This window comes from Rattus norvegicus, chromosome 13 (genome assembly GCF_036323735.1).
Source record: "Rattus norvegicus strain BN/NHsdMcwi chromosome 13, GRCr8, whole genome shotgun sequence".
In the NCBI taxonomy this organism is placed as follows: Eukaryota; Metazoa; Chordata; class Mammalia; order Rodentia; family Muridae; genus Rattus; species Rattus norvegicus.
The window spans coordinates 105,116,557-105,401,262 of record NC_086031.1 but is presented as its reverse complement, the minus strand read 5'-3'; the positions used below and the strand labels follow the sequence as shown (position 1 = coordinate 105,401,262).

Here is a 284,706-nt window from a genome sequence, read left to right as displayed (position 1 = left end):
CTCCCCTGGCTCCCAGATCTGCTACTCTTTGAGGCTGGAGTAGTGGCCAGGTCCCCCTCCTTTTGTCTGAATGCACAGTGCTTCTCTAGATGCCCTACACTGCCTTTTTCCTCCCTTGTAATATGGTTCCCTCCAGACAGCTGCCCACACTTCGTTCCACTAGAGCCTGAGCCCCACACTCAGTGGCTTTCTTTTCTCTATATCCAGTGGCTCCCTTTTCTCTATACCGTAGCACCTGCTGCTCTCTGGAAGTGGGGAGCTCAGGGAGGGTCAGGAAGATTACCAGCAACAGCAAACTTAGGGACTTAACACAACAGGAACTATTCTGGTTCCAGAAACCAGAAGTGTGAAATGAAGGTATCACGGGCTATGTGGACGGCAGTGTACCTAGGCCCTTGGCTTCCTTCTATTTCCCTGGGCTCCTCTGAAGTTTGATGGTATGGTCTGCCTGTGTGACATCCCACCAGACCCTTTGTGTCCATCGGCCTTCTCCTGGGTACGATGACATCACCTCCTGAGTCACTCTTGTTTGTAAGTGCTCAGGCTTGTTAGCAACTGCTCTACCATTTTTTTTTTTTTTGGTTCTTTTTTTCGGAGCTGGGGACCGAACCCAGGGCCTTGCGCTTCCTAGGTAAGCGCTCTACCACTGAGCTAAATCCCCAGCCCCGAAACTGCTCTACCATTAAGTTAAACCCTGGCCTCCCTGCTTCATACCTAAAAGCACATCTGTCTCTGGGCCACTAAGACCCACATTGCTAATCTAGGCTCATCTTCTGCTTCAGGCTCTTAACTTAATTACATCTACAGAGACCCCTCCAGGCACCCAGTCCAGGTCTTTCTGAAGGGTGCCACTCAGCTCACTACAGTCTCCTGTATGAAGCTGCTCAGAACTGGTCCTCAGATCCACATGAAGGCCTCCCAAACCCAGCAAACCATCTGTACTGGCTGGTTTTATATGTCAACTTGACATAGGCTGGAGTTATCACAGAGAAAGGAGCCTCGGTTGAGGAAATGCCTTCATGAGACTCAGCTGTAAGGCATTTTCTCAACTAGTGATCAAGGGAGGAGAACCCTGTCTATTGTGGGTGGTACCATCCATGGGCTGGTGGTCTTGGGTTCTATAAGAAAGCAAGCTGAGCAAGCCAAGGGAAGCAAGCCAGTAAGCAGCATCCCTCCATGGCCTCTGCATCAGCTCCTGCTTCCTGACCTGCTTGAGTTCCTGTCCTGACTTCCTTTGGTGATGAACAGCAATGTGGAAGTGTAAGCTGAATAAACCCTTTCCTCCCCAACTTGCTTCTCGGTCATGATGTTTGTGCAGGAATAGAGACCCTGACTAAGACACAATCAAATCATGGGCGGGAATGGCATTTAAGAAAACACCTCAGCTCAGACCACATGGGAATTCTGGAGATCTGGGCTTGTTCAGGGTTATTAATCAGGGCTGGGTGGGTCATGCTGCAGTAGCAGCAATCCCAACACCTCAGTGGCCTAAATCAATACATGTGATCAATTCCGGGCTGATCATCCGGGCTGTGATTGTTCCTCCTTCCAGGGGCTGGCTGATCAAGCAGCCACTTTCTCAGAAACTCTCTGGCCTTTGTGGTAAAGGAAACAACAGCAACAAGAAAGCACAACTGTGGTGACTTAGAAACCGGTGACGGTTTTCATTTTGTTCTTTTTGTTTGTCCATAGTGCACACCTGTTGGGGACCGCTGTCTATTCACATCAGGAGAACGTGAAAGGATCGCAATCCCTTTGGGTTGGATGACCTTTCACAGGGGTCACACGTCAGATACCCTAACAGACATTACATCACCACTTACAACACTAGGGAAGTTACAGCTATGAAGTAGCAACAAAGTAAGTTGCCAAAGCACAGACTTGGGAGTCGCCACAACCTGAGCAGCTTAGGGCTGCAGGGTGAGGAAGGGTGAGAACCACTGCTCCAGAAGGACAGATGCATAAATGTACATTTTTCAGAAAGCAACACAGGTTTAGGAAGCACAGGATCAGATAACTTTGTGATGACATCATCTGATGATGTCACCTGGGTCAGTTCACTAACCAGGACGCTGGCTGAAAAAAAATTTTTTCAACAAATGTACTTGACAGACTATCTTAGTTAGGGTTTTACTGGTGTGAAGAGACACCATGACCAACGTAACTTATAAAGGACAACGTTTAACTGGGCTGGCTTACCCCAGTTCTGAGGTTCAGTCCATTATCATCATGGCAGGAAGCATGGCAGTGTCAGGCATAGTGCAGGAGGGGCTGAGAGTTCTACATCTTGTTCTGAAGGGCAAACAGAAGACTGGCTTCCAGGCAGCTAGGAGGAGGGTCTCAAAGCCTACTCCCATAATGACACACTTCCTCCAACAAGGCCACACCCACTCCAGCAAGTCACTCCTCCTAACACTGCCCCTCCCTGGGCCAAGCATATACAAACCACCACACAGACCTGATTGGCTTTAATAATGCTGTATCAACCAGGCAGCATCCCGCTCAAATTGAGGATGCCCCACTTTATAGTGGGGCTTTGTAGCACAGCTCAAGCAGGAATGGGAGACAGAGTAACAGCAAGGCAACTGCCTAAATCAGTCCAGGGTAAACAAAGCAACGGACTGCTTATCACCCCAGCTCAGAGGGACCCTCTCTGGTGAGCTGCTCTGGCACTCCGCTGTGGGACGATCTGGTCTGTGGGGGATTCTTTGCTTGCTTGGTTTCTGTTCAGTTGGGTGGCTTTTCATACAAGTGACTCCATTTTGGTTTGCTTGGTGTGGTATAGAAACCCCATATCCCTCTACACATCTTATTCAATAACAACACTGGCTGGAGGCCAGGCAGCTGGAAACTCATAGCCACTCTGTTTGGCCAGGGGACCCATGTCATGGCTGCTGTGACATTAGCGATTATTTGCTGAAGGAAGCTGGACCAGAGCCACAGCTTGAAACATAAGCAGCCGTGGGTTAAGCCTGGGACATGCATGAGCCCAAGAGGACCATCTGCATCCTGTGAGAAGGTGCCCTTGGGGACACTCCACACAGGGAGTAACCCAACACGAGCAGTCAAAAGTCAGCACACACCCTCTCCTGAGGCTCTCCCTCTGTCACCAGGGATCACCTATCAGGAAGCCACTTGACCCTTGATGCTTTTCTGGGGAGAGAGAGTAAAGCCAGGAAGGTGTGGTTTTGACTGATCACCTAATCAGCACTGATCTCCTGGACCCACTGGGATCTGGGGCAGGAGGGAGAAGGAAAAGCAACTACAGGAAGTCTCCACAGGAACAGGATAATGGCAATCGCAGTGAGGAAAGAGTGAGGGTATCTGCATTTAGCCCTTAATCCATGGGCTCTCCATAATTCTAGGTAGTATCACACAAATTAAGATAATCTTGGTGGTACAGGCCTGTAATCCCAGCTACTCTGGATCTTGAGGCAGGAGGATTACCAAGTACAAATTTACCTGGGCCACTTGGGTGAAACCTGGAGAGTTGGCTCAGAGGTTAAGAGCATTTGCTGCTCTTGCAAGAGGAACTGAGTTCAGTTCCCAACACCCATGCTAAGACAGCTCACAACTGCCCGTAACCCCAGTTCTGGAGGATCCAGCACTTACCTCTGGCCTCAGGTACTGCACATAGAGGTGACACATACAAACGTACAAACAAAACACCCAGGCACACAAAAATAGAATCTTTTAAAAACAAGCAAAGAGGGCTTAGCGTGTATCTCTGCAGTAGAGCGCTTGCCTAGTGTGCAAACCCTGAGTTCAATCCCTAGAACGGAAAAAAGAACCCTAAAGAACACACAGCCGCTGTGGAAGTTGCATGAAACCCCTCACACTTGGCTTTAGAGTAATTTGTAAGTAAAGAAACCTGCCAAGGCCCAGTCTCGGCTGGGCTAGGGGTCCTGAGGGAGGGGTGTTTGGGAGTGGCGAAGGGACTTGAAGTCAGTGAGGTGGGGGTGCAGGCTGACAGCCTTGTGTTCTGCTCTCCAGAGATTTCCAGTTTTGTTCTTGCTAGAAAAAAAATATTCTAAAAATGCTGTGTTCGCTCTCCAAGCAGATCTCTCTCTGGGCAACTCTCTCTTGCTTACCAAAGCCCAGTCTTTTGCCTACCAATTCAACTGTTCGCCCCAGATTCCCTTTTGACTATCCCATAAATTAGCATTTTATGATCTTAGCCCCTTGATGCTTAGAGACAGCAAGTACATAATTTTTAGAACATAGCAATGAATTCAGAGAGCTGCCTGCCTTTGTAAGTAAGACCATAAGTTAGCTGGGTGGGATCCGGCTCTGAGGTCACTACTCCCACCCTGCCTGGGCCTAAACTAGCTCTGTCCCAGGCTGGTCTTGAACTCAGGAATCTGCCTGCCTCTGTAAGCACAAACAATAAACTTAGCTGGGTGGGATCTTGCCCTGAGATCACCGCTCTCCAAATCTCCTTATCTCCTTAATATCTTTCTGACAAGCTGGTTCACAGTGCAGCTGCCTCTATTCTTTAAGGGCTGTGAAGCCCTCATATAATTCATACTGCATCCTTATATTTTGCGTAGTTGAGAGATGGCTCTCCAGTTAAGAGCTTGTGTGGTTTGCAGAGACCTTGGTTGGCTCCCGGTACCCACTTGGTGGCTCACACCATCAGTAATTCCAGATCCGAGCAGGGTGCCTCACCAAACACTGACCGGTGTGGGACACGACTGGTGGCGTGTGGCTTCACGTCCTACAGCATGCCTCAGAGCTGGCTGCTCGAGGTATCCAAGGACCAGTGTGCACTCACGTTCATTAGGAGGAAGTGGGAAGAGCTGGGCATATACATATGTCACACGGTGCTACACGTGCCACGGTGTGCACGTTTGGGAGTTGGTTCTCTTCTACCATCCGGGCCTCCAGGATCAAACCCAGCTGGCCAGGCTTGTTCACAAGCAGCTTTGATTCCACAGGCCAATCCTCACGACTTTTACAGAGCCCCCAGTGGTGGCTTGGACACTGTTTCAGACTGAGGGGGTTAAACTAGGGGAACCATCCATTCCCCGGGGCACTCTTCCTCTTCCTCTTCCTTTCCCCTTCCCCTCCCTCTCTCCTTCCCCCTCCCTCTCTCCTTCCCCCTCCCTCTCTTCTTCCCCCTCTCCTGCCCCGCCCCTGCCCCTGCCCCGCCCCGCCCCCTCCACGCCATGCCCCTCCCCTCCCCGCCCCTGCCCCTCCCCTCCCCGTTCCTTCCCCTCCCCCTCCCCCGTTTCTTTCTTCACGTATATTTGAGGAGGAGATGGAGTCAGCATGGTCCACAGGTGGTGGTGGCACAAGAGGTGGGAGTGAGTCAATGATTCAGGCCCCTGGGCAGAGCATAGAGCATCAACAGTGAGCACAGCTCTGCAGAACCAAGGCCGACCAGATCTGGCTTTGACCGGATCACTGTCATGCACCGGGGTGCAGCAGCCAGCACTGGCTTGCCCGAGCTGTCTTTTCTTTCTCTTACTTTGATAAGGTGAGCTGGCAAGTCAAGTCCCTGAGCCTGGGATGTTAGGGGGGTTTGGGTGGAGGGGAGAGCAAGGTCCAGGAGCCACCTTCGGCAAGGTGCTCTACACTATGCCCCAATCACAGCCAGTGACAGGAGCACGGCAGACAGAAGGCAAAGGAGCTCGAAGAAGGAAAAGGAAGTCCAAAGGGCAACGTGCAGTCCTCCTTAGCAACTCCCAGATAATCACCTAGCAGGACACTGGAGGAGCTCCAAGGTGGGGTGGGGCTGTCAACCGAGGAAACAGGAGGACTAAGATGACATTTCTCCTCTCACAGGGGCTGGCTTATTGTCCCCTTGTCCTTTCTGAATCATCTGAAGAGATGAATTTCCTTTCGGGGAGAGTCTGTTCTGAGAACTGAGTCTGGCTGTCAGGGAGCGCTGTGGACCGGCCCCCTGATGAAGGAGACAGTCATAGGTTCTTTACCAGGCGTAGAGTGGGGCCCAGCCATGGTCACACTGTGTTCAGGAGCGTGAGTGTGACCAAGCCATGATGGGCTCAGACATTAGTCCTGTGGGCTGTGAGCATGAGGTTAAGACAGTTTCGTGGGAACCCAGATCAGGCCCAACACCGGGGATGAACAAGCCCACCACAAGTGTGAGGAAAACAAGAACATGGCTTCTCCTGCTCCCACTGGGAGCCCAAATTAGAACTCTGCCCTTTGTCCCTGAGGAGTCCAGGCAACTGTATGTGGGCGTCGTGACCACAGGCCTTTGTTCCTCTCACCCACACAGGCCCCTCTGTCACTGTGCTCTGGCCTGCAGCCCACATCCTGGCAGACCAGGGCAGCTGGTGAGGTTGACCGTCAGCCTTGTCAAAGGACCATGTCAAGAGCACACAGTGCCATGCTGGCCGGGGGACCTGCATTCACCACCAAGCCCAGCTGGGATGCAGGTTTTTAAGTGTCGCTAACCAAGGTTCGGGGTGGAAACCCGGGTACCATGTGTGTGTCAGATGCTCTCCCCTCGGACCTTGGCTCTGGCTCACTAGCCTTCTTTGGGTTTAGCTATGGGTGGCCTGGTGGGACTCAGGAAGGAAGGAGAGGCAGGCAGGATGTATTTCCTCACTGGATGCTCAGGTTGTCTTAGGTTGACAGCTAATTGTCAAAATACTCTTTCAGCACTCTGACTCTGACATGTAGTCTGCTCACCTGTGAGATGGGATAATATAGCCCCAGCCACAGCTATGTAACGGGTGATGCTAAATGCTCAGATCACAATGTGCTACCTGGAGGCTCAGAGGACCACTAAGGGGGTCCAGGTTTGACTCTCGAAACCTAAATGGCAGTTCACAAACACCCTCTTCTGGCTTCCTTGGGCACTGCATATATATTGTACACACACATATAAAACCAAAATCTGATTTGTATCCATGTAGCATGTCTATGTGTATATACATATGACACATATACAGCAGAGAGAGAGACAGAGAGACAGAGACAGAGAGACAGAGACAGAGAGAGATAGAAGAGAGATAGAGAGGGAGAGAGACAGAGACAGATAGAGAGGCAGAGACAGAGAGATAGAAGAGAGATAGAGAGGGAGAGAGAGACAGAGATGGAGAGAGAGACAGAGACAGACAGAGAGGCAGAGACAGAGAGAGACAGAGAGATAGAGAGGGAGAGAGACAGAGACAGATAGAGAGGCAGAGACAGAGAGAGACAGAGAGATAGAAGAGAGATAGAGAGGGAGAGAGAGACAGAGATGGAGAGAGAGACAGAGACAGACAGAGAGGCAGAGACAGAGAGAGAGAGAGAGAGAAGACACTGAGGAACTAATATGTGGCTACCCTACAAAGCCTTCTGGGCCCTGTTCTTTGTGGTGTTTACAGATAAACACATCTCACCCACTGAATTAGTCTATGACCACCTTTCATGGTCTTCATGCACAGGGAAGAGATCTCTGCTTCTTGGCCAGCTCTGTAGGGGACAAAAGCGCACACAGGGGTCAGCACAGGAAATGGCCTGGGTCCCTCTGTGAAGGGGCTGAAGGATGTGGGTCCCCTTGGTGTCCCATCTGGACTTCCCAGAGAAGATACCAGGATGGGTGGGTTCCTCTGCAGTCACTTATCCCCAAGGTCCCAGAAACCCAGCCTGGTTAGATGTACGGGCTCACTGAAACCCAGCGTGCATGTGACACAGTTGTCTTGACCTCTCCTGGTGAGCACCCACTAATGCAGGGCCAGAGAACCTTTCTCTGGTAGGGAAAGCCAGCGGCCAGCACAGCCAGAGAGCTATTGTTAGCAGAACTAGCAAGTAGCTGTGCCCAGCACCAACCTGGGTGTTCTGCCTCATGGTCACCTCTTGCCGACACCACCCCGTGTCGACCCATGGAATCTCTTGCACTATTCTCTCATGTCTGTGGAGCGAGGCCTCTTTATTCTATGCAGTGACAGAAGGAGACGGCTGTGGTCTGAATGTCCCTCCACCCCAGGAGAAAATGTGTTGGAAACTTAATCCCATGTCCATGTTTCAGTGGTGTCTGGAGGTGGCCCCTGGTCTGAAGCTGAGGCAGAATGGTATGGCCAAGGTCAGGCAGGCAGAGTGAAGGAGGCCCTGGAAACCGTCTGGGACCACATGCTGCAAGGACAGAGTCTGTACCTGCCTGCCAGCTCTTACACCTGTCACTAATGTCCTTCCCCACTCTGCTAGCCAGCCATAGGGCTGAGGGCTCTGCTCAGTATGTGAGTACCGGGTACATGTGCCTGTTGACTACCATGGGCAGAGGACTAGCTCTCGCTGAGGAGGAGAAGCCAGTGGGAGCCTCAGTCTATAGGGAAGTGACTCTATGGTAGCGCCAGACCATGGCAGGGTGACTCAGCTGCCCACTGGCAGAAGGACGTCAGTCTCAAACTCGGCCCTTCCCTTTTCTTCCAGGGACAATTACAAACCCTGCTTTGGTTTCCATAGGAACTAGAAAACACTGGGTAACAGAGAGCCTCCAGACAGGTGGGCTATCACAGCAATCTTTCCCTGTCCCATTACCCAGAATTCCAGGTATCTCACAGGCTTGGAGCAGGGTAGGTGAACAGCCAGAGCTTATCTGAACTCGGAAGGACGGGGAGTCACATGTCTGCCCATCACATCTAACCTGAAGTCCACTAGGAAGGAGTGGGATTTCTTACAAGAAATGGGAGCTTAAGAATCCGGTCCAGGGGACCCGAGGACCCAGTGGGTGCACCTGTGTGGATCCTGTCCTGCACTCTATGGAGAGTGGACAGGAAAGGGCACGGCTGCTGGACCCCATGCTCAGGAAGCCCCAGGGCAGGGCATTCATGGAAAAGTCCTGTCAGGGAGTCAGGGAAATGTCAGAGCAGAGTGATGCGCTTTCTGGGAGGAGGCAGGGTGCTGTGTAGTGGATCGGAACTCTCCACTCCCCAACCAGCCTGAACTGAGTGTGGTGCCACTCTTGCCCGCACATGTGGGGCTGCGGGCTTGCCCGGTGACAGCTAGGGCCGTCCTGGCGTGACCTTCTCTGCCTGATGCTTTCTGGTCCTAAATCTTCACCCTCAGCCTTCTCTTGTCTTCATCCTAGGCTTCGACCAGACATCATGACCAGAAGCAGATCAGGGGAGAAATGTTTACTGGGATTACAATTCAGGTGACAGACAGTCTGTTGTTTCTGGGAAGTCAGGGCAGACACTGACACCCACAGTGCAGAGCACAGAGAACATTGCTTGCCTGCTGTCCCTCTTCTAGCTTAATATTTTGTTACTATGAGAGTCTGTTTTGCCTGTATGTGTTTCTCTGTAGCCTTTCAAGCCTGGCTTCCTCTGGAAGAGCAGTCGGTGCTCTCAACTGCTGAGCCGTCTCTCCAGCCCACTCTTGGATCATTCTGTCTCACATAGCGCAGGGTCCAACCCGTGAAATGGTGCTGCCCGCACGTGGGCAGATCTTCCCGCCTCACCTAACAATCAAGACCATCTCCAACAAATGTCCCACGGGCCAACCTGATCTAGAAAATTCCTCGCTCAAGACTCTCTTCCTAGGTGACTCTAGGTTGGGCCAAGTTGACATTTAAAACGAACCATCCTGGGGCTGGAAAGAAGCTCGGTGGCTAAGAGCACTGGCTGCTCTTGCAGAGGACCTGAGTTCAGTTGGCAGCACCCACATGCAGGTGCACAACCATTCCCAATTCTAGCTCCAGGGGATTTGAGATCCTTTTCTGAATTCCGCAGGCACCAGGCATGGACACGGTGCACATACACACCGTGCATCCTAAGATGCTCTGAAGGCAATGGCTCGCACATCTTTTATCACTACTAATTGGAAAATAACAACTGTGCACATGTATTATACAGTGTAGCGGCCCAGTGCACAGCACACTGTGGAATGTTCCACAGCAACCTCACGTGATGTCTGAGACTTCTCTAGCTAATCAGGTGCATATCCAAACTCCTCACCGAGGTACACACTCGCCAAATACCTCCTCTTCCCTAAAATATCAACATTATTCCACATTTAAACGCCATCCTTAACATCCAAACTACTGCCAGCACAGGAGGAACATCGAGTGACAGCTCACACCTTTCCCATGCTTTCCCACAGCCACCATCCTGGGTCTCTTGCCATGACCACTGAAGCTACCTTCTGGATGTTCTCATACCACCCACCTTCCACATACCCCTCCCCCACCCTCCACACAAACCCCCTCACCCTCCACACACCCTTCCCCCACACTCCCCCATCCTCCCACAACCCTCCCCACCTCTCAGTCCCTTTGCCTCCATCCTAAGACCTCTGGCTAGTGACAGTCCCCTCCTGTCACTTTGCAGGCACACTGTGGCCTTTAAGCCCCTCTTCTCCTCCCATGGACTCTTCCCATCCTGCAGGATGGTTTTGCCCTCCTTCTCCATGTTCAGCGACACAAATCTATATCACACTTGTGTTGCAAACAGTGAGCTTATCACATCGAATGATTCTAATCGTGTATGTGCGCATGTGGTGTGTGTGTCTGTTTACATGTGTGTGCAGGCCCGAGGACGTTAACCTTGGCTGTCTTCCTCCTTGGGGTCCACCTTATATATGTATTGAGGAAGGGTCTCTTGGTGGAGCTCAGAGCTCACTGATACAGCCGCTCTAGCTGCCAGCTTGATGGGGGGGTAGGGGGAGGTCCCCCCATTTCCACATCCTGAGTGCTGGGATTGTTTGTGTGAGTGCCAGAGACCCAAACTCTGCTTCTCACGCTTGCACTGAGCCATCTGCCAACACTTGGATGATGTTGTTGTTGTTATTATTGTATGAGTTGCACAATGGGGAGGAGGCCATGTGCCAGGGAGCACTGAGAAACGCCACAGGTGAGTACAAGGGAGAGGGGCCAGGGGAAGGCCCTGTAGCCCTCAGACCATGCAAAGAACCAGACTGAAGGCCATAGCAGGGAGTTGCTGGAGTGGGTAAGGCAGAGAATGTAAGAGTATTGAGCAACTGGTGCTGGAAGCGTTCATTCCTATTCCTGTGATGGTTCACTTTAGAGGGAAGGTTGGCAGCTGCCCAAGTTCATATGCAATGAGCAGGTTGAAAAGGAGAGTTCTAGACCGGAAGACCCGTGGCAGATTCGAGCCTCACCGGAGGCCACGCCTCCTCCTTTGCTCCGCCCATCACAAGTACAGGCCATCAGGGAGGGGGAGGGAGGGCACCCAGACAGCCATGGGCAAGTTGAACTCACAGGTTACATCACCTGAGAAACTGCTAGACACGTGACCTCTCTGACCCCACTTCAGACCTACCAAACCGTAAACTCAGGCGCCATAGGGGTCCCCAAGCTGTGTCTTCTTGAGCTCTCTAGGGAGTTTTGTGCAAACAGAGGTTTGAGACTCTCCGGAGCCTCTGTCACAGGCCTACCTGGGCTGTCTGTGACTTAGAGAATCAGTCTCTTGTCTGCCTCTCCTTGGGCTAAGAAAGGAGGAGGCCATGCAGTAAGGCAGGTTAACTGGCCAATTCAGGTGCTTAGGGTGGGGGTGGGGGTCACTGCACCAGACTCAGCCTCTTCTACATGGAGGTGGGGGGGTGGGGGGTGGGCAGGGAGGGGGTGTGTTTCTCTGCTGACCCAGCCCAGCCCAGCCCTGTCCTGCAGGCCTATGAAATGATTCACCCGAGGGCTATAGCAAGTGTATTTGCTGTCTGGTTGCCTTGACAACTTTTCCTGACCCCATTCCAGCTTAATATTAACCAAAGACAAACAACTTAAAAGCCAAGTAACAGAAGTGATGCAACTTCCGTGTGAGCCCCGGGAGGCCACGGAGCACCTGGGCAAGCCTCAGTGGCAGTGTGATGTCACACAGAGAAATGCCTGCTCGTGGGCAAAGGTAACCACATGACCTGGCTTGAGTGCCTCAATCATATGAGGGGAGGGGCTCTCCACTGAGCTGGGATTCCTACCAGAGCCGAGCACAGACAGGAACTGTGGCATCTTGAGGAAACCCTTCACTCATGTGACTGACAGGACCTTTTCTCTCGGCAAAGTTTTTGTTTTAGACCAAAAGCTCAGAACAAGTCCTGGGATCTGAACCAGGACGTGGGCCTGCCCTTTGCTGGGTGGCTTCAGACAGGTTGTCCAACTCTCTGAGCCTCAGTCCCTGATTTATAAATAGAGACGGAAATGTCTGTCTCTCAGAATGGCTGAGAAAATGAAATGGTAGTTTTGAAAGAGACGGTGAAAGCCTCCATATTGTGACAGCTCCCTTTGTTCCTGAGATGGGACACACGCTTTTCTGCGTTTGGTCTCAACCCCAGAGCAGATTAAAGTGGTAAAGCAGCAGGCATCATGGCACGCGCCTCAATCTTGGGAGTCAGAGGCAGGTGCATCTCTGTGAGTTCGAGGACAGCCTGATCTACGTAGTGAGTTCAGGGACAGCCAAAACTATGTGGAGAAATCCTGCCTCAAAAACCCAAAACAAAACGAAACAGAAGTGTCCGGGTGAGAAGTTCTCAGGGAACGTTCAACATAAACATCTGAGTGTGAGGAAGACAAACAGACAGAAACAAACAAACAGAAAACCAATGGGTAGGTGTGGGAGCGGAGGAGATGATGGCAGAAACACAGCTGCAGGAGAGGCAGGAAGGAGCCACGCACCGAGAAACACCTCTGAGCCGACAGCTAGAGACTGTCGTCGTTGTTACTGTGGAGACGGGGTCTTACCTGGCGTGGAACTTAGAGAGACCCTCCTGCCTCTGGCAGAGTGCCGGGATAAAACCCCTGGACCCCACACCCAGCTAAGCTCAGCACTTTACAAAGTGAGTTTGTAAATTTAAAAAGTGGATTTTCAGTTGTCCAGGAAACTCCCATGTGACACTTCTAATGGATCCTCTAGAGATTTTTTCTTTAAAAAAAAAATTACGTGTGTGTGTGTGTGTGTGTGTGTGTGTGTGTGTTATGCATGCGTGTATGAAGGTAGGAGGACATCCTACAAAAGCTGCACCTCTCTTTCCCCCATGTGAGCCCCGGGATTGAACTCAGGTCACCAGGCTTGGCAGCAAGCACCTTTACCCGCTGAGCTGCTTCGCTGGCCCCTGGCTGTGTTGTTTCCACTTCTCATCTGTCAAAGCGAGGTGCAGGGTTTGGAGCTCCACACCCGATCGGACAGCACTGGAGCGCAGGTCCTTCCATTCCATGGTTTAACATTCTGAGCATCACCTGAGGTCAAAGATGGGTCCAATTCATCCTGAAACAGAAAGGATGTCCAGCCCTCCTCCCTGCCAACCCACTCCTTCTGTATTTATTGCGACACACCATTAATAATGACTTCATTATCCACCGCAAACATTCACAGTGAAATTAGTGTGGTGGGGAATCACACGTTTCGTTTTCTGAAACAGGCTCTGCCTATATGGCCCAAGCTCTACATGGCTTTAAGCTTCCTACATAGTCTAGACTGACTTTGAACTCACAGCAATCCTACTGCCTCAGTGTCCCGAGTGCTGGCATTGCTGGCATATGTCACCACACCAGTTATTAGGACCCAGAAGTCGGGGCTTACATGCAGTCCCTGACTCAGGTCACCAGCCAGGCGTCATCAACCTTTTGATACCGCAGTGTGGTGTTGTTATCTACAAAGTTTATGCTCAGAACTACACAGTCGAGTCATAGAGAAGGACTCATAAGTCCCTCATAAGGTCTTAAAGTAAGTCTGTGGTCCTGTGTTGGGCCACATTCTTCGCTGTGTCACATTGGATACGGGGCTGCAGCCTGGGCTCGACGGGAATGTGGAGTGAGTGGAGATGCCTCAGTCCCTCTGCATGCAGTACCAGATGCTGCCCCGAGGGGGCGCTCAGTCACAGCCGCTGTCCGGCCACAGACAGAGCGGTCCAATCCCTGTGACTTTACGCTTTCCTTTACTCTCACACTTGTGTGGTAGTGAGCCGGGGATACACTTTCTTACGATGGACCCTTCGGTAAGGATGTGACCGCAGGGTACACCAATAGCCGCAGGACAACCAGAGTCTGTTGTTGGCTACCGGCCCTGGGCAAGGACGTACCCAGGACTCGATCCTCATGGCTCTTAAGCAATGGCCCGTTTTGCTGCCTTGCCCTCGGGTTCCCTGCCTTGCCCTGAGTCTGGGGTCTCAGTAAAAAGGCTCTCAACCTCTGAAAATGTCCCCTTCCATTTTTTTAGCTTGACATGTGATTTTTTTTTAAGGTATAAAATAGATTAAGTTCTTTTCAAAATGAATCCTTAAGTAAGCTCTTTGTTTATAAATTCCAAGTCTGAGCAACTGAGACTGTCCCGAGGAGACCTGGGACAGGTCAGGAGAGTGTTCTGAGAACCCCTGAGAGCTGTCTTCGAAGCGGCCGAGCTGGGCAGGTGAGGCCTGCAGGCAAGAGGAAGCCGGGTAGATTTGAGATAATGAAATCTGGACTCCACTGGGAGATCCCAGGTGAGTCACTGGGTGGCTTTAGGTTTCATTTTTTTTTTCTCTAAACTGGAAATTGGAATTACTCCCTTAATTAATTAGCTGCCCCTTCCCGGATTGCACAGCACGTAATTAAGGCCTGTGGTAAGTGAATTCCACGGGCACCTGCCTCATCCACAAACTCCATTATTTCAACTGTGATAGTCTGCAGCCGTACTACTCTAGACACGCTCCATCTCATGACCGCCCTTGCCTACTCAGCCCTTCTCTTTATTAGACACATCCATTATTTTCTCTAGGGAGCGATGCTCCAAGGCAAGAAACTACATTTCCCAGACTCACTTGCAGGCAGGATGCTCCTCGATCACTGGTGTGGTCACTGAGATGGAAGCCGACGTTGCTCAGGGGGCTCCTGAGGGAGCACTTCAAGGAAGTTCAGCTGACAGGCAGCTTTGCCACTACTTTCCTTTCCTTTTTCGGGTCTATAATGAGGACATGATGAGTGATGGTGGCCATGCCATAACCATATGGCAACCTTGACGATGGAAGACACACCACACCCTAAGTGTGACAGTAAAGAAAGCTAGTAGTGTCCTGGGAAAGGGAACCCATGGTGGAGGGCCACTACACAAGCCCTGGCCCATCCACTTCAGGCTTTAGTGTCTCCGCATGTGGTAAAGCCTTGCTCCCTAGAGTGGTGCCCATGGAAGGCTATGGAGCCTTTAAGAGGCAGGGCCTAGAGAGAGGTCTTCTTTTTTTCTTTTTTTCAGAGCTGGGGACCGAACCCAGGGCCTTGCAAGCGCTCTACCGCTGAGCTAAATCCCCAACCCCCCAAGAGAGAGGTCTTCTTGTCACTGGGGGCATGTCTTTGGGTGGGGTATTGGGAACTCAGCTCCTCTCTCCTTTTCTATTCCAGGCAGGCCCTGCCACCTGATCCTACCACACTGCCCCTCTGTCCAAGACCCTAAAGCGAAGGGCACCAGCCATGGACTGGAGCCTCTATAAATACAGGAGGGGATTAGACAGTTTGAGTGACCACGCCAGCAAACAATCACAGTACACCGTTCTAACGGCACAGATAAAACAATTCACATCACTGATACAGGTAAGCAGCACCAGTCTCTACCTGTGGGTCCCACAACTGCAAACCGAAGCTCCTTCCAAATCCCATCTGTCCTGAACGGGCTCCATTCCGTACACAGTGGATTCAGTAACATTTACACAGTGTCTAGGCTGCACTAGGCATGAGTTGTAACTGCGAGCTTTTCTGCCCGACCTCTTCGTTCCCAGAACAACAACTCTGAGACCCAATTGTTTATGAATGAATGCCTAGGCTTTGGCTCATTCCCCAACTAGCTTGTAATGTACACAACCTGTGTGTTCTAGCCGATGTCGGGCACAGGCTGGTTACCTCGCCTCGTTTTCTTGAATCCGACTTCCTCAGAGTTGGGGCAAATCTCTCCACCTCTCACTCTCTCCCAGAGTTCCTGCTGGATGACCGTCCCACCTTCTAATCCTGCCTCACCTCGGAAGCTTTTTGTTGTCAGGTGATTGACAGGTGATGCTTCCCTGCAGTGCACAAGAGAGTCTCTCTGCAGTAAGTGCCCCAGAGAGGCCCTGCAGTGTAGGACACGTGGGCTATATTCAAATGCCAAACCATTTCATATAAGGAATCTGGAGTCTTCAGGGACTTTAGTATTCTCTCTGGGTCCTGGGACACCTCTCTTTCCTGTAGACATCAGAGATGACAGTATGTGAATTAATGAGTGCGTGGGTGAATGAATGAGTGAATGAGATGGAATGGGCCTTGCTGTGGAGACACAGATCCATCTCTTGACAAGCACAGCAGTGACTATTTTTAGCAAGAGACGTCAAAAGAAACAAATATCTGTGGGAAGAAGTATGATGAGAAGAAGGAAGTTTGCATAATGTCGGTGTCTCCTCATGAGACACTTAATATAGCAAGGGGAAGGTGGTGACCTTAGAGTGGAAAGGCTTGGTGGACCCCACCTGAACCAGGTGGCCAGTTACCATAGCAGTAACCTGACACACAATCTCTTGCCTTGACACTCTGGGATGGATCGACATAAACCATGATGCTCCAGCCAAAAGTATCTAATGTGAGCAGACAATAGCCAAACACAAATTCAGCGACGTTCAGCGAGCCAGGCATGGTGGCACATACCTTTATTTCCAGCACGTCGGAGGCAGAGGCAGGCAGATCTCTGAGTTCAAGACCACCCTGGTCTACATAGTGAGTTGCAGGACAGCCAGGGCTACACAGAGAAACTCTGCCTTGAGAAAACAAAACCAACCAAACAAACCCAATGGACCAAACAAAACCAGCAACGAAAAGGACATTCTAGAAACGAATGGCACTTTCCAGAAGTATCAAGGTCTCAAGAGTCAGCTGTGGAGTCCTCTCAGTCCAGAGACCACGGAGACATAGAGGCTGAATGCCCTGGTGATGTCTGCTGGGCTCCCAGGCCAGACCCAGACACCAGTGGGGCAATCTGACAGAACTGGGATGTAAGTACGGGGTACAAAGTATGATATAAGCTGGCAGCTTATGTTAATCCTGGTATTGATGACTGTACAGTGTTGTGGAAAGAGAAGAAAACTATCTGGGAATTGTTCACACTGTTCATGCAACATTTGCCTAGGCCTGTGTCCTAGTTAGGGCTATTACTGCTGTGACCAAACACCATGACCAAAAGCAAGCTGGGAAGGAAAGGGTTTATTCAGCTCACACTTCCACAGCACCGTTCATCACTGAAGGAAGCAAGATTGGAACTCACACAGGGCAGGACCCTGGAGGCAGGAGCTGACGTAGAGGCCATGGAGGGTGCTGCTGACTGGCTTGCTCCTCATGGCTTGCCCAGACTGCTTTCTTACAGAACCCAGGACCACCAGTCCAGGGATGGCACCACTTACAATGGGCTGGGCCCGACTCCATCAATAATTAATAATTAATTAAGAATTAAGAATTAAGAAAATGCCCCACAGGCTTTCCTACAACCTGATCTTTTCTTGATTTAGGTTCCCCTCTCTCAGGTGACTGGAGCTCGCGTTAAGTCAATGTACAACTGGCCAACGTAGTCTGAAATCATTTTGAAAAACAGAACAAAATTCGCCCACAGCCCACTTCACTTCTCGCCATAGTTACAGATCGCCGCTTACTGAGTTGGTCTCCTGAATCCCAGAAGCCGCCACGGATACCTCACTTTCTCCTTTGGCGGCCCCACTAGCGAGTCTTGTGAGCTTCATTTTCTCTGTTTTCTGTCGCTGCAACGGCACGCCAGAGTCTGGTTATTCTACAGCTCTGAAGGCTGGGAAGCTCATGGCTGGCTCGCCCCATCTTCTGAGGTTCTCATTGCTGGTAAGGCCCTCACTAGAGCAGTGGACCTCAACCTAATACAGTACCTCATGCTGTGGTGACCCCCAACCATAAAATCATTTCTGTTGCTACTTTATAACTGTGACTTTGCTACTGTTTTGAATTGTAATGTAACAACGTGTGCTTTCCAATGGCCTTAGGTGACCCCAAAGGGGTCACAGCCCACAGGTTGAGAAACACTGCTCTTTAGCATTCTAGATGGCATAGGGGATCACATGGCAAAACGGGGCATCCTACAGTGCACCAAACTGGCTTTCAAACGGACCTGTTGTGAGGGGAACTCATTGTTATGATCTAGGTAAGTGTCCCCCGAAAGCCTGTGCCTAAAAAGCTGGGTCCCCAGCTCACGGGGCTCTTGGGAAGGGGTATGTCCTTTAAGAGGTGGGACCTAATGGGAGGTCATTTGGTCACTCTGGGAACCCTCTCAAAGGGGATGTTAGCAGCCCTTCGCTCTGCCTTCTGCTTCTCGGCTGCCATGAGGTGTGCTGCTCTGCCCCGCCCTTCTCTCCCCCAGATGCTCTGCCTTGTCACAGGCTGGAAGGCAACGGTGTCTCAGAGACCATGAACCCAGAGAGATGGAAGGAAGCTGACGGACACTTGAGCCCATGGATGGGCTAATCTATTCATGAGGACCAAGCTATCATGACCCAGCTCTGCGTGCTCCCTCAGAACACTTTATGGAGGAGTTTTAGTGGGGACATTGGGTCCACAGCAGCCATGTTCTCCTGGAATGCATTACCAACCAGGCTGCTTCCCACCACTCCTCCGTGGTACACACATCGAGCCGTCATTTCTAGGTGACTATGACCCTTGCCCTCCTGCGTGTTCGCTTCTTCTGTACCTTCAACTTCCAAAGGGGAAGGAAGGCCTCATGTCACTGTCACAGGCAGCTCGCATCTGTTCCCCCCAAACCCCACTCCCGCCCCTGGGAGCTTGCATGGCAGTCCCCATTGTCAGAACTTTGAGTCCCACCTTCCCTCACTGAGAGTCTGACTGCCCACAGCCTGTCTGGGTGGCCCTTCTAACCGGTGGACCGAATGCTCTTACTGCTGAGCCTTGGATGACTCTGCAGAGACGCTTCCTGGGAACTTGCTGTGGCCTAATCCTGTGTGGCAATGGGCTCACGCAGCCATCTCCAGAGAAGCCACTCAGTCCTCTTACTTCCTGATTTCATACTAAAACCGGAGCTTTCTTTAGACACTTGTGCTGAGAAACCAAACCAGCAGGGCTAAAAATACCCCCTCCTCACACCTCATTCCCTTTCCTAGACGTAGAACTCTGGAGACTAACCTCTGACTGTGAGCAACAAGAGGATTACGAGGCAGACTGAGAGCTAGGAGTCCACGTCAGTGTGCTGTGCTGTTTGGGATGCTTTTCCTGTCGCTAGGCCTGGGTATCAGTCAAGGGACCAGCAGCTGAACTTGATGGTCTGAAGCACATTTTCTCTAACTATTCCCTGGCATCCAGTTTGATACAGGACAAACACACCCCTCCTCCTAGGAAAGCTGACTCAGGGACATCTGAACCATTCTCTCCCGTCCATCCCTTCACTTAAACATAGTTACTGGGCACCCACAATGTGTCAGATTAAAAACCTATCCTCTCAGGAGCTTCCACTCTATCAGAAAGACAATGGAATAAAAAGTATATAGTATGTTCATCTGGGGTAAGTGTCACAGACAAAAAGAAAGGACAAAGAAAGGGTGGGGATGCTAGGAAGAACTGAATAAACCCAAAGGTGCACCTGTGCCAAGCAGCTGTGCTGTGCACCTGTGCCGTGCACCTGTGCTGTGCAGGTACTTAGAAACATGTTCCAAGCAGAGAGGAGGCTATTGTCCAGGCCTGGAACTGGGGTACACCTGAAGTACCACAGTGCTAGGAACTACACAGGCCATTGAGAGGACACCAGTTCTTACTTAGAATTAGGACATGATACCATCAGAAGGCTCTGGGCTGAGGAGAGGCCACTGCTGACTTCCCAGGAGAATGGGGCTGCTGAGTTAGCTGTCTGAATTACAGAGGAAGCCAGCGTATACCAGGAAGCAGGGAGACATTAATGTCAACTGGACAAAGCAGGCAAGGGCTGTGTGGTTCACAGCAGAATGGCAAGAGGAGCAAGTGTCCAAATCTGTTGGCAGGTCGAAGGGGATGCAGGCATGAGGAACAGAAGTCAGCTGTGTCTCCGGTGCGGCCTAAGCAAGGACAGCACAGCCGTCACTGGCTGTAGGAGCCAGAGGGTACTGGAGGTTGAGTGATCTGATCACTCAGGAGGGGCTTGCGCTGCTGCAGCCCATGCTGGCATAGAGCTAGACTTGGTGAATTCACCAAGATGGTGGGGGAGAGGGAAGGCTAACTAAGCACTGGGACACAGCTGCATTCAGAGACAGAGGCACAAGGGCCAGCCAGGAAGCTGCCCTCTGTGGCTGTGCTCAGAGCTCCGTGCACAGATTTGCAGTTTCTGTGCTGATGTGTGACACTCTTAATTTACAGCCCTGGAATTATGACACAGGGCAATGTGGCCAAGGAGAATGTCAAGAATTCACAAGGGCAAAGGTTACTGAGGAGAGCCGGAATCCTGTGATGTTTTGAGCAGAGAGGGAGAGCACACATCCATGAAAACAGCAGAGATGACATTTAGAAAGAGGAAGCAGCCCGCACAGAGCCTGGAGACGAAATTCCAAGGAGGAGGAAACTGAAGGGTGGGGTGTAGAAGACAGCAAGCCATTCTTTCTGGCTGATCCCTAAAGGAGAAAGCAGGCATGAAGCTGACCAGAAGACGCTTTGCTGTTGGGGATTGATTCTAATGCTTTGCATTAATCCAGTCTCCCTAATCAGGAATCTGCCCATCCAAATGCTGAAGGTCCTTGTCTCCATTTGGTTTTTGATTGAAGAGCCAATGACCAATGTCTGGTCAGGTAGACTGAGGCGGGATCTTTGGATTTGTACAGGCCAGGAACTAGAAGAAAAGAGAGGAGAATCACCATGATTTGGAGGGAGACAGATCAGTTAGAGCTGCAGAAGGAAACTCATCTGAAATGTAGGTGAGAAGGAATACAGGGGTCCCCCCCAGAAGGGTTGCCCAGAAACGTCTTGGGCAGCAAAGACTAGGGAGCCACCCAGACAGAGCCAGGACAACAAAGATAAAGTATAGAATTAGAGGTCGTTAAGCCAGGAGTACCAGAGGAGAAGTGTGCACGCTGGGGAAGGGTTAGGAATGTCCAGCCTTTGAGTTAGTCCCAGCATGTCAAAAATGAACTAGCGTGCGTGTCTTTCTTTCAAGAATCTAAAGAGCTCCAGGGCAGGTGTGCATGTGCGACTCACCAGGAGCCAGAGCGGTTTGCAAGCTACCGCTACACTTTACCAGAACAAACTTATAGCGCTGAGGGTCTTCATGGGGTGGCCTCACATTTGGGGAGCCATAGGATGGAGGGCATCTTACCCAGGCCTTGGTGCTCCCGAGAACAGGCTACAGGTTGTAACTGACTGGGAGGAAGTGGCTGGAATTGGTGGTGCTGTGACCTGGAAATGCAGGAGTGTAAGTGGAGGGGCAGTAGCAATGGGCTATACTGAGACGAAAGGGGTCAGAGGGCACCATGATGGAGAGGTGGAACCAGAAGAAGGGAGCAAAGACAGGGCCAGGCTCTGGAGCTTCAGCAGGGGCTAAAAGAACTACTAAGGAACTGCTCTTCCTGGAACCCCTCTCAGCTACACTCTTCTCCCCAAAGCGAACCCAGGCCCTGGTGCAAAGCACTTGTGAAAATGCTGTGAGCAGAAAGGAACACGCAGTGTTTAACCACAGGGCCAGTGGGAAAGATTCCAGGCTGCCTCTGGGCATAGCCAGATGTGTTTCCATGTCTCTCCACATACCCGCCCCAAACAGGACCTTGTGGTGTTGGTCCACAGCATGGTTCTCTTTCTAAAGGGGACATATCCTGAGCCATGTATGGGTGGCCACAGCCCAGGAACATGGATTCAGTTTGTCCTAAATGACCTGTTTTACCATGGATGTGGTTACACAAACTTGTTTTGTTTGTTTGGTGGAGGCTGCCCTCCATCCTATGGCTCCCCAAATGTGAGGTCACCCAGTGAAGATCCTCAGTGCTGTAGGTTTATCCTGGTGCTTGTAAGTTCAGGCTGTCTTTGAACTCAGTACGTAGCTGAGGATAACTTTAACTCCTCCAGGCTCCACCTCTCGTGTGCTGGGTGTGCATGTGGGAAGTTTTATGTGGTGGTGGGGACTGAAGCCAGGGCTTCATGCACGTTAGGTGAACACTTTACCAACTGAGCCATATCCCAGCCCTACATGAACCTTTATTATCACAGATAAACACATTTAACGGGGATAGTGGGTTCCGGCCAGGGCAGGTATGGGGTGTGGGGTGTGGGGTGTGGAGTGTGGGGTGTGGGGTGTGGGGTGTGGGGTGTTTCACTCTGCTAAGGTTTCAGTGTCATTGGATGTCATGCTTAGCTTTGGGCTTGGTGGAAGCTAGTGTCTTGCTAACACGTCTCAGAGGTTTATGGTATGACAGTCAGACTCAGGCAGCTGACAGATGAGTGTTAGGGGAACTAAAGAGCCCCGAAATGATTTTGGCTTTGGAGTCACAGCATCTCCACTCTCCACAACCGGAATATTCTGACCAGTGAGTGAGTCTGCAATCCTTATGGATGCTGCTTCTCTTAGGAACTTCGGTTCATGGTGGGGAGGGGCATTCGGGGAACATCTCTGTTTTCACAGCAGCAACTTCTCATCCACTAAGCCTGTTTCCCTTTCTTCAATGTCTTAATTCCTGGGCCCTGGCTCTAGACCTTCCAAACCGTGGGATAGGCTGGAGGGAGTGGCCACTCCCAGGGCTGCCCAACCCGGGCTTCTCTGCAGCTCTAGTGTCTTGGTCTGCTAGTTCGATGTTAGTTCCCAGAGCGGGTGACCTGAACTTCCTACACGCAGAGCAGCCCATCAGGACCTGAGTGGCAGGGTCTGTCTGTGACTGTCCTCGACAGCCAATGAGATGAATTAAGTTAAGCCACTTCAATCTAACGGTCTGAGCACTGGCCTTCCTCATAGAAGGTTTCTGAGAACCAACACAGCAGGGGGCTGTAATGTATTTCATCCTGTTTGAAGGTTTAAAACCTGATGTTTCTGGTGCTGAAGGACCATTTGGAAGGCCCAGTAGGGACAGCTGACACTGAGCAGGGTTCTAGGACCAAGGAAGGTTCCCTTCCCACTTTTCCTATCGGTGACTGTACAATCAGAACCCCCTACTCTGTGTCTGGGCCTCACAGAGCCAAGCCAAACCTGGGGCCACTAAGAACCCTTTCCACACTGTGCAAATGACAACCCACAGGGTCCTGAAGGACGTTTCTGTGCACTGTGCATTCAGATGCTGACGACTGTACCTGGACCCGGTGGTGGTGCTGACTTTGGTGCTGTCGTTATTCTGAAGCATCTCCTGACTTAGCGTTTTGTAGACGTTGTTCTCCATTGCCATCTTATTGGTCAAATAAAGAGCTGAACAGCCTATTGCTAGGTAGGAGAGGAAAAGGCGGGACTTCTGGGCCCAGAAGACAGGGAGAGGGGATTAGGTAGGGACCAGGGGAGTCACCACATGGACATGAATGACTAAGATGGCAGGTCTGGGCCATGTGTCTGGAAAGTAGTCCAGGCTAGCATTGTCAGGTTAGAATAGCTGAGTATCTGTCCCACTGTAGTGCCCAAGCTTACAATAAAAAGGTCTCCGTGTTGTTATTCAGGAACAAGGGAGGGCACAGAGAAGTCCTGTGCTTTTACAAAGGGTATCAGCTTGCGGTAGCTCTGTCCTCCTGGTCCCTGTGCACACTGGCCATGATGACCACTGGCAGGAGAGACAGTGATGTGTCCCAGTGGTACATCTCCCTACCCACGGTTCTGGGCTTGACCGTGTGGTCTGAGTCTTATGCCTTCTTGCTGCTAAGACCCTGTCTGGTCTATGAGAAGACCGGACCACTGATAACAATGACAGGTCACCCCTGCAGTGTTCCCTATATCCCAGCTGTCTTCGAAGGGCAGTACGTCCCTGGGGGAACACTTGGCCACAGTGGAGAGACCTTTGGATTTGCTGTTGAGAGCTTGTGGGTGGAAGTTAGGGATAGAGGTTCCGTGTCTGACAATGGCTAGTCCTCCACAGGGACTTGCCTCACCCTAAAGGTCAGTAAGGCTGGAGTGAAGAAAGCCTGCCTTAGAGAACGGCCCCAGCTGGCTTCCCCATAAGCACAGCACAGTGAGCGAAGCTCTGTGGTACCAACAGGAGAGCAGCCCCCTGACACCAGGCTGAATTGTGAGGAATGGTGACTGTCGCACACCATCATGTTTGGGGGGAACTTTATGCAACAAAGTCTGGAACTGTATGCTTGGCTGGGGTAGTCATGGCTGGATATGTACACACATCTGCACCTACTCTATGTGGCCAGGAATGCAGGGGTGGCTGGTCATATGTCACACAGTCTGAGCTGCACAGAGGGAATTTCTTAGTATGATTTACAGACATATGCACACACATACATATGTTTACATATATACACATTTATTCACATATACAGACATACAAACACATGCACACACATACACATGTGTATGTGTATACACACACATGCACACACACACGTACAGACACACATGCACACAGCATGTGCCTGTGTGACCATGCATGCACTGACATACTACAGACTAATAGCTCCTCTAAGTTCTCCAAAAGTCTTAGTTCAGTTAACCCTTATGAAAACCCCGTGAGATATCATTCCCATTTTACAGAGGAGAAACTGAGGCTCAGAGTGATTAACTTGCCCAAGATCTCATGGTCACTAATCGGGATTGGAACTTTGCTATTAGGCCTGGAGTCAACATACGTGTCCTCTTCTTTGTCCCCATGGCCTGCCAGAGCTCTTGGCTCTGTGTGTGCTTAGTCCTCACCAGGCTCAGCTACCCTTCCTGTCCCATTGTCCTCCTTATTTGGACTGTTGTGGCTGGTCCTTGTGTGCCTCTCTCATGACACAAATGCTTTAAAAATGACTCTTCAGGATTGTGACCATGGCTGGGGTTAGCAGCCCACTCAGAACCCAGATCAGATGCTCATCCGGAGTGAGACCTTGAACAAGTTCCTTAGTTTCTAGGGATCCAAGTTTCCTTTCTGGCAAACAGAAGCAGATCGCCAGTGTCCAGGAGCAAGAGAAATCCGGGGCAAAGTCCTTGAAGTCAGTGACACGGCAGTGGGTGCCCAGGGTCACTGGTCTCTCAGAAATCACAGTACACAGGGAAGGGAGACAGGACAAGCATGGAAGAGAGGGGGCCAAGTTTCACTGCCATGGCGTGACTTTGCACTCTCCTTCCAGATCCCAGTGGTGGGTGAAAGACAGGGATTGTCGGTAAGGTATGGGCAACCTTGAAGGCCTCCAGAAATAAAATGCAGCTCTTTAGAAGTTTGGCATTTCAGCCACGGGTGTGCCCAGTCAGGGGAGGGTGGAGGGCATGGGGGGAGCTGAGCTCTAGTGGGCCCCCATCCTTCTCTCTGAAGACAGCTACAATGCTGTTTCTGCCATCGCTGTGTAGTGGCTGCTAACCCTCGGCCAGAGGCCTGGATTCAAGCTCCTTGGACCTCCTCTTCCTCAGGGATAAGAACTGACTGACCCTGTCTCACAAGTTCTCTCTGAGAACTGAGTTAACACTGTCATAGAGGACTGGAGAGATGGCTCAGCGGTTAAGATTGCTGACTGCTCTTCCAGAGGTCCTGAGTTCAATTTTTGGTAAGCACATGGTGGCTCACGACCATCTGTAATGGGATCCGATACCTCTTCTGGTGGGTTTGAAGACAGCTACAGTGTACTCACATACATAAAAAATATTTATATATATATGTGTGTGTTCATATATTATTTAAATATATTTTAAATATAAAATATAAATATTAGTATATACATTATATTATATATACATTTTCTACGTCTGAGAGTACATTGTCACTGTCTTCAGACACACTAGAAGAGGGCATTGGATACCATTACAAATGGTTGTGAGCCGTGTGTGTGTGTGTGTGTGTGTGTGTGTGTGTGTATGTGTGTGAGTATGTGTGTCTGTGTATGTGAGTGTGTGGGTGTGAGTGTGTATATCTGTGTCTGTGTGTCTATGTGTGTGTCTGTGTGTGTGAGTGTGTGTGTGTCTGTGTATGTGAGTGTGTGTATGTGTGTGTGAGTGTGTGTCTGTGTGTGTGAGTGTGAGTGAGTGTGTGTCTGTGTGTGTATTTATGTGTGTGAGTGTGTGTGTCTGTGTGTGTGAGTGTGAGTGTGAGTGTCTATGTGTGAGTGTGTGTGTGTGTGAGTGTGTGTGTGTCTGTGTGTGTGTCTGTGTGTGTGTGTGTAAGTGTCTATATGTGTGTCTGTGTATGTGTGAGTGTGTGTGTGTGTCTGTGTCTGTGTGTGTGTGTGTGTGTGTGTGTGTATTATGGAAGTGCCCTCTGCCTTTATTTATTGATTTTTAACTTTATATAGTTAAGTATAGATGGGTATCTTTTGCGACAAGGACTCACAGACCCAGACTCTGGTTGCCAACAGCCTCAAGCATCCTTCTAAGAATTCTAGGAGACAAAGGGACAAACCTTGACGCTGAAGGCAGCTTCTCTCTTAGGAGTCCTGGAATTTCCTGTCTTTGGATTCTGTACCTTTGGGCATCGAATTATGCTGCTGAGGAGGAGGAAGAGGAAGAGAAGGAGAAAGAAGATGAGGAAGAGGAGGCGGCAGAGGCGGAGGAAGAGGGGGAGGATGAGACAAAATTTCTCAACACAGCCCTGGCTGTCCTGGAACTCACGAAATACACCAGGCTGGCCTGGAACTCATAGAAATCTGCTTTGCTCTACCTCCTCCCTAATGCTGGGATTAAAGGCGTGCCCCACCATACACGGCTACATTGTTGCTCTTAACCCAAACTACAAAGGGAACATGTGTCACTGTGGACAACTGGAAACATACTGAAAAGACAAAATCAAGCTCAGTTTAAGTCACATTCTAAGAACTGTGGCTAACATCTTTGAGTACATCCCCTACAGATTCCCAGGTTCAGTTGAGGAAAATACTTGAGAGATACCTATGCACACATATTTAAGCCAGCTCAGCACTCAGCCTCTGGCCCCAGAGCGGCTGAATGGGGCTCAGAATCACAGTGGGCTGCTCAGAGCCCAGGCCTCCAGGAGGTCAGGATCCGACCCCTCTGCCTGATTCTAGCCCTCAGCTTGGCCTGAGGCAGAACTCTGCACGCGATGTCCATGCTTGGGCTGCTCCCAGTCCGCATGCATGGGGCAGCTTGTTGTGTGGGGTGATTGTGTCGGAAAGAAAACCTGCAGGGGATGAATTGGGCTTTTGTGTGAAAGCCACTCCACTGTGACCCAGCTTCTGGTAACCCACGATGAAAGCTGAGAAATAACCAGGAGGGGCTAGCAGCACTGGAACTTATGACCACATCGCGCCGGTGGCGCCTAACCAGGCTTTCAACCCCTTCTTCCCCCTTTCTTCAGGCTTCTTGGATTCTTCTAACCCTAAGACAGTAGAATACGTTGTGACTCTCCCACTGAATTCCCCGCAAATCCCGACAGTCAGAACGCCTATGATTTTCTGGGTACATATTCTGTCCCCGCCCCTGTACAGAAATTACATGTAATCCTCACCTTGCTTGGTGAGACAGATAAAAGTGCTGCTCAGCCAGTGACTTACTCAGGCCCTGCTGTCACTGAGGGGTAGATGCTGAGCCCAGCAATCTAGCTCCGGATACCATGCACTTTACCTTGGCGCGTGCGTGTGTGCGTGCGTGTGTGTGTCCTTTTGATTTTGAGGCAAGGTCTCATGTGTCTCTGGCTGGTGTTAAACTCACTATGTAGTCCAGGATGGTAGTGTACCTGCAGGAAGATTTCCCATTCTGCTCCTCTTGAATGCAGAGACTGCAGGCATGCACCGTCACACCGGGTCTAAGGGGCGCCACGGGTCAATCTACTCCGGGGCCTCTCATCATTTCCCTTCTCTCAGAAGCACTGGACTATAACTTCCTCAGCCATGGTCAGCAGCGTGTTCCCTTACCCACCTGTTTATCAGAAGTCTTTCCTGTTCAGCGGTTAGCACGCTTACTTTTCCTCATCTTCTCAGCTCACTGGCTTTGTAGTTTCGTGATTAGTGGGCAGGATGGAGTTTGGGAAGTCCTATGGCTTTCGGATAATGGAATCCATCATTTCCCTCGATGGCATGGCTGTTGACAGGGCTCACCTGCACACGCTGTATAGCTGGCGATGGGAGGGAGCCTCTCTGGCATCTGGTGATTGCTGTTGTCCAGGAAGTCTCAGGTCTTCTCGTTGCAGCCTACCGCCACCCATCAGCTCTGATAGCTTCTGTAAGGGGTGCTTACGGAGCAACGTGACAAAAGTTAAACACACCATCACATCCAATAAACTCCACTGCTAAGAGCAAAGTGTTTCAGACTGAAGACTTTCCTCTTGACGGTGGGTGAGTACTGTAAAGGGTCACGTGGGACACTGGGGTGTTTCTGCAGCTTTCACCACAGAAAGCCTATGGGAGAGATGTGGAAGACCAACCCCAGGAAAATCAGCTAAGTTTGTCATCTCCCTGTGCTCTTACCCTTCTCCACTAGAGTCTGTGTCCTAAACACTAACATGGTTTTAGAATTTTGCTCATCAGGGCTGGAGAGATGGCTCAATGATTTAGAGCAGTGGCCGCTTGTGTAGAGGACCCAGGTTCTGCTCCCAGCATCCACACTGTGCATAACTCGAGTTCCAGTGCATCTGATGTCCTTTTCTGACCTCTTCATTCAGCAGGCATACATTTGGGGCACACACATTACACACAGGCAAATATCCATCCACATGAGATAAAAATAAATAAACGCTGAGACCTGTGCTAACCCAATCCCCTAGTCCTAGGCAGTAGTAAGTGTATACACGGTGAGAGTGTGCCAGGGACAACAGCACGCTGCTGTTCATCGAATGGTTGGAACTGAGAAACTTGGGTTAGTCAACCATGGATAAATATATTCTCATTCCTCAATTTCTTTATTTATAAAATATGGCTTTGTGACCTGAAATCAACACAATGTCTCAGCCCAGGTAAATGACCAACCAATAAATAGTACTACTACTAGGTGATTTCTGTCTAACTGCTGAAGACAAAACTTGAGAACAAGATTCTGAGCAGTTGGCACCGCTGTGAGAGTCGAATGAAGAGTGGCCAACACAGGGCACAGCCCATGTTTGTGTGCTTGCCTGCAACAGGTCACAGCACATCCACGAGGCTTGGCCACAGCCAGGGCTGAGGCGTGAGCCCCCAGTACTGTATCCAGGCTGCAAGCTGTGGGGGTGGGGTGGGGTCTGCTTCACAAGAGGGAAACCGGCAGCAGCAAGGATGAACAGGCACTGAGTTTGCTTTCAATAGCCCCTCTCCCCCTCCCTCCGGTGGCCAGCTCTCAGACGCCCACACCTCTCATTCGATGATACTGCAGGGAACATAGGACAGGTGAGCATGCACTTAAAGTATGTTCATATTTTTAACTAAGCATGTAGGTGCAGGTGCCCATGGAGGCCAGACATGTCGGATCCCTGTGGATCTGGAATTAGAGGTGGTTGTGAGCAACCTGAAGTGGGTGCTGGGAATCACACTTGGGTCCCTTGGAACAGCACTCTGGTAGTTTAAATGAGAAATGTCCTCTGTAGTCCTCAGGTGCTGATGCTATTTGGGGAGGTTGAGCCTGGCTGGAGGAAGTAGTCGCTGAGGGTGAGTTTTGATGTTTTACTTTGATGTTTGATAAGCCTGGCCCCTCATCCTGTTCCCTCAGATTTCTGTGTGATCAGCGGCTTCCTGCTCCTGCTGCCCCGCCTTCCCCGTCATGATCAGTTCCATCCCAGGAGAACCAGATGCCATCACAAAGCCAGCTTCCGCGAGCCCTGAGTTCTTTTGTCAGGACCTCCTACCACAGCCAACAGGAGAGTGGCCAATATGAGTAGGGCGTGGTCTTGGACCGGAAGCCCCCCCCCCCCGCTCCCTGGTGTAGTCCCAGCATGCACTTCTCCCATTCGCAGCTTGCGTTAATCTTCTGAGAGGTCTTCCTCCAAACTCTCCGTTCAGCCTCACAACTCTAGGGCCCTCTCTCTTCTAAGGTGTGGGCTTCTAGTGTGGTTTGGGTTTATAAGTAACATTGTGATAGAATTATGATTACAGCAGGGAGACACTGGGATGTAAGAAAAGTCCAGATGTTTTCCTTGTCTGCTACAGGCGTGAGCTTCACAGAAAGTGGCACGCTACCCCACAGAATGTGCTCAGGGCTTCTTTTGGCTTGCCAGCTTTCACCCAGTCTCTCTTATGTCCGTTTAAAGTATCTGTCTGCTTCCGAAGTCCCTGCCCACGGCTCCCAAAACAAACTGGGGAAACTCTGGCTTGCTTGGAGAGCTGCAGGTATTTCTGAAGGGATGGCTGGCTGTTCCTTGGGATGCTTCCCAAGATGGTTTTTAGTGGCTGCATCTGTGACTAACTCTTCAGGCTACAGCTTTTCCCACAAAGATGGTGTTGTATAATTTTTAAGAGAAAAGAACAATCCCAGAAGAACTGTAGTATCCAACTGGATCTTTCTCAGTTTAATGTGTTTTTTTTTGCTTGTTTGTTTTTTTAACATCTTCTGACTCAAAGGCAGAACAAGACATTTCCCTCAGGCTCTGGAAGATCCATTGACTGGCCCATCCCATGGAGGGCAAGCTCAAGCCTCTTGGGACACAAGGGAGCAAACAAAAAAAAAAAATAATTCTGGACCCCACCTGGCCAATGTGAAATTTTTTTTTTCTTTTTTTCGGAGCTGGGGACCGAACCCAGGGCCTTGCGCTTGCTAGGCAAGTGCTCTACCACTGAGCTAAATCCCCAACCCGCCAATGTGAAATTTAAACAAATCCATTTTCTCCCTAGCTGGCCAGTTTCCCCCTCCTTCTCCTGTTCCCACTTACTCCAGCCATAGGTGGGGAGGAACAGAGTCAGAGCCAGGATGGGGGGGGGGGATCAGCTGAGGGCTGCCCTCATGCATGCTTCTCCACAGTCCGATGGTCTGATGACACACTCAAATGAGGCACCATGGATGTCATCCTCATAGCACATTTATCACAGAGCTGTCCCAACAGTTCAGCAGAAGTGGCAGAGGCATTCCCAGTCCTTAGTCCCCTGCTGAGTTCTGCTGAGTGCGGAGGGCCACCGTAACTGGATTTGGCAATGCTACAGAAGAGGGTGTGGGGTCACAGAAAGGCCACAGGAAGAGGATTTCTGCCTCAGACCCGGGTAAACAGCACCGAGGATTGGGGTCGTAGGGGTGGGACAGGACTTGGTGGCAGGTAATTAGGGTTCAAACCCTGGCTTTGGGCAGCCTTAGGCAGATTTCTTAACCTCTTTAGGCTCCCTCTCCCTCATCTGTGAAGATAATGCCTGTAATTTGGGAGGTTTTGGCTTTGAGCAGACGGCCAGCACAGAGCAAGTGCCCCCGTTGGCCTTGCCAATTCCAGCCAGTGCCACCAGCCTTTTTGGCTCACTGCCTACTTTCTCTCAGCTCCTGTCCTCACCTCCTGACCAACCCCCTTGCTGTTTCTTTTGAGAGGTGGATAACAGCTTATTCTCAGCTAGCACATGAACCTGTCCCTACTTGACATCATAAAAACTAAGGCAAACTGGGCCATTTCTTTCAGGCTCAAGCTGTGGCACTACTGGGCTTTGAGCTTGGGCAGAATCTAAAGTTGGTCCTGGACCAGCTGCCACCAAGGGAGACCTGGATGTGTCCAAGTGTTCCTGTCACCAAACTCTTCCCCAACATTTCACTCCCTGGCCTCTGGACAGCTGCCAAAGGGGAAGGCCGAAGACATCTTTCACAGGGTGCAGACAACACAGTGAGGCCTTGAGCTGTTGCTATGTAACAGCCTCCATGCAGGTCCTGAAGCTATGATATCCAACACTACTAAGCTGCCCCACCCCACCCACCCACACTCTCCAAGCACAAGGGCCCTGCCTTGTTTTCCTGAGTCTCCTTCAGTCACAGCAGGCCCTGTCCCTCAATAACATCTGATTGACCGATTGACCAACAGCCAGGTCAGAAGACCAAGGTCCCAGTGAACACAGCAGGACTTTGCTTGGCTGCTGAAGCCTGAGAGGAACCAGACCCTGGCCCAGGAAGCCTCCTGTGGACAGCTGGGGTGGGCTGCAATTGGCTGATGGGAACAAACCGGTAGCACAGGTTGGATCCTGTGGAAGGCTGCTGTCAACCAGGAAGACCCTCATGAAACTGTTTAGACAAAGGAGCTAGATATTGGGAATATTCCGCTTGGCTCCCCCAGATCCCATCACAGCAGAAGGCACCAGCTCTGCCAAGATGTAGCGTCTCTCAGATGCCTAAACAGACGGCTTAGGAGGACCGAGCCTGTGCAGGAAATGTCCCTGCTCCTCCCTGCTCACCCTCTCAGCAGGAAAAGCCTGGCCTCAGCAGGAAGGATGTGGACGACAAGGGGATTAAAGGATGGGAAGGAGACTGGTGTGGGGACAAGGGCGGAGGCAACTCAAGTGTCAGCCAGAGGAGGAAGGAATGAGGGGCAGGCAAGGCAGCCATCTCTTCCTGCAGTTGTAACAGGACACACCCCCTCTTCCTCTGAGCCTGGGCTCTGTCCTCCTCCCTCCACCTCTCTCCTCCACTGTGCTCTGCTCTCTTCCCACTTCACTTTATCACCGCTAGGCTCCTCTAGCAGGCCACACACTCTGCCAGGCTCTACAGACAATGGGCTCAAGTGGGAGGGAAGGTCTGTACCCAGTTGGCTGTACCCCAAAGCCATGGAGCTGCGGGTCCTGTGCGGCACATCAAGGGGCAGACAGGCCGAAGCGTCGAGAGTTGTCCAGCCTGCTCCAGGAGAGGGAACGCAAATCAGGGGAACACATCCAGAAAAGAACGCAAACGCAGCCAAGGCTCTGGGTGTAAGCTGCACAGTGGTTAGGAAATGGTGGGCAAGTGGGCTCTGCTGGAACAACAGCAGAGAGCTGTGCAATAGAGTGTGGGCGGGGCCGAGCAGCGGATCCCACAGGAGAGCGCGGGCGCTCGGGTGCGCGCGCGCGGGCGGGCGGGCGGGCGGGCCGCAGTCTGGCTCTCCCTGTGCACAGGTAACAAGTGGTATGAACCAATCAGCCACAGAGTGCTTGCCTGGCCACACTGTGCCCTGGGTTCTCAATCCCTAGCGATGCAATAGAACCAGGCATGACACTACACGCCTGTAATCCCTGCTGGGGAGGTGGGGGCAGGAGGATGAGGAGTTCAAGGTTATCTTCAACTATATGAGTTCAAGGCCAGCCTGAGCCATAGGAAAACTCTTCTCGAACAAACAAAATACCAGCACCATCAACAACAAAACCAAATCCAGAGTGCTTCTTGGTCAAAGAAACTGAGTGGCTGAGAAACCAGACATTCTTGGTTGAAAGTGATTCGCCCCAGAGGACATTAGGCAAAGTGATAGGTAGGACTTTCCTATTCTAACCTGGGGTGGGTGCTGCTCCTTGCCCCTCTGACACAGGCACGGGCAGCCAGCTTGTCCTGCTCTGTCTGTGGCTGGCTGCTGTACTGTGCAGTGCAGGCTGGAATGCTGGTTTTACGTGGTCAGGACTAGAGAAACAGAGGAGAAAATTGCTGAGAGAGGACACTCTGGCAGGGAGACAGAGTCTACCTGGGTGAGCTGAACTTTGGCTCACTGGGACACGATTTGGGAGTGAACCCAGGGGGTCTTTCTATATGGTGGTGCTGACCGTGGGTTGCCAGGGTGTGGGAGTCAATCCTGAGGAGTCCGGGCCCCAGCTGGGCGCGGGGTGCTTGCTGTGTGGGGCTGAGGAGTGTTTATGTGTTTTATCATGTTGATAAGGTTAGTGACAAACCCACTCTGAGCACATCAGGATGTCCTCCCTGTGAGGGCCAAGCCTCTCCTCTGTTTTCTTCACTGCCAGGTACCCAGTGGTTGGCACTGACGTGCTCAGCTAGACTTTTGAACGGGGCCTGGAGGGACAGCTTGTGGCTTCTTGGCTCCATTCGCAGCTCACAACTGTCTTTAACTCTTGTTCAAGAGGATCTGATTCCCCCGTCTGCTCTCAGGACGCACCAGGCACATGTGGTGCATACAATTACATACATGCAGGCAAATTCATATACATAAAATAAGAATAAATAAATATTTTAATGGGTTAGATGAGGACCTACTGAGTCATCTCAGCAGGTAAGGGCGTTTGCCAACAAGAATGACGACCTGAGTTCAGTCTCTGGAACTCACGTACAAGAGACCCTGGATTTTACAAGTTCTCTCTTTCTTCTCCCCCCCCCACACAAATTCAATTAATGTAGACTTAAAAATGAGGTTGACTCTGCTCTCCAGCCAAGGGTTCAGGTACTGGGGTCACAGGCTACGGTGACAGCCCCTCCTCTAAACTATCAACAAGACAGATGTTTCCCTACTAAAATGTGCGGTCTTTTTCTCATCCACAGTAGTCATATTGAAATTGCTTTGGGGAAGATTTGTAGAATTCCATCCTCACCCACGATTGTTCCTGAAGGCTATGTATAGCACAATGGAGGGGTCAGGGCAGTGTGAGGCAATGAGGCAGCCATCAGCAGCCAAATGGAATTGCAGTCACCTGATAGGACATGTCGTGAGCAAAGGGCTCGCTGCCTCCAGGAACCGCTGCCCAGCACTGTGACACATGGGCTCATCCAGCAGGACTGCGGTGCAGGCTGAGGCCACGCAGCTGGCAGGGCTTCAGTCACTGCCTGTTTGCCTGAGGAAGCCCATTCATCACAGCACTGGCCACCAGGGCCTGATTACACAAGGGAGCAAGGACTCAGCCAGACAGCAGATGCCGAAAGGGCCCCCTGGAAACAAATGCAAGAAAATACACACGGCAGGAGCATGGGTCCAGGCCCAGCCAGTCTTACCCAGCAATTCTGTGTTGGCAGGGATGGGTGGACAGTGACAGGTGTAAGGTCTGTTTACCCCCAGAGTAGTGGCCCATGAGGCATTAGTGTAAGCTGGGGTTCATGGTTTGGGCTAGGTAGAGCAAAGCTATCAGTCAGACTCTTGGGAAGTCTTAGTTGAGCTGTAAGCTGCCAGCATCAAGGCTGCTGGGGCCAAAGAGAGCTCTTACTGTCTCTCTGAGCTGTGGCAGCAGTTATGTCTGACAAAAATTTAAAGAGCCAGGTGGAGGTGTCAGTCACGTGGGATGACACTGGTCCCAGCACTTGGGATGCAGTCAGTGAGTTCAAGGCCAGCTGGCTCTCTATGGCAAGTTCCATCCCGCCGAGGCCGCATAGTATGGTAGGTTGGGTGGTTACGCAGTGAGTGAACATCCTCACTGTCTAAGCATAAGGACCTGAATTCAGATCTCCAATACTTAAGTTCAAAAGCCAGGCTTCAGGCCAACACATGAGAACACGTGCCACTGACCCTGACAGCCTGGGTTAACTGCTGAAGCCCACAAGATCAAAGGAGAGGACTGACTTCTTGTTCTCTGACCTGCACATGGACCACAGCACGTGTGCTCCCACATGGATGGACGGACAGATGGATGGACAGACAGACGGGCGATAGAGAAACACCAGGGCCCACACCCTGTAACCTCAAAGATGGCAGAGCCAAGGTCTCTAGGGAATAAGGTAGAGAGGATTTCCTCCTCCGGCCTGCACACACACACACACACACACACACACACACACACGCACACGTGCGCGCGTGCACACACACAGAGGCTATTCTGCACCTTGCAGGGCATGGGCGTTCATTCACAGCTCTGGGGAGGCTGAGGGATACATATACCATGTGGTGTTCGAGTCAGGTGAATTCACAACCATTCCATGATCAGGCAGTTTTCTTCTACTTGTAAAATTCTTTAATATAAATGTAATCCTTAAATAGAAGTGAAAATTCAGTATTATTATTCTCATTTTATGGAGGCATGGGAAAGGCTAGGTGAGCTCCCCAGTTGTACTTTGGCCTGTACGCCAGTGGGCTCTGAGGCCAGGCCTCTGTGGCATCTCCTATTAGACACACTGTTCCTCTTCATAGTCTCTGTTCCCTTTGCTTCTGGAGTCCGCTTGGGTCCACCTCTGTGTTGGTGCTGCCAAACACCCTCTCCCGACAAGTCCAAGCAGTTCCCTGTTTCTGAAGTGGGCAGCCTGGGTTATAGAATCTGTCAAAGCTAATTAATGTTCTGGGGTTGGTCTAGACAATTACCCAAGCTGCTGTTACTCCACAGGTAGCTGGAAGACCAAGCATCTTGTCTCCCACACCTGCCCCGGTGGCCTGTGACCCTGAGCAAGGCAGACACTCCAATTCTGAGGTGTGTAAGCTACCTGAAGAGGTGATTTTTGACCTGCCCCTAGGTGCTCATGGATGGAGGGATGAATCCCAGTGCCTTGAAAGAGCTTTACCTACCTCTCTGTGAAGTCTGCATAGGGATTCTGCATGCTGGGAATCAAACGGAAGGAAGATAGCTTTAGTCTATAAAAAGATTAAGATACTCTCTGACTTTTGACAGCTTACATATCACATATTACCGATTAATTTCCTATCTAGTCCACAGTTAATCCTTACAGTTTAAACAACCTCATGAGCTGTTATTATCTAAACTTATTTGTGCATGTAGATATACACATTATATATATATACACATATGTACATATATACCTATATGCACACACACCACACACACACACACACCACACACACTACACACACACACACCACACACACTACACACACACACACACACACACACACACACACAGTTGTGTGCACTTTGTGTGAAGGCCAGAGGAAAGCTTTGGGAAGCCGATTTCACTTTCTGCTGTATACCCTTGAGACAGAGTTTCTCACTGAACATGCAGCTACAGTGGTGGCCACTGAGTCTCAGGATCCATTTGTCTCTGCCCACAATCAAGCGGGGTTACAGGTTTGTGTGGCCACATCTGACTACTTCTATGGTTGCTGAGTATTTGAACAGCAAGTGCTCTTGCCTGCTAAGCCTGCTCTTTATTCCAGTATTAAAACTGGACTGGAAAGATGGCTCAGTGGTTAAGAGCATGCACTGCTCTTCCAAGGAGCCCAGTTCAGCTCCCAGCACCCACATCAGGCAGCTCAAAACTGCCTGTATCTGCTCCATGTGTTCCTACACCATCCCAGAGCTTAATCAATCTGTCTCTGTCTCCCTCTCTCTCTGTCTCTCTGTCTCTGTCTGTCTGTCTCTCTCTAACACACACACACACACACACACACACACACTTAAAAACAAAGTCATCTTTAATGCAGGAAACTGTAGTTAGTACACAGAGTGCATAGCTTGTCTGGTGTCATAGGCTGGCACTCAGTGAAGCAGAACAAAGACTTATTTTATCCGTTAGGCCCAAGTCTTCCCAGATGGCAACAACTCTCCACGGACAAGAAGTTAATTAACAGAAAGATTGATTAGAGCAGGGCCTTTGAATGGGAATCTTCTCTAACTTCCTGTAAAACTGTTACTCATCTCTTCTCCAAAACTCAGAGGCGGGATGGCAGCCTTTGGGCAGCACCGCAGCCCATGAGTCAACATCACCGCACTTGGAGGGAATGAAGCCACTGTTGGCCATTAAGGCCATAGGTGCCCAGGACTCGGACTTCCAGATGCTCGGGCTGGCACTGCTTCGCTGAGCACCACCTGGCAACACTGGGTCTTGGGCCTTGATGCCCAGAGGAACGGAAAAATGAATGAGAATCATTCCCCATCTTCAAGGAGAAGGTGGGATTTATCATGAAATCTTGAGTGGTAACAGACAAAAAGGAACACTGGATTAAGGGTTCATTGACAGATGCTTGTCTAGCACGCACAGCCTCCCGGGTTCAGTCCCTAGAGCCATGTAGAACTGGACATGAGAGCACCTTCATCCCACCATCCCAGAGGCAGAGGCAGGAGGAGTATAAACTCAAGGTTATTTCTGGCTATACAGCAAGTTTCAGGCTAGCCTTGGCTACAGGAGATTGTCTCACAAACAAAAATGGCCCAGAATGAAAACAAATGTCCATTTATTTGGTACAAAGCTCCAAAAGGCTCCACAGAGAAGGCGGCTCTGCTAATAGCATTTGAAGGTTAGAGAAAGTGTTTTCAACTTGGTGAAGAATGAAGGTCCAAGCATCAGGCAAGTGTCGGAGGTGCTCAATTCCCACCCACCTACCCTCCCGGAGATGCACTGTATACACTGTATATAGTGTGCACACTGTATACACAGAGCATGCTGTACCAGGGTCGCTGTGTAAGCCAGCGTTAACACAGCTCAGCCTTTGCACCTGCCCCCTCTTCTGAAATGGCCTACCCTCTCATTTCACTGTCCTCCTATCTCCTGTACCCCGGCTACCTTCTAAACACTTTGCTAGTGTCAGCTCTCCCTCATTTCCTCTCTGACACTGTCTCTGGACCCCTGCAGGGCTTTGCCCTATGCATGGCACTGGCCAAGTGGCATAATGACAGATCTGGGTGCCGGGGTTCTCTAGAGAAACAAAACTGATAAAGTGAGTATCTACCACAGTGAATTAGGCTGGCTAGTGATGACATCTTATATGTCTTAGCCTTATTTCCTTCAAGTCTGTGAGACTGAGGCCTGAAGAAGGGTCAGTAGGAGTTAGATCAGAGCAGGTAGAAATGTCTACAGAACAGCCCTGGTGGGAGGTAAGACAGACGTCCAGGACAGACAAGTTAACAAAGCTAACAGGACACTGGCAGAATCTAGAAAAGGAAAGAGAAGAGGCTTCAGAAGTGGGGGAGGAGGGAGCCAGATCTCAGAATGAAGAACTGTTTCCCTGTGAAACTTACTGGAACCTTCCACTTGAACCAGGCACACTGCGAGAGTTTTGCTTTGTAGATGAGGAGGCCCCAGTGGGAATGGAGAGAGCGGGAAGAGCGAGATGAGAAGCTGGGAGACCAGGCTGTGGCAAGGACTGAGATGGAGGGCGGTGAACATGGATGGGGGCTGCAGATGAGGGGAAGCAGAGCCAGCAAAGAGATGTTGGGACTGGTCATGGAGCTGGGCATGGGGCCCATCTGTGATCTGAGAACCCAGGACCTGATGCAGGAAGACTGCCACAGATTTGAGGCCAGTCTGGGCTAGACAGTGAGTTCCAGGCCAACCAGGCCCACAAGGCAAGACACAGCCTCAAACAAAGGCAAACTAACACACTAACAACAAAAAGGTAACAATTTTTAAAAACTGAGGAACCAGGTGGACCATCACTGAGATGAGGCAGTCTGGGAGAAGGAATGGTGACTTATTCCCAAGGATGGCGGCAGATATGGGCTGTGTCTTGAAGGGCTAGGTTATGTGATCTGCAAACCAAGCTATGCACCCATCTAGATGAAAAGCCCTTCCCAGTGAACACAAAAGCTTGTTAACTATGGACACATCATAAACAAGATGCTGCTGCCTGCCCAGCTTTCCATATGCTCTGGGGAGGTGAGCTCTGTCCTCCTGCTTGGAGCTGGTGCTTTCCCTGCCAAGTCATCTCCACATCTCTAGTCACAAACTCTTTTGTTAATTCTAAAGATTGTTTTACTTTGCGTATGTGTGTGTGTTTGTATATGTGTGTATGTGCATATGTGTTCATGCATGTGCAAGTGTCTGTGTGGTATGTGCATGTGTGTGCAGGCATGCATGCATGCGTGCATGAGTGTATTAAAGTGTAAGTGTGCTTGTGTGTTTGTGTGTGATGTGTGTTGTGCACATGTGTGTTGGTATCTGTGTGTTGTGTGCATGCATATGAGCATGAAAGAGTGTGTGTGTGTATATGTGTGTGTTGGTATGTGTAAGTAGGTGAGTGTATATATATATGTGTGAGTGTTGGTATGTGTGTGTAGTGTGTGTGTGTATGTGTGTGTGTTGGTATGTGTAAGTAGGTGAGTGTATATATATATATGTGTGAGTGTTGGTATGTGTGTGTAGTGTGTGTATGTAGGTATGTGTAAGTATGTGAGTTCATGTGTGTGTATGTGTATGTGAGTGTGTGTTGGCATGTGCACGTGAGTCTGGGGCCTATGGAGGTCAGAGTCTTCATATTCCCCCTAGAGACCCAGGAAAAGGGCAGCCCCAGCCAAGTAGTAGCCATGTGTAGAAAGCTTACAAAAGATCAAGAGTCCTGAAGGGACCTCCTGACACTGGGATGAGGGACAAGTTGAGTAGGGGGAAAGACCTGAGACCAGAAAGGCAGCCTGAAGGAAACTTTCCCAACTGGTTGGGAAGAAAAAGTGAGATTGTATCTTTGAAAGTATGTTGTAATCTCAAAAGCTAAATACCAATTTCCAGGAACACTATCACCCACAGGCAAACTTGAGGCTCAAGAGTCTCCCTGGTCTTTGAAGGAGTGGAAAGGTGACCTTTCACTACAGTCTCTTTGGCGCCAATTGAACTATTTGGTAATGTTTCTTAAATTCTGTAAATCCTAACCAGGCATGGTAGCATACTCTTTAATCCTAGCACCTGGGAGACAGATGCAGGAGGATCTCTGTGAATTCAAGGTCAGCTTGGTCTAGAGTGAGTTCCAGACCAGCCAAGGCTACAAAGTAAGACCCAGTCTCAAAAATAAAAACAAAGTAACAATGATTTTAGAGCATCTATAAACCCACAGGAACCAGCTCTTTCATGCACTCACTCATTAGCAGCAGTGGCAGGAAAGTGAATCTGATTTCTGGAGCTTTCTGTCCAGAGAGAACCAGAGGAAGAAAGGCAGCAAGGAACCTCAGTGACTTTATTCACAAGTACAGAGGGGTGTATCCAATACAGCCGTGTAGCAGTGGGAAGTGCTGTGCTGGCCAAACTTGCCAGAGACCCAAGTGGGTGACAGGACTGATGGATGAGCTAGGTGACAGTAAAAGTGACACATTTCCTAAGGGAGGACAAGCTTAGATGTGAGGATTTAGTGACAATCAGTTCAGAGACAAGGCTCCCTGGTATGAGTAGAAATGCCTGTGTGTGTATGTGCATGTGAGCATGTGTGTATATGCATGTGTGTATATGTGTGAGCATGTATGAGTGTGAGCATGTATGTGTGAGTGTGTGTGTGTGCATGTGTGTATGTGTGAGCATGTGTATGTGAGTGTGAGCATGTGTGTGTATATGTGTGAGCATGTGTATATGCGTGTGAGCATGTGTGTATGCATGTGTACATGTGTGCAGGTATGTGGGTATAAGTGTGGTGTGTATATATATGTGTGTGATTCCCACTCATCCTTGGAAGAGGCCAGGCTCTGGGGACCAGTTGTTGTATAGCACAAACAGTCATGTACAAAAGCATGTGATCCGAGGTCTTGGTGATCTTGGGCCACAGAGAAGACCTCTAAAGACTCCTTGTAGAGATGAGACACCTTATGTGAATGAGATTCCACACCACTCTTGAGGAAAAAGCAAGCTCTACATACAAGCTCTCAGAACCTCTAAAGCTCTGAGTCACTGTTGTCATCGCTATGACAAAATGCCTGGCAAAAGCGACCTGAGGCAGGGCAGGCTTGTTTTAGTTCATGGAAGTGCACAGAGTTCTCTGGCATCCAGAGGGTGAGGTGTCTCCTCACACTGCTATCAGGAGGAAGAAGGATGAATGTTCCTGTGTAACTGGCTTCCTCCTTTTCCCTTTCTTATTTAGTACCACAAGAAAGTCAGACTGGAGAGAGGACAGATTAAATGTCTGAGACTCTCTGGGTGGCTGACAACAGAACCTTCAGGTGTGATGCCAAAGCCTGGCCATCCCCAGGTTGTCTTGATCTCATCTTCTTAAGCATCCTCTGGTGAAGGGTCTTGATGGCTGGAGTGTAAAGCAGCTTCACTTACTAACAAATACTTAACAAACACGAAAGCAGCGAGCGAGTGCCAGGCTCTGTGCCAAAGCCTGGCCATCCCCAGGTTGTCTTGATCTCATCTTCTTAAGCATCCTCTGGTGAAGGGTCTTGATGGCTGGAGTGTAAAGCAGCTTCACTTACTAACAAATACTTAACAAACACGAAAGCAGCGAGCGAGTGCCAGGCTCTGTGCTATACCACTGTGCTGTGTCATTTATTAGTGAACTCCTTGGCCGGGACCCTGGGGCCAAGAGGGGCCAGTGATGAAGCAAGGGGACTGAAATGTGGATCATACCTGCAATCCCAGCACTCAAGGGGTAGAAGCAGGGGAGTTCTCTTAGGCTGACCTGGGCTACACAGCAAACCTTACCTCAAAGAAAACAAAAAAGAAATTAAAAAAATTCTACTTTATTATTCTTTGATTCAGATATCTGAATCCAGTTCTATTAAATCATAATTAATACAAGAAGTCAGGGCTGTTAGCCAGCTGTGGTGGTGATAACCTTAATATCAGCACTCAGGAGGTAGAGACAGGTGGGTTTCTGAGTTTGAGGCCAGCCTGGTCATAGAGCACTTCCAGGACAGCCAGGGCTAACAGAGAAACCCCATCTCAGAAAGAGAAAAAAAAGGGGTTGGGGGTCAGGACAAGAATGCAGCCAGTCCTCAGAAAAACAGGCATACTTCCCACTTTGTCTCCTCTCTTTTCTCCCTGAGGTCAACGGAAACTCCTGCGGGGCTCATTGTAACAACAGCCTCTCGATCTCCTATATCAGAGTTACTGACTGGGAAGATCTGGGGACAGTTAGACTACAGTGTGGTAGGGAGGACATGTCCAAGTGAGAACTTCCCTCCCATCTCGAGCCTGTCTGGTGCACCAAAGGCAGGACATTACACCTTCCTGACCACCTGAGAACTGGGAATTCCTCGTGGTTCTCGAACGTTAGGTCTAGTGTCAGGATATTAAACCAGTTAAGAAGGATTTCCTCCTCTTCCAGTCACTGCCCAGAAGGGCTCCTCCATTCCAGGGAACAAGCAGAGACTCTGGGGAAGTCCTGGTCACCAGAGGCCTCTGCAGGATATGGGAGGCAGTGAGGTTGGGCCCAGCCATGCATTAGGTTGCTCCAAGGGTTATCAGAGAATTCCAAGAGACAGTACAGAGGAGAATGCCCTGTAATGTCCTGGGGGAGTCTCACATCCTCAATAAGTGCTCCAAAGGATTCCTCAACTAAAACTAGGAGACACCAAGTACCTCATGTCCAGCCTTTGATTTAATCTTCTCTAGATGCCTGTGATATAGTGTAAGTACTGTAGATCTATAGCCCAGGTAAAGAAACTGAGGCACAGAGATATGAGACTATTTGCCTATGCGCATTCAAGCTACTAATCACTACCCTGCTCTGAAGAGAAAGCCAAGAAAGGGTAGAGTAGGAGAAAACGATATATACATTCCTCAGGCCAGTCCTTGACTAATGTGATTCCAGGCAAGGATTATTAACCTTGTGTTTTGGGTGACAATTCTAAGATTATGAGAGAAGCTTTCCCAATGTGCAGCTCCAGGTTTGTAGGCCTCCAAACCTGAACTCCCCTGACTCTAACATTCTACTTCCCAAGAATGGTTTGGTCCAAGGACCAACAGGGAAGGCTTTAGCCTAGGAGTAATAAAACTAAACAAGCAAGGATTCAACAACAAAGATGGTGACCAGGTGGGCCAAGGCTAAAGCCTCGGGGTGTGAAAGCACAGGGCCTTGTGACAGACGCACAGGACATGTCTAATAGAGTTCTCATTGGATGGTGGTGTAGATCTGACCACTTTAAGATATAAACTCGGGGTTGGGGATTTAGCTCAGTGGTAGAGCGCTTGCCTAGCAAGTGCAAGGCCCTGGGTTCGGTCCCCAGCTCTGAAGAAAAGAAAAGAAAAAAAAAAGATATAAATGCGATGTCAAAATAAGACACTTTAAGAGCCCAAGAGACAGAGCCATTCACACTCCGACTTAGTCTGGCACATACGTGAGTGTTTGAACATGTGTGTAGGCACCATGTTAACATACATGTGTTGTTTATTTGTTAGAGCTGGGAGAATGAACCACTTTGTTAGGTGGATTTTTGGGACATCAATCTCATGATTTTTATTTTTTCTATTTTTTTTGACTCTTGGTTTTCCAACATAGTAATCTTGTCTTTTATAACCATGGAAAGAAACCTCACTTGCTTATGAAGGTGCAAGGTGCAGCCTCTTCCTTGACACCATCACCAGGGACAGGAGAGAACTCACCTCATCCTGCTCTGGCAACCCTCTTCTATCTCTGTCTCACAGGTGAATTTCCAAGACTTGCCATCTGTGTGCTCTCCTGAGGTTGGCTTTGCCACTCAAAAATAACAACTTTGGTGTGGAATCTGCTCTGAAGACTCTAGCCACACCCGGAACATGTGGAACGTGTACACTGGAGCCCTGTCTTCACAACCCTTCTCCCACACACCAGGACTCCAGCACCTCAAGTCTTGAACAGACTTCTGAGCTCCACCTGATTTCTACCACAGTTCTGCCTTGAAGCACCGCCTGTATAGAGACGGCCCTAAGACCCAAGTCAGCGTTTCTGTGGTCTTAAAGGCTTTTGACCATCAAACCTGGGACTCAATGACATAAATTTTAAATATATTTTCATTTGCATGTATTTCCGGTTGTGTCTTGGAAGAAACTGAACATAGATTGTTGTTTTAAAATTTTAGACTTGGTAAAAGGAAATTGCATTTTAAAAAAAAGGAGAGAGGGGCTGGGGATTTAGCTCAGTGGTAGAGCGCTTACCTAGGAAGCGCAAGGCCCTGGGTTCGGTCCCCAGCTCCGAAAAAAAGAACCAAAAAAAAAAAAAAAAAAAAAAAAAGGAGAGAGAGAGAGAGAGAGAAGAAGAAGAAGAGAGAAGAGAGAGCACCAAAGATCAAAACAACGCAGTTTCCATGTTTCTATTTAAAAAGTAATCCTTGGGCTGGCTTTTTTTAATGGTCACGACAAGGTACCCCTCATTCCCTCCTCTCACTGTTTGAAAGACTTTTGAAATCTAGGGAAGATTTCTTTCTTCCAAGTCCATTTTCAAAGTAAGTTCTGTACTTTTAAAGGTGACACAAATTTAGTAACCAGAAACTGGTCTTGGCTTGAAACATGCCCCAGTTCTCATAAACATTTCACCGCTAGTTCCCTTCATGATGATAAAGTCTATTGATTGGCTCGGATCAGCTTGTGACCCAGCAGAGGTATTAGACATTGGCTATAAAGCATTGCCTCATGAATTTTTCATTGGCTAGAGCATCTGGAGAGCCGGGCAATAGCCTCTCAGAGCGCTCACTCTCCCTCCTCCTCCTCGTGTCTCAGGGCTGATGATGCCACCCTGCAGGGCCACATTATTGGATCAAAACGATTACAGCCTGATTTTCTGAGCACAATCCAATTTCCTTTGCTTGTGCGATGGGCTTACGAGTAGTCACGTGCTTTTTGCTGAGGATGGCATCACAGGATTACTAGCAGATACAGTAAGCTTAGGTCATTTCCCGTTAAGTGTGTTCTTCATGAGACTAGGACAATGTGTCACTCCACTAGCCTCCTCCTGGTCCTCAAGACTTTCCAGGAGATGGGAGTGCTCCCGGCAGCTGGAGCACTGTGGGAGGCACTCCCAAACCCCAACTCGCAGTTCCCATAATGCACTGAGAAGGAACATCAGCCCCTCTTCCACGACAGTAAGACTTGAAGTGGCCAAGTGTCCCCAGACACTCGTGGGCTGGTCCAGCTCAGTGAGGCAGTTGAGAAGATGAACCCCCTGAATTCTGTCCTCATCTTGTAGCAGCAGAAAACCCCAAGACCCACTTTCTTTTAACAAAACAGGGAAAACTTTCCTCAGAGCATATCGAATCTCCAGATTTGGACAACATGAAATAATTCAAGTTTTCCTGCATAGAAATGGTACTTTTTTCCCAACAGGTAAATCATGTTGAAATAAAGTTCAAGTACCAATTGTTTTCATTTTATTAAAGATTTATTTATTTATTTTATGTATGCGAGTACACTGTTGCTGTCTTCAGACACACCAGAAGAGGGCATCGGATCGCATTACAGATGGTTATGAGCCACCATGTGGTTGCTGGGAATTGAACTCAGGACCTCTGGATGAGCACTCGGTGCTCTTAACTGCTGAGCCACCTCTCCAGCCCTTGTTTTCAATTTTTAAAAATTTTATTTACCCCTCCCCATGTGTGTGTGTGTGTGTATGTGTATGTGTGAGTGTGTGTGTGTGTGTGTGTGTGTGTGTGTGTGTGTGTGTGTGTGTATGTGAAGGTACACATGTGGAGGCCAGAGCACAACTTGTGGGAGTTGGTTCTTTTCTACCACATGGGACTCATGGGGGCTGACACTGTCAGGGACACTGGGGACAAATGTCTTTCCCACTGAGCTATCTCACTATCCCTCAAGCTATCTCACTATCTCAATATCTAAAGCAGCAGTGCTCAGAGGGATGGAGAAATGGGCTGTGTGTGCACATGGCCTTGACTTGAATTGTGTTCTTTTTTCTGGTTCTGTTTCCTCCATAACACATGGAGAAGCCAGGAGAAACCCATCGACAGAGAGAGGGAGTTCTGGGTCTCTACACTGTGGCTGGCTATTGCCAAATATTGTGTTGTTTCTCAAAGGAGAAAGAAAAAAGCCACAGAATCAGTAAATTCCATGTTATAAATAAGACAAGAAATCTTCCTGGTTTCTGTCCCTGCTAAAGTAATGGAGACCTCCTGGGAATTGTGGTTCATGTGTATGGTGCACCCTCCATCTTGTCCACAACCTGAGACCGTAGTCCAACAATGAGGGTGGGAGAAATCATCTTTATATCCACAGTGCTTACCACATAGCTCAGCCACAATACAAACTGGCGGAGAACAGAAAGAAGCAGACAGGTGCAGATGCTGGAGTGCCTAAGACTGAGTTTGACTTTGTCTCTGGATGTTGGGATTTTTCTTAGAACTTCCTCCTGGGTTTATGGGTTAAAATTTCCAAAGGAATGTAGAGAACTTACAAGAGTTAGCCACCAAGTCAGAGCAGGCAGTGTGGTGTAGACTGTGATGCTGACCAACCCTTCACTGGAGCAGACACTGTGGTATAGACTGACTCTCACCAACCCTTCACTGGATTGCTTCTCATTTCTAGACAGAAGCTGTGGGTGCGTCCCTTTCCCAGACATGGGGACTACAGGATCCTTTGCCACTCTTTGGCAAATGCTCCACCAGCCCTACAATTCCCAAGCCCATGGCTTTTCCTGAAACTTTGTATCTATTAGTGAACTTCTAATCAGAAATATACAATTCCTGCCTTAAACTGGAACCCTAGGCCGCCAGGGATGACAGCAGCTCCCCTCAGTCCTCTACTGTCTACACTGGGACCTCCAGACTTGGTAAACATCTTCTCTTTGTTATTTATCCTGAGGAAATATCAACCCACTGAGGAACACCATAAAGCTGTTCATAACCGCTTCCTTCTTATGCTCTTGAAATCTTATTTTCCCTGTCTTTTTTTAAAAGCCCACACTGTGCTGGGTCGGTCTGTCTGTCTGTCTGTCTGTCTGTCTGTCTGTCTGTGTTTCCTGCTTGTGGATCAAATGAAAGCTCTCAGCTACTGTTCCAGTGTCATACTGTCTGTCTGCATTCCACCATGCTCTCCACCATGATGGTCATGAACTCACCCTCTGAAACTCTGAGTTCCCAATCAAATGTTTTCTTTTATAAATTACCTTGGTCATGGTGTCTCTTCACAACAATAGAACAGTAAGACAGGGGCTGGGGATTTAGCTCAGTGGTAGAGCGCTTGCCTAGGAAGCACAAGGCCCTGGGTTCGGTCCCCAGCTCCGAAAAAAAGAACCAAAAAAAAAAAAAAAAAAAAAAAAAAAGAACAGTAAGACAAAGACAAAACTTGGAAAAGATCTTAGAGACTACTTGGTCTAATCACAATATTAAACTTGAAGTGGCAATGCCCTGTGTGGTGGCATGCACCTTTAATTCCAGCACTCGGGAGGCAGAGACAGGCGGATCTCTATGAGGTCCAGGCCAGCATGGCTTACAGAACAAATTCTAAGACAAAGGGGAAAAAAAGTGACTTGTTAGGAAGGAAGGAGGGAGGGAGGGAGGCCTAGGGAGTTGGAGAGATGGCTCACTGATGGTTCCAGAGAACCAAGTTCAGTTCTGTGTGGTGACTTGGAATCACCTGTAATTCCAGCTCAGGGGAGCTAGCACCCTCTCTGGACTCCACATCACCTGGGCTCATTAGCATGCACACCCCCACCACCACACACACAAGTTATTAACAACAAAAATCTCTTTTAAAAAGTCTAGTGTCAAGTGGGACTAAGAAAGTCAAGGTTTCGTTAGTTTCTTCACATGAAACAGAGCTTGAGTCGCGTGTGTTTTGATCTCATGCCTAGTCTCATGACCACAATGACATCAGATTACAGTGATCTAGGAAGGCTGTTTGCATCCTCCTGATCACACGAACACTACGGATTGTGAAATTTTATTTCACTATTTTGGTTGGAAATGTTTCCCTAACCACTGGTGTGCTGGTGACATCCCTGGTACTTCATACCAAGGGTGGTGCCTCTGTGGGTCAGTGACTGTCTTTCAGGATCCCCTCTATGACGTCATCGTCTCCTAAGGCTCCACATCAGAGGCAGTTAGGCCAAGGCCCTCGGGAAAGCAGCCCCCAGGCCTTTTCTGTCGTTAAGTGTGTCCCACAGTTGAAGATTCCCATTTCCCCACTCTGTCTCATGCAGGCCAACTTTAAACTCATCTTAGTGATCTCCTCCCTGCTCTCCCAGACCCAAAGGGCTCCAGGTGGGTGCTGTTCAGGTGCTGCTGGGTAAAGCCTTTCACCTTGCTCCTAAATCACTGTTTCTGTGAAGCAGCTGAGTACATCTCTCTCTACGCTTTTGTTACATATATGATCTCTCCCACACGCCAATCCCCACTTACTCCAAATAATGTTCTAGAAGGTCACCAGCGTGTGTGCGTGCGTTTGCTTATTGACTGATTGGGCACATGTCTGGAGGTCAGAGGACAGGAGGTCAGCAGGAGTCAGTTCTCTTCTTCCACCATGTGGGTCCCAGGAACTAATCTCAGATCATCAGCCTTGGCGGCAAGCATCTTCACCCACAGTCAGTCATCTTCCAGTCTCCACTCGCATCCACTGACTAGCTATTGAGTATAGAATACACCAGGGGAAGATGCATATCACACAGATCTGACACTCATATGTGGTGTACTTTACCTAGCCATTTACTTAACGGTGTCTCTAAAGAAACATACCCATACCCCTCTCTTCTCTGCTTGCTAAATTTCTACTGCCTTTCTCCTGTACTTGGTAACCTCCTACTTTCTCTCCAGCATGTGCTAGCTCTGAACTTGCCCGTGCTAACTGCCAGGTGTCCTCTTCCTAAGGATATTAATTCAGCTGTTGACTGCACTCCTCAAAATCCTTGGATTTGCAGTGATCTCACACAGTTTGCTCTCAACTTTAACTTGTTCTGTGATTTCCTTTCATCTTCTACACCTCCTCCTTCTGGATGTCTCAAATACTCTACTTCAGTTAACACCTCCATGAAGCAGCTCCCAGACTTTCACCCTTTGTCCAACTTATCTAGAGTTCTACTTGCATACTCTCCCTTCACCTGGATAACCCACCTAGTCTCTCAAACACATCTAAATTCAATGTGTGCACTTAGGAGGCTGAGGCAGGAGTTTAAGGAAAGCATGGGCCACATAACGACATAGTAAGACTCTCAAAGACAAATGGATCAAAAGGGGGTAAGTGGATAAAGAAAAGCTGGCAAGATGGCTCAGTGGGTAAAGGCTCTTGCAGCCAAGCCTGATGCCCTGAGTTTGATCTCTGGGTCCCACAAGGTAGGAGGGAACCAACTCTATCAAGTTGTCCTCTAACTATGGCACATGCACACAATAAATAACAAATGTAACAAAGAGAAAGAAACAAATATTCTTGTCCCCCAAACACCTCCTCCTAACTTTCCTATTAGTATTTACACATTTTTAATGTGTTTGTGTATGCAGTATTATGTGTGGTGTGTGTTTGGTGTATGTATGAATGGAGGCCAGAGGTCTTCCTCAACACCTTATTTTTGAGACAGGTTCTCTCACTGAACCTGGAGCTCACTGATTCTGCTGGACTAGCTGACCAGCAGTCCCAGGATCCTCATATGTAACCTTAGTATTGGGATTTCAGATGCATGCTGCTAATTCAATCTTTATTTGGAGACCTGGAGTCTAAATGCAAGTCCTTGTCCTTAGGTGATAAGCCCTTCACTGACTGAACCATCATCCAGCCTTATTAATATCTATAAAAGAAAGCATGCCATTAACATTAAAATATAAATGTCTCAACAGAACATCTCTCTCTCTCTCTCTCTCTCTCTCTGCTGTCTCCCAGAATCCTACATTGCCAACTCGATATGTGTTCACTAAATGCCTTCTGCGCCATACCTCAGGAACGTGGTGTGGAAAAGATGAAGATATAGAAAGAGGAGGAGGAGGGAGGGAGGGGAAGGGAAAGGAAGAGAGGGAGCCGGGTGTGTGCGTGTGCGTGTGTGTGTGTGTGTGTGTGTGTGTGTGTGTGTGTGTGTTGCTTCTAATGACAATGTCCCCGTGGGCTCAGGTGTTTGAACCCTTGCTCCCCAGTTGGTGGTGCTGTTTGGGGAGATTTAGGAGATGTGGCTTTGCTTCAGGGAGTCACTGAAGGCAGGTTCTGAGGTTTCACATCCATGCACCATCCCCAGTTTGTCTGTTTGCTGTCTGAGGTGTGAACTCTCAGCTGTCCCTACTGTCATGCCTGCCATCTGCTGCCATGACTCCCAGCCATGCTGGACTCTTGTCCCCCTGAAACAATAAGCCCAAATAAACCTTCTCCTGTACACTCCTTTGGCTGCTTCTGTGTTTTATCAGAACAGAAAAGTAGCTAAAACGAAGGGCTCTTGTTGGTTCCTAGTTTGAGGTACAATCCAGGACAGTGGGAAGGCATGGCAGCAGGAGCCTGAGGCATCTGGCCCTATGCTCTCCATGATCAGGTGACAAATGAGAGGTGATACTCAGCCTACTTTCTCCCTTTTATTGATTTGGGAAACCAAATCGAGGGGTTCCTCCCTCCTCAGTTAAAGCTGTCTAGGGGCACCCTCACAGACTTTCTCAGAGATGTCTCCTAGGTGATTCTGCGTTCTGTCAAGTTGACAGTGTTAGTTACTACACGTCCACATTTTGCCAACCTGAAACCCGGTATATCATTTTGAAACCATAAACTCTTGTTCCTATATGGTCATCTCAAAATGAAAAATGTATTTAGTCCAACTACAAACTACTGTAGTCTTTAATAGTCCCAATACTGTTCAGAATTCCCAATGCCCCTTCTGAGAATCAAAATACTCCTTTACCTGTGAACTTCCAGGCCATCAAAAGACTGGTTATATACCCCACACACAACTGAACAGAATAAACACTCTAGTTATAAAAGGGAAAAGTGGGAGCATAGCAAGGAAAGATTAGGTCAAACCCTAGCAGGAAAACACCAAACCCTGCAGCTCCGTTCAGATATCTGGAGAGTGTGACACAATCACCCATGTTCCTGCAGCTCCGTTCAGATTGTCTAGAGACTGACAGAATGGTCTAGGTTCCAAAGGGTAGGCAGCCTCACCCATCCACCACTGCCACCTGTAGCATATATGGCTTCTCCCTAGGTCAGCTCTAGTCTGCCTACTGACTTCCTTGTCATATGCCCCATGACTGTGATGTCTCCAATATCCTGGGGTCTCTACTATAACCTAGGCTTTACCTTCATACCTCATCCATTAGCCTCTCAGGGCTCCTTCCACGGACTCTGACACTGCTATACCTTGCCTGTCCTCAGCGGTTCTCTGAATTAAGATTCTATGAACCTTAATCCTGTATCTTTTATGCCTATAAAATCAGTACAATGCAGACAGCACTGCCATAGCTGCCGTTAGCTTTGGGATGGCCCCTGGCCCCTGACCACAGTTTTACCAGCTCCTGTTCGACCTCATGGCTGCCCTTGGGGAAACACTTCTGCAGTTAGCTGCTTTCAAGCAGGGAAGCTCTCCACGATACTCTCAGGTTAGGCTGTCTCCTTTCAAATGAATTTTCGATGTCAGAAGAGCCTGGATGGGTTGGTTGCCATCTTTCCTTGGGGCATCTTTCTGTCATTCCAGTGTCTTCACTTGCCCTGTCTGTAACCTTAAGTTCCCTCTTCTTTGTGTGAGTCCTGTGTATGTACACGTGTGTGTGTGTGTGTGTGTGTGTGTGTGCATGTGTATTCATGAGTTTGTTTGTGCATGTATATATTCCTGAGTTTGTGTATGCATGTGTGTATGTTCATGAGTTTGTGTTTGTGCATGTACATGTGTGTATGTGTGTGCATGTATGTGTCTGTGCATGTGTGTGTGTGTGTGTGTGTGTGCGCATGCTTGTCTGTGCAGCCAGAGGTAAACTTGAATGTATTTGGTTATTACTCTCTTTCTTGTTTTTTGAGGCAAGGTCTCTTTCCTGAACCCCACCTCTCCTCTTCCCTGTTTCAGCTAGACTCGCAGGCCAGTGAACCCCCAGGATCTTCCTGTCCCTCCCCACTCCCTCAGACTGGGGCTACAAGCCTGGCTTTTATGTGGTTACTAGGGATCAAAGCTCAGGGTTTCCTGTACAAGTACTTTACCCACCGAGCTGTTTGTCCAGCCCCTTACCCACACTCTTTGCCTTATCAAACAGCATGTATTTCTCCTCCTCCTTCTTTTTCTTCAACTGCTGTTTGCTCTCTGTCTCTGTCTCTGTAGAGCAGAGAGCAGTAACCATGACACAGGCTGAATGCTATCTGTTCTTAAGATTTCTCCACCAAACAGATTAAGCCATTACTGTTAAATGCAGTCCTAGAATTATATGCATGAGCATTTCCACCACTGCTCACATACAGTGGTAGGGCCCCTGAAGGAAAATAGGAAACAGACACAGGGTGGGCAGTGTCTTCGTGTGTACCTCAGCTCTGCCACAGCTCTCCTAAAACCTTGTCCCTTCCTTTCCTCCACATTCCAACTATCCTTAGTCTACCTGTCCAGTAGTTTAAAAGACCCAGTCAGAATGTAAGTCACTATGCATGGGAGACCAAAAATCCAAGTGTATAAAAAGCTCTGCTCTGTTATGTTTCAGGCTCTGCCTTTGCGGCTCTGCCTTTGAGGCTCTGCCTCAGAGGAGCTTCAGTAACCCAGTTCCCAGGGAGCCTATAACAGAACAGCCCCAAGGGCCTGTTTTCACAGAGAGGTGCTACGTATACACTACGTGAACATTGTCAGTAATAGTTTCTAGAAGTTTTTCATGCATTCATATTTTGGAAGTTTGAAAGGACTCTGGCTAGCTCAAGTGTGGAGGGCATGCCTCTGGAAGGTCTTTCCCTTCTCCCATTCCCTCTGCCTTGTTAAAACCCTTACATTACACTCCTAAGGCTAGCTACCCAGGTCTATTCCCTTTTTGGACGTTTCCTCCTCCTGAAGCTGACCACAAAAATCCAGCTCTCAAAGTACTGAAGTCCAGCAATCAAAAGCCTCCTTCTGCTCACCTAAGTAACACGTCCACTTAAAATGAAACAGTCACCCTAACACAAGGCTTTGTCTTTGTAAACTGCTGGTTTCCTGCGTGCCAGGTTTGTCTTCTCTCTACCCAGTCAGTCCTTTGTCCCACTCTGGGACAAACACCCCTCCCCGCTCTCCTCTGTTTCCGTCTCCTTCTCACTCATCCTGTCTTTCATTCCCTGCTCTCTGTCTCTCTGGGGCAAACAAGTCTCTGTGCTGAAAACTTAGTCTTGGGGTCCTGAGCTGATGTCGTTCCATCTTCAAGAGCAGGGAGGTCAGGTGTGGTGCACACATCTTCAATCCCAGTACTTAGGAGGCAGAGGCAAGGGGATCCTGGGAGTTCAAGTTCAAGTCTGGCCAAACAAGGGGGGTTGGGGGGGACAGGAACAGGGGAATTCCTTCAGTGCGTTTACGTAGTTATGTGATGCTCTTGCTGGCCTGGAATGTATTACATAGCTCAGGCTGGTGTGTTCAGAGACTACAGCCACACAATATCATGGCTAGTTCATTATATCATGTTTTAGTTTTCTTATCTTATTGCACTGATTCAAACTCCCCAGTTAATATTTTAAGCAAGGGGAGAATGAGGCTTTTATTTTTCACTGGAATTTTTTTTCCTTAATAGTCATTATCATGAAAGGTAGTAGCTCATACTTTTTTTGGTTGTTTACTCTAAATCATATATAATCTTTCTTTTTTATATTAAAATTTTATTTTCACCCTGATCAGGTTTTGCTCTCAAGGTGAACTACAGAACTCAAGTGAAGTGGGTATTTGGCAGCTGTTCAGAGATAGGATCAATTACAGAGTGCCAAGCCAGATGATTTATATCTTAAATCATGAGTCATCTAGTCCATGTTTAGTGTTGTCAAGAGAACTATGGAACATACATTCCAGACTTGTGCTACTCAGGCTGGAATTCTCTGGCAAAGTGCGGGAAACAATTTGCTCACTTAGGGCTGCTATATGCCAGATACTCCCCGCCCCTCAGCTGAGCTGCAAGAATGGGAAAAGGTTGCTGTTTTCATTGTAGACAACAAACGTAATGTAAATGAACCAATGAGTTAGCAGGTAGTCAGGCATGCATTAAAGATGATACATTACAGAGCAGCTGAAGGAGAAGGACAGCTTCCGCCAAGTGATCATAAAAAGATGTCCACGGAATATTTACAGAGAGACCCGGGAGACAAAAGGAAGCCAACCATACAGAGATGGCAAGACACTGAGGCTAATCAAAGAGCAAACACAGGAACCGAGGTGAGCTTTGGAACTCTGCAAGAACTGAGAGTGCCAAGGAGCAGTTGGCGGAAAGGGTACGGACATGAGGTTAGAGTGGTGACAAGTGTACTCATAAGTAACAGAGATGAGGATAATCATATATTTGATAAGCTGAAATGCATTTATAAGACTCACAGCCAACATTATAAAGGAAATACTGTGTGTGGGGGGAAGGGTTAGGCAGTATAACAGCTTCCTCCAAGATTGAAACATTCTATCCTGTAGGGAAGCTCCTTAAACAAGAAGGTAAACAGCTCAAGTCCCTGAAACAGGAAGTCCCTGAAACTGACCAGATTCACTAAGCCCCTCCCTGTCAGAGTAAGCAATAAAGACTGAGTCACTCTCAGACAGCCAAGCTGCAAAGAAGACTGAGATCAGACCAGCTGCTTGGGAAGCAGAAACCAGCTGAACTGCCTGTAGGCTGTGCAGTGTGCTTCATTCAGTTTTCCAACTTCTGTGAGCTACAGTCATTTTTGCTTCTATAAGTGACCCTTCTCCCATATCTCTATAAGTAACCCCAATCAAACTCATTGGTTCACCAAATTGGACTCAAGTGGTAATTATACTTTGGTCTGTCACAGGCTACCAATATATTTGGGGTTGTGTCTCCCCAGGAAGTCTTGTCACGCAACAGTTGGGAGATGAGATGCAACCAAAACTAAGGACTTATCGAAAAACTAAAAGGAAACCAATACTTTGTAGGCTGATTAAAATTTTAATTTAAAAACAGTTTGAATAGAAGTAACTTGAGATGTCCCAGAAACCACAGGCTATGAAATGAAAATCTGTGTGAGAGGAAAAATACCTCCCTATGAGTTGCTAGCCAGCCCTTGAAGCTCCTTAAACAATACAGGCAACTGTCACTGTCCTTGCTTACCAGAACAAGATGGTGAGACTCCATTGGCTAAAGATCCCACGTTCCTTGGTTACGGGACAGAAAAATAGAACTGGAACTGACCTATAACCTTTCTCCGTGTTTTCATGGTGCCAGAAGCTGGAAAGAAAAGTTAACAGTCTTAATCAGGTGTGAAGGCTGTGTGCTATGCTACTAACCTGACAGGTAAGATGTGCACACTAATGCAACAGTGGTATGACTGTTCAGGGGCAACCAACTCTTTCCTGATTGGATTTCAAACCTGCTCCACAGGAGAGAACTTATTTCTGGCACTGTAAACCTTGGCCAAAAGCCTGTGTCAGGATAGTCCAAAAGCCCTAGTGGGGAAGATATTACTGTGTACTACTGTGTCTTTGAAATAGACACATTGGATTGGGCCCATCAAACCATCTTCTGGGTACTTAAGTTTGTGCCTATAGATTTGTGTTCCTCTAAGCTGTGCTCAGAGAAACTCCCCCCGCCCCGTGGGCAGCAGTTACTACAGAGATTTATAACCAATTAAGGCTCCGAGAATTAGTAATTGCTTAACCCTAAAGGACAGATCAAATCACCATCTCCAAAGCTCAGAGAACAACATATAAAAGAGGTTCTGAAAGAATACAAAGGGAAGACTATGCTGGAAACTGTCTTCCAGTCATTGTCTCACAGCAGCTACACTTATGTGCATCAGCACTGGGCCTGTCAACACTGAGAATCATGGATAGGAGAGAGGCTCATGAGGCCCCACCCTTGTCTGAACCCTGAGTTACTACTGGCAGTTAATGGCTGAGGGAAAGGGAGACATTTTCTTCAGCTGCTAAGTTTCAGATGCATTAGTAAATACTTCTACACCTGCTAGTTGGAAAGAAGGAGGGAGGGGAGGGAGACTAGAGAAAGTAATGGGGGAGTATTACTGAACAGATTGTATACAGGTGTTAAATTGCCAAAATAAAATTGTACAAGAAAATCTTAGGGGCTTACAAAATTAACTCAACATCTTAAATATATATAAAGCCTAAATAAAACAAATATACTCCTTTTTCATCCCATCCCATCCCATGGAAAATTCTCACTTACTAGAACCTATTGAAATGTTAACTTGATTTATAGAGAGCTAAGTTTTCTTAGGAAAGGTTGTGAAGCCAAGAAGTTTTTGGCAGTTCAGTCAGTCAGATGGACATTACCAATCCAATCAACTGGTGATGGGCTTTCCAATGCTAAGGGATCGCATCATCAGTCCCAGTCTTTGTGGTAAGCTAAACAAAGCCACATGACTTGGCTCCTGACTTTGTACTCTTGTTTGGAGGGAAGAACCAGCAAATGAAGCACTTTCAGTCCCACTAAATTTATCCAAAAATAACGTATGTAGCAAGTGAGTTTGGGTGACTCAGGTTGGTCACTCTCTACCCGTCTTGATTTAGACTCTGGGCTATTTTTGGTTTTCAGAACTAGTTGGTTGGTGCGGTCTCAGCTAGGCTCAGCAAATTGGTCAAAGCATTGCTTTGTCATAGCACAGAAGCTTGTGACAAAAATCCTGATGTTTTTCTGTGTGAAAGGGCATTGAACTCCACTGTGGTCAGACTTTGCTACAAAGGCCTGCAGAGGCCTGGCTGGTCTGCTACACTGGAGTTTTTAACTCTCACAATGACTGTGGGTTTGGACAAACTGCCAGTGAAGTCACTGGCATTGAGTTGGCTTTCATGGCAGTCTCCTTCCCACAAAGGTTACCAGCACTGCTCTGCTCAGACAAGGCAAGCTCGTGGCACAGACAGTAGGTCTCAAGCCAACAGTCACCGGCTTATCTCTGTACTCTCCATACATCTACCCTCCAACAGACTCTTCAGGTAGTCCAGGGCTAAACCAAAGAATCAGTGCATAGGATTCAATTAGGCCATTTTTACTAATCTCCGACAAAATGAAAAATTAACTTAGTGCACACAAGTGGGGCTGTTGAGTAGCATCTCTGTTACTTCCTGTAGATGACTTTACAATGACACTTTTGTGCTTCCTATCAGGGTTTTAATGTCGGTAAGTTCTTCCTTTTAGTAAGAATTAGTTGAGAAGAGGAAAGATGAGAGGGGAGAGACAAGAGAGAGTAATGAGGGTAGATATTAGCAAAATGTGCTATATACATGTATCAAATTTTCATAAAAAATGTGTGCGTTCCTGTGTGGTGTGTGCATGTGTGTGCCAGTATGGCTGCCTGTACGCAGTACCCACAGGAGGACATCAGGTGTCCTGCTCTATCACTCTCTACCTTATTTCTCTGAAACAGTCTCTTACTGAACCTGGATCTGGGCTAGGCTCAGGAAGCCCTAGCAATCCTGTCTCTGCCCCCAATGGTGCAGGTGTTACAGACACGGCACAGCCAAGCACTGCGTCTGTCCTTACACTTGCACAGCGAGCGAGCACCGTGAGTCATCCGCTCCTCTCTCTTCCTGAGCACTGTCCCTTTTGTCTTCACTTGGCCTAAGATAAAGGGTGGCGTTTCAAAGCCAATCCCTGTAACTTTTTGCAATTTTACTGAGCTCAGAGCCTTAACTCTGGAACGCACACACACACACACACACACACACACACACACACACCACTCCCACCACCACCCCATCCCCCACCCCACCCCTCTGGATGTTTAGATCTTGGATTGGCCTTTCTGGTCCCTACTTGATGATGTGATGATGATGACACAGGTAAACGCTCAGTCAAGTCTCATCCGTAGATATCTTCCCAGGTAGCATCACATCCCTACTAAACCCAACAAGAAGGGTTGAGAGAAAGCAGCAATAAGCATTAGCAGTTACTACTGCTATCACCACCAGAGAACAGGAGCAAGGAAAACACACAAGCCAGGTGCAATGTTACTGCCTGTAATTCCAGTACACGCAAGGTGGAGGCAGGAGGATGGAGGATTTGAGGCTAGTCTAGGCTACAGAATGAAACCCTAACTCAAAACCAATACTGGGGTGGGGCATATCCTCCAACAACAAAATATAGATCTTTATAATATAGTTTTTTAAAATACCAACTTGTGAATAATTTGTCTTGTAACAGAAATGTTTTAAATACTCAAAGTTTCACAAGCATAGTGAACAACCTTATGTTCAAGAAATATTGATGCCGGGGCTGGGGATTTAGCTCAGTGGTAGAGCGCTTACCTAGGAAGCGCAAGGCCCTGGGTTCGGTCCCCAGCTCCGAAAAAAAGAACCAAAAAAAAAAAAAAAAAAAGAAATATTGATGCCAAGGGGGAAATGTAAATTTTTGTTTATTTATTATTATCCCCCCCCCTTTTTTTGGTTTTAGACAGGTTTTATCTGTGTCACCCTGGGTGTCCTGAACCATGCAGACCAAGCTGGCCTTAACTCAGGGATCCTCCTGATTCTGCCTCCCAAGTGCTGGGATTAAAGGCATGAGCTACCACAGTCCAGCTGCTGCTGCTTCTTTCTTTAGACGATTTCATGAACTCCAGGCTGGCTTCCAACCTGCTATGAAGCTAAAGGTTACCTGAAGTGCTCTACCTTGCAAGTGCTGAGGTCATAGGTGTGCACTGCCATGCGTAGCTTATGTGGTCCTGGTGCTGGGGATAGAACCCAGGACTTCATACTTGCTAAACAAGCACTCTACCAACTGAGCTCCATCTCCAGCTCTTAATTTCTATAATTGAGTCAGTGTTTAGTAATACTTCATGATACAGATCATAAATAAGAATGTGAAACATCTCAGTCTGTTATTCAAGGTATCAATGAAAGACAAAAAATAAATGGGGGGGGGTTACCCATGTCTTAGAAAGACACCTAAATAACTATGACTACCACATTGTCTTCTTTTCCTCACAGTCCCCCAGCCCCTTTTTTCTGAGCTGGTGTCCAACTTGCTTTGTATTTGAGGATAACCTTGAACTTCCAATCCTCCTGTTTCCACCTCCAAGTGGTGGGATTACAGCTGTGTGTCACTAGGCCATTTTCATATGCTTTATGTCCTTTATAATAACCTTTTACAGAGGCAAAATTACAGGGTGGTGTGTGTGTGTGTGTGTATGTGTATGGCCAGCAAGCCCCTGAGGTCTTGTCTGTAGTTACAGGTACATACCAGCACACCCAGCAATTACATGCATTTTGGGGATCTGAACTCAGATCCTCATGCCTGTATAGCAAGCATTTTATTTAATGAGCCATCCCCCAACTCAACAGAATTACTTTAAATTTACGCTTCACAAAATACGGGTTTTGATAGCTAATTCCCCATAGTAGTAAATGCCAAGCCGGGAGTCCCTGGAACACAGCAGCTCAGCTGTACCCATGGTGCAGTGTGCATCCCTCTCATTCTAACTCCACTGGCTAGGAAGTGTGTATTTCTCCCTTCTCCCAGTCAGTGAGGGAAATGCTTTCCTATTTGCTCCTCTGCTTCACTATATAAAGAATTTTTAATGTCTCCATCTTCTGTAATTTTACTCTCATTTCCTGGTTTGGGTTTTCTGTGGTTATCACTCTTTGGTTCTGTTCTGCCTCATTCCTCTTGTAGGCTTTGACCTTTGTTCCAGTTTTGGTATGTTTTCCTGTTTTGGTTCCTTCTATAATCTATGCTTAGTATTAAAAAGCTATTACTCTGTGTGTGAATGCACATGAAAGTTGGAGGGCAACTTGGAGGACTTGGTTCTCTCCCACCACGGCAGCTCAGTTGCGTGGCAAGCACCCTTACTCACTGAGTCACTACACTAGTCTCTCCCCATCCTTGTTAAGACACCCCTCACACACGCACACACACACACACACACACACACACGTGCGCGCACGCGCACACACACACACACCCCGCACACATACATCCCTCACACACACATACCCCTCACACACACACCCCTCACACACACACACACACACACACACACACGTGCGCGCACGCGCGCACACACACACACACCCCGCACACATACATCCCTCACACACACATACCCCTCACACACACACCCCTCACACACACCACACACAAACACACACACACACACCACACACCCCTCACACATACATCCCTCACACACACCCACACCCCTCACACATACACACCACACACACCCCTCTCACAGATATCCCTCACACACACACACCTTACACATACATCCCTCACACACACACATCTCAAGTAGCCCAGTCCATCCTCAAACTGATATGCAGCTGAGGATGACCTTGAACCCTGATCCCCCCCCCCTCCCGCCTCTGCCTCCACGTTACAAGTATGAGACATTGTATCTGGCTAGGAACTTTTTGTTCCCATCTTTGTCACTAAAGATTATCTAGTTGTCCCATTTTTAAAATATAAGTAGCTGAAAAGTGTTTCACTCTAGATTAGATTTCAAAAAGAATTTTCTGAGCAGGCTTATAATTCTAAGACTATGGAGGTTGAGGCAAGAGGATCACTAGTTAAGAGGCCAGCCTGGGCTACCTAGGAAGACCTGACTTAAAAAAAAAAAGTTATGGGGTTGGGGATTTGGCTCAGTGGCAGAGCGCTTGCCTAGGAAGGGCAAGGCCCTGGGTTTGGTCCCCAGCTCCGAAAAAAAGAACCAAAAAAAAAAAAAAAAAAGTTATGGTCCAATATAAATGCTATAATGTATTTGAACATTGTGTTGAAAAGGTTAGTGACAGAAGATGGTTAAGATACTATGTTGCTGAGTTATCCCCCACTGATTATATTTTAGAGACTGTCTAATGTATATGATTTGAGAACACAGAATGAAACTTCTTTTTTTTTTTGGTTCTTTTTTTTGGAGCTGGGGACCGAACCCAGGGCCTTCAGAATGAAACTTCTAAATAGAAACAATCATTATTTTTTAAAAAGAAATATAGAAACAATCATAGTAGGTTTTTTTTAATGGCCCATTACTTAATGTGCTTTTCATTTTTGTTGTTAGAAATGTTCCTGCCTCTGTCTACCAAGCACTGTGCACTCAAACTCTGTCATGAGGAGTCTGCATTCTCCATGGCTCGGTGATCAGGCCATCAGAGCACAGCACATGGAAACAAAGGCAGCACTGAGCAGCTGGGCACATGATTCCCAGCAAGCTCTGTCTTCTGAGTCGTTTCCTTACTGATGTAGTGAACGGAAGGATAGGAGTCATCCCAACTTCCTTAAATGGCTTATAGTTCTGATGGAAACCATTTTTAGCTCCAAAGTGTAAGAGTTTCTCAACAGTAAAACTGAAATAAATAATAAAATAATAAAAAGGCAGTGCAAGGTACAATTTAGTGTAGAATACAAAGAAGCCCTTGGTTTAATCCTCAATAGCATATATAAAATATTGGGTCAAGAGCAGGGTTCTCAACCTGAGTCAAGACTCCTTTGGGGGCAGAACTACCCTTTCAGGGGTTGCATATTAGATATCTTGCATATTATATATTTACATTATGAGTCATAACAGTAGCAAAATTAGTTATGAAGAACAAAAATAAATTTTTTGGTGAGGAATTACCATGGCACAAACTGTATTAAAGGGTCACAGCATTAGGAAGGTTGAAACACTGGTCAGGAGACAGAGATTACTATATAAATACCAATATTGGATTTTAATCTTCAGGTCTTTTATTTAATATTTTTATTTTATGTACATTGGCATTTTGTCTGCATGTAGGAGGGAGTTGGCCCCCTGCAACAGTTGTGAGCTACCATGTAGGTGCTGGGAATTGAACCCTGGTCCTCTCGAAGAGCAGCCAGTTCTCTTAACTGCTGAGCCATCTCTCCAGCCCAACCTTCAGATCCTTTAAACTGGTTAAAGGTGGATAACTACTGGGACTAAAGCTCTAAAATGCTTGCACATCCGTGTTTGCATATGAACACTTTCCAGCTCACAAGAGTTGTGTTTATTTTTGGAAAGCAAATGAAAAGCACACCAGATTCTCTCATTCCTGACACAATCTCTCTCCATGATTAACCTTTCTTTTAAAAAGTTGGGGGAAGAGGTTGGAAAGAAGAAACTGAAGCACCCAAACAATAGACACCACTTTTATCATTAAACAAGTTTCCCAATACCATAAAGGCTTAACGGCTATCATTTTACCACTTATACAAAGACGATCCACATGAAACCTGAGGAGCCCTCACTACCAGAATGCAGGTCACTGTGACATGGCAAACGACTCCGCATGTCAAAACAACAGCTCACTTTCTGACGACAGGGCTGTGGTGCCAATTGTACAAGGTGCCTGGCATTCATTTCTTCAACACTAAACTTTTAACTGGTTCCCGATCCATAGCAAATCTGGAACACCAACCCTCTCAGTTCATCCTCATTTGAAATGGGAGAGAGGGTGGGGTTCAGTGTATCTCCTATCTTCAAAGTGGAGCTGATGCAAGTAGGTGCACCAATTATGTCTTCTTCCCAATCTAACCACACATCTTTGACCTGGTTACTCTGGATGAGACATGTCATCCTGCTCTCCTCACAGACTTGCAGGAAACCAATATTGAGTTCAGCAGGGAAGACGGAGACAGGGACAGTCTCAAACCCACGTTTACTCTCGCTCTTCACAAGTTTTCATTGCAACACTACCTAAACCTACACTGTGATAAGTTTCACCCAACAGAGAACTTTCTGGAACTTGCTTCAGCTGAAAGAGGCGTGGCCCAGGTGCCACACCTTTCTGACTGGCAATTGTCTGGACCGGCAAAGCAAGGCTGTCCACACACTCGCGCTTGGCTGCCCCGAGCTCCACCGGCCGACCCCACGGGTGCACCTTACGTGACCCGGTGACCCGGGGAGGACACCGCACACTACGCCTCACCTCAGCTGAACCTGGCAACCCAGTCCTGAGGAGACCCGTGTCCAAGTTGTGGGGACCCTGTGCTGTCATTTCACGTGACCTTAAGAACCCGCTCACCAAGAGGATCCCCGCCTGGTCTTGCCGCCTCACCTCACACAACCCCGACCTCGTCGCGAGGGGACTCCTACCCAAACCCATCACGACCCGCTTCACCTCACGTGACTCCGGTCCCCCCAGTCCAGAAGGGACCCCCACACCTGAGCATGCCGCCTCACAGGGTCACCCGAGGACCCCACCCGAGCCCGTTGCGACCCCGCCGCCTCACCTCACACGACCCTGACACCTCAGAGCTAAAATTAGACCGGCCGAGCTGCGCGCTCACGTGCGCGCGGCCCGGCGGGGCGGAGGCCCGACTGCGTGAGTCATCAGCCCCGCCCCTTCGCGGAGAACGCTGTGACGTAAGCGCGCTGCCGAGAAGCCGGGATAGAAAGTTCGAGTTTCGCTGTCTTAAAGGAGCCGCAGCTCGCACTGCTCCCGTTCGGCCACCTCAGACAAGAAGTATGCTCCCCAGGTCACAGAGCTGACCTTTGACAAGCTCTTAGTCATTGCCACCGGGCTGGCTCCAGAGTTTTCATTTTTTTGGTGCTTAAGTTTAGCTGACCCTAGGCCCAGCCCTGTGGAGCCTACGCTTGGGTTTTCTGGAACTGGAGAGGTTGTGCTTAAGAGACCTGGGCTGGCACACCAGGGCCAGAGGTGTCAGAGGCCGACCTTGCTTTTCAGTCCTGAGCCATTCACTGTGAACATGGTCATACCAAGAACAGCTTCGGAGAAGTCGCACCGTAGTAAGGGAGTTCAGTAGGACAATGGCAGGTGTCATCACTGGCTGTGGGTCTTCCCTAAATACCACAGACCTGTCTCCTGGCGACTCATACCAGACACACGGAAAGTCCTCTACGTGGCCATTTAGATTCCTGTCCTTAGTCTCCATGTCTGTGTGCCCTGCCCATCATGCTTCTGTGATTTGTTTCCCCGCCCCCAATACCTGTGGAGTCTGGATTCTTGGTGCGATCTTACCTTCATGAAGTTCAGGGGGGAGATCACCTGCCTGAGACCCTGTGGCCTGTGAGAGATAGAGGGTCCCAAGCAGTTCACGAGCGAGCGTGCGCAAGCACACACCCCCCTCTGATAAATCTGGGGAGATTCTAAGTCAGCACATCACAGAGACACGTTTATACCCATGTTTATCGTTGCACTATTCACAGTAGCCAGATAAGGAGCCAACCCAGATGTCCATCGACAGATACATGGTTAAAGAAGAGCTGTTCTGGGGTTGGGGGATTTGGCTCAGTGGCAGAGCGCTTGCCTACGAAGCGCACGCTTGTTGACATTTTTACCTGCTGAGCCATCTTCTGGCCCCCTGCGGTGGAATTTTGCTAGGCAAAGAATGAAAATAGGGGGTTGGGGATTTAGCTCAGTGGTAGAGCGCTTGCCTAGCAAGCGCAAGGCCCTGGGTTCGGTCCCCAGCTCCGAAAAAAAAGAAAAAAAAAAAAAGAATGAAAATAGCTGTGGGGAAATGGATAGAACTGGAAATCATTACATTAAGTGACCTAAGCCACACTTGGGGAAAGGATAGCATGTTTTCTGTCATACGCAGAATTTAGATCCAACCTCTGGTCTCTGCAGATACTGCACTCGTGCACACACCCACACAGATGTACACATACATAACTTAAATCTTCAAATTAAAACAAAGGGAGGAACTCGGGATGAAGAAGAATCAAAGCAGCTAGAGAGGAGAGAAGGCAGAACTGAGTGCAGAAGGAAGAACTGTTTGGGCAATAAGTGGTGTGGGGCTTAGAGGACAGTCAAGAGGAGAATCAGGAAGCATAAGGACCTGTGTATGAACACATCACAGTGGGACCCATTACTTCGTATGCTAACTGAAGAAAATAATTAAAAGATGGGGGAGGGGAATAAGAAAAACACCTTTAAGAAAAAAGACCCAGGTATGACAATGGGCTCACATGTGCCTGCAAACTGTCAGAGGTCAGACATGTTGCATAGAAGGCCATGGCGTAAACACAGGCTTGAGATCATAGGAAGGACTGGAGACATAGTTCTGGGGACTGCTGTCTCTCCCATCTTGTGTCTCTTACCCAGCTTCCAGAAAGGTGACCCAGGGGGTGACTTTCCCTGTGGAATGACACCGTGAGGTCCTCTGCTGTTTTTAAATCTGCAGTAACCAAGATCTTGTGTCATCTCAGGGTTTGATTTTCTGAGCTTCCAATTTTCACTCCCGACTGCAGAAGCCCCATTAAATGTCAGGACGAGTCATCAATGCAAAAGCCACCGCTAATGTGGAAGGATTGTGCTCTCTCTCCGGCAAACAGCCCTAGCAAGCAGAGAGCAGGAACCCTTGGACCATTCCCAACCACATCGGTGACTCACTTGGTGACACAAGCACCTCACGGAATGGAGAGTGGCCCCCTGGATCCAGCTTGGTAAAACTCAGAGATTCCTGGCTGAATCTGGCTCAATTCTCGAGCAGTGGTGTGCTTGTGAGCCATGAGCTCTGTCCTAGAGTATTCCTGTTTCACACAGCCCTCCTAAGATAGCTGGGTAGGATTAGGACACTGCCCTTCTCACGGGTCAGAAACGCACCCTGCTTATTCCTACCTCCCTGTATAACTTGTACATCTGCACCCCCAGGAAGTTACTGGAAATTTTCTTTATTTATGTTGCACCCCTGCCAGTCCATTCAGGTATTAAGTAGCTTCGTCGTTCATGTAAGAGGGTAGGTCTTAAAAGAGGAAAATGGATCTGCTATAACAATAACAGCAACTCTGTAACTGTTACACATAAAATAATAATTGTAATTTAATGATAATTTTCATCACATTTATTTGTGGTTATCCTGTTTGTAGGGATCAGAGGACATCTTGTAAAGATCACTTTTGTCCTTCCACCACATCAATGCTGGGGACTGATCTCAGGTCTTCAGACTTAGAGGCAAGCCACTTCACCCACTGAGCTACCTTAGTGACCCAGAGGCTCTCAAAGACTTGTTACTTACACTTAATGTCTTCATTCTCTGCTCACATCTGTCTTCACCTTCAAACAAGCATTGATGGAGGGAGGAGCTGTGAGGACGTAAACTGCACAAAAATGTGTGTAAGCTGCTTCTGAGTCCTCGGAGGCCTTACCCTCTCTGGTCACATGAGGTAGGTGCTTGTCTTAGCTAGGTCTGTTTTTATTGTCAACTTGACACAACCCAGAACCACCTGGCATGAAGAAACCTCAAGTAAAGAGTTACCTCAATCTGATCGGCCTATGGCCATATCTGTGAGGAATTGTCTTGTTCCAAAATTGGTGTGCTCCAAGGGCCTAGGCCACAGTGGGCAGCACCATGTAGTCAGTGGTGCCTGGGCTGTACAAGAACATTAGCATAGAGTAAGTCAGAGAGCAGAGCAGTAAGCAACCTTCCTCTTGGATTCTGCTTTGAGCTCCTGCCTTGGCATCCCTCAGAGAGGGAGTGTACACAACCTGTAAACACAAATAAACCCATTCCTTCCCAAGTTGCTTTTGGTCTCAGTATTCCCCACAGTAACAGACAACAAGCTAGAGCAGCTCACTTTCACAAGTTACCGTGGGGCAAGTGACAGGCATGCACAGCATGTGTTTATTTCCCACAGTTCTGAAGTCTAGAGAGTCCATGTCCAAGGTGCAGGAGTTCCAACTGCTGGTGAGGCCCAGCTGCCTCCTTCCTGGCTGCCTTCCTGTTGCCTCTTCATGTGGCCTTCCCTTGGTGTGTGTCCCTGGAGGATAGGCTGTGTCTTTTCCTTTTTTATAAGAACACTAACCTCGTCAACTGCCCGAACCTACTTACCACCTCCCAAAGTTTGCTCCAACATGATCTGGTGGTTCTCATTTGTAATTTCAGTCCTGAGGAGGCTAAGGCAGGAGGATTATTGCAGTGGGTCCTGGGCCAGTCTAGGGTACACAATGAGTTTCAAGTTACCAGGACCTATGCAGGGAGACCCTGTGTCATACATACAGACCCATGCCTCCAACACTAGAGATAGAGCTTAAGCCTGCAGTGTTTCTTTATTGGGGTGTCAAAAAAGTCCAAGAAAGCCTCACTATATCGCTTGGAACTCACAATCCTCCTGCCTCAGGCTCCCATGTTCTGGGATAAAAACGTGTTCCACCATACTTGGCAGCCGCATCCAATGATCCAGGGCAGTGCTCAGTGAATACCAAATGATGGGTGGATGGCAAAGGGAAGAGAGCTCTGTGTGGTAACTGGATCGTGCGTGTGTGTGTGCGCGCGCGTGTGTGTGTGTGTGTGTGTGTGTGTGTGTGTGTGTGTGTATGTGTGTGTGAGAGAGAGAGAGAGAGAGAGACAGAGACAGAGACAGAGAGAGAGCACTGTCCTAATCAGCCTAACACTCCCTCCTGGTGAGTCCACCAGCTACTTCCCCAGCTGCTGAAATAGAGCAGAGAAAAAGAGAGATGCCAGGAAGGGCACACCGTGCCCAGGTCTGTGGGGCAGGCAGTAATGAGGGGGTGGAACAGGGTCCAGAAGAGGAATATGAAGCCCTGAGGCCATCTCTGTCTTCAGTAACATTCACACTAGAGCCATGAGGGGTTTGGGGCAGGAAGTTGCTTATTTGCTTTGTTTTGTCTGTTTGTGTCAAGGTCCCTTTAGTGTAAAACAGCCTCCATCTGTACTTAGGGTGGCCTCATGATAATCCTCCTGTCTCGGCTCCCCAGGTATGGGGTCACAACACTCAACTCAGAACCCTGTAGATAAATGAACAAACTATGGCAATCCAGACAATAGAATATTATTCAGGAGAGAGAGAGAGAGAGAGAGAGAGAGAGAGAGAGAGAGAGAGAGAGAGAGAGAGAGAGAGAGAGAAGCTGTTGAGCCCTGGAAAGATAAACTGGAACTCAAATGTCTGTCAGCGAGTGGAGCCGATCTTGGAAGGCTTTCTACTGTGCAGTTCTGGATCCAACTATAACATTCCGGAAAAAGGCGAAAACAGTAAAAACATCAGGGGCTGAGAGGGACGGGGGAGGGATGGTCAAAACACAGAGGCTTCTCTTTCCCTCTTCCCTTTTTCTCCCCCCCCCACCTTTTTTTTTCTTTTTAAAGAGAGAGGGTTTCACACAGCCCAGGTTGTGATTGTCAAGCTCAATATATGCAGCCATAGATGGCCTTGAACATCTGATCCTCCAGTTTCCACCTCCTGAGCGCTGGGATAACTGTGTCCAGGGCACAGTGAAAGGACTCTCAGTGGCACTGTCATGGGTGGTCCTAAGCCAAGTGTGGTGCTACACCCTGTAATCCCAGCACTCAGAAGGTTGAGGCAGGAGGATTGCTCTGCTTTGAGTTCTAGTCAAACCTCGACTACATGGTGAGTTCAAGTACAGAGCAAGACTATCTCAAAAAATAAAAAAATAAAAAAAAAAACCATACACACGCGAAAGCTGTTTTAACCCAAACTCGCAGAATGGGTACACCATCAAGAGTGAACCTCAAGGCAAATACGGACTCTGGGAGATGACGATGTGTCACATAGAGCTATCAATCGACCTTTCTGCCAGGGAATATGGATAACTAACTGGAATGGTTGTGCCCTGTGTGGGGATAGGGAACATTTGAGAAATCTCTACACTCTCTGATTCATTTTTACAGAAAAATAAAAGTATAAATTTCACTACAAGTCTATTAAAAACCAAACAAAAACAAACAAGCCAAGCAGCATGGCGGTGCCTCCCTGTGGAGCTCAGTGCTCTGTGGAGTTCCACAGAGGTGGACAGAGATCTAAGCCCCAGTAACAGTCAGCTCTGGAATCTTGGGAAAGTCACTCCCAAGTCCTACAGTCTCAGTTTCTCCAGCTAAGCTGGGGTGGTACTGGCTTCCTCGGGAATTTTTGATAAAGAGTTCTATCACAGAATGTGGGAAGTGTCTACAACCCCTCTTCCTGGCTCAGATTATCATGACCTCGGATCTAGTGACTTCACACTCAGTCCAGGCTACCTGGACTAAAGCTGTCTTTAGGAAGGAATCTGCATGTTGGGGTGTCTTGTTCCCAGATGCTCAGGGGTGCAGGGAGAGCCAGGCATCCACTTGAGCCCCAGAGTCAGTACTGAGCCCCTCACTCAGTTTCTTCCCTGAAAAGGTCAGGATGACAGACGTCACCATATTTAGCTGATGGCTCGCAAGTAAGCCTCGGTGGGTTAGTCACCTATGATATGACCTCACGTTGCCACTCAATAGAGTAACAGCTGTTAGTTGCTTTGGGGGGCAGGGGAGGGGTCAGCCCCAGACAACCAATCATGCCTTGAGGATAAATTGGGTCGAACCAGACCAGACAAGAGTAGGAAAGAGAGACTGCTCTAAACAGGATCTCCCACAGGGTCCCGAGGAGTTCCAGCACCTCGCCCCAAAATGTGAGTCCTGTTTTTTTTTCTTTGTTTGGGGAACCAGTGGGAGCAAAAGCATACTCAGGAACCTTCTAGCTGGGGCAAGTCCTCTATGGCCAGACTGAGGAGGTGCTACCCTGAGTAGGACAGGAAATGTCAATTTCTGTGAACCAATTGTATGGCTCCCCATGGCACCCAAAGTGATGGTGTAGAAGGTGGGGAGTGAGGGAGGCCCAGGATGAGAGTGTTGTGGAATTCCCAGGCTGGGGGAGACTCCACCTGCCCTGCACAGTTTCCACAACAAGATGGGGCTGGCTCAGTCGTTGGTGTGATAGTGCAGCCTCATCGTGAGGCAAAGCCCTTCATCCCATGGCATTCTCCTTGGCATCCGTTTTTCTTGTGGGCCCCCGTGCTTCAGGAGTTACGAATACTTCCTGTCAGCAGTTTCGTGGTCTTGACGAAAGTACACTCTGCCAGCAGTTACACTGAACTAAGTCCAGGATGAGCAAGTGAAGGTTTCAGCATGCAAGAACTGGAGGGAGGGAAGGAGCTGTGTTTGGAAGCCTCTTCTGCTGCTGACATGGTTGTGTGACCTTGGTCAGGTCATTGTCTCCTCTCTTTAGATTCCGCCTTGACCTCATGAGATAAGATGCGCACTTAGGGTCCTTCCACCCAGTTCGGTCCTGTCCAGTTCTCGCAGTGGGAATCCAGCTGTTTTGCTTTGGCCAGAGTAGAAAGAGCGCAGGACTGGAGGGGTCTGTTGCTTGCTGTGCAACTTTGGTTGGTGGCATGCCTTCTCTGAACCTGTTTCCCTATTTATAAAATATGGTTGTGAGGAGACCTGGGTGAGAGACTGCATTGGAGTCTTTTCTGAGGCAGTGTAAAATGTACTAAGTGGGTTTGACTGGGATGCCAGGTAAAATTGGCTGAGGGGGGTGGGGGTGGTGGGTGACTGGAGTTACTGGGGGGTGGGTGTGTCTATTGACCAGGGATAGAGCCATGAGAGTCATGGTCAGCCAGGCTGTGGGAGCTTCCTCCTGGTCCAGACCTTCCTGGTTCCTGCTCCTTCCTCAGAAGCTGAAGGAAAGAAGACAGTTTATACATGATACCCAGAGTAGATAGCCAGGGAAAGTGGCTGACTGTTGTACTTGATACCCAGGTGGGCTCATCCCTAAAGCAAAGAGGCTGGGAAAGCTGGCCAGGGCTGAAGTCCCCTCAGTAAGGAGTGGCCTAACCGGTCTTAGGGATACCCACAGGGTTGGTCTTGGGCCAACTGCTTGGGAGCCCGAGCCACAAATAGGAAAACAATGGAGGAAACCGTGGAAATAACATCTGGAGAATGGCTAGTCCCACCCACCCTGAGACAGTCACAGTGTCTCTGTAGGAATTCCTCACTCCAGTTTTCCTTCATTCCAATAGGCGACACTCGGGTTAGAGGTGTCTCAGCCGCTCTCCCTTGTGGTAGGGTAGCGACAGCAATTGGCAGCTTTTCAGAAGCTGTTCTCGGAGCAGTCAGTCTGGTGTGGGGGTGGAGCTGGGTTCTTTTCCCTTCTGGTTCTCTCTGTTTTGAAGCCCCAGGTGCCGAAGCCCTCAGGACTGGAGGAGGTGGCCAGGGCAGAGCAGGGCTGCCCAGCGGCTGACTCATCTGACATTAACATAATTAAGGCGATTTTCAAACTATGAGTAATGCACTGTGCTAGAGAATGTTAGAGAATGTTTACTGAGCACCCCCAGCAGCTGCTCAGAGCTGAATCTGGCTAAGGGGCAGGAAAGTGCCCCTGGGGCACCTCCAGCCTCAGCTGGCAGGTGACCTTGGACCTCCAAGGATAGAGAACACATCTAGGACTACTGAGTCCAGTGTCTAAACAAAGCACGCACAAAAAAACAAAAAACAAAACAAAACAAAAAAAAAACCCCAAAAAACTAATTTTATCTAGCTCTAGGAAAAGATATGTTTAAAATCTTTGGCTATTAGCTGGGCATAGTGACTTTACAGTTAAATTCTTAGCACGTGAGAGGCCGAGGCAGGAGAATTGCTGTGAGTTCCTGTTCAACCTGAGCTATGTGATGATTCTGTCTCAAAAACAACAACAAAAAAACAAAACAAAAAAAAACAAAAAAAAACAACTTTGAGAATATTATATGTAGTACATGTCGTTTTTCTATCTACTTTTTATGATTTATTTAACTTAATTTTTATGTTCATTGGTGTTTTGCCTACATGTATGGCATGTCTGTGTGAGGGTGCTGGATCCCTGGAACTGAAGTTACAGACAGTTGTACACTATCATGTGGGTAATAGGATTTGAACCAGGGTCTTCTGGAAGAGCAGTCGGTGCTCTTAACCACTACGTCGTCTCGTTAACCCCTGTCTATCTATTTTTGACATACTAGATATTGAACACAGGTCTTGAATGCAATACTCTACCACTGAGCTGTATCTTCCAGTCCTTAAAAAAGAAGCTGTTGGGGTTGGGGATTTAGCTCAGTGGTAGAGCGCTTGCCTAGGAAGCGCAAGGCCCTGGGTTCGGTCCCCAGCTCCAAAAAAAAAAGAACCAAAAAAAAAAAAAAAAAAAAAAGAAGCTGTTTTTGGACATGGTCTCATGTAGCCCAGGCTAACCTCAAGCCTGTTGTACAGACCAGGATGACTTTAAATTCCTAACTCTCCTATTTCTTCCTCCCCAACACTGGGATTATGGGTGTGACCCTAGTTTATTGGCAACCAGGTTTTCTATGTGGCAGACTAGCACTCTAATTAAGCTACATTTTGAGCCCCTTTCAAACACTTTTTATCTGGATAAAGGGTCTTGCTGAATTACCCGACTGATCTTAACTCATTCTGTAGCTCAGGGATGCTATAGGCAGACTGTGAAGTTGCCATCCATCCTCCTGCCTCTGGCTCTGACTAGAGGAGGTTATATGCCTGTGCCATGTGACAGGACCTGGTTCATTGTGTCTCTCTTCTACTAATTTTGATATTCTCTTTCTTTCTTTCTTTCTTTCTTTCTTTCTTTCTTTCTTTCTTTCTCTCTCTCTCTCTCTCTCTCTTTCTTTCTCTCTTTCTTTCTTTCTCTCTTTCTTTCTTTCTCCCTTCCTTCCTCCCTTCCTTCCTTCCTTCCTTCCTTCCTTCCTTCCTTCCTTCCTTCCTTCCTTCCTTCCTTCCTTCCTTTCTATATATGTGTGTGTTTGTGTCCAGGTTTGGGCACCTGAAAGTGCAGGGGTCTAAAGAAGCCAGAAGAGGGGTCAGACCCCTTGGTTGAAATCCCAGGTGTCTGTGAACTGGCATATGGAGGCTAGGAGCTGACTTTGGGTCTGCTGAAGAGCAGCACATGCTCTTACCTGTTCTTCCAGACGCATAGAAAGACAGACAGATGACAGATCGACAACAGCAATGCGATGTTAATACTTACAACCCAGATGTGCTGGCACACACCTTTAGTCTGAGCACTTGGAAGGCAGAGGTAGACAGATCTCTGAGTTCCAGGCCAGCCTGTTCTACAGAGTGAGTTCCAGGCCAGCCTGTTCTACAGAGTGAGTTCCAGGGCAGACAGGGCTACACAGAGAAACCCTGACTTGAAAAAACAAACAAACAAACAAACAAACAAACAAACAAACCAAAAACCAATTTTAGTAGTTGTCTTGGGATGTTCACAGAAGCAGCTGCATCTAAGACAGGATGAACAGCATGATTGTGATGATCCTATAGGGACCTGCGCAGGGCTTGGCAGCTGTTTAAAACCTGTGCAACTAAGCTATGTGCACATCTGTAATCCTCCCATTTCTACACAGAGGCAGGAGGATGGGAGGGCCAGCCTGCATTACATAGTGCAAACTTTTCTCAAAATATGAAACAAAACAAAACAAAAGACAAAATAAAAACTGATGTTAACATTCAGATGCACACTTAATAGTAAAAAAAAAAAAATGGTTTTTAAAAATCAATGCTGGCAAAGAAGTTGCAATTAATTGTATCATTTTAATCCGAAAATAAACAGTTCTATATACAAGGGTGAACCATCTTAATGTCTCCTATTTACAGCTACAGCTTTTTATAAAATCTTTCTCTCTGCGACAGGTTACTCTATCCAATTTTTATTTTATTTTTAAAGGTTTGTTACACTGTATTTTGAGACGGGGTCTTGATGTGGCTGGCTTCAAACTTGTCACTGAGTTCTACTTTATGGCGTGAGCCACCCCACCAAAATAGCTCTTAGTCTGAAAAAAATAGTTCCACAGCAGCCATGTTCTAGGACATGAATTTTAAGGTTACAGAAGAGTCCTAAGCGGGTTCAGTATCTTTGCACTGTGACTCACAGAGTCTGATTCACCCGTATTCAGATAGCGCACAGGAGACCCTCTTGGAACCAAATCTCTGCAGAGCCTTCTTCCGTACGTCAAACACAATTGATTTTGGTTTTGTTTTGTTGCTTTTATAGGAAAGCAAACATATATCTTAAATATAAATCAGAGTACACAAATCGGAAACCCCCTTTGTGTATGATACTCAATATAATTTTAATTTAGACTTTGGTAAATACAAAAAAATCCTATCTGTTAGCAAGTTTTATTTTCTGTGTATACATTTTATATTTAGTCTTTATCTATATGTCTGTGTCTGAACATTTGCAGCAATTTAGAACTTTTACCTATATAGAAATATATATACAAATACTTCCCTGTCTAATATTTGTAACATAATAATAATTTCCTAGCTTGATATTTACATTTTAATATTGGTTATATTAATACATTTTGGCTAATCGATTTAAGCAGCTATATGTGTATTATATAAAATATTTTTGTATATCATGTGTAAAATATAATATAAAGATACGTTAAAACTCACTTAACATTTTTTATACTTAAGGTTTTTTTTTGTTGTTTTGTTTTTTGAGACAGGGTCTTAAAGTAGTTCAGACTGGCATTAATTTTGATCTGTAACAAACATCTGATCCTCTTGCTTTAATCTCTAAAGTACTGGAATTTTGGGCACTTTTTGCTTTTTAAGACAGTCTTGTCATGTAACCCAGAGTGGCCTATCACTCGTGGCAACTCTCTGCCTCAGCCTTCCAACTCCTGGGACTGCAGGGTCCATCCACTAGACAGGATCTTAAGGTTTTAATAACTAAATACTTTCCTTTTGAAAAGTGGGCTTTCCTATCATGAACTTTGAGAATTATTTCATATTTTCTTGTAATAGAAAGTCTTGAAAGGTAAAATCTACTCATTTTACATATGAGAAGTAGACAATTTTTAAGTGGATCATTGGGCTAGCCTTGGTGGATGCCAGATGCATTAGACCTCTCTTGTCATACACATGCTGAGAGTGTGAGTTTCTTTTTCTTTTCCTTTCTTTTCTTTTCTTTCCTTTTTTTGCACAGTATCTTGATATGAAGCTGGCCTCCAGCTTTTAGCAATCCTCCTGCTTCAGTCTTCTGCTTACTGGGATTATAGGCCAGCAGGCACAAAACCTAATTCATGTATCTTTAAATATATTTTTCAATGTATATCTTGATAGGCTCTGCTGGGGGCCTCTCTTCAGAGACAGCCAAGGTTTTCTGTTTCCCTACAGCCCAGGTATTTTAGACCTTATCACCTCAGTCCAGAGTTTACGGTCAGCATGGAGGTTTTGAAGCTGGTGTGCTCAGGGTTTTGTGTGACATTCTGTTTCCATAATTACGTTTTCACCCCCCATGAAATTTCCCCCCCTATATTTATGGCTGACTTGTGGCGCTTCCTCTTTCATAGATTGCCATATATGATGAAAGCTGAGAACATCTACTTTTTGGTCCTGATGTGAACATCTGTTTGTAATGAAAGAATGTGTTTCAGATTCTGAAAATCATCCCTTTGTGATTTTTCCATGAACTCTGTCAAATGAGTCTGAAAAAACATTGACGCTATTGCCAAAGATTTTAATGCTCAAATTTTCTGTATTTCTCAGTAACATTCTAGAGTTAGCTTTATCTGAGTCCATCACATTTTCTTTGTTTTTTGTTGTTGTTGTTGCTGTTGTTGTTTGTTTGTTTTGTTTTGTTTTTACTACAGGCTTTCTCTGTGTAGCCCTGGTTGCCCTGGAACTAGCTATGTAGACCACACTGGTAGAGATCCAATTGCTTCTGTCTCCTGAGGGCTGGGATTAAAGGTGTGTGCCATCACTCCCTGGCTTGAGTCTGTCATGTTTTCATGAGAGTCATTCACAGACATCTCTGATGTCCTTACTGTTGACTTTTGCTACGGCAATGTGACCTTTCTTAAAATCACATTTTCTAAAAACAAAATAATAATTAGTAATAAAACTGAATTTTTCAACTAATAGTATTCTCATACAGAAAAGCACAGAGCATGGTGATCCACACCTTTAATCCCAGTACTCGAGAGGCAGAAAACTGGAGGAGTTCTGTGAATTCAAGAACAACCAGGACTACATAGAAAGACCTCTGTCCAAAAAACCACACACACACACACACACACACACACACACACACACACACACACACACATGCGGGGGGGGGGGAGCAAGAGGAAAGGAAGAAAGAAAAGAAAGGAAAACAGATATTTTCTGTATAAGAGATCTACTAGATCTTTAACATAAAAAGTAATTTTTTTTAAATTCTGAAAAAACTATTTGCTATTTTAATCATTTCTGTATCTTTGGATCCACAGTTTTCTAGAACTCCCACATGCCAATTGGAATGGATTTTAGTTGGAGTGCTCCTTTCAGTTTCCAGAAATAGAATAACGACATTTATTACTTCCTTTTAGAAATGCTCTATTTCATTGATCAGAAATTCAAGATCAAAATACATATTCTTTCTGTTTTTACTGATGGTGCTTTGGTACTTACTACATTTTAAAGGGGTGACTTTGACTGCTTCTAGTATGTATTAATTTTCAAATAAATGCTAGTGACAAAATTCTCTGTGTCTGTGGAGAATATCATTGACCTTCAGTTTTCTTGTGATGCTGGGCATTGAACCCAGGGCTCTGAGTGTGCCAGACTCAAATATTCAGAGTTAAAATATGGGGGATTTTGTTTTGTTTTGTTTTGTTCTTAGTTGAGCTTGGATGAGTCTTGACATTTTGTAATCTGTTTTGATTTCTTTCCATATATATAAAATTTAGCAACCTCTTCTCCTGCCCTCAGAGTTTGCTATTGGGACTGCAAGACAAATTAGACAGGTTTTCATATTTTCCAGATTTTTGAAATAATTATATATGAGAAATGTGACTTAAATTTCTAAGAGCTTTTCCCTGTGAGGTTTAGGCCTGCATGCTTCTCTAGAGACATCCTCTCTTTCCTTTTCCAGTTGCCTCTTTGTGACTCCTGTATTCAGTCTTGTATCATTAATTTGACGAGATGTATACTTCTAGGCTGTTCATTTCCTTGGGTTTTCAAGTTTATAACATAGTTTCGAAAAGTATCATCTTACATTTAAGATATAACCTTTTCTGGTGATGAAGTTATTCCTTTGTAATTTTATTATCTACAGTTTTAGTTTGTTTCTTATTTATTTTTTTAAATTGGCTATTTTAAAATTGGAGTAATTCTATAACTAATCCTTGGATTAATTCTATAAATTTTCCTGGTTCAGTTTGGGTTTTCCCTTTCTCTTTTCTGTGTTCCTGATTCCTTAGGAATTTTGATGTTTCTGTGAATGTTGGGGTCAGATACTTTCATTTTTGCTTTGCTTGAGAATTATTAAAACATGAACGAACTATGCCTTCACAACTTTATGCCTTCATAACATTTCACAACTTTGACACCTTGGGCCCTCAAATGACCTTCTCGCTGCTGTCCTTAGACTTTTCTCTAATTTGCTAATATTTCATTTCCCCGTTGGATTCTACATCCAGCTCTGTTGCTTGGGATCAAAGGAGCTTATGTAATTTCTGTTTCTTTTTTTTTTTGGTTCTTTTTTTTTTTTTTTTTTCCGGAGCTGGGGACCGAACCCAGGGCCTTGCGCTTCCTAGGTGAGCGCTCTACCACTGAGCTAAATCCCCAGCCCCGTAATTTCTGTTTCTTAAAATAGCTCCCCCTCCTCTTGTCTTTTGTTTGTATTTTGTTTTACTCAGTGCTTTCGTGCCTGGCACGTCCATTCCCTTTTCCATACCTGGCTGCTACTGTGTTTATTGTATCCCTTTTGTGAATCTCTTTTTTTAAATCTTAGTGCTTACTTTATTGTTTGTATATCTGTATATCACATAAGAAACCATTCCCTACTGGATGCTAAAGTGTATTCTCTTATATTTCTTCTACAAGTCCCCAAGTTTTGCTTTTCGTGTTTTTACTTTGATTTCTATGGTTCATGTGAGCAGGAAGCCCTTTCTTTTTCCTCCCACATAGATGAGGTGTTCTCCAACCTGCCACTTCCCCAGTCACCTGCTGATGCCACCTTCATTCTATCTCCTTTCCCTGGTATATGTGGTATTTCTGAGCTTTTATTCTGTTCCATTCATCTGCTGTGCTCTCCCGAATCAATATCAAGGGAACTTTTAATAAGTCTAAATGTTTAATAGGACAGATCCGGCCACTTTCTTCAACTCCATCAACATAACCATCTCTTTGGGGCCCTAACACATGAATTTGAATCACATATTCACACATTTGGGGTTTTCAAAATGAAGCTTGCCTTGTCATCTAGAGGAAACTGATGGCTTTGTGTTGTCACTGACTTTTCTAATTGGCAACTCAAGGTTGCCACTTATTTCATTGTTGCCATTATTTAATTGATGAATTCACTGTTGCAACTCATTTAATTGTTGCCATTTTTGTAATTGAGAAACTCACTGTTGCCACTTATTTGTTGCTATTTTTCTAATTGGCAATTCATGGTTGCTACTTCTCTACTTTTCCTTCTACTGTCCCATTGTTCCTCCAGAGGCTTCACATAGATTTTAACAGATCTGCTCCTGACCAGCATACAGCATAGCTACATAAAACAAATCATATATAACTTCAAGCATATAATCTATGAGTGTAAATATTTTTCTTTTATATTTTCTAGTTATAACCATCGAGAATACCATTGATTTTAGTGTGGTTTCTGGTCCCTTCCTGAACATTTTGCCTTTTCTTGAGTCCTTTATTTTGAGAGTAGTTTTCTCTCTTTCTCTACTTATGCTGCACCAGCAAAGACCTGCAGGGTGAACATTGGTCACAGTCTCCTTAGGTCATTCCTGACTTTAACAGAAATGTCTCTAAAGCATCCCCAGATCTTAAATGTGCTTGTAGGATTTCATTAGTGACCTTGTGCCAAGTAAAGGAAGTCATCTTTAGACCTGGTCTGCTTGGGATTTTGTTTTTCTAATCACAAATGAATACTGCAGTTTGTCAAATATCTTTCTGTGTTTTCCGAGGTGTTGCTTAAAAGATTCTTCTTCTTCTTCTTCTTCTTCTTCTTCTTCTTCTTCTTCTTCTTCTTCTTCTTCTTCTTCTTCTTCTTCTTCTTCTTCTTCTTTCTCCTTCTTCTTTCTTCTTCTTTCTTCTTCTTCTTTCTTCTTCTTCTTTCTTCTTCTTTCTTCTTCTTCTTTCTTCTTCTATTTTTCGGAGCTGGGGACCGAACCCAGGGCCTTGCGCTTCCTAGGCAAGCGCTCTACCACTGAGCTAAATCCCCAACCCCGTGAAACAGATTTTTAACGTTTGAATCACACTTCGATTCTTTAGGTTAAATTGTACTCAGTCATATTTTCTTTAAGATTTTTATTTGCTTGAAAATTGAGATTAAACTGTTACTATCTTTACTAATCCTGCTTGACTGGCTGTCGTGTCTCCAAAATTATTTTGGGAGAGGTCCTCTTGCTTTTACTCCAGTTTCTGAAACAGCTCTTTCTCTGGAGCAGGGTTTACGGGGAGGGTCTGGAAAGCCACCGCTCACTGCCCTTGCAGATGGGAGAACATTTGATTAGCACTGTAAGCTTTATCCTAACGTCATCTGAATAAGTGGTCAGATTTTTATTTTCTGAAAAGTTAGCCACTTCTTCTAAACTTCTGTATTTATTAGGATACAGGAAACAGTAGGTTTCTCTTTTGTGTTTTAAGTCTTCTAGTTTCCCCCTTTCTGTTTCTTTTTTTATTTTTGAGTTTTTCTCCGTCAGCTACGCCTAGAGTTTGTTTCTGTAAGGAGTGGTTTCTTAGAAACAAAGACGCTCTGTGCTTTGGTTGTCTTCTGTAAAGCAGCTTTCCCATCCCCTTCTTTGTTGTTTATTATTTTCTTCCCAGTCAGGTCTCTCTGCTCGGGTTGAGCACCTCGCTTACAGGCTGTATACTTGCTTAGTTTTTTCATTTAGCTCTTCCTGAGCATACAGACTTGGCTAAGTAGAATTTTCACTTTCTCCTTGGCCAGAACAAGGGCTGCTGTCAGCTAAGGCCTGCTCTGCACCTTCTTGTTGTCTTGGGGGACAGCCTTACCCCTTTTAAATTAAAGTGAATGGGGAATTTTTAAAATTGGTCTAAACTTAATGCTGTTGGTGAAAACATAATAGCCTTCTCTAGCTCAGAGGGGCAACCTGTGGCTGTTACGCTCTTGCTAGGGGTAGGGGGGTCTGGAGAATCGTAAACAGAAAATCACATCCCCTCAGCACTTTGAACTTTACCTATAGCATCTTCTGGAATCTTCTGCTGTTTAAGTGAAGGCGTCCATCTGACTGGTTTTCATTCCTTGGTAGGCAATCCTTCTTTATCTGTTAACCTTATTATCTATGATCTATTCTTTATCTTTTTATCTATCTCTCTTCATCTTTAGGATTCTGCGCGATCTTCCTACAATATGTCTCAATACGCGCCTATTTGTAATTTCTCTGATCTCAAATGTAGATTTGATCTTTTCATTCTGGATATTCTCTCTGTCTCTCTGTGTCTTCATGTCTCTTTCCCTGTCTCTGTCACTTTGTGTCTCTCTGTGTGTCTCTACCTCTCTCTGTCTCTGCGTCTCTCTCCTCTCTCTCTCTCTCTCTGTTGTCTCTATCTCTTTGTGTGTCTCTGTGTGTGTCTCTCCTCTCTGTCTCTGTCTCTCTACATCTCTGCCTCTCTGTCTCTGTCTCTCTGTGTCTGTCTTCTCTGGCCGTTTCTCTCTCTTACTCTCCTCCTCCTCTGTCTCTCTGTCTCCCGCTTCCTGCACTAAATCAGCACCATCTTTCTAAATATTGCTTTGCTGTCACCCCTTCTCCCTTCAGAATATCCCTACAAGCTATGGCCCACGGCATTTCCTGGGATGGCTTGTGTGAGCAGGATGGATGGACTTACTTAGCGAGGGCAACCTACTCTACTCTGTCCTTTGGTGCTCTCTCTTCTTGCCTGTACCATGATGCTCCACTACCACCCCTTCCCACTCCACCTCTTCAACTTTACCCAAGCCAGGTGCTTCCGCATTAGATCTATAACCAAGCTATTCCTCCAGCTAATAGACTTTTAACTCCAATATTCTCAACGTTTCTATTATTCATTTAGGAGGCAAGGCATCGGCCCTTTTTAACCTTTCTTCCCCCTCACCATACTCCTACCTCCCTACCCCCACCTCTTACCCCTCACTCTGGCAGGGTCTCCTATAGCTTGGGCTCCCCTCAGATTCACTTAGTAATTGAGGATGATCCTCCTGCCTCTGGCTGGCAGTCTGAGGCGTTGCAGGTGGGCACCCCCACTCCTCATTTACTCAAGGCTTAGCCCTCAAGGAACAGAGCAACTGGCCAGACCCACCTGCTGTTATTTGCATCTGTTTTCCCTTCTCTTGTCTGTGTCTGGACATTTCAAGTGGACGGATTATAAATGCTTTGTTATGCCGATCTATAAAATTAACTTCAATCTGGAGTAAAGCTCTGATCTAATTACTGGCTCTGTGGCCCTTCCTTCTGAGTGCTGGGTTTCTTTGTGTGTTTTGGAATTTGCATTCCCAGGCTTGTCAGAAGGAAGCCTAGCTTGGTTTCCTTCTCGCCTCTCCCTGAGCTGCTCCTTCCTGTCCTCCCACCTTGCAACCCCAAGACCTCCATCTCTCAGCCCAGAACCACAATGTCTTATGGCATTTAAGGTCATTGCTTCAGAGTGTGGTTCCCAACAGGAGTAACTTATTCTCAGCCACCATGGTGCATCTGTGGCTTCCAACTCCTTCCCCACCATGCTCCCCACTACCCTCTGCCCCTGCCCTGCAGCTTATAAGAGCCACAGCCTTGGGTAATCTGGGGAGCTTTTCCAGACTTTCTTCCCACATTGGAAGTTTCAAACCAATCTGCCACCCCATCACAGACCCACTCTCTCCACAAGGAGAGGGAACTGGGTGCGTTCTGGTCTCCTGTGTATAAGACAATGTGAGCTCATGGTCAGCTGAGCAAGTGAAGGCTGCTGAGATCAACAACTGGGCTTCGGGGTTCCTCCTTGTCTTGGGGAACTCATCCTTGTCCTAGCATCCTCTTTACAACCGGTCCCCCGAGAAGATGTCTGCCACCTTGCACACTGCTGGGCTTCTCTCTACAGAGGGGAAAAGACATCTGTGCAGGAGTGGGAGCTCTGGGCTTGCTGTGGGCTCGGTCTCTGGCCCAGCGAGCTCACTTAGCCTGACTTTCCTGTGCTCCAGAGGAAGCACCCTGAGGGAGGATAACCAGTTCACCATTCCTGCCTGGTGGGTCAGGAAGAACAGAGCAGACCCACAGCAGATATGCGGCAGTGTGGACCAGAAGGAAATGCCATGGTTCCAGGGACTGAGGCTTGAGGGTTGATTATCATCACTGCAGGAGCTGGGCTGGTTAGCCTGCTTTCTACCACTATAACAAACGCCTCAGGTTGTCTGCTTATAAAGAGAAAAGTCCTATTCTGGCTTAGAGTTTCGGAGGTTCCAGTTTACGGTTGCACTGTCCTCGCTTTGGGTCTGGGACAAGGTATGGTGTGGTACAGGGATGAAAAAGTCCTGATGCTTGCCTTGTGTATTAGCTTCTTTTCTCATTGCTGCCATAAGATGCAGGGCAAGAGCCACTTAGGAATGTGATGCTACCACCTGTCATGGAGAGAAAGGCAAAGTGGGGGAGTGTGAGGAGGTGGCCAGGCACACGCTGCTCAGTGTCTAGGAAGTAGAAAGAGACAGACGCTGTGCTCCCACACCCCCACCCCCGTCTGTCATTCCCCTTTTAATCAATCTAAGACCTCACTGTATAAGTTGCCCAGGCCAGCCTTGAACTCTCTGTGTAGCCCAAACAATCCTCAAAATAGCAATGCTCCTGCCTCAGCCTCCTGGGTTCAGGATTATAGGTGTTCACCTCTTCACCTGACTCTGAGGCTTGATTTCTCATGAGAAGAATCCAACAAAGACCAACACCACCACCAGGCAGGGCTTTGGGCTTTGGAGATGCTGGGTGCACGGTGGCTGTGGAAGAGATGGCCAAAGGTTCCCAAGGGGGCGCAGTTTGGTTGTTCCCTACAATGCTCTTAAGAACTCAGCTAAGGAAAGGTTGTTGTTTACTTTTTTGAGGTAGTCTCTCTCTCACTCTGAGGCCCAGGCTATCCTGGAGCTCATATAGCCCAGGCTGGCCCGAATTTACATCAGTCCTCCTGCCTTTCAAGTGCTGGGATTAAAGGCATGAACTACCACTCCTCAGCATAGATATAGTGAATTCTTTTTCGCTAAATCCAATTGACCAATTTATAAAGAACATATTAGATTCTATGTGTGTGTGTGTGTGTGTGTGTGTGTGTGAGTATGAGTGAGTGTGAGTGTGTGTATGTCTGAGTGTGCATGTGTGTATGTGTCTGAGTGTGTGTGAGTGTGAGTGTGTGTGTATGAGTGAGTGTGAGTGTGTGTATGTCTGAGTGTGTGTATGAGCAAGTATGAGTGTGAGTGTGTGTATGTCTGAGTGTGTGTGTATGAATAAGTGTGAATGTTTGTGTGAGTATGTGTATGTCTAGTGTGTATGTGTATGAGTGAGTGTGAGTGTGTGTGAATGTGTGTGTGAGTGTGTGTATGTCTGAGTGTGTGTGTATGAGTGTGAATGTGTGTGTGAGTATGTGTATGTCTAGTGTGTATGTGTGAGTGTGAGTGTGTGAGTGTGTGTGTATGTCTGAGTGTGTGTGTGAGTGTGTATGAGTAAGTGTGAGTGCGTGTGAGTATGTGTGTGTGAGTGTGTGTGTGTGTATGTGAGTGTGTGTGTGTATGTAGCATGCAGAGTTAAGGCTGATGTAGGGAATCACCCTCAGTTTCTCTTTCATTTTATTCAGTGAGGCAGGATCTCTGAATCAAGCCCACAAGGCTTCCCTGCAGGATAGCCAGACTAGTCTCCAGACATCTTGCTCTGGGGATCCCCTGTCTCCACCCTCTGAGGCTGGAGTTATAGGCAAGCTGCCAGCCCCTCCAGGCATTCCTAGGAGTCTGAACTCCATCATTATGCTAACATGGTAACCACATAGGCACAGCCACCTCTCCAGCCCCAGTGGTTTGTAAGTACACTACAACTTCCAAAGTGAAAAGCAGGCCCTTGTGAACGGTGGTGTCTTAATCTGGTGAGATAGCTCTCTTCCCCATCTCTGTCACTTCTGGAATTAATCAAAGAAAAGTACCCAATGTCTAGGAAAAATGCATAAAACTGTTTGTTTTATGTGATCAAAACAAAGTATTCTCACTTTAAGTATATACCAAATACTGCAAGGGACATACTTACCCTAAAAACCGTTTGCTGTTTTTCTGAAATCCACACTTATCAGAACATCCTGTACAGTGTCTGGCAGTCTTTACAATCTTGCTATGCAAACAAACAAACAATAAATAAGATTTTTAAAAGTCTTGGTTTATAGTCCTGGTTGCCTTGATTTCATGACACCCCTCCTTTTAAGCTAAGGTTTCAAGTGCGCATAATAACTCCTGGCTGTACTATGGTAGGTTTATGGTATTATTATCTGTTAGAAGAAATTCGGCTAGTCTATGTCCAAAACTCCATAAGTTTTTCATCAGTTCTTTTAAAACCTTTTTTCACTTTTTTCCTTTTTTTTTCTTTTTTTCTTTTTTCTTTTTTCTTTTTTTTTTTTTTTTCGGAGCTGGGGACCAAACCCAGGGCCTTGCGCTTGCTAGGCAAGCGCTCTACCACTGAGCTAAATCCCCAACCCCCCTTTTTCACTTTTATCTAGTGCACACATGTGTGTCTCCGTGAGTGCAGGTGCCCAAGGAGGCCAGAAGAGGAGTCAGGTCCCTTAGAGCTGGAGTGCACGAGTTTGTGAGCTCCCAGTATGGATGCTGGAACTGGTTCCTCTGGAAGAAGAGAAAGTGATTTGCCCACTTTCCAGTGGGCAGCCCTCTCCATAGCCTCTTATTTGTGGGTTCAAGGGTCAGGGCGCAATTTAGTGGGAGAACATTTGCCTAGAGTGCATGGTCCTGGTCTCATCCCCAGCAGAGGGGAAGGAAGGAGGAGGGGGGATAGAGAAGGGGAAGAGAGGGGAGATTCATAGGCACTCTGCACTCCAGCAGGAGGTTTCTGCTTCTCCTACAGAACAGGCTTTAGACATAGCCATTGACTCTTGCTCTAGAGGAAAAAACTCGGGGTCTTGAGAGTCATCTTCTGTCACATGACAAGACAGCCATGAGATGGACAAAACTGAAGTTCTGAAAGACTTAGGGTTGGGGGAAGCTCATCCCTGAGTAGAGGACTCTGGAAACATCCCCATGCCATTTTAAAAAACATTTAAAGCAATCAAACCTCCTGTCAATTCTCCTTCAACACCGATTGAGCAGTAGTTTGTAACATCAGACTATGACTTCAGGCAGGTTTTAGGGATTGCTATGAAAACTGAACCTGAGGAGTGGATGGATGGATGGATGAATGGATGGATGGATGGATAGATATGGGACTGGTCAGGTGGCTCAGTGGGCGGAGTGCTTGCAGGACAAACATGAGGAGAACCTGAGTTTGGATCCACAGGAGCCACATAAAAGCTGGTTGTGGTAGCTATACCTGTAATTCCAGTGCTGGGACTGTAGGGGGCAGACAGCAGGGACAGGTGATACACGCACACATCATACAGACACATGAACAAAGTTTTAAAAGTGCAGTAAAGATGTGACTGACTATTCTCAGTAAGAGTTTGTCATCCTGCCAGAACCACTGTAGAGAACACGCCAAGCCAGACAGAAACTGAGGCACAGGGAAACAAGCTAACAGGAGCACCAAGCTCCCCATGAATCTTCAACAAGGCAAAAACCAGGCAATTTTGGTGATGATCCCTCTAAATTGGTTGTTTATTCCTGACAGTGGTGAGGGGTCTATTGAGGAAGACCCAATTCCCAGTTTTGCTGCCATTGCTGCAACTTCCTCAGGAAAACACAATAAATGTCGTTTTGTTGTGACCCTGGGGCTAGACCACGGGGCAGGAGCCTTCTGGGTAGAGCAAAGCACACTGGGCTTTCTGACTATGACAAATGAATGCTCTCACTGATTCTGACACAAAGTTCACTTTTTTTAAAATTGTAAGGTAGAATAAGTTAAGTAGGAGAAAGAATATTATGTCTTTGACAAAGGGGATTCTGGGTATGGCGGCACATGGTTGTGGACCCCACACCAGAAGAGGAGGCAGGTTGATGACTCAAGGCCATCCTCAGCTACACAGTGACTTTGCTCTGGGCTGTGTGAGACCTGTCTCTGCATGAAAGTACAAAAGGAACTGAGATGTTGAAGGTAGAAAGGAACAGAACTCAAAACCTGAGGAGGGGTGCTGTAAGTCAAAACACACGTCCTTATGTTCAATAACGCTTGTGGGTGAACACAATATAGATACGGAATATTTGTATCCGTAAGCTTGGTCTGAGTTAAGCGCACTTTGGACAGCTTGACGCCAACTCAAACGTTAGAGTGTTTTGCCTCCAAACAACCGTCTTGCAGACAGACTTTTGCAGAAGTTGAGGTTGCTTCCATGATGCAATCCATGAGGCCTCTTGTGACCAAGCCACGTGCTCAGGAGCTAGCAGATGATGTTCAGCCACACGGCTGACATGCGAGTAGATTACCACAGCAGATGACAGGCAACGGTAAATAAGACCCGTCCTTTCCCTTCTGAAGTCCCTTGCACCTTCAACTAAAGTTGAAGTGTCTCAGGGTTTTACTGCTCTGAACAGACACAATGACCAAGGCAACTCTTACAAGGACAACATTTGGGGCTGTCTTACAGGTTCAGAGGTTCAGTCCATTATCATCAAGGCAGGAACATGGCAGCATCCAGGCAGGCATGGTGCAGGAGGAGCCGAGAGGTCTACATCTTCATCTGAAGGTTGCTAGGAGAAGACTGACTTCCAGGCAGCTAGGATGAGAATCTTAAAGTCCAAGCCCACAGTGACACACCTACTCCAACAAGGCCACACCTACTCCAACAAGGCCACACCTACTCCAACAGGGCCACACCTACTCCAACAGGGCCACACCTACTCCAACAAGGCCACACCTACTCCAACAAAGCCACACCTACTCCAACTGGGCCACACCTTCTAATAGCGCCACTCCCCGGGCCAAGCATACTCAAACCATCACACCAAGCATTGGTTACTTTTCCATTGCTATGAGTAAATACCTGGTGCAAGCTCCTGGGGATGGGTGGGGGTGCAGCTCACAGTTCGAAGGATCTAATCCATTATGGAAGGCCCCAGCAGCAGGAGCATGAGATGAGAGCTGGCACTCAGCTCACTTCCTTTTATGATTGGTCTAGAACCTACCATGTGGGATGGTGCTGCCCACAGGTGCCACCCAGATTTAAGGTGAACCTTCCCGATTCAGTTAACCCAACTTGAGACTTCCTCCTGGATGAGCCAGGTTTGCTGGAAGAGTGATTCTAAGTCCACCGAGATTAATCTTGTACCAGGCTTGGCGATGCTCACATGTCATCCCAGATCTAAGGAGGCAGTGACAGGAAGATTGTCATGAGTTCACACAGTGGGACCCTGTCTCAAAAGCAACAACAGCAAAAGTAACACTAAACAGATTTTTTACATCCAAGGTTTTAAATTACAGTCTGAGCTGGGTATGGTGACCCACACTTATAATTCCAGTACTGAAGAGGCTGAGGCAGGAGGCTCACTGTGAGTTTGAGGCTATCCTCAGCTACGTAGTAAGCTTGAGAACAGCCTGATCGCAGAACGGAGAGTCTGACTCAAAGCAAAGTAAACAAAATAGGAAATGGCTCTCGAATGCAGAAAGGACAGATGGGCGGATGGCAGCAAACTGGAAGGGCCAACAGACTTGTAAAGTGGAAGGCGTGGGCTCAATGCCATGATTAATTCAGCGAAGTGCACAGGTTATTTCACGGGACAGGAGAGGCAGCTCAGCAGTTAGGAACACTTGCTGCTCTTTGAGAGGACCCCAGCACCCATGCCAAGAGCTTCGCACCCCAGTTCCAGTGAACCATTGGCTTTAGCCTCCATGGATGCTAGCACTCACACGCACACGCTCACATGCAGGTATGAGCCTAAGCACAATTTCAATAATAGCGCCAACAATAACAATAAGCTTTAATTTGGTAAAACAGAGTCAAGGAAGGTGCCTGCAGGGAAACAGCCCCTTTGCTGACCCAATGGGACTCAGATGTGGGGTGAAGAAGGGGTATTGACACCGGTGTTCAGTTCCAACCAAAAGAGGTGCCTGCCTCAGTGACTTCCTTTGCAAGCTGTAGTCAGGTGACCCCTCCCGCCTGGAGAAGCTTGGTTCTCCATCACTGTGGTCTTGGGGAACGGGGAAGGAAGACCATGGAGTCTTGACAATGGGAAAAACCCAGAGGACAGTGATCTGAACAGGACTGGAGATGTAGCTCAGTTGGTAGGGTGCTTGTCTAGAATGATAAAACCCTGCCTTACATCTCCACAACCACCTACAACTGGGTGTGGTGGAGGGAGGAAAAGGATCTGGAGTTAAAGGTCAACTTCAGACTCCTAGCAGTTCAAGGATAGCCTGGGCTACCTGAGACCCTGTCTTTAAAAAAAAAAAGTAGAAAGGAAGGGAGGGAGGGAGGGGCCAGGAGGGAGGAAAGGAGGAAGGAAAAAAAGAAGTGAGGAAGGAAGGAAGGAAGGGAAGAAGGAAGGAAGGAAGAAACAAGCAAGTCAGCATCTCGGCAGCCTGACTGTAACCTCAGACTAGGAGTATCTGACCTTCAGCCTTCAGCCTTCACAGGTCAGAGCTCTCTTGGGGCAATTCCTCAGTCATTCCATCCTTTAGTTACCATCTGAAAAACTTTGAGATAAACCTTATGAAGAAAAGTAATTATGCCCAATATGACCCTCTCTGCAGCTACTTTAGCCCAGGGTTAGTTACTAGAAAATTCCTGAGGAAGAGATTGGTAGGAGAATTGAGCAAGTAGGGGTGCCTGCCTGCAGCCTGAGAACCTGAGTCAGATCCAAGGGACCCACATAGTAGAAGAGAACCAGCTCTCTCAGGTTGTACTCTGAGCTGTACACACATGCACACATACACACACATACATGTACATATACACACATACACATGCATACACATATGCCCTCTTTCCATATATAGACATATCCACACACATACACATGCATACACACATACACACATATACACAAATGCACACACACATACCCACACACATACACATGCATATATACACATGCATATACACACATGCACACACATACACAATGCACACACACATGCATATACACACATGTACATGTACACATACACAAACACATATATACATATACACACATACACATATACACACACATATATACATACATACATACACACATACCCATACACATACACATGCATACACACACATATACAGCATATACATGCATACACACATATACATGCATACTCTCACATATATACACATACACACATACACATGCAAACACATGCGTACACACACATACACATGCATACACACATACATAGAGACATACTCATACATACACACACATACACACATACACACATACACACACATACACACACACACACACACACACACAGAGAAACACATGGTATGCAGAGCCCCCAAAAGAAAAAAAAGACAAAAATCCTATTTCCTGTACTCCAAAACATCACTGCGGAGTTTGCAAGGACCCTTGGGCTTGGAAGCTGAGGCTGGTCCTGTTTCTCCTTCGTGGCTGACCTTGATGTCATCATCAGGGAGTAGGACATGAGCTATCCCAAGCTGATTCTGTTCATTCTGCATGTGTGTCCAGGGCAAGTCAGTGAATACCGACATCATTCCCTTCATGTAGGGCTGCAACAGGAAACCACTCCTGGACCTGGGCTTCACACACTTCATGCTTCTCCTTGCTCATGTGTTTCCACTGAGTTGTCAACCGTGCCTCCCGTGGTCGGCACAGCAGGGGAGCTGCATGGGGAGGGAAGGGAGGGTAAGGATGTTTTTACTAATTTGCATTTTTCAAGTTATATATTTTACATTTACATCCATATGAGCGGTGCGGTTGAGCACGTCCGCGCACTGTGTCCCTTCCCTTTCCTCCTTTCTTCCTCTCTGTCTGTCCCCTTTCTTCCCCTGAGCAGTTTCACTTCCACTTTCCCCGCCCTACACACATGTGCGATTCTACAAAACTATCCAAAGTCTAGAAACCACAAACGAGAGAAAACATGCACCATTTGTCTTTCTGAGACTGACAGTTTGCCTAACCATTCTCCCTGTTATCTCTGTTTCCTGCAAATGATATGACTTTCATTTCTCCTCATGGATTTAAAAGAAAAAAAGAAAAAAGTTTGGAGACACAGGGCCTCAGGTAGCCCAGGTTGGCCTTGATTTTCTCATCCTCCTGCCTCTACCTCCCAAGTTTGGGGATGACAGGCCTGGTCCACCATACCCGACTTACAAATATGTTTGAAACTTCAATTCCGTTTACATTTGGAGCCACAGCTGCTGTGTTGTTTTTTCTTCATGATGGCAAACTTTCCTCAGAAAATGTGGTCCCAAGGCCCTCCTTTGAATGGCTACATAAGCTCAGCAGGCCTTCTGAACACCTTAGGAGGTTAGCGCTGGACACGGGCAGCATTGAGGAGCGGGATAATATATCTTCGCTGCTCTTACTGTTGGCTTTAAGGCATGTGTCCTAGGCACTTAAGCAATGGTGAGGACACTTCTGGGGACCCAGGAGCCCTCTTTGCAGTGGGTCTGATTGAGGGGCTGAGATCCGGGTTACCCGAGTAGACAGACCTTTCTTAATCTCCTTGTTCTTACCATTAAGCAATTGTGCTTAATGGTGAATCAAAGTTTGGGGTGTAACATGTACCCTTGAAGCCCATAGCCAGGTGCCTCAGTTGTCCAGAGAAGCATGTATTTCCCTCTATCAACCCAACTCCCGGTCAAACTTAAAATAAGAAGAAAGGGCTTGTTTGAATTTCTGACAGAGGATTGAGACCACTTCCATACCCTGACCAGGAAGGGCCCTCCTCTGTTGGGGAAGGTCGTCTTCCTCAATGGAGACTCAGAGCTCCACAACGACACACATGGAGGAGTGAGGAAGAAAAGGTATACCTGACCGGCCAGCCAGATCAGCAGAACAAACCCTGTCAACCGACGGGGTGACAGATGTTAAAGCAAGATTACACTCACATCCAAGTGTCCATCTTACAAAGAATGAGACCGCTGATAGAGTCCCAGTTTGTCACAAGATTTAAATCCATAGCAAGACAGTCAAGGCCATTGGCAGCCTGACCTCTGACCTCAAGTGGCTCTCCCAGACGCATCCATCTTGCCTCTGTGTTCTTACCTGGAGACGTAGGTTTCCTCTCCCTTCCTGAAGAGAGCCCTTTTCCTTCATGTCCCACACCTTTGTAGGACCTACTTCCTGTGCTTGGAAGGGCCCACTCCATTCCCACCCATCTGTTTTTCATTTTTTTTATTTCAGACAAGGTCTCATGTACTGAGACTGAGTGATCACAGACTCACTATGTACTAAGGACAGCCTTGAACTTCTAAACTTGAACTTCATGTCATCTTTGTTCTGCCTTCCAAGGGCTGGCATAACAAATGTGGACTGCCCCACTTGGTTTCTTGAGGTGCTGGGCATGGAAGGAAGGTCTTCATACACACCGTGCAAGCTCTCTATGGACTAAGCTACACCCCCCAGACCACCCACCCTTTTAGGACCTATCTCTAAGGAAGCATTTTGCCCTGCAGACTCCCTAGGCAGAGAGAATTCATCACACAGGTCCCTTGACAACATCCAACATTGCTACTAAGACACCATCACAGCTTAGCACCTACAGGGAGCGTTGGGTCCTGTCTGTCAGAGCACACGATCCAAAGGGCATCCCACTGGGTGAGGGAGTACACAGAGCTCCTCTGCTGACAGAGTTGAGGGTGGGACTTGGAGGTGAGAGCTTGCCAGCCAGCAAGGGCCTGTGCATCAGTCATGGTGTTCATCGCTCCCCTGCTCCAGTGGTAGGCTTTGTCGGGCTTGCTGGAAGGTCTTCAGTGCGTTCATTTATCCTTGGTAGTATATTCTTCATAGTCATTCTAAAATAGGCTGGTCATAAGAAATCTCAAACACAGGGGTTGGAGAGATGGCTCGGTGGCTACAAGCATGTATTGTTCTTGCTGGGTACCAGGGTCAATCAATTCCCAGCACCCATGTTGGGTGGCTTAAACTACCTGTAACTCCTGCTCTGGGGGTGCCTGCGCTTACACACATGACCACACACCAACAAATATACCTAATTAAAAGTCATTTTAAAAGAAACTTCAGTTCTACAAAGGGAGTTCCAGGACAGCCAGGGCTGCTACACAGAGAAACCCTGTCTTGGAAAAAAGAAGGAAGGAAGGAAGGAAGGGAGGGAGGGAGGGAAGAAGGAAGATATGAAAATCGCCTACAGTCCTTGTGCTTGGGAAACAGGCACAAACATAAAGAATGCAGAACCAAGTTTCCCTGCACAGCATGTTTGGAGACAGAGTCAAACAAAACCAGAAAGCCAAAGAGATTAAATATTGGGAAGGGTGTGTGTGCATCCTGTGAGTGTGTAAATGCACCGTGTGCGTGTGTACCTGTAGAGTCCAAGGACAAACCTGCATGTCCTTCCTCCCAATTCATCCACCTTACCTTTAGATACAGGGTGTCCCAGTGAGACCTGGGGCTCACAGAGAAAGGGAGGCTTGCTGACCAACAAGAGCCCCTCCCTTGCCACTGTCTTCCCCACCTCCCTCCGCTGGGTTTACAAACACAAGCCACCACGCCTGGCTTCTCACATTTTCTCTCTTTAGAAGGAAGGGTAGGAAGAAATGGAGAGCGAGAGTGAATGAGACAGAAAGGCCACAGGTGAGTGTGGCAGGAGAGAGGGGGTCTACAGACAGAAGCAGAGTCCAGGATGCTGAACTCTGGGTCACCTGCAGAAGTCATAAAACACAAATCGTAAACAAGAGCTGGCCGCATGTGTATGATGTTTAATGTTCTGATTATGATAAGCACGTATGGTCCAAATGATTTAAAGCCTAAAGAGGAGAGACTTACCCCACCTTGCCACCCAGAACCCCATGGTAGGTATGGCGGCAGCCCCGCCTGATAGTGACCTCTGCACTTTTCACCCAGTGCCAGGCTCTTAGCTCCTTGGGTTTAAGGGTTCAGATCCAGCAGGAAACCTGGGTCCAGTCTTAGCCTTATGCCCCCAGTAGCTTGTCAGCTCTGACTGAGTCCAAAGACACCCGTGATGACCCTAGAATGATATGCTCTGACTGGTTACCCGCTACTCATGAACCAAAATGGTGCTGAGTGCTGCTCTCCCAGGAGGCCAAATGGGAAGCATTGCTCATTGGCTCCAGCGGAGTGATGGATGGGGAGCGGCCAAGAAATCGTAGCTACTACTGAAGCCACAATCCAAATACCACTCTGAAACGGGGACTCCACATTTACATTTTGTCGTGAGTCCCTGAAATGGCATAGCTAATCTCACTGAGTTCACAAGGGAGTGACTCTGATTGGGGGAGGTGGGGTAAGGGTGAGGTACGGGCTGTTCTACACTTCGGTCTCTAGGTAGACAAGGGGAATCCTAGTCTCCTGTGCACCCTAACTCTGTCTCCATGCGCTGAGATTGCAGGTGTCACCACCATGGCCAGCTTAGAGTTTGAAAGGTTGAACTAGAAACAAAAGTAGCAGTTTTATAGCTGGAGAAGTTGGGGTGGCTGGAAGGAGGAAATCCCAGCTAGCAGGAAGAGGATCTTAGAAACACAGAAGCGCCCCAAGTGGTTGGCATTTCACAGTGCAGCGGACTGTGGTCTCCACCCTGCAGGAAGGACAGAGTACAGACAATAAATACTTCTAGAAAGAATGGGTAAACAAATGTCGGGCGAATTATTGTTAGGAAAGAGTATATTTTAAACTAGATTTCCCCCCTCAGCAACCATTGCGAGCTAAATGCCCCATGTCAACACGGTTTTTCCACCTCGAGGCTGACTGTGTGAAGTGAGGTTCCCCGAACCTTATCGCCAGCTGTTAGCAAAGAGTTCCACCTCTCTTACCTCACCACGCAAGCGTTTATGAATCAGAGAGATGTTTCTAAGAACATGTTTTGTAATTGTTTACTGTACAGTAATAGCCTTCTTTAATGACGGGGATGACGTTTCTAAAACCTAAATAGAGCGCTCCTCAATTGTGTGGGAGTTCATTGCTTTGGTGATAAAAGGAAACACGGTGACTCAGGTGGAACATTGGTTTCCTTTTCAGTGTGTTTCTTTGGGCTCTGCATGTTGGGACATGTAATGAGCCGGTGCAGAAGTGCACTGTGGGCTGTGAAAGTTAAAGCTACCTGAACCTGAAATGTCACACACACGTGCACACACACACACACACACACACACACACACACACACACACATGCACAGAGAGAGAGAGAGAGAGAGAGAGAGAGAGAGAGAGAGAGAGAGAGAGGGAGAGAGAGAAACTTGCTCCTTTGGACCGAGGCAAAGGGCCTCATCTTTAACACAACAGCCTGAACTGTTTCCACTTTCTAAATTGGGTTCCATTTTCTAGTTGGGTTTTGTGATTCATTTGTCCCTGGATTTCCATGTGGTCTTTCTTTAGGGTCAAGTAGAAAAGGAAAGCTGTCGAGGGCCACCTGCTGAGTGGCTCTTGCTGTGATCCCTTCACACTACAGTGTGTAGCAGGCACTCAATAAACACAGGAGGGCTAAGGAGATGTGGTCTTCCTCATAGTAACTCTCCACAGCTGGGGCGCTTTTCCGATAAGCAAAGTATGAGTGTCCCAGATTTGGGAAAGAGAGGCCAGACCCAGCCAGGCAAGTACGTCGGAGACTGGGACAGTACGAGTGTCCTGTGTGACTTTACTATGACTAGCCACATGTCTCTAGCCGTGTCAGAACCCTGGATCAACAGGGAAGGTCATGGACAAGGGCTTCCTTCCTAAGGTACCATCAGCAGACGGTAGGGAATTTCAAGAGTTACGATCGAAGATGCTTCCACTTACTGGCAATTTTCTGTGTTCCAGCATCTCTTCTCCATGTGTCCTGTCATTTTGGTAGCTATGCTGACTTTTTGTTGTTCAATTATCATGCTTATAACGTACATATCTTGCTACTTTACTTTTTTAACTCTCACAGTATAGACCAAACAGGCCTGGAACTCACTCAGGCTGGCCTTGAATTAACAGTAATCCTCCTGCCTCAGGACCCCTAAGCACTGACACTGAGTGCCTGTGCCTCAGTACCTGATTTGCATCTTGTAGCCCTCGATGGCCTGAAACTTACTAATGGCAGCTTTTGAAGCGGTGCAGTAAAGAAACTGCTGCCATGACTCGTCCACCGTTAGGGAGGTTCTGATGGTGCTAAGAGAGAAAATGTACCAGGAAGAGTCCAGAACAGAAAGAGAAAAAGGACTGAACATGGAGAGCAGACTGGACGAGGCAGGCCGCAGGAAGTGGGGTAGCAGATTGGACATGGCAGGCCGCCAAAAGCTGGACATGGCGGGCTGCGGGGCTGTGGGCCGCGGGGCTGCGGGCTTGGCCGCAGGAAGCAGAATAGCAGGAGAGAGTAGTGGGGAAGCAAGATAGAGACTAGAGCATAGCGAGAGAGAATACGAGAATAAGAGAGAAGTTCAGGATAGTAGAGACTAGCCGGTTAAAGGAGGAAAAACGGCTGAGGGAAGCAAGGGCCAGCAGACCGGCTGCATCTCACTTAATAAACTCCCATCATCCCTAGGGTTTCCCTTTTCTCTCTCTGTGTGTCTCACTCTCCTGAGTCAGCCCTGTCACCGGAGGCATTTCTACTTCCATTTCAACGCTCCAGGCCAAGAAATGCTAGAGCTGAGGACCTGCTGCCTTTGGGGTTGTACCCTGGTTAACACAGGGCCAGCCTGAGCCTTGGAAGGTTTCCGAGATTGTTCCGTCTGAGTGGAAGCAGGACCTTTGCTGGTGTCCGTGTAGATAAATGCACCTATGATCTATGGCCTTGGGCCGCAGGATTAGCAGGACGGTTACTTTACTAAGGATTAGACAGTCCACGTCCTCTCTTAGAAATGGCTTTTCCTCATATGATCCTTCTCGTCCCTGACAGCCGGCAGGGGTTCCATAAATGCGTTCATTGAGCCAAGATTCTGTCTGGGTGGAATCTCAGCTCTTTCTTCCAGGCTGGGCCAGTTTGCAATGGTGTTCTCTGAAAGCCACCGGTTTCATTTCTTTTACACTCATCCTAACATACACTTCTGTCTTTGATTCACAGATACCTTATTCCCGCTATAGAACATATGTCAGTTCAGAAATCTCTAAATAGAGGAGGGGGAAAAAATCACCGGCCTAGGAGAATGAGAGTCTGTAATAATTAGGGCATCTTCTTAATCTTGTTTTTATTGTTCACTAAGGCTTTTGTTGAGTCCCAACTGTTCTGTTTACAATATATTGTCTTGCTTTTTAAGCCTTACATTGTTCCCACCAGCATTCTCTAAGTTACATTTATCTTTCCTTTTGTTGTCTTGAGACAAGGGCTGACCTGGAGTTTGCACCCTGGCTCCCTGATGCTCTCAAATTGACCTTCTCCTGCTGGGACTTTCGGAGTGCTGCTATGTAAACAGGTTTTGAGGAGTTTTTTGTTTTGTTTTGTTTAGTCTGTTTTGAGACTGGCTGGCCTCAAACTATCAGCAATCCTCCTGCCTTAGCCTCCTGGATACTGGAATTGTAGGCTTGCATCACCATGCCCAGTAGTAAATAGTGGCAGAGCGTTTAAAAAAGAAACAAAACAAACTTTTAACTATTTTCCCCCAAAAATAGGGTTTTCTGAAGCCTAACTGGCTTCAAACTCCTTTTGTAGCCAAAGATAGCAATGAACTCATCATCCTGCCTCAGTTTCCCAAGTACTTACAGGTACTGCCACACCCAGCAAAGAAAGTCTGTTTGTAATCTTTCTGTTAACATGTATCAATTGCACATAAAGGTATAATCTTTCCGTTAACATGTATCAATCACACATAAAGATGGGCCTTGCTGACCGTTACTTAAATTTCCACTTTTTTTTTTTTTTTTTTTTTTTTTTTTGGAGCTGGGGACCGAACCCAGGGCCTTGTGCTTGCTAGGTAAGCGCTCTACCACTGAGCTAAATCCCCAACCCCAAATTTCCACCTTTTCAAACTGTCAGTTCTCCTGGTTCCTTGCTGGTCAATTGCATTGTCCATTCGTCACAACCATGACAATGGTTCTGCCAATCCTCAGGAAAACCCAGTGCCCAGCTTGGTAATTAAGAGTAAATTTCCCAAATCCCCATTCTGGTGACCCACTCTCCCTGACCTCCTTCTTGCTTTCTGTCACTCTGGTATCCCCAAGATGGTGCTGCTCAGAGGCTGTCCCTTGGTCTGTTCCCAAGGACTAGTGTCTTACCCTTAGCCTGCACAATCCCCAGTCAGCTTTCTTTGCACACTTTGTATCTCTCGTCCGAGGCCGGGCATCTGATGCTCACACCTAAATCCCTGAATCCCCTTCTGTTCACATCGACAAGCACTGCAAAGTGACTCTTCCAAGGTTCAGCTTTAATGATGGAATCCTGAACTGTAAAACAACAAGATCTCAATGGGGGGAGGGTCCACGTTAAATTTCAGAGCATAGTGGAGCACTGCTTTGTGGGTAATTTTTATTTCATCAGAAGAGTGCACTGCAGTGGGCCCACTTTCCCCTTCTTCCTGGCCTTGAATCGTCACCTGTCCCACATGTAGCAGCTAGCTAGTATGCTAGCTGCCCCGGGCTAGGATGTTTGTGCATATTTGCTACTGGAAGACCCTATGATATCCCCTGCCTTCCAACATATACACATTTGACCCTGGGGACATAGTTCAGACTGATTATCAAATGCTTGTTGCTCTCTAATAGCTGGTCGCCAGGTCTATGTCCTTGGAACTTTCTTCAGCTCAGCCCCTGAGTCCTGTTCTCCATGCTGGCCTCATGTCTTCACAAATCTTTGTTTCCCTTCATCGTCTGTGCAGATTTGTTTGTGTGGAACTGGACAAGGAGCTGGGACTGGGCAGAGACAAGCCAGACACCCATGGAGTTTTGTACACCTCTGTCTGGGACACCCTCTCTTCTCCTCCTTAGCCTAAGAAGACGTTCATAAACCACTCATTTACCAATGCTTGCCAACTTCCCTGGATACAGAGTCTGTCCCCCCAGCCCCACTCCCCAGTCAGCCGGAATGGCTGAGGCTGTCACTACTTGTGGCCAGGCCTGTCTCCCCATGAGTGCCATAGAGCTAGGGTGTTTCACTGTGACTCTGAGCTCAGGCGCAGTGCCAGAACACAGTAGGTGTTCGTTAAAATACTGCCAGACGCTGCCATTTTATATGCTAATTTGCCACCTGAAGATTTTAATCTCCTCAAGGTCAAGGAGTGTTTCTACCCTGTGAGCACACTGCTGAGAGCAGTGTCTGGCAATAGGACATGATTTGATGGATTGATTAATGAGTCTCAGCTCACGGGAGTGACTCAGTCCACCCTCAGCCACTCCGGTTTCAAGTACGAGCTCATCATCAGATGACTTCAGTTTGTCATATTTCGGGAAACAGAATAAAAGTCTAAAAAGCCCTGCTTAGCTTACTCAGTCAATAGCAGAGCTTATGTCTGTGGTTAAAGCGAATTAGGGAATAATGGCAAATTTGGCAAGGAGTTCAGTATCACAGAAGGCACAGGGAGCTGCTGGCACTTTCCAAGTGTGAATCTTCTGGAATTTCAGGAGTAAGATTTTTCCTGGTAAGGTCAGCAAGCATCTAGCACTCAGGAGGCTGGGGAAGAAGGACCTGTTTGAGGTTGACCACACAGTTTCGAGAAAATGAGCCCAGGAGAAGCTCTCTAGGATCCAGAGGGCAAGGATGCTCAGTAGAAGTCTTAAAGTCCACCAGACCTGTGTTGGACCCAACCATCGACGAGCAGTTTTCCTCAACCTTTCTGAGCTTCCGCTCCTCATCTATAAAACTGAGAAAATAGTACCAGCCCGACAGAATAAGTACGAAGATCGAAGAAGACACAGTATTGTTGAGAGTTCTTACTCTGTGCCTCGAATGTAACGTGTTCTGAGTAAATAGTAATTGTGACACATACTGATTTTTTAAAAAAAATATTTCTTTTTCGAGATGGAACTTTCCACTGGAGTCTGTAGACATTCCTGATGACTTTGGGGTCTATGAGACTAATGCACAAAGGGAGGAGAGAGAAGCTGGTGTGCCAATGCCTTCCTCTAATCCCCACACTCTAGAGGCAGAGGTAGGTGGATCCCTGTGGTTTTGAGGCCAGCTGGGTTTTCTGAGACGAGGACTGGAACTGGCCTGGGCTTCTCTGTAACTCAGGCTGCCCTAAGCTTACAGTAGTTCTTCCATTCCAGCCGTCTGAGTGTCGGGACTACAGCAATTACTCACCAAAGAAGCTTGCAAATATCATCTGAAGAGAATTAAAAAAAACCCAACCCAACAAACAAACAAACAAACAAACAAACGAACGAACGAACGAACGAACGAAAAGCAAGCAAACCTCCCCAGGGCTCTCCCGTCTGACTTCCAGGAGTGCATCCCAAGGCCAGAGTGTATTTGATATCTTCTTGTTGTCCTCAAACACCCTCATATGACTGAGATTGCAATTCAGCACATCCACACCTGTGTGTGGTAAAACAGCGATTTAAGCACCTGCTGTATACAGCAGATGCCCCAGCTCGTCCTGCCTTTGCTCTGAGGCTCTGGTGTAGAGCCCCGTGCCTGGGTTTGGGACAGACGGAAGCAGATGCCTTCCAGAGTCCTTTTAGACCTGGTGTTGCGCAGTTGTGGAAACCAGTGCCACCTGACTCTGGCACTGGCTCCGGGTACAGACCGAGGAGGGGACAGCTAGTCTGGTTGTTATCCATGTCACTATGCTGGCATAGAGGTGCCAGGGCTACAGCATGGCTTAGCCACAGTGAGAATTCTGCAGGAAGGCGCAGGCAGAAGCAGTGCCTGTTGGTCCTGCCGGTTATCACTCTCTCATGCTGCAAACTCAGTTTCCTTTTCCATAATGGGCACAGTATCAAGGGGTCTCAAAAGTACCACTGGAAGGGTCAAAGGGCGTTCTCCATGGGAAAAGCACCTGCACGGGGTTTTCTTTAGATGTTAGCAAACAAGGAAGGACACACAGGTTGTCTCTGGCTCCTGGAATCCTTCTTTCTTCCAGCATGTGAAGACTGAACCAAGACCCTCTCCTAACTCCATTTAAGTAACCCAATGGAAGCTGGCAGTTGGTGTCTTTTCCCATCAAAAAGACTAAAGTGTGTCTAGCATGTTAGCAAAATGTTGGTAGCACCCCAAATACTAAGGAAGAGTAACAACTGGGTTAAGTGGTACAACACCCATGAGGTCCCACAAACTATGGCAAGTCAGGGCATTGGTTCCCACTGGGAGGCAGGAGCAGACAGCATCAGGAGGATCGTATGTGGGCTTCTAAACACTGGAGGTGGCTATCCGCTTACGGTGATAGTCCTTAGTATATTTTATCATTTAAATCTATGTCTACCTGTTCTGTGAAACACTGGTATGTATCCTCTGTCTTACAATAAAGTGGGCATAATTTAAAGAAGAAGAAAAAACGAAGGTAATATATTATCCAGAGGGATAAGCAAAAGAACAGGCCCGAAGGTTGCAAGAATATAAAACCAAAACTGTATCTTAAAATCATGTATATAGTAAAAGAAAAAAAATAAACCATAAAAATAACTCAAAATACTGACAGTGTTGGGATTATACATACTTTTTTTCTTTTGCCTTTCCCCTAATTCTCATAATGGTAAAAATTCTTGTAAGAGGCGTTTGCTTTTGTTTTAGAGACAGAATCTTGCTGTGCAGCCCAGGCTGGGCTCCAGCTGCTGTGCCTTCCAGGTGGCCTCAAACGTTCATGTTCTCATCTTCACTCCACAAGCATGCAGGACATGTCCAGCCAGATACCTGTCAGTGTGATTTTTTTTTAAACCTATTTTCGACTCACCTCCATCATATCATCTGATACTTATAGCAATGATTTGCGGGGAAATAGTGTTAAATAATCTCATTTCGTGGATTGACAAGCTAAGGTAGTACATTTATGACTTGCACAGCCATCCCGTTGCTGGAGGTCAACCAGTGGGCAGGTCTCAGACCTACTATGTCCTGTAACACCCGGGCTTCTCGGACCTCATCTCAGATTTCTGGGGCCCTAGGATCTCCTCTCTGAAGGAGGGGACAGCTGCTACCTAGCTTTGGCCCTGTGGTCTATAGTGGATGTCTATATACAAGATGTCCTCAAAAGATCCAGTCCCTGCCTTGGGTAAGCCCCTCTGTGACTGGGTACCCACATGAGTTAGTGTTTGGAAGTGTTGAGAGGGAAGCGGGGAAATAGAGGACAGGCTATGGTGTCCTAGAATCTGACCTGACAACGCTTCTCAGCTTAGTGTCCAGAGAAATGACTGCAAAATGGGTTAGTCACTGGCTCATACAACAGCTTTCCCCAGAGCGGCCTCTTGGCTCTAAGAAATCTACAGGGCAGTTGGGTGGTTTGGGAAAGAGAGTATCCATTTCAGGCCCCCCTCAGTCCAACTCAGGGTCCTCTACAACAATACAATGGAAACCCTGGGAAGAGGACCTGCCCTTCTCAAGATAACAAAGGCAGAACCAGAGGAGCACTGGAATCCCCAGCCCAGCCCAGGTTTGCCGCCAGCATCCGGCACCTAGAAATCCAGCGTCTGATTAGTTGCTGTGGATGGAGAACAAGGTTTACTCCTGTTGCTTTTTTCTGGGAAGCCCACCTCATGACTGTTACTCTGGGTATTTCAGATTCTCAATGGTGAAGGGGACAGAGACTATCCTAGAAAGCCTTCCTGATCTACAGTTCTAGACACCATTACTGAAGACTCCTTTGTAAGGCATGAGGGTCTACTGTTGGTACACCCTTTTCAGTGTGGGAGAAGGCTTAAACCTGGGGATAAAACCAGAGGATGGAGCTAGGGGGCCATGGCCACTGAGTGCTGCATTCACAAACCAATCAAGGGTCTTCCTTACTTGAGTGTCCACTGTGTGCTGTTTTCTTTCCCTGAGGAGGTAAGGATGTACTTTTAGAGACTTACATTAGCAATTCTCACAATTGGCTTGGCCGAGAGCATGGATTCGGGAGAAATCCACCCGATTCTCTTTCCAAGGTCAAGACCTGTGCACAGAGAGGCCATCGGTCAGCTCAAGCTTCCCCGGAAGCCTTAACTGTTTCTAGAGTTCTCTGAGCAAATACAGCCTCGGAGTCTGAAGAACAGAGTCAAAGAGGCACAGGAATCTAACAGGACGGCCCTCTGAATTGCAAAAACCTTTAAATATCTCTGAACTTTCTTTTTTCCTTTTTTGCTTTTGGCTCCCTGTAATGTTTTTGTGTTTAGTTTTGGTTGCCACGAGGGGACTGTTTTTAGCTGCCTGGTTCCTTCTCCTCCCCTTTTAATTTTCCCACTTCCTTTGGTACATGCTTCAGCATGAAGTCTCCTGTTCTTATCTCACTCAGCAAAACAGACCAGCGCTGATCTGCAGGCGGGCTCCCCGGGCGGTTCATTCAAGTTTCTGCTTAACCCTCTTTGACTGGGGATTAACCCCTGAAATCCCGTTAGCCAGGGGCTTCCTGCTCCGGCTGGACAGGCGTTCTTTTGCCTTTGTGTCGGGCAGCGATTTGGGCGCTGGGAATGTTTCTTGCCCCTCTGCGTGGCGCTACCCGTGCGTATGGGCGACTGCGCACGCTGCACACTGGGGGCATTAAGTCAGGGTAAAGTGGGAGGCGAGGAGACTCAGATGTTGACAACTTCCTTTGGTCCAGACCTTGGGGCTCTTCCTTCCCGTTTTTTCCTCAGGCGCTTTATGATTCTCTTGGGAGCCTAGGGGACTGAGTCCGGCAGAAAGTGACTTTTGTTTGCCTAGGATAGGCGGTTCATCCAACCTATAGGGGGTGGGGGTGGGCAGACTTCTCCCTGGAGAATCTTATCGCTTTTAGGGTTTCAGTAAGAGGGAGGGGATGATGTCGGACTCGGAGCTCTGTAAACAACTAAGAGTTTCTATCTAGGTGCGACGTGGTGACTGAAAGCTAAAGATTAGAACAGCAGGGAGACGGGCGTGGGGGAGGGCACCACGGTCATGACCAGATGCCCACAAAGCTCTGCGGACTTCTGTCCACGTTACTCTTCACGGTTCTGAGGGAACTGCTGGCCTTGCTGCTTGGGTTCTCAAGGCTGTCCACTTGAAGACAGGACCCACTTCCATAAATCTGGCTCGAGTATTAGCAGAACTCCGGTTTAATCCGTAAGACAATAAGGATTTCTGTAGAGGTTCCCAGAGGCTTGGGGGCAGGGTTCGTGTGCCCCCCCCCATCTCCCTGTTACACTGGATAGTGGTGTTTATTTATTTACTCCAGGGCAGCCTGTTAAAGAGATGGGGCAGGTACGAGGAGATCCCAAACAACTTTCATTTCTAGGCACCTGGCATTCTTCGGGGTTGTGCCGACACGCCCCGGGTTTACCTTAGGGCAGGTCGGCTGGAGGGCGGGCGGTGGAGGTGTGGAGCAGGGTGTGGGCGTGGGAGATGGAGGGTGGGGCCCCGAGAGCGTTACCAAGGCAAAAACCAAAGCAAAACATTTGCCTGGCGCTTCCCGCGCGACGCTGCTGCAATCCCGTCAGATCCTGGCAGGATCAAAGGGAATCCCGGGGATGGAACCACCCCAGGCTTCCAGCGAGGACAAGGACAGAGAGATTCCGGGGCCCTGGATGGAGGGCAGGGGCCTGTGAAGGTCGAGAGTCGGCCTTGGACTGAAGGAACCCGGGTGCAGAGAACTTGATTTTGCCCGAAGTGTCTGTCTCTGGGTACGGCGTAATACCGTGTGCGACCTTTTCCGTAACCGTCCGGGTGGCAGGTGCTATGGGGCAGCAGCACGGAACAATTCTGCGTCTCACCCTAAACTACCACCCTGTGACCTTCTGATCGCCTTCCTCTCAAAGGCAGGTGTTAGCAGGTGCCTCTGCCTTTACACCTCGGCGTCCAGCCCGGTGTGCGCCTACGAACGCCTCCCAGGCAGGTGCGCGACTACTGGGCCGCAGCCGTGTGCAGGTCTAACCCTTGATGAGCTATGGGGACCAGTCCGGGGTCTTGCGCTCAGCCCAGACCGTCGGAATCACTGGATCAGAATCGGGAAACTATTTTCGAGGTTCAAACCCAGGTCTGCTGAGGTCTTGGCCTGAAATCGAGCCGTACGCGCCCAGCCTTCCCAGCCACCAGATTAGGGAACAGAGGGCCCGGTGTTCCGGCTTTAAGCGGTGCGTGCTCAGTCCCCGCCACCGGGTCCCTAGCACAGCCCTCTGTTCCTGCATACAGACACTCGAAACCTGGAGACGGTTTTTCTCTAAGTATTTCCCGACGTCCAGGCGGACCCCCACCCCCGCCCAGGCTGGGCGCGTAGAGATCAAAGCGTCCTCTTTCCCGGACTGGCCGAGCCGCCTTTTTCCAGCCCCTTCTTATCCCTGCGCTAGGTGGCCTCTGATCTCTCCAAATCTTTCCCCTTTCTAAGCTCTTGCTTTCGCGGAGAATTCCCTGTTCATTTAAAAACGTTTTGTGGTTGTTATTAAAAACAAAAATGAGCTGACAGCGACCGGTCACTGACACCTTGGGTTCCTGGCGGGTTCTGGGGCCCCTGCGTGTGCACGGCCAGGGCGTGGGAGCACGAAGCCGCCGAATGTCTACGTTAACCCACAGCTGTGAGCGGGGGCCCGCGGCAGCGGAGGTCACAGGGGCCGGTAACCGTGTGGATTCACCGGAGTGTAACTTTGGGTACCTCCTTCACGCGGGATATCGTCTCCGCTACCCCTTCCCCGCCTCCTCCTTAGGCTAGGCCGCTGGCCAGAGAAGGCGCCTTTTCCTGAAGTTTTAGAAAAATGACCACGCATTTTAGAGAAAGGTCGTGCCCGCTTCCCAGCCTCACCTAGTCTGGGCCACTGCCAGGACCCGCCTCCCAGCACCCCTCCCCCACCCCCATCCCAACCTAGCGGAGGGAGAGATGCCAGGGCGGTGGAGTCATGCCGCTGGCTTGGGCACCATTGGCTCATGCCTGGAACACGCAGCGGCGAATACGCACATCTGGCGGTGCGCCCGGGCGGCTCCCGGCCTGATATGGAGATAGAGGGCGGGCGGGTGTGTGTGTCCCGGGCGTGCGAGGCGCGTAGGACGCGCTGTGACCGCCCCTTCTCGCACTTGCATCACCAAGTCCGCGGTCTCCACCCACCTTTTGCCCCGCCCTCGTCCCTCCTTCACCCCTCCTCTGGCCAGTTCTCCCTGGAAGCTATTAATAGCATTACGTCAGCCTGGGATTGGTAACCAGGAGTTAAGCGGGCTCCCTGCCAGCGCGAGGGCTTTAAAAGGGGTGATGCAACGCGCTCCCAGTCACAGTCTCACTCAGCGAGACGCGCGGTGCACGGTGCTTCCCCGGCGGAGCCGACCGACCAACCCGCGCTCCGGCAGAGTCCTTGGCGCTCGCCTGCCGGCGGGACAGACAGCCCGCCTCTAGCCGCTCTCTGGACCCTGGCCGCCCCGAGCGAAGACTGGAGGTGAGCATTAGAACCACGCCGAGGAGCGCTGCCCTCCCCACCCTAAGTTCCCCTCTGGTGACCATCCCCCGGACCCTTGTGCCACTGGGGACCCGAGCCCTAGTTTCCGCACCACAGTCGCTCGGCTGAGCTGTTCTTCTCCGCCGCCGCTCCCGGCTGGGGAAAAGTTTCTGGTAAAGTGAAAGAACGAACTTTCTCTTTTGACTTGAGGCGTGAAAGATGCCCTGGGAGGAGATCGCGCGCTCTCAGCTCGCAACTAGGAGAGGTCCTCTGGGTGGGTGGTGGGTGCTGGTGCGCGGGGGTGACCCACACTCTGGGGGTCGCGGTCCTCTCCTCCGTCCATCACTTTGTGTCTGGGCTCTGGAGTAGGAGTGGGTCCCTCCTGAGTCCGCGGAGAGGTGTGGTGGCCCTGGCTTGTGGAAGCGCTGCTCCGGGTACGGAGCTAAATGAATGGAGAAGGAACACTCGGTCGGAGGTCCGCACAGCCGCAGGAGGTCGCCTTGCGCTCCGCGGAGCAGAGCTCCGGGCCGCAGGATCTCGTAGAGGGCTGGGAGCGAAAGTGAGTCGGGATAAGTTTGGAGGCGGCGAGCGCTGGTGTGGCGCTGTCCCGGGGCTGAAGGCAGAGAGGTCTCCGCACCCGCTAACTTCGGTCGGCTGGGCTTGAGACGTCACTTCCAGCCTCATTCGCTGTTGTGAATTGCTGTGCTCTGGCTGACTTTTAACTGGTCCTTGGATTTCTTGGTGTATTCGAAGTGAGCCGAAGAAATCGGATCAAGCGGGTGGAGGGACCAGGGTGTGGGACCACTTGTACTTGTTGGAGGGAGGGGTCCGGGAGGAGTTGTCTTGTGACAGGGTCTCACTCTGTAATCCAGACTGCTCGTAAACTCCGGGCAATCCTCCTGCCTCAGCATCCCAAGTGCTGAAATTACAGGCCACTATGCCTGACACCTCTCTGCCTGTGTGGGAGCCTGCGCTGCGTGGTTCAGATAGCCAGGTTTTGACAGATTTGTTTCTCGAGTGAAATAATTGAAATAAAAGGAGTCGGGGTGGGGGGAATGCTGAGTGAGGGGGCTCCCCACCCAGCTCTCCTAACGGGTCTCTGAGACAGGGCAGGAATGGGGGCTTCTCCTGCATCTCTGTCTCCTAACTCTCTCCCATTGGGTTGCTTCCCTGCTCCCACCCCATTCTCATTCCCAACTCCCATTTCTGTGTTTTCCTCCTAGCCATTTTATTTTCTTTGATTTCATCACACCAGCTTTCTTATAAACTAAAGGAGTTGCCAAGTCCAATAATTTAAAACGTTTATTCTCCCCTCCCCTGGTTCCACTTTTTTGAGACAAGGTCTCCCCGTGTAACCTGGTCTTACTTTGAGCTTACGGAGATCTTCCAGCTCCAGTCCCCAAGTGCTGAGAAGAAGAGAGCACATGTTTTGCATGTTGCGTTTACTATGGGATAGTGTTACCACACACAGGCTCTTGCTTGGGGGTGGGGCTGAGGCTGGGGTGGGGGTTACTGTTGCTTCTATCTGGAGGGTTCAGAGGCTGCTGACCAGGTGTCCAGAGTGAAGAAGACATCGCCCAGCATCTGTGGCTATCTAAATCCCTTCTCAGGCACACCCGTTTCTTGTAGCCATTCTGTCAGAGCCTCTTCTATGACGGGGTTGGGGGGGGGGTGCAGGACTCTTCAGCCCATAGTTGCCTACCTGGCTGGCAGCTCTGTCCATGATTGCTTACTTGGTTGATCTGTTGAACTGCTGGGTCCTTGTGGTAGTGCAAATCGAGCAAGGGGTGGGTGTGAGCAGCTTGGCTGGACCGGACCACACCCATCTCTGTGAGTTTAGACAAGTGCTACCCCTTCCAGGACCTCAGTTTACTCAATGACAAAATGGGGATTTGATCCAGATAATTCTATGTTCCAGGAGTCTGTGATTCCTTAAGGAACTGGCAACCGGGGGTTCCCCATCACAGGAGGAGGGACATAGTCAGGAAGCCACAGAAACTTCAGGAGAGAAATGGTTTTCTATGTGAGAACTCTCAGTCTCTGTCAATCCAACTATAGTGGAGGAGTGCTGATGTCAGCAAATGGGGTGTAATTCGCCCTGTGTCTTGGGAACTCAGGGGTCAACCACCAGCTTGAAATTCTTGATAGTTCCAGTCAATTCCTGATCAATAGAATTAAACCGAACTGAACTTAATCAGGTTCCCTGAGGGGCTGGGGGGAGGTGGAGTCAGAATGGACATGTGAATACTGATTTTCTAATGTTTGTGCATGTGATGTGTTGTCCCCCCCCCACACACACACACAACCCTGGGAGGGAATTGGCAACCTTGATCACAATTTTCAGATAGGAACTAAGGTCAGAAAGCATCCAGCTCGTAAATGGATGCTCAACTAGTGGGGACCAGAGATAGAACTGGAGAATACTGTCTCATCCCACCCTGAAGCAGCCTCTGCCTCCAGCCTTCAAACAGGAAAAAGAACAGGATGTGGAGTTAGGAAGGCAGCTACTGATTCCCCAGTACTACAGGACGGTTTGCAGACAGCTGGGTGGAAGGAAGTGGAAATCAAAAGTGAAAATTCAGAGCCATCATAAGCTACTTGGAGATAAAAATCTAGGAGCCGAATTTCCAGCTAAATAAGGGAAGTTTCATTTTCTTGAAAATGACGAAATTGCCAACCGTATGTGACATAATTTCTGATTGGTAGTGATGAAACAGAAGTGGAATCTGGAAGCAAATCTGGAAGAGAGTTTTATCATCAGTGCAGAAAGTTAAGTCAGCTCATTCCCAAACCCCCAAACACTCCCTTCTCTGGGGCCTCAGCTTCTGGAATCAAGCTGAAGTTTTAAACTTTCTTTCCCTGGAGGGACACAGCCTGACTTCTAGTCTGACTCTCTGGAGAACTCTGTGCAAGACAAACCAGGAAGGACAAGAGCCCAGATCTTGCAGAGTATGCCCCACGATGATGGGAAAAGTTTTCTTAATGGCTTTTACAATGCAATTGTGTCCCCAAGTGAGCCCCACCCCCCCCCCCCAGCTTTTCACAAAAACATTCCACACCACCACCACCGACATTCCTCGGTTTCTTCCTGAATTTACACTAAGAATGTTGTTGGGGGAAGTCCGAAACAGCAGACTTTAACCTCAAAGGGCTCATTAATAAACGTAACTGGGTGGCTAAAAGGGACATGCTCAACTGCTATGGCTCAAACCAGTTAAGTATAGATGAACTATTCAGTCCTACAGATTGGACGGCCAGGCCAGTGGCAGCTCTGATCTGTTTTCCAGTAAAATGGGGAAGGAGAGTGTGTGTATGGGAGGACGCTGAGCCCCTGACTTCAGAAGTCAAAGAAACAGCATCCCTCAGCCACAAGGTTAAGAGACATTCAGTCCTTGCTCCCGTCTGGGAGAGCATTGAATATACATTTCTCCAGTTCTTTTGACTCTGCAATCACTACCCTGGAATTTCTGCCTCCACCGGGGGCATTAATCTCCAGGGAAAAGCAATCCTGAGGAAGGGCTCCTAACATCATAGAAGGTGAGCAGACCCCAGGGAGTCTCCGAGGGAGAGCAGCCATCCTTCCGTGGGAGTTCCTGGGAGACCCAGTGTAGTTCCTGGTCTAGGCATTTCAAGGCATTTCTTGTATTATTTCCCAAGCTGCTCACCACTCTTGGGGAATTAGGGAACTCATTACCAGCCGTCCTTTGCAGAGGAGAAAGCCACTGGGGTACTGTCACAACACATAACTGAGTGGTCCTCAAACCTCGATTTAAAAAAATAGATTCTGGTGTGGAGATTTCATGGATAAAATGGCTCGTTTAAACTTAGCTCTCTCCGGTGTAGGCAGTAGCTGAGTGTGGACCTGATACACAGAGCAGAGCTCAAAGTTCCCTGGGAGTCTTTGCTCCCCGCCACTGTTTCTGCTTTAGATCCCCCACCTGCTCCTCCTCACCCCCAACTTTTGCTGGTTTTGTTTGTTTTGTTCAAGAAAGTATTAACATTTGGGTTTGCTGTGTATAAATAAAGGCTGTGAGTTCTGAAACCACGCAAAACAAATCCCAGTGCCCCGTACTATATCCCACGATAATGTGATCTGTCTAAATCTCAGTTAATTCCTGTCTAAAATGAAGCTAGTTTTTACAATACTAGCCATTAAAACTCACAAGCCTCAAGGGAAACAAGGTAGATAGATTTCTCCTTAAATGTTAGAGATTTGCCAAAAGGCTCCCTGCCCTCTGGGACTTGGCCGATGACCGGTATAGCCGGTGCTGCTTCAGGAAGAAGCCGGTGGGGGTCACTGGGACAGCAAGCCCACACCTGAGATAGGCACCAGAACATTCTTTTAGATCCCTTGGTTCTCCCCTGTCGCCCCTGTGGGTTCGCCGACCTGAAGAGGGATGAGGCGTTTGCTGTAGCCGCCTCAGCTCCACTCTGTATGCAGTTGTCTAACTGGTCAACAGGCTTCGTGGGCCAGTGGTTTGCTGCCTTTTTCAGCCAATTTCCATATGGTGACTGAGTCCCACAGGGCCACATTACCTGCTCCTTCATGGACCAGGGCCATCCTAGGTCCCCCTCTGCCCATGTCCCAAGCCTCGCTCCTTGTACCTCAGAGCTAAACAACACCCTTATAAATCCAGAACGTTGGCTCCTGGCTTTCGCCTGCCGAGGTCCTTTGCTTTGCCAGCCTTCTCGTTAAGAAGGGCTCCGTGTTCCTGCATGACCTGAGTTACCACCGTCACCACTCCTTGCCAAGGACTGGGGCAAAGTAACACACCCCACTCCTCTTACCTTCTTCATTCCCAGTGGTGGACTCAGCTTCCTCCAGGAGAAAGCTCTGTCATGAAGTTGTTGAATTCAAGGCCCCAGCTTCCGTCTGCGTTCAGGAGTCTTTCCATTTCTTTTTGAAAAGGAGACTGAACATGGGATCAGAGAAGGCGCTGGTCTTGGTTTTTTAATGCTTTTTTCTTTTATGACTGAGGCCACATTTGCATATTCTGTGTCCCAGCCACAGAAGATCCCAAGAAGACAATCCCCCTGAGCTTAGCTGAGTCTCTGAGCTGTGTGGTTTTTTTTTTTTTTTTTTTTTAGTATTTTATTTATTTAATGTATATGAGTACACTGTAGTTGTCTTCAGATACACCAGAATCCATCGGGTGGTTGTAAGCCACCATGTGGTTGCTGGGATATGAACTCAGGACCTCTGGAAGAGCAGTCAGTGCTCTTAACCACTGAGACATCTCTCCAGCCCCCTGAGCTGTGTGTTTTAAGGATCTGTTTTACTCACAGTGAGGATAGCATAACATTTTTTTTTTTGATGGTCCACTGAATTTACTTAGTGTTGCTTACACAGTGATGGGGTTAGTCATTGGCACATGGGTAACTTAACTACTGAAGAAGTGACCCCTTTAACCGGCAGGGTTCACTGCTAATAGCTCCTGGGTTAGGGTTGGGACCTCATGCCCTCCCTCCTCTGCAGGTCCTGTGCAGGTAACCAGAGCTGCTATGAGTTCATGAGAGGAACAGCTATGTCGTGTCCGGAGAATAACATTTCCCAGGGCTCTCCTGTCCTCCTGCGTTTACCTCCTTGTAGCCCTGGTGTTGTCCCCTGAGTGTGTGTAGGGGTGCTGTTTAGGATGGCACACTGAACAGCCACTTACTCTCAGCCCAGTTACCCCATAAACTGCTGTCTGTTGCAAAAAGACGCTGACCAAGGTTAAGGGTACCGCCAATCTATAGGTCAGAGCATAGATATTTAGGAGACAGCTTGACAACACACCCATTTAGCAAAGCAACACTAATATGTTCTCCTGTAATATTTCCTGTAATTTCTCCAGTCATGGGCAAGGGGTGGTCACGAAATGGAAATAAACCAGAAGCCCCAGGGCTGATGGGACTTGTAGGCTGTATTTCGGCGTGGTCGGATCCCATGCCCCAGGACCCCTGATGCAGTTTGGGCTTAATTTTTTTCTTTCAGCAAAATGATGCTTCAACATCCAGGCCAGGTCTCTGCCTCAGAAGTCAGCGCGACCGCCATCGTCCCCTGCCTCTCACCTCCTGGGTCACTGGTGTTTGAGGATTTTGCTAACCTGACACCTTTTGTCAAGGAAGAGCTGAGATTCGCCATCCAGAACAAGCACCTTTGCCATCGGATGTCCTCTGCGCTGGAGTCAGTCACCATCAACAACAGACCTCTGGAGATGTCAGTCACCAAGTCTGAGGTGGGTTCTGCCATCACGTGACCATTCCTTCAGCACATGCTTATCACACACTCTCTACATTCCAGCACATTCAGGAGGCTTAGCCTTGGGGATAAGAATCAACCAAAGCTCTGCCCTCTGGGAGCTTAAAGTCTATTGTCTAAAGATAATGGAGTAAAGCCTAGAATTCGTGCATGAGCAGGTATAGCACGCACCTGTGTGTACATGTGCGTGTGCGTGTGTGTGTGCGTGTGTGTGTGTATGTGTGTGTGCGCGTGTGTGTGCCTGTGTGTGTGCCTGTGTGTGTGCGTGCGTGCGTGCGTGCGTGAAAAGAAGCTGAAACAGGAAGGTCAAGAGAGTGATGAGTTTGAGGGCAATCTGAGGTACATATCAAGACTCTTTAAAAAAGAGAGAGAGAGAAAGCTGGTAAATAAATAGCTTGAGAAGCAGGTAGAGAGACTCAGCAGTTAACAGCACTTGCTGCTCCTGCAAAGGACACAGGTTCAATTCCCAGTACCCACGTGGTGGCTCACAGCTATCTGTACCTCCAGTTTCAGGGAATCCAACATCTTCTGCAGGCAACTGCATAAACATGTCACAAGCGCATAAATGCAGGTCGACACTCATGCGTGCAGAATAAAAACTAAGTCTCTTTTAAAACAACAAAAGGGAGACAGAAGCAGGCAACCGCACAAATGCAGACGCATAGGCTCGTGCGCGTACAATAAAACTCGGTTTTTAAAGAGGAGAAAAGGGTTCTGAGATTAGCTAGGGGTGAAATTTTCATTTTAGATTAGGAGACCAAGGAAAGCTTCCCTGGTCATGGCCTGTTAGCTAAGACTTGAGGAGAGGGAGTTGTGTGGGAAGTGTTCTCCATTTAGGAGGAGAATGTGAATTGGGGCAGGTCACACAGAAGCTGCTGCATTGAGGGTAGAAGTCACTGGAAGGCTTTTGGACAGAGAACTAGTTGATCTGACACATGTTTATGGGATTCCCTGAACACTGTCTTGAGTGACTACTAAATGAGTAAACTGGAGAAGTATGCACAGAAATGAAACTGAGACCAAGCACTTACACAGGGGAAGCCAGGTAGGCTAGTGCTAGAAGGTTGCTGGCTTCTGGATGTGAATCTAGGGCAAGGCTGCCTGACCTATGACTATGTTTGTGTCTAGTCCTTTTGCTATATGACTTGGTACTGTAGAAGGACATGTGGGACAAAAGCAGAACCTGTGTCCTTGGACGATGTCAAACAGGCAGGCACCAGATATGAGCTGGGAGTCCTGGGCCAGAGATCCAGGGCTGGAAAACATCTGACTATGGATGGTGCTTGAAGCTCTGAGTTTGGTGAAGCCACCGTCTGTGCAGAGACTTTCTAAAGAAGCGAGGAATATGGTGGCGATTTTCATCACCCAATGATTCCAAGGACCAGGAGGTTAGCCCTAACTTTCCTGGCAACAATGCTCACAGATTTGGTACCCCATGTGTTTGCTCTGCGTTCACATATGCTCACACACATGCACTGTTCTGTGTTGAGAAACCTTTCCATAAGACACCTGGAGTAACAGACATGGTTACTGAGTGGTGGTTGCTGGTAACTATGGTTACTGAGTGTCAGTTGCTTGTAACTATGTTGTCTCAAGAGCATCAGAGGTGAACATTTGTAACTTTGCTAGCCTTTCCTGGTCAGGGTTATTTTAAGTTTACTTAATGGGTATGATTGCAGCCGTGGGGCAAGGAGTACAACTAGCTCAAAAGATGTGAGTTTGAAAGGAACTTGAGGACTGGGGTTGCTGGTCAGTGGTAGTATTGGTCGATGGGACTGACATTTGCGGAAGATCTGAGGGGAACCCTGCTCATAGCATTTGGCAGATGAGGATGGACTATTTATGATGCTGTTGCCATGGATGCCATTAGGGGCATTAGCTGTGATTCCAGCTAGCTCAGAGGAGGTCAGAGAGGGTACCACTAAACAGTCATGGGTATCAAGTCCAATACTGGAGAGTGTAGGCCAGAGCCTGGGACATTCTGGGAGATATTTTTTTCTTCTAATGATATAGTTTGAAATAAGATACAGTAGTAGGGAGTTTGTGTGAGTGAGTGTGTCTCTGTATATATGTGTGTCTGTGTGTGTGTATATCTCTGTGTGTATCTGTGTCTCTGTATGTATGTGTGTCTGTATGTCTTTATATGTATCTCTGTGTGTGTCTGTGTCATATCTGTGTGTCTGTATCTGTGTCTGTATGTGTGTGTGTCTGTGTATCTCTGTATGTGTTTGTGTCTATGTGTGTGTCTCTGTGTGTGTGTGTGTGTGTGTGTGTGTGTGTGTGTGTGTGTGTGTGTATGATTTTTATATTTTTCTGGGACTGTGGCCCTGAGGCATGAAGGATAGAAATTCAGGGTTAGATTCTTTGGGCTTTGCCTCCCTAGATTGTAAGACCTCCATCTCAGTCCATCGTGTCTTCTGATTCAAAAGCATGGGAAAAGGTCAGGAGTGGGTCAGTCATGGCATCCCAAAGCTGGCAGGGTCTGACACTGGGCAGACCTCAGGAAGGTTCATCCCAGATGTACTTTAGCAGAGTACATGGCTGGGTGAGCTCACTGCACATTGGTCCATAGACGGTCAGGATCAGAGTGAACATCCATGGAGGAGCATAGTCCCCAAAGTTGAACATGGCTCTGTCCTCTGAGTGCCCCAGACTTCTGTGACTCAGGAGGCGGCACAGGAAGTCAGTATGATGTGTTGGCTGAATCAATGGGTGGTTCAGGACTCTACCCACCAGTAGCATCCAGCTGTGGGCTTATTCATACCATTTGCTACTAATAATGTTCTCAAGTCCCTCTTCTCCAGGAGCTCACTGGCCTCATGGGAAGGGCGTACCATGATGCTCCTGGTAAAAACACAGATGTAATTTTTCTGTAACTGTGGTCAAATGGTTGACAGAAGCCACTGGAAGAGGTTTGTTTTGGCTCACACAGTTGAGGAGATACAATCCATCCTGCAGGGAAGACAGAGCAGCCAGAGTGGCTCCATGCCCAGTGGTGAGGGCTCGTGTCCAGTGGTGAGGGCTGGTGCTCAGTGGTGAGGGCTGGTGATTGATGGAGGGCTTGTGTCAGTGGTGAGGGCTTGTGTCAGTGGTGAGGGTTTGTGTCCAGTGGTGAGGGCTTGTGCTCAGTGGTGAGGGCTTGTGTCAGTGGTGAGGGTTTGTGTCCAGTGGTGAGGGCTTGTGCTCAGTGGTGAGGGCTTGTGTCAGTGGTGAGGGTTTGTGTCCAGTGGTGAGGGCTTGTGTCCAGTGGTGAGGGCTGGTGCTCAGTGGTGAGGGCTGGTGCTTGATGGAGGGCTTGTGTCAGTGGTGAGGGTTTGTGTCCAGTGGTGAGGGCTTGTGTCCAGTGGTGAGGGCTGGTGCTCAGTGGTGAGGGCTTGTGTCCAGTGGTGAGGGCTGGTGCTCAGGTAAGGGCTTATGCCCGGTGGTGAGGGCCTGTATACATCTTTTTAGCTCAAGAAGCAAAGCTCAGATAGATAAAGTAGGCTTGGAGTTCAAACCCTCCAACACCCATTTTATGCCACAATCCACCCTTGTCAGTCATGTTTCCCACCCCAAAGGTTCCACAACCTCCTCAAACAGCACCGCTCTCAGGAGAGTGTGGCTAAGGGGCAATGTGGTCATTTCTGATTCTAGCTTCAGTGGTTAATTAATTCAGTGGTTATTAATTTAAAATTCAAATTCTTGTTTCAAAGTGCAAATGCATTTTAAAGGCAGGTCTTGTGTCTTTAAAGCAGACTTTAATTTACTAATTTCAAATATAATTCCATTTTACTGAACAGGACTTAGATTTTGTTACTCACATGTGTGAATGCACATGCGTGTGACGGGAGATCATACAAAACCCTCAGGCCCGAGGCCGGAGAGATGGCGCCGTGGTTAAGAGCACTTCCCGCTCTTCCAGGGGACTGGAGCTCCCAGCATGTGCAATGGGTGGCTCACAGCAGCTGCTGATGATCCAACACTGACTTCTGGTCTCTGAAATCACCATGAATGCACGTGGCAGATATATACACAGACAGCAGATATACAGACACACAAGACCCCACAGCACACAAGACCCCACAGCCTTGGTATTTAAATGTGTGCCTTTCGGATTTTATAGGTGGCCCCTGAAGAAGATGAGAGAAAAAGGAGGCGGCGGGAAAGAAACAAAATTGCTGCTGCCAAGTGTCGAAACAAGAAAAAAGAGAAGACAGAGTGCCTGCAGAAGGTGAGTCCCGCCTGGCCCAACCTCCCCTGAGGGGAGGGAAATGCCAGCTGTAGGCAGAGGGTAGAGCAAAGCTATTAGCAAGGTGGAAGCAGGGGGGGAGGGGGGTGTTGGGGATTTAGCTCAGTGGTAGAGCGCTTGCCTAGCAAGCACAAGGCCCTGAGTTCGGTCCCCAGCTCCGAAGGAAAAAAAAAAAAGCATGGTGGAAGCGATTCTGGAGATGTATATGTGTACACATACATACACACACATGTATAGGCATATGTGTATATATATATCCATTTATATATACATACACATACACACACACACACACACACACACACACACACACACACGGCCAGCAAGCTGGCTCATGAGTAAAGGTCCTTGCAATGCATATGTGGCACCCTAGTTTGACACCCAGAACCCGCTGTGGAAGGAGAGAACTGGTTTCTAAACGTGACCTCTGACCTCCACATGCATGCTGTGGCACAAATCCCCAGCAGTTTCTAGACTTGCGGGTCACACCAGCCTATTTAAAGAGACTTTACTCATCAGTTTTAACAAATACAAACTGCAAAGCCCTGCCACTGCCTTTGGCTCTCAGGAAAAGCTTGCATTAATCTCTTCAAGTTACGGTGCTGAAGTGGTGCTTACAGTGCTCCTCCCTGGATCTGAACCCTCCTCTCTACTCCATGCTTATCCAGCACTGAGCACCCTGGGAGGCTGACACCCCACACCAAGCACCAGGGGTACAGCATGGGTTCACAGGCAAGGCAAGCTACAGAGCCTGGAAGTCTTTGCAGGGGCCATGTCTGCTCTCCCAAGTGTGTGCAGGGCAGCTTCTCAAAGAGATGTAAAAGCCTGGGTTGTCTGCTCGCTACTTCAGGGTCAGTGAAAAAAAACTTGGGCAGCTTTGGTGTTTCTGAGAATACGTCTGTGGACATGGGAGTCTTGGTGAGATCAGAAATTCAAAGACAACTCCACACCACCCGTTTGGGTTCCTCGATAGCTCCCACGATCCTGTGGGGCCCAGATGCCTTCCCCACGGGCAGTGAACTAGAGCAGCTCTCTCTGAGCCCTTGGTGCAGTTCCATCGAGCATGGGCGCCCGGCTCGGTGCTGTCCCTAAGCTTTCTTTCACGTCTCCCAACTTCAGAGCCCTCTACAGGAAACCCTGTACCTTCCACCTTCCACCTAGTTTGGTCCTCCCATCCTTGTGGTAGGACGGTTCTGCTAGCAGGTCTCAGTCTGGGGAGCCCCAAGGATTCCAGGTGGCCCCCCATCTCCCTGCCCCTTGGCTCCCTCCATAATGCTGCTGTCTGTTGATCATCCCTCAGGAGTCAGAGAAACTGGAGAGTGTGAATGCCGAACTGAAGGCCCAGATCGAGGAGCTGAAGAATGAGAAGCAGCATCTGATTTACATGCTCAACCTGCACCGGCCCACGTGTATCGTCCGGGCTCAGAACGGGCGGACGCCGGAAGACGAGAGGAACCTTTTTATCCAACAGATAAAAGAAGGAACATTGCAGAGCTAAGCAGAGGTGGCATGGGGGCAATTGGGGAGTCCTTACTGAATCCTCCTTTTCCACCCCAAACCCTGAAGCCATTGGAAAACTGGCTTCCTGTGCACTTCTAGAATCTCAGCAGCCACGAGCTGTTGGGTCAGGAGGGCCTGCGGTGACTACTGCGTTGTCCCACTCTGTCCCCGAGTGAACCGTGGAGCAGGCAGGAGCATCCTTTGTCTCACCGGCTCCAGGATTTAGGCCTTACCATCCCGGCCATTCTCAGATGACCTAGCTGGCCCCAGGCTGGGGTCCCATGCAAAGCAGGATCGCACTAATGGGATGCAGGCAGAAGTGTCTACCTTGACAGGTGGGGTGGGACCACGTCCTCCACTGCGGCTGACAACATCCCTCCTAGGGAAGATGGAGTGAGAACATTCATCATTGAAGTTGTCCAATGGCCAGGGTATGCTTTCTAGAAACTATGCTGTTCTGTCCTAGACTGACTGTGCATAGGGCATTCATTTCTGAGCCTGGTGTTGTGCTATTTAGATGTTTGTCTTGCACAACATTGGCGTGATTTTTTTCCGGGAGTTTCATCAGACCTGATTTCCGAGAGTTTGGGGGTCTGCCACTGTGGACAATATCCCCCAAAAGTGTTTGGGTGGCCATGTAAACTGGCTGATGACCAGCTGTGCTACTCTGTGCTGACCGAGGACTGATGCCTCCTTCCCCTGTACCCACTGCTGAGGAAGAACCCGGGCACAGCAGCTGTCCTTGGCTACAAACTGTTACAATGTCACAGAACGAAGGCACAAAGTCCCGCTTTCAAAGGGCGTAGGACTCCACACTCAGTGACAGGGCAGGAAGAGCCAAGGATTCTCCGTTTTCCCTTCCTTCCCACCAAAAACCACAGCCCGTGGAGACTGGTATTTGAAGCCAGGAGTGGGGCAAGGAAGGTGTCTGCACTGTGGGATGTTAACTGCGCTTTTGTCTTGAAGCTATTTTGAGATGCGGTCCAGAGTATTTCAGCTGGGAGGTCCCTCCCACTGGCCACCAGGGCTCTGGCTACTGTTAAAATTCTGATGTTTCTGTGAAATCCTCAGTGTTCAATCCGACTCAGTAGTATATTACAGTTTTCTGTAAGAGAGAACGTTACTTATTTATCCCAGTATTCCTAGCCTGTCAACGTAATAAAATATCAGAATGAGACCTGGTAAACCTTAGCGTGGCACTGGTTTCTGCTGAGTGTTGAAATGGTGATGATGCCTTTCTGTCATGGGGTGGTCAGCACTGAGTGTTTGGGGACGGATGGCTTCCTTCGTTCATGGGGAGACCACTAGGTAGGGCAGTTAGTAATTCATATTTTATGTGTATGGGTATTTTGTCTGCATGTATGTCTGTGTGCCACGTGCATGCAGTGCCTGGGGAGGCCAGAAGAGGAGGGCATTGGGTTCCCTGGAACTGGGGTTTCAGAGGGGTTGCAAGCTACCATGTAGTTGCTGGGAACGGAACCCAGATCTTCCCCGAGAGCACCAAGTACTGTTGTTAACTGCTGATCCATCTCACCACCTCCATTTATTTTTATTTATAATCGTGTGTGTGTGTGTGTGTGTGTGTGTGTGTGTGTGTGTGTGTGTGTGTGTGGTGTACATGAATGCAGTTGCCCACAGAGACCAGAAGAGCTCTTAAATACTGAGCCAGCTCTGCAGCCCAGGTGGGTGACTTCCCACTCCGTGCCTCTCATTGACAAACCCCGAAACAACGCTACAGGTGTGTCCTTCAAGCCACCTGTTTGGTGCTAAGATAGATTTTCGTTTGCTTTGAGTCAGGGTCTCAGTATGTAGCCCTAGGTGACCTGGAACAGAGTACACAGGCCAGACCGTTCGCTGATCTGCCTCCGGAATGCTGGTTCAAAGGGGTGCACCACCATGCCTGGCTTATGATAGAATTTTGATATAGAATCCAAACTGCTAAGTAGTTCAGCCGCCAGTTTCTCTGAACACAGAAATACACCTAAGACATGCACTTTTTTTTTAAAAGATTTATTTATTATATAAGTACACTGTAGCTGTCTTCAGACACACCAGAAGAGGGCATCAGATCCTATTACAAGTGTTTGTGAGCCACCATGTGGTTGCTGGGAATTGAACTCAGGACTCTGGAAGAGCAGTCAGTGCTCTTAACTTTGAGCCATATCTCCAGCCCTTTTTTTTTTTTTTTTTAGCTTGAGAGATTTTTACAAATTGTGTTTAGTTTGGAAGCAGATGGGGCATATGTGCGCTAAAGAGAACAGCTTGGAATCAATCTCTTTCCGCCATGTGGGTCCTCGGAATTGAACCCGGGTCATCAGGCTTAGCAGCTGCACCTTTCCTGGCTGCACCGGTGGCTTTGTCTCAGCTGGAATCTATTGAACTTCCCTAAATGAGTTTCAGCTTGACTTAGACATGTTAACATCTGTTAGCATCTGTGCACCTCATAGCACATACGTATTTCAAATACCAAGGATGAAGAGGGTGGGGAAAAGAAGGCGAGAGAACAGTCTTGGACAAGATGGAGGGTGGGTAGGGTTGTTCCAAGAACGGTAATTCTAATTTTCTGGAATTTCCTGGCCCAGTGATTTCTCCCTTCCCCTCTCCCTTGAGACTTCTCCCTCACTTTGCAGTTCTGGGGATATACCTAACCCTCCCTTCCCTGGCAAACCACAGCCCTTGAATGGAGGACTGGGGACGATATCTGAGAGTCAGTTCTTTATTTCTAGTCACATGAGTCCTGGAGAATCAACTTAGGCCAACAGGCTTGATGGCAAACACTGACCGGCCAGCTGAGCCAGCTTGCCCTGCCGGCCCATGTGTCTGTTTATTTGAACCGTTATGTGATGCCTTTAAACTATCGTATGTCACAGATATGATTGTATGTCTGGCTGTTCCTAATCAGTAAAGAGCCACTCTTACTCTTTAGCCACTCTGTATCTTAATAGAGGGGAGGAACAAGCAAAACAACACAACATTGTCTTTATCCCTTGGTTGTGGGTAGAGGTTCTACTATGAAGCCAAGGCAGTTTAAAAACTGCCACGGAGGGCAGTGGACTAGATAGGAGGCAGAGGGATGCTTCCGGTGGTCTTTAAAAAGAACTGCATGGACGTGTGCCAGCCACCGGGCCTGTGACTCCCGTGCTTCAAGTTGAGGCAGGCAGGCTAGGTATCTGAGAGAATAAACTTAAACAGGGCCATATGGCCCGGTTGGCCACATCTTCATCTCTTCAGCTGCCTCCTGCAGGGCATGGTGACATCTCACTGGCAAGGCCCCGGGAGCCACCCTTCTTCCTCTGCCTCTTGTGTTGTCCTGGTATCTGTCCCAGTGTCTGCTTCAGAGTAAAGATTTGAAAGGTTGAGACTCAGGGCTTGAATTCCACTGTCATCATTTCATATTCTGTCAAGAGGCAAATGCTTGTTTCCAATGTAGCCAGCTTATCACCACCACTACCATCACCACTACCACCATCACCACCACCATCACCATCATCACCATAACCACCACCACCACCATCACCACCATCACATCACCATCATCACCATAATCACCATAACCACCTCCACCATCATCACCATAACCACCTCCACCATCACCACCACCACCATCACCACCACCTTCACCACCATCACATCACCATCATCACCACCACCTCCACCATCACCACCACCATCACCACCACTACCACCTCCACAACCTCCACCACCTCCACCACCACCATCACCACCACCATCACCACCATCACCACCTCCACCACCACCATCACCACCACCTCCACAACCATCACCACCATCACCATCACCATCACCACTACCTCTACCATCATCACCAGTACTACCACTACCACCACCACCACCACCACCACCACCACCACCACCACCACCACAGCGCTTACCCTAGAGCTTTAAAGGAGCCTTGGATCACTTGCTACTCTAACCTGTCTGAGCAGCTCTTCTGGGTCAGGGGCTGCTGTCTTTGGATCTGGGTCTGCCTGAAGGAAGGCCAGGTTTACACACCAAGCCTTCTTCCGGGTTCTCATGGCTCTTAACTCCAGAAACTTCCAGCCTCACTACAAATTGGTCTTGGGATCAGACTAGGTGGTGTGTGCCTAGTGGATCTCTGGTCAAGGTCAGCTAGTCTACGTTGTGATTTCCAAGCCAGCCAGGGTCACACAGTGTGATCTTGTCACACAAATATAGAACTAAAGTAAGTGTGCTTGCGAAGAAATTCACACTGAGCTGCAAAACTTATTGAGGCTGATTGGATGTTTGTAAGAGCTAACATTCATCTCCTGGGACAACATGCTCAACATTGCATGTATCACATCATGTATGTAGTGTTCTGTCATTGTAACAATACCTCAGATAAACAAAAAGAAACTGGGCTGCCGAGAGCCTCAGGGAGTAAAGGCTTTTGCTGCCAAGTCTGACCGGAGTTCAGTCCCACACAATGAAAGGAGAGACTCAACTCTCACAAGTTATCCTCTGATCACATGTGTACTGTGGCATGTACATGCACCCAACACACACATGCACACACGCACACACACATACATACACACACACACACGCACGCATGCATGCACGCATGCACGCATGCACGTACGCACGCACACACGCACACACGAAGTGCAAAAATATTTTAAGAGAGAAATAGGGCTTCAGGGATAGCTTAGTGGTTCAGGTACTTGCCAGATGAAGACCTGAGTTTGTAACTTGTATAAATGCCAAGTGGACATGGTGGCCTCCTGTAATTCTAGATTTAAGACAGAGATGGGCATCTCCAGAGCAAGCTGGCTAGCCAGACTACCCACATCGCTAGATCTGGTGTGTCTGAGAAAAGTCAACCTTGGGCCTTCATGTTCATGTACTCATACGTGAATGAAAACAAATTGAAAGAGACAAAAGTTTATTTTGGTTCATGTCTTAGTCAGGGTTTCTATTCCTACACAAACATCATGACCAAGAAGCAAGTTGGGGAGGAAAGGGTTTATTCAGCTTACATTTCCACATTGCTGTTTGTCACCAAAGGAAGTCAGGACTGGAACTCACACAGGGCAGGAAGCAGGAGCTGATGCAGAGGCCATGGAGGGATGTTCCTTACTGGCTTGCTTCCCCTGGCTTGCTCAGCTTGCTTTCTTATAGAACCCAAGGCCACCAGCCCAGGGATGGCACCACTCACAATGGGTCCTCCCCCTTCATCACTAATTGAGAAAATGCCTTATAGCTGGATCTCATGAAGGCATTTCCTCGATGGAGGCTCCTTTTTTTGTGATAACTCTAGCTTGGGTCAGGTTGACACACAGAACCAGCCAGTACAGGTCAGTTCAGAAGTGCCAGTCCTTGATGGATTCACCTTGTTCCTCTGGCCTGCACAGATACAACACAATCCTGGTAGGGAATGTGTGAAGGAGTAAAACCACTTCACAACCAGGAGGCAAAGAGTGGATGAGAAAGGCGGGGGCGGGGTCCCATGATTGCACTTAAAGACACACCCTCTGCTACAGGTTCTCCCATGGGGCCTACCTTCCAATAGCTCAGGGCCTCCAAGTGCCTCTAACACAGTGGTGTGGGGACATTCGATCCCTAGAAGCATTACTCAGCCCCCACACGAGAAAGCAGGGGCTCCAGAGCTTGTTCAAGGTCACATAGTCAAGGCAAAGTTGAAGGCCACCCTTTAAAACTAACCGCAACGTTTGTGAGCAAGAGTTCTAAAGGTAAATGTGCTATGTGTGTGAATGGAAACACACAGCATACTATTTAACATTTGAATGTTCTGTGCACATGCATGATGCTGTATGGCCACCAATGAAGGGTATCCACAGATCAGTCACTCCCCAGGTCCCACATCCAGCATTTGGCAAACTTCTCAACTGTTTATTCTCCAGGCTTGTCCGGTGGCTTTTTGTGTCTGGCTTCTTTCACTTAGTAAAGAGCCAAGGTCCACCCATGTTGAAGAATGTCAACACTCCACTCCTCTTCGAGGCTGAGTAATAGTGTGTCGAACGGAGAATCTATATTTTGCTCATCTGCCTATCAATTAGTAAACGGAGGTGTGTCCTTCCACGGCACGATAGCAGTAGCCTTGTCTATAAGGAATAGGACAAGGAGTAAGACTTCATCAAACCAGCTGGGAGAGCCTGGAGTAGGGGTCCAAGTGACAATAATTTGGAAATTCTCAGTCTGGCTATGTGGCTGTAGCAATAGGCAGAGTCATGAGGACAGATGTAAATGAATTTCTAAAGCTCTCCCCCACAGCAGGGCTGTTAGGACAGAAGGGCTTGGATGGGCTCTTGGAATTTAAGGACCTCTGTTCCTTACGCCTGGCCCTATACTGTGCATTTCACTGAACACAGTGTGGAAAAGTGGGAAGCAGACCCCAGGGTCCTTAAGAGAGTAAGTGGTCCCTCGAAAAAACAAAACTGACCAGAAAAACAATGTGGCCCCTGACTCACTAACCCTCATTGCCTCAGCTCACCTGTTGTCTAAAGTGGTTGTCCTCCTTTATCATACTCTACACACACACACACACACACACACACACACACACACGCGCGCGCGCACACACATGCATACACATACATACACACACGTGGGCACATACATGCATACACACACACATTCACACACACATTCTCACACACACACAGGCACACACATGCATACCCACACACACACACACTCACACACACGCACATGTCAGCATGCATGCACGCACTCCTATATACAATTTCCCATGATGTAGTGAAAACAAATCAGTCTAGTTTGAAAACATTTGACTAGCCCAAGGTTCCCTCAAGAGGCAAAGTCATGTGGTGATTTAAAACAAGAATTTTGGAAGATCAGCAAGACCTGGATTTGAACATCATCGTTTGTGGGTGCAGGTGATTCACCTTTAGTGTCTTTGCCCTGTGAACCAGTGCACATCTGTGGATCTTCCACTGATATGTGAAATGTCACACGCAGTACATCGAGAGTAAGCAATATTCTCAATTAGCAGAGGCCAGAGCTGTCCTGAAAGGTTATCAGCATCAACATGTAGTGAGGTTTCCTGGACGAATCAAGAACAGTATCCAGGCTGTCCCATAACATGAAACCATAAACTCGGATGTTTCCAGGCTCCCCACCTCCTGGAATTCCCACAGGCTTTGAATCTCTTCAGTCTGGGCTAGAAGAAGAAAGTACTCATATACAATGTTCCCATCTGACACCTCTTCATGTTGGTACACACCTGGTCCTGTCCTGGAGAGTGGCTGGGGATGGGACAAAGGGGGATGTGCCAGTGACAGGTCACAAAGGGAGAAGGGGATAAATATGGCTGTCAGGGGCTTCAGGCTCTAGTGTCACTTCTCCTAGTAGGGCTGCAGTTTGTAGACTCTCAGGGAGTTTTCAAAAAAAAATCACAGGTGGAGGTCGAAGGGGTTTTAGACCCTGGAGAGAACCTCCCTGGAGTCTACCCTGCATCTTTGGAGAGGTTGGACTTGGGTCCAGGCACCCAACAGCACCCCTTGCCAATCATCTGTGCTCCCACCCCCAGCCCAGGCCTCTTGGAGGCTCTGAGGCAAACTGGGGGCTTGTGGGGTGGGGTTGAGAAGACCTGCTGTACGTGCCACCTCTGTGACCCAGGAGCACTGCAGCTCCCCTCATCTGCGGAGACCAAGAAAGACACAGAAACCCACCTTGCCAGCGAACCTTTCTTGACAAAAAAATGGACAGGAAGAGTGAGTCTCTGTTACCGTATTATACAGCCCAGAACGGTTCTGGGGTTGGCATGTTCAACACCACCATGGGGAAATTACAGCGGCAGCTACACAAAGGAGAGTATGACATATTCAAGTACGCACCAATTTTCGAGAGTGACTTCATCCAGATCACCAAACGTGGTGAGGTGATTGACGTCCACAACCGGGTCCGAATGGTGACTGTAGGCATTGCATGCACCAGTCCCATCCTTCCACTCCCCGACGTCATGCTACTGGCCCGACCAGCACCGTGCGAAGATGTTTCTGGCCGTGGTCTGTCCAGCAACAAGGGCAAAAAACGCAAGACCTTGGAGCTCACTAGGCTCCTCCCTTTGAAGTTTGTAAAGATTTCCATTCACAAACGTGATAAACAGCAGCTACGCCTCAAGTTCGCTACTGGCCGTTCTTGCTACCTGCAGTTGTGTCCCCCTCCCGAAAGCAAGGACGATCTCTTTTACTACTGGGAAAAACTGATTTACCTCCTGAGACCACCCGTGGACAGTAACAGCAGCACCTACGCCATCCCTGCAGGGGACATGATGAGCATGCCTCTTCTGGATGAAGAACATAAGATAACTCAAAAAGCAGACACCCAAGGGAAAAAGGAGCCAGACCAGGTCAGTGTCAAAAGCCTCACTGTCGCCACAGAGATGAGTGAGATCAGCTCTTCTGCTTTTGCTGGTGGGGAGGGAATCCATCATGACTCTCACATAGCCACTGTTGTGTCCAGGGTACCCACACCCAAAATGAACTCAAAAGTCCTTTCCAGAGAGTCAGTAACAGGGGCGATAGTGGGTGACCTAGTGGGCACTTTCAGCTTGCCAGCAAACAGATCCATAGGCTCTGGACATAAAAACAAACCCACAGCAGGGGAGACCGTCATGGGAGCAAGAGGAAGTAAAAGCTATTTGACCATCACAAGTGCTGGCAAGATGTCACCAAAGAGCATGAAGATGGCCTTGTCAGGGGTGGCAAGCAAGTCCTTGGAGTATATTCCCAATTCATCCTCCAGCCTCTCCCGAAAAGAGATCATGACCATAACAAATTCAAGAATAGAGACTACTGGAAAGCCTGCTGGGGAAACAGCAAACGAGCCAGTCCCAGTCATCCTTTCCTTGACCGTGCCAAGCGAAAGCCACTCGAGTGAAGACAGCAGTCATCGGAAAGCCTACACAGCCAAAGTGCGTAAGGAAAGGAGAACAAGAAGGGACCAGAGAGCAAAGGAAAGAGTTAGCAGCAGGGGTGAGCATCACCACAGGACAGGAGAAAGTCGCAAGACAGCAGGGGACAAGGAGTTTCGAAAATCAGTCGGCCACAGAGGCGGCAGCAATGACAAGAAGGACAAAGGGAGCAAGCGCAGCAGGTCACACAAAGGGGTCAGCCACATCCCCATCACGAAGGAGTCCCGGAGCTCCCACAAACTGGGCCGGACCCTCTCCACTGCCAGCTCTGTCTCTACGAACAAGAGGATGGGCAGAATCAGCTTGTTCCTGAGAAACATCAGAGCCAACCTGGCCGCAAAAGGCCTGGCACCACAGCGTGGCCAAGACATAGACATCATATCCAAGACATTGGAGAAAACCGATGTGAACGCCGTCATGGAGACAGAGGATGGCCAGGGCCTGGAAATCATTGATTCCGTGACATCCGAGGTCATGGAGACAGTGACCTTTGAAGCTCATTAAAGTACAACTCAGAGCCCAAAACGGCAAAGAGGAGCCCCTGGAGTCCACTCCAGCTTCCTCAGTGCAGTTTAAATAAAGAACCATTCTGCCTGGAAAGGGCGGTCTGCATTTCCATACCCAGAAGTTCAGGAGTGACCTCATAGTGAATTCTGTGATGTCATTGTGAGACTCCTGGCTGCACCTGGATGAGAACTCCCTCTCCTTGATGTGGCTGCTTACAGCTATGGCTGCTGCTGTACTTGTGTTGTGATAAGGTCTGGGTCTAACTGGGGCTGGGAGAAAGGATCAGCACTGGCTAAGACGGCCTGTACTTAGCAATTCTGCACACACCCCTGCACCTGAGACTCACACGTGTCTGCACTTGGGTGTTTCTGTCAGGAATATATGTTTTGAGAGGAAGCTATGAGAATATTCCTAGTAGAATGATTTAGTATCCCAATTCTGAAAACAGGCCAAATAACAAAATAAGAGTTTATACTTATGTACTAGGTGGGTTATTCAGGCCACGCAACATGGGTACACTTTTCTCATAATGTAGAAAAGGAGCAAATCAGACAATAGGGTATCATTTCATTGATAGGATAGTTCAGAAACAAGACAAGGTGAAGGCAGAGCAAAGACTTGGGAGTAAGATGGATTCAAGACTTTCAGAGGGTGTGTGTGTGTGTGTGTGTGTGTGTGTGTGTGAGAGAGAGAGAGAGAGAGAGAGAGAGAGAGAGAGAGAGAGAGAATATGGTGTCTGTGTTTGTGAGAGAAAGAATATGGTGATAGAATGTGTGTGTGTGAAAGAATGTGGTGTCTGAGAATGTGAGAGAAAATATGATGAATGTGTGTGTGTGTGTGTGGGGACTGTTTGTGTGTGTTGGGGGTGAAGTATGGTGTGCGTCTGTGTGTGTTTTTACACATCCATGGTCAGCATGTGGAGGTCAAAAGGACAACACTTTTGGAGACTGGTTCTCTCTTTCCATTATGTGGGTCCTGGGGAATCAAACCCAGGCCACCAAATTTGGTATCTGGCACCTTTCCTGGCTATATTTAAGGAGTGAGTGCATTGGTGATTGTTTTTAAACTTTATTATCTCAAATGTCAGCATTGTAATCAAGATTTCCCCAAATATATCTTAAATCTTTTTCCTTATGTAGCAACCTTTTCTTAAGATTCAAGAAACCATAACTGGTTATTAGAAAAAGAATGTGAGGGAGGTAACTATGTCATTGTTCAGTGGGACCTTTGCAGGACAGGTCACTCCAGTCCATTCCTTAGGCAGAGTCCTATTTGAGGAACAAGAAGAATGGGTCCGGTCTAGGCTGGCCACCAGACACTGACAGGGAAACTCAGGAGGGATGGGCACTATCTATTGATCAAGAGGAGAAGGGGATTGTGGGGTCACAAGATTAGATATAGCCTGACCGTGTGCATTGGTTTTTGAACTACAATAGAGTCTCAGCTGCTAGTGACCCTGTCTAAGAAGGGTCCAGATCACCCTTTAGGCTGCCCCTGGCCTGGGTTTCTGTTTCCCAGCCCTGCAGCTATAAACAGACCTCCTGCCTGGAATTCCAGACCTCGGTTCCCATCTCTCAAGCTACTAATTAACTCTTGAAAGGCTGAGCAGAATTGTTTCCTCATTACCAAATCTTCCAAATGTTCTGTAGCTTAAAAAAAAATTCTCAAAGCTCTGTCTGGGAGACTATGAGCCTCCAAGTTCAAATCCTTAAGGCCAGCACAGACTTGAGCTTTGAGTGGGAAGAGTACGGTGGGCATGGGGGTTGAGGGCTTGTGGCTAAGAAGGGAAGCTCGCTCAAGACCAGTCCACTCCAACCATTTCCTCTAGCCAAAGGAGCCTCTTGATCCCAGTTCAAGAGACTACTGGAGTGAGTCAAGTTTTTCTCAAGAAAGGAGGGAGCATGCAGATTAGACAGGGCAGCTACTCTGAGGAAGTCAGTCATGGAATCATTAACCCAGAGCTCCAAGGAGACTGAGTAAACGTCCCGAGGGAGGTTTACTCTAGCCATCCTATCCCTCGACTGGAAAGGTGTGGAATTTACTAAAGTCACATCACACCTCTCTAATTTGAGGATTTCTACACAGGTTAAGTGCGAGTCTGCCAGACAAAAAGAAAAAAACTAAAACCTCACTATTTGAGTAACTCTCAGCTAAAATGCTCCCTAGTGTTCTCGCAATCCTCCACCCATTCTCGCAGTCCTCCACCAATCCTCGCAGTCCTCCACCCATTCTCGCAGTCCTCCACCCATCCTCGCAGCTCACCGGACACATCTGCATTTTGGAGGACTCTTCCTGTGGCCTGGGGAGCCATGTGAACACTCAGGGCAGGGCCTGATAGGGAGTCAGATCTCGGTGGCTCCAGGGTATAGAGCTGAGGGCCCGGGCTGGGGGTGGGGGTGGGGGCTGGGGCCTAGCCGGAGGATCGGGATCCTATAGGGAGGCTGGCTAGAAAAAAGGAGCCCGGGGCTGCTATGGAAAGAAAGGTAGAATCAGGATACATAGCGGAGATGAAAAGGCAATTGTCCTGTTCCCAAGACTGAAGGCCATGTTTTAGAACTGTGCTACACTCATCTAGAGTCAGCAGAGTGAACACTAGGGGTGTCTCCTCCCTTAGCGGGAGCCTGTAAAGGCTGCAAGACAGGAATCTCCATATCGTCAAGGAAGACGTGTGTTAGTGGATAAATCAGCTTGGGGGTAAAATCAAACAAACAAAAACCCACGTAGGGCATTAAGAGTGGGGGGATGAGGGCTGGTGGAGTGGTGGTGGGCTTTGGAATCTACATTCCTTGGAGAGAGGAGAGACGAAGAGTTAGGGAGGAGTAGGGGCAGGCTAGAAGCTCCAGCAGCCTCCAGGGGTGAGTTGCTCAATAGAGCCCCTTGTGGCCATATGCTGTTACTGCCCCTTGGTGCTTGGTTTAGGGGAACCAGAGTGGTTGTTTGAGTGACAGCCACCTTTCCCTTTACCACACCACAATTTACCTAATGCTGATTCACTGGTAATCGGCCCGTCCATCAGGGGCACCACCCCTGCAGCAGGTAGCAGCAGAGGTGACACTGGGGAAGCTGGCAAAGAGGGTGTGCCTCGTCCAGGCAACTGCAGGCTCTGGACCCCTGACGGGGATGGGAGAGTCCAATCAATAATAGGCAGGGTGGGGTTAGTGTTACGCTCCCTCTGCAGCCTGGAAATCATCTGAGAAATGATTATTGAATACCAATTATGGGCAAGATGGGAACCACAGAGATGGCCCAGCACACACATGGTAAGGTAACAGCAACCAAGCCGGCCTGAGGCGTAGCTCAGATTAGAGTATTTGTCTGGTTTGTTCGAGGCCATTTCCAGCACCGCAAAACGAAACAAGGTGTGTAGTGGTGGGCAGTTTCATGGGAGGCTTCGGTGTGAAAGGGAAGCTTGAGGGAGGACTGGAGCGCTCTGCAGAAGCAGCGGCCTGGCAAACAGAAGGATTTGAGAGATTCCTGTAGATGGCAGCCCATGGTGGTTGTGTGTCCGGGCTTAGGGTGTGGTGATCAGGGTGTGAGCAGTGCGGAGAGATGAGATTCATCTGGAGCAAGGAAAGGCCTACACCCTAGGGGAGAGCCCAGAACACCTCACACCTGGCACCCCCCCCCCCCAATCGTCCCGATCACAAATATGACCTGTGACCCCGGAGTAGCACAGCTGGCTTCTTCAGGATCAGAAAAGCACAGGAATCCCAGGTTCCTTCCTCTGCCAATTTGGAGAGTTTGACTGCGCTGCGGAGGTACGAATCTCCACACATGCTTCTCCACAAGGGATTGTCAAGGTACTGACACCTCTTATCCTGAGGGCAGCTGAAGGACAAGGCCTGTCAATGCCAGGAACCCCAGTCTATGTCCAGTCTATGTGCCATTCCAGGACTGCACCTCGGTGGACAGGCACACACAGATGTATGAGGCTGACCCCCCTTCACCCCATTCTCTTTCCCACTGACACCATAATGATTCAGGAAGAAATGAGGAAACACAGCTTTCTCCTCAGCCCTGGGGATTACAGGCCTTTGTGTGTGAGAGTCAACTGGACCGCATATACAGCCTCATAAAAGTTTTTTAAAATGTACATTTGGGGTTGGGGATTTAGCTCAGCGGTAGAGCACTTGCCTAGCAAGCGCAAGGCCCTGGGTTCGGTCCCCAGCTCCAAAAAAAAAGAAAAAAAATTTACATTTATGTGTGTGTGACTTTCTGAGTTTGTGTGCACCACATATATGCAGATTTTTGTGGAGCCACAGGGCATCAGGTCCTCTGGGATTAGAGTTAGAGGTGGTTGTCAGCCACCCAACATGGGTACTAAGAGCTGAACTGGGGTCACACTAGGCATGGTATAGCTTACATGATATCATAATGTATAGAAGATGTATAGCTTTATTGTAATCCCTTAGTGGGCAAAATTAAAAGTTGGCTTCCAGGGATGAAGATTTGGCTCATGGGTTAAGAACATTGGCTGCTCTTCCAAAGAACCTAGTTTTGATTCCTGGCACCGCTGAAGAGTGGCCTACCTAGAGTCAGCAGGCAAGACATTCCATACCTGAAGAGTCCTGGATAGCTTCAGTCACATCCAGAGCCTTGAGGGAAACGGCTAACAGGGCGATTGTGTGTGGTTAATTTGGCTTCTGTGAGAACATGTTTCCAGGTCACCGAGAAGCTGTTTCTGAGTGTGTGTGTGAGACTATTCTGAAACATGCGGTCCTGGAGAAAGGCTCATTAAGACTTAGGAAGGCATGACAGAGAGATGGGTCAGAAGAGAAGGGCACTTACCGACAATCCCCACAACCTATGTGGTGGAAGGCAGGAAGGGACTCCCACAGGTGGTCTCTCTCACATCCACACATGTGCTGGGGCATGCTTCCTCCCCTAAGTGAATAAAGGAAGGAAGGAAGGAAGGAAGGAAGGAAGGAAGGAAGGAAGGAAGGAAAGAAAGAAAGAAAGAAAGAAGACAGACTTAGGAAGTAGACAAAATTCACAGGCTCAGGGAGTAAAGCTTTGAAATACCCGTAGAATCTCAGTATTTGAAAGACCCCTACCTAGTGTGATTATACTCAGAGACAAGAGCTGAAGTGGAGGGTCTCAGCCCACACCAGCCGCCTGCAAGCTGTGTAGAGAGCTCCAGGGACACAGGCAGCTGTGGCAAGAGTCCACCCAGGCTGGAATGGGCCGTTCAGTGAGGCAGCTGGTTGAGTCACGTGGTCACTGAGCTTGGGTGAACTGATTTCCTTCGTCTGTCATCAGTGCCCTATCTGGAGTGAGTAGACAATTGTGTGTATTTCCCCAGAAAAAGTCACACAACACTAACCCAGCTTTAGTCCCCTGGAACAACTCCCCCCACATTTTGTTGCCTGGGCAATTCATAACATCAGGCCACCACAGGGACAGCCTGGCTTCTCAACAGATATGACCTCCACTCTGGCTTACCGAGAGGCAGGAGGACTGCTCTGCTCTTTGTAGAGAAATGGACAGGTCACGTGGATCCCGTGGGTCGGGGAGAGAGCACTCTGGATGGCTACATTATTACTACTCTGGAAAATACTATTTGCTGCTTCCAGGTATGAACCCTCCCTAATGAGGTGACTCTGGCCTGGATGCAACTGACGACCCTGGGGTAACTACAAGGGTCATCTTGAAGTTCTTCTCTCTTTTACTCCTCCTCCTTTTCACTTCATTTTCTAACTCTTCTCCCACTTCTAGATACGTCTTTCCTTCCCAGGTCCACCCGCCCCTTCCGAATCTTCAAGTGCTGGTTCTTAGGAAGCTGAGAGATTATTGGGACACCAAGACCACAGTACATCAGTCCTGGAAGGGCTTGACTAAGCCCAGATGTGCTTTATGTAGGAGGAAGCTGGGGCTTAGAGAGGGACTTTCCCGAGGCCCTGCATACAGCAAAAGCTTAGTGACAGTAGATCTCCAAGGTCTGCAGCTTCTGTCCACATCGGAACCAGTACCTGGAACCAAACCGGCTTTGTTTCAGTTTGCGTCTGCTATCTTACCATTGTAGGATTCTTAGCTTCTTGGAACCAGTCCCAGCCCCAGACTCTAGACACAGATGGAGGATTATGGGTAGAGAAAGTGAGGAACAATTCAGTCACCTCATGTCCCGCGCTATCGTCTCGCCAGCAAGAACACACGCGGACACCAGGATCCTTCTGCAGCAAAGTGTTTATTACATCTTGAAGAGGAGAGACTGGGGCCCAGAAAGGTGCTGCTTATAAAACCCTAGCACGGCGCGTCCACACCTGATTGGTCGCTTACCCATGATCTCACTGGCACGCCCCGGGGTGGGCAAAGACTTGGCGCTAACACACTCTTGCACATGTGCACACAGCTAGTTTCCTGAAAGGAAGTCAGGCTGGCGCAGCGGAAGCCAGCGCCATCTTGTAATGGCGAATGCTATCCTGGCTTTCCACGTGGGGCGCAGCGGAAGCTAGCGCCATCTTGTGATGGCGAATGTTATTGCGGCTTTCCGCAACCTCATTTCCGATTATTAAATCCAAGGACTTGAGTCTCTAACATCAGCCAGCAGCCCATAAACCAGCCTTGCAATCTGCAGGGATCTCGGGACGCTGAGTGTGGCTCTTGCTGGCCTGAATCTAAAACGATATGGTAATCCATGAGGCTGATTGTGTGGCTTAGCCGAGAGACAGCGTCTGTTAGGATAAGGTCCGTGTCTCCTGAAAACTCCCAAACTAAGCTTGGCCAACGGTGGGAATTCCAGGTTGGGCCACCCGATGTCTCAAAGCATTGAGCAGTTGGATCCTTGAGAAAGGTTATCTTTGTGTAGTCCTGGCTGTCCTGGAACTCACTCTGCAGAGCAGGCTAGACTTGAACTCAGAGATCCACCTGCTTCTGCCTTCAAAGTGCTGGGACTACCACATCCAGTTCAAGCAGTCCTTGGATCTTACAAGGAAGAGCAAGTGTGGGCTTGAGGCAGGGGTGAGAGCACAGTTTAGCGGTTGACTGGATAGTTAACCTAGAGAGGGACCGGCTAAGAACCCTCTCAGTGGTTTCCTAACCTCCTCAGGTACAGCTCTGCAATGCAGTAACCAGCAGGCCAGACAGGAGGACGCTGTCCAGAAGGCCAGCAGCCATTGGTTAACTGGTGTCTTCCTTGCTTTTCTGTTGCTGTGATAAAAAGGCATGAATGAATGAATGAATGAATGAATGAATAAATGTGGTTTTTGGAGTACACTTTGGCTTGTAATTCCAGAGGGTGAGTGCACACCTTGCTGCCGCTCAGGCTGCTTCATTCCGGCAACAGTAGGGTAACTACCACAGAGCTCAGTGCTAGACAGCGGATGATTGCTGTGAAGAACCCAGCCGTGCTGCTCTCTAGAAGGATGTGGGAGATTTGGGACTTCTGGACAAGGAAGGGGCCTGAATGCTGTGCACAGAACATAATAACCAATCTGGTGGTGCGGTGGGGAATGCGGACCATAGCAACCTGTCTCGTGGGGTGACAGAGGGAAGCTGGAGGTCACTCCTGGGATGAAAGAATCAGTCTTTTTACTGCTCCTGCCCCAAGAACTTGCCTGAAAAACTAACTTTAAAAAGCAGTGGACTAACTTATTTGGTAGAGGAAGTTTCAGGACAGTGTAACGTGAGTCTGTGGAATGGTTATTACCAATAACTCTTATGCAGTTCTACAATGAAAAAGAACAAATGGGTCGCTGGGTGGGGGTGGGAGGGAGTACAGTTAGAGAGAAAAACAGAAGTAGGAATTTTGATGCAGAGAGAGCCAAGCTTGGCCAGCGCTGAAAGAGAGACTGCTATTGTGAAGTAGATTATCACCATTAAAACGCTCTGTGGCCTGAACTGGGACAAGAATGATGTTCCTGGGGTCAAGACCTGATCCAACGAAGCTTCCAATGCTTGAAAAGGAGACTAGGGGCTTTCTGCTCCTAGAAAGTGTGAGCATGCAAAGTGGCCACAAATGTGATTCCAGGGGACAAGCATTCATCCCTGGCTGGCAGCTGAGCATGGCAGTCCTGTTCCCTGGGCACCGGATTTTAGAGCCACAAAACTCAGGAGGGGGTCATGGAGTCTGTGGTTCCAGGGAGCCACTGAGGCCAGGAAGTGTGTGGGTTGACATCATTATGCAGGTGAAGGCAGACAAGATAAAACAAGGCCTGTCATTGGACGAGAAGCAAGGGAGGTGGGAATAGAAGTTTTAGAAGGAAAGGGAGGGTTGGGGATTTAGCTCAGTGGTAGAGCGATTGCCTAGCAAGCACAAGGCCCTGGGTTCGGTCCTCAGCTCCAGGGGGGTAAAAAAAAAAAGGAAAGGGAGAAGCAGAAGAGAAGGAGTTGGGAGAACATGGCAGCAGATGTTAAGATTCTTCTCTGTGCATAGATACAGGTGATTATGACTATTTTTAAGAGATGGGTGTGTATAGGATTTTGTGCTGTCTAGATGGGCAAATTATATCTTATCAATTGGATCAGAGGTTATTGTGTGGTGTGTTCTTTCATGTGGTAACTTAATTGAGTTCAAGAGAAGGTGCGGTGGTGGGAGGCACCAAGCCCGCCACGGAATTGGGATGTGTGTGCCCGGCGTGGTAACAACCCACCAAGAGAACTGTGAGTGAAAGCTAAGCAGCGTGGCAAGGTGCCACACTGGAATGGCTCGTGGACCTCCCGGGTTAGAGAGTACCATGGAGGCCAGCGAGGAGCTGCTGAGATAAATTAGCGCTAGTTCCTACGGCCCTCCAGAGCTGGAACTAGCAGGAGAGCAACCGCCCAGGCACGCAGGAATGGTCGCACCGATTTTTTAATGATTATTGCGACAGAAGTGTGGCAGGGATGTCTCTGAATGAAGCCCCAAGAGGACATAAAGATCTGAGAAGCCTTTGCACACAATGGTGACGGTGAATGTTGGACATGTTTGGAGAGCTCGATAGATGCTGAGGATGCCAGAGTCCAGGTGTCTGCCTGGAAAAGCTGCATACAGGGAGTGGAACCTGCCGGTGAGACGGGGGCGGGTATGTCAGGCAGCAATGCTGGGACTGCACAGCCACCTAAACGTTTTGAGGTTTAGGATTTGGGATTTTCCCTCCTGGGTTTCAGTCTTGCTTTGATCCAGAATTTCCTCACTGTTCCTCAGCTCCTCCTTTTAGAAAGTGAATGCATCCTGGGCCGCCCACTGTAGGCGGGGAAGTGTGTGATTTGCTGTGTCATTTTGGGGGAGGAGTTACAATGAGAATTCTCACTGAATCTCCAAAGAGACTGGACGACTGGACTTTTAAACTTGTCTTGAAAATGTTACAGCTATGAGGATCTTTGGAGTTGGGCTAAATGCATTTTGTTTATGATGTGGCTATGAGCATATGGGGTCCAGGGAGTGGAATGTGGTCTGAATGAGAACTGGTTTCCCAGGTGGTGGTGCTATTGGGGGAGATTTAGGAGGTGAAGTCTTGCTGGGGGCAATTGTTTGTTTCTGTCTTAATGGGGCTTCCCTTTAGAATAGTCTTACCTCCCCGTGAACATCCTGTTGGTTTACTTTCCCCTTATATTCTATCTTTAAAGACTTCTAGGCCTGGAGAGATGGCTCAGTGGTTAATAGCACTAACTGATCTTCCAGAGGTCCTGAGTTCAATTCCTGGCAACCACATGGTGGCTCACAATCATCTGTAGTGGGATCCTATGCCTTTCTTTGGTAAAGACAGTGATAGCGTACTCACATACATAAAATAGGTAAGTTTTTTGTCTTTTTTTTTTGTTTGTTTGTTTGCTTTGTTTTTTTTTTTTTTTTTTCTTAAAGAAGTTTTTAAGTTGGAAAGTCCTAACCCGGGAGAAAAGTGCCACATGGCCTTGAACTTCTGATCTTTCTGTCCCAAGCTCTCCACTTTATGAGGTCCTGGGAATCGACCCAGAGCTTTGTGCGTACCAGGCAAGCACTGTACCAAGACACAGCCCCACCTTCCTGAGTGTCAACTCACTAGCACCTGGCAGCGTGGCTGTCATTTAAAAGACATCTCAGTCATCCTAGGGTGGAGTCTGGGCCCCAGCAAAGACCAAACCAACCAATCAAAAAACAACCTAATGCTCGCCCAACCAAAGAAGATAGGAATGGCTCTTGGGAGATTAGCAGACCAGATCCTCTTGCTTGAATCTCACACTCCCTAGAAGCCACCTCCCCTGCTCATTTCAAGCAGCCATGCAGTGCTCGCACACCGGCTTACCTCTGTACCCAGCTCTTGTTCCTTTGCAGCCCTCCGGCGTTTCTTACCTTCCTTCTGTCCCATGAGCTGCCTTGTCTCCCACCAGACACCTTCCTTCCTCCTTCCACATTGCCCGCCACCCGTCTCCAGCGTTCCCTTACTTTCATCCAGTTCTCTTCTCTTTCCCGGCTCACTTATAGCCTCTACTCAGAGTTAAAGATCTCTGTTCTGATCAACGCCTCCTCCCGACACCCAGCTGTTCTTCCCATTATGTGACTCTATGCCTCTCCTAGGCTCTCACGTGTCAGCATTGAAGCCTCAGATCCAGACGATAGAAAACCACCTCTGGCTGCCTTCCCAGTGGATCCAGGAAGAGGATTTGCAGGCCTGGAGATGGTTCAATCTCTTGCTGACAACTGAAGACCAGGGCTGCCCTCATCTGCTACTTCTTGGGGGCACAAAAGCTGGAGTCCGTTTACACTGATGCCCTAACTTACTTGGACTTTGGAGGGCCAAACTGGGCATGCTAATTTATGCAAACTAGATGCAAATTACCACGACCCTGGATTTACTGAAAATCTGAGGCTCCTCTGCTAGGAAGACTTAGGGAAATTTTGGAATCTACTTCCCAAGAGAAATATAAAAATAGAGTTGCTTTCCGCTAGGGGTGAGGGGTGTGGCTGGAAGCTATTGGAGGAAGGTGCAGAGGGTAGCTTCCGTCTCGGGCTCTACATCACCCAACAGCAGAGGAAGTAAAAGTATCACACCACCAAGCCTCCCGCCTTCTCTTTCAGTTCTGAATTATAAGTCAGCTCCAAATCCAGTCACCCCAGAGAGGAGAGCACCTTACCCCAGAGTGTCTGCATCTGTGGGAACAGGAGATTTTTACTGAGGTCCTATTTCTCATGATATTAGCTACTCCTCCTCATGGGCATCTCCTACATATATGCAGAATCCTTTAGTGTGGCTGGTCAAACCAACAGTATGTTCTGGAGCCATGCCAGAGGGAACAGGATGTCTGGATGTTTCTATAAGGAAGACCTTAGAGGGTAGCTCTGGAAGACCTTAGAGGGTAGCTCCGGAGTGAATCAACTCAGGTGTGAAAGAGTCAGGCCCCTCAGTTCCTGAAGTAACTCTAGCCACACTGGGCAGGCCGAGGGAATGATGAGATAAAAGTCCACATAGCATATGGCATGATGTGTGTGTGTGCGCGTGTGTGTGCGTGTGTATGTGTGTTGCATGTGTGCACATTTGTGTAGTACAGATGCATCTGGAGTCCCAAGATCGATGCCACACAGAATCATGTTCTTCTACTTCATCCAGTCAGGCGGGGTCTCTCCATCAGACCCAGAGCTTGCTCACGTAGCTAGCTTTAATGGGCAGCTTGCTCTGGGGATCCCTCCTCCATCTTCCAAGGCTGTGGAGCACAGCAGGGTTTTACATGGGTTCTGGGCATCTGAACTCCTGTTATCACATGTGCATGGCAAGAGCTTTGGGAACCGATCTGTCTCCCAACCTTCTTGTTTATTGTGTGAGCTTATGTTGTAGTGCAGTCATGGAGGTCGCAGGGCAACTGGTGCAACAACTTGCAGGTCTCGGTTCTCTCTGTCCACCAGGCTGGTCCCAGAGAACAAACTCGGGTCTTCAGGCATGGTGTCAAGTGCATTTGCCTGTGCCTTCTTGCATGGTTGACTATTCTCAACTAAGTCACCATTTGCTTGTATTTTCTGTGACTTTCAGAAGAACTGTATCCTTGGATTTTTTCTGACTACTCAGTGGTCTCAGAAGGCAGTCATAAAAGCTTAGTGTTGAGGGGATAGCACCGCCCACAGTGGACTGGACCCTCCCACATCATCAATCAGTAATAAGAAAATGCCCTATAGACTTACCTGGATAGTCTAATTATTTTAAAGATTGATTATTTATTAATTTACTGGAGTACACTGTAGCTGTCTTCAGACACACCAGAAGAGGGCATCAGATCCCATTGCAGATGGTTGTGAGCCACCATGTGGTTGCTGGGAATTGAACTCAGGACCTCTGGAAGAGCAGTCCAAGGCATTTTCTTAATTAAGGTTTCTGTCCTAGTCAGGGTTTCTGTCTTACACCATGGAGCTGTGCTTCAGACTGGGGCACACTCACAGCTCCTCTATGATGTTCGTCCTTGGAAGAGTGGACACTCAGGACACGCTCTCCTTGCAAGAAAGCTCAGGAGTTGAGTCACACAGCAGAACACTCAGGTCCTCTGCGCCTTACTCTCACACACTGACACTGGTCATGAGAGCCAGCATCACGGTGTGAGAATGAAGGTCAGTCCCACAGAGGGAAAAAGGAGGAACACCCGTGATGGTGAGTCTCAGTGTCAACTTGAGATCTAGAATCCCCTGGGAGAAGAGTCCCTCCGCTTGTCTGTGGGGTCATCGTCACTGCAGTCACTGCAGTGGGAACAGTGGGCGGCACCATCCCCAGGGCTGAGATTCTGGACTGAGGAAGAGAAAGTAGGCTGAGCACATGCTCCTCCTCCTCTTTCAGGTCCATTTAATCTTTATGCAGTGTGTGTGTGTGTGTGTGTGTGTGTGTGAGAGAGAGAGAGAGAGAGAGAGAGAGAGAGAGAGAGAGAGAGAGAGAGAGAGAACTGGCTTGTTTTATGTGTCAACTTGACACAAGCTGGAGTTATCACAGAGAAAGGAGCCTCCCTTGAGGAAATACCTCCATGAGATCCAGCTGTAAGGCATTTTCTCAATTAGTGATCAAGGGGGGAGGGCCCAGTCCATTGTGGGTGGTGCCATCCCTGGGCTGGTGGTCTTGGGTTTTATAAAAGAGCAAGCTGAGCAAGCCCGGGGAAGCAAGCCAGTGAGTAACATCCTTCCATGGCCTCTGCATCAGCTCCTGCTTCCTGACCTGCTTGAGTTCCAGTCCTGACTTCCTTTGGTGATGAACAGCAATGTGGAAGTGTAAGCTGAATAAACCCTTTCCTCCCCAACTTGCTTCTTGGTCATGGTGTTTGTGCAGGAATAGAAACCCTGACAGAGAGAGAGAGAGAGAGAGAGAGAGAGACAGACAGACAGACAGACAGACAGACAGACAGACAGACAGACAGACAGAGACACAGAGACAGAGAGACACAGAGAGACAGAGAGTCAGAGAGACAGAGAGACAGAGAGACAGACAGAGACAAAGAGATTTGTTTGCAGATGGCATCTGAGTCCCTCTGATCCTGCCCTAGTTTGCTTTCTATTGCTCTGATAAACACCATGACCAAAACACCTTGGAGAGAGAGAGAGGAAAGGGTTTCTTTCAGCTTACAGGTTACACTCCATCACCGAGGGAAGTTAGGGCAGAAACTCAATGCAGGAACGAGGAGGCAGGGACTGAGGCAGAGGCCACGCACAGAGGATGCTCTTTACTGGCTTGCTTCCCATGGCTTGTTCATCCTGCTTCCTTATAGACTCTGGGCCACTCCCAGGGATAGCGCTGTCCACAGTGCACTGGGCCCTCACATGTCAATCACTAATTAAGAAAGAGCCCTGCATCCATATATATACAGCCACCAAAACTAGATAAGATTGATGAAGCTAAAAAATGCATGCTGAAAGGGACCGGATATAGATCTCTCCTGAGAGACAGACACATCCAGAGCGTGTCCAATACAGAGGTCAATGCTAGCAGCAAATCACTGAACTGAGAACAGGACCCCCTTTGGGGGAATTAGGGGAAGGATTGAAAGAGCTTAAGGGACTTACAACACCATAAGAACAACAATGCCAACCAACCAGAGCTTCCAGGGACTAAACCACTAAGCAAAGACTAGACATGGACTAACTCAGGGCTCCAACAGCATATGTAGCAGAGAATAGCCTTGTTGGGGCACCAGTGGAAGGGTAAGCCCTTGGTCCTGCCAAGGTCAGACCCCCAGTGCAGGGGAATGTTGGGGGGGGCGGTAAGTAGGGTGGATGGGGGAAATACCTGTATGGGGGAGGGGGAGGGGGAGGGGAATGGGGGGCTTATGGGCAGGGAACCGGGAAAGGGAATAACTTTGAAATGTAAATAAAAATATATCTAATAAAAGAAAGAAAGTGCCCTGCAGATTTGCATACTGTATAGTTTCTGTCTTAGTTGGGGTTTCTATGATAAAACACCATGACCCAAAGAAACTTAGGGGTGGGGGGGGGAAGGGTTTCTTTCAGCTTATAGTTCCGCATCATAGTCCAACACTGAGGGAAGTCAGGACAGGAACTCAAACAGGGCAGGAACCTGGAGGCCGGAGCTGATGCAGAGGCTGTCATGAGCAGACCGTGGTGCTGCTCACTGGCTTGCTTCTCATGGCTTGGCCAGCCTGCTCTCATAAAATCCAAGACCACCCTCCAGGAGAAGCACCACCCACAGTGGTCTAGATCCTCTTATGTCAATCACTAATTAAGAAAATGCATCACAAACTTGCCTACAGGCAAATCTTACAGGATCATTTTCTCAGGCGAGAGTCCCTCTTCCCAAATAACTCTGTTTTGTGGCAGGCTGCCATGAAACCAGCCAAAACAGTTTCTTTTTTCCACATGGCTCTAGTTTGTGTTGAGGGAACAAACAAACAAATGAACAAACGAGCACAGATCCCCCTGGACCTGGAGTTATAGATGATTGTGAGCTGCCTGACATGGGACCAAATTCAGGTCCTTTGGAAGAGCAGCAAGTGGTCTGTTCCACCTTCCGGTGCTGAGCCACCTTCCGGACCATTGTCATTTAAAACATTAGAGTATCTTTTATTTATTCGTTGACAAGTTCATGTATGCACATAAGGTATCTTGAGCTTATACAGCTCTCCTCACTTCCCCATGGATGTTCAGGGTGTCCTCCTTGCCCCTTTATATCTGTTCCTTTAGTTTTGTTCTAACTAAGGACCCACTGAGTCCCCTTGTGCCAACTGAACTTGTTGACTTGATCGAGTGCAGGTGACCACAGCTGCAGGGAGGGTACCATGCCTACCTCATGCCCTGAAGACAGCACTGCACACCTGGCCTCCCCATCCTCCAGCTGTTACATTCTTTCGGCCTCTCTTCCGCAACCTTCTCAGAGCCTCAGGGACAAGGGTTGATACTAATGCCTCTTTTAGGAGCTGAACATGAAACAAACTGATTCTCAGCACTCGGGCCAGTTATGAGCTTCTGCATTGACTGGGGACCACCGCAGGCAGACACTTCTTTGCTAAGGTTGGCAGCAGCCCTGACCTATGGCTGTGAGCATAAATATTCAGAAGGCAGTTGACAGTGTGCCCATATTAGCAAAACACGACAGTAATAGGTTCCTCCCTAGGTCCTGCGACCTCCTGAGCCTGGGACTTTTGACTAAGTTTACAGTCTTAGGCCTGAATTCCTTTCTTGGGAGCAGGCTTCAAACCCAATCCCAAAGTAGTTAGTTCCCTTTGTGGGGGTCCCTGCAGGTGTCCTGGAAGGCAGGGAAGGAAATGAATCATGCAGAGGTGAGTATACAAACCAGGTTCAGCCTGACTCATCCGGCTGGATCAAACTTCTAGAGTCTGTCTGGTGGTTTATCGCCAGCATGTTTAAACTCGGTACCATCTGGGGAAACTTTCCTGGTCTAATACAATCCCCAGTGCACAAGAGAGTGTAATTACATAGAAATTCAGCTCAAAGTACATGTCATCTCTTCCAGGAAGATGAGTTGGAGAGGTAGGTTCTTGTATTAGCTTAGGAGTCTAAGAAAGGATCTGGTCTGGTCTTGATTATGACAAATACAGAGGTCATTTGGGTTATTTTGTATCTCTGATGCTGGTTAGGGGGTTTTGGGGGAGGCCCTGGCCATATAGATAATGTAAGGGTCATTTAGACTACTAGACATCTCCAGTCCTGATTGTGAGAGCTTGATGTGTCCTGGCGAAACAGAAATCACAGGCCACCAGGCTATTAATCACCTCCAGTTCCCAGTTTTCTGGATGGAAGAACAGGTTTTATGCCCTTTATTTTGAGAGTTCAGTCCTGTGTGCTTAACATTCCTGGTTTCTCTGGAGATCTGTGACTGCAAGGACAGTTTGCTCCCAACATGCCTCTGTAACCTTCATATTCCTACTGTCCAGTTGTCACATCATGCTAGGAAAGGCAGTATTGTAGCACATAGGGTTGACTGAGGGATACAATTGGTATCTGCTCTCAGCTAGCAGCTGGCTTAGCACCCAGCAGGCCTGGTACTGAAGCTACACTTGACTGTAGATACAATGTAGCCAGCTGCTGCGGCTTCCCCACCATCATGGACTGAAACTTCAATCTGTGAGTCAAAAATGAACCCTTCCTCTCTTGTGTTGCCTTGGCCCTGGTACTGTGTCACAGTCACAGTAATATGAAGAAAAACTAGGACACACACATCCATGGGGACACGCAAAAGCAGTACTACCAGAAGAGTAAGGGCAAACTGCACTCCCATAGCTACTCTCCCAGTGATGTTTTCTCTAATGAGGCACTTTGCCACCTCCCAATAGCCTCTTCAAGTCTGATCCAATCTCCACTGGAAATGCCTTCACAGACAGACGCATCTGTAAGTGTACTTTGCTAACCTAGTTGTCTCTCAGTCCAACAAAATTGGCCACAAAGATTAATCCATCTAGGCATCACGTGGAACCACTGTTCCTAGGCTATGCCCTGAAACCCCAATCCCGCCTGTGAATGCTACCCAGCAGGTGGCAATAAGACAATTTGTCCTTGTCTTTGCTCCCATTTCTGTGGTCACCCCAATACCATACACAGGCTTCAGAGGTTCTGATAGCTGTCCTCCAAAGAGGTGAGAGGAAAGACCAGCTGTCTGCCTTCCTTTCCCACGCTCTCTTTGAGGGCTTGGCCAGTGTTTTAGCGCCGCCCACATACCCAAGAAAGCAGTGGCAGTTCCCCGAGTGCTGTGTGATGAGACAAGAAGGTATTTCCTGAAGTCCTCCTTGGACTTCAGAGTCCACCTCCCAGGATTCACACCCAGAACCCTGAGGGTTTGAAACCCCTCTCCTCAGCACACCCTCCACATGAGTGACACTTCGGTCCACATCTTCTCATTTTCTTTTGTTTTCAAACTCTGGAAGCTGTGGGCTGCCAAACACGCTGGAGGTGAGATGCTTGCGTTCCCACACACTGTCTAATGCCAAGACTCCACGATGAAGCAGCAGGAAGCGCCGAGCTGTTGCTTTTTGCTCACCTGGTAATTAGTCATGGTGATTTCAGATAAACGTGACCTCTTCCTTTGTAAGGGAGTGGGGTCTGATGTGGAGGTCAGAGGACAACTTCAGGAGTTGTTTCTCTTCCCCTACCATGTTGGTCCCAGGGATTGAACGCAGATCATTAGATTAGAAGCACCTTGACCTACTGGGCCATTTCTTGAGCCCTTTTTATTGTTGGCAGTACTGGGCTGGAATGTAGCACTTTGCCTGTGCTGGATAAGCACCTTGGCACTGACCCATGGCCCTAGTTCATTACCTCTTGAGACAGGGTTTCACTGAGTTGTTTAGACCTTTAACTTGTTTTGTTGCTGAGCTTTTGATCCTCCTGCCTCAGCCTCTGGAGTAGCCAGAATGATAGGCTTACACCATCAAACCCTGGCTCAACCCAGGCTCACCCCAAGTCCTGCAGAGACTGCAGATAGCTGCATGGCTTATCTGTCTACAGCAACCGACCGCTGTTTCCTGTTGGGGGAATCTCCCATTATGTGAGACATTAGTGGGCGGCCCCACTGCAGATTAACAAAACCAAGGCCTTCTTAGGTCTGACCCAGGTCTGAGCCCCAGACTGGGCAAGGACACATTGTGTCAGACTTTAATTCCTGAAGTACTGAGCAAAGTTTGGAGGCATAAACATTCTTCGAGATGAGGAATCTAAGCCTGACTACATGGTGTTTATTGCACTTCCTGTCTCTTTCCTGTTGTTTCTTCCGGTCTCTCCCTGTGCCTTCCTTTCAGTACACCTCCCTCCCTGGTTATCGACACACACACTGGATTTCTTGTTCTGAGGGTGCTCAGTGTAGCAGGACAAGACTATTGATTACCTATCAGCCAGTGGCTCCCTCTTTATCTATTGCTAAGAGAACCCTGGTCTTTCATTCGCTCACCCATTTTCCTTATGCACACTGACTGGTCAGTCCGATCCCACCATCTGACAAAGTTGGTGTTGTGATCTAGCTGTGGCCAGAGATTGCTGGAAGCCATACTGTGCCCTGTCCCCTTTCTTCCTGCTTCAGGGGGAGCTTGGAGCTGCAGCAGTCATCTTGTTACCAAAAGGAAAATGCTGCAGCTTTGAAGAAAGCCCTGAAAATGAGTGGTGATGCCTTGGTCCCTAGAACGCCATGTGTTTCCCAGACTCCCTCCCTCTGACATGCAGTGTCTGTGTGGATTGTGCTGTCTGGTTCTTTCATTTTCTTGTTCTTTGCAGCTAAAACACTCTGATAAACTGATTCACCCGACTTCGTCGTTTTCACAAGTAATTGACTGGCCACTGTAGGTCCCGGGAGAGGCCTGGAGGATCTGGGAGACCGAGGTGGGTGCAGAGATAGAATCAGGGACACCCTGGGCCTTTTGGGTTTCTCCCTCAACCCCCAATCAGTCTCACCTCAGAGCAGGAGCCAGGGGCAGAGCCTGGATCCTGTCCCCTCACAAAGGGACAAAGGAAAAGAGCAGAGAAGCCTCAGTTAGGCTTGGGTAGGGCTGTGGTCAGGGCTGACTGACAGGCAAGATGTGTCCCGGCAGCTTCTGCCAGAGCTGCTGGTGTTCTGTGTGAGCGTGCGTGCGTGTACACATGCGCTCTGTAGCTTGGCTCCATCCCAGCCTGGGGATAATCGTGAGCTTCTGATCCTTCTGTCTCCCCCTCCTAAGAGCTGGGATTACAGATATGAGCCACCACAACCACCGTATCCATAGAAATCACAAACCCAGGGCTTCATGCATGCTGGGTAAGCACTCTGCTGAATCCCCAACCCTCTTTATGCCTTGTTTGTTTGTTTGTTGAGACAAGGTCTTACTATGTAGCTGTAGCAGGCACTGGATTTTCACATACATGGTCATGGCCTTGAACTCTCGCCTCGCCACATGCAGTTCTTTATACTCTTAAAGTGTGTTTTGTGATCCTTCACGGCGGCTGAAATTGAGAAGAATCAGACAGGAGACACCTAGTGTAGTGAGGATGGCGCCAAGAGAAGATGTGCTTGCTCTCTCTGTCTCTTTCTGTCTCTCCCTTTCTCTCTGTCTCTGTCTCTGTGTCTCCTGTCTCTTCCTTTCTCTGTGTCTCTCTGTGCCTCCCTCTGTCTGTCTCTGTGTCTCTTTTCATCTCTCCCTTTCTGTGTCTCTCTCTCTGTGCCTCCCTCTGTCTGTCTCTGTGTCTCTTTCTGCCTCTCCCTTTCTCTCTGTGCCTCCCTGTCTCTGTCTCTGTGTGTGTATCTCCCTGTCTCTGTCTCTGTCTCTGTCTCTGTCTCTCTCTCTCTCTTTCTCTCTCTCTCTCTGTCTGTCTTCTGCCCACCCCCATAAGCCTGCTCTGATAACTAAGCATGCACTGAAGAGTCGAGGATTGTGAGGATAGTTAAGGTCCTCCCAGGAAAAGAATTGGGTTGAGGGAACAGTGGGAAGAGGGCATCGATGTACTGAGTCCATACTGTGTAGAATACTGGTGTTAACCAGGCAAGGAGTAGGTTGTTTTAGTAGCAGCCAACAAGTAGTCCTATGATTCTAAAGCCAAATCTAGTGGTGCCTGTGTAGAGACTGAAGAGGGAGGGATTACATGAGAGACAATATATAATTAATATAATTATGAATAGAGGCCTGAATATGGGCTGGTGACCTTGGAGGATGAAGGACTGTGGCATGGGAATTTTCTGTAGTTCTCTAGTGGCTTCAGGTTCAGGGTGAGAAGAGGAGGGGCTACAGAAATAGACAGGGAAGAAGGAGCAGGGGGCTGAGGAACTGGGAGGCCAACAGCACAGTCCCAAAGGACACATTCAAGAGGGCACAGCCCAGGGGGCACAGCCCAGAAGGCACAGCCCAGAGGGCACAAGCCAGAGGGTACAGCCCAGAAGGGAAGCCCAAAGAACACAGTCCCAGAGGGCACAGCCCAGAAGGTACAGCCATAGGGCACAGCCTGGAGGTTATAGCCCAGGGCCAGAGGGTACAGCCCAGAGGTTATAGCCCAGGGAGCACAAGTCAGAAGGTACAGCCCAAGAGGGCACAGCCCAGAGAGCACAGTCCAGAGGTTATAGCCCAGGGGGCACAGCCCAGAGGTCACAGCCCAGAGGATACAGTCCTAGAGGGTACAGCCCCAGAGGTACAGCCCCAGAGGGTACAGCCCCAGAGGGCACAGCCCAGAGGTACAGCCCCAGAGGGCATAGTCCCAGAGGGTACAGCCCAGAGGGCACAGTCCCAGAGGGAACAACACAGAGGGTACAGCCCAGAGGGCACAGCCCAGAGGTACAGTCCCAGAGGGTACAGCCCAGAGGGTACAGCCCAGAGGGCACAGTCCCAGAGGGAACAACACAGAGGGTACAGCCCAGAGGGCACAGCCCAGAGGTACAGCCCCAGAGGGCACAGCCCAGAGGTACAGTCCCAGAGGTACAGCCCCAGAGGGCACAGCCCCAGAGGATACAGCCCAGAGGTACAGCCCCAGAGGGCACAGTCCCAGAGGACACAGCCCAGAGGTACAGCCCCAGAGGGTACAGTCCCAGAGGTACAGTCCCAGAGGGCACAGCCCAGAGGTACAGCCCCAGAGGGCACAGCCCAGAGGTACAGCCCCAGAGGGCACAGCCCCAGAGGACACATCCCCAGAAGCCCTCATCTCCTCTCCATCCTTACCTGCATCCACCAACCCCCTGTTGACCCTGGACTTCTGGGACTCTTCAAATATAGCCAAGAACAAACCTTAGGGCTTGTGCAATGGCTCAGCATCTAAAGGCACTTGGCACCAAACCTAACAACCCGAGTTCAATCCCCATGCCCAGATGGCTGAGGGAGAGAGCCAATTCCCACATGTTGCCATTTGACCCCCCACAGGGTGCCACAGCATGCTGGCACGTGCACACAGAGAGAGAGATATAAAGAAACTCCAGCTGGGTGAGGTGCCTCGCCTCTCCAGGTGAACTCTGGCTGGCCCCTCTCTGATGTCTCAGGCAGGCAGCTCCTCCTCAGGCTCAGTCCACAACCCTGCAGGAGCTACTTAGGCTTAGCCAGGCTCAAGAACTTCTCTTGCCTCTCCCACACCCAAGGAGGAGGCACCAGGCTGAAAGGCTCACAGAAGAGCTTCTGGAGAAGCTCTGGAGAGCTGGAGCCTGCAGCGGGAGGGCGGGCATAAGGATAGGAGTGGGGTGGGAGGGGCCGGGCATGAGGACAGGAGTGGGATCAGAGGGGGCAGGCATGAGGGCAGAGGTGGGGTGGAGAGGTGTGCCTTCATCCTGCCCCTTTAAGTCTCTCTTCCTCACACCTAGAGGGAATTCCTAAAGTCTAGCACACCACAGGTTACCTATGCCTACCCAAGGGAAACTCAGGATTCTGGGGTTTGACACTGAAGAACTTCAGGACCAGCCAGTATGACGCACAGCTGGTATTAAAAGAGATTTTAGTGTAGATTTCAAGCAGGAGGGTTAAGAGCAAGAGGTGCCTGGGAAGAGGCTATGACACACCCAGGAACACAGATGTGGCAGCTGGAGGGTCCCCACCTCACTGTCCTCACTGCAGCCACCTACACCCTCTGGTGGGGTTGGAAGCTGTTATCTTCAAGGGGGTGCTGAGAAGCCTAAAAGAGACCGAGAGGTGAATCCTGAGGGCACCAGACAGGATTGCAGCAGATAAAGTAAAAAGCTAGATCAGAGGGGAGCCAGACAATAGGGTTTCTGTACCGTAAACAAGTCAACAATCCACTTGAGATTCCCAAAAAATGTCTGGGAGAAAGATGAGGCCTTACCTCTAAGTTCATATATATTCAGGCCTTAAGACTTCTTCATAGATCTTAGCATTCAACATCTATACTTGAAGGCTATCATCTGTATGTTGGCGACCTTCATGGCAAATGCTATTAGCTAATCCTGCCAGCATTTTGGCTTCTCAGTCAACCAGAGGCTGCAGCCAGGCTCTGGGTCAGAAGCCTCCTTCCCATAGGCCTGTAATTCTGCCTGTTTTTCTAGGCTGCTTCTGACTAACTCCTACCGAGACTGTGCCCTGGAGTAAACCACTTACATTTCTGAAAGCCCTGGATCTGCAGGCTGGGTATCTGTATGCACGTCTCAGGATGGCCACCATGACAGCGTCTGGTGATCAAGGCAGCTCCGAGAGACACATGGACGAGATGAAGAGACCGCAAACGGTGAAGATCCGTTGAACTGAACTGTTCTGATTGGTTAGATCGGCCGTTCTCAACTTGTAGGTGGAGATCTCTTTGGGGGGGGGATCTCATATCAGACATCCTACATATTGGATATTACATTACAGTTCATAACAGTAGCAAAATTACAGTTATGAAGTAATAATGAAAATAATTTTATGGTTGGGAGTCAGCACAACACCTGGAACTGTATTAAAGGGTCACAGCGCTAGGAAGGTCGAGTGAAGTGAAACTTCTGGTTTCTTTGGGAAGTCAGTTGTGTCAGATGGTGTTTTGCTAGGGCAAAAACATGAAGGAGTGTTTTCCTGAAGCGGACACAGGCGAAAGGATTTTCTGTTAAAGCAAGCACGTGAAAGGACACCTTCACTAATGACAGGCATCTATTGGTCCGCCTTACGCTGCATTACTGAGCTCCCTCTGTCATGACTCCACGGAGAGAAACACACCAGAAGGCTCTTGGCAGTATACTGGCCACTTCTTAACCACTTCTGAAGACTTGGGTCAATCAGCAGAGTGGTGTCAGCTGACACAGACTCACAGGGAGTTTTGCTAAGGCAGACTCACATGGTGAGGCAAGCCCGCAGGAGGACGCATGTTTGGAGGGAGTATAAATAGAACCCAATGGCAGCTCGCAGAGCTAGCTTTGCAGTGCCTTGTATCTTTGCTGATCTTTGCTTTGTTGAGAGAAGCATGTCAGAGAACTTCTCCTGGCGTCCCGTCCCCAGCGGTCCTGGCCACTCCCACTGATTCCTGTCAGTTTGGCTGAAGTCTGGCTGTCTCTGCTAGGTCGCGCCACCACTGCTGATTCCTGTTTCCCAGCTCTGCTGGACTGGATGGCTGATACATTTGTGAAGTATTTGCAAGTGGATCAAGCCGCTGCTGACCTGTGAACTGAACTGCTACTTTCCTGACAACACAGAAGGGATTTGCTCCAAAGAACCTTTCTAAACAGGTCACCTCCCCATATCCTAATAACCTTTCATTTCCATTACTTCTGGTGGGTGGGTGGGCTAGAAGGGGAGTTAAAGCACTTAAGAGCCTCGTTAAAGTTAGGGTTGAGAAAAATTTAAACTTACAGTTGAGAACCACTGGGTTAGATCCCACAGCCTTCACTTAACTAGATCTGGGTGAGCAGCTGGTGTTCTCTCTCTCTCTCTCTCTCTCTCTCTCTCTCCTTGATTTTTTCTTTATCCCCTTTATCCAGTCTCTTTATCCTCTTATCACCCTACTGTGCCCGCCGTACTTAGTTCTGTGGGTATTCTTTAAGCATATTTATTTTTTATCTTATGTGTATGAGTGTTTGCCTGACTATGTCTATGTACCACGTGAAAACAGATGCCTGCAGAGGCCAGAAGAAGGCATTAGATCCCCAGAGGCTAGAGTTACAGATGGTTGTGAGCCACTGTATGGATCCTGAGCTGAGAGTAGCAATTGGGTCCAGAAACCGGCCAGTGCACTTAATCACTGAGCCATCTCTCCAGTCCCTGGTTTTGTTGTTGTTGTTTATTTGTTTGGGGGTTTTTTGGGGGAAGGGCGGATAGGGCCTCATTATGTAGCTGGATAGAACTGGAACTAAGTATGACCCCCTGCCTCAGCCTCTGGAGTGTCGAGATTAACATAACAGCAAGCTAATTAGATATGACAAATATTTAGTTCTGTGATGACCTCTTTTTTTTTTTTTTTGGTTCTTTTTTTCGGAGCTGGGGACCGAACCCAGGGCCTTGCGCTTCCTAGGTAAGCACTCTACCACTGAGCTAAATCCCCAGCCCCCTGTGATGACCTCTTAAACTGGGAAATAAGAAGGTGTCTTTGCTTCTTTGCAATAGTCTCAGGGTCTCCGTCTGTCTACCTGTGGTAATAACTGAGTGATGACATCACCAAGGATTTTGCATTCTTAAGACTGCAGGTATTTTTCCAGACTGGGCTTTGCAGTAAACCTGCCTCAGGGCCTTACTGTAACACCCTTCACAGATGAGCACCCTGAGGCCTAGGCAGGTCAAAGGCTACGACTCAAAAACAGGGCTCTGGCTCGCCCCTCTATACTTATGCCAGTCGCGTGGGGGAGTGTAGTTCTCAAAGCCAACCCTGGTTTGTGGCCTGGAGCTGGGGCACCCAAGCCACACACACCCTCTGGGCCCTGGCTGGGCCAGATGTGTCCGCCAGAGGCCACCAGGGGGCGCTGCAATGCCGGCGACTCCCGGGTGAGGTCCACGCCTGTTCCACGGACCCAGCCTCAGCTCCTGGAGCCGGCAACTTGAGGCGGACAGGGCAGAAGCTGGGAGATCGCTTGGCCCCGGGCAGCGCAGACCTCAGCCGCAGCTCAAGCCCTGGTCCAGGCAGGCTTCTCGACGCTCGGGGAGTCGGGGTACTGAGCCTCGGAGTCAGGGGTGCTGCGCCCCGGGCAGACCTCCTTCCTCTTTTCCAGTCATAGGCTCCGTATGTGAACTCGTTTGCATCTCTGCGGGCTTTAAATGTTGCACAACTCCACGGAAGAAGAAACTCTGCCACAAGGCCCGTTCCTATTGGTACGTCCACGTTCATATTGGATAAATTATTAGAAATGGGCTGACCCTTGCACGAAGCCCCGGGTTTCTTCCCCTCTCTCCCCAAACAAACAAGCAAATAAGAGTAAAGCTTTGAGCCAGCCTGCTGCCTTGTCTCCCAAAGTCCTCCATCCTGGCGCTTCATCTTGCACTGACCAGTGAGTGCAAGGACTTGGTGCCGCTCTCCCTGCTTCCCAGCTGAAGGCAGTTCTGAAAAGAGCTGCAACATCCCCCCCCCCCCATGCAGGGGGAGAACACAGGCAGATTCGGGGGTGAGGGTTAAAACATCAGGTTCTGTTTCTACTCAGCACAGGAGAGACTGCGCCCCTGCAAAAGCAGTTTGCACAGAGTAGAACTCAGTTTACCATAGAGCGGAATTCTCACTTCTGCTGTGCAGGGGTCCCACAGGGAAAGCGCAGATGCACATGGGTGTGTGGATGTGCATGTGTGTGTGCCTGTGGGGTGTGTGCATGTGTGTGTTCCTGTGTGTGTGTGTGTGTGTGCTATGTGACTGCCAATGCACGTGGGTGTGCATGCAGAAGTCAGAGATCAACTTTGTCATCCTTAGATACTGTCCAGCTCTTTAGTTTTGTTTTGTTTTTGTTGTTGTTGTTGTTTTAAGACAGAATTACTAGCTGGATGGATGGATCCCAGAAATCTATACTGACTGGCCAGCTAGCTCTGAGGGTGGCCTCCCCATGCACCCATGCCTCTTACACCTTGAGGTCTGGTTCTCCCTCAGCATCCCTGTCTTGCACTAGCCTGTGTCTGGCTTGCAGTGTACAATCGTGCTGTGTATGTTGACCAGTCAGCTGACACACTGGCTCTCACACTGTATCACACTGTACCAAGTTGAACCTCAGCTGGGTCTTAAAGGGAGCAGAATCACACTGGATTCTGTCAGAGGGCCATGCTGAGGCTCATTATAACGCTAACCACATATGCAAATGAGCATCGGAGGTGAGGGTAGAAAGTGCCTCTGGTTTGTCTAGTAAGGCTTCCTGGTGGTCGGGTGAAGGGCTCGAGCCTTCACGAAGCTGGTGAAGAAGCGGGGTAGGGGTGGGGGTGGAGAGTGTGGTTTCAGGCCATGGCTCACCCTTTACTGGTTCAGGTCTTCACTTGAGTCATCCCAGAATTCCCCTGACAGCCACTGGGAACATTCCAGAGTGTGACATCTCTCAGGAAACAAGCTCAATTCCTGGAAATGTCACCCCACCAGTCTTTCTTAGAAACCATACATGCCAGCAGCTGGGATGAGTGGCAGAGGTCAGGGTAATCCGCCGGGGTCTACAGAAGCCTGGCTCCCGACTGCCTGTCAGAAAGGTCCCTCAAAGACTGCTCCTCGGGAAGCCACAGTCAAGTGAGAAATGTGTGCTGCCAGGGACAGTAGGAGTCCTGGCTTTTCCATGGCTGAGCCCACTGATCTCTGAGTTCCTAGCCTTTCTTCTTCCCTCCAGGGACCTAGAGAGGGACATTGAAGCCAGCAAGGGTTCTGACTCATTTACTGTGAACTCATCGAGATGTTTGGCAAGAGCCCGTGGGCGTCTTGGGAGAACTCTTGGTTCACCTTTATTTCTTTCTATTGCGCTTTTTTTTTTCTTGAAATAGCAAGTCTGGTTTTACCAAAAATAGATGGAAAGACCAGAGTATTATTGCATCAGAGCATCAGAAGAAACAAAGAATTGTCCTTTGTTTCCTGCTTTTGTGTGTGTGTGTCTGTGTGTGTGTGTGTGTGTGTGTGTGTGTGTGCAGGGATCCTGCTTCTGTCTTCTATTGAATGATAGCATTTCTGGCACACATGGCTTCTTTTATTTTTTAAAACCTGGGTTCTAGGGTTTCACACTCAAGTGCTCCTGCTGGCTCAGCAAACATTTTACCAACCAAGGCATCTGAGATCTCCAGCCCTAGTCTCTTATTTTAAACTTTCATAGGAGCTGGGAACTGAGGAGAGACAAACACAGAAGGTGAGAGCTGAGGCAGTAGAAACAGTGTGAGGGACAGGAATTCACAGCTTGGCAGAGAAAGGTTGAAACCCAATTTCAAAACTGCCTTTAGGCAGTGTGTGGTGACAGGGCCTTTTAATCACTGCATTTAGCAGAGGCAGGTAGATCTCTGTGAGTTTGAGGCCAGCTTGGTCTATATCAAATGTTTCAGGTAAGCCAGAGCTACATAGTAACTCTCAAAAACAAACAAAATGACAACAGCCTCCCTTTGTGTTTTCTTCTTTCCTATTTCACAGCAAAGCCCCATGTCTTTGAGATGTCTGTTTCTACTCCACCACTCTCGGCTGAGGCCATGTGAAAGCTTATGTGAGCACCTTGCATCACAGGATAAACACGAGGCTGCTCTCTGTCCCTTCAGGACGGTGAGTGATTGACTGATATTCAATCTCCGGGAGGTCATGTCCACCAACAATAAGCTATCTGCCCAGGAGGCCAGGAGAGACCATCTCATTTCCTCCATTTGCACTGAAACCTCAGGCATTGCGGTGTGGTTTCCATGGAGCAGAACAGTGGTTTGCAAACAGAGCTCAGAGCCAAGGTTCAGAAAAGATGGGCCAAGAGGCAAGCGGGGCAGGGTTGGCACATATATTTATACTATGGTTCTAGAAACTTCCTGAAAAGTGAGGGTGAACTTGAGGGACAAGTTTATTTATTTACTTACTCCCCGCCTAGTTCAGAAATGGCTCAAGGTTGTGTGCAATGTGCAAAATGCAGCTAGATTCTTTTTTAAAGGAAAAAAACCCAAACAAATTAGCCGGGTTGGTGGATCTGAAAGACTATCAGTTTGGAGACTATCAGTCTGAGCTACACATTAAGACACGTGCACACACACACACACACACACACACACACACACACACACACACACACACACATACACGGTGGGAAATAGAAAGAATGTGTTATGATTAACCTTCATTGTCAACTGGATTCTGGGAGACTCACCTCTGGGCGTGTGTCAGCGTTTCCAGAGGGGTTTTACTGAGAAGGGAAGACCTCCTTTCTTGGGTGGCTTCAGTTTGCTTTTGTCATGATGAGAAAAGCAACTCAAACAGAATGTAAAACACTGATTGGGAAATTCGGACGTCCTTGTGATAAGGTTCAGGGGGAAAGCCAGGCTTGAAAGCAGGGTTGCAGCTGGTGGGCAAAGTTCGCAGAAGGGTCAAGTGGGCCAGTTGCTTCTCTCAGAAAGCAAGGACACTCTGGGGAGGGCCCTGAGCTCTCTGTGGATGTATAGTCTTCTGGAGCAAGCACATTCTCCTCCATCTTGCCACCATCCTTGTCCTTACAGGCTGCACGTGGCCACACATCCTTTCCACATGAGCAGACACAGTCTACCCCCTTTACCCTTTAATAGTAATTCAGTCAGCTTACCTAGATGGAAACTTGCCTAGGAGATCGGTGAGGCACAGTTGAGTGTTTCTGGTGAGTTTTCAGAGGTCATGAAGGTTAAGAGGCCGTTACCATCAAGGCAAACATGGTGGTAGCAGTGGCTTGAGAGCTCACAGCTCAAAGTGCAAATGGGGAGCAGAGGGAATGGGGATGTCAAAGCCCACCTCCAGGGACACAGTTCCCACAGCAAAGCCATACCTCCTAAGCCTCCCCCAAAGGCCTCACCACCTAGGGATAGAGAATTCAAATACTCACTCAAACCACACACTCATAGTGTGGACAACTTTTCTTTGTGCAAGACCTCCCTGCCTAAGCTACTTGGGTCTGGCCAACATGGATGGAGCCTTTCAAACTGAGTTAAAACACATCTTTCTTCCTTTTAATTTTTCTCTCATATGTTTTGCTCACAGCGATTACAGGAGTAACTAATGTATCCACCTCCCCACCCACCCCCAACCCCGCCTAAAAATATCAAAGGGAGTTGGAGAAATGTGGCAGAGGTTAAGAGTGATTGCTCTTGTCCAGGACCTGAGTTCAACTCCTAGCACCTGCATGTCTATTCACAATGATCCATAACCCAGTTCCAGGATCCACACGGTAAACAAACACACAAATGAGCAAACCATTCATAAAATAAAATTAATAAATCTTAAAAAAGCAAAACAAAGAGTGTGTTGCAATTAATGATTAATGGTAGATACTTAGTTGGTTAGGCCCCCAAACATTGCAAATATATATATATAATATATAAACAAATATATATATTTATATTTATATATATTTATATTAACAAATATAAATATATATTTATATTTATTTATATTAACATATATATTTATATTATATATATATGTTATATTTGTATATATATTTGTTAATATATATATTTATATTAACAAATATAAATTATATATATATATATTAACAAATACAAAATTTCACATTCAAGGACCTGTGCTCCTTAGAGAGGCTAATGTTCCATCACCTGAGCTCTGTGCCAGTCACTGATAAGGTCCAGGAAGGAGGAAGGTCAAAGGAGGCTGTGGGGTTAAAGGATTTTGAAGATAAATATTTTACTTGTCAGCATGGAGGACCAAGCAGGCAGCTGCTGGCAGGCACTGAGGTACAAGCTAGCACATATAAACTGCATAGGCAGGCACAAGCTCATGTATAGATCAGGACGCAGGCCCCATGGAGGTGGGCACACAGCCTTACAGGCTGTCTCAGGTAGAGGCTCCTGACCTCATGGCCACATTTGTATAGGATCACATAAAAAAGGCATTTTGTCAAAAAATAGTTATATTACAGATTTACTAGTGTCAATCATTTGGTGCTGACCAATAGCCTCCTCCAGTGTCCAGGGTCAGCTATGCCAATATCCAGGGTCAGCTATGTTTTAGCTGATTTGTTCTGGATATCTCTGTCAGTGCCATGCTGTCTAAACATGCTGACCCTTACCACCACTACCTGTTCCTAACAGCTCAGCTCTTTGTGTGCATGTGTGGTGTGTCTGTGTCTGTAATGTGTGCATATATGCATATATGTGTGTAAGCATGTGTGCATGTATGTGTGTGTAATATATGTATGCATGTGTGTAATATATGCATGCATGTCTGGGTAATGTATGTATGCATGTGTGTGTATGTGTGATGAGTGTATGCATTGTGTAATTCATGCATACATATACAGATACATGTGTGTAATGCATGTGTGTGTGAATGTGTGTGCATGCCTGTTTGAGACTGGGCTTCTGTTTCTGAAGAAGGCTTCAAATTATGTAGTGGAGGATGACCTGAAACATCTGATCCTCCTGTTTCTACCAGGATCATAGTCATGTACTCTCTACCTGGTTCATGCAGTACTGAGGATTGAACCCAGGATTGTGCATGCTAGGCAAGTTTTCTACCCATTGGGACAGCCTCTTTCCAGTTCTTTACACATAAATTCCTTTTACCAGGAAGGGGCACTATTTGGGAAGGATTAGGAGGTGTGGCCTCATTGGAGGTGTGTACCTGAGGGTGGGCTTTGAGGTTTCAAAAGCCCATTCAAGACCCAGAGTCTCACTTTTTCTCTCTTGGCTATGGACCAGGATGTAGCTCTCGGCTATGACTCCGACACCATGCATGCCGCTATGTTCCCAACCATGATAAAAATAGACTAATCCTCAGAAACTTTAAGCAATGCCCCAGTCAAATGCTTCCTTTTATAATGGTCATCTTGGTCATGATGTCTCTTCACAACAATACATCAGTGACCAAGACAGCCATCAAAATGTGTAAGGCTAATACTACTGGTATCTGATTTTTTTTTCCAGTTCTTTTCTGAAATAGGATCTCTTTGTGTAGGCTGCAGCTGTCTGGGAACTCCCAGAGATCCACCCACCTGCCTCTGTCTCTCCAGAGCTGGCATTGAACACCGCACCACCGCACCCGGCTTAGTACTTGAGTTTAACAGATGAAGTCATGGAAACACAATGATGTTAAGCAACTTGGCCAAGGTGTGCGGCGTTGAGATTTGAATGCAGCTGTTTGGCTGTCTGTCTGTCCTTTGATGCTGCCTCTCAGTCGCTGTCACATGACAGCTTCTGGCCAAGGCTGGGAACCTTTGCTAATCCAGGGCCAAAGTCCTATTGCTGCACAGGAATGTCCTTCTAGCCAAATTGCCACCATCTTTAGGAGTTCTGCTGGGTCTTCACAGCTTGTCCTGTTGAGTATTTACCTTCTCTTACAGAAGGAGCGGTGGGGAAGTCACAGGACACTCACCTGAGGATCCATCCACTCCCACCACCCAGGTGAATGTAATTCTGCCCTAACTGTGCATGATCTTGGGGGAGGGGAGTTCCATTTGTGAAGCTGTGGGGAAGTCGTCGTCTCTGTCTGGTGCTTCAATGTGCCTGCTTTAAGGTCGGTACCCCCCCACCTCCATCCTGCCACGGCTCTGGAAGGAAACATTGTAGCTGGTCTTAGCTACTTTGTGGGTTCTTTTTCTTCCCATCCTTATGACCCCACTTCACCCCCTAACACTAGATAGCAGAGAAAAGAGGAAAGAGTGACCTCTGAATCCAAGTTCTTGCTTTTTTGTTTCTTCTTTCTTGTAGCTTGTCTTTGCTACTTTGTGTGTTCTTTTTTTCATCCTTTATCACCTGCCTCCCATTTTACCTCCTCTCACTAGATAGGAGAGAAAGAAGGAAAGAGAGAGAGGGGGGGGAGGTATCTCAGAATCTAATTTCTTTCTTCTTGTTTCTTCTTTGAACATAATTATTAGCAAACTGAGACCAACAATCACCCACCCTGCCTCTCCCGGCCCTAGCATTTATAGACCCTCTGAAAAATTCCCAGAATTCCAAACATCACACAATCACAGGAACTATTTACAGCTGGCAAAAACCATGTCTCTGCAAGAGCACGAGGCAAATCATAGTCAGCTGCTGCAAAGCAGCCCCATATCCCCACACATGAGATTAAAACAAAAACATATTCTTATAATATTTCAGTGTTTTTTTTTTAAAGAAACCAAAATTCCAGAATTCTCACTACAAAACCTAATAAACTCATTGGTTCCCTAGTGAACTTTGGTCAAATAGCATCTCAAATTATTGTCAGGGCCTTAGGAAGGGGAAAGAATTTTAGCAACACTTACAAAGCCGCTTCCTGGTCTCTCCCCTTTGGGGGCTTCCAGTGGCACCTTGTGCTCGGTTCAGCAACTCACTGATACGGATAATTCCAGGGAAAACCCACAATGGACAGTATAGCCAGGAAGCTGAATGTGCCCGAACCATGTGGTTGGTGTAGAGCAACGATGTGGTTGGTATTGACAGAAAGAATCATCTGAAGACGGGCCTGTTGCAGGCATTCCGTGGATATTACCCTATCTAACCCTGACAGTGACTGAGCAAGGCAGCTATTCAGGCCTCACTATTGCAGGAGGGCACAGACACAATGAATGCCCAGCCAATCCTCTTCTTATGCTTGGTCTGGCCCATTTGCACGAAAGTGTTAACTTCAGGCAGAGATGGCTGTTTCCTGGCTGTCTTTCTGTCTCTCTCCTCCAATGACAAAGAGCATATGAAGTTCTTTGTAAGCCGGGCCCTAGTTACACACTCTGACTTTGAAGCTAGGAGTGTGTTAGTGACCAGCCTCTTCCTGGAAAGGTAGAATTGAGGAACTAATTAAAAAGAAAGTCCCTGATTATCCTGGTGAGCATCAGAGGTCAACTTGACATGGCCTAGTGTCATCTGAGGGAGTCTCAAGTGAGGGATTGTGTGGGTCACTTTGGCCTGTGTCTGGGAAGATTGTCTGGATTGTGGGATGATGTGAGAGGGCCTAGGCTAAGCAGGTGGACCTGGGATATGTAAGAAGCTAGCAGTGCATGAACCTGGGAGTGCGTCAGAGAGCTAGACTGCAAACAGTTCCTCCATGACTGATTTTGCTTGAAGCTACTGGCTGGAGTTTCTGCCTTGACTTCCCCAGTGACAGACTCTGTCTTGAAAGTATAAAACTAAATTAACCCTCTCCTCCCTACATTGCTTTTGGAATGTTTTTATCATAGCCACAGAGAGGAAACCAGCTGGTTCCCTACTCCCAACAGTTCCAGACTCCACATAAACACAAAGCAGGACCCTCCTAAAGGAAAGTCTCCCCAGAGAGCTTAAAGGAGGTCAAGCATCTCCCTATGCAAACAGGGCAGTGCAGTACAGGCTGGTTGCTAGGGCCGTTTGTGTCCTCTCATACCCAAACTGAACCCAAATACTGGCAGGAAACTCCCTTGCTCTAAGCTCACGCCTGCCCTGATGACCCAGGAGGAAACCACAGAACTATTTACTTAGCAGCCTTTGAAGTTGGCTTTTCCCTTCCCTGCCATGCTGCCCGTCCCTTCCAGGTCCAGCAGCAGTGAGTGACCAGAAGCAGGCCATTGCCAGGTATCCTTGAAGGGCAGGGAGTCTGTCCAGCCACGCCCAGGAAAGCACGCCCGTCCTGGAGCATGTTCGGGTGTGGCCTTGGAAGGTATGTCTCTGAGCTTGGTTTCATGACTGGGGAGATGTCATTAGTCTAGACCGTGAGGAAACGTGACCATTTAGCTTGGGAATTCTAGGAGGGAGCTGGTGTCTATGCAAATGGACTTTCATTTGCCCCCTTTCCTCTATGTGTAGATGGCAAAACACTGAACAGGAGATAGAAATGCCTTGGGAAGAAATGAGATGCAAGTGATTCACTTACTCAAAACTCAAATTGCCAGGGAGTGAGGCCTGGGCAGAGGGCTGGGCTGTAAGAGCGTTTGCTCTCAAGCACGAACACCCAAGTTCAGATCTCAGTGCCCAAGTTCAGACCTCAGTGCCCTTTAATGCCTGCTAAATTCAATCCTGGAACCTACAGGGTAAAAGGAAAAAGCAGACTGCTGCGAGCTGTCCTCTGACTCCTCATGCATCCCATGGCACAAGTGCATGCCCTTGCAGTTATCAATCAATCAATCAGTCAATCATCAATCAATCCATCATCGATCAATCTTTTGATCATCAATCCATCATCAGTCAATCATCAACCCATCATCAATCATCAATCAATCCACCACCAATCTTTCAATCATCAGTCAATCCATCACCAGTAAGTCATCAATCAACCCATCATCAATCAGTCAGTCAATCATCAATCAATCACTATTTTTTGAAACAAGGTGTTGGATCTGACAGCTGGCTCAGCAGTTAAGAGCATTTATCTCTCTTACAGAGGACCTGCCTTTAGTTCCCAGCACCCATCTCAGGTGGCTCACAACTACCTCTAACTCCAGTTCCAAGGGATTGGACAGCCTTTTCTGGCCTCTGTAGACACCAGCACATATGTGTTACACATATACACATGCAGTCACTCACACATCCACATAAAAATCACTTTTAAAAGTGAGGGATGGCTGCACATGCCTGTGACCCCAGTACTATGGAGTACAAGGAGGAAGGTTGTTGGGTCTTACTGGCTGACAGCTTAGTTCTAGGTTCAGTGAAAGACCTTGGCACAAGAAAGTGAGATAGTGATAGAGCACACATGCACACATGCACACACATACATGTTCACATACATGGATACACAGAGATATACTTGCATACATGTTCACATGCATACACATGCACATACACACACGTGTACAATATACACATATTGACACACACATATGCATGCATGTTCACATGCACACACATGCATGTTCACATACATGGATACACACAAAGATACACTGTGTATACACACATATATATGCATGCATGTCCATATGCACACACGTTCACATGCACACAAATGCACACACTGACACATACATACACATGCACACATGTTCACATGCACACATTCACACACATATGCACACATACACACATGTTGACACACACATACACATGCATGCAAGCAGGCAAAAAACAAAACAAACCTGCTAAAACCTGGCATGATGCCTTTAATCCCAGCACTGAGGAAGACTCATTCCAGTCTCGCTCATTCAGTTTGAAATGTGACTTGGTCTCATTTATATTGTTCCCCACTTTCTGGACTCTCTCTCAGTCAACTGAGGACTGTTCTTGTGGAACTGTCAGGGGACAAGGTCTCATGAGACTCTTGTGGGTTTCGTGGGTTCTGGGATAGGTGAGCATTTCTGAGAGGCAGGTTCCTCTCCTGGCCTCAGGGCCCAGAGCCTCCATCTACCAACATTCATCCCTCTTATCTCCTACCATCTGCTTTAGATATGCAACTGAGAGCAGAGGTCAGAACAGAACCAGATCAGAAGGGCTTTGCTTGGCCAGGCCGTTTGGCTCTGCAGCACACCTGGATCCCATTCCTAGACTGTCCGGCTCTGATTGGTGCCCACTGCAGGCTCCGCCTCCAGCTCTTTGGATGAGAAAATATGGACGCCTGTGTTTTAAGAACTGAAACTGTGTAGGTATGGGAGACGGTGGCAATCTGATTGGGCTTCTGAGCAAATGGTTCTAAAGACAGAGGAGGGAAGAGCAAAGGAGAGAGAAGAGTTGGACGAATAATGAAGGTCAAGCTCAGGCGCATCACTGAGCATGTGCGGCGGAGACGCTAATAAGCGGGGGAGGGGAGGGACTTAGGAGGTTCGCCGAGGGGCTAGCAACCCTGAGGAGCTGTTACCACGGGAAGGACAGACCTGTGAGCCCAAAGAAGCAGAGGGAGAGAATTCACATCCTGGACCAGGGGGAGCCCCTGTGGGAGGAGCGTCGGGCTCCAGGACAAGTGTGCAGTCCTGGAAAAACTCAGTGTTGTCACACGAGGGCACTGGGACAGAAAAGAGAAACGAGAAATGGCCAGACTCCATCCTAGCTCCATCCCCCAGTCTCACAGTGCTGCCTCCCACAAATCCAGCCCATAGGAGTGTGACGGCAAAGGGTAGAAAGTGGATCTGGTCAGTGTGGACCTACAGGCAAGTGAGGTAAGCCAGGAGGTGTGTGCAGAACACTGTGTGAAGCACTGTGGTGACTGAATCTGTGAAAACCCCAAAGTCCCTGTGTCCCAGGTCCTCGCAAACAAAGTGTGAACTGAGTAAGCTGGACCAGGGTACCCAGGGTATCTTCCGGAGAGTCCTATGGCTGTGACATACTGGAGTTCACCTCCACCAGGTTCATACTGAACTCCAACCCATTCAGTCAGGGGTGCGAGGGCCAAGGCCAATCTGAGGTGGGTCCTGGGACTGGCCAGTGTCTTGGAGTTAGCCCTGGTGCTCCCCTCTTCCAGTGAACCTATAGGATGCCAAGAGTCAACAGGAGGGGACTTTCTCAAACGTTCTTTTCTCCGCGGTGAGGAAATTCAAAAAGAAAGAACAATGTATTCATCTCCAGAGAGCAGTGTCTTGGCAGAGCTGCAGGGCTGCATCTCACTGCCCTGCCCCCCAACACACACTCAGTTCCTGATAACCAGAGGTGAAACCTGAACAGCAAAAGGGAAGTCTCCAGGCTCCTACGGGGCATCAAGTCCTGTTTCTAGATGGTTTCAGTTCTTAAAGACACAGGCGTCCATGTGTTCTCACCTAATGAGCAGGAGACAGAGCTGTGAGTGACAGCCAGCCACGTCCGTCTGCATGGCCCAGGGGCGAGATGAAGATACACCACAGAGGCTGCCCAAAATTCAGCCTTAAAGGGTCCCTCTAGTTGTGAAAAGTCTCATCATTCTTATTAATGTAAAGACACTGTCTGGACAAGCACACAGATTTGCACAGTCAGCTCAGGGCTCTGTTTGTGCCTCGAGTTTACTCTTCTAATCTACAGGGTTCAGATGACTCAGGAAAACCCAAATAATGGCTTTCATTGGCGGTGGGAAGGCTCAAACACACACCCTCAGAGTCACTTGCAGGGTGACCTCAGAACGATGCCACTGTCCTTGAAGTGTTCCCAGAGCACCCGTGGGTCCTTGGAGAACTGCCAGAGGTCTTGCTACCTTCTTCTTTTTTTTTTTTTTTTCCTTTTTTTTTCGGAGCTGGGAACCAAACCCAGGGCCTTGTGCTTGCTAGGCAAGCACCAACCCCCTTGCTACCTTCAAAGCATTTGTTCACAAATATAAATTCTGTTTTGGTTTCTGGTATAGAACAGAGGAAAAAACAGAAGATGAAGCAAAAAAAAAACAAACAAAAAAACAAAAAAACAAAAAAAAAAACAAAACAAAACAAAACAAACAAACAAAAAAAAAAAAAACCAGGAGGGAAAGATGGGCCAGGACAGGAAGGCAGGAAGCACGGGAGGTGGTTCGTGTAGCCCTTGCCACACGAACATGAAGGCCAGAATTCAGATCCCAGAAACTCATGGAAAATGCCAAGTGGTTCACCTATAGTCCTAGCCCAAATAGGAGAGGGATCTACAGAGCAAGTGGGGCTCCCTCCATATCAGTGGGCTCTGGCTCCAACTGAGAGACCCTGCCTCAGAGAAAAAAGTAGAAGATCAGTGGAGGATATTCCCAAAATCAACCTCAGATAGGGGGCAACACCAGGCTCTCCCGCCTTCCCTCAGGGCTGTGGTCAGAATTCTGAGCCAGTAGCCTTGGGTCTGATCTGTGATGACATTTTTGGTTTTTATTAGGAATGCTGGATTAGCAAATATCACGCTGGAACACGCAAGGGTATAGGCGAGCAGTCTCAAGGGACAAGTGTGCCCTGAGCACTGCCAGAACTTGGGATAAGAGCCCATCAAGGAAATTCCACCAACCTCACTATCACTGGCTACAGAGAGACTTTTGTCAAGGGTCAGAAATGAGGATGGTGACAATGACAGGAAGCTGTTAGCCACGCTTCACTCTATTGTCCCAATGGATAGGGAAAATGATTCTATTTTCTAGTAGCTATGACCAAGTACCTGGCAAGAAGCAACTTAAGGGAGAAGGGTTCATTTTGGCTCCTCGGTTTAAGAAGGGACAAGGGGCCTACTAGATGGCTTAATGGGCAAAGGGGCTTGCTGCCAAGCTTGATGACTTGAGTTCAATCCTTGGGATTCATCTGGTAGGAGATACCACCCCCCACCTCCATCTCCACAAGTTGTCTTCTGACCTCCACATATGCACAGGGACATGCATGTGCCTCTCCTCCCACAAATAAATAAATGAATGTAAGTTTTAAAATAAAAAAAAAAAAGGACTGGAGAAATGGCTCAATGGTTAAAATGGCTGCCCTTTCAGAGGTCCTGAGTTCAATTCCCAGCAACCACATGGTGACTCACAACCATCTGTAATGTGATCCAATGCCCTCTTCTGGTGTGTCTGAAGACGGCACCAGCATTCTCATAGACGTGAAATCGATCTTTTTAAAAAAAAACTTAAAAACAACAAAAGAAAGGCTGTGGCCCATCATGTCTACTAAGGGATGTAGCGGGAGGAGGGGCAGCTGGCCACATTTCTGCTGCATGAGGAAGCAGAGAGGAATGCCGGTACTCAGTTTGCTTTCTCCTTTTTCTTCAGCCTGGGACCTCGGCCCACTGGAGTTTGCTGCCACATTTAAGGTGGTTCCTCCCAGCTCCGTTAATTCCATCTAGAGAGTACCTCACCCACACGGACAGGTTTGTCTCCCAGGTGATTCTAGACCCTGTCAAACTGGCTGTATTAAAGTGTCACGTGCTGGTTGCTGTAAGGACAGTCCCCAGAAGCTGCCTTCTCTAAGCACCCACAGTGCTGAGACTCTGGCCTTGACCGCTCATACTTCAAGTTGGGCTGCATTTCTGAGAGTTCTGCTACAGGGGCATGGCTGTGCTCTCCCGGGGCAGGGGCCTCCCCAGGTTCAGAACCCTTGAATCACCACTATCTATCTCCCTCTGCCCTTTTCCCTCCTTCCTGGCCCCCTCTCTTAAAAACCTTACTGTGCGGCATGGAGAACCCCAGCAGGAGCTCCTGCAGGGAGAGAGAAGGCACACTGGTGAGGAAGCTTGCTTCTTTCTCAGCTGTAGCTGGGGCCAAGCCTACAGCCTCTTGTCAGTAAGTACACCCAGGGCTGCAGAGAAAGGCCCCATCATTGGGAAAGAGAAGGGGCTTTCAAGTCTTTCACTTTCCTGTCTGTCATTGTTCTTAAAGTTTCAGGGTAAAACTAGGGCCTAATGCAGCCACGAAACACCCGAGCTGTTCAAGGCAGGCCTTGTGCAAAACGCTGCAGGATTTCGGACAGGAAGTTGTGTGGCTGTGTGGGCGTGAGGACCAGCTTCCTCCCTCTCTGACACTTTCTACGCTTTGGGGACCTTGCTCAGCAGTCTCCCCTCCCCCAAGCCCAGCAGACCCTCCTGAGGCCTCACACAGCCTCTGCCCCAGCAAGAGTGAAAACAGCAGGGTGAATCCCATCCTCTCTCATCCCTGTCCCTCATCTCCCCTAGACACGTGACCATTTCTGACACCACACAGGACTTTCACTTCTTCAGAGTAGAAGCACTTGTAGAGTGTCTGGTTTTCGGAATACTTGTCCTACCCTGCTTTCTCAGAGGAGGCTTGATCTTGTTATCCTTGTCTGGGTTCCTTGCCTCTGAAAGCATAGTTTCTAGGTAACAAGCAGGGGCGGTCTGTATACCCTGTAGCTACGGAGGGAGTCTCAGGAGTTCAGAAGCTAATTTGAATAGAGTTATTGATAGTGGATAGAGCAATTTGCATACTGGAACTAAGTGGGTGGCTCTAGGATGTTTAGGAAATGACCCACAGAGTCTGTAGATTCTGGGGCTCCAAATCCATTTCTCACAGATGGGCTACCCTTAACTGCAGTCCCTGCCAACATTCTGCTACAAGAACATGTCAGATTCAGATTCCAGTAGCAGGAGCCTGCCCTGATCAGCTGCTGGGAAGGCACTGTGGCCCAACTTGAAGAACTCTTGAATTAGTGCCTCCCTCTCCTGGAACCTGAGAGCCTTGATCTACAAACTGAAGGGCAGAAGGCATGACTTTAACGCTTCACGGACTTAAAATGCTGTATCCTGTGATTCTCCCAGCAGACGTAAACCTTGTCATCTAACAGCAGCCTTCTTCAGCCTCAGAAAGGAACTGTGCAATTTTAGCCCTTGCATGTTAAGAGACCAGGAGGAGGGGTGCCTTCCAAGGCAGAGGGGCTTGCAGAGTAGCCAATATCAAGCCCTTCGTCCAGGAAGGGCTACAGTCTATTCTCTTTCTTCCTGTTGCTTTTCTCCTTCTCTCAGACTTTGTTAACATGTGCACGGTATGTGTACACATGTTCTTATGTACCAGCACGTGTGCATTCGTGCACACGGAGGGCAGAGGTCAACGCTGGAAGTCCTCCTCCTCCAGTGCTTACCCCTGCTTTTTTCTTCTTCCTCCCTCTTCCATGTCCCCCAGACAGGGTTTTCAACTAAATCCAGGACTCACCATCGAGCTGGACTGCTGCCTGCTGGCTTCACCTGCCTCTCCTCAGCAGTGCTGAGGCTGCTGGTGTGCCCCAAGGGTACCTGGCCTTCACCGTTTACAGGGATGACGGGGATTGGAATGAGGTTCTGCATGACAAGCACTTCACGGGCTGCGTGATCTCACCATCGGAGCCTCTTTCTCTTCCCTTTTCTCTTCTTTCGTTTTGTTTTTTTTTTTTTGTTTTTTTTTTTGCCTCCATACTTACAACAAAGTCCTTTCCTTTCTGTCCCCGATTCTTGTTCCCGTTACAAGAAGGTTCCATCTAGCCAAGCCGTGGTGGTGCACGCTTTAACCCCAGCACTTAGGAGGCAGAGGCAGGTGGACCTCTGAGTTTGAGGCCAGCCTGGTATACAGAGTGAGTTCCAGAACAGCCAGGGCCACACAGAGAAAGCCTGTCTCAAACAGCAACTACAACAACAACAACAGCAAACAAGAAACAAAAAAATGGCTCCAACTTCCACAACATTGAGAGTCCAGGGAAACTTCGAGGAGGGCAAAGGCTGCTCTCCTGGGTTTTCTTACAGCTTTACTTGGCCTTCTGGTGTGTCTGCAAGAACAGGTACTTGGGAAAGAACTGCGCTTCTCCTCTCTCCAAATGCTTGTTTACTTAAAGGAAGGGACAGCTCATCCACTGATCCTCTGCTGAATGGGCAAACGGGGGCACTTGGGAGGCCCAACCAGAAACCAAATTCTCAGGGCTGAGAATCAGCCCAGCAGTTAGAAGCATTGGCTACTCTTGCAAAGGACCTGAGTTTGGTTCCCAGCCCCCATGTGGTGGCTCACAGCTGCCTGTAACTTCAGGGGATCCAACATCTTCTTCTGACGTCTAGGGACTCCTGTTATTAAAGTGTGCAGGGCTGGTTTCTGGATGTGCATAGACATGCCCTCAGGCATACATATAAAATAGAAATATTCTTTTAAAAAGAAGAAAAGAGGGGCTGGGGATTTAGCTCAGTGGTAGAGCGCTTACCTAGGAAGCGCAAGGCCCTGGGTTCGGTCCCCAGCTCCGAAAAAAAGAACCAAAAAAAAAAAAAAAGAAGAAAAGAGAAACATTCCACCCATGTGCTGTAATTCCAGCATTGGAAGGCAAAGGCAGGGGGAATTCTTTTAGTTCTAAGCCAGTCAGGGGTACAGAGTAAGATCTTGTCTCAAAGACAGACAGACAGACGGATGGATGGATGGACGGACGGACGGACCGGGCGGTCGATCAATAGATAGATAAAACAATTCTATGGCTGAAATGAGGTAAGCTATACCAGATGGAAGACTGGGTAACATGAACAGGCGTGAGCCACAGCCAGCTCACTCTCTGAGACCAAACTGGGTCAAAGACTTCTGGGAGCCTCAGTGGCAAAGGAAATCCCACAGTCTTAAGATCTGCCATAATCACAGGCACTTCCCATCGACTGTGGATGAACACGAGGGGTGCCGGCAGTAGGATGACCTACCCAGAGGAGGAACTCTATGAGCCCTACACCCATTCCGAGAAGATGGACAAAGGAAACACGGTAACAATCTTTATTTTCCAAATTCTAGATGAAAAGACCCTGCCTAAGGACAGGACGGGCTAGCTGCCAAAGTGAGGGGGGAGCGACTCACAGGGCCTTCTCACTGGGGCCTCTGGATCCGCCCCACCACGCTGAGGCCGGAAGTCAGGTGCCCCAGAGCACAATGCTGAGCCCAGGCTAGCCCCACAGCTCCCTGGAGCGGCAGGGCCACGCGTACCCCTGGACACAGATGTGTAGAGAAACTCCTGAGTGTGCAAACCAAGGTTCCGAGCCAGATAAAAGAGGGGTGATCTGGGGCATCATCGTGGCAGACAGCTGGCCACGGGGTCTGGCCGAAGCTGCACAAAGTTCATCGGGCAGAGCAGCAGCGGGCACATCTTCTCGTGCTCCTTCAGCGCCTCACTCAGGTGCCGCAGCTCCTCCTTCAGCTTCGCGATCTCCCTGCGCAGCACAGAGTTCTCCTGCTCCAGACTCTCATGTTCCTGTTCAAGAGAGAGGAGAGGCGGAGGCAGGTGGGAAGGTGTCCGGCCCTGGTCCCGCTCTTGGGAGGTAGAGGCAGGAGGGTCAAGAGATCAAGTCCAGCCTGGGCTACCCCAGACTCTTCAGATCTGTCTTTCCACAAGAACGAAACTGTTCTAAAAGCGCGGCCCTCCTTTCTGAGTCAACACCACTGAAGTATAACGCACGTAAAATGTGTCTATACTGACTGTGATTCGGGGCATTATGACAGAAGAACCGACCTGTGCTAACACAGAGAACATCTCCACCATCTGAGGTGGTCCCTCCTGTCTGTCAGCATCAGCCCTCCTCCCCCAACGCCTGCTTTGGGAAGGGTTCTGGTGGGCTCACAGCCACCCCGACAGCTATCCCCACACTGGAGCAGTACCCAGAACGCCATGCCTTTGGCTGTCCTAACAATGCACGGATGCACGCTGTCTCTTTTTCCTACCGCATCAGGCTGCAGAGGCTCGGAACTGAAGGAGGTCATTCCCCCAGACGTGAGGAACTCCTCACATGCAGGGCTGGTTCACACATCCACCTTGGGATGGGCATCCATCTTCGAGAGACGGTCCCTGCCAGCTCTGCAACATTCCATCCTCTCTGTCCTGAGAACTCCTCTCCTACACATCTGCCCACTGAGCTGGGCTCTGCCTAATGGAGCCACACAGGAAGAAGTCAGTACTTTGTAACCTCAGCTGTTGATAGGTGATAGACTCATCCCTCCCCCTTAGAAGTTCTTCTGGCCTCTTGGTCACTGTCTGTGACACCCTCCAAGTTGCCAGGTTCACTGAGAAATGTTGCCCCCAGCATGCAGTGTGTGGCTCTTGGGAGCATGCAGGGGGCTGAATCGGGGATCATCCTCCTCACGCTGGACCTAACCCGATGTAGACTTCCCTGAATTTGCAGGAAGCTGAGTTCCAAGTGCCTGAGCAGCTTGAGGACAGGGCTTCCCCAACCACTAAGTCCTACTCTGTTCCTTTCTGAGATGCCACTGTGTCACCTCACGTACACGAGCTGTCACAGAAGTCTACCTCATCCAGCGACTTGGTAAACAGTCTTCCTCTCCATCCAAGTCACTGAAAACATCTACAGCACACAGCCAACAGCAGATCCGCATGGCACGCCATACCAGCGGCCCTCTCCAGGCCGAGAACGTCTAAACCTTGCTGAACCATTGTTTCCATTCAGGCCTTGTTTGATGAGACTGTGACTCAAGCATACTGGGCCCTACCTGAGCTGAGGGCCCAGCCTCATTTTCCATCACACCTTCTCTATTACTAATCATTTTTAATAAACGTACCTAAAGAAGTCTGGCCTTTCTTCCCCCTAGGACACGTGTACACCCTCAGCTGGGCCTGTGCAATTCCCCTCAACCTGACTGATTTTGTCCTTTTCTCTGTCAGCCAAGCATGAGCTTGCCACCTCCAGGAAGGCTTCCCTGATCACAGCACATACAGGTCTCTCATTCTGAGATCTCACTTACATAAGTAATGTCTCTCCCCAGAGATCAAAGACGAAGAGCCCCCAGGAGCTTCTACCACTCTCTTCAGAACCAGCTCATGTGGTCCAACTCTTGTGTGCTACACCATCTGTTCCCCCCTCACCTCTAAGACCCTTTCTTCCTTTCGGGGACCCAAGAGGGACTGCAGACAGAGGCCATCTCCGGAAGGCCACTCCAGAATTCTGTCCAGGGCAGCGGCCTCCTCTCCTCCCTCCTGCAGGCTGTCCTGGATCAGTTGGCCTCACACGTGCAATGACCCTATTCGGTCTCCCGTTGCCCTGGTGGTCCACCTGTGACCTCCTCTACACTCTAGCCAGGTGAAGTCCTGGTGTTCTGATCCTGTGCCCTACACCTGCACACGAGACAGGTGACAGAAACGAGGAGCCCCAGCAAGCTCCGTCACTGGATCTCAGTTTTCACTGGATTCCACACTCCACACAGCCTTTCTATAGTGCCTGAGTCTGTAGCAAGATGCCCGGCGCTGCTGAGCTCTGCCTCTGGCGTCGAGGGATGCTCAGCCTGACTCTACCCTGAGGTGGGTGCCACAGTTTTCTCAGGCCACTACTCAGGGTCGTTTGGCACCTGCCTCTCCCAAGTCTCCTTCCACACACATGCATCGTGCAAACTAGAGGACTTCATCACGGCGTGTGGCACGTACTCTATGGCTCCCCCTCCCCCACCCATCCCGTTCCACATGCCTCTCCTGTAGTCCCTTCCTCTTACCACAGGGACTTTCTTTCCTGGAGTTTACGTTTTATTCTTAAGTCAGCTGAGGGACTTTTACTGAACTGGTGGAATAGGGGGAAAAAATTAAAAAAGAAGCAATAAAAACATCCAGGTGGGACTGATCTTATAAAGAAGAGGCCCTGGGAAGGGGTGGAGGGGGCCACAGAACACACACACACACACACACACGTATACATATAATTATTGTATATTATTGTATATATCTGTATATTTGTATAATATTGTATAATTATGTTATTGTATATATTATTGTGTATATGTGAAATATATACAATATATATTATATGTATATAAATACTAGGTAGGCCTCAAAACCTAAGTTGCTTGGGCTGGGAACCTGGCTTGCTTAGCACATGCTTTCCTAGTGTGCACAAAGCCCTGGGTTCGCTCCCCAGCAAAACATACAACTGTAAGCCTAACACTGAGGAGGTAGAGGCCGGAAGACCACAAGTTCAAGGACAACCCCAGCTACATACAGGGTCTGATGCCAGTCTGGGCTACACAGACTGTCTTAGAAGAGCCTGGTGTTATCAGATGCAGCTGATTCTCCTGCAGTTGCCCTCTGACCTCCACACGTAAGCCATGGCACGCAGGCGGCACTCAAATGCACACAACCAATAAATGCAGATGTAGTGAAGCAGACGTCATCTGAGGACGTCCGAGGATGTGTCACCCTGCTTGTATCCACCAGACGAAGCTGGGGACCCTGCTCAGTACCTGTCAGGGCCCAGCCCAACACCTACCCAATGCACACAGTAAGGGAGGAAGCCAGTGCCAATCATGCTGCAGTTGGGAAGTCTTGTCTTGGGGTTTCTTTCTAGGTCAGTGTCTTTGAGGCATAGGACACAAATGAGGACCTACAGAGCTAGTGACGAACGGGGAGAATGGGGCTTCAGGAGAACATGGTCACAAGTGAGACAATAAGCTCTGAGAGGCCCGGAGACTCAGGACCCCACGCCCAGTGTCAGGGTGAACCCCAACTCTCATGCATCACCGATTCCTCCTCCTTTTGGCAGAGTGGGCCCAGATTTCCCCACAGTAGTTACCAGAATGGAGATCTCGGGGCTGTACAGCTGTTCTATACGAAAGCAGTTCCAAACAGAGAGAGCTTCACCCACTGTGTCAGTTTCTAAACCACGTGTGTCCTTCCTTGGCCTTCTCTGCGAATGTGCAGTATTGACAGCCCCATGACAACACTTACCACACTCACACTGCTCAAGTCAGTTGTCAGCTTGTGACATTTAAGGCTTTCAGGGCTGCCGATGTTTCCACCCTTGTCTGACTCAAAATCCTTTCTCAGTCTGACATCTTTGGTGTTCCGTCAAATCTGACCCACTTCTAAGCCACCCTCAGTGTAACACAGTCACTCTTCAGTTTTATCTCCACTGCCGTACACTCAACCTAATGCTGCCCGGAGAGAAATGCAGCCCAACGTCCTAGATGAGGCACAGACACTGAGGGTGAGGGGCGTGTCCCATCACCTCAGCTCTCAGCAGCTGTGACCTTGAGGGAAATTCCTAGTAGCCAGTCAGCTTAACCCAGCTCTCAGCTTGGACTATTCTATCTTGAGGGATAGGACACAGGCTTGGTAATGGACAACCAGGAGGAGGGAAGGAGCCAAGGAACTCATGAAAGTGGGAGGTCAAGGTATGTTGAGCTCATGGGTGACCAGAGTGAATGAGGAGCAGGGAAGAGAAGGGGCCATTTTGAACAGTCTTCATCCAAACACTCCCTACTGCCCCTTTGTGGTGTTCCTAGAAGAGAAGCACACAACCAGAGCTTCTGAGACATTCAGAACATTGGGGGTTCTACTCTGCGTTCTAGGAGAGAGGAGATGACAAGGAAGCGCCCAGGTCATAGGCCACTCCCCTCACAGCATCAGGCAGTCCCAGTTAACAGGTGTGAAGTCTCCATTCATGATACCCTTTCCTCAATTTAGATGTGGCCTGGGAGTCCGACAGGTCCCCCGGGCTTTTCCCTATGATCTACAGGGATGTATTAAGTGTCCTGCACCCTACCACTGGATCTCAGTGACAATACTGTGTACCCCACTTTCCACCAGCACCCCACCTCCACAACGCAGAGTTAATCAACCCAACATAAAACAAGGACTCCCCACTGCTAAGGCTCCTATGGAAGGAGGCTGGGGGTACCAACCGGGGATTCCCCACAGGGTGCCTTTGGGTCCACCAGTCTTTCCGCCTTTTCATTTTCCCAAGACAATTTCTTACTCTCGCATGTCCCCTGTGACCAGTGACCCTGACTGTAGCTACTGAATGAAGCCAGGTCCAAGGTTCACTGTGGCTCATGTGCAGACAGAGCCCCAGCCCTGTCCCACCTGACACACAGAGGTGGTTTTCCTGACCTGCATCTCTACCCCCAGTGAGGAAGAGGGGACTGGCTTGTGAGTTAACTTTCCCTGTTCTGGAAAAGGCACATCTGTCAGGCCACACAGACATCAGGCAGAAGAACCTGTCAGGGCCCTATGCAAGTGTGTGTCACCCCTGGCTTACAAGGGACAAGGCAGGCATAAAGGCAGCACTACTAAGGTCCTGGTTCCCTTGGTTATCACGCCCAGCTGAGAGACACTGAGAGAGAGAATGAGTGTACCCTTTGCATGGTACCCATGTGGTTACGGGTTTCCACCTGTGGCAGGAAGAACTCTGCCCCCTAAAGATGCTTCCTGCAAAAGGGATTTTGCAGGTGAGACTAAGGAACATGGAATCTGGGTGATCATCCATGCTGGCCCAACAAAATCAGGGCCTTCCTACATGGGCGGGAGAGGAGGCCATGTAACAATGGGACCGGTATTGCTTTGAAGGTGGAAGACCCCTAACCGAGGAGCTCCCTAGATACTGACAGAAGAGTGGAAATGAATCCTCTCAGAGGGAGCACAGCCCGTCAACATCCTCATGGCAGTGCAGTGCAATGCACTTGGACGGCTCCCTGCCAGCTGGAGAGGATAACGGATTTGTTGGGATTCATTCCAGCAGCAGTAGGAAATGACTCCTGTGTTTCCTGAGGACACACGTGAGGTCTTTTTTTTTTTTTTTCCTCTTTGAGATTCCACAGCAAGACTTCGCCCCCAGGAAGTGCCTAATACGTACTTTGGAGCTACTGGACTCTGCTGCACAAAAAACCTTGTCTGAGACACTTGGTTATGTCTGCACACACGGTCACTCAGGACTTACAAATAACAACACCTGATTTGGACTAGGCGGGGCTGGCTGTCACTCATGACCAGAATACAGGGCTAGACATCAACTAGGAACCCTTGGTCCCCTGAGAAGACTACCTGGCAAGACAAAATGACCTTAGAAACAGGAAGACCTTTCCTAAAGCTCATGTGGAGACCCCAGCCTCCAGGCCTCAGCCCCCTGGCCTTCAGCAAAGAGTGACACGGTGCCTACCAGGCTGTGGGTTCCTAACCCCGAGTCTCAGCTCCCTAGGGCCTGTGCATTCTAAATGTGGTCGGACTGCAGTTTTCAGACACCTTTCCCCTCTCCTAACTGCTGACTGACTGAGCTGAATCCCCTGACCAGCTCTGGGGAAAACACCCAGGGCAAGAGAGCAGGAAAGCACTGCAGGGCCAGAGGGAGCTATGGGAAATCTTAACTCTGCACGCCAACCCGTGAACAGTAAGAGTAGAAGCCATCACCAACTCCTCGCCAGTCCTGGCTGTGTGGCTGTGTGGCTTTCAAACGTTGCTCAAGCAAAGCAGAATTCTGGGGTAAGTGGCAGAGCCAAACGTGTGCCCCACCCCCACCCCCAACTGGCTGGCCTGAAAACTCGTCCCCAACACAGCAATTTCAGGAGGGAGGACCTCAGAGGGATGAGTCACAGATGTTCTGCTGCCTCAAACAGATGAAACCATTAATTGATGGATGGGTGGTGACTAATTGCGGAAGAGAGTTCTCTGATTCACTTGCTGTCTGTCCATCCTGCCGCCAGCATGTGACCACACAGCACGAAGCCCTCGCTAGGCGCTCAGCAGATGAGGCCCCCCATGTTGAGACCCCGAGCCAAATGTCTTCTTTATCAATTACCCAATCTGTGGTATTCAGTAATAGAGAAGGCAGACTCAGATACAGGCTCCCAGCGAGAGATAAGAAGGTGGTTAAGCGCCATCAGCTACCACGTGAGAAGAGAAAGTCCAGGGTGAAGAGACCACAGCCAACCTCAAAAGTGCATCCTGCAACAGAGCCCCGGAGACACACAAGCAAGAGGTGAAGGCCTGACACTAGCACTGGGCACTCCTGGAAGCAATGAAGGGATTGTTAGGTGCAGACAGCAGGACAAGCTAACAGAGAAAAGATGAACAGGCAGCAAGTGTCACACCTTAATCCATACCAACATTTAAGAAGACAGAAGGAGGAGGGGGAGAAGAGAGAGGGGAGGGGAAGGGGAAAGGGAGGAAGAAGAGGAGGGGGAGGAGAAGGGGAGGAGGGGGAGAAGAGAGGAGGGGGGGAGGGAAGGAAGGGGAAGACAGTGGAGAAACTGGTGGCAGGTACCTGTCATGGCACTTAGCAGGCTGAGGCAGGATTGAGACTGAGGCTAGGCTGGGTTACACAGTAACACTGTGTCAAAAACAAACAAAAACAAAGGCAGGGGTAGAAAGGCGAAGCCAGGGGCTGGGGATTTAGCTCAGTGGTAGAGCGCTTACCTAGGAAGTGCAAGGCCCTGGGTTCGGTCCCCAGCTCCAAAAAAAAAAAAAAAAAAAAAAAAAAAAAAAAAGAAAGAAAGAAAGAAAGGCGAAGCCCGCAGGCATGGAACAGTAGCTGAGATTCTTACAACTGATCCACAAGGCATAAGGCAGAGAGTGAGAGAGCTAAGTGGGGATGCCGTAGGCTTTGGGAACCTCAAAGCCTGTGACACGCTTCCTCCAAAGGGGCTGTACGTCCTAATCCTTCCCAAGCGAGTCCACCAGCTTCCACACTGAACATTCTATGTATGAGCCCACAGGGCATTCTCTTTCAAACCACCGCTCGCAGGATGAGGCAAGAATCTGAGAAGGAATTGAAAGTGTAAAGAGCTGTTTTGCTTAGCTTCTTCCATTTTTAGTTTTGGTTGGGAGGGGTCTCAGGTAGCCCAGGCTGGCCCTAAATTTACTATGCAGCCAAAAATAACCCCCACAAGTACCATCTAACCCAGATTCATTCATTCATTCATTCATTCATTCATTCATTTTCTTTCTTTTTTTTTAAAGACAGAGTTTCACTATGAAGCCCTGATTGGCCTAGAACTCACTAGGTAGACCAGGCTGGCCTCAAACTCAGATTTGCTTGCCTTGCTTGCCTCTGCCTCCGGAGTGCTGGGATTAAAGGCATGTGCCATAATGCTCAGTAATCTTTTCTTTTCTTTCTTTTTTTCCTTTTTTTTTTCCTTTTTTGAGACAATACCTCATGTAGCCAAGGCTAGTCTGAACGTACTCTAAAGACAAAGTTGACCTTCAAACATCTAAGAGCTGAGATTACAGGCATATTCCACCATGGTTTATTTACACGGTGCTGACCCAGGGTATCTGTTGGTATTCTGTCTAAGCTCCACCCCCACAGCTACCTGGCAACAGCCAGCTGTGTCTGACTATAAAGCAGCCCCCTCCTCTCCCTCTTACTCCTCTCTTGCTCTCTCTTTGCTCTTCTCTTCCCTATCCCTTCTCTCCCCATTCCCCTCCTTCACCCCACATGCCCATGGCCGGCCTTTCTTCTCTTCTACTATTCTTCTCTCATTAAACCTCTCCACATGGAACCATGTTGGTTTGGTGTGCTTTGTCTGGGCGCAGGCCAAGATTTAAACCCTGACATTGGTCCCAACGGTATCTTTGTGCATATTAGGCAAGCGCTGCACTGAACTGCTCCCCCAGAACTTTAAGTACTGTTAGCATTGTTATTGTTGTTTCTTTAGACAGTTTCTCTGTTGTCTGAAACAGCCTCAGCCTAGGTACTCTGTCTCCACCTCCCTGTTTCCATCCAGCTTTTGTTTGAGTGCACAGTGAGAGAAAATCAAGTGTGGGAAGAACCCAGGGGGCTGGAACTGAGAGGAAGAGGCCTGTGAATACATAAGCAAAGCAGTAGACTGGAAAGACCCAACAGAATCAGACTGGAAGAACTGGCGATGGCCACAGTGCTGTCATCATGCCCCATCCCCTGGGTAGAGGATGACTGGCTGTCCCTGTGGCTGTCCTGTGAGAATGGCTGTCCCTGTGGCTGTCCTGCAAGGATGGCTGTCCCTGTGGCTGTCCTGCAAGGATGGCTGTCCCTGTGGGTATCCTGTGAGAATGGCTGTCCCTGTGGCTGTCCTGCATGGATGGCTGTCCTTGTGGCTGTCCTGCCAGAATGGCTGCCCTGACCGCAGGCTTACCTCGTGAAGCTTGTCAGCCTTCTGTGTCTGCTTCTTTCGGCTCCTCTGAGCTGCAACCCGGTTTTTCTCTCTTCTTCGAACCTTCCTGTCATCATCCTTGGGGCTCTGGGGATGACATGTGGGGAGGTGAGACTCTCAACCTTTCTCGATTTGCTCACAGAGCTTTCATCTGGTGCCCTGGATGGGGTCCCCTGCGGCCCCGTGGGCTGCTGAAAGCCTTTGTCAGGAGGACCCTTTCTGTGCTGGGGCTTTGCTACATTGATCTCCACTCCCATCCTGGAAAGTGCACAGAACGACTGTCGGTTTAAAATGAGGAATAAGAGGTCTGGGTGTAGCTCAGTGGCACCATATATGTGTGGGATATGTGAGGCCCCGGACCACAAAAAAATAAAAACACTAAGAGACAAGGAGGAATAAGAAACTCAGGTTAGGGAAGTTCTCCAGGTATCATGGCCAGCATGAGGGTGAGTGGGAAGTGGAACTCAGGTCTGCTGGTCCTCAAACCAATGCTCACAAGCCTCTGCCCTGCAGGGCTTCTGCCTGGAAGAGCGCTACTGTCACTGTTCATCCACTAGTGAGAAAGACCGGGGTATGTGCTCTCTAGAACTTGCTGTGCACAGCCTTTAACGACCGCACACTGTCGAGTCCTTCTGAAACTGTGTACAGACCATAATTATGCAGTTAGTACCAATCTCAACCACACAACTCTACCAGTACATGGAAAACTGTGGAACACCAATGACAACATGCTCTCTTGAACAATGCCTGGCTGACATTTTCTTTTCAGGGGCCAGGGGCTATCCCAAATGCAAATCTGTGATTCGTCTTGAGAGTTCTTAACCAAACATCCAAAAATTCTTCATGAGGTGGCACAAAGTGGGCAGGCAGAAAAAATGCCCTTGTCACAGTGAGGGGCTTACTCAGCGGAAAGGGTTTGCTTTCCAGAACTGCATTAGACACTGTCAGGGGAGGAAAAAAATTGTCTAGAAGGTGTCTAGATGGGGAGGGAACTTAGCGACAGGCTCTTGCCTGGCCAGGTGAGGCTCGGTATAATCCCAAGCCATGATAAAACCCAGAGGCTGGTGTACAAACCCAGGGCTTCAGCCAAGAATCTCCAGCATAGGTAAGAAGAGACATCAGACTCAACACTGGGGGTGGCATGGAGACATCATTCAGGAGAACACAGGTGTCAAAACATGTCTCCCAGAAGTCCTCCTCCTCCCCTCCTCCCCCTCTTCTTCAACAGAGACTCATGTAGCCCAGGTTGGCCCTTCCCTTTCCTTCCTAGCTCTGGGATTCTATTTCTGCATCACCACACCCAAAAGGTCTTACAAACATATGTGGAGCATCCGGGGGACATGCCACATGAACAACGTAACCAGCTTTACACCCTCACAAACCCTATTAGATGCATGACCCCCAACCTTCCAATGTATATAGTAACTGAGATCCTGCCCTGCACTCAGGATACTGCTCCCCTAATATAACCTGAGATTTGACCTCACTGTGCTTGACAGGAAATAATGCCTCTTTAGTCTCCAAAGCCGACAAGTCTGGGAGCCTCCTGTCCTCTGGGAGCTGTCACTGTAAACTGGACCCATCACCTGTCACGGAGGATCGCACCTCCCCACTCAGCAGGAATGTCATATGGAGACACAAATCACCCATCGCTCACATAACCTGTGTACACATCCTCAGGAGAGAGATGCTATAGAGTTCATCTTATAGATGGGGAAACCGAGGCTCGGCTAGTCAGAAGCAAATAGTAGTACAAGGCCACCCCAACTACTTGGCTCAGACTTCCAGGGTCGCCCTGGGACACTACACATCAAGTAGAGAGTTGGGAGTCTTTGGGGGAGTGACTAAGAAATATAAGACCTGGTCTGGATAAAGGTGGCCAAGAAGTGTTCCAACAGTGGTCTCAAGTTGGCCCTCGATTTGGTCTCAGCTTCTTGTGACTGCAGCTTTGAAAGTTAGGGACAGCAGGGAGGGCTGATCGTATTGGGGCAAGGAGTTTCCACCCGTGCTGGGGGTGGAGTCTGCCCACTAGAGACACAACCCCACACCCGCAGGTTGACCGGTCCGATGTTCCCCATACGGATCTCAACCAGTAGGTTGGATGCAGGGACGAACCGCCCCTTTGGGCTGAATTCGTAATATCAGAGCTCCAGGCTCCCTCCCTCCAGCTCCCACAGGAGGCAAGGATGCAGCGGCCCCCAGCAGCGCGGACCCACGTGTCCGGCGCCGAGTCCGGAGCGGCTGCAGCCTTTCCAAGCGCTCGAGGCGCACCGAGGGGACTCACCTGGAGCTCTGGCCTCACCCTCACCCGGTCCCCGCACCCGGCCCCCACGTCCACTACCTGCGGCTGGTTCCCAGGCGCCGCCACGCTGCTCTGCAGCACGCCGCCCGCGGGGGGCCCTTGCGACATGCCGCGCGCTCGCCACACGGGGCGCCCTGAACGCGGGGCTCTGCTACCCGCGCTCCGCCCGCATCCCCGCACCTGCCGCCCCGCCCCGCTGCTTCCCGCTCTCCGGGCTTGGCCGTGCCCGCCTCCCCACCCCGCGTCCAGTCCCGGCCCGTCCCCGCCCCCTGCTCCCACCCCGCCCCTGCTTCCTCCTCTCCCCGCCCTCTCGCCGCACCTCGGGGTCCAGGATCCCACCCAAGTCGCTGCTTTCCGCTAAAGGCCAGGCGCTTCGTGGAAGTCACGTGGCAGCACCGAAGCCCACCCACGGAGGAGACCCCGCGTGGGTGGGGACGAGGTGCTGGCGCGGCGCCGCCTTGGACGGTCCTCCGGCCGCTCCGGGGAAGTTCGGACGAAGTGGCTTCACTGTCCCTTCGCTGCCTCCCCTCTACTCCCAAGCGCGGGTTACCGGCGATGGGGGGCATTTCTTCCGGGCGACGTGGCACCTGGACCGGAGGCGCCAGTGGGCAGGGACAGCGGCGGAGACCCTCCGCGCGAACGGGGCAGCGGGAGCCTCAGGGCTTTTCTACCGCAGCGTCGTCCGGTCCAGTAGGAGGGAGGGGGCGAGGTGACTCGGAGGGCGGATTCTGATGGGGGTTGGGGGAAGGCGGCAAAAGGAGGTTGTGAACTGAAACTGTGAAAGGTGTCCTCCACACTAGCCGTCCATCCTCACGTATTCAGGGATATGGGCAGGCCGTGCTGCTTCTGCTTCTTAAGATTAAGGTGATACCTACTAAAGACTAAACTACATGGTTGCCACGTTTATGCCAGACTAGGTAGAGACATATCTCACCCCTCTTCACCTGCCTGCCGGGTTTTAAAATACCAAGTCAAGATGACTGTGCCCAGCAAAGAAAAACAACACACAAAAAACCCTAACAGGTGCAGACTTGTGGTCTGTGCTTAGGGGAGAAAAGCTAACCGCGAACTGGGGGGACAGGTGAGAACCAGACAAGTGTGGCCTTTCTCACGTGTTCATTTTGGCCTTCTGGCTTCTGGGCAGTGGGAGAGGTGACCTTCCTGAGTCCCCACCCGGTGCGCATGGCTCTGTGCCAGGATTTAAGACCTCAGCCTGGAGAGAGGAACTTGTTTGAACCTGCCTGGCTGGCTTCAGGCTCGAGGAGAGATGGTCATATGTGTTAGTAGGTCATAGCATAGCCAGTGTTCATGAACCATGCATTAATAGAAGAGCCTTTCCATGCTATGAGTTCCGCCCAAATCCCTCTTCTAGCAACAACATAAAGAGTGTGTGCGCGCGTGCATGTGTGTATGTGTGTGTGTGTGGGTGTGTGAGAGAGAGAGAATGTGTGTGTGACTGTATATGTGAGAGAGAATGTGTGTGTTGTGTATGTGAGAAAGAGAGAATGTGTGTGCGTGTGTGTATGAGAGAGAGAGAGAGAGAGAGAGAGAGAGAGAGAGAGAGAGAGAGAGGGAGGAGGAGGAGGAGAGAGTGAAGAGACAGACAAGCACAATTTCATCTCACACAGTATACAGGAGCACACAAAAGACCTCTGTCCTTAAAAATTGAAGGACCCTGTTGGCTGTGGTGGCCTAAGCCTACAGTTTCTCCACTCAGAAGGTTGAGGCAGGATTTCCACAAGTTCCACTCACTGTATAGCCTGGGCTATAATACAGTAACAGCCAGGCTAGCCAGAGCTAGATAGCAGGACAGGGTCTCAAAGCAGCCAAAAACAAGCAAAATAATCAACTTTTGGGGCAAGCGGTCATAACTGTTAAACAGTTTCCTCCTCCCATGTTTGAGAATGGGGGGAATCCTCCACCTATCAGTGTACAGTGGCTCCTTTCCTGTTCTTTTTTTTTTTTTTTTCTTTTTTTCGGAGCTGGGGACCGAACCCAGGGCCTTGTGCTTGCTAGGCAAGTGCTCTACCACTGAGCTAAATTCCCAACCCCTCCTTTCCCGTTGAAAAGCTGCACCACGTTCTAAGTCCTCTAGGGTCCTCCCCACAGAGCCTGGGGCTGGGGCCAGCAACAGACTTATATTGGCTTAGTCTACTTATGGGATTGTTTCTCTTTTCCTTTCTTTCTACCCCCCGACCCCCAAACGCACTCATACACACATTGGGTTCTCTGTGTACAGTCCTGGATGTCTTTGAACTCACTTTGTAGACTAGGCTAACCTTGAACTCAGACATCTGCTTCCTGAGCACTGAGACTAAAGGTGCATGTCACCATGCCCAGCATCGAATGATTTCTTTCCCTTCATATAAATCTGCACACCATATGAGTATCTGGTCCCAGAAGAAGGTGTCAGACCCCTGGAAATGGAGTTCTGGATAGTTAATTGTGAGTCACCGTGTGGCTGCTGGGAGTGGAACCTGGGTCTTCTCCAAGAGCAGTAAAGTGCTTTTCACCCAACCGGTCATCTTTCCAGCCCCTAGAATTGTCATCTATTTTGCATGCTTTCTTAAACTTCTTGAAAAGGTTGATGCTGGCTTCTTTACACATGCCACGTTTACAAAACAACATTCTATTTATTTCTGTTATCCCCACGAAACTATTACAGTATGGCGCTAGGTTCATTTGCCACACTAGAGTGCCAAGATGAATGCCAGCTTGGTCTATATATAAAGTTCCAGGCAAGTCAGAATTGCATAGTCTATCAGATAGACAGACAGACTGACAGATAGACAGAGTAAACTGGGTGTGGTGGCACACAGCTTTGATTCCAGCATTCGGAGGCAGAGGCAGATAAATTTGAATTTGAGGCCAGTCTGGTCTACATAGTAAGTTCTGTCTCAAAAACACAAAATGAATGAATGAAAAAGAAAAGCAAAACAAGCTTCAAATCTCTGTTTTCTTTTAATGTGTTTTCCCTTGAACTGGGAGGAGATCTGGTATGATTTGTCAGGTTCCTATTTATACCACAATGACTCTGAGTTGTGTCTCTGAGGGGTGGGGGATGCACTGTAGGTTCAGGACTCCGTGAGGAGATGTAACAGGTTCAGAGCTTGGCGATCCAACGCTCTGCTGGTTCATTTCACCAGAAGATGGTTCTTTCCAATAACAAGCCGCTTAGATGCGTGAAGGTCCTGTGAGCAGTTCACTCCTGCTGTTCTTTTTTAGGAAACTGGTCTTCTAGTAAATGTCTTCTCATGGCTTTTCTCAGAAGACGGAGTCCTGTGGGCCTCTGGTGAGGCTAGGGAAGAGAAAGCCAAAGGTAGAGACCACTGTACTTACCAGAAATTGGCCACTGTGTGTCAGCCACTGTGGGCAGGAGAGCCACACGTCAGGGAACTCCCTGTAGATAGTCAGGCAAACACTGGAGTACTTTGGATGTGGTCTATCTCCAGATGGAGTGTAAAAATAAGGGCTGGAGAGGGCTGGTATGTGGATGGTGTTTTCAAACAGGGAGCTCAATGAAGCTTCTCTGTAGGGCTGTGGAGACACCTGGAGGATGTGGTCCACGCTGCACCAACACAGAAGTAATGTTCTTGTGGAAGTGCCTGGTCATTCAAGAAACTACAGGAGACGCCAGGGTCTAGAGTGGCCTGAGGGAGAGACAGGGCACCTCGAGATGAGAGCAAGAAGGGAGTGAACGCCCCTACTTCAGGGCCACCTTTTACTTGACATAAGGTGGGAAACACAAGGCATCTGAGCAGAGGTTTGGCTTGATCTGGCTTCAGATGCTGTGGGGCCATGTTGGTCACCTCACAAAAGAGACCAATGGAGACCAAGCATCTAAAACAGGAGCCAGCAGACTCCCTCCCAAACAACGACATTTGCAATGGGATATTTAAGTCTCAAGAACAAATTGAAAACAACAAGGAGACCCAGAAGATGAGGGCCATGATCCAAGTGACCTGGGGTAGGGCTGGGAAGACTGTGGAGGGCCAAGAACGGTCTACTGGGAGCTTTTGAATGGAAGGTTCTCAGTGCCTCACTACCATGGCCCACCCTGACCCGGAGTGGCCTTGCTTGTGTCCACCTGGTGGGTGACCTGTTCACGAATGCATTGTTTGCTTTTGTCACAGTGAACAAAATCCTTGTCAGAACACCACAAGGGACCTGGGGGGATGGTTAAAGTGAGAGGCAAGCCATGGAACTGGAGTTCAGAGTCCCAGAACCCTTGTAAATTCAGAATGGGCGGGGTTGGGGATTTAGCTCAGTGGTAGAGCGCTTGCCTAGCAAGCGCAAGGCCCTGGGTTCGGTCGGTCCCCAGCTCGGAAAAAAAGAAAAAAAAATTCAGAATGGGCGTGGTGGCCTATGTGTAGGTCCAGCTTTCTGAGGCAGAGACAAGGGAATCCCCAAAGAAAGCAGGCTAGTAAGATAGCTATTTTGTTCACTGGGATAATGATCAAGATTTGATTCTCTACATCAACCTCAGGCCTTCATGTGGCCCCACACATGGAGAGAGGCACACACACACACACACACACACACACACACACACACACACACCACAGAGACCAGAAAATGGACTAAGGGACATGGGCAGGGCAGGAAGAAAATACTACAAGCCTCAGAGGTTTCAGTCGGGCAGAGCACAAAAAATATAGTGACAGTTCTGGCAAGTGGACTGTTGACAACTGGCTGGGAAGCAGGGTCCACCAGGGTGACTCTACCTTCTAAAAGTCCTATGGCCTCTCGACATAGCACCACCTACTGGGAGAAACATTCACACAGGAGCCTGTGAGGACCATTTTCAATAGTCAATGAAACTTGGGAAAGTGAGATATTTTAACCACAAGTGGGCAAGGACATTGTCTCTTCTCAGCCCATCATCCTGTAGCCCCCTCGAGTCTAGTGGTGTTGAGGTGACTTGAGGGACCCCAGAAAAGGCAGACTTAGCCAGGCAAGTGCACACATGGGGCCCTGCATGTGCTTCACAGACGCTTGTGTGCAGAGACAGTTGGTTTTTTTTTTTCCCAGTTGTATGACCTCCAGGAATATCTCCACTGCCCTCTGTGCTGAACTGTGCAATAGCATATGCTCTACAAAGACAAAAACACCTCCCACACAGCCCAGCGCCAGAATTATGTGGGTGGTGGAAGGGAAATCAGATCTAAACTGAACGCCCAAGCCTCCGGTCTGAAAATCCTGTGTCATCAAACAGAGCCGTAAGCATCTGAGTCTCTTCTTGTTTATAATCCTTCAAAACAGAGTCTGTTCCCTTCAGGAATTAAATGCACACACAAGCGCTGAGGGGAGCTCAGGATCTTCTTGTGTGTTTCTTGTTAACAGGAGCAACACTTGTAACAATATTAATAACATTATTATTATTATTATTATTAATTTTAAGTGTGTGTGTTTTCTGTCTGCACTCATGTCTGTGCCTGGTGCTTGGAATGCCAGATCAGGTTGTTGGGTCTTCTGGACCTGGAGTTACAGACGGTCGTGAGCCAGGAACCTTGGTCCTATGGATGGGCAGCTGGTTGATGAGTCACCTCTCCAGCCACTTGAATATGACATTTCAGCTGTTACTTGGAAACACACTAGAATATTTCAGTAAGCAAGTTAACAGAGGTAAACTCCTGATCTGTCCTTTTGTGGAGGACAGAGTGCGTGACCTTCTACCTTGTTTACATGTTAACTGAAAATTTTAAAATGTGTGAAACCAAGGAAAGGTGGAAAAGGTAACTTCAGGGACTTTGCAGCCAGTGGCAGTGTCACCTAAACACAAACCAGTTGTGAGGAATCTCAGACGACACCAGAGAAAGTGGCTCAGTTAGAGGGACAGACAGATCGGTGCAGCTTGGACTGTCTCATGGTCCCGGCATGAGGTAGAGTGGGCTGCAAAAACATGAACAAATGACTCGGCTCTCCCCACCGCCACCCAGAACCCGGCTTGTAAACCACCCGTTCTAAGAACTTCAACATGAATCACAGGAAAAGAAATCATGAAATGTCCTGAAAAATTACAGCTTAGATGCTTTAAAAAAAAGTAGGGACTTTTCTAAGTCTGTCAACTCTTTAAAATTACATGACATGACCTCTCCCAAATACATACAAATGTCATGTGGAATATAAAAAAATTTAGCCAGGTGTTTCTTAAATTATGCATTCACATGGCTGGGTTATGTTTTTAGTCTCCAGAATGAGGTACTAGAGATCCTTAACACGGTAAGCAAAGCAGCTAGTTGGAAATGTATACAGAGTGATCAGCAAAGCAGCTAGTCAGAAACACAGTGATCACAGAGGCACCAAGAAGTTCATAAGATACAGTGTTTCCTTGAACATAGCGATCTTCTTTCTTTATATGATGAGCTCTGCCTTGTTTGTCTTATATTAACACTTTTTAGACTTATTTTGCCTCCATGTATGTATGTGTGCACCGGGTGCATACCTGTGGCCAGAAGAGGGCATTGCATCCCCCAGAACTGGAGTTACAGACAGTAGGGAGCCACCATGCAGGTGCTTGTGACTCAAGCCTGGACCCTCTGGAAGAGCAGCCAGTGCCCTCAGCCGCTGCGTGGTCTGTCCATCAGTCCTGCCAGCTGAGTTCTACATCCTTGCTGATTTGGTTGTCCTGTTTGTCACGTTCATTTTTCCTGTCTAGTAAGTGCATAATTTTATTCACCAATCATATTAAATTTGCCTTTCCATTCATTTTGGTGAGATTGATCATGAAATTTAACGTTCTCTTTCCTTCCTGATTACAGGTCAAACATGTAGTAGTTTAAAATTTTCCCAATATCAAATTCCACGTGTGTGTGTGTGTGTGTTTCACGTGTGTATGTTCACATGTGTATGTTCACATGTGCACATGCATGTGGAAGCCAGAGGTGTACCTCAGATGTAATTTTCAGGGGCCTTCTGCCTTGTGTTTTGAGACAGGATCTCTCAATGTCCTGGAGCTCAACAAGTAGGTCAGGCTGTCCGGCCAGTGAGCCCAGGAATCCTCCTGTCTCATCTTCCTCAATGGTAGGATTACAAGTTTATGTCACCACTCCTAGATCATCAAGTTTGGTTCTTCTTTCTCACAAGGCACCACTGAGTCGCTGTTACTCAAATTTAACCCTTTATGAACTCTGCTTTGGTTCCTGTTCTGGAAGAGGCCTCTGCTGATGTGGCCACGCTCAGAAGTACCTTCCAACCCCTATGTCTGTGTGCAACTCTCCTGCCTGTCCCCTGCCACACACACACAGCAGAGTGCACAGCCAGCACACGTGTGGGCAAACAGCCTTCTTTTTCTAACGGGTGTGATCTCAAATGTTTGAGGACTCTGCAGTGTCCTTCCGGGTTATCTAATTTATCTGGGTGGACGCCCACTAGGCTATAGTTTACAGCGCTGGTGCTGCAGTTTCTCATCATTGTTTTGGCCCCACATGTTCTTCAAATATACTTCCTCTTACTCTCCCCTCAGTGGATGCAGAAAGGCTCTAGCCAGCTGGCCCTTCTATCTGCCAGGGACCTTCACAGAACTGAGCATGCCCAGTCTTGGGCGATTTGTCATGCTCTCTCCTCCGTGTCTGAGCCCCGTTACCCAGGTGTGTCACTCTGAGGCACCCCTTACGTGTTGTTTTCCTAATAATCGCTCTCCTAGGTTATTTGAGATTGACCTCTCTGAAAGCCGGGAGCTACATCCCATGGCTCTGGGATGTGCTCTCTGGCCTGACTTTATGCTAAACCTCTGACCTGGCTTTGGATCATCTTGTGGCCAGCTCTTGCTGAGCCTTACAGCCTGTGACTGAAGCATGAACTTCCTGGTAAAAGTCATAGAGAGCTACCCAGATAGTTCCCAGAACTGGCCACTTTCTCAATCTATGGGGAGTGGAGAAGGAAAAACAGTACAGATTTCCTGTGTTTCCAGCCAGGGCTCCTCCCAGACATCCTGGAAAGCGTGGTTACAAAGAACAGGCCAGGGGCCCCAGCAAGGGACAGCATGCATGACTGAGGACCATGTTCTTCTGGGGCTCAGGTGGGAAAAGGCTTGTGAGTGTCCTCGTTTCCTTTCTACTGCTCTGATAAAACACTAAACAACCTGGGGAGGAGAGGGCTCATTTCATCCTACACTTTGCAGTCCATCCCTGAGGGAAGTCAGGGCAGGAACTTGGGGTCGGGAAGTGAAGCAGAGACCATGAGGAATGCAGCTCACTGGCTTGCTCTCCGTGGCCTGCTCAGCCCGCTTTCTTACAACACCCAGGACTACCTGCCCAGGGTTGGTGCCAGCCAGGGAGCCGAGCCTTCCCCAGTCAATCATTGGTCAAGAAGACGCCCTGCAGGTCTGCCCTCTGGCCGGTCTGATGGGGGCAATTCCTCCATTAGGGTCTCCCTTCTCAAGTGACTCCTCTGTCAGGCTGACAGGGGGTAGCCAGAGCAGCTAGCATGCTCTCGACCCTGGGCTCAGCTCCCAGCGCAGAGTAAGCCAGGTGCGGCGCAGCCCTGCCTGCCGTCATGACCAGGACTTCTGGGTCATTTCAGCTACATAACGAGTTTACACCATTTAACCCGAACTCCTACCCCCACGACAGAGAAGCTCTGGTTTCTTGGGGCAGCCTAGAAGCTCCAGGAAGTTGACGTTCACCCAAGTTGGTCCCTTCTGCTTCCTCATTTCTTTCCAAGCCACTTACTTCTAAACGTGGGGTCACTGAAACTGCTCAAGCTTCCCCGGGTGCCAGGGAAGCTGAGAGACACAGTCCTGGTACCCTGTGCCTCAAACTGGATCCTGCAGGAGTGTGGCTGGGAACTGTGTGCACAGAGCCCTGGCAGTGATCTGACAGCCAGGACGAGTCCCCTGCTGGGAGCCCAAGGCACCTGATGGTGCTAAACACATGCAGAAGGTGACTGGGTAGTTCTTGCAAATACTCACCTGACTGGGGCGGGGGTAGGAGGCACAAGATATCCCTGGTTTTGGGCAGCCTCCCAGAACCTTGTTTGGGTCTGTTGGTCCTACTGCAGCGGGGAACCGTGTTCCCCACCAGAAACCACGTGGAGGGCCATGATCTGTGCTCCTGCTGACCGTGAAGAGCACTGATACCGAGGACTGCAGAGTGGGGAGAGAGGGACGAGGTAGGCTTTTGTGACACACACCCCACCCCACCCACCCCCACCCCCACAGAAGCCACCAAAGAGAACTCTCCAGTGTGGGCTGCACGGACTGTGCCACCAGAGGAGCTGGCATGGAACTGCTGAAGTACAGCGTGCTCAGACCCCAGGAACCCCAAAACTCTAGATTTAAAATCTCACTCTGGGACGGCAGGAGAGGGACTAACTCCTCCTCTGTTTTTCCATGCCTGCCTTGGAGCATGTGACCCAGCGAACCCAAACAGGCGATCACAGATAGTCATGTAGCCCAGCACCTGGAATTCTTCCTCCATGCTACTGCGTCATCCTGGACATTCTCACCCCTTTCCCCCAAACTAAATAACCCTTGGTTCATCCTGAATAAAGTGTCTGCGTATAAGCCCACCCTGAAGAAAGGTATATGCACAAGCTAAGATGGTCTAGGAGCTGTTCCGTTAAAGATGGCCAGAGAAGGCCTGAAGGGGCTGTAACACTGAGATCCTTGGGGAAGGCCTTCTCTCCCCGCCCCACCCCACTCCCTCTATGCTCCCCACCCTGCCCCACAGCCTTCACTCCCAACTGGACCAGCATCCTGCCCACTTCCGACTCCACTTCATCCTTGGAGCCCAGAATGCTGCAGTGTCCGTACACCCTTAGAGGAGAGGCGGAACCCCAAAGCACACTTAAATGTGAAGGAGATGAAGTGTGGCTCTCCACAACTGACGGCTTCTGGTGGAAGTACAGGAGGGATAGACTCCATCTAAAGGGCAGGCCACTGAGAGTTTGACCATGCTCCAGTGAGTAGACAGAAAACAGAGTGGATTTGTTTCCATTTTTTACTTCTTTTGTTGGGGGCAGGTCCCAAGGGGGGTGACAAGGAAGAACTGGAAAGGGATTGTGATACGAAACTCCCAGAGAATCAATAAAAGTGTTATGTGGGGGAAAAAAATTCCCAAAGTGGCCTTCAGTCCTGTGGGAAGGGTCGTCCACCTCTTATTACTGTCTGGCTTTGGGGCTCTGCCCTTTATCGATCTCATTGTTTTAGTCTCTAGCTCACACCTCCTTCCAAAATACCCACAGGGGCTTTTGGATCCTCCCATCATTCAAGAGGGAAGCCACCTCTTCAAGGAAGTCTTCCTTCAGGCCCTCAGTGTGATCAGCCCCTGTCCTCCTAGAGCCCCCCACCTCCCTTCTCCACAGAATGTAAACTCTGCAGTTTACCCGGCAGCTCACCATGTCCCAGATTATAAGGCTGTAATCTTAGGGGATGCCTCCTGAGAGGTGGGGGGCATGTAACTGATTACTACGGGGTACGGAGTGGCGAGGCTGCTATAGAAGACACCAGACTTCACCAGTAGCCGTGCACACTTCGCCCTTCAAACTGAAACTTGTGCATTTCTGGTGAGCGTAACGGTGCAGCACTTCACCAAGAGCTCCAGCAGTATTGATCCCACACGTGTCCGACCAGGGACCAGCAAGAGGCATGCACTGGGTTAAGTGCCTCGGAGGGACTCTCAGTGAAGTTTGAAGCTGGGGGAGCTGTTGGCTGCTTTGTTATTTTTGAGACAGTCTTACTAGGTAGCACAGGCTGGCTTCAAACTTATGACCTCACTGACCTAGCCCGAGTGCTGGGGGTCATGCACCTTAGGTCAGGACTGCAGGGCTAAGTTGGTTTTTTCACATATTTTATTTTATGCACGTGGGTGTTCTGCCCACGTGTATTTGTGTACCACATTTGTGCCTGGTACCCGAAAGTCAGAAAAAGGTTGGATTCCTTGGAACTGAAGTTTCAGACAGCCATGAGCCGGTGGGTGCTGGGAATTAAACCCAGGTCCTCCGGAAGAGCAGCCAGTGCCGGTGCTCTTGATCACTGAACCATCTGTCCAGCCAGTCTCCATGGCAGCAGTAAGCCACTCCAGTATCCATGCCTTTGTGTGGTTCCCTGCCTGACCCTGAGTCAGGGCTGGCTTGTGAGCTTTTATTAATGGAGCGGGGTGGGGCTGGAGAGACGGCTCTGTGGTTAAGAGCTGCTATTACATAGGACTGAGGTTTAGTTCCCAGCACCCATGCGGAAGCCCACAACTACCCGGAGCTCCAGCGTCGGGGGCTGTGGGCCTTTTCTGGCCTTGGTAGGTACGGCATACACGATGCACATGCATACACGTGGGCGGAGTGCATTAAGGTAAGTACATTTTTAAACAGACTAGATGTGAGCTGTCATTAGAAGGCTGCTGGGCCTGGGCTTTGGAGATGGGGCTGACGGAGCGGGAGCCGGTCCCTAGAGACCGGACCTGGTGCTCACACTGCATCTTCTGACAGACCCGTGCCAGTCAGCCTTCACAGCTCCTGAGACTAGGCAGGGTCAGGTCAGACAGTAGACTGACGTGACGATCAGCAGGCCACTAAAATGACAATTAAAATTTCTGTTTCTTGGGCTGGAGAGACGGCTCAGTGGTTAAGAGCACTGACTGCTCTTCCAGAGGTCCTGAGTTCAATTCACAGCAACCACGAGGTGGCTCACAACCATCTGTAATGGGATCTGATGCCCTCTTTTGGGGTGTCTGCAGACAATGACAGTGTACTCACATACATAATATAAATAAATAAACCTTTAAAAAAAAACCTTTAGTTTCTCCAAAGAGAAAAGGTGATGGATTAAATGTGTGGAGTAAAGGTATGGCATGGGCTGTTGTAAAATGTGGCGAGCCAGTATCAGGAAATCGCTGGAAACTTTATTAAATCAGCTCAGTGATTCAGTGTTTCCTGTGACTGGTATCTGAGCGGTGAGCTCTTCACACCCCGGCTTTGGCGGCTGGAATATCACAGACAGCAAAAACGCATTTGACCCGAGGAAACCTGCTTTAAACATGTTTCCTTTTGTAAACTGCCCCTACTCCTTTACACTAGCCACGCCTGATGTGTGGGAAATTCAGAAAGTTTTCTTGTCTGCCATTATTGAGAACAGTCAGGAGGGAGAGGTGCAAAGCTGAGGCCACCCGAGACCAGACTCGGTCTCAGCCGAGAGCCAGGCCTCTTTGTGCCTGTTCAGATATCCGCTGGAAGGCAGCAAGGGGCTTAGCCACTCTCAGCTCCAGCTCCTCAAGACAGTGGGGGTGATGCTGCCCCATCTCAGGAGGTCTTAGCAGCATGTGGGAATTACTGGTACTTTGCAAGCACATGGGCTCAGTGGCAGATTCTTGCCCATTGAGGCTTGTCCAATAAGGCTCCCCCACAGATGCTTGCCCACTGAGGCTCACCCACTATGCCCAAGACCTTGGCTAAACAAGTTGCCAGCACTCCCAGATGTAGTGGTAAGGGGCTAGGAGTTGGACAGATCTCTGAAATGAATTAGACAGAAAGAGGAGACAGGTTCTTGCTATGTAGCCCAGGCTGGCCTCAAACTTGACATCTTCCTGTCTTAGTCCCCGTCTAAAAAAGAACAGAAACGACAAAAGACCAGCCTGGACAGCACAGCCAAGACCTATGTAAATAATCTTAATTATTTGCAAGTTACCTTAAACAGCGCTGTTGTCTGAACTCAGGGCCTTGAATATTCTAGGCAAGTACTCTGCCACTGCACTGAGCAAATCTGTTCCTGCAACATTTTAATGAGATTTCCTTCTGGGAGGCACGAAAGAGGAAGTGAATTTCATTAGGAAAATTGTGTTTTCTGAGGATTCAAATTCTGGCTTGCCATGCTAACAGTCATGCAGCTCTAGCTGAGATCTCTGTGGGGGAAGCCCCTTTCACAGATGACACTGAGCGAAGCTGCTCACAGCTCTTCTGCTGCCTTAGCTGACAGGCCCTTGGTTCACTCTGTTAGGGACCCAGCATAAGCCTCCAGCTTGAAGTCACTGGAGTCCTGAGGGCAGGCCTGGGGGTGCTGGGGTTGGGCTGGGGACGCAGACCCCATCACCCCAGGCAGAGGGCAGCGTTTGTTTACGGACATCTTAGTGCTCCACTGCAGTTTCTGGAAACAAAGCCATTTCTTGCAAACAGTTAATTCCACAGAACTTGCCAAAGCTCGAGCGAGTTTCACTCTCATGTTCCCTCCAGAGGTCAAAGTGCGAGGGGCTCTGGCTCCCGGCCTCCCTCAGATCCTACTTCTCTCTAAAGGAGCCTCGGCGACCGCAGATGTCACGTAACTGGAGCACACTGGACAGGTGGGGGATCTCCGCCCAGCCCCGAGGACCTTGCTGCTGAGTCAGCAAGTACGTGTGGCATGAGACATGCATGACTCCTGCATTCAAACTTTGATTATGAAACTTTCCAACACATAAAGGAGTTCAACTACAACCAACAACTGACATCTTGTCACATTCGTCTCCTCCTTTTGGTTTTGTTTTGGGGGTGTTTGTTTGTTTGTTTGTTTTGTTTTGTTGACAAGGTATTGTCAGGCATCCCAGGTTGGCCGCAGACTCTCAATGCTCCTCCTGTCTCCGCCTCCCAAGTGCTGGGGCTGTAGGCATGGGACTTATTTGTCTCACCTTTTGAAAGCATTTCCTGCTTGATCATCACATCTAAACTCCTTCAGTCTATGACTACAAGAGCTTCACGCAGCTTCACCACACTGGGGCACACAGCACTTGTTCCATCCGAGTCTGTGTTCCGGGCTCGGCTCACATTTGGCTGCAGAACAGACTCTTTTATTCCCTTTAAGGGGAGCGTCCAGGAGGGCTCAGAACCTTCAGTTTTTGATGAAGTCTGACTCTTCAGCACCTAATTCCCAGTCTGTTCGCTTCTCAATACAACTGTCCAGATTCACCGAATTCTGATCAAAAATACTGTCTGCATCAATGTATACAGTAGCTGAGGCTCCTTTAGAGAGAAGTAGGATCTGAGGGAGGCCGGGAGCCAGGGCCCCCTGCACTTTGACCTCTGGAGGGAACATGAGAGTGAAACTTGTGGAATCAACCTCTGCCTAGGTTTCCTTGGTAACCTATCAGCAGGCATGGTTACACTTCCTTCCTTGGATAAGTAGCCTACTTACTGCTTCTAGTGCACCTGCTGCCCGCTCTGTGACCTTGCTCAGGGTTCTGGAGTCCCAGAGCAGGGCAGCTTCGGATGAAAGCCACATTCGTGTATTTACCCTGGAAGAGCAGAAGAGCCAGTGGGTTCGTGGAGAGAGGCCCTGCTGAGAGAGGGAAGGCTGAGCCAGGAAGTCAAACAGCTCCTGTAAGAACCACGCTTATGGGGCTGGGGATTTAGCTCAGTGGTAGAGCGCTTACCTAGGAAGCACAAGGCCCTGGGTTCGGTCCCCAGCTCCGAAAAAAAGAACCAAAAAAAAAAAAGAACCACGCTTATCCCTGGATGAAGGTAGAGTCCTCACGGCATAATCACCTCCTGAAGGCGCCTCCCACCACCTCTCAGCCTATCATGTTGGGGTGGCTGCCTGTACTCATTCCACATCCACGACCCTTGGTGTTGCCCAGGCCCTTTCTGCTTCTCTATGTTCCTCTTTTGAGATGCGTGCCATCACCACCCACTCCACCGCCTTTTGGGTGAACCACTCGGTGGCTTGACTATCCTCACCAAGAAGCCAACACAACTTCTGTTTAAAAAACATTTCATGGCTGCCCATGGCAGACATGTGCCTCTAATCCTAGTACTTGGGAGGTAAAAGGAGATGGGTCTCTATGAGTGCAAGGACCTGAGGACAGCCAGTCTACAGTGTTCCAGACCATCTCGAAAATGAAAAAGTGGGGGGGGGGAGAGGGAGGGGGGAGGATAGAGAGGGAGAGAGAGACTGAGGGGGGAAGGAGGAAAGGGGGGCAGCACTGCACACAGTGTGCATGTAGAGGTCAGAGGACAATTTGTGAGAATGTGCTGTCTCCTCTAGCATGTGGGCCCAGGTGGCAGGCTTGGTGGCAGGTGCCCTCACGTGCTGACCCATCTCCCCAGCCCAGCCCTCAACTGTTGCCTATGGGATCTGCAGTCTTCTTGAGGCTCTCTCTTCCTGGAACTTAGATTTGACCTTTTGTTTAAAATATGCTGACAGATTTTTTAAAAATGTGTATGGGTTTTTTGACTGTTATGTCTGTGGACTACATGCCCAAGAAATCTAGAAAAGGGGATCAGATCGCCAGGACTGGAGTTACTGAGTTGCGAGCCACTGTATGGGTGTTAGGAGTCAAGCTCGGGTTCCCCACCAAGGTCTCTTAACTGCTGAGATCGCTGGACATCAGAGTCTTAAGACCCTCTCCAATTCAGTCTTCCTTTTCCAACAGAGACAAAACCTTTTCAGTTTCTCCCCTCGGGCTTCAATATTTCCATCTTGCCAACCCACGGCCTCAGAGCTTTCTCCCTTTGTCACAGTGTTGGCCCAATCCAAACGCTGTCCACTCTGCTGTGCTTGAGGGCAAGGCTGGGGTTCCCAAGACTTAAAGCCTCATCTGTCCACTGCTTCACAAGGAAACTAACTTTGTGCACACACACACACACACACACACACACACACACACACACACACACTCACACATACTTCAAGCTCAAAGTTAATGTTATATCACAGAGGTTCAACACCATAAACATTTCTTATACATTTGCTTAATCTATCTGTCCCCTTTCTTTAAGGAGCAAATCCCAGGATATGATGTCATTTAACTCTACCAACACATATTCCTTAAAACGCAATAAAAATGCAAATGCAATTAACAAGTCTTTTTTTATTTGTGGATTTTTTACATGTATCCTACAGTCTTGTTTTATATAAGATCATACACTGCAGCTGACAATGTGGTGATTGGACAACCAAGACAAACAGCACTTCCCAGATTGGCTGTAACAATCACCCCACACCATGCTGCTGGTGTGTTCTCCCTCGGCAGGCTTCACCACCACAGCACAGCACCGCACAGCACAGTCTCAGGATGGATGGTTAGACAGCACAGCATTGCTGTCTCAGGGTGGATGGTTAGACAGCACAGCACCGCCGTCTCAGGGTGGATGGTTAGACAGCACAGCACTGCCGTCTCAGGGTGGATGGTTAGACAGCACAGCACTGCTGTCTCAGGGTGGATGGTTAGACAGCACAGCATTGCCGTCTCAGGGTGGATGGTTAGACAGCACAGCATTGCTGTCTCAGGGTGGATGGTTAGACAGCACAGCATTGCTGTCTCAGGGTGGATGGTTAGACAGCACAGCATTGCTGTCTCAGGGTGGATGGTTAGACAGCACAGCACTGCCATCTCAGGGCGGATGGTTAGCTGTGCCAACCATCGGGACAGCTATTCTCTAGACGACAGTGATTCACCCCTACCTCTCAAGCCTCTGCCACACACCTTAAGTTACAATAGGCAAAGCCATCTTCACAGTTACCACAGGTCTGCCAGGAAGGTAACCCTCATTCAGAACTCCTGTTGTAAGTGGGCCCCAAGGGTCCTCGGGGTCCTCCATCGCCCAGCTTCTGCACTCAGGACGAAACACCTCTCAGAGCTTACTACTACTAAGGGGCTGCTTTAAGCCACAGGCTCAAGTCCCATCGGTGTTGCAAGTGTCGGTCACTCCAAACTCCTCTGAGCTGACCTCAGAGCCCATGTGTGACGAGGCCTTTCCCAACCTGACTCCACAGGTCCATCAGAATCTCCTCGGGGATGCCCCCAAGCTCATTCCCCCAACTTGCTGTGTAGCTCTTGCTTCAGTGGGATCCACCATACTGCCACCCAGCCTGCTGTGCTAGCCTTATCTTACTGGGCACTTCTCACTCCAGTGCCAGGAGCAGCCATCTTCTGGAGTCACACAGTGACCTTAGAGCAAGAGCCAGTTCATCCTGAAATGCAGAGCCCAGCCTGCTCTCCCACAAAAGCCACCACCAACAATGCCTTGTTAGCCAAGATTTTGGTCTTTGTACATTACTTAAAAATCCCAACACTGACCCATATAATTATTAACACTAAATCAAATCAAATTTTAACTAAAACGGAATCTAAGTTCCCTAAAGCAGCATCTCCATCAAGACAAACCACGATGTTTATGATCATTAGGACAACGAACAAAAACAACGTGGTTTTTCCAAGTCGCCATCAGTGACTCTGAAGTTTTGTCCTCTGAAAATGGACAAAAGTATAATCACCCAAAAGGGAAACAGACAGCAAGCTCGACGGCCCTGCCTCCCATGCCTTGGGTAAGACACAGAGCAGGCTGTAAGGGGCTGTGTCCAGATCTCAGTGTAAGCTTGCTGACACCACCGAGTCTGACACTCTCTCAGATATACACCGTCCACAACTAGAGCAGCTTACTCTGCTTAGGTCTGTGGTAAGTGACATGGCAACCAATCCTAAGACACACTTTGAACTGGAAGGATCTATTTGGAAATAAGGACTTTAAAAGACACTAACAGTTCCCAGTCCAATTATGTTCAAAGACCTATGAAAGTGAAAACGCAGGCAAGAAATAGAGGGTCTGTGCCCTAGGTTTCCTTTTTAAGGGTATTTCTTGCCCCAGTAATAGCCTTATTTATCTCTCAAAACTTTAAAGCCTCAAATCAACTGCCCATGGAGCAAACCTAAAGCCAGGCCCACTTTCTGTGCGTTCATCTGATAGACTGCCTAGGAATGTACAGAGCCAGCCCAACTCTCAGGCCGCAGGGACCACCTCACAGCCTCACACAGAGAGAGCTGTGCATCAACAAAACCCTTCCTGGGGGTGCCTCGATAGCTGCAAGGCAGCCAAGAGCTGGTGTCATCTGAGGCGGCTGACAGGTCTGTGCGACCGGGAAGTCTTTTCTCCTACTGCCCACTCAAGTGAAGAGGCAGGGAACTCCACCGAGTTCCAGGACACCAGAACGGTACACAGTACCCGTAGAATCCGTTACTGTAAATAAAGTCACCCAGGCACCAGACTGGGACCCAATTGTTGACAACATTGACTTTCAGCTCCCCAACAAACAGCGCTCACATATCGAGATTTATTCTCTTCAGCCGCAGTGGGTAGCACTTTCTCTGGGCGCAGTCTGTGGCTTTCTTTCTCTTTAGCACAATGTTGGAGGCCTTCCTGGCTCCAGTCTCAGTTGGTGTGGATTCTACGTGTGTCCCACACTTGTCAGGCTTGAAATCTGCTCTCCTGCAAAGGCTGGAGAAGACTTCCTGGCTGATCCTCTGCAGTTGGATGACAGGCTGCATCTTTAAGACCTGGGAAAAGCCGTCTCCTTGTTCAATTAACACAGGCAAAGCCTTGGGAAGGAAAATCTCGGGTTGAAAGGTGAATGCAGACATAGGCACACTTCACACAGACATGAACATACTGCGTTTTAATTCTTCAGGTTGAGTCCACTGCTAAGCCCTGTTCCCTGGGGTTACGTGGCTCTGTGTTTTAAAATCCCACCTTAAGGGATCTTAATTAAAAGCTAAGACTTTGAAGATAGGGCTCAGTCCTACGATAGGTGGTAGCAATGTTAAATCTGACAGGAGTAAGAGAAGTTGAGAGACGAGAATCTAGTCTGAGATCTCGCTATTCGATGAGCAAGCTTTTGGCATCCTGATCATTGAGAGAAGGGAGAGGCACATTTTGACTCTGGTGGGTGGGACAGTGAGTGTTTTATACTTTGTCTGAGACTCTCTGCCTAAGACCTCAACCTTGGCCAGCCATGGTGATACATGAACGTAATCCTGGCACTTGGAGATTGAAGCCAGCTTGAAGCCAGCATGTGGAAGGCAGTGAGGCCCTGACCCAAAACAGAAGAACTCAGCTCCACTATCAGAACAGGAAGGAAACAGACAGGCAGGAAGTGAATGGTCCCAAGTTCCTGTAAAACTGTGCTTATAAAACTGAGGCAGGGGGTTGGGGATTTAGCTCAGTGGTAGAGCGCTTGCCTAGGAAGCGCAAGGCCTGGGTTCGGTTCCCAGCTCCCAAAAAAAAAAAAAAAAAAAAAAAAAAAAAAAAAAAAAAAAAAAAAAAACTGAGGCAGGCTGCTGCCTGGCTACCAATTCTTGATCAAGAATAGGATAATAGTAGTAAGTTGATCAATTATCAGGAAAACATAGAATTGATACAAAAAAAAAAAAGACACAGAAAGCAGGCAACAACACTGGGAAGGTTCTGAAGGAGTTTAAAAACAATTTCCATGAACCAGGGATTTGTTTTATGTTTAGGTAAAATAAAAGTCCCAGTGGAAACCATGAATGATGACCCTGAGGCTCCAGATGCAGTAGTGTATCAGAGTGATTAAGAGCAAACTTCCATGCCTGGGGAGCAGCTCAGAGTACAGATGCCCGACCTTGGTTCACACCCAGCACAAACAACAAAAAACAAGATCCAAAGCCAGGCACTGTGGTCTGGCTACTTGGTTGGGCCTCTGTTTTCTCATCTGTAAACTGGGGGTTAGCATACCCACCTTCTATGGTTAGAATGAGGACTACCCAGGACACCACATGCTCCCTAAGCGTTACAAAGAGCATTAACCCAAAGTGTCTGACAAGCTGCCAATACCACTCATAAAGCAGGATCTCACTAGAGAAGCCAGGTAGAACACACAGCTTCCAGGACCTGCAGGCAGAATGTGTGGCACCCAGTAGGCACCTGATAAGTGGAACTCTCAATTCTCCTGCGTGTAACAAATGCCCTCCGGAGCATCCCCTGTGCCCACAGCACTGCTGGTGAGCGCCAATCCTTCTGTGCTCGCAGCTTTACCTTCATGGCCTCACTCATTTCCTTAGCTATGGTTTCTCCACGGCATTTCAGATCTTCCACATGAGAAGCTGCAAGAAACCACCAGACAGCATTTTAGGTGCTCGATCCAATCAGCCAATCAAGAAGACATTTAGATGCAATTTATTAGAACGACTCGTCTTACTCTAATCTAAGAGCTCGGTTAGTTGTGACAGGGTTTTTCTGTGTAGCTAAGGCTCTCCTGGAACCCACTCTGTAGACTGAACTGGCCTTAAGCTCACAGGTTTCTGTGGCCTCTGCCTCCCACGTGGTGGTATTTAAGGTGTGTCTACCCGATCCCCAGCCTCAGAGCCTTGTAATTACTAAAGTCAGTTAATTTATGAAGATAAATGAGAAGTCCAGGAAAACACGGGAGTGTAACGCAGAGGGATGCACTTAAGACCGCCGACCAGATGCTGAGCAGTCGCGGCATTGCCCGGACAGAGAGCGGGCACCACCATCCAGATACAAGTGCTCACAGCTGCAGCCGCTGCCCCTGCACAGCATCGTGGGTTACGACAGTGAAAACCAAAACGTTTTTCTTAAAGGATTCTGAATGTTATAAAATCAAAACACAGCCCAGCGAAATGACTGTGGGCAAAGGAGATTGTGAGGAGGCCTGGGAAGCGGTCAATCCAGGACCCAGGCAAGGCTTGGGGAGAGAGCCTACTTCTCAGAGTTGTGTTCTGACCTTCATGTGCACTCTGTACCGTGTGTAAACTCACACACACACACACACACACACACACACACACACACACACACACACGCAGTAAAAAAGCTCTTAAAGCAAAACATCATCTAAACTTAGAATGTAATCGCTCTGTATTAAGGCCATGTATAGATAGATATCTGGTGGAAAATTCTAGCTTTGGTTGCTAGTACTACAAATTTCTTTTTCCTCTCTTGATGCTTTTCCTGAGTGTGTGTGTGTTTATCTGTGTGTGTGCATGTTCACGTGTGTGTGCATCTGTGAAGTATGCATCTGTGTGTGCACATGCACAGATGCATTGGAAGGACACAGGTCACCATCAGGTGACATCCTCTACCACTCTCCATCTTGCTTCTTCAGACAGTGTCACTGGCTTAGCTAGACTGCCCGTCTAATATGCCCCATGTCTCCGAGTCTCCAGTTTTTAACCTGGGTTCTAAGAACTCAAAGTCAGGTTGAAGCACTTCATGAGTGAGCATCAACCAGGCCTTTTCTGATGCAGCGAGTCTCAGGCTGAAGTAGACGCTGGGTCAGTGCCTTACAGCCACAAGAAGACAAAGAGCAGCAGCGGAGCGGCATGGCTGATGTCAGCCAGCATGATGTCACTCATAACTTAGAAAGAAGCTCACCAAGCTCTCTGTGAAGCTATGATGCACGAAGAGACAATTGGTCATCACAGTGCAGGAGGAGGGCAGACCCACACAGGGCGGACTTCCTGTGCAGTGTGAAAGTAAAGCTGGTTTAAATCCTACGGTTATAACGCTGACATGTGATTGTGGTCTCTGAGGAAGCCACTGCCCTAAAAATTACTCAGAAAATAAAAGTGATATGCTGCAAAAAGGTCAAGTGAACAAAGGAGAAATGGAGGATGTGACTGATGGACAGAAGGATGTGACAGACAGAAGGATGTGACAGACAGAAGGACATGATGGACAAGAAGGACGTGACAGACAGAAGGACATGATGGACAAGAAGGACGTGACAGACAGAGGACGTGATGGACAGAAAGCATGGGGCAAAATACAAACACTGAGGTGGAGCCATGTCCTCCTGTCAGTCACAATGTAACTTCACAGTGTAACTATCAGTGGGTTAAACTTTGCTATTGAAAGGCAGAAATAGGGGCTGGGGATTTAGCTCAGTGGTAGAGCGCTTACCTAGGAAGCGCAAGGCCCTGGGTTCGGTCCCCAGCTCCGGAAAAAAAAAAAAAAAAAAAAAAGAACCGAAAGGCAGAAATAGAAGCTGGCAACTGGATAAAAAGACAAATGATCGATTAGATCACACCACAACTGCTACACAGCTACGGAAGAGCTGAGGGCGAAGGGAAGCGACTGTGTAAGGCCCTGAGTGTTACCGACCCTCCTGCTGCATTAAAGACCCGGTTACAAGAGAACATACTGATAAAAGGAGCAGCTCATCCGGAAGATCAACACCTTACTTCTTTTTAAATTCCAAACAGGTTAGTCTCAGAGACCCACCTGTCTTCCTTCCAAAGGCTGGGATTAGAGGCACCACCACACCTGGCAATCTGACAGCTGTGCACATCAGTACACCACACAGAACCCCAAAGTACCCGACACAGGAGCTGACAAAACCGAAGGAACAGTTTGACAGGAACAGTTGGAGACTTCACACCCATGTGCAATAAAGGACTGAAGAGTATCAGGAAGGAAACGGAGTAATGGACAACACCAACCGGCTCGGCCTCACACTCATGCAGATCATTTCACCAAACACAACAGTACACTATTCCATTGGGCCTAACACATGTATATAGAACATTTCACCAAACTCAACAATACACTATTCTAGTTTGATTTCTGATGCCCTGATAAACATCATTTTTATAGTGGTTTGAATAGGAACAGCCCTCATGAGCTCACATGTGAATGCTTCGTCATGAGGGAATGGTACTACTAGGAAGTGTAGCCCTGGAGTAGATGTGGCTTTGTTGGAGGAAGTGTATCAATTGGGGTGAACTAAATACTCAAGCTAAGCCCAATGTCACTCTTTCTGCTGCCTGTTGATCCAGCTAGAGAACTCTCAGCTCCTTCCCCTACACCATGTCTGCCTTTGAGCCAAGATGCTTCCCATCATGACAATGAACGAAACCTCTGAACCTGTAAGCCAGCCCCAGTTACATGTTTTCCTTAAGAGCTGTTGTGATCATGGGGTCTCTTCACAACAAAAGGAATCCCAACTTAGAAAATTACCAAAACCAACGTGGAGAGGGAAAGGCTATCTCATTTACACAGACAGGTCAGCGTCCAGCACTGAGGGAAGTCAGGGCTGGAGCCCAAGGACTGCCATTAGGGATGTACCGTCCACTAAGCCTGGGCCCTTCTGTATTCTACCAATCAACAATCAAGACAGTGCCACACAGTCATGGCCACAACCAACCTCATCTGGGCAACCTTTTAATTGAGGTGCTGGCTTCCCAGGTAACTCTGGTTGCTTCAAGTTGAGAATAAAAACTGACCAGCACACACGCTGGTCTCAGCGCCACAGGAAGGTGAAGCAGCACCAGCAACACTCGTCAGGCAGAGGAAGAGCCTATGACAACGCTGCACTTACCATGGGCAAAGCCACGCAGTCAGAATACAGCAGTCAGGATACAGCAGTCAGGATACAGCAGTCAGGATACAGCAGTCAGTCAGGATACAGCAGTCAGTCAGGATACAGCAGTCAGTCAGGATACAGCAGTCAGTCAGGATACAGCAGTCAGTCAGGATACAGCAGTCAGTCAGGATACAGCAGTCAGTCAGGATACAGCAGTCAGTCAGGATACAGCAGTCAGGATACAGCAGTCAGGATACAGCAGTCAGGATACAGCAGTCAGGATACAGCAGTCAGAATACAGCAGTCAGGATACAGCAGTCAGGATACAGCAGTCAGGATACAGCAGTCAGAATACAGCCAGCGCTTGCCCAGGACAGGGAGGGAGACGGAAGGACTCGATGGCTGTGGAGCTGCCTTCTGAGTAGTAAACTGCTCTAGAACCCCAGATGCACAACACTGGCTATCAGTGGGTGATGGGCTTTAAAATGCACAATGTGATAAACTTAAAATATTTATTTTATTACTATTTTATTTGTATGTGTGTGAACATGTCTATAGCGGCCAAAGGAGGTTGTCAGATCCCCTGGAGCTGGAGTTAGAGGTTGTGAGCCACCAGACATGGGTGCTTGCTGGAAACCCAACTCTAGCCCTCTTCTAAGAGCAGCAAGTACTCTTAATTGCTACGTCCTCTCTCCAGTCCCTACACACTAAGACTTCTGTGTATGTCTACAACTATGGCTAATTTTGGTTGTCAATTTGAATAGAGTCTGTGAGGGATTTTGCTGATTGGATCACTTGAAGCTGAAGACCCACCCTAAATCTGGACCACCTCTTCTGATGGCAGCCCACATAAAAGAACATGATAAAGGAAGCGTTTGGTCTTTGCCTGCTTGCCTTCATGCTTGCTGGCAAGTTCGTCTATCCTGCTGCTGAGGCATCCCTTCGTTGTTATTGAACCTACTTTTCTGGGATTTCAATTTAGACTGAATACCAGCAGCTCTCTAGAATTTCCCAGGATTCTAGCACCAGATGGGAAATTCCCTGAACAGCTATCTTGAGGTCTTTCTCTTGGGAGTCAGCCATAGTTGAACTACCCAGCCCACAGCCTGAGGGCCATTCTCATAACACTGCCCCTCACTCACGCTCTCATACTGATCCCACTGATTGTTCCCTCAAGACTCTTAATACAGCAGCAAAACATGAGCACCTCTGTGTGCGTTGCTGTTGTTGTTATTATTGGCCAGCTTTCAAGGCTCAGATGAGCCCACTTCAGTGCACTCATATGCATGAGGTACTTCCCTCTCTGCATGAGTAGTAACTTAGAGTTCAAGTAACAGCATGGTGGGTCCAAGATGAAGGTCTTAGGACAAGTCCCTCATGGATGGGCACTTTGTCATGACACTGGGAGAAACAAGTTGAGAGAGAACAGGAAATGGAGAGGCCCATGTCTTGAGGAACTAAAGCTCCTTCAACCAGGTTAATGACCTCAGAAACCACAAGGGATACAATATATGTTTACTGTTTTAAGTTGTTAAATTTTGAGGTAAGTTATTAAGTAACAGGTAACAAATCCAACATTAGATTTCAAATCAATGCATTTAGTCCTAAGTGTAAGTTAAAATTTTCAATGAGTGACTATCTAGAACATTCTAGTAGATCTAGAATGTTCCCCAAAAGCCAATGTGTTAAATGCTTGGTCACCAGGCAAGCCTTCTGGGAGGTCCTCAGGTCTCTGGGGATGTTTTCAATATATCTTGTTCCTCACTTTACTCTCTCCCAGATAAAATACTTCTGAACTTAAAGACATAGGCTCAATTGTTGACCTGAAGAAACACAACAGACTACTTCCCTTATGATTCCAGGTTACTCTGTTGTCTTTCCAGTATTCATGAAAACACGGTAAGACACGCTTGAACAGAGTTTAAAATGTTTGCCATCTGTATCTAGCCATCACACTTCTGTATCTTGATGGTGGCTTTCTAATATGTATGTATATATGTACGTATGTATGAATGCACGCATGATTTCATCAAGTTGTGTACTGCACATTACTCTGCATCACACACACACTCACACACACTCACACACACTCACACTCACTCACACACACACTCACACTCACTCACACACACACTCACTCACACACTCACACTCACTCACACTCACACACACGGAACAGTGAATCTTACCTCCATGTGTGAACAGGCAGACATAGTCTTCATCACACACACACACACACACACACACTCACACTCACTCACACTCACACACACGGAACAGTGAATCTTACCTCCATGTGTGAACAGGCAGACATAGTCTTCATCACACACACACACTCACACACACACACACACTCACACACACACACACACACACACACACACTCACGGAACAGTGATTCTTACCTCCATGTGTGAACAGGCAGACACAGTCTTCATCTCACACACACTCACACACACTCTCACACACACACACACACACACACTCACACTCACACACACACACACACACACGGAACAGTGAATCTTACCTCCATGTGTGAACAGGCAGACACAGTCTTCATAACTCTAGCTTTTACAAGCAGCTGCAGCTATGGTCCTTGACCTGTGACCTCCTGTGACCTCCTGTGACCCCCTTCTCGAGGCTTCTCACAGATTATGTTCTGTCTATGCCTAATACAAACAATTCCTAGAATACCTAAGCACCTCTTGGTTTTTGCTTTCCCACTGCTGAACAATGGCTGTTTCATCTGTTGTACAAACAGTGAGAACATGGAAGTCCAAGGGTGGTTTGGGCTTGTGTGTGAAACGGAGGTAGGCTGAAGGCTTGCACACTTACAAATGGACTTTCACACCCAAGTGTGTGACAGGATATTCTAATGGTGGGCCAGACACATGAGACATTCAGTATTCCTGCAGGGCTTACCTCCAAGCATCCTCCAAGCTCTTCAGAAGGGCCACTAGAGGGCAGTGTGGACAACAATGAGAAGCCTAGAATATCCCTAAGCAAAGAGAACTTCCTGGGAAGAAGCCCGGCTTCTCTAATCCTGGGATTTTTGGTGGTGATCACAGAACCTTAGAGTAGTTGCTCTAAAGCTATGACAGGATTCAGCCATGAGAGAGGACACGTCCTTAATCAAAGAGGCTGACATCAGCTCACAGGAGAACTCTATAACAGAGAATTAGCCTTAAACAGGGATCTGATGCCAAATGGAACAGGGAGTTCCAGGTTGGAGGCAGACAGACAGAATACACTCTACCCACATAAGGAAATACATCAGAAACAGGAGAAAACAGGAAGCAGGAAGCCTAGTGATCAGGGGAAGAGTGAGGAAATTCCCAGGATGGTGTGAAAAGGACAGACAGGACAACAGCTTGCTGCAGGCAGGGGAGCTGGTCAAGAGTGAACAGGAAGGCAGAGGTGAGAACAAGACTGATGGATAACCTCAAGGGTGTACTACACCCAGGAATTTATAACTCTGAGACAATCAGAGATATATAGGACAGAGCAGAGAGAGGGGGGCAAATGTCCCAGTAGAAGGGATGCAGGACAGCTGGGACTCCATAGAGACCTTGTCTCAAAAACAGAACACAACGAGAGTAAAGGCTGCTGATACAAGTGAGCCCTGCCTGTGAGGAGCCTGCCTGTCACAGTAATGAGGAGTCTGCCTGTCACAGTAATGAGGAGGCTGCCTGTCACAGCGGTGAGGAGCCTGCCTGTCACAGTAGTGAGGAGTCTGCCTGTCACAGTAATGAGGAGCCTGCCTGTCACAGCAGTGAGGAGCCTGCCTGTCACAGCAGTGAGGAGTCTGCCTGTCACAGTAATGAGGAGCCTGCCTGTCACAGTAATGAGGAGCCTGCCTGTCACAGCAGTGAGGAGTCTGCCTGTCACAGTAATGAGGAGCCTGCCTGTCACAGTAATGAGGAGTCTGCCTGTCACAGTAATGAGGAGGCTGCCTGTCACAGCGGTGAGGAGCCTGCCTGTCACAGTAGTGAGGAGTCTGCCTGTCACAGTAATGAGGAGCCTGCCTGTCACAGCAGTGAGGAGCCTGCCTGTCACAGCAGTGAGGAGTCTGCCTGTCACAGTAATGAGGAGCCTGCCTGTCACAGTAATGAGGAGCCTGCCTGTCACAGCAGTGAGGAGTCTGCCTGTCACAGTAATGAGGAGGCTGCCTGTCACAGCAGTGAGGAGTCTGCCTGTCACAGTAATGAGGAGTCTGCCTGTCACAGTAATGAGGAGCCTGCCTGTCACAGCGGTGAGGAGCCTGCCTGTCACAGTAGTGAGGAGTCTGCCTGTCACAGTAATGAGGAGCCTGCCTGTCACAGCAGTGAGGAGCCTGCCTGTCACAGCAGTGAGGAGTCTGCCTGTCACAGTAATGAGGAGCCTGCCTGTCACAGTAATGAGGAGCCTGCCTGTCACAGCAGTGAGGAGTCTGCCTGTCACAGCAGTGAGGAGTCTGCCTGTCACAGTAATGAGGAGGCTGCCTGTCACAGTAATGAGGAGTCTGCCTGTCACAGTAATGAGGAGCCTGCCTGTCACAGCGGTGAGGAGCCTGCCTGTCACAGTAGTGAGGAGTCTGCCTGTCACAGTAATGAGGAGCCTGCCTGTCACAGCAGTGAGGAGCCTGCCTGTCACAGCAGTGAGGAGTCTGCCTGTCACAGTAATGAGGAGCCTGCCTGTCACAGTAATGAGGAGCCTGCCTGTCACAGCGGTGAGGAGCCTGCCTGTCACACAGCGGTGAGGAGTCTACCTGTCACAGTGTTTAGGCACCCAGAAGGACAGACACGCCCTGAAGCCTGTATGGGCTGCTGTGCTCACCACACACCCTGTCCTTCTCACACCATTTCAGAGCAGGCCTCACAGTCTCCTTTTACAAATAACCCAGGAAAGGGAACTGCAGCGGGATAGAATGAGAATTTACATCTTTAGAATTCAATGTACTCTCCATCATCTCACTGCTGGAAATCACATACTGCCTTCCTGAAAGAGGATTCACAACTGGGCAAAACAGCTCCAGCATGAAAGTTTCTTGAAATAAAAAAATACGGTGATACTGTTCTATAATTCAATGTCTAACTATGAATTTATAATACCTCTTCTTTTTAATTAAGTAAGCTAAATAATTCCTATTCAAGCCTGACATGTATCTGCCGCCCGTGGCGGTGCTCGCCTTTAACCCCGACACTTGGGAAACAGAGCAGATGGAGCGCTCTATGTCTGAGATCAGCCTGGTCTGCACAGTGAATTCCAGGCCAGCCAGGGACACATGGTGTCTCAGAAACAAATATGAAAGAAAGACCAGACCAAACCCAAGTAATCCATAATTCCAGCAACAGAACTAAACAACAACTTTTTAACGATGAAGACAAAAGGGGAAGACAACACACACACAGAGACACACACACAGACACACACAGACACAGACACACACACACAGACACACACACACAGACACACACACACACAGACACACACACACACACAGACACACACACAGACACACACACACACAGACACACACACACACACACACAGACACACACACACACAATCTCTACAAGTTGAGCGAGGTGACAGACACCTGTGACCGCAAGACTCAGAAGGCACGTGCTTTAGGACAACACATTCCAGGTCATCCTGCACTCTACAGCAAGACCCTGTCTAAAAACGAAACTTGAAACTAAACTCATTAAACATGTGGATATACATACAAATTACACATACATACAAATGTATGTATAATATACATACTATACATACATACAAATTATTTTCTTGGCTGGCCAGAGTTCAGCAGGAAAAGGCACTTGACCCCAATCTTGACGACCTGAGCTTGATTCCTGGAAACCACGTGGTACAGAGAACTGACCTCTTCAAGTTGTCCTCTGACCTGCACACACATGCTATAGCATGCACATGTATGTGCAAAGACTCCCAGAATAAATTAGTACAAAATTTTAAAAAGTTAAAACATTTTCTACCACAAATATTTGCTAAAGAAATTCCAGAGCAGTAAGCTTTTGTGGCCTCCCTCGCCATGACACTGAGCAAGTCTGTCCTGATCCATAACTGAGAAGAGCACAGAAGCACTCCAAGTACATCTGTCAGCCTTTGGAGGTCTCAGTGCCCACGGCAGGCCCATAAGGCCATGCAGGACCAGGGATGGGCTCCCCTAGAAGTGTTCTCTAGGCTCCTCCTCCACACACTCAAGGACATCTGTATGATACCAACATGTACCACTCTTAGCAATGTCAACAAAAAGTTCCTAAAAGAGCCACCTCTCACAGGGAGCCTTCTCAAGGGTGACTGGCTTACCAAGTACACTGGGGAGGGGATAAAGTGTTTCAAGGTCAGAGCCTAAATGTCTGAGACACCTCTCCTGCTCTTCCCAGCCCTCCTTTGTAAGTGACCGAACATCTTTGTGACCCGTAGATAAATCCTTTAGAATGTATAGACCCCAGTTTCTCTCCACTGGAAAGCTGAATCTTTGGTCAGAGAGTGGTTGAGGCGTTTCTGTAGCCCCTAGCGACGCTTCCGCTGATGCACTTTGAATGTGTCCATCTCAGCTTATGATTTTCTGTTGTTAGCAGAAAAGGCTGTAAAACTGTCACATCACAGCATGAACTTTGCAGTAACCCTCAATCTGTACTCCCTGGCCACAGTCATATTTATCTTCAAAATAAACTCTCTTCCTCCTTAAAGTCCCATAGCCCAGACTCACAGGTAAACTCTGACACGGATGCTAACACCTGTTCTTATCTATGCACAGACTGCTCAGACAGTATTGCCAGGAAACAAGACGGGCTGCCTGAACTTGCAGGGCCTGCCCAGAACTCAGGAGTCCACTCCAGAACAGCCTGCGACACCTCGGCCATCACTGCTGTGTGATGTGAGCAGTGGGAAAGAGCTCTCCACGTGGGGACTTTACACTAAGGACTATTCTGGGCTGCTCTGACAAATGAGAACCACACCTCACCTTGCTGGTGAACAGTCAGTAGATGGGGGAGGGGCATTGCCCTTAAAAACGTGGAAGTTCAGTGGCCTGAGAACAAGCTCCCTGGCCACCCGTCCTCTAAAGCAGAGGGAAATGAAAAGGAGGAAGTGAAAGCCTGGGCAATGCACCCAGTTTGCTTCTGGATCACTGCACGGACTGGACAGGGGACCATGAGCCCCCAAAGCCCGCAGGTTCAGCAGAAACTCGCCAGCTGAGAGCTTCCCATCTGCTTCCCATGTGGCTCCTAAGCAAGCAGACATGCTCAGGGGACACGGTTCGCATTGGTTTCCAAGGACTGAGGAAGGAGGGAAATCAGCATTCCTGTGACCGACAGAAACAGGTAACTGATCTGTGACCCCAGCCAGGCACCTCATGACATGCAGTACCACGGTGACATGCAATACCACGGTGACATGCAATATCACGGTGACATGCAGTACCACGGTGTCATGCAGTACCACGGTGTCATGCAGTACCACGGTGTCATGCAGTACCACGGTGTCATGCAGTACCACGGTGACATGCAGTACCAAGGTGTCATGCCAGTCTCCTAAGTTTTTATGTGGCCTCGGCCAAGAGTCTGATCTTATTTCTCATCTTTTTTGATCCGTGGACTCGAGTTCATTCCTTGGGAGATTGGCTTAGGCTCTTCTGCTCTAGGGCTCCCTCCCTCTTGAGTGTAACCACATACCCTCCTATCTACTCACGCCACAGAAGCTCCCTCCCACCTGAACACACTGCCCCTGATGTCATGCTGCCCACCCAGCGACCGTGGTACAGCCCACAAGCTGCTTGAGTCGCTCTTGGTCACAGAGGACCGAACCGGTACAGCCCGATGAGGACTGGGGACAGCAGCTACAATCCCTGGAAAGTGAGGGAGCAGACATGCCTCGGCAGGCCAGGATGGGGGACCATCAGCTTCCCTTCTTACCATCAAAGTCTGCGATAAGCCACACTGGAAGTGCAGGGAGAGAAGTAACACCTCAGCCTGCACCACGTGCCTACTCACGGCCGGGTGGCCAGATGTACTATCTGCAGTACCAGATGCACTATCTGCAGTACCGGACGCACTATGTGCAATGCCGGATGCACTATGTGCAGTACCGGGTGCACTAGCTGCAGTACCAGAGTGTGCAGACCCTCTGCCGCCGGCGTGCGTAGGGCCCTTGTTGTGGGCTGCTCCTGACTAGGTGAAGGCAGCACCAACCGGAGGCAGGAAGCAGAGAGAAGAGGCAGAGCAATGGTCACAAGAGAAGTCAGTCCAGGGGGCTTTCAGACAAAGTTCTAAACATTCGAGGAAAGGAAGGCCATAGGAGGTAATCAGTACAGCTAATGTGAGAGGGAGGAGTTTACTGCAGACATGATGTAGTAACCAAGATACCCAGATCCTCAGAGCTGAAGGAACTCGGGCTATAGCGATGGCTCGTGGGGGAAATGACTCCTAGGCAGGCATGAGGCCTGCGTGAGGGTCCCCAGCACTGATGGAAAAGCTGTGCAGTAGCACCTGTTTGCAACCCCAGCACTGGGGAGACAGGACAGGAAGGGTCCTGGGAGCTCCTTGGTTAGTCTGACCAAACAGTGCGTTATCAGTGTGTGGTAAGTCTGACCAGGGTGTCCTAAGGGACCCTGACACAGGCTGACACGGACAATCTCTCTCTCTCATGAGGTGACAGTGTGAACAGATAAAGTGAGGGAGAGGCTCAGGCAGGTAGCTTCACACACAGGCCCAGTACGTGCTTGGTACAACTAGAGCAGTGTGTAGCATGTAAAAGTCAGGCTTCTGTGAGAAAGGTTTACGGGGGTGAATCACCAGGCCAAGAAGAGCCACACACAAAGATGTGCAGCTCGAGAACTCCATCACAACAGTCACTGTTTACAAAGAACCAGGACGGGGCCTGGAGAGAACTCAGCAGCTACGAGCGCCAGCTGCGCTTGCAGAGAACTGAGTTCAAGTCTCAGCATCCACACTGGGCAGCTCACAGCCACCTACCTGTAAGACAGCTCCAGGACCCCAACGCCTCAGGCCTCCTTGGGCCTCGTGCACATTCCCCCCCACACGTACATAATTTTAAAACATAACTTAAGAAATCTTTAAAGAAATTTAAAGAATTTAAAGAAAGATAATGAAGGATAATGTTCAATATATTCAACATGATGAAAGCAGACAGAATTGAAGAGCAAAGCTGAAATGGCTGGGCTGCTCCACACAGCCCTTACCTAAGGTGCTACAGAAGTACAGGCACGAAGTAAACCCAGGGAGAGGCGTAAAATTACACAAGAGTTCTTTCAGAACTTTGAAATTTTGATATATTTATCTAATTAATCAGCAAGTATAAAAGAGTAGCTACTGAGTAGGACTCGGTGGTTCATATCTATAATCCCAGCACTCGGGAGGTAGAGGCAGGAGGATTGTGAGTTCAAGGATAGCCTGGGCCACATAAAACAAAAACAAACCAAAACCAAATAAAAAGCCCACTCAGTGGTGAGCACTTGTCCAGCAGGGACAGGGCCTATGTTCTATTCTCATCGGGACAATAAAAGTGTGAATTTTATCATTTTAACAGGAAGAACTAAAATTGACAGTAAAAACAGAGAACTGGGAGTGGGGGTGTGCGTACTCAATGGGCAGAGGGCACAAAGGTCTATTTCTTGCTCAAAAAGAGTCTCACAGAACTGGATAAAGTTGGATAACTTCACTAGAGCAGTAACAATTTTACAGGAGACCTTAAAGGAACAGAACCACAGTATGCCACTTCAAACTGGGAGCCAGACAGAAAGAGACTAAAGGACACTGACTCCACACAACAGAAGGCAGCAAAGGCAGGCTTGCCGCAAGAGGACTGGGAACCAGGAAATGAGCAAGTTCTGCAGGACAAGATTACAGTCTGCTTCTGAAATGGGACTTACAAACTGTGGCCTTAACGGCATTTAGCAAAACTTACTGAGCTCAGTGTACCCAAGAAGATTAATGTAACAAGAAATGTACAAAACCAGGCAGAGCACATTAGAGGTAAAACCTCAAGTTGTGAAAACAAAACACACTACATGGAAGAGCCCTCCAGCGGAGCAGGAGGAAGAGCGGTGCCTGGAGGAGCAGACGCAGCCGTGCAGCCTCGCTTGCCCTGCAGCATCTGATCCTGAGCCTGTACCCTCGAGGGGGGAGTGCGAGGAACGTCAGACTGTTGTGAAGTCTCAAAACAAGTGCCAGGCACTGACGGTAGAGGAGAGGACACGCAGCGAGGAGCTCACAGGGGTGCCTTCATCTTCAAAACATTCTGAGACTGCTTACCTGGGTCAGGGTCACATTTCAGGTCCAGGGGAGGCACGACAGGGTGATACTGCTTCTAAACACAGCACAAATTAAAACATTTAGTTTAGACACATAATGCCTCAGATAGCTAAGCGTCTCTTTCAGCTGGTGTGAGCACACAGTCAACAGTGCTGCTTCAAGGTTTTTCTCTGTTTAGCCCCTGAAGGCTGTGGGGCAAATGTCCTAAGGTTTGAAAACCTTCAGTGTACTGCCCTCTGCTGCACACAGTGAAAAACAGCACTGTGAAGATCGCAGTCAGGAAACAAGGGAAGGCTGTTCTAAAGTACAGGGTCAGTGTGGTGACCTTCACTCAGGATCAGTATTTGGAACTCACAATTCCTATTTCCACAGAAGCTTTAAAAAGTGGCTGAACTACCATAGCAACCCTTTACTCTCCACACCAAGGCGCACAAGAACAGCTGGACATGCCACAGTCAGGCGAAAGCAAAAGGGAAACGTTCCTTCTTGCTGTTACCCAGTGACAAGGGCACACGAACGCTCTCCAGTCCTGTCCCTCCACCTTGGCCTGACTGACTAGTTTCAGGGTTCTCTTTAGGGAGGGCAGGGAGCTAACTTAGAGAGAGGCACAGCACAGTCAATGCCCGGCAAGCATTTTTCCCTGCAGTGTGGGAAGGGCTTCCTTTAAGGCCAGTGTGTGAGAGAGGGATGTCCTCAAGGACTTCTTCTTCCCATCACAACAAGATTCACAATGTTTAGATCGAGTGCAGGCCTCTAATGCCCCAAAACGTTACTGAGGAAGACACGAGGGTCACATTCACAGTCTGCTGACTCAAAACAATAAAGGCAAAGACGACAGCCGACCTAAAAGCTGCACGTGGTCATTTCACGGGGCAATGGCACCCCAGCAAATCTCCTCAGTGTTTGCCTCAGTCTAAACTGCCTCAGGTCTACACTACCTCTGACCCTGCCTCATTTGCATTCGTTCCAGTTTGAATAAATCTGAGGAGTTGGCATGAGAGAGGCATGGTGACTGACTGATCCCAGCTCATGAGAGGTGGAGGTTGGAAGACCGGCCTGCACTATATGGAAGGTAAGTAAACTAATTCTTTACTGTGGTAAAATACTATGTAAAGATTTACATATAAACGTCTCACCAGACTCGCATGCTGTGCTTTCAAGGTTTTGACAATGCTCTCCAGGATCCTTCTGGGATACTGCCTCCGTTTTGTCGACACATCTACTATGAGCTCATCAAATTCATCTTCAAGCACTTTGATGTCAGAATCTACTTCAGACAAAGTCCATATTAGTGTGGAAATATGATATAAACATAATTCACAGAATAATTAAAGAGAACAAACACGGCAGACTAATGAAGCCCTCTCATCTCCACACTGATCATCAAGCGCTTCCAGAAAACACAAAGCACGCAGCATGGTCCCAAGAAACAGACACTGGATAAATGCAACAGGGGCATAGAGATGAAGGAGACAGAACAAGGAGACAGGATCAGTGGGAGCTACGGAAACAGCATTCAGGTCTGATGCAGGTGCGAACAAAGGCACTGGGTGGAAACACTCAGGGAGAAGTACCTGTGGGAGGAAACTTTAATGACACAGAGCCTTGCAAACAGAAGCGGCGTGAATAGATTACAGGGAAAAGGGCAGAGGTGCACTCAGTGCCAGAGCATGTGCTTACAACAGGCAGGGCCTGGGCCAGTCCTCCGCCCTTCCCCACCAATAATTAAACTGTAAAAGGCATCTCATACCATGGACAGAGTCACTCTATTTTGTGCCAACCCAACCTGTGACAGCAGTGAGAAGGGCGCCCCTGTGAGACCTGACTCCCCTGGGCAGGGAAAGGAAAGACATGGTGACTTGGGGGACTCTCTCAGACTTCGGTGGCAACTGTTTTCTCAGGTCTTCCCTCCGTTGCAGACAGTGTTTTTGAGCTCAAGCACAGGGAATGACTGCCAGGGATCTGTTACCAGTGTGTAAATCTGGACTCAGAAGGTCTAGGATAGGGCGCAGAAACAAAGCATCCTGGAAGAAGTGACTGCGGACAGACGCAGTTGGCCTCATTTAAAAAAAAACAAAAAACAAACTTCAGAGTAAAGATACTGGCATGGGGAAGGGAGCTCAGTGGTGAGAGCTCTGCCTGGCATTGGCAAGGTCTGCACTCAGTCCCCAGTACTGAAACTGTTATGAGCACTGAAGACCCAAGTCCTCTGTTCAGTGGCTCACACCAGGAGCTCTCCTGGGCAGTCGAGGCTAATCTCAATGACTAAAGCTTTACTAGGTCGAAGGCTGAGGATGGCACATTTTCTGAAACGTTCCGACAGCTGGCTGGTATACGTATGTCAGCATTCGCTCGTCAGAGTTAGACTCAGGCTGTGTAGTGGGTGCAGTCTCTCACTCCTGTAGCAAATGCTCATCGAGTCTACTCAGCGGCTTCTTGGGAGGATGTCTAAGGAGGTGTGTGGGACTCTCTGAAATAAGGGGCTGTACGTTTTACTGTGTCCGTTTGAAAAGTGATGTCACCAGCCTGCAAAGAACAGCACAGTTTTATAAAAGCTGTTTTTATGATGGGGAGGGCACACGCACCACAGCATGCTCTGCATGTAGAGTGTTATGAGCGACTGAGGCAGTTCTTCTACAGGAGCTCCCAGGGAGGGTACTTCTCCCTGCTGAGCCAGCTCATCTACACAGTAACCTCCCATGCAGGGAAAGGTTTCTTAGCGCCACCCAGGGGCAGAATCTGCAAAGCTGAAACATTCGAACAAATGTACAAAAGCTTGATGGGTGATATCTCACTGAAAGACACCCTCTGCTCTTAAGGAACCATCTACACGCTTGCCTGACTGAACTGACAGACGAGAGGAAAGAAGCTGCTTCTCACAGAGTCTACCCATTCTTTCCAGAGTGTTATCGAGGGCAGAAACTGGGAAATCTCAATAAACAAAACCAATGAAACCTCTGTCTAGCCCAGTCGGGGGCACATCTTTAATCCCAGTGCTCAAGAGGCAGAGGCGGTTGAGCCTCTTGATCTGAGTTTGAGGCCAGCTCTACAGAGCATGTTCCAGGACCACCAGGCTCCACAGAGAAACCCTGCCTCCAAAACATGAAAAGACAGCAAAAACCAATCTGCTCCTTCGCTCCTGTGAAGCCTCTGTTCTGCTTCTGTACCTGTGTCTGCCTAGAAGCAAAGCCTAGTAAGTCTGTTCACACAGTTCTTACAATTCTCACCTGGGACGGGTAAACAGATAGCAGGCACAGTACTCACCTGGTTTAAGTGAGACATACACACACACACACACCCCAAAAAGACCAAACCCCCCAAAACAAAACCTCCCATAACTCCTCCAAGACCACATGATAAAGTACACATCCCTTTGTACTGTGTCACCTTTGACACACTTGCTGTTATTTTTCCCACACACATCACTGCCTTGTGCCTCGTTCCCTGACACTTTGCATCAGATAAAGATCCCTGCAGAGCTGTGTGGTGTGGGAACTGTTCCTGCCTGGTTTTTATATACTCTACTAATCAACAATTATTGCTTTAATATTTCACAAAACCGAAGCTGGTGGTTTTATCCTTTTATTCTGTAAACCCAAAGTCTTGGTTTTGGTAATTCTGAATAGACAGCTAACAAACAAGAAAATCTTCTGGGCACAGCACTCTGCCATTGTTGAGAAGAAAAGCTGTGAGCACAGAGAGTTGCTGGTGTGCCTGTAACCAGCTCATACGACGGGCGACGTGAACACGGCAGTGAGTGCTAGTGTTGATCCTGGTCAGCCCTGAGTAATGTGGCTTGTCAGGAGATCCCTGCTCTGGACAGCATGGCGGGCACAGGGACATGTGCCTCTTTTCTCAGACCGATTCTTCCCTTCTATTGCTGTTTCCTTCCTATTCTGACTTCTGTTTTTATTAACACTTTGCCTTCTTTAGGCATGTCAGCAAGGTACAATCATGTCTAAGTTGGGTGTAGGGGCCTTTTAATTCCAGGATTTGGTTGGCAGAGGCAGATAGATCTCTGAGTTCAAGGCCAGCCTGGACTACTGAGTTCCAGAAGAGCCAAGATGACAGAGATGTTGTGGTTTGCCCTGGAGTAATCCCTTTTTGATGATAATTCCACTGCCCCAAGGACAGCTGCCTAGTCACTACTCAGGAATCAGGTGACTTCACCAAAACCTCCCCATTGAATTTGTCAAATACAGGTGAGGGGCAGGTACAAAATAGAAGGAGGCCTGTCATTGGAGGAGAAGGAAGGATGGGTGGGAGAGAAGTCTGAAGGAAGAGGAGGAGACTGGAACAAAAAGGAGGGAGACAGGAGAGAAGCCATGGCAGGACAATGGAGGCTGACGTAAAGATTCCGCTCTCTGAGTACTTACAGGTTGTTAATAATGTTCTCAAGGGATGGATGGTACCGGGCTTTGTATGTTTAAGTGGGCAATTATATCTTATCAATTGGGTCAAAGATTATTGTGTTGTGTGCTCTTTTATGTGAGGGTTTCAGTGTAAGAAAGTGTGCGGCGGCAGGAGACACTGGGCCACCGAGGAGTTGGGATGTGTTTCCACCAAGATATCTAGCAGATATCTTGGGGCACTGCGGTGCTGGACCCAGTGAGGTAAAAGACAACAACACAGAGAAGCCCTGTATCAAACAAGACAAAAATAAAGTATGATTGTTTGGAGTAAGGAAGCATTCTTAAGAAGCTGAGATGGTTTGTATAGGCTTGGCCCAGGGAGTGACACATTAGGAGGTGTGGAATAGGTGTGTCACTGTGGATGTGGGCTTTATTTCCTTTGTCCTAGCTGCCTGGAAGCCAGTCTTCTGCTAGTTGCCTTCAGAAAAAGAGGTGGAATTCTCAGCTTCTCCAGCCCCATGTCTGCCTGGACATTGCCATGCTCCTGCCTCGATGATAATGGACTGAATCTCGGGACCTGTAAGCCAGCCCCAATTAAATGTTGTCCTTTATAAAAGTTGCCTCGGTCCTGGTGTCTGTTCACAGCAGTAAAACCCTAACTGAGATGGAGGTTATCTTCAAATGTGTGACATCCTCTGCATGATAATGCATATGGTTTTAAACTTAACTTTAAATATAAAACACTTCATTATCCTTTCTAAGTATTATCTAAGCAATGCAAACATACAACGGGCTTTATAGGGGAACTCAGGGATTTTTCTGGACCTGTTTCTTTAATTGGGGACAATTGTACAATACCCTCCAAGAGCCCACTGCCCAAAGCATCTAAGGGACAGGTGAGAGACCTTTAGGAAGTCATACACCATACAAGGTAGATCAAGGTACCCACTGAGTTTCTCTTGGGCTATGACTTCAATAATCTACATTACTTTCTTCTTATTCCATAATAATTGTCTTTTAAAATAAATGACAGAGGCCATGAGATGGCTCAGCAAGGAGGAGTGCTCACTGCCAAGTCCAAGTCCCTGAAGCCCACATGGCAGAAAGATCAGAACAGCTCCCGAAAGAAAGCTGTCCTCTGGCCTCCAGCTGTGCCTGTGATATGTACGTCCCACCCAATGAACCTTTATAAAAAGAGTGGGTGTCTTAGTCACTGTTCTACTGCTGTGAAGAGGCATCATGGCAAATGATATAGCAGAGAGGTATCCTGGTAAGGAGATCCACTTAGTCACACCACACAACAAACCTCACACAAGAGATTTATTGAAAGGAAAAGCACAGGAGGGAAGCAGCGAAGAACTGAGCAGGAGGCTTTATGTAGGGTTTCTGGCCGGGGAAAGGCATGAAGGTTCCTAGGGTGCCTGTGAATGGAGGGACTATGTGGGGCACAGTCTTTTGAGCAAAGTCAGGGACTAGTGGGCTTTCTTTCTCTATATGATGGGGCCTGTCCACTCTCTGGTACCTCAAGGGGTTTACAATCATGACTAAGGCAACTCTTATAAAAACTTAGTCTGTTATCATCATGGTGGGGAGCATGGTGGCATGAAAGGCACTGGAGTAACTGAGATCTACAGTTGGATCCACAAGGGGAAGAGGGTCCCACAAGATAAGAGAGACAGAGTTAGACAGAGACAGACAGAGTTAAACAGACAGAATTAAGACAGACACAGAGAGAGACAGACAGACTGAGACAGGGCATGGGAAACCTCAAAGTTCACCCAGGTGATAGACACACTTCTTCCAACAAGGCCACACCTCCTCAAATAGTGCCCTTCCCTGCTGACAGTGAAGTCGGAAGAGATGGGCCCAGGGAGGCCATTCTTATTCAAACACACAGACAAAGAGAACAGGATTTGTAAAGTAGCATCCAAAATAAAGACAGCCTCAGAAATTTAACCACGGAAGAAAAACTCAAATCACATACCCATAAAACAATGATCTGTAGCTTCCTCCCAGACCTGTCCGTTAATGCTGACATTCTCCTGCACAGCCGACTCAAAAGTCTGCAATAAATCCAAATAAATCCACAGCAGCCAAGTCAGCAAAAGTGACTCGAATACAGAATTCAAACAAGTTACAAACAAGAATGGACTGTCTGTGGACTAGAATGGGAAGAGTGGGAAAACTATTAGGAGGGGGGCTAAATACCATAGCACACAGTAATGACTGCCCTGGCTCTATCTGTAACACCATCAGCATGACCATATAAGCAACAAACAACAGAGAGTGGTAAACTCTGAAGAAGTGCAGAATGCTCTCCAAAATAGTAAGTTATTTCCAGAAGGGGTTCAGGTCGAATGGGGACATCAAAGAGGACTAGAGGACTTAACATACAAAATTGTTTGAAAATGTTTTCAACGGGTATGCCTTCTGTATGACTAAAATATAAGTATAAATAAATGTTTGATAACTGTGAGCTACAGTACATATAGTACATATTCTATACACTTAAACTACGGCTAGTACCAAAAGAGATGTTTTGTAAAGCATAAGCCATCAGATTTGAAAGCTTACAATGGAAGCAAAATGTGATGTCTTGCTTATACATATAGTGCTTTACATTTTCAAGCTAATACCGCCTGTTTCTTAAGATTACATACATGTTCTCCCTGTATGCCCCGGGATAGGAAGCACACAGGTTGCACTAGCATCTTAGTTGACTTCCCTGGCATTTCCCAGGCCAGTCTGGGACATCATTCCATCTGCGGAGGCCTGACACCGGCCCAAGCCAGAGCCAGGCTGAGTGGGATGAGGACTAGGAAAGAGGCATCCGTACCCACTGCGCGTCCCGCACGGCGAGCTCGCGGACGTCCTCCGGCAGCGCGGCCCCGAGCTCCTGCACAAAACGACCGCACATCTCCATCACTTCCACCACGGCCCTCTTTAAGGTGCAGCGCACTCGGAAGTCCTCTAGGGGAGAGGCTGCTGCCGTGGCCTGGGAATCTAAGGCGGCCTGGGCATCTTGATCCTGCGGGGCGGAGACAAGTACTGTTTCAGGAACACCCGCCATCTTCCAGGTTTAAACTAAGGCGGGATTGCTGAGACCGGAAGGATGCTTCCCTCCCTGGAACTCTCCTGCACCGGTCCGACCGGAAACCTGATCGACTGCAGCCGCAAGGTTCCGCCTCGACTTCCGCGCCCCCAGAGTTCCGCCCTCGTTCCGGTCGAGAAACCTTCAGGAGTAGCTATGGGTTTGGGGTTAGTGGACTGTCACTGCCATCTCTCTGCCCCGGACTTTGACAGCGTATGTGAGGGCGACTTGGGGCTTGCGGGAGTCGGGAGGGACGCGTCATTTCCCGCAAGTTTCTTGCCCCTCCCCCGCCGAATCCTCAGGCCGTACCTAGTCTATCCGGACCCTTCGAACCTGCATCGTGGATTGTTCTTCCTAGATCTTACATAGCCGTTAACTATTTTCACGAACCTTGAGTTTGTCCTATCAATAGTCCTTTCTTCTACCATTCCTGAGATGTGCTGGTCCAACCTAGCCCTTAGCAGGGGTTCTAGTTCTGGCCAGGGAGAGGGACAAACAAGAATAATAACACGTGATGGGGCGAGTTTGTAGGGGTGGAAATAGGTTTTACCGGCTACGTCGGGAAAAATGAAGAGAAAGGAGAAGTAGGTGCCTATTTCTTAGGAGGTGTCGCTTATGGTGTGAGTTACGGTAGTGATGAACACCGGCGGGTTGTCCACCCGCATACAGCATAGAATATGGCTTATTTTAGTTAACCAACAGCTGGGAACAATAAAAGAGAACTTTCAAAGATTGGGGAGATTTTCCAGGAGGTGGGAAAGGTAGGTCAAGGTCAGTAAGACATTCGAATTGCATTAGATGCACAGTCTTAACCCTTTAAAATTTAAATACAAACCCATTTTTAAAAAAAAAGAGAGAGACAGAATATTCTGAAGACAAATCTTCTGCCGAGTGGCCAAAAGGTGGGGGAGAGAAAGCCAGAGCGTTTGGGAAACGTCTCAGTTTACAGACAAGAGTTGGTAGAGGCCGATAAGGTGAGGACAGCATGAGAATCAACATAGATGTACTCAACATATTTTAGGAATAACACAGACATTACATGCAGGAGCCTTGGATGCAAACAGCAGAGGGAGGAAGAAATCGAGCATGACTTAGATTCTTAGTTTGTGCTTACTGTAAGGAAGACGGTGATGGCCTTCGCTGGGGTGAGGAAGGAGCAAGGTTTGGGATCAGAGTGAGGAGGTGGGTAGACAGAAACCTAGTGGGGACATATTGGTTAAGTCTAATCTCATTCAAGTGGAAAGATTAAAGTACATTAGAGTACATAGTCATTTCAAATGCGAGTCATGGGTCCAGGAGAGATTAAAAACTCGGCAAGCTGGAGATTCAGCATGATATCTTAAAAGAGGAGAAGGGGAGGATGTAGCTTAGCAGTAGAGACCTTACATGGTGTGGTCAAGGGTGCTAAATAAACAGAGAAAGACGGCATCCCTCAAGGCAGGTGCAGAGAGAACAGAAGAGCTTAAAGTCACAGAAAGGACAGAGAATCAGTCAAGGAGACTGAAGAGTAACCCATCATTGAGGCTGTGAAAGCAAAGCGTGGGGGGAAATGCCCAGAAACTGCTGAGAGACAGGGTGAGGGAGGGCAGAAACAGCCGTGTGTGTTTGGCAGCAGAGGTTTCTGTTTCGGTGTAGTGTGCGTCAGAGAGTAAGCAGGAGGTCACTTCATTCCCTGCCAACTTGTTCCTTGCTAACAGCGTTGTCCTCCATGGTGCCTCTGTGCACAGTGTAGATGACCCAGGGGCAGTTGATCATGTAGAGTAAGCGTGGTTGTCTCTGTTTGTCGTAGGATCTGGATGATGTGTTGGAGAAAGCCAGGAAGGTAAGCTAGAATCCATAACTCCCCCTTTTAGTTCCCCTCCTGTTCTCACTCTATAGACTATTTTTAGGGACTGTGTGGACAGACTCTGCACCATTTAAACTCTCACTCTGTGCCAGCCAAGAGCTAAGCCCCACTGAACTTTAGATCACTTAAAGCCTCGCCTTCTGAGGAAGTTACTCTTTTACCGTCATATCTTCTCTGTTTGATAGATGAGGGATCTAATGTCTGAAGGTTAGTAACAGGGCAAAGACATGCGCTAGTGAAGTGCTAGAGACATGCTAGTCTGGTTTGAAAGCGTGTCCCTACAGCCACCATGCTTAGCAGCACTGTGGAGTGGGGCAGTCGGTCCTTCACGTCTGAAAGTCACATTGTTTTGGAGATCTAGGATATATTACACATGGTCTTCGGAAACACTTTGATTGGCTAGAAAAAGTTATCAAGGGCTAGAGAGATGTCTCAGAGGATAAAAGCACTTGCAAATCTGTTGTCCCAGACTCCATCCCTGGAACCACAGTGGAAGAACAGAACTGACCCCAGAAAGGGGTCCTCTGATTTCAACAGGCTCACCGTGGTGTGCACCCACACGTACATGCACACGCACTCACACATAGAGAGTAAAAGAATGTAAAAATAAAAATTACAGAATCCTGGAGGTATTTATGGAATTACTTGTATACTGATATGTGGCAGCCTAACTGGCATGTGGACTTTGGGGTCCCATAAGGACATGGATGCCTTCCAAAATGCTGTCCCTGTCCAGTGAATTAAAGAAATGAGTACCTTTGGTCTGTGTAGGTTGATGAGGTGACATTAATATCCATTGAACCTATGGCCTGCAGTAATAAGAATTCATTTTGATTATATTACTGGAACCTGACTAGAAAATAATGATAAAATGTATTTAAAAATGTAATATTTCCCTTAATTTACATTAAATGTGCATATTGTTTGGTATTCTGTTCTTTTGTTTTAGGCTAATGTCATGGCCCTTGTGGCAGTTGCTGAACATGCAGGAGAATTTGAAAAAATTATGCAGCTTTCAGAAAGGTTGTTGTTGTCGTCGTTGTTCTTGTTCTTGTTCTTCTTTTCCTCCTCCCCTTCTTCCTCCTCCTCCTGTGTGTATGTGTATATGTGTATGCCGTGGGGTGTGTATGTGTGTGTGGGGTGTGGTTGTGTGTGTATGTATATGTGTGTGGTATGTGTCTGTGTGTGTGGTGTTTGTGTGTGGTGTATGTATGCGTGTGTGTGGTGTGTGTGTATGTGTGGTATGTGTGTATGTGTGTGTGGTGTGTTTGTCTATGTGTGGTATATGTATGTGTGTGGTGTATGTATGTGTGTGCTGTGTGGTGTGTGTGTATGTGTGTGTGCTGTGTGTGTGTGCTGTGTGTGGTGTGTGTGTGTATCTGTGTGTGCTGTGTGTGTCTATGTGTGGTGTATGTGTGTGTGGTGTGTATGCATGCATATGTGGGCATGTGGACACCCAAGGCTGACATTAGATATCTTCTTTATTTATGGAGGTTCCCATCTAAACCAAGAGCACTCACAAAACCACTGATTTGGGCTAGTCTAGTTGTCCTGGCTTGTTCTGGGAATCCCCTGCCTCTGACTCTCCCTCTCCACCTCTCCACTTCTGCTTCCCCAGTGCTAAGATTTCGGGGAGCCACCGTAGCTGCCAGCAGGGGGCAGAACTCCTTCCCTTCAACTTTATCTGTTGAACCGCCTCTCCAGCTTTGACATTACTTTTAATTAAGCTCGTTAATTAAATGAGGTGTTGACCTCATGACCTCAAGAAGCTCTCTCCGCTTAGCCTTCTTAGTGATGACACCAAATCATAGATGCTACAGCTGCTCTACTGAAGGCTTTAAAGACTTACGAAGAAAGGTAGTCTTGTCCAGTTCACACACTAGCAAAGAATTGTTTGTTAAAGAATGAGAACCTGGCAGGATAGCGCACATCTTTCATCTGCCTCGGAGGCAGAGGCAGGATGATCCCTGTGAGTTTGAGACCAGCCTGTTCTACAAATTGAGGCCAGGCCAGCCAAGGCTACATAGCAAGGCTTTTTTCTCCAAGGAAATTAAAAAAAAAAAAAAAAAAAAAAAAAAAAGGAGGAGGAAAATCATCTTAGCCCTAAAGGCAGGGCATTTCCTTTTGTTCTTTACGGACAGTGCGGTCTCCTAGCTGGTCTCCTAGCCGACTGTTGTTTTCTTACCTTTCTGCATTTGTAGGTATAATGGATTCATCCTTCCATGTCTGGGAGTTCACCCAGTTCAAGAACTTTCACCAGAAAAAACAAGAAGTGTGACATTAAAGGTAAACGTCACATAGAATAAGAGGCACAAGTAGTGTAACTGACTGAGTCATCACCCCACACTGCTTTCTAAGTTCCAGTTTTGGGATGTGGGGATGGGAGTGCTAGGGGTTGGGTCTGAGGCCTCAGAAAGGCCAGGCAAACATTCTGCCACTGAGCTGTAACCTCGGCCAAGTTTTTCATTCTCAGATAGGGTCTCATTGAATTTTCCAAGCTGGCCAGACAGGGCTTGAACTCGTGATCCTCCTGTTTCCACTTCCTGAGTTGTTAGAATTGCAGCCTGTGCCACCAGACCCAGCTTCTGATTTGTATTCTAAGTTAATAACCGAAAACAAAGAAATGGGGCCTTGGATCAGGTCAAGCTTGTGTGATGTGATGATATGGTGGAATTATGGATTCACTCTCTCCATACTTTTTAACTATGTCTTACTGCTTTGTCCAGTGCCCTGCCCCCCAAAAATGATGGAAGGGCTGGGGAGATGGCTCAGTGGATAGAGTGCTTGTTGCACAAGTGTGAGGCCCTGAGTGTGGTCCTAGACCACATGCAAGATAACCATGGGTATTGGTTTACACTAGTAATCTCAGTGCTGCAGAGGTGGTAACCGGAGGATCCTTAGAGCTCAGTGGCCAGTCAGCCTATGAGCTCCAGGTCCCAGTGGGAGACCTTGTCTCAGAGTGAAACTATCAACATAAAAATCACAGAGAGAGATGGGCTCAGTGGAAGAGTGTTTGCCTGCCATATATGAGGTCCTAGGTTCAATCCCCAGTTAAAACTTTAAAAGGCCAGAGGCCAGAGAGATGGCTAAGTGGTTAAGAATTCATACGGCTTTTGCAGAGAACTCAAGTTCAATTCCTACCACTCTCCTCCTGTAACTCCACCTCCAGGAGACCCACTGCCTCCGACCTCTGAGGGCACCTCCATGCACACGATTTAAAATAATAAGTTTTAAAAACATATGAAGTGTGTTTGTGTGCATTAAGTAAGTAGTGTGAGTCAGGTCACAGTCTCAGTCTCAGTACTCAGTCTGAGTACTGGGATTACCTCAGTTTACCACCTCACTTGGCAGAAACCCTCGAGTCGGTTCATTAGACGTCTGAATAGGCTCCCCCTGAGTTTAGCCTATTCTCTCATAACTAGAACACACTCTGGGAGGTGCACGTCTCTGCATCCAATCATCATCCTTAAGTCACAGCCCCTTTCTGGCTGAGACTTTGTAAGTGAGTTATTTCTCCCTCTCTTCCTGGGTCCCTGGTCCCTGGGCGTCCACTAAGGAAGAGGCCTTGTCTGATAGCTACCCCAGCGCTTGCCACACAGCTTGCCACTAGGGGTCCTACCTCTAGCTCTCTGGGTCAGTGTGAGTTCTCCCTAAGTCTGCTGTCTCTCTCTAAGTTACTCTCCCTCTATCCATAAGCATAAACCTCCCCTTCTCCTGTCATTTGTTTCCCTCCTTTCTGTGGCTCTCTCTTATTCTGATTTCCCTCCATAGAAGAACTTTACAGTTTATGTATTCTGAAACTAATCCACCAGACGGTTTAAAATGTCCCACAGGGAGCTGAAGAGATGGCTCAGTGGTAAGCACATACCACCCTTGTGGAGATCGAAGGTTGAACTCCTAACACCCACATCAGGGTGACAACCGCCTGGAATACCTGCACACACATGGCGCATGAAACTCACTGGAACCCATATGTCATATACACGTACAATAGGCAACTTCTTTGTTTTGTTTCTTTTAGACGGGGTTTCTCTATGTGTAGCCCTGGCTGTCCTGCAACTCACTCTGTAGACCAGGCTGTCCTCGAACTCTCAAAGATCTGCCTGCCTCTGCCTCCTGAGTACTGGGATTAAAGGCCACCACTACCCAGCTAACAATAAACAAATCTTTAGGGGTTGGGGATTTAGCTCAGTGGTAGAGCGCTTGCCTAGGAATCACAAGGCCCTGGGTTCGGTCCCCAGCTCCGAAAAAAAGAACAAAAATAAATAAATAAATAAATAAAAAATAAACAAATCTTTAAAATCTTATCTACAAGCAAATTCTAAATTCTGTCTTCACCTTAGAGATACCACAGGCCAAATTCTCTTAAGCATAATATCACTGAATTAAGGGAATATCACTTAAATTAACAGCCTACCACTACAGCAGTTCCCAGACAAGCTCATATGTGAAATGCATTGTTTATATTGTTGAACTCTTCTTAAGATCGACCAAGCAGGGTTATAAAGACAAATCAAGGCAAAGAGAACAAAGGGAACATGGGTCTGCCGCCATTATAAGCTGACGAACCACTGCCTAGGAGGAGACAGAGCCGTGTGTGTGACATCCATGGAACTCCAACTCCTACCTCTCTCCTCCTGTAACTCCTGTCTGAGCAGAGGACCATGTGTAAGTGGGACCTTCACAAGCCCGTAACCAGAACACGGTGGATGTTCCTACCGAGATGTCTACTTAGAGCTGCTGGTGTGGTAGAGGTGATGATTTCTATGGATAGGTTGGGTAAATAGACTGAGGTGTGTGAGGTGAGAGTGGCATAGGCCTGGCGCGTGCCAGCTGAGGAACTAGCATCCACACTGAGGACATTGACAAATTTCCCTTCTTTTTCTTTCAGGATCTGGATGTGGCTTTGCCTATTGTTGAGAATTACAAGGACCGGTTGCTGGCGATTGGAGAGGTAAACCCATTTGCTGAACACATGACATCTAATTTAGGCCTCCATAGGATCTGCGTAGTAATCCTTAGTTCAGTACTGGTGATCATAACAGACTTGGACAGATATGCTCGCCGCCGTGTTCAGCCTGCTAATAATGTGATACTTCAGTGGTAAGCAAGACCACTTGGGGACAGAGCAATAGAAGCCTTACTCTAGGCTTGCCTTACTCTAGGCTTGCCTTACTCTAGGCTTGCCTTACTCTAGGCTTGCCTTAATGGTGATGTAATGCATTTTCTATTTACAGTGATGATGCAATAATATTTCTAAAAACACTGCTTGTGCTTAAGTGTGGCCATTGCTCTGAGAAGCTAAGACAGCCTGTAGAGGGAGGGCCCTGAAATGGTTTAGCAGAAAGCACTTGCCACCAAGCCTGGTCCACACAGCGGGAAGAGAGAACTGACTCCTGGAAGTTGTCCTCTGACCTGCACATGTGCACTGGGGCGTCCATGTGTGACCCTCCACCCAATAAATGTAATTTTTAAAACTAAAAGAAAAAGACAACTTCATAGGTAACATAAAAGCATACTTTAGCCTTGAGTTTGTGATTTAAGACCGTGCCACTCAAATTATTTAAAATGCTAGAGAATTTTTTATCACAGTAAAAAATAAATTACCTCTGCCTGTTAAATATAAAAAATAAGAAGATGCATTCTGAATGGAGTGCACAGAGTACATGCCCAGGTAGCAGCAGTGGGAGTGGTCTTCTGTAATCTGCTCTGCTCACAATGCAGTGAGCCCTCCTGACTTCTGAAAATGTGCAGGGCTGCTGCACCAAGCCAAGAGGTGCGGCATAACACAGTGAATGTTAACGCTGTAGTACCCCACAAGAGGAATAGAAAACAACTTAGAGGTCGGGGTGCTTCAAATGTATTATTACGTTAGTTTACATCTGCTTGGCTGACACTGTGTGCCGACTCATGGTCTTACATCTGCTTGGCTGACACTGTGTGCTGACTCATGGTCTCACATCTGCTTGGCTGACACTGTGTGCTGACTCATGGTCTCACATCTGCTTGGCTGACACTGTGTGCTGACTCATGGTCTCACATCTGCTTGGCTGACACTGTGTGCTGACTCATGGTCTCACATCTGCTTGGCTGACACTGTGTGCTGACTCATGGTCTCACATCTGCTTGGCTGACACTGTGTGCTGACTCATGGTCTTACATCTGCTTGGCTGACACTGTGTGCTGACTCATGGTCTTACATCTGCTTGGCTGACACTGTGCTGACTCATGGTCTTACATCTGCTTGGCTGACACTGTGTACTGACTCATGGTCTTTTGGACTCATCACACACAGACACGTGATTCTCCTTCATCTTTCTGCTGCAGGTGGGGCTAGACTTCTCCCCCAGATATGCAGGCACTCATGAGGAGAAGGAAGAACAAAGACAAGTCCTGATCAGACAAGTCCAACTGGCCAAAAGACTAAATGTGCCTCTGTAGGTGCCCCGTCTTTCTGCTCACAACTACAAAGCACATCCCATAGCAGTTGGTCCTCTTGAAATGAGTTCTGTATCTCTTTTCCTCTGAGTTATTTTTTAAAATTCATTCTCTACGCCTGTGGCTGTTTGCCTTCATGTGTGTCTGTGGGCTGTGTGTGTGCAGTGCCCGTGGGAGCCAGGAGAGGGCATGGTACTTCCTGGAACTGGCTGCTGCCATGTGGGTGCTGGGGACACACCTGACCCTCCGTGAGAGTAGCTGATTCAGCTCCCCAACCTCCTGACTTACTTTAATCTAACAAAGCAGTGTTTTCCTATTTAAAAGTCTACAAAGGAATTTTGTTGTTAAACAGAAATGTGCACTCACGCTCAGCCGGAAGACCCACCATCAGCCTCTTACGTGAACAAGGTACTTATGTCCCTAACATTCAAGCGTCACAGCATCACAGCTCGGGTGGAGGGTCTAAGGAGCAAGTATGTTTCCCGTTAATCCCTTAAAGACAAAGACTGCACGGAGAGGGGAGAGCCCACCAGGGCGAGCCTGTGTGCCTGTGTCAGGCCAGCTCTTACGAGGTAGTACAGCTGTGCTCACCCCTGGGCAGGGGGCCCTTGGCCTCCACTGTGGCACGTGTACTTTTGCAGGCACATACAGACCGTGAGTTAATTATGAAAATAATGAGTAAATAACAAAGCCGTATGGCCGTGCAGATTGTGGCCACCGTGTGTAAAGAGCATGCTCGCCTGATCCGGCCTTCCTAACCTGAGCACAGTTCTCTTCCGAAGGTTAAAATGCCATCCTCAGTAAGAGGTAACACCTTATTTACCTTATTTCTGTGCAGTAAAAGGTCCATCAGATGTGTAAGAAGCAGCACATGTACAGTTAGTCTACAGTTGTGTGTGTACAAAAACCACATTGGTTGGTTGTGCCCTACCCAATAGATTTCACAGCTAATTTATGATCATAATGAGTATTCGCACGACTGGAAACTCAGAGGATGAAGTAATGGGGCTCCCTGCAGTTAGAGATGTGGCCAGTGATGGATTTGTCAGTGTCGAGCCCTCTGGAGTCACTGAGCACATGGTTTATGCAGGCTGAGCCGCTAGCCTGTAGGAGCTGGGGTCGGTGTGAAAGGTGTGCCTTAGTGGTAGGGTAAGGCCTGGGTTTGGTCCTCGGCCACACACGCATGCGTGCACACACACAAAAACACATGCACACACACAGATTAGGGCTTGGTTTTATGAGCCTTGGCCTGTTCGTGAGTCCTTTTGTTCTACTAGTTTTTTTTTTTAAAGGAAAATTGAAGGGTTTGCCTGAAACCCTTCTCTTAGAAATAATAACTTGACATCTCACAGACATAGAAAAGACCTAAGACCTAGTGGTGTAGATAGTTTAGATGATTGCTTTAAAAACTGCATTTCAATGTTATTCAACTACTTTATTCTGAAGATTCAGAACTTATTTTTCTCCTCTCTGAACATTACCTGGTTACTGAAACTTTAGAAGCAATGGAATCTGATCTTTGCATCATGATAAATATTTACTTACAGTTCAGATCTCTGTCTAATTTGACTAATGGGAAGCTATTTGTTAGGAGAGAAATGAACTGTGATTTGTGTTTGCTTTGAGAGGTGCAGAGAAGGTTCTGCTGCATGCGTTTGACGGCCGGCCATCTGTAGCCATGGAAGGAGTGAGGGCTGGTTACTACTTCTCCATCCCCCCATCCATCGTACGAAGTGGACAGGTAAAGTCTCTGATTAAAACTTACTAGACTCGTTGTAAGATACAATTAAGCTAAGCTTTGGGACAAACTTGTGATGCCATTATAGTTACATTTTAAAAGTTAGTCTTAAGTCTACTCAAACATTTAAAAAACTTAACTTGGGGTTGGGGATTTGGCTCAGTGGCAGAGCACTTGCCTAGGAAGCGCAAGGCCCTGGGTTCGGTCCCCAGCTCCGAAAAAAAGAACCAATAAATAAATAAATAAATAAATAAATAAATAAATAAATAAATAAATAAAAACTTAACTCAAAAAGGAACCTTCAAGGGACTGGAGAGGTGGCTCAGTAACTAAGAGTTCTATGGTGGGCGAGGTGGCTCGCACAGTTAGAAGTGTACACAGGATGTGTAGGTGCAGATACAGTTAGAGCATGGCTTACAGGATGTGTAAGTGCACATACAGTTAGAGCACGGTTTAAGGATGTGTAGGTGCAGATACAGTTAGAGCACAGTGTACAGGATGTGTAGGTGCAGATACAGTTAGAGCACAGTGTACAGGATGTGTAGGTGCAGATACAGTTCAGTGATAAAAACAGAAGCCTGACTGCAAAACCCACAAAGGGTTTAAGTCTGACCGTGGGAAGCAGGGTTCACTGAAGAAAAAACACAAACAATGAGTTGGTACCAGAAGAGAAGCTCAGCATTGTTCCCTCAGGAAAATTCAGAGCAACACTACTCCACATTACTGAGTCTGCGAGTTCCCTCCAGGACCAAGCGTAGAATTATTGCTATGCACGGTCTCCACCCTAATTAGATACTCCCAAAGGAAAAGAAATATCCTACCACACACCCAAACACGGATGCTCACGGGCACTGTGTGATATTCACAGAGCAAAGACAAGCTAGAAGGGGGTCTACAGATGGATGTCAGATAAACAAAGCATGGTCTCCCCATCCAATGGAGTGTTACTCAACCGTGTCAGAGCATGGCTGAACCTTGGAAACACTAGGAGAAAGCAGCCAGACACAAAAGATACCATGTAAGATTCTGTTCAAATGAAATGTGCAGACTAGGCAAATCTGTGGAGACAGAAAGTTGGTTGGTGATCGGAGGGAGGAATGAGCAGTGACTGGAAAGGCAGCGGAGTGAGGGACTATGGTGGAGGAGTAAATGTTACATACGTGTATTCACACACACACAGCCTTGTGCATGGGAGTGCAAGTATGAAGCCTCATGCCTCAGACACATTAGGCAGTTGTCTCTTAGCCTGACCTGTGTATATTTAAAGAGTAACTATCGTGTCATATCAATTACAGTTCAAAGTCTTTAAAAGGCAACCTTGTGAATGTCCCACATCTGGTCACTCTCAGGACACTCATTCTTCATGCTCCAGGAGATGGGGATACAGATCACAGCCAGGGATGCTTTCGATCCTGTGAGACACATCTGAGTCACTTTTTTTTTTTTTTTTTGGTTCTTTTTTTTCGGAGCTGGGGACTGAACCCAGGGCCTTGCGCTTCCTAGGCAAGCGCTCTACCACTGAGCTAAATCCCCAACCCCCTGAGTCACTTTTAAAACCCTAATGTAGGTTCAGAGTATAGATTGGAAGTCCACCCAAAGGGTTTTAGATCTCTCCATGAGCAGCTGTTTGTCATTTGGGTTGATTTCCTATGGGGCAGTTCCTACGTTTACTTGATTGCATTTGGTTCCCTGAAAGCTTTGGGTACTTTTTGCAATGTTAGGCAATATTCCTACTTTGAAGTGGTTGTGTGGCCTCAGAAGGGGGCTGGTGAAGACCTGATAGCTGTCCAGCAAGCCCTGGTGATAAATATGGATGTTCGTGTTCCCCAGGACAAGACTCATCCACATGTAAGTTAACGCTCTTCCACCTCCTCCTGTTTTAAATGTACTCTCATTTTTCTCTAAGAAGCAGAAGCTTGTGAAACAGCTGCCTCTGAGTTCTCTCTGCTTAGAAACAGATTCACCTGCACTAGGACCCGAAAAACTGGTAAGCAGGTCTCTGGTTCATGGCCATGCAGACGCCTTTTCATCCGGGCTGTGTGACTTAGCTGGGACTGGCTGCAGGGCTGCAGGACTCGAACGCTAGGTTGAGAGTCTTTTCTAAACACTGCTTCTGAGAATGTCATTTGACTGGGAACAGGCTTCCATTTGTGTATCTCTCTAGAAACGGGTCGGCCACTGTGTCTATATGTAGACACACACACATCTCTCTAGGATAGGATGGGTTGAACACAATCTATCAGACCTTCTTTCACTAGTATATGTTAATAACGTGCTTTCCTCAAAGTGTTTTATTTGCATCAGTGTTCTGTCTGCGTGAGTTTTCTGTGAGGGAGCTGAGTCCTCTGCAGCAAGAGCTGTTGACAATTATGAGCCGCCTTGTGGGTGCTGGGAACTGAACCTCAGTGCTCTGGGAGAGCAGCCATTGCTCTTGACCACTAAGCCATCTCTCCAGCCCCCAGAGTGTTTAATGACCACACAGTGTTCCACTGCTACAACTTGTTAGAGATGGGAGAGATGGTTCAGTGGTTAGAGCACTGGCTGCTCTCCCAGAGGACCTGGGTTCTATTCCCAGTATCCACAGGACAGCTCACAACCATTCATAACTCCAGTTCCAGAGAACTCAGTGCCCTCTATGTCTCCATAGGCAACAGTCAGGCATGCATATACATGAAGGCACATAAAATAATAAAAAAATCTTTGTATGTCATAAATGTATAGGTGTACCCGTGTGTGTGTGTGTGTGTGTGTGTGTGTGTGTGTGTGTGTTTCTGAGACAGGTCTCATGTAGCCAGACTGATCTCTAACTCAGAATGTAACCAGGTTTGACCTGAACTCCTGATCCTCTGCTTCTGCCTCCTGGGTACTGGGAATTCAGATGTGTGCCACCATGCTCAGCCAGTCTGAGATTTAACCACTTGTGATGGACAGCCTTGAATGTGAATCTTTGACATACTTCTTATTTTGTTAGCCTGCATTATCAAGGGTTTTTGCCTTAATAATTTTATTCCTCTTATTATTATCCCAAGTAGCCACTTACTAATAATTACAGAAATGTTTTTCATTGTGTCTAAATGCTGTTGATTGCAGAAATGTTATTTTTTTTATCATTAAAAAACACAACTAAGAGGCTGGAGAGATGGCTCAGTGGTTAAGAGCACTGACTGCTCTTCCAGAGATCCTGAGTTCAAATCCCAGCAACCACATGGTGGCTCACAACCATCTGTAATGGGATCTGATGCCCTCTTCTGGTGTGTCTGAAGACAGCTACAGTGTACTCATATAAATAAAAAAAATAAGTTGGTCTTAAAAAAAAAAGAAAGAAACACAACTAAGGAGAGATGGCTCTGGGGTTAAGAGCATGGACTGCTCACTTCCAGAGATCCTGAGTTCAATTCCCAGCAACCACCTGGTGGCTCACAACCATCTGTAATGGGATTCGGTGCCCTCTTCTCCCTCTCTCTCTCTCTCTCTCTCTCTCTCTCTCACACACACACACACACACACACACACACACACACACACACACACAAGAAAAAAGAAAAGAAAAGAAAAGAAAAGAAAAACACAACTGGGAGCTGGAGAGATGGCTCAGTGGTTAAGAGCGCACTGGCTGTTCTTCCAGAGGTCCTGGGTTCAAATCCAGCACCCACATGGCAGCTCACAACTGTCTGTAGCTCCAGGATCCGACACCCTCACACAGACGGACATGCAGGCAAAACACTAGTGTATATAAAATAAGCAGAATGTTTGTTTATCTCACAGATATTAAAGTGGGAGGGATGTGTCTTAAAGTCAGCAAGCTGGCAGAACTTAACAGAGCAGTCTTTCCAGTCCTTGGGGCATTTGAAACCACACTGGGCTGTTAGCCTTTGAGGTGAGGGGCCAAGCAGAGTACAGTGACCTTTCCCAGCACTCATGCATGCAGCAAAACAAGGGACAGTTAATCCTTCAGGCTAGCCGCTCTCCCTGGGTTCTGCTGGTAGACTGCTTCACAGGCTGGGTGCTCAGGGTTTTGGCTGCAAATGCCCCTGAGTTCCTCCTGGAACTGCATAGACTTGGAGTTGCCCATGCCTGCCAAGTTCATCACCCCACTTCAAAAAGCACTAATAAAGGAATGTTAGCTCCTTCACAGAGTAGAAAAGGAGTTCATTCTCTCTCTCTCTCTCTCTCTCTGTGTGTGTGTGTGTGTGTGTGTGTGTGTGTGTGTGTGTGTTAGCTACGGTCTCCAAGGATCTCCACACTGAGTGTCAAACTCTTCTCTTTCAGACACGGAACGAACCCTGCAACATTTCCATCGCAGCAGAGTTCATTGCCCAAGTGAAAGGGATCTCAGTGGAAGAAGTCCGAGAAGTGACAACACAGAATGCATTCAAACTGTTTCCCAAGCTTCAGTACCTACTCCAGAAATAGCTTCAGAATCACCCCCTGCAAGCCAAGTCAGCTCAGGGCAGCACTGGGGAAAACAAAGTGTTCTCTCGCTTTAGTGGCCTGAAATGAGGAAGCCATTTTATGTGGCTAGTGGTCACAGTTTTACAGATATGTTCCTCTTAAAAAACAAATTTGGGACTGGAGAAATGGCCCAGCTGTCAAGAGCACTCAGTTGCTGCTCTTCCAGAAGACTCTGCTCAGTTCCCAGCAGCCATGTTTGGGTGATTCGCAACTGCCTGTAATTCCCTCCAGCCCTAGAAGACTCAACACTGGCCTCCTCTGGCACTAGCACACATGTGGCATATCTCTACACAGACACACTTAACATAAATAAAATAATTTCTAAAAACTATTTTAGAAAGAAGTTTGGATACACAAACCCTGGGTTCTGACTATAAACATAGGCTACTTCGAATAGCTGAGTCCTGGAGTGGACTGGGGCAACACACAGTGGCTTCTGGAGTTCTTGTCCACTTGAGGGAAGAAAGCCTCAAGACACCCACCCCCGCCTGCCCCTTCCCCCACTTAACAGTCAGCTTATAGAGCTCCATGGGCTTTCGTCTTTGAATGCTGACCAATGTGTGTGCATGGCAGATGTCCTTCCAGCTTGGCTGTCAGTGGGCCTCATGGGTTATAAGAAGACAGCAGTAGTAAGAGTACTGAGACAGCTCCTGTCCTCCCCCATAAGGAGACAAACCTCACTATGTTGCTTAGGCTATCCCCAAACTCCTAGGCTAGCAGTGCTCTCTTACAGCACTGACTAGTAAAGACATACATAGCTTTAAGGAACGGAGCAGGCCTCTTGTGACCTCGTGATGAGATACGTTTGGCTGGTTTCATTGGCGGACACCATAACAGGAGGAGAGAGACTGGCCCTGCTTGTCCTCATGCTTGTTAATTGGTTCTTGAAATTAGGAAGCCCAGGACCTTGTGTTTAAGCACACACCACGTTTTTTGCCCCAGATAGGAGGCTTAAGAGGGGTGACCAAAACATTGCACTAGCCCTGGCATCTTGACAAGAGTAGAGGTATTTTTAAGGATAAGGTAGAATCCATCTGCTGCTCCGGGCACAGTATCTGCAGCAGCTCTTCCCCTCTCACAGACACTGACAGGCACCCTATAGGCACACTGTGTACACCTCACCAACAGACTGGATCTTGGAACTACATTCCAGGATCTCATCTGGGGGAGTGAGTTACCTCACAGGGCTACTGGCACCCTGCTCACACCCTTCGTTGCCTTTGCCTGGGAATCAGAGTCCAGCGGCAGCCGGCTTATGCTGTGAAAACTCTGGCTGTCCCCACAAAGGGGACTTTCTTTATAAGAAAAGACTCCCACTTCTGAGACAGTGACAGGAGTCCCACTTCCCCTCTTCAGAGTCCATGTTATCTGAACTTTCCTCAGAACTTCCCCATGCTGTTGCCTGTCTGTGGTATTAATATCCCAACCGTCTGTGTCCCCTTGAACCTACATCCAAGACCCTTCATTGTTCTGAAGAGACACCTGTGCCCCTCCTGTTGTCTATCAGATTATTAAATCAATTATATAAATCAAGAAGTTATCATCTCCCTCTTGGAAAAAGAAAGGCTTTAGTCTGGTGCCAGCCAGAGAAGGACTTTGCCTCCCAAGAGGAGATTACACAGCTCTAACAGCTTAGCAGATCACCTTACAGGACAGACCAAGAGTCTGGACAGTGATGGGTGGGTAAGAACACTTCTTGACCAGGACTACTTAGTTACACGTACATTCCTCCTCTATTTAAATCTAAATGTCACGGAAATATCATAGTGATGGCCTTGACTTCTTCCCAATGTGGCCACAGTAATTGTTTTTATTGCTGCCCCCTCCACCCCCGTAAGCCTGTCTGGCCCGGAACTCACAATGTGTACAAACCATGCTGGCCCTGAACTAACAAACACGCCCCTGCCTCTGCCTGCTGAGTGCTGAGATGAAAGGAATCCCAACACTCCAGCCTACTGACAATGTCTGAGGTCCAGACTGTTCTCTATTACCTGCCTCATGGTCATGAAGGAGGAAACACCTACCAAAGGGGGCATAATATAAAAGAGCTTTTCCAGCAAAATCCCCAAGAGGTTTGTCAGATTCCCTGGTCTCCGCTCCTAAGTCTCTTCTTCACACAGCCCGCTCACGCTGAACCATAACCCAGCCCTTACACTGACCCAGACCCTTGTTCAGAGGCCCACTTAGACGGTCAAGGTCGGTTGGTTCTGACTGGCCTCTGCCTCTGCTACCCCCTCTCTTAAAGCACCTTGCTGTGCTGAAGAAGGGTATGGATATCAGTAGGAACTCAGGGAGAAGGCATCGACTGTCTATGGCTACAGCGGCAATGCTGCCACACTAATGTACCCTCCAGAGGATCCGGGAAGCAGCAGGAGTCCTGTGTGCACGCAAGTGCACACTACAGAAAGCCAGGACAGAAAAGAAAAGTGCTACCCCATGCCAACTGGTGGGAGATAAGAGGCTTGGAGCCTGCTGTCTCAGGTAGGGTCAGAGTCCAGATACAACTGTACTTCTGAGTTTCTGGCTTAGCTTGAGCCTGCACTAGGGTATGCAGGGCAAAGTAGAAATGTCTAATGGGCAGGGCTGCAGGAAGGTATAGAGGAGGTGGCATTTAAATCACAGGCAGGGAAGGGAGCCAAGAGACAACTTCGACCAGCTAGAGGCAGGGGCATACCTACAGGATGGGGTCAGAGAAACTCGGGTGAGGGGAGTTGACCTCTGTGTGTAACCTGACACTCATAGCTCCGTACTCAACCAAGCCTCGGCATCGGCATCTCCGATTTGGCTAATTAGGATATAAACTCTGTGAATCCAGTCCCCCATTTCTGTTCAGCCAGAGAACAGAGGCTCTGATAGCCCTGGGGCCAGGAGCAGCTCAGAAGACAGAGATAAGAGGTCCCTCTGAACAGAGGTAGGCCTGGCTCCATCACATAATAAAGATAATATCTCCTTATAGGCAAAGGCTGGGTCAATCATGCTCAGCAAAGATCCTCCTCTGGGCAGCCCAAGTCTGTGTGCATCTACCTGACAGCTTTGCCCTAGCTCTGAGGGTCCTGAGGCAGTGGACTGGGGGGCGAGAGAGTCAGCTAGAGCCTAAGTTCTTTGGCTGTGAACCAAGAGTCCCGTGTCCCCTGTCAATGCCCATGGTCATGGAAGGAGCCAGCAGCTCTTCAAGGTTCTGGAAGCTAAGTATCTACTGTTGGGAAGTAAGCTTAGCTCTAGTGAGCTTATTCTTATCACATGTCCTCAGTCTTTTAGGGACAAGGTCCTGAGACATAGCCCAGCCTGGCCTGGAATTCACTGTCCCTAAGTGCTGGGCTTACAGGTGTTCACCATGACACCAGGACAATTTCTTTTCTAGTTAATGTTTCTAAATAATTCACAGACACTGAAGACTGAAGGAAGAGAGTTTATTGGTATGTCTCTGGAGATGTACTTTATCCAAATATGGCATGATCTGAAAGATAAAAAAGTACATTTATTGGGCTGGTGAGATGACTCAGCTGTTAAAGGTTAGGCTCATAATCAAAACATCAGAAAGAAATGCGTTTCAGTAATCTAATCTATTGCTCAGTTTCAAGAACAACATGAAGGGCAGAGAGGGTCATTAGTCTTTTGCTTGTCCTTTTCTGTGCTGGGATTAACTGTAGTCACTGGGTATTTCAGACAGACAGATACAGAAAGAGAGAGAGAAAGAGAGAGAGAGAGAGAGAGAGAGAGAGAGAGAGAGAGAACACAAAGAGACACACAGAGAGACAAAAAGACAGAGAGACAGAGAGAGGGAGAGAGACAGACAGACTTAGAGAGAGACAGAGAGTCAGAGAGAGACACAGACAGAGAAAGAGAGAGATGGAAAGATGGAGAGACAGAGAGACAGAGAGAGACAGAGAGGGGGGCACAGAGAGACACACAGACAAAAAGACAGAGAGAGAGAGAGAGAGAGACAGACAGACAGACAGACAGACAGACAGACAGAGACAGGGACAGAGACAGAGACAGAGAGAGCTAGGAGAAGAGCCAAGTTTCCAAGGTGGGACCCAGCCTGACATGTCCCAGAAGAGGAAGAACACAAAGGCCAGGAGCCTGGGTGAGCAGAGAAGATGGGACAGACAGGCCGGGTCTGCTCATGGAGACTCATGCAGCAGAGTGGGAATGTGGGTTTCATCCTCAGTGTGGTGGGAAACCACAGATGAGTTTTGTGTAGCAGGTAACAACACATGTTCTGTGTTCTCCAGCTGTCCTGTGAAGTAAATGTGGGAGCAGAAGTGCCAAGGGCAGCCTGAGGCTCCGATACACTTCTGTGAATACAGGCTGGGCCAGGGCAGTGGCAGGGCTCAGATTCAGGACTTGCCGACACAGCGAGTATGGGGTGTGAGGACCAGAGTTCCACACGGGTCTTTGGCCACTTTCCCAGGTGAAGAAGGTGAGACTGGGTGGTGGTAAGAGATGTGTTTGGTAACAGGGATTTTTTCTCAGCAATATACTAAACTGCAGATGACTTCAAGTGAGGTGGCAGTTGTGACTGTACAGTTGGCCGAAGGTCAGAAGAAAAGTTGGATATTAAAATGTGGGGTCATCAGAAAAGAGATGAAACATAAGTCCCCTAGCAGTTAAGTTTGAATGAGAACATCCCCATAGGCACTGGAACACTTGGTCCCCAGTTCATGGTGCTGTTTGAGGAAGTTTAGGGTGTGGTCTTGCCGGAAGTGTGTCCTGGGAGTGAGCTTAGAGGGGTTAACACTTAACTCTCCTTGTAGAGAGCTCTCTGCCTGTGCTCCAAGTTCAAGACGTGAGCTCTCAGCATCCCGCTCCGGCTGCCATGTCTACCTGCTGCCTCCACTCTGCCATTATGGTCACCAACCCTCTGGAACTGTACGTCAAATTCTTCCTTCTATAAGTTGCCTTGGCCATAGTGCCCTACCACAGTGACAGAAAGTAACTAAGTCTACCAGCTGCATCATGAGCCGCCCTGGAGAGGACCAGGCGGGCAGGTGTTGTACTGCCTCATACTTCAACATTCAGAGCACAGGGGACCATTGTCTTCCAGAAAGAAGCTGTTACTTTGTAGCAAATGTTGTGTCTGACTTCGTATGCGGTGAAACCTACCAAACTGATACCTTCATTGAGCAGTAATGTCCCAGCTCCTAATTTAACAAGTGAGAATTTTCTCTGCACTGCTGCTTCCGGGGCTCTCTCATTTGTTCTCAGTCTAGAGCAGGAGTCTCCATCCTGCTCCGGGAACAGGTAATCGCTCTTTAGGGAAATAAGAGGTGGCTACTCGCTACTCTTGGTGAGTTTCTCCAGTAAAGATTTGGTTTTTTTCAATAACAAAGCCAATATTTTTAACTCTATCTTATTTCTCAGTTGATCAAAACTCAAACCAAAGGTAAAAGGCTTTGTAAATATGTTTGGGGGTTATCGATTTACAGTTTGATGCTATGAAAGTTAGTTATGGGATTGGGCATGCTAGATTCTGTATTGTATGAAACTATGCATGTTGCTTAAAGCTGTATTCTATGTTTGTTCAAAGAGGTAGATTTTCTCTCCACCAGCAACGTCCTGAGAACTGACACAATGTGGTTCTCAATAATTTTAGCAGACTGAAGCACTGCAGTATTTCTTTTACAACTAAGAATGTCAAAGCCTTCTTTTTTGTAAAGATGGTTGGGTTTTGTTTGTTTGCTTGCTTTCACAAAAGGAACACAACGGTTACTGATTAACTAACGGTCACAATGCAGTGTCTGGACTTTCATGTCATACTGTACCACCTCCCTATATCACTACCTCAGGTCACTGGCCCAAAGCAAAGTTAGAGCTACATAAAGGCCGATGTGGACCATTCTTTGTAAACAAATTAATAATGTATTGGCTATATTGAATGTAAGTGCATATGCACACTCTCTCCAAATAAATGAGAAAACATTATCAGTTGCCTGTCTTAACTACTTAACAGATATTCACAATCAATCCATATTTTAAACAATACCAGACAACCACTCCCCTCCCCCTGACCACTCCCCTTCTCCAGACCAGACCACTCCTCCTGACCACTCCCTTCTCCCTGACCACTCCCCTCCTCCTGACCACTCCTCTCCCCCTGACCACTCCCCTTCTCCAGACCAGACCACTCCTCCTGACCACTCCCTTCTCCCTGACCACTCCCCTTCTCCAGACCAGACCACTCCCCCTGACCACTCCCTTCTCCCTGACCACTCCCCTCCTCCTGACCACTCCTCTCCCCCCACCACTCCTTCCATATTTTTTATTACTGCTTCTCATGGCATTAACTGTCACATTTGTCATTAAAGCTCCATTTTACTTCCATTTTGAACATAAAACTCTGTAAAGCACAGAAATTGTGAGACAGGAGGTAACTGAATGCAACTCTCAAATGTAATTATCAAACCATCAGCAGCCGAAAGCCACCTCAGTCTGCTGGCAGTGCAGACTGCAGCACCCAAACACCAAACTGCTGAACCACCTGGCCTGTGGTAGGACTTGGGTTCCTACAGACAGACGAAAATGAGTCTCTGGTCTGTTGTGGGCCTTATACCAAATAATCTATTTTTGCCTTCAGACACATTATCACCTTCAAAGACTCCCAAGGGCAAGACCTTGGAACCACTTTCCACCCAGAAAGTGTGTTGAGTCTTCTCTCTATACTCATCCCTCCATATACAGGTTGGTAGGAGTCTGGCCACATTATCTTACTTTTTGGCACAAAGTGCCTCTTCTCCTTGTGCACAAAGAGATCCCGTTCGATCCAGGAGGTCCTGCTACTTTCGGGAACAGATTCTTTGACATTCATGCTCGATAAGGACTGGTAGGCTTGGCTGAAGTGCCTCTTCTGAACTCGTAGCAGGCTGACCCGGTTGCTTCTTTCCACCAGACAGTAGGACTCTCTCTTCTCGTTCAGCTCTTCCAGGAGCTGCTTCCTGCTCACCCCCTGTTTCTTCGCCTCACCGCCTTTGTTCGTGGATGTCATCGTACGAACACACACCAGTTAGCAGCTGGTTCTTGCGGTCCTGCCAACACATCGAGCTAATTAGTTTTCCATCCACCTCAGAAGCCAGCTTCGCCTCGAGCCCGTCTTTACCAGGGCTTTCTCCTTCTGCAGGACTGTGTTCCAAAACAGGGTACAGAACCAACTCAGGCCATTAGTGCCCCCCGCCCCCCCAATACTGCAAAATTCAGCAGTGTCCAACCATTCCTGCTGTATTTTCCGGCCACGATAGCTGGTGACTGGTCTATCTCCCTGACTAACACACCTTTTCCATTTTATCCATCCACTTTGGGAAGTCTGTGAGCTTAGAGCTGTATCTTTCACAATGTTAAACCGGGGTTTAAACACGGTATAATGAAGGGGCCGTTAAACAGTTGGCCCTGGGTAGGTATGGTGCTCACATCTGTGATCTTTGCCTTCAGGAGACTGAGGTAGAGGGACTGCATTGAGTTCAAGGGCAGTCTGGGTTACAGAGTAAGTTCTGGGCCAGCCTGGGCTAGAGTGAGTCTCTGCCTCGGAAAACAAAACAGTAATAAAAACACATACAAAAGGTAATATAAAAGCTACCTAAAATAGCCTGCTGGTCGTCAAGTGACTTAATAGGTCTCTTTAGATATCTATTGCAGAAGAAAAAAAAATCCTCTCAACATTGGATTTGGCAATTTTTAACTAAAGGAATTTAAAATGTAGAATAATCAACGAGTATTTTTGAGTTGCTTCAGTAAAATCGACCATTCTAAGTACCAATTAATAATGTGACATGGAAACTATCAAGAACAATTTACGTGGGTGTGATAGTGTCTACCCTGTGCTAGGGAGGCAGAGACAGGGGAATCTCTGTGAGTTCAAGGCCAGCTTAGTCTACATAGTGAGTTCTAGGACAGCCAGGGTTATGCACAGAGACCATGAATCAAAAATGAAAAACACAAAACTAAACAACCCAGATTGTGGATAAACCCACAGTTAGCTCAACTACCTCACTAACCAGCAAATTTTCTCTTACTGAAGGCAGTAATTCATAAGAAATTAAACTTTAAATTCTACTGCCTTTAATACTTCTTGGGGATGCTGGGAATTGCATATTCGAGGCAAGAACTATACCGCTGACTGACATTCTCAGCCTATCCTCCAGATAAGTACATATCAAACACAAATGGCGACAGGACCCATACTTTGTTAAAAGCCCACTTTATAAATCTACTGCAAAAGGTATACCACGGTTTGAGTATTCACTGGGATCACAAAATCAAAACTTTCCTATCACCTACGAGTTAGAACCCAACACTCGGCAGTAGAGTTTAGCTGTAAAACCATGGATTTGGGGTCATTTTGGTTACATGCAGGCTATGCTACCAACTGTGTGTATAGCTTGAGTGACCATAATTTCCTGACATAGTCAGTGAAGACATTACCTGGGTCAGACTGAATGAACTGGCACTTGTGAAACCTCAACGAGTGGTCCCCCATCCATCACATAATCAGGCACCTTGAAAGGAAGGGTTTACTCTATCTGATAAGTAGGCAGCACACCTTGGTCTCCCCGATTACTAATCTCTTTTGCACGTGTTGTGATGAGAATGGTGGGATCCAGTGAAGCCAAAACTGACGGATCCTTACTTTAAAAAACCAGTTGAGACTTTCAGGAGGCTGAAAGCAGAGAACCGAGGCAAGTCTGAGGCCCTGGTGAACGCCAGCCCGCCACTGTCTGCAAGCCTAGAAAAGTGGTCCTGTGTGAGTGGCACAGAACAGGTCAGTTTCCACAGCTCCTTCTCTCAGTCTCTCAGCTCAGTCACAGGGCTTTAGAAACCGTACGTGCAATCTGTGGTACTGAAGATACTTGGAAATGTGAGGATGGGCACAGCAGACTTTATTTGCAGAAGCTATAGTTTAAGTTTCCCCCTCGTTAAGATCTAGAAGCCAAGGGGCCAGAGCAGCACGAAGGCTGTGTGTCATGATGTCCCTCCTCCCCCAGGAGGCTGTCAGGAGGATCATCTGAACCCATCAGTTCAAGAACAGGCTGGGCAATATCGTATGATCCCATATCAAAATAACAACAAGCTACAAACATACGGCTCATACACTGGCTGGCTGACCAAAAGCTTCTAGGAGCTTAAGTCATCTAAGAGACCGGTTTTTCCTAGTTCAGTGTTTACAGTGTTTTTATGAATACAAACTACCATGACAACAAGAATTGACTATACACAGAGAGAAACAGCAGCAGCATTCCTACAGGAACATCCATTAGAAGTTACCTTTAGTAACACCAGCCCAAAGCCGTCTGAAGTCCACAGTGAGGATCAGCTCACTGGACTGTCGCCCTGGTGACAGAATTTCCTGAGCTCTGCCACCTCTGATCGGCTCTGTTCTTAGAACCCTGGTTAACAGAGGAAGCCTTGAGCCGGAGACCACTTACTTCCTAACCAGGTGTCCCTGGATGAATGACTTGGCCTTTGTTTTTATTATCAGTAAGGTATTAAGTCACCAGTAAGATGGGAACAAAGACACTCGTTAAGTCTTATATCAGATGATAGGGCAGCAGCCGGGATTACATATGGCCATGTGTGAAACTGTGTGCTGTGTCTGCCTTCCACTCACTTTGACTTAATTTCTCAAGCACTCATTCTGAGCCTGGTGCTCCTGGGGGAAATGGTGACAAGCAAGGGCGTGCTTCCACCAAGAGAACTGCTAGGAGCTCACTGGAGTTTTAAGCTCAGGAATTTGGGACCAACTTAAGTAACGTATCATCACATGATCTCATCTCCAAAAGAAAAAAAAAATTACCTTCGTATTTCACACAGAGGACTGTTCAGATATCTGTAAGCAAAACCAAACCAAAGTCTCATTGTGTAGCTCTGGTTATCCTGGAACATGCTGTGTAGACCAGGCTGGCTTCAAACTCACAGAGATCATGTTCATCTTCCTCTTCCTCTTCCTCTGCCTCTCTACTTCCCTGCCTCCTCCCTACCTCTGTCCCTGCCCCTGCCCCTGCCCCTGCCTCTGAGTGCTGGAACTAAAGGTGTGAGCTACTATGTCCAGCTCAGATAACTTTCTTCAGAAGAGGACCGTTTGCTTTTGAAGAAAATCCAGAGAAATATATTTCAGAAATAAAAAACAAAAACAAAAACACACACAAAAAAAGCCAAAAACAAAACAAAACCCCAGAATTTCGTTTACCTCCTTGCAGGAATTAGTGATAGAGGGAAAGACTGGTCTTGAAAGTTTACACATCGGTTCATGAAGCATGAGTCAGCAAACACACATTAGCTCAACCAAGTGTAAAGAGCCTGGGGTGTGGTAACCATGGAGACCAGTGCAGAGTGTTTGGAGGGATGAGAGCAACTTTGTTTTGTTTAGGATGCCACAGATAATGTGAAGGCTTTATGGAGAGAACACACATCCACTGGGTACAGTCTCAGCACCTTTAACTCCAGGCTCTGTCTGGATTCTCTCATTTCAAGGGCAGCTGCGGGAAGATTTTTCTCTCTGTGAGCCTTGGCTTACCTAGCTAGAGACTGGATAACCAGACTGGATCTGTGGAATTAGATGACAAATTTAAGTATCTGATGGAATTAGGAAAGCTGAAAAGATGTTCAACATTAGTTTTTCTAATACATATATATATATGTGTATGTATTAGAAAAAATATACATATATTAACTTGTCAGCTGTTGGGGACCGGGCCCGCGGACTGCCTGATTAAGCAAAGCTAGAACCCTGCTCTGAGCAGATTCCTGAGAAGGGCTTGACTTTTTCTTTTTTCTTTTTTTTTTCTTTTTTTTCAGAGCTGGGGATCGAACCCAGGGCCTTGCGTTTGCTAGGCAAGTGCTCTACCACTGAGCTAAATCCCCAACCCCTTGACCTTTTCAAAGAAAGAATATGTCCCCGGAAGACTGTTGCCTCGTTGTCTAAGGAGAATATCTCGCAGTTTAATGATTCATCTTATGTCCTTGGGCGCTTCCCAGTACCCCCCCCCCAAGCTTCAGTTCCTGCTTCAATTCCTGCTTCAGAGATTTAAATGCTATACATTCCTCTCAATAAACAGACCTTGACAAGTGAAAGACCCACCCCATGAGTCTTTTTTTTTTTTTTTTTGGTTCTTTTTTTCCGGAGCTGGGGACCGAACCCAGGGCCTTGCGCTTCCTAGGTAAGCGCTCTACCACTGAGCTAAATCCCCAGCCCCCACCCCATGAGTCTTAACTCAGAGCTGCAACAGGCTTGAACGAGCCCAGGCACGCCCAGATACCTAGGGCCGAGTCACCGTTAAAACTAACAGACCATAAAAGGAAAGGAATACAGAACAGACTAGGAGTACCGGATCTGGCAGGAAGGGATAAGCCCCCAGCCCCCGACATTCAGGACGTCCCAGCCCGCACGTACTCTTTTACCATGTTACAACCTCATTCGAATATGATACAAACCTGCCAATGTGTGTAGCTATACCTTATTACCTCATCATGTGAAATAACCAACCATATGTGAACATGTCTATATGCCTCGTTTAAATCCACCAATCCCCGTAACTATGCATCTGCTTCTGTACGCCCGCTTCTGCTTCCACAAACCCTATAAAAGCCCCATGCTGGAGCTGCTGGGCACGCAAGTCCTCCGAAGAGACTGTGTGCCCGCAGGTACCTGTGTTTTCCAATAAACCCTCTTGCTGATTGCATCCGAGTGGCCTCGGCTCGGTCATTGGGCGCTTGGGGTCTCCTCCTGAGGGAAAGGTCCTCTCCGGAGGTCTTTCATTTTTGGGGCTCGTCTGGGATCTGGAGATCCTCCGCCCAGAGATCACCGACCACCCACCGGGAGGTAAGCCGGCCGGAATCTGTCGTGTCTTGCCCTGTGCGCGTGTTCAGTTCGTCTCAGTTTTGGACTCAGATCTGGGTTTTGGTCGGAGGAGAAGGCCCAGGGCCTTCGGTGTCTCAGGGTTCAGGACCCTCAGCGCCTCCGTTTGGGCGGGCCAGAGAAGGAGCTGACGAGCTCGGACTTCTCCCCCCGCAGCCCTGGAAGACGTTCCAAGGGTGTCTGGAGCCCGGTTCTTTGGGGCTCAGCCCGTATCGGAGGGATACGTGGTTTTGGTTGGAGGAGAGGGTCCGGACCCTGGGCACCTCCATCTGACTCTTTGTTTTGGGTTTTACGTCGAAGCTGCGCGGCGCGTCTGTCTGTTATTTGTCTGATCGTTGGATTTGTCTGTCTAATTTGTGCCCTAATTTTCTTTGAAGCTACCATGGGACAATCGCTAACAACCCCCTTGAGTCTCACTCTAGACCATTGGAAGGACGTCCGAGACCGAGCACGTGATCAGTCGGTCGAGATCAAGAAAGGAAAATGGCAGACCCTCTGCACGTCCGAGTGGCCCACTTACGATGTGGGATGGCCGGTGACCGGCACTTTTAACAATACCACTATTTTGCAGGTTAAGGACCTGATTTTCCGCCAGAAGCCGTACGGACACCCTGACCAGGTGCCCTACATTGTCACCTGGGAGAGCTTGGCATTTAGCCCTCCTCCTTGGGCAGGACCCTTTGTTGACCCGAATTGGCTTCCTGTTTCCCCTAAACCTGTTTCCCCGAGCCCACTTGACCCTTTGGTTGCTTCTTCCTCTCTCTATCCTGCTCTAACTAAGGAAGAGTCTCCCAAAGTCCCTCCCCTGAAACCTGTCCTCCCAGAGGACCCAAATTCCCCCCTTATAGATCTCCTGTTGGAAGAACCTCCTCCGTACCCTGTACCTACAGCCCTGCCCAGAGAAGAGGAAGTGGAGCTGCCTGCTAGACCGAGACATGAGGCGGCCCCTTCCCCTGTGGCTGGAAGACTGCGGGGACGACGCGAGGTGGCGCCAGACTCCACCTCCCAGGCCTTTCCGCTTAGACAAGGGGCTGGCGGCCAGACGCAATACTGGCCGTTCTCAGCGGTCGACATATATAACTGGAAACAACACAACCCCCCCTTTTCTAAGGATCCGGTGGCTCTCACCGACCTGATAGAATCTGTCTTGCTTACCCATCAGCCCACTTGGGATGATATACAACAACTTTTACAGGCCCTCCTGACCTCTGAGGAGAAGCAGAGAGTGCTCTTAGAGGCCAGGAAACATGTTTTGGGGGACAATGGACGCCCCACCTTGCTCCCAGAAGAGATCGATGACGCATTCCCACTTACGAGACCTGATTGGGATTTCACCACGGCTGAAGGTAGGAGACACCTACGCCTTTATTGACAGTTGCTCCTAGTGGGTCTCCGAGGGGCGGCACGACGCCCCACCAATTTGGCTCAGGTGAAACAAGTGGTACAAGAGGCTGCGGAGACTCCCTCAGCCTTCCTAGAGAGACTTAAGGAAGCTTATCGCATGTATACCCCTTATGATCCAGATGATCCAGGACAAATGACAAATGTCTCCATGTCCTTCATCTGGCAGGCAGCACCAGATATCAGGGCCAAGCTACAGAGACTAGAAAATTTACAAGGGTATACATTGCAGGATTTACTTAAGGAGGCAGAAAGAATTTATAACAAGAGAGAGACACAAGAAGAAAAGGAAGATAGAGTACGTAGAGAAAAGGATGAGAGAGACCGAAAAAGAAGCAGAGAGTTGAGTCGAATCTTGGCCGCTGTAGTTCAGGGTCAAGAGAAAAGGGGAGAGAGGGTGGGAGTTCGAAAGGGGCCAAAGCTAGATAAGGATCAATGTGCTTATTGCAAAGAAAGAGGACACTGGGCCAGAGATTGCCCTAAGAAACCCAGTGGGCTCCGAAGACCCCGCCCACAGACCTCCCTCTTGGCCCTAGATGAAGATTAGGGAGGTCAGGGCCAGGAGCCCCCCCCTGAGCCCAGGATAACTCTTGAAGTTGGGGGGCAGCCAGTCACCTTTCTGGTGGACACAGGAGCCCAGCACTCAGTCCTCACCCAGGCCCCTGGACAACTCAGCGACCGGACGGCCTGGGTACAAGGAGCCACTGGCAGCAAGAGATACCGTTGGACTACAGATCGACGGGTTCAGCTGGCTACTGGTAAGGTGACCCATTCCTTCTTACATGTTCCGGACTGCCCATACCCTCTGCTGGGCCGTGACTTGCTTACCAAATTAAAAGCTCAGATCCATTTTGAAGAAGGAGGGACCCGAGTAACCGGGCCCCGTGGTACTCCTCTTCAGATTTTAACCCTTCAGTTAGAAGATGAATATAGATTATATGAACCAGAAAAGGACAAGTCAAAATCTCTAGAAATAGACTCTTGGGTCACGAAATTCCCACTGGCCTGGGCGGAGACTGGCGGGATGGGGTTGGCGCTCCAACAGCCTCCCCTAATTATCCAGTTAAAGGCCACCGTGACTCCTGTCTCCATTAAACAGTACCCCATGTCTTGGGAAGCCTATCAGGGCATAAAGCCACATATCAGGAGGCTCTTAGACCAAGGCATCCTAGTCCCTTGCTGGTCACCCTGGAATACGCCTCTGCTACCTGTTAAGAAGCCCGGCACTGGAGACTATAGGCCGGTACAAGATTTGAGAGAGGTCAACAAAAGAGTAGAAGATATTCATCCAACTGTCCCAAACCCTTATAACCTACTCAGCACCCTGCCTCCCACCCATACTTGGTATACGGTCTTAGATCTGAAGGATGCGTTCTTCTGCCTCCGGCTGAGCCCAGAAAGCCAGCCCTTATTTGCTTTTGAGTGGAAAGACTCTGAAATGGGGCTTTCGGGACAGTTGACTTGGACAAGGTTACCACAGGGTTTCAAAAACAGCCCAACGCTCTTTGATGAGGCCTTACACCGGGACTTGGCTGACTTTCGAGTCCAGCACCCCACTCTTATACTACTTCAGTTTGTTGATGACCTTCTTCTAGGGGCCACTTCTGAGACAGCATGCCACCAGGGAACAGAATCAATCCCTCTTGCAGACTTTGGGGCGATTGGGCTATCGAGCTTCTGCCAGAAAGGCTCAAATTTGCCAGACCCAGGTTACTTATTTAGGCTATCAACTAAGGGACGGACAGCGATGGCTGACTCCAGCTAGGAAACAGACCGTGGCCAACATCCCAGCCCCAAGAAATGGCTGACAGCTACGGGAATTCCTAGGAACGGCGGGATTCTGCCACCTCTGGATTCCTGGGTTTGCCGAGATGGCAGCCCCCTTGTACCCTCTCACTAAACAGGGGGTGCTCTTCCAGTGGGGGGCAGAACAACAGGAGGCATTTGATAACATTAAACGGGCCTTGCTGTCCTCCCCTGCCTTGGGTCTCCCAGACATCACCAAGCCCTTTGAACTATTTGTGGATGAGAAGCAAGGGTATGCTAAGGGGGTCCTAACACAAAGACTGGGACCCTGGAAGCGCCCGGTAGCCTACCTGTCTAAGAAAATAGACCCTGTGGCCTCCGGTTGGCCACCATGCCTGAGAATGGTGGCAGCCATTGCTGTCCTAACTAAAGACGCTGGGAAGTTGACCTTGGGTCAGCCACTCACCATCCTGGCACCCTATGCAGTGGAGGCTTTGATAAAACAGCCCCCTGACCGCTGGCTCTCTAATTCCCGCATGACCCACTACCAAGCCTTGCTACTGGATGCGGAACAGGTCCAGTTTGGGCCCGTGGTCGCTCTCAACCCAGCCACTCTGCTTCCTTTGCCAGAGGAGGCAGAACAGCACGACTGTCTGCAGATCCTTGCAGAAGTACATGGAACCAGACCAGACCTATCGGACCGACCTCTCCAGGATGCTGACCATACGTGGTACACCGATGGTAGCAGCTACTTGGTGAACGGGGAACGGAAAGCTGGAGCTGCTGTCACTACGGAGGACAAAGTGATCTGGGCAAGCGCCTTGCCTGTTGGTACCTCCGCACAGCGGGCTGAACTCATTGCCTTAACCCAGGCGCTCAAAATGGCAGAAGGTAAGAGGCTGAATGTATATACAGACAGCCGCTACGCCTTTGCTACGGCACACATCCATGGAGAGATCTACCGGAGAAGAGGGCTGCTCACATCTGAGGGTAAGGACATTAAGAACAAGACTGAAATTCTGGCCCTCCTGGCAGCTCTGTTCCTACCAAAAAGACTGAGCATTATACATTGCCCAGGGCATCAGAAGGGACACAGCCCCGAGGCACGGGGAAATCGGCTAGCTGACGTCTCAGCGCGTGAGGCCCCCATGGGCACCCAAGTTCTGTCCTTAAAAGACCAAGATCAACCCACGTCTCCACAGCCGGAACAGACTGGTTGGCTCAACACCACGGAGGACACAAAGCTCCTACAGAAAACGGGGGCCGTTTGGTACCCACAACTAAAACGGTGGGTCTACACAGGGAAAACAGTTATGCCTACGAAGATGACCTTTGAATTAATCTCCTACCTACATAAATTAACACACCTGGGACTCAAGAAGATGAAGACCCTCTTAAGACGAGAAGAGATTGACCTACCTCCTGGGACGAGATCAGGCCTTGCGGGAGGTGACTGAAAGCTGCAGGGCCTGTGCTCAGGTAAACCCAGGAAAAGCTAAAATTGGACAAGGAGTCCGTCCCCGAGGACATTGGCCTGGTACCCACTGGGAAATTGACTTCACTGAAATCAAGCCTGGTATGTACGGACACAAATACCTCTTAGTGTTCATAGATACCTTCTCCGGATGGGTAGAGGCTTTCCCCACGAAACATGAAACGGCCAAGGTGGTGACCAAGAAGCTCCTTGAAGAAATCTTCCCCAGGTATGGAATGCCCCAAGTATTGGGGTCAGATAACAGGCCCGCTTTCGTCTCCCAGGTAAGTCAGTTGGTGGCCAAGTTATTGGGGATTGATTGGAAGTTACATTGTGCTTATAAACCCCAAAGTTCAGGACAGGTAGAGCGCATGAATAGAACAATTAAGGAAACTTTATCTAAATTAACGCTTGCAACTGGCTCAAAAGATTGGGTGTCCCTACTACCCCTAGTCCTATACCGTTAAAACTAACAGACCATAAAAGGAAAGGAATACAGAACAGACTAGGAGTACCGGATCTGGCAGGAAGGGATAAGCCCCCAGCCCCCGACATTCAGGACGTCCCAGCCCGCACGTACTCTTTTACCATGTTACAACCTCATTCGAATATGATACAAACCTGCCAATGTGTGTAGCTATACCTTATTACCTCATCATGTGAAATAACCAACCATATGTGAACATGTCTATATGCCTCGTTTAAATCCACCAATCTCCGTAACTATGCATCTGCTTCTGTACGCCCGCTTCTGCTTCCACAAACCCTATAAAAGCCCCATGCTGGAGCTGCTGGGCACGCAAGTCCTCCGAAGAGACTGTGTGCCCGCAGGTACCTGTGTTTTCCAATAAACCCTCTTGCTGATTGCATCCGAGTGGCCTCGGCTCGGTCATTGGGCGCTTGGGGTCTCCTCCTGAGGGAAAGGTCCTCTCCGGAGGTCTTTCACAAGGACACTGCTTGGTCTCACTCCTCTTTCTCACCCGTTCTCCCGAAGGTATGGGTCCCCCTCGACCCCCACAAATAACTGGGTCCCCGCTGGCGGGGGCAAGTGTCAGACAAGTCACCCAGCCTGCAGCATCTCTGGCTACAGATTTCCCTCGCTCAGAGATTGATTGCTTTCCCTGCAGGTTGTACTTTAAGGCTGTGCTGATCCCCACTCTCCAAATATTTCCAATTGGACCTGTGATCCCAGCACTTGGGAATCTGAGACAGAGGTGTTTGAGGCGAAACCGCCCTAAACTTCACTACCATCTGACATCTTTCTATTCCAGTGTGCACACTGAGCCACACCGGGTCTTTCATTCGTCCTGGCAAAGGGATGGTGTGTCAGCATCCTCAGATTCTCAGGTCTGGACCTGAGGAATTTGTTTGCTATGGAAGTGTCTTCATCAGAGCGACTTGAGGAGGGAAGGGTTTAATCAGCTTCTTCACCACAGGGAGTCAGGACAGGAACTCAAGCAGGGCAGGAGCCTGGAGGCAGGAGCTGGTGCTGTGACCACCATAGTGGAGTGCTGCTTAATGCCTCATTCCTCACGGCTTGCTCAGCTTGCTAACTTACAGAACCCAAGACCACCAGCCTAGGGATGACGCCACCCACAGTGAGCTGTGTTCTTCCACGTCAGCTGCTAATTAAGAAAATGCCCTGCAGGCTTGCCTACAGCCTGATCTTAAGGAGGTATTTTCTCAAATGTCTCTCCCTCAGCTCTCATGATTCTGGCTTGTGTCAAGTTGACCTTAAACTAGCCAGATAAAAATCCTCAGCTGTGGTAGGGCTACTCCTCCACTGAACTGCTACTGAGCATTCCTGTCTAGACCAAGGCTAGGGGAAGGAGATTCGAAGATGACTTAACAGAGTCGTGTGTGGTGGTACACACCTGTGATCCCAGCACTGGGGAGGCTGAGACAAGAGAGGTGTTTGAGGTCGACCTGGGCTACAGAGTAAGACAATGAAAAAACTTTATTTTAAATAAGTAATAAAGAAAATGAAAAGAGTACATGATTTAGATAGTTTCTGCCCTAAACAGTTAATTGTTATTTGAGATACCATATGCATTATTAATGGTAAAAACCGTATTGTAGATCTAATGAGGGAATAGGACCAGGGAGAGATGGATACAGTTCGTTTGCATAGGTTTCCTCAGGTCTTCCCTTTGCCTTGACCTCTTTCTTCGCATCAGACATTTCCTGCGGCTCAGCTCTGTCAGCAGACTGTCTAATATAGCTTCCAGGGAATATTTATTCTCTGAACTCTGCACGCATAGCAACCTTAGGATTCCTCTGAAGTGCATGCTTTGGATTGGTTAGGAATAGGGCAGAAGATAGTCTATTTTTGTCTGACCAAACTTCAAGGTTTTACCAGATTAATTCCAACGAGCCACATCCCTGTCCTTGTCATTTTAATGTTTGTTTGTTAAGATTTATTCATTTATTATATATAAGTACACTGTAGCTGTCTTCAGACACACCAGAAGAGGACATCAGATCCCATTACAGATGGTTGTGAGCCACCATGCGGTTGCTGGGAATTGAACTCAGGACCTCTGGAAGAGCAGTCAGTGCTCTTAACGGCTGAGCCATCTCTCCAGCCCCTTATTTATTTATTTCTTTTATTTATTTGTATTTTATGTGCGTTGGGGCTTTGTCTACATGTCTGTCTGTGTAAGGGCGTTAAATCCCTGGAGCTGGAGTTACTTATGAAAGATCCCACGAGAGAGACCCTTACTCAAGTCTTGGGAAATCGTGGACCCCAGACACAGAGAGACCATTTTGGATGTAATAAGCAAAGGCGAGGTTTATTACGGAGACCTATTACAGAGATCTCCAGGCCGACACATATCCCGCGCAGGAGACAGAGGTGTCGGCCCCGAAACTCAAAAGTCAGAGGGTTATATAGAGAAGGCTAGGGGGTTTTGGCGTGGTTACATACAATTGGCTCATTCAAACATAGCAGTGAGAACAAAGCAGAAAGAGTACGTGTTAGAAGTCAGGGGCTTATCAGGGTCTGGAGGATGGCCCTGAGTGAGCTGGGGGGAGATGTCTTCCTGCCAGACGTTCCATGAATCAGTCCCATTAACTCAGGCTGGTTCCTGCATTCCTTTTCTTTATGGCTTGCCAGTCCTGCCTGGACAGTGTTTCCTGTGCTCCTTTATCTTTATGGCCTGCTAGTCCTGGCTGCACACAGTTGTGAGCGATCATGTGGGTAGTGGGAATTGAACCTGGGTCTTTGGAAGAGCAGCCAGTGCTCTTACTGCCGAGGTATTCCTCAAGCCCCTCTTTTGGTGTTTAAAAGAGTAATTTTGGTCGAAGTTTAATTGGTAAATACTATTTTCAGTATTTTAAATGGTGTGTTTGTCAGTTTTTTTTCCATGGCTGGCAATATACCTGAGAAAATCAGCTCAAAGGGGGGAAGTTTATCTTAGCTCATGGTCTCAGAGGTTCAGGCCATGTGTTTCACCCCCTTACTTTGGTACTCTGGTGGAGCAGGATACCATGACAGGAGCATGAGGTAGGATATAGCGTTTCACTTCATGGTAACAAAGAAGAAACGAGAAGGGAAGGTCCTGGGTCCTGATGTTCCTTTCAAGGACCTACCAATGACTTAACTCCCTTCTGTTAGGTTTTCCTAAAGGTCCCACCACCTCCCAGTACAACCATCGTCTGAGGACCAAGCCTTTAACACACAAGACTTGGGGAGATATTTATAATTCAAACCATAACAGATTTTCTTTGACTTTTTGTTAGTGTTGAATAGCTAAATACAGGATTTCTCATTTCCCTTGTACAAATACTTCCATTATTAATGATTAAAATTGTTTTGAGTTAGTTTATTTTGCCATATGCATGCCTGGTGCCTGCATAGGCCAGAAGGAAGTTTCAGATTCCTGGGAACCAAAATTAAAGATGGTTGTGAGTTTGGTGCACCAAGGACAGACAATAGACATAGAAGGAAAAAACTAGATGGTGGCCCACCAAAGGGACCCAGATATCCTACCTATGGACCCCAGAACCAGAAATAAGCATTTCTCCAATAGGAGAGAGCAGAGAGGTAGGATGTCTCCTGCCTTCCTTCTGTCCCTAGGAGAACTCTGAAAAAGTTTCCTTTCCTTTCTCCACAGCATCCAGAGAGTCCGGGAGGATTGCTTTTCCCAAACCCATTCTCTCTCATGCCTAGGGTGTAAACTTTCTCTAGTCAAAGACTAAAACATAACTCTAAAAGAACACATTCACAAAAAACACTTTACCATTAATTTATCCCCTTTTTATAACAAGTTTTACTCATGCTAGCCCAAATCACCGAGACCTTTTCTAGCCCCTCTTACCCCGATACGTCCCTGCTTCCTCGCCGGCCGACTATCCGGGACATTCGGTCAGGAGACCTTCTCTTTCTCGATCTCGGTGGAACCTCCATTTGTCGATGCCTGAGAATCGGGCGTAAGCCTGCGGGATTAAAGAACACACACACACACACACACACACACACACACACACACACACACACACACACACACACACAGGTTATTCGTGTTAAGCAAGAAAAGGAAGGGGCTCCTGTAGCTTTATTCATGGAATATATACCCCAAGTTGACCAGGCGGAAAAATGGGAAGCACAGTGGGAAGCCCCGGCTCAAGACTTCAGAAACAAAAGATCGAATACATGCCCTGAATTTACTAGGGAGAAATCTAGGAAGCCCAGCCTAAATCTCCAAAAACAAAAGACTGGGAAGACAAATGACCATCACCCAGGTGTGTCCTTACCAGGCCAGAGGGCTCCTTTGTTAGGAACAAAAGGCTTCCACAAGCATCAGCAGGGCTCAGCAGGGGTCAAACCCTGCAAGAAACCCAGAAGGGTCTGACAAGGGGGTTGAAACACTGCAGGGGACCCAGGAGGCTCTGACAGTTGTGAGTCACCAAATGAGAGCTAGGACTGGAACTCAGGTCCTCTTCAAGAGCAAATGCTTTTAACTGCTGAGTCACCTTTCTGACCCTATGATGGACAATTTTAATCTACCAAGAGTGACCTCATTAGAGCTCAAGTGAGCTCACTAAAACTCAAGAAGAATCAAGAGTCTCCTAAGCCTGTGTGAGCTGGCTATAGTAAAACACTGTTTGTCTCATAAGTCAGACATCATATTTAAGAATCTCTCGGAGAATATAAATCACTTGTTTAACCTAAAATGGAATTTAAATGTTTAAAGGAATTTGAAATTGGTGATTATAGAGCTGGAACAACCCTTGTCACCTTCACAGTGAGGTTAAACAAGTGTGCAATGGCTGACCCCAGATTTGATGTGTAACTTAAAGGTCTAGATGAACAATGTGCTCTCATCACTGACAACTTCAACTGCTGTAAAGGACCGAGAACAGGAAAAGCCACACAGGAGGGAAAACCCTAAGAGTGCTAGTCTAGGAATGCAATATATATGCACATAACTAAAATGTCTCATCGAGGCGTGGAAAGTGCACTCAGGAAGGTTTTCATTTCTGGATATCGCCACTGATTTCCACTTCCAACTGGTTTTTCCAAAGTAGAGTAGCATAGTTGCCCCTGCACGGGCAGACAGAACACAGCAGTGATAGCACAAAGCAAATCTGTCCACTTCCCCACAGAGCATAATGGATCATATGTCTGTCAGCAGGTTCTGATTGCTACCTTATCTTCTGAGTTTCTTAGACCACAGGAAACCTTTGCTCATGAACCGCCACATCACCTCTAATGGTGTCTTAGACCTTGACTCCCATGTGCTGGCCAGATTCCATGTTTCTAAACTGTTACTGTTACAAATTCAAATCTCTACAACTGGTACTTAACCCTCATGATATAGTTCAATTTGGTCTTGACTCCTGGCCAGGTGATGCTCCCAGTAGTATCCTTTCCAGCAGAGAGTAAGGTTTGTGTTATATTGTACAACCAAACACATGGTATAAAGTATGACTCATGTCACATTAGTTAATAAGTATCTACCTCAAGAGAGAAATGTCAAGGTTAAGGAAATTGACCAAAATACAAAGAGGCATTTCTGAGTTGTCTTCTTTTTCTGTACTCATTGTTTCTGGAGCTTTGTTGAAGCAGGTGTATGAATTGTATCTAATTCTCCCCTTTGATGGATCTCTTTACTTGTCACAGGGCAACAATGTCAGGAGAAATCTCAAACACCACATAGCTCAGCTTTCTAAGAATTCTGTGGAATTCAAAATCATATCCACAACATACCTGTCCAGACAAGTTTGTTAATGCTAGTCAGGGATGATGGGGGTAATTGTGTAGCTGTCCAGGTAAGGAAAATGGTGATCTGTCCAACTGTTGAGTGCCTCTGATGAAAGGTATATCTTGCTATGCAAGGAGCTTGCTACATAAGTCCCTAAGTGCGTCTCTTCAGGAGTACCCTGTAGGCACCCTCTAGGTATGGGTTCTGCCGTTATAAATTGAGATTGAAAGTACTTGATGTGAACATTTGAGTGGCAATCCAAGCAGGCTTAGACAAGCTGGGGTCAAACCTAAATTAATAAAAAGAACGAGACAGAAGGAACACTAAGATGTGGGTAGATAACAATGGTGATAACATTTATTGAATATTGATACAGGAAGAGGTCAGGCCCTCCCAGAATGTGTGCTAGCTACTTATCCTTTATTTCCCACAACAGTGTCAGCACTCTCCTCATTTTATAGATGCAGACACACATGCACACACATGCACATGTATGCACACATGCACGAGAGAGAAAGAGAGAGAGAGAGAGAGAGAGAGAGAGAGAGAGAGACTGTGATTATTCTAAGACCATGTAGGCAAAATCTGCAAAAGCTGGCTTCTGAACCCTAGCCTTGAAGCTTGATATTTTACCACCCTACGCTAGATGACTTCCTAAGTAAACTGAGAAACCTATCACTACTGTTCAATCTTCTAATCATCACAATAGTCCCAGAAAGGACCCTGACATCCTGTTACAAAACAGCTATGTTAAGTGCTCAAGGTCACACAGCCAGTGAAAACCAAAGGCAGAATTTAGATCTACATAGCCAGCCATGGTGGCACATGCCTTTAATCCCTGCACTCAGAAGGCAGAGGCAGGAGGATCTCTATGAGTTCTGGGCTAACCTGATCTACATAGGGAGTTTTAGGATGGTCAGGGCTATGTAGAGGGACCCAGTCTGGGGAAAAAATATATATCCCTAACACCCCCACACACCTACATAGCCTATCCTTAATTACGATGTTCTTTTCCACTCTTACAGAGTCCCTAGGTAATAGATTTTGTGTATGGTTACAGTGCTATAAACAGAACTTTGTCATGTGCAAGAAGGGCACATGGGAAGGAGAGCAAGAGTGATATAAACACCTGCAGGCAGAATTAGAGCTGATTGACTATGCCAGAAACCTAGAGAGTTGTCAACCAACCCTTCTTGTTAACAAAAGAGAAGGCAAATGGTCTTTAAGCCCAAGGAACCTAAACAAACAGGAACCTCTGATCCCATGCAGAGACAAGAGGTTACTGGTCAGATCTGGTAAGAGATGATCTCCAATTCTCACCCGATTATAGGGGAATCGTATCTATTATGTTCTGCCAGTTTGGGACTTTCGAAAGGGAGGAGTGAGTCTGCACGTAATCTAATGACTGCACAACTACAGAAAGGGGTACAACCTTTAACCCCTGCGTCCCCTTTCTGAACAGCTTGGGCTGGGGATGTAGCTCAGGTGGTAGAGGGGCTGTCTGGTATGTAAGCCTTGGGTTTGCCCTCAACACTGCGTAAAACTGAACCTGATGGCACATGCCTGCAATCTCAGTACTGGGGAGGCTGCGGCAGGAGGATCAGGAGTTCAAGGTTATCCTCTGCTCCTTAGTGAGCTCCTTGGTTTAAGGCCAGTCTAGGTTATAGGAGATTCCATATCAAAAACAAAACACCCAAGTAAATACAACTTTCCAATGTGATCCTGTTATGTTGGCCAGGCTGCCTTTAAATCTGTGGGCCTGAGCGGCTCTCCTGCCTTAGCCTCCATGTAACTGGGACTACAGGTATGTGCCCAACTTGAGCATGTTTTATTTACTTATTTATTTATTTAGGAGCCTCACCAGCTCTACAGTACCCCCAGACCATTAGCATCTATGAATACTTCAGACAAATTGTGTTCACCATTAAAACAAACACAACATTAAAACATTAAAACACAGTTCATATTCCATAAATTCATAAAATAAATGCTTTAAGCACAGATGAAACCCATTGGATTCCTCATTTAGTTATATTTTTTCATTCAGAGTTTCAGTAATCTAATTCAGTTACTCAATATTCTAATCTAATCCAGTTACTCAGTAATATAAAACAATCTCCAAATTAACATTTACAAAGTCATGTTGGGAAGAATTTACAGAGTTTCTCTATTTTTCTTATCGTGTGTGTGTGGGGGGGTGTCTGTGTGATGGTCAGAGGACAACTCTGTAGGTGCTGAGGAATCGAACTCAGGTTTGCGGGCTTGGCAACACGGGATGTCATGCTCTGAGCAGTCTCGCTCTATATAGGCTTTATTTTTCTTAAAGAAATGAATTAATTTACAAAATACTCTGTGGAGCTATTCACAACACGGGTGTTATCACCAGTGGCTGCATCTCCATAGACAAAGCCTTCTCCCTCTGCACCCCTAAACTAGTTCCCCTCCTATCTCCCCATGACTGAAGGGTTATGGGCTCAGCCTTGTGCAGGTCCTGGGCAGGCAGCTCTAGCCACTGAGTTCATTAGCACCACAGCCGTGCTTACTGACGAGAGCATCTTTAATCCCAACATTTAGGAAGCAGAGAGGTGATCTCCATGAATTCCTGAATCGGTCAACCTGTCTACACAGAGTCCTGGGCCAGCAGGGCTACATGGTGAGGCCCTGACTAAACAGGAGGAACGGAGGGCGGGAGAGTGAGCATATCTTAACACCCAGCTCCCCGTGTTTGCACACACAGCTTCCCAAAGGGTAGCAGCAGTCTGACTTTGTCTGAGGCCCAGTAGGTCCCCGAGGCTTCCGGAGCTGTGTCCTCATTCGGTCCCGGGATGTGCAAGTCCACGGACAGCCTACACACAGACTTTGGTCACTGACAGGGAACAGGAGGCAGGCAGGGGCTGCACATATCCATCACCTCCTTCAGTCCACTGGATGATGGAAGCGGGCGGACTTCCAACCGCGCAAGCTTCTGAGGAAGCCTCTTTTTCTGGGCGGACGGAAACCCTTTTTGGTGCTCTCCTTCCAAGATAACCCGAGGCTAATCGCTGCAGATCGAGTTCAGAGAATGGTCAGGCCGCTCTAGCAACCACCAAGGAGAAAACGCCTGCCTGGGGCTGTACTTAGGGTCTCACAGCTTGACCCCACCCCTCTCCCGGCAACTTCCTGATTGGCTTTCCGACCTGCTAAAACGCCCAATGATTGGTTGGGGCTTGTCATACGCGAGACGCGACACCCTAGAGGCGGGGACTGCCGGCGAGAACCCGGCCCCGAGAGCTCAGCTTCACTTAGTCAGCCAGCCGCGCTGGCGGGCGCGCTTCATCCTGTAAGACCTTGAAGCCCGCAAGGCGGGCTGAGGGGCGGCGGGGCGGGGAGCTGGGAGGCATGGCGCGGCCCGATGACGAGGTGGGGCCGGCCGTGGCGCCCGGGCACCCGCTGGAGAAGGGGTACCTTCCGGTGCCCAGGGGCGCCCCGGATGGGGAGGCGTGCGTGGAGCCGCATGACGGGCCTGAGGCGCTGAACGGAGGCCCCGGGCTCGGCCGGCTTGTCGGGGGAGCCCCGGAAGGGCCGCAAACCCTGCTAGCGGCGGAGGAGGAGACCCAGGCCCGGCTGCTGCCCGCGGGCGGCGGGGAGGATGTCCCGTGCCCCGCGCGCCCCCCGCGCACCGCGCTGTCGCCCCGGCGCTTCGTGGTTCTGCTCATCTTCAGCCTTTACTCGCTGGTGAACGCCTTCCAGTGGATTCAGTACAGCAGCATCAGCAACGTGTTCGAGGACTTCTACCAAGTGTCGCCGCTGCACATCAACTGGCTGTCCATGGTGTACATGGTGGCCTACGTGCCCCTCATCTTCCCGGCCACCTGGCTGCTGGACACGCGAGGCCTGAGGCTCACGGCGCTGCTGGGCTCCGGCCTCAACTGCCTGGGCGCCTGGGTCAAGTGCGGCAGCGTGAAGCAGCACCTCTTCTGGGTCACCATGCTGGGGCAGATCCTGTGCTCGGTGGCCCAGGTCTTCATCCTAGGCTTACCCTCCCCCGTCGCCTCGGTATGGTTTGGACCCAAGGAGGTGTCGACGGCTTGTGCCACAGCTGTGCTGGGCAATCAGGTAAAGATTGGAAGGACTAGATACTGGTAGGAAGCCATAGACGGGGCTGGGGCGCCAGTCAGTGTGGATAAAGTGCATATTATAGAAGCGTGAAGACGGAGCTCCAGCACTACGAGAAAATCCGGGCACGGTGGGTGGCTCTAGGTTCTTTTCCCAGTCAGCATTGACAGGTGAGGAGGACAGCTCCCTAGAAAGGACAGCCCAGGTTGCCCTCTGGCCTACACACAGGCGCACACACAGGCAGGCTTGGAAACTTTGATAGTGACACAGATCTCAGGTGTTTTTGTCGCCACTGCAGAAGAAAGGGCTTGAGATCTGGGAAGTTTGTTTTCTATGTTAAATGTCCTTGGAACAGCTCTGATTTCATTGTATTAGTATTAGTAGTCAGCCCAGCTTGACACGTACGGAACGCGTATAAGTGAATGTTCAATAAATGTTCTGGTGATAAAGACTTATTACTGACAGTATTACTGAGTCCAGCTATTAACCAGCGAAACAGTGGAAGGCACGTCACTGATCATGGAATGGTTAGTGGGTTAATAAACCGAGACTCACTGAAGAAATGATCTTGTTTTTTTCTACCACCATACATTCAAATGCCACTAGGATTCCAGAAGTAATAGTAGGAAAAGGGTTTTTTTGTTTTTTGTTTTTTTTTTAAATATTTATTTATTTCATATGACTACACTGCAGCTGTCTTCAGACACACCAGAAGAAGAACTGGATCCCATTACAGATGGTTGTGAGCCACCATGTGGTTGCTGGGAATTGAACTCAGGAAGAGCAGTCAGTGCTCTTAACCGCTGAGCCACCTCTCCAGCCCAGGAAAAGGGTTTTTGTGTGTGCGTTATTTATTTATTTGTTTATTTATTTTTATCAGGGTTTCTTCCACTCTATAGCGCAGGCTGGTCTGGAATTCACTGTGTCCCCCTGGCAGGCCTCAAACTTGACAATCTCCTTCAGGCTCCCAAACACCATAATGTTACCTTTGCACTTGTTAATTTTAGGCTTGTTATTGTAATTTAAATTTTTGCTAGGGGGCATTTGTGGTACCTGCTGTTTTTGTCATCACTGTAAATAAATGTCACCAAGGTAAAAGGTGCTTAGTGTTCATTCAGTTGAAGGAAATCTATTAAATCTATAACCCTTGTTTTATATATATATGTATACATACATATATAGTTACATGCAGCTATGCAACCAGAAAATGTTACTTTCTTACTTCAAGTCTCACTTGGGTCAAGATCATGGTTTAAAATGTCCCAAAAGACTAATAAATGTGTGTGCTTATTTTATTAGAGTTACTTCCTTTTTCTAAAAATGCAAAAGAAAGGATCACTTAAACTGTAATTGCTGTGTATCCAAAATAATTTATTACTGATACACACATTGATTAGTTGTTTCTTTACGTTTAGACGACAGATGGTTTTTTTGTCGTTTTTTTTTTTTTGTTTTTTTTTTTTTTTTTTCAGAGCTGAGGACCAAACCCAGGGCCTTGTGCTTGCTAGGCAAGTGCTCTACCACTGAGCTAAATCCCCAACCCTGACAGATGTTTTTTTAAAAGATAATTTTTGTTTCTGAATTTTTTTTTTTTTTGGTTCATTTTTTCGGAGCTGGGGACCGAACCCAGGGCCTTGCGCTTCCTAGGCAAGCGCTCTACCACTGAGCTAAATCCCCAACCCCCCGTTTCTGAATTATTTTTAAGATAAATGCTTCATTAAGCATAACAAAAATATCAACTCCATTTCTCTGAAGTATTAATTTTATGGATAAGATAATAAGTGGATTATAGGTAGGTGGATTTCCCTCTTCTCAGCATATATCTGGGTCTTCCTATATTCTCCTAAGGGATTCTCATCCCTTCCTTGGCTCCTGTAACTGTAGAATTGTTCATTATGACCAAATACAGACTTTCAGCCTCATTTATGGAACGATCATGCATAATAATATCCAGCAGTTCCTAAGCTCAGTGGCATTAAAGTGAGTTGTGTGCATGTATCCTTAACTTAATATTGTAAGGTTAGAAACTATTTGTTTCTCCATTCAACAGATAGGAAAATCAAAACTTTAAAGGAATGAAGTAATTTGCCAAAGGTAATAATAGAGCTTGTTCACATATAATGTGTCTGGCTCCTGAATGGTGGCTACTAACTTTCAGGACTCTAGAAAGAACCTTTGAAAAGACAGGCACTTTAAACTTGCCAGTACTTAATATGACTTCGTGTGCTAACGAGTTACAAATCGCTATAATGTGTCTTCTTTGGTTTCTTAAACAATGCCAAACCTGCCCTGGCACAAGGGCCTCTGCAGAAACTTTGGTTTCCTGTGCTTACAATATTCTTCCTGTTCAGATACATAATTACACAGGGGACTACCCAAGCTCTCTTCAGAGTCATTTGTAACACTGAGCAACTTTCTTGATGCCATGTAGAGTTACTCTGTCCCTTTCTTTCTGCATCATTTTTCTCAGTCCCTGTAGCACTTATCACTGTCTCATGTTTATTATTTATATATTTACAAATATATGTTTTATGCTCATTACTGTTTATTTTTCATTTCATTTCCCCAGAGTTTTCCACATTCCTTTATTACTCATTCCACTACTACTACTACTACTACTACTACTACTACTACTACTTCTCTCCTCCCCCTCTTTCCCTACCCTTCCCCCTCCTCCTCCTCCCCCTCCCTCCTCCCCTCCCCCTTCCCCATCCTCCCTCCCAGACAGAGGTGGTTGGGTGAGTGCATGCTTGAAAACCAGAGGAGAAATTTGGATGCCCTCTCTCACTCTTCACCTTATTCTTTTGGGGAAGGAGTCCCTCATAAACCTGGAATTCAGGTTTTTCAGCTAGGCTGTCAGCCAGCAGGCCCTAGGGATCATCTTGCTCCCACCCCCAGTGTTGTTAAGTACAAAGGTGCACAGGACTATGCCAAGCTTATTATGGGGTGCTGGGATTAGAACTCTGGTGCTCTTACACATTGAGCCATCTTGCCAGCCCCTAACTGCTTTCTATATGGATTTGTCTGTGAGGAATGTTTTCTATAGATGACATTGCAAAATGTGTGACTTTTTGTGTCTGACTTAGTTCTTTACCATGTTTTCCAAGTTCATCATATAGTACTGCATCAATTCTCACATATGAATATAATTCATTGTGTGAACATATTTAATAAACACTTAGGTTATTACCACATTTTGGATTTGTGAGTGGGGTTGCTGTGAATATTTGTGCATAGTTATTTGATTATCTGTTTTTAGTTTTAGGGCATGCACCTACAAGTGGAATTGAAACATCATATTTCAGTTTTGTAGTAAACTTGTGAAGAAATTGCCAACTGTGTCCATAATGGCTATATCACTACAGCCTCTCCCATTGTCTTCTGTTCGTACCAGAACTGTTTTGTTCTTATAATTGCATTCATCCTAGTTGATGTAAGATAGAGTCTCATTGTGGTTTTATTTGTATGCAACAGCTTGGTATTGACCATAGGTACTTCTTTTCCTCAGCTGTTTGTGCGTTTGTGTTTCTTCTTTGAAGAAATGTCTTTTCAAGTCAATGGCCCATTTAATATTGGTATCTTTTTGTGGTTGTAAAGGTTCTTATATTCTGTATGGTAGTTTCTTACTAGTTATGATTTGGGAATATTTCCCTTGTGTTGTGCGAGTGCTTTATTCCCCTATCAGAGAGATACAGGGGAGAGGTCTGACAAACATAACAGTTGTGACAAAGACGTTAGAATGGACTTGTTTGGGTTTGCCTTGCACCTTTACACATACTCCTGTTTCCCTTTATGCTCTGTTCAATGCCCACATTGACTCTTTGCTCCCTATTAACAGGACTGTTTGTTTTACAGCTTGGAACTGCAGTTGGCTTTTTGTTGCCACCCGTTCTAGTGCCCAAGACACAGAATAACAACACAGGCCTCCTGGCTGACACACAGAATAGCACAGACCTCCTGGATGACACACAGAATAGCACAGACCTCCTAGCTGACAACATCAGCATCATGTTTTATGGAACAGCATTTGTCTCCACATTTTTATTTTTTTTAACAGTAATTGGTAAGTGAATTGTTTTTTCTAAGACTTAGACAAATGCATGGCAAATATGAGAGTAACTAACCCTGGAAGGTTCTGCTGATGGTGTCTCTGATGCTGGTTTTGTTTTGTTCTTACCATGTCTTGCCTGGATACTGAGTGGAACAGCTCGTGGGATGTGTTAGGGCCCACTACGTGTTTTGTTTTGCTTTGTTTTGTTTTTAACATTCTAAATCATTTAAAGACTAATCAATCCCACTTCTCTTCTTACTAACTCAACAAGGTGAGTGCTCATTTCGGACATGTTGCCTGGCTTCAGTCCCACACTCACGTGTGTGGTGTGTATCCTGTGCTTACCAAGCCTGCAGCTAGTTCTTGTCATGCTTTGAAATGATGCAGATAGGCTACCGCCTTCCCTTTAATAAGAAATTTCCCCAGGGATTCCCAGTTGAAGATTAACTGGGTCTAAAAATGTTAACCTGTAAAAATGATCGTGGGCAGCAACGAGAAGTTCAGAATTTCAAACTGTGGCAACTGTCTGCTTGTTAGGGCCACTTCAGCAAAGCCCGGCTGCTATCATTCGTCCCTGAGTCCTCTCGTCTGGCCTGTCTTTTGAAGGAGTCAGTCAGAGTCAGCTGCAAGCAGCCATCACCAGCTTGGAAGAAGCTTTGGGAAGGTCTGCTTTTTTTTTTTAAAGTTTAAGGGGAAGCAATTTTGATTTCAGGGGAGAAGATAGGCAAGGCGTATCATATATATACACATATACATCTGCTGCTGTAATCGTAGTAATGCCCATAAGGCACTCGGCATCTCTTAAATGGATTTGGTTAGGAAAAGAACTATGGCGTTCACAGAGCATTTTTTTTAAATAAACATTTATAATTAAGCTATGTTATAGTTGGAGGTTTTAGATTTACATACTACAGTTTTACCTTGGCTGTAATATCAGTAAAACCTCGTGTTCTATGATCTCAGACATGAGGTTGAGTTTTCAGAGAAACATGATTGCAGGGTAGGTGAGCTGCAGGGTCGGGCACTGGAAGCTCAGCCCACGTCTGCCATTTTCCTAGCATCTGAAGTAAATGACCGTGTGCAGGCGGCTTCTCAGGTTTCAGGTTTGCAGTCCATCAGTGAGTGGTATGTTTGAAGTGTGCACAGTGCTGAGAAAGGACATGGCTTTCTCTTACTGTTCTAGCATTTTAACAAAAGTCTTAAACTAAATCTGTGCAGGTGAGGGGACCTCTTCAGTTCACTTTTCTAGTTGGTACATTTGCTTTGCTTGATAAAGGGAAATATTGCTTATGTACATTTTAGAGAAATGGGTCTCGTACTTAGAGTATGTTTACGTATAAAGTGTCTTTCTTTCAGCCGTTTATATATAATCACATAAACCTCGGGCTTTCTTCCGTCTTACTGAATCTTTAAGTTGAATGTCTCTTCACAGGCGATGAATAATTATATAAGGCATCTTTATAAACAGGGTTGGAGCGATGGCTCAGCAGCTAAGAGCACCTGCTGCTCTTGCAGAGAACCCAAGTTGTGTTCCCAGCCCCCATGTCATTGAGTGGCTCACAGCCTCCTGTAATTCCAGTCACGGGATCTGACTTCCTTTTCCGACCTCCATAGGCGCTGCTCTCATATGCATAGACCCCAGTACACACACATATACAAATGATTGAAAGTAAAAAATATGTTTAATTAATTAATAAGTAATGGAGAGATGGTTCAATGGTTAAGAGCACTTGTTGCTCTCGTGGAGGACTTGGTTCAGTTCCCAGCATGCACATGTAGCTCACTCACAACCATCTGTAACTTCAGTTCCAGATAATCCGATGCCCTCTTCTGAACCCTGTGGGGACCAGACACTAATGTAGTGCACATACACACATGCAGGGAATTCACTCATGTACATAAAGTAAAATGAAATTTAAAAACGACATCTGTAGTTGAAATTTATCGTACACTATGTATGCTTATGTGTACATTGTTACAAATAGGTTTTTAGTTTTCAAAGTCAGGAAGAAGAACAACAGAACAGGTGTGATTTGGTTTACTATCTTTCGTAGTTTGAGAAATCGAAGAGCAAGCCATTTACATACGTAATCAGTTATTGATGAAGAGCAAGCATTTATATACGTAATCAGTTATTGACGTACCTGCGGCTGATATATTGAGAATGGGCTTGAACTATGGAGACAGTGGAATAAGAACGGCTGACTCTCAAGTATGTCTTAGTGCTCTACAGTTTTAACCTTGTGACTGGAGACATAGTGTAAAAGCAAGAAAAGAATTAGTTATGATGCCACATACTATAATCCCAGCACTTGGGAGGTGGAGGCAGGAGGATCAGGAGTTCAGGGTCATCCTTGGCTACATAGCTAGTTCAGGACCAACCTGGACTACATGAGGCCCTGTCTCAGAAATAAAAGACAAACAAAAAATGCCAGATAATATTCAACTGTTGTGTAAGAATTGTGACGGTAAACAGCCGACTTGTGTCATCGTACTCAAATATTTTCTGCGGAAGGAAACTGAATTTGAAAATTCTTACTTAAATCTCCTTAGTAGAAGAAGTGAGCTTACATCTGTCTAAATTCTACTGATAAGTAAAAATTCGACCAAATCCATATAATTTATGGACATAAATTTTGAGCAGAGTGGTATGCACTGAACAGGTATACATCAGCCTCCCTGCAATACTTTCTTAAAGGTCCACTTTGTGTAACCCTCTTCCTTGTCCTCATGGGGTGTGCATAGAACCTGCCCAGGGTTCCTAGGAACTAACCCTGGCCGTCACTGAGTCCACCCTCACTTCTCACTCTTCAAGGATTCTCACATCTCACATTGGCCGGGAGATATGTGCCAAAGGGTGGTTAAGTAGATATGTGCCGAAGCGTGGCTGAGTGCGCACTGCCTATGATGGTTCTTATTAACCCTCAGGATCCTTTGAGGAAAGTGTCACACTTATTCCCTGCTTGCTGAAGTGCACACCCGTGAGGGAAGTGTACGTTGCCTCATATCACTGTGAGTAAACAAGCAGGGTCAGATTTAAGTCGGCATCTGTGAGCTGCCGTGTATGTAAACTAGCCGCAGCGGCTTTTTGCCTGCCCCATTCTCGAATGACGACCCGGAGGCTATTTATGTGTGAATAAATGCCTAGGTCCGGAGCTTGGGCTTCTTCCCTGACTGGCACATAATTTATGTAACCCATGTATTCTATTCTGTGTGTGCCACGTGGTTGGTCACCTCTCCTCAGTTCATAGGTCCTTCTGGGGCAAAACCTTTCCATGCCTGACTCTATCCCAGAGTTCCTGTCTTTCTACCAGGAGTCCCACCTCTTGTTTCCTGCCTGTTTACTAATAAGGCCGTCGGCTTCTTGTTAACTGGTGATGCTTCCACACAATACGTAAGAGAGTGTCTACAAAAACCATCATTTTAACTTTTACTTGCCCTTAGTTTTTGTTTCAATTCAAATATCCTCTTAGAAAAATGATAATGTTCTTAAATTTAAAATCTGTTCGCGTGCATCAGCTCTCAACTATGTGGTTTAACTCAGGGGTATCAGTTAAGAACCTGAGTCCCAACACCAAGAGCTATAGCAGTAAAAACATTTAGTTTAATACTAGTCTACTTAATCATAAGAATGTGTAGACTAGATTTGTAATCGTACCTTTGATTCTTCTACTCGAGATGTCTACACAGCTGTAAAATGATATTTTACTTAGCCTATAAGTAACTCAAGCTCTTGGGCAAAGTCCGATTTTTTAAAACTGAAAATTGTATTTATTATGTGTTTTTGATCTCTATGTAGGGCTGGCTGTCCTAGAACTCACTGTGTAGCCCTGGCTGTCCTAGAACTCACTGTGTAGCTCTGGCTGTCCTAGAGCTCACTGTGTAGCCCTGGCTGTCCTAGAACTCACTGTGTAGCTCTGGCTGTCCTAGAGCTCACTGTGTGGCCCTGGCTGTCCTAGAGCTCACTGTGTGGCCCTGACTGTCCTAGAGCTCACTGTGTAGCCCTGGCTGTCCTAGAACTCACTGTGTGGCCCTGGCTGTCCTAGAGCTCACTGTGTAGCCCTGGCTGTCCTAGAGCTCACTGTGTAGCCCTGGCTGTAGCCCTGACTGTCCTAGAACTCACTGTGTAGCCCTGGCTGTCCTAGAACTCACTGTGTAGCCCTGGCTGTCCTAGAGCTCACTATGTGGCCCTGGCTATCCTAGAGCTCACTGTGGCCCTGGCTGTCCTAGAGCTCACTGTGTGGCCCTGGCTGTCCTAGAGCTCATTGTGTGGCCCTGGCTGTCCTAAAACTCACTGTGTAGCCCTGGCTGTAGCCCTGGCTGTCCTAGAACTCACTGTGTAGCCCTGGCTGTCCTAGAGCTCACTGTGTAGCCCTGGCTGTAGCCCTGGCTATCCTAGAACTCACTGTGTAGCCCTGGCTGTCCTAGAACTCACTGTGTAGCCCTGGCTGTCCTAGAGCTCACTGTGTAGCCCTGGCTGTAGCCCTGGCTGTCCTAGAACTCACTGTGTAGCCCTGGCTGTCCTAGAGCTCACTATGTGGCCCTGGCTGTCCTAGAGTTCACTGTGTGGCCCTGGCTGTAGCCCTGACTGTCCTAGAACTCACTGTGTAGCCCTGGCTGTCCTAGAGCTCACTGTGTGGCCCTGGCTGTCCTAGAGCTCACTGTGTGGCCCTGGCTGTCCTAGAGCTCATTGTGTGGCCCTGGCTGTCCTAGAACTCACAGTGTAGACCAGCCTCTGCCTCTCAAGTACTAAAGATGTGACCACCACATCCCCCGTTAAACATTCTTCAGAGGACACGGTTGTCTTTGGTGTAGCAGTTGATAATTATAAAATTTTACATACTTTGTGTAACCTTTATAGCAACTTGTCACTTTAATGAATGAGAACCAAAAACAGACATACACGGTAAGACAGGATAGTGACGGAATTCACACGTGTTCCTTCCAGTAAGACAGCATACGATGTGTGTGTGGTCACGTACAGTGATCTTCACACTGCGTAGGGCTTTGAACAGCCCCAGAGGGCTGGTTCTTTATCATTCAAGGAGCCCAGTGAATGCAATGCTCTTGAAGCTTTTGCACCTAATGTCAGCTGGAGAGTAATTGCTATTTAAATTTAGTAATCAATTGTTTTATTGGCACAGAGTTTTAGTGGGGAGAAAAGTTTGCATTTCAAATGGCCTATTTCCTGCTTCTGGGTAGCGGCTCCACAATGAACACTCATAGACAGATGGCCTTTCTTTCCTCCTTTTCTCCGTGTAGCACAGAATCTGACTTTCCAACAATGGGTAGCTGGGTAGGCTCAGGTTTCATCTTTCCAGGAGATAGTCCACCTCTCTGACTCTAAAGGGTGACACCTGTACTCAGAAAGTAAATCTAAGTGGAGTTAAAGACTGGTGAGGATCACTTTTATTTTGTACAGATTTTTATTTGGTTCATTTTGACTTACTGTGCTGTAGTAAATTAAACCTAGGAAAGAGATTTAGGGCTTGCTGGAGACTTGGAACCACTTATTTACAATCTAAAACCTTGATTTACTACTGTGAAAGTGTCGTATTACCTATGCTAATAAAAAGAAATGTCTCTACCCGACTAGGATACAGAGAGACTTGCAGGACAGACACGGGGCCTTCTAACAGTGCAAGCCTCAGATAGGGAGAGAAGAAGAGGAAGAATTTCAGCAGTTAAAGGCTTGTGTCTACCCAATGTAAGGAGGCTACAAATATCTATGAGTTCTGTCTCTTTTTGAATTAGTTCTGAGCTCTGAAAGAAAGGTGTACTTAGTTTGGTTTTAGTTACCTCATACATAGTGGTTTTGGTTTCTCCCCCCCCCCCCAAAAAAAAACCTTTTAATTTTCTATTCTTATCAACGAATAGAGAAATGACCCATTACACTTTTGTGGGAGTTATAAGGACCATTTCTTCCTTTCCCAGTGACTTTCAAGCATGGCATGCATACCTGGGATCTGTGGTAATGGAGACATGGTTGTAGGAAAACCTCTTGATACCTGAAAAGGTCACTGAATTGAAGCATTTATATCTCCCAAGTGACAATATAAAATTCACATCCTTGCCGGAGCAAACATTGACCTTGGTTAAGTACACATGGAGCGGTCAGTGGGCGAAGGTGGTCTCATTGCCTTGGGGTTAGTCAGCTCAGATGAACTGGCCAAATCTCTGAGTTTCAGTTTGGAGAGCTAAGAGGATAATGCCGAATTATTTTCCACTTAGAAGTCAGTTTACATTAAAAAAAAAAACAACTTCACCATCAAAGACTTTTACTACATCTTTAGTCCTAAGCTGAATCGTGTCTGAGAAAGATGCCTGTGCCTGCCTAATGATGTGGGGTGTGTGGTGTACTGGACGTAGGTTGGTCACCTGTGATCCTTTCCCGTGCATGTGTCCAGCATTCAAGGAGAGGCCTCTGCTGCCACCCAGTCAGGCTCAGGCAGTTCTTCGAGACAGCCCCCCTGCGGAGTACTCCTATAAGACTTCTATCTGCAACCTGTTCAGGAACGTCCCCTTTGTTCTCCTGCTGATCAGTTATGGTAAGTGGTCTTGTGTTTCCACTGGCGACCTTTGAGCGCTGTAGACTCTACTGAAACATTAATGAGATTGGTTTGTGAACTCCATAGAATAGTTTGAACATAAGTCTTGGGATTGTTTTTATGTGCTATGTGCTTTTTTGAGTCCTGGTGGAGTGTAACATCCAGAATGTAGAAGTTGTACTTGCAGACATATGGAGAGAAAGCCACTCTTGGGTTTAAGAATAAAATCTTAGAGTCAACTGTAGTCTTATCTTAAAGAGTAAAAGCTTGGCAGGGGGTGTTAAATGTCTCTTGACAAGACAGCAGGTACCTGATCTGAAATATGTTCACACCATGGACTATTACACAGTAGAGAACACCAGTGAACTCCAGTAAGAACTCCCTGGGAGCCACAGAACCATGTGCAGATGAGTACTACTTATGAAGTTTACAGGCAGAATAAGTCTAACTGTTCACGAGTACACACATGAAATAAAAATACCTGATGAAGATAGGGGAACCTTTGGAAAAGAAAGAAGTAAGGAGAGGAGTCTGAACCGGAGATGGTACAATGTTAATGTGTGACAGAAACCGGTGGTGAGGAGTGCACGAGTCCCTGTCATCTTTATACATTTAGTATAAAAGGGGATGAAATAGTCAGTGTAGACCTCGGGTAGGTTACCAGTCTAGCACCTTGCACCTGGGAGGGAAGGCACACACACCAGGGTTTGAGATGACATGTGTGATTCCCAATAGTCACCTGTTTTACTTTTTTTCCTGTGTTCTTTTATTCTCGTATGAATTATCTTGTAAGTCCTGACACAAGGGTTAGTTTTCTGAAGGAAGCATTCTGTTGCGACTTTAATGGTGAGGGGCTTTTCCTCCCTGAAGATTTGTTGTAGTTTAGTCAGGGTGTGGTGCTAGGAATCAAGCCAAGAGCTTTGTGCACACTGGACAGAGGCTCAGTCATTGAGCCCTGTTTTATTTTTAACCACGACCGGCTGCAGCTGATGATAAATGTGGAGTAAATGTGGCCTGGACGGTGGCCATGTGCACAGCCACCTGTGGAGATGAGGTGTGTTGAGATGAGGTGTGTGGAGGTGAGGTGTGTGGAGGTGAGGTGTGTGGAGGTGAGGTGTGTGGAGGTGAGGTGTGTGGAGATGAGATGTGTGGAGGTGGGGTGTGTGGAGGTGGGGTGTGTGGAGATGAGGTGTGTGGAGGTGAGGTGTGTGGAGGTGAGGTGTGTGGAGGTGAGGTGTGTGGAGGTGAGGTGTGTGGAGATGAGGTGTGTGGAGGTGGGGTGTGTGGAGGTGGGGTGTGTGGAGGTGAGGTGTGTGGAGGTGAGGTGTGTGGAGGTGAGGTGTGTGGAGGTGAGGTGTGTGGAGGTGAGGTGTGTGGAGGTGAGGTGTGTGGAGGTGAGGTGTGTGGAGATGAGGTGTGTGGAGGTGGGGTGTGTGGAGATGAGGTGTGTGGAGGTGAGGTATGTGGAGGTGAGGTGTGTGGAGGTGAGGTGTGTGGAGGTGAGGTGTGTGGAGATGAGGTGTGTGGAGGTGGGGTGTGTGGAGGTGGGGTGTGTGGAGATGAGGTGTGTGGAGGTGAGGTGTGTGGAGGTGAGGTGTGTGGAGGTGGGGGGGTGGAGGTGCAGTGTGTAGAGGTGAGGTGTGTGGAGGTGGGGTGTGTGGAGGTGAGGTGTGTGGAGGTGAGGTGTGTGGAGGTACGGTGTGTGGAGGTGGGGTGTGTGGAGGTGGGGTGTGTGGAGGTGCAGTGTGTGGAGGTGAGGTGTGTGGAGGTGGGGGGGGTGGAGGTGCAGTGTGTAGAGGTGAGGTGTGTGGAGGTGAGGTGTGTGGAGGTGAGGTGTGTGGAGGTGAGGTGTGTGGAGGTGAGGTGTGTGGAGGTGAGGTGTGTGGAGGCGAGGTGTGTGGAGGTGGGGTGTGGAGATGAGGTGTGTGGAGGTGGGGTGTGTGGAGGTGAGGTGTGTGGAGGTGAGGTGTGTGGAGGCGAGGTGTGTGGAGGCGAGGTGTGTGGAGGCGGGGTGTGTGGAGATGAGGTGTGTGGAGGTGGGGTGTGTGGAGGTGAGGTGTGTGGAGGTGGGGTGTGTGGAGGTGAGGTGTGTGGAGGTGAGGTGTGTGGAGGTGGGGTGTGTGGAGATGAGGTGTGTGGAGGTGCGGTGTGTGGAGGTGAGGTGTGTGGAGGTGGGGTGTGTGGAGGTGGGGTTGTGGAGGTGAGGTGTGTGGAGGTGAGGTGTGTGGAGGTGGGGTGTGTGGAGGTGGGGTTGTGGAGGTGAGGTGTGTGGAGGTGAGGTGTGTGGAGGTGAGGTGTGTGGAGGTGGGGTGTGTGGAGGTGAGGTGTGTGGAGGTGGGGTGTGTGGAGGTGAGGTGTGTGGAGGTGAGGTGTGTGGAGGTGGGGTGTGTGGAGGTGGGGTGTGTGGAGATGAGGTGTGTGGAGGTGAGGTGTGTGGAGGTGAGGTGTGTGGAGGTGAGGTGTGTGGAGGTGAGGTGTGTGGAGGTGAGGTGTGTGGAGGTGAGGTGTGTGGAGGTGAGGTGTGTGGAGGTGAGGTGTGTGGAGGTGGGGTGTGTGGAGGTGGGGTGTGTGGAGGTGAGGTGTGTGGAGGTGAGGTGTGTGGAGGTGAGGTGTGTGGAGGTGAGGTGTGTGGAGGTGAGGTGTGTGGAGGTGAGGTGTGTGGAGGTGAGGTGTGTGGAGGTGAGGTGTGTGGAGGTGAGGTGTGTGGAGGTGGGGTGTGTGGAGATGAGGTGTGTGGAGGTGAGGTGTGTGGAGGTGAGGTGTGTGGAGATGAGGTGTGTGGAGGTGGGGTGTGTGGAGGTGGGGTGTGTGGAGGTGAGGTGTGTGGAGGTGAGGTGTGTGGAGGTGAGGTGTGTGGAGGTGGGGTGTGTGGAGGTGGGGTGTGTGGAGGTGCAGTGTGTGGAGGTGAGGTGTGTGGAGGTGGGGGGGGTGGAGGTGCAGTGTGTAGAGGTGAGGTGTGTGGAGGTGAGGTGTGTGGAGGTGAGGTGTGTGGAGGTGAGGTGTGTGGAGGTGAGGTGTGTGGAGGCGAGGTGTGTGGAGGTGGGGTGTGGAGATGAGGTGTGTGGAGGTGGGGTGTGTGGAGGTGAGGTGTGTGGAGGTGAGGTGTGTGGAGGCGAGGTGTGTGGAGGCGGGGTGTGTGGAGATGAGGTGTGTGGAGGTGGGGTGTGTGGAGGTGAGGTGTGTGGAGGTGGGGTGTGTGGAGGTGAGGTGTGTGGAGGTGAGGTGTGTGGAGGTGAGGTGTGTGGAGATGAGGTGTGTGGAGGTGGGGTGTGTGGAGGTGGGGTGTGTGGAGGTGAGGTGTGTGGAGGTGAGGTGTGTGGAGGTGGGGGGGGTGGAGGTGCAGTGTGTAGAGGTGAGGTGTGTGGAGGTGGGGTGTGTGGAGGTGAGGTGTGTGGAGGTGAGGTGTGTGGAGGTACGGTGTGTGGAGGTGGGGTGTGTGGAGGTGGGGTGTGTGGAGGTGCAGTGTGTGGAGGTGAGGTGTGTGGAGGTGGGGGGGTGGAGGTGCAGTGTGTAGAGGTGAGGTGTGTGGAGGTGAGGTGTGTGGAGGTGAGGTGTGTGGAGGTGAGGTGTGTGGAGGTGAGGTGTGTGGAGGCGAGGTGTGTGGAGGTGGGGTGTGGAGATGAGGTGTGTGGAGGTGGGGTGTGTGGAGGTGAGGTGTGTGGAGGTGAGGTGTGTGGAGGTGAGGTGTGTGGAGGCGAGGTGTGTGGAGGCGGGGTGTGTGGAGATGAGGTGTGTGGAGGTGGGGTGTGTGGAGGTGAGGTGTGTGGAGGTGGGGTGTGTGGAGGTGAGGTGTGTGGAGGTGAGGTGTGTGGAGGTGGGGTGTGTGGAGATGAGGTGTGTGGAGGTGAGGTGTGTGGAGGTGAGGTGTGTGGAGGTGGGGTGTGTGGAGGTGGGGTTGTGGAGGTGAGGTGTGTGGAGGTGAGGTGTGTGGAGGTGGGGTGTGTGGAGGTGGGGTTGTGGAGGTGAGGTGTGTGGAGGTGAGGTGTGTGGAGGTGAGGTGTGTGGAGGTGGGGTGTGTGGAGGTGAGGTGTGTGGAGGTGGGGTGTGTGGAGGTGAGGTGTGTGGAGGTGAGGTGTGTGGAGGTGGGGTGTGTGGAGGTGAGGTGTGTGGAGGTGCGGTGTGTGGAGGTGGGGTGTGTGGAGGTGGGGTTGTGGAGGTGGGGTTGTGGAGGTGCAGTGTGTGGAGGTGGGGTGTGTGGAGGAGTATGGTCCACAGTACAGTTACCTGTGGAGATGAGGTGTGTGGAGATGTATGGTCCACATACATGCCTGAATCAGAATGGTGTGTTGTCACACAATCCTATTTTCCATTTTCTGTTGCTACAACAAAGTACCCAGGGTTGGATATTTTATAAAGAAAAGAGGTGTATTCATCTCATGTCTTTGGGGGATGAAAGTTCAAGACCAGTGAGCTCCATCTGCTCAGCCTCTGATGAGGAGTCCTTGGGAACATCATTGCAGGGGTGGAATTTGACTTTATGCCCATGTGTTTGGTGGCCTTATTTCATAAAAGCCTCCTCAACTAATGACTGACTCACTCCGTAAGACATAAATGAACCTCTCTGAGGAGCGCTGTGCATCATCTCCTTGCTCTAGTTACCACCTCTCGATGGTTCCGTCACCTTTGATTGACCTGTACAGGAGATCACGATTCTAGCACAGATCTCTTGTAAACCTAGTGATAAATCCATCTGTCTGCTTTCTGACAAGGAGCAGTGTGGTATTTGTCTTCACAGGCTGACGACATTGCATATTATACATGTTGTCAAGGATTCCGTGTTGTTTCATAGAATGGTGAGCTTAACCTCTTTTTTCTTTTTCTTTGTAGGTATAATGACTGGAGCATTTTATTCAGTTTCAACATTATTAAATCAGATAATATTGACACATTATGAGGTAAGCTTTTGTTGTTGCTGTTTTCTGAGACAGTCTTGCAGTGAAGCATTGGTTAGTCTGAAACTCACTGTGTAGACCAGGCTGGCCTGGAACTTGAAGTGACTGCCCTGCCTCTGTCTCCCCAGACAAGTTTCTGCTTTTATTTTGTATGCTTGGCTAAGACTTTTTCTTTAACAATATGATTCACATTAGCATGGTCCTAAAGCGAAGGACCGTGGCCTCGTTGTTGTAAACATTGATGTCTGCTTCTAGAAATGCCAGTATTCCATCTAAAAATCAAAGTGGAAAAAGTTGAAGGAAGCAGATTTGGGGACAGAAGGCAGGCGGGTCTCACGGTTACAGCAGAGAGCCCAGGGTGGCTCACGTGACTCCATTCCAGTTTCTGTGGCTCCTGGGCTTAGTGCACAGTCACTGTCTCCCATGCTTTTTACTAAGCACACCTAACCCAATCTGTAAAATGCACATTGAAAGTAAATAGTAGAAGCATTGTGGCAAGACTTTAAGTCGGGTCTATGGAAAAGCACAAAACCTTATAAGGAGTATAAGCCTTAGGGTCAAGGTCTGCGGCCTCTTGGTTTAATAGGAGCCAGCCCTCCTACCGTGCAACAGCATGGCCCTCGGCTCTGCACATGGGTAAATAGATGGTTTCAGAGTCTTCCTGACAGGTAAACATAGCCACAAAGGGCCCAGGACGTGTGTCCTTTTCTCACATCTATCTATCTATCTATCTATCTATCTATCTATCTATCTATCTATCTATCTATCTATCTATCTATCTATCTATCTATCTACCTATCTATCTATCTATCTATCTATCTATCTATCTATCTATCTATCTATCTATCTATCTTTATTTAATGTATGTGAGTACACTGTCACTCTCTTCAGACACCAGAAGAGGGCATCGGATCTCGTTACAGATGGTGGTGAGCCACCATGTGGTTGACTGGGATTTGAACTCAGGACCTCTGGAACAGCATTCGGTGCTCTTAACCACTGAACCATCTCTCCAGCCCCTTCTTTCATTGTTTTGTATCTGTTTTTTTTTTTAATTGTTGCTGTTGTTTTAAAATAGAATGCCTTCAATAAACCACCCTCCCCACACCCAGTTCTAGCCTGTGTATGTAATGAGTCTTCCTACTGTGCTTGATACCATGTTTATGATTTTCTTAGTTGGCTGTGTAAATGTATGGAAAGATGAGCTATCAGTTTAAACCAGAAATAACCTGACCATCTCCTGCAAATTGTCTTAGGGAGAAGAAGTGAATGCTGGAAGGATCGGGCTAACACTGGTGGTTGCTGGGATGGTGGGCTCTATTCTTTGTGGCTTATGGCTGGATTACACCAAAACCTACAAGTAAGTTACAGCAGGCATGTGCACAGCATGCGAGTGAGCGAGACAGGGTTTCCTAAGCTCAGGCTGGCCTGGAGCTCAGGCCTCATCCTGCCCCCGCTGCCCAGCTGCCAGGCTTAAGCAGGCACCACAATGTCTGAGTAAGACTTGGAGCAAACCTTGCAGTGATCTACCTGCGTTTTCTTTTACTGGTCATAGTCATTTCGCCCTGGAAAGTGAATGCCTTGCAAACCTTCTACTCCTATCCTTTGTGGGTTGTTTCTATCTAAAAAGAGCCCTCCCTGAGAAGCACCAGGCTCCTGACCGACTTTATCTTGTCTTTTTTTACATTGCAAAAAAGTTTTTTCTATGGAAAAATTATTGGTGAGCTAGCTACATGATTTACAGATTAAAAAGCTGGTTTGTCTTTCTGAGGAGAGAGTAGTGTCCAGCTGTATTATTCTCTGCAGAGGGAACCACTAATGGCTCTGTCTTCGTTTCAGGCAGACAACTCTGATAGTGTACATTTTGTCTTTCGTTGGAATGGTCATATTTACTTTCACACTGAAACTCGGGTACATCATCGTGGTGTTTTTTACTGGTGGGATCCTTGGGTAAGTGTCAGGTGACACCCTGCTTCCGTGGTTCTGAAGGAGGGAAAAGGCCTTCCACAGGCCTTGGGATATTGTAGACTCATCATATACATATAAATATGCTGTTCCTCAGAACTATAACAAAAAGGTTAAGCTCGTTTCGGTATGTGGCTGGTGAAAATAGGTGAGCTTGTCTGTCCAAGTGGCTGCCCCTCTCATAACCTGCCTGCTTGTGCTCTCGTAGCTTCTTCATGACTGGCTACCTCCCCCTGGGCTTTGAGTTTGCTGTGGAGATCACTTACCCTGAGTCTGAGGGCACGTCCTCGGGGCTCCTCAATACTGCTGCACAGGTAATCCTTTGCTTCCTCTAAACAGTTAACCAGGTAGCAGTCGCCAGCACTTGAGAGGTAGAGGCCAGAGGACCGGGAGTTCAAGGCCAGTCTCAGGTATATAGTATGTTTGGGGCCAGCCTGGGCTACATGAGACTCTGTCTCGAAAAACAGAACAAACAAACCCACAAAACCCAAGGTGATTAGTGTACATATGGTCAGTGAACAGTGAACCTGACCTGACTTTGTGTTAATATTCCTACTGTTCAGTGGTTGTTTCTAGAAGCTAGAAATCAGAAAGCCAGATCATAAAGGAAGTCCGTTTGGGGAAAATTTACTTGCTTTAAAACAGCAAACTCAATGAAAATGATTTCATATATTTTATTTTAGATATTTGGAATCTTGTTCACATTGGCTCAAGGAAAGCTCACAACGGACTATAATCCAGAGGCAGGAAACATTTTCCTCTGTGCCTGGATGTTCGTCGGCATCATTTTAACAGGTAAGTGCTGAGCGTGTGCACCGCGTTGTCTGTGTTCAGTTTTGTGCGTTGGGGCTTCGGGGGTTTGAGAGCTCAGGTTAAACACGAGACAAGAAGGCTGGGCGTGATGGTGCACGCAGCACTCAGGAGGCAGAGGCAGGCGGATCTCTGTGAGTTTTGAGGCCAGACTGCTCTGTGAGCTCCAGGACAGCCAGGGGTTACCCTGTCTTGAAAATCAAAACCAAAAACAAACAAAAGGGAGATAGAATCAGGACTGAGTTTCCTCCAGATGTGAGTCTTTCCTTTTGTTGTGATGGCTCCAAACTTAGTACCATTTACTCTGCGTAAAAGGCAAAACTGGGGCTGGAGAGACAGAGCCCGGCACCCAGGTTCAATTCCCAGCGCCCAAATAGTATCTCACAGCACTCTAGGTCCAGAGGATCCGATGCCCTCTTCTGGCCTTTTCTGGCACTGCACAGGCATTCATGCAGTCACACACCCATATACGGAAAATAAAAATAAATAAATCTTTTTGAAAACCTTTTTAAAAATCATATAATTTACCTCGTGTGTGTGTGTGTGTGTGTGTGTGTGTGTGTGTGTGTGAGTGTGTGTGTGTGTGTGTGTGTGTGTGTGTGTGTGTGTGTGTATGTTTCATCACCTTCCACTTGGACATACGAGTGTCTTAGACCTCCCGGCCCAGAACTGTATTCCCATTGTACATACCGATGTCTCTTGAATTTTCTATTTGAGTTAACTAGCGCTCTTGTCCACTCAGCTGCCGGAGTCAGGTCTTTCCTCAGTGCCATGGTGCTGTTGAATATTATGTCCCTCGTATGAAATGTTATAAGATAAAAGAAGAAGGTATCAGTTTATAGTAACTCTCGGTGCTTCCGTTTTAGCATTGATCAAGTCTGATCTGAGAAGACACAACATAAACACCGGGCTCACAAACAGTGACGTTAAAGCTGTAAGTAACAGATACTTTTACGGCTGTACTCTGGGTATACAGGGGATAAATGGGAAACATTTCTTTATAGCTGATTCGACAACTGACTGTTAAATAGCATAATTCTGTTGCGGTACATCTCCTCGCTGTCAATTATTTTTACAGGTACCAGTTGATAGTCTGATAGATCAAAAACCAAAAGCGATGGTGTCTGTACAGTTGGAATCTTCACTCTGAAGAAGGGAAGGCCATTGCCTCTCAACATGGGGATGTGGCGTCGTCTGTGGGCAGCTGTGTGAGTTGTGAGACACTTGAAAATTATCGGATGAATTCCGAATATTATGTTGATTTGGGCAATAATTTTGCTTAAAGTGCTCTTGCTCACCTCATGCTAACACTCCTGTTCACATAATACGGTCTATTTTCAGTTGTGTGTTGTGTACCTGAAAGTAACATTTTTGACATTTTTCAGGATGCTTTGGTATTTTTTATGGGAGTCTAGTTCCTGTAAGACATGGGGGTGCACAATTCACACACAAAAACACATCCAGTATGTTATTCCCAGTCAGTTATCACCTCACTGTACTGACACGTCAGGGTCACAGTGTGAGCGCAGAATACCACTCGGACAGGGCTGTGGAGTCGAGGTTCCCATGCCTCATAGCTTGTTGTACAGTGTACTGTGACACTTTCTGGCCCACAAAAACAAACAAACAAGACAGTTCTATGCACAGACTAAGTCCATTATTCTCCAGTTAGCCAGGGAGCTGAGACACACAGAGGTCCTCTGAGGTCCTCGATCTGCTACCCTCATGCAGATAATGCGAACGCAGCACAACTTGGAATAGCAGCTTTACACCCGATGTCCATTTTCACTCTCTTAAAAGAAACTTTCATCCCCTGTGCTACGGGATAGCTCATGTTTCTTATATCACACCTATATTTTGCCTTGAAGATGCCCAAGATAAGGAAGTCTGTGATAACTTCAAAGAGCCCGCGCATCTCCATTCTGTGGAGAGCCCCCGCATCTCCATTCTGTGGAGGGCCCCCGCATCTCCATTCTGTGGAGAGCCCCCGCATCTCCATTCTGTGGAGAGCCCTTGACATCCTAGCTGCTTGTTCCAGGATCATCCCTCTGACCACTGTTTTTGAGGACTGCCAGCTTTCGCACATGTTCCATGAATGCCGGGAACGGGTTCTGCTGCACCACAGAGTGTGTGCACTCGGTACTCTATGGACACTCTCTTAACACACTCAGGACAAGGCGAATGGGACCAAGTGTATTTTCACAGTGCCTGCCACTGTGTCTTGTTTACAGTGAGAATTAAATGTCTTTGATGTTTTGACTCTTAAGCTTATGTTCATGACATTTGATCAACCATACTATTTACGTAGTGTGATTTTGTAAATTTTACAAAAAATGTACATAATATAAAAGTGCACATAGAAGAGATAATCATGTAATGAATGTGGTGGAGCAAATGCAGCTTTGATTTAGGCAAAGCATGCATTGATTTGTCTTGGTATTATATTATTCTTTTTTATCAATTACTATAAATTATGTGGAATTTGACAGTGGATCACTCAGGATCAGGAATTCTGGTTTTGTGTCCTGGCATGCTCCTGCCTTGGTAACTCCGGACACACCATTTACCCTCTCTGAGAGACAGCATTTTCCTGATCCATGAAATAATTCGTTCACACTGATCTCAAAGATCTTTTTAAAATACTGTCAATCATCACGAAGCAAACCAAATCACTGTACCACAGGAATTCAGTCAGTCTGTAATGGTTCAGGCAGGACCTGCATCGTCAACAGTTTCTTCGGTGTTGATGTCAGAGGTTACAAAGGACCAAAAATGCACTGTCTCCCCCAGCTGTTTCTATTTTTAAATTGACAGTGTTGTTTATGGTGATCATGGACATGTTAGCTCCTGACGCTTTGAACAAGTTACAGATGCGAGTTGGAATACTTAATGTCTGAAGTATATTCTTGTTTTGTCTTTCATTGTTTGGAACAGGGACAAAGTGTGATGTAAAAATGCAAAAAGAATTGATGATATTCTCAGTGTTTTAAGTGGTAATGTATTAGGGAAGACTTTGATACAATTCTGTGTGTAGGTTTAGAAGTAGCAGTTGTCACCGCCTGTGTCTGCTTTAGTCAGAAGCTGCTGCATCTGTAAATGCTTTTGTTTTGAGGATATCGGAGGAATAGCATTGAAAATGTTTATGCAGTAACTGGAACGGCACCTGTGTCTCATGTCATCATCCCTGTTCTTATTTTTGCTATTTTTTATAATTTCTCTATGTGCCTGTTCTTCATTATTTCATACTTAAAATAAATTTATTTTTTTAATGCTAACTTTATATGCCTCTTAAAGACAAGTCGTGGTGTCTGGTGTGAGTGGGAAGTTAGAAAACGCTCATCTGATCTTAGAGTCAGCCATAGAAGGAAACAAGTCCACTGTTAATCAGTACTCGATAGAAAATAAAATGTCTTATTCACTTAAAAAATACTGTAAAAGGCTCGGCAGTTAGGAGTGTACCCTGCTCTTGTAGAGGACCTGAATTTTGTTCCTAATATTCACATCTGGCACGGTCACAACTGTTCCAGGACCCACCACACTCTTGTGGCCTCCAAGGGCAACTGTGCTCATGTGCACATGCCCCTACACATGGGACCTGGCTTTCAGGATGGCGAGAAGACAAGAAGGAACTGATGTGTAGGGCAGGTAAATCCACAGCAAATGTCAGAGCCTTCAGATCCCTAGCTAGACTGAACTGTGGTACCTGCGCTTCTCTCCTAAAAAGTTGTCAGTAAAGCCTGGAGGGGATGCCAGAGAGGTGGCTCAGTGGCTGTCTGAGGGTCTTACTGTTGTGAGCAGACACCATGGCCAAGGCAACTCTTAACAAGGACAGCATTTAACTGGGGCTGGCTCACAGGTTCAGAGGTTCAGTCCATTATCATCAAGGCAGGAGCATGGCAGCATCCAGGCAGGCATGGTGCGGGAGGAGCTGAGAGTTCTACATCTTCATCTGAAGGCTGCTAGTGGAAGACTGACTTTCAGACAGCTAGGGTGAGGGTCTTAACTCCACACCCAAAGTGACTCACCTACTCCAACAGGGCCACACCTCCTAATAGTGCCACTCCCTGGGCCAAGCATATCCAAACCGTTTCAGAGGGTAAGGTGCCTCAGGTCTGGCAACTTGAG

The 284,706-nt window shown here is 48.2% G+C and overlaps 7 protein-coding genes and 3 long non-coding RNA genes across 37 annotated transcripts; 6 read left to right on the top strand and 4 right to left on the bottom strand.

Moving 5' to 3' along the window:
* Positions 1-5,263: 5,263 nt before the first annotated feature.
* On the top strand, positions 5,264-19,160 carry LOC102555129 (uncharacterized). Of its 4 annotated transcripts, XR_010057148.1 has the most exons (9): positions 5,264-6,427; positions 9,044-9,109; positions 14,212-14,382; positions 15,275-15,463; positions 15,841-15,955; positions 17,398-17,737; positions 17,946-18,053; positions 18,270-18,552; positions 19,024-19,160. It is a non-coding gene; the product is annotated as an uncharacterized LOC102555129 (long non-coding RNA). The 4 variants fall into 4 exon arrangements; XR_005492757.2 differs by lacking the exon at positions 15,841-15,955; XR_005492759.2 differs by lacking the exon at positions 15,841-15,955 and having other exon boundaries at positions 5,264-6,404; positions 17,398-18,053.
* Positions 16,505-67,484, bottom strand: LOC102555043 (uncharacterized). 6 transcript variants are annotated; one of them, XR_001840967.3, is made up of 5 exons: positions 63,542-67,484; positions 55,472-55,588; positions 27,849-28,161; positions 26,377-26,461; positions 16,505-20,711 (listed from the first exon to the last, which is right to left on the bottom strand). It is a non-coding gene; the product is annotated as an uncharacterized LOC102555043 (long non-coding RNA). The 6 variants fall into 6 exon arrangements; XR_001840965.3 differs by having other exon boundaries at positions 28,028-28,161; XR_005492755.2 differs by having other exon boundaries at positions 26,377-26,458; positions 28,028-28,161.
* Positions 67,485-69,609: 2,125 nt separating this feature from the next.
* Atf3 (activating transcription factor 3) lies at positions 69,610-127,160 on the top strand. Of its 2 annotated transcripts, none has more exons than XM_039090385.2 (4): positions 69,610-69,675; positions 111,646-111,889; positions 116,015-116,122; positions 117,441-127,160. In XM_039090385.2, the coding sequence occupies exons 2-4, from the start codon at positions 111,650-111,652 to the stop codon at positions 117,636-117,638; spliced, it is 546 nt and encodes a 181-aa protein (XP_038946313.1). In that variant the 5' UTR covers positions 69,610-69,675; positions 111,646-111,649; the 3' UTR covers positions 117,639-127,160. The 2 variants fall into 2 exon arrangements, with proteins under 2 accessions (XP_038946313.1, NP_037044.1); NM_012912.2 differs by lacking the exon at positions 69,610-69,675 and adding an exon at positions 105,519-105,671 and having other exon boundaries at positions 117,441-118,826.
* Garin4 (golgi associated RAB2 interactor family member 4) lies at positions 124,976-127,156 on the top strand. The gene has a single exon (NM_001109084.1). It carries the CDS (start codon positions 125,346-125,348, stop codon positions 127,062-127,064), a length of 1,719 nt encoding a protein of 572 aa, NP_001102554.1. The 5' UTR covers positions 124,976-125,345; the 3' UTR covers positions 127,065-127,156.
* Positions 127,161-168,897: 41,737 nt separating the features above from the next.
* On the bottom strand, positions 168,898-180,481 carry Batf3 (basic leucine zipper ATF-like transcription factor 3). Its single transcript, NM_021865.2, has 3 exons — positions 180,368-180,481; positions 178,009-178,113; positions 168,898-169,381 (listed from the first exon to the last, which is right to left on the bottom strand). The coding sequence occupies exons 1-3, from the start codon at positions 180,434-180,436 to the stop codon at positions 169,199-169,201; spliced, it is 357 nt and encodes a 118-aa protein (NP_068637.2). The 5' UTR covers positions 180,437-180,481; the 3' UTR covers positions 168,898-169,198.
* A 166-nt stretch (positions 180,482-180,647) lies between these two features.
* On the top strand, positions 180,648-194,727 carry LOC120096350 (uncharacterized). Its single transcript, XR_005492751.2, has 2 exons — positions 180,648-189,210; positions 189,329-194,727. It is a non-coding gene; the product is annotated as an uncharacterized LOC120096350 (long non-coding RNA).
* Positions 194,728-196,083: 1,356 nt separating this feature from the next.
* Nsl1 (NSL1 component of MIS12 kinetochore complex) lies at positions 196,084-225,100 on the bottom strand. Of its 3 annotated transcripts, XM_063272553.1 has the most exons (7): positions 221,465-225,100; positions 220,820-221,011; positions 219,968-220,046; positions 214,768-214,901; positions 213,632-213,686; positions 200,060-200,127; positions 196,084-198,603 (listed from the first exon to the last, which is right to left on the bottom strand). In XM_063272553.1, exons 2-7 carry the CDS (start codon positions 220,904-220,906, stop codon positions 198,325-198,327), a joined length of 702 nt encoding a protein of 233 aa, XP_063128623.1. In that variant the 5' UTR covers positions 220,907-221,011; positions 221,465-225,100; the 3' UTR covers positions 196,084-198,324. The 3 variants fall into 3 exon arrangements, with proteins under 3 accessions (XP_063128623.1, XP_006250550.1, NP_001102553.1); XM_006250488.4 differs by lacking the exon at positions 221,465-225,100 and having other exon boundaries at positions 220,820-221,053; NM_001109083.1 differs by lacking the exon at positions 221,465-225,100 and having other exon boundaries at positions 197,010-198,603; positions 214,768-214,898; positions 220,820-221,078.
* On the top strand, positions 221,096-235,879 carry Tatdn3 (TatD DNase domain containing 3). 13 transcript variants are annotated; one of them, NM_001105987.1, is made up of 10 exons: positions 221,185-221,287; positions 222,864-222,896; positions 223,870-223,943; positions 225,122-225,206; positions 227,812-227,874; positions 229,248-229,357; positions 229,711-229,766; positions 230,987-231,099; positions 233,003-233,083; positions 235,366-235,879. In NM_001105987.1, exons 1-10 carry the CDS (start codon positions 221,231-221,233, stop codon positions 235,507-235,509), a joined length of 816 nt encoding a protein of 271 aa, NP_001099457.1. In that variant the 5' UTR covers positions 221,185-221,230; the 3' UTR covers positions 235,510-235,879. The 13 variants fall into 13 exon arrangements, 11 of the variants coding, with proteins under 11 accessions (XP_038946533.1, XP_038946530.2, XP_038946529.2 ...); XM_039090600.2 differs by having other exon boundaries at positions 221,189-221,287; positions 230,993-231,099; positions 233,006-233,083; XM_039090599.2 differs by having other exon boundaries at positions 221,189-221,287; positions 230,993-231,099.
* Positions 235,880-238,941: 3,062 nt separating this feature from the next.
* Positions 238,942-245,842, bottom strand: SPATA45 (spermatogenesis associated 45). 3 transcript variants are annotated; one of them, NM_001109085.1, is made up of 3 exons: positions 244,804-244,860; positions 242,260-242,573; positions 238,942-239,005 (listed from the first exon to the last, which is right to left on the bottom strand). In NM_001109085.1, the coding sequence occupies exons 2-3, from the start codon at positions 242,531-242,533 to the stop codon at positions 238,986-238,988; spliced, it is 294 nt and encodes a 97-aa protein (NP_001102555.1). In that variant the 5' UTR covers positions 242,534-242,573; positions 244,804-244,860; the 3' UTR covers positions 238,942-238,985. The 3 variants fall into 3 exon arrangements, with proteins under 3 accessions (NP_001102555.1, XP_006250551.1, XP_038946927.1); XM_006250489.5 differs by lacking the exon at positions 244,804-244,860 and adding an exon at positions 245,726-245,842 and having other exon boundaries at positions 238,945-239,005; XM_039090999.2 differs by lacking the exon at positions 244,804-244,860 and adding an exon at positions 243,964-244,195 and having other exon boundaries at positions 238,945-239,005.
* A 15,640-nt stretch (positions 245,843-261,482) lies between these two features.
* On the top strand, positions 261,483-283,861 carry Flvcr1 (FLVCR choline and heme transporter 1). 3 transcript variants are annotated; one of them, NM_001427625.1, is made up of 10 exons: positions 261,504-262,315; positions 266,171-266,378; positions 272,774-272,914; positions 277,742-277,809; positions 279,063-279,166; positions 279,646-279,756; positions 279,980-280,085; positions 280,455-280,566; positions 281,448-281,515; positions 281,660-283,861. In NM_001427625.1, the coding sequence occupies exons 1-10, from the start codon at positions 261,599-261,601 to the stop codon at positions 281,729-281,731; spliced, it is 1,707 nt and encodes a 568-aa protein (NP_001414554.1). In that variant the 5' UTR covers positions 261,504-261,598; the 3' UTR covers positions 281,732-283,861. The 3 variants fall into 3 exon arrangements, 1 of the variants encoding a protein (NP_001414554.1); XR_005492749.2 differs by lacking the exons at positions 279,980-280,085; positions 281,448-281,515; positions 281,660-283,861 and adding an exon at positions 280,111-280,181 and having other exon boundaries at positions 261,486-262,315; XR_005492750.2 differs by lacking the exons at positions 277,742-277,809; positions 279,063-279,166; positions 279,646-279,756; ... (2 more) ...; positions 281,448-281,515; positions 281,660-283,861 and adding an exon at positions 266,904-267,030 and having other exon boundaries at positions 261,483-262,315; positions 272,774-272,911.
* Positions 283,862-284,706: the final 845 nt, after the last annotated feature.

Coding starts and splice junctions, on each gene's coding strand:
- Flvcr1 (NM_001427625.1), top strand. CDS start 261,599: ATGGCGCGGCCCGATGACGAGGTGGGGCCGGCCGTGGCGCCCGGGCAC. Junction 262,316..266,170: donor CAGCTGTGCTGGGCAATCAG/GTAAAGATTGGA, acceptor TTTGTTTTACAG/CTTGGAACTGCAGTTGGCTT. Junction 272,915..277,741: donor TCTCCTGCTGATCAGTTATG/GTAAGTGGTCTT, acceptor TTTTCTTTGTAG/GTATAATGACTGGAGCATTT.
- Batf3 (NM_021865.2), bottom strand. CDS start 180,436: ATGTCGCAAGGGCCCCCCGCGGGCGGCGTGCTGCAGAGCAGCGTGGCG. Junction 178,114..180,367: donor CGCCTGGGAACCAGCCGCAG/GTAGTGGACGTG, acceptor TGTCATCCCCAG/AGCCCCAAGGATGATGACAG. Junction 169,382..178,008: donor AGGCTGACAAGCTTCACGAG/GTAAGCCTGCGG, acceptor TCTCTTGAACAG/GAACATGAGAGTCTGGAGCA.
- Atf3 (XM_039090385.2), top strand. CDS start 111,650: ATGATGCTTCAACATCCAGGCCAGGTCTCTGCCTCAGAAGTCAGCGCG. Junction 111,890..116,014: donor TGTCAGTCACCAAGTCTGAG/GTGGGTTCTGCC, acceptor CGGATTTTATAG/GTGGCCCCTGAAGAAGATGA. Junction 116,123..117,440: donor AGACAGAGTGCCTGCAGAAG/GTGAGTCCCGCC, acceptor ATCATCCCTCAG/GAGTCAGAGAAACTGGAGAG.
- Garin4 (NM_001109084.1), top strand. CDS start 125,346: ATGGACAGGAAGAGTGAGTCTCTGTTACCGTATTATACAGCCCAGAAC.
- SPATA45 (XM_006250489.5), bottom strand. CDS start 242,533: ATGACATCCACGAACAAAGGCGGTGAGGCGAAGAAACAGGGGGTGAGC. Junction 239,006..242,259: donor GAGGCACTTTGTGCCAAAAA/GTAAGATAATGT, acceptor TTTATCTTTCAG/ATCATGCCATATTTGGATAA.
- Nsl1 (XM_006250488.4), bottom strand. CDS start 221,053: ATGGCGGGTGTTCCTGAAACAGTACTTGTCTCCGCCCCGCAGGATCAA. Junction 213,687..214,767: donor AAGCACAGCATGCGAGTCTG/GTGAGACGTTTA, acceptor TGCTGTGTTTAG/AAGCAGTATCACCCTGTCGT. Junction 200,128..213,631: donor GAAATGTGACCCTGACCCAG/GTAAGCAGTCTC, acceptor GGTTTCTTGCAG/CTTCTCATGTGGAAGATCTG.
- Tatdn3 (NM_001105987.1), top strand. CDS start 221,231: ATGGGTTTGGGGTTAGTGGACTGTCACTGCCATCTCTCTGCCCCGGAC. Junction 227,875..229,247: donor GGTTGCTGGCGATTGGAGAG/GTAAACCCATTT, acceptor TTTCTGCTGCAG/GTGGGGCTAGACTTCTCCCC. Junction 231,100..233,002: donor CCATCGTACGAAGTGGACAG/GTAAAGTCTCTG, acceptor TTTTTCTCTAAG/AAGCAGAAGCTTGTGAAACA.